This window comes from Peromyscus leucopus, chromosome 23 (genome assembly GCF_004664715.2).
Source record: "Peromyscus leucopus breed LL Stock chromosome 23, UCI_PerLeu_2.1, whole genome shotgun sequence".
Lineage (NCBI taxonomy): Eukaryota > Metazoa > Chordata > Mammalia > Rodentia > Cricetidae > Peromyscus > Peromyscus leucopus.
In genome coordinates, this window is record NC_051082.1 from 30967758 (window position 1) to 31210257 (window position 242500).

The following is a 242500-nucleotide window of genomic DNA, read 5'->3' on the forward strand; positions in this document are numbered from 1 at the left end:
GTGCAGGCAGCAGAGGCCAACCAAGCCACTCTGCCTTCTCTGGGAAAAGCAGAAAAACAAAGTGTAGTGCGGGCTGTGTGTGCAGCAGCCTGGAGCTTATGAAGATGCTCCTCAACATAATGCCTGGCGGAAGGATCGCCCTGGCTCTGGGCCACGAAAACCCACGATGAGGAAAGTTTCGCTTTCTGTAGTAGACCTCCTGGAAGGATCACCCTGGTCCATGATGCCACTGGAGACCATGCTGGTGTCTGTGGTCCACGCTGCTGCCCCGGCCCTGAGGAAGCATGAGATTCATGTGGATATATGTGGTCTGTGCTGCTGACTGATGCCTTGGTGATGTCCTCGGGCTTTGCTGCCTCAGAGGGCCTTCTGGGCGTTAGTGGAATATGTAGACCCTGGAGGCCATGTTGAGACCCGTGGTTGGTGCAGTCACTGAGGGCCATGAGTGCATCAGTGGTCCTGATACAGCCAGGGGTCATGCTGATGTCTGTGGCCAGCAGTACCACTGAAGGCCGTGCAGATATACGTGGTCTGGGCTGCCGACTAAAGCCATGCTGATGCCTGTGGGCCATCCTGAGCTGACCCTACCCTTCGGGAGAGCTGAGTCCACCCCTGGCCAGTAACTGGTCATTGCCAGCCCCTGCACGGGGGTGCCAGCGGTGGAGTAGGCACAGGAGAGCTGGCCCTGCCCATCCCCAGCTGCCACATGGCTATCCACAGCAGATGGCTTCTGGCTGGTGGAGAAAGACACATCTTTCCTTGGGACGGCTGGTCCCTAGGAGTTTGACCGTGCTCCAGTGAGTATATAGACAACACAAATGAACTTTTAAAATGTTTTATCTCTCTATTCTTTCTTGGGGAGGGTTACAGGTGAGGGGGAGAAGACTGGGGTGCGGGGTGCATAATGTGAGATTCCCAAATAATCAGTAAAAAAAAAAAAATACAAAAACCCTTGATAATGTTATGTTGGTGGATCTTGAAATTAATGTGCCACATTAATTTCTTTCTTTCTTTTTTTTTTTCGAGACAGGGTTTCTTTGTGTAGCTTTGCGCCTTTCCTGGGACTCACTTGGTAGCCCAGGCTGGCCTCGAACTCACAGAGATCAGCCTGGCTCTGCCTCCCGAGTGCTGGGATTAAAGGCGTGCGCCGCCGCCCGGCCAGCCACATTAATTTCTAAACATCTTCCTTTGAGCCTGTGAAGAAAACTTCTTCATTTGCTGTGTTTTCTTCATAGCCTTGTGTCTTAGGAAGTGACGGCATTCAGGTGCCTATGCTATAGTGTGGAATTTGGACACCCACTGATTGTCTCCATAATTTTCTGTTGTGGGCTGGTGAGATGCCTCAGAGGACAAAGGTGCTTGCCTCAAGCCCAGCGACCTGCATTTGATCCCTGGGTCCCACGTGTGAAAAGAAAGAACGGATGCTGTGCTCTGACTTCCACAGATGCTGTGTCATGTGGGCCCACACGTGTGCTGTGCCATGTGCACCCACATGCATATATGCACACCTAAAAATAAAATCTCGAAAAGAGAGAGAGCGAGTGAGCCGGGTTTCCTCTGGCTCCCGGCTGTGAAGTACAGGTTCTGGTACCCAGGGCAAAGCCACTCACCTCCCATTAGAGAGAGGAGACAACGTTGGGGTCTTACAGTCCTCCCTGAAGCTACATCCACGATGATCTGGAGACCCCTTCCTAAGCGTTCACAAAGGTTCCATCATCTCCCAGTAGCACCATGTTGGGAAGCAAGCTACAGGGCGTTTAAGGGACATCCAGACCCGAACTGGAGCTATGGGACATGTGGGACCAGCCAGTTGAGAGAGGGAGAGGAACCAGCGTGGTGCTCACAGAGGAAGGGAGATGATGAGGCACTTTAAAAAAAAAGTATAGTGGCCAGCCGAACTGAGCTGCACCTCTTAAATGGTCAAGGAGGTAATTTAGTGTTATATATTTTTCTTTTTTTTTTTTTTTTTTTATAGATGTGACTTTATTATATCTTTTCATATTTTTTTTTGTCTGTTTTGAGCTTTTATTTTTTTGCTAACCCCTTATACTTTTTTTTAAACATTGTCTTTGAAATCAGTTTTGTTATTTAAACATTGAACTTCTGCTTAACAGTCAAAAAAACAATAAACTCTGTAATACAGTGCCAAGTTTCAACCTATTGTGACATTTACCCATAGTGTTATATATTTCTAACAGAATTAAACAGAACAGCAATTTAAAAAAAAAACCACATAAGCTAGAGCTGGCATTCTGCAAAGAGGTCCTTAGCTGGCAGAAGTTATCAGTGTAGTAAAGTGGAAGCTGTGTAGGGGAAACTGTCAGACTTGATGGGTCGAGAGATGGTTCAGGGGTTAAGAGCACTGGCTGCTTCGCCAGAGGACCCAGGTTTGAGTCCCAGCACCTACATGATGGTTTACAACCATGTGTAACTCCAGTTCCAGGGGACTCTGATGCCCCCTTCTAGTCTCTCTGGGTACTGCATGCATGTGGCGCCCACACACACTTTGCAGGCAAATGCTGATACACATAAAGGGGTGGTGCATTTCATTTACACTTCTTACAAGCTAGAGCTCAGTCCAATCCGTAACCAAGAGCAACTTACTAGTTCTGTTCAGTGACGAAACGCCAGTAGTTTGAATGGGCCACCACGCATATGAATGCCATGGGAAGCAGCAGACACCCCCCACAAGGACGTCTAGCCCCCAGGTCCTCACCAGAGACAGTTCAGCACATGTCACTGGCAAGCAAGTTCCATCCAAGGAGTCTACAGACAAGTAGAAGGACCCACCCACCGCGGGCACAAAGCCACACCTGGGTCTATTGTTTAACAGGGTGTGGCCACATCCCATTCCTTGGTGTCTGCTTCAACGGGATAACAGAAGGCACACTGTCACAGGAACTGTTTTACCAGTGGGGCCGGCACAGACTGCTCACCCAGAGCCCGAGGGTAAAGAGGAAGGCGACATTTTTGGAGAGACAGCCAGAATGGACACATCCAACTCTCCGAGGTGACCTGGGAGCTCTGGTATGCCTGGAGTTGTGCTTAACCAATAGCCGAGCAGCTGTCCCCACCCAAGCCCCACACAGGAACTCTTGCTACATCTTGCAATGGCTTGGTGTCTGTCCCTTAGGGAATTCACACAGCATTTACCCATCGATGTAACAGTTTGCAAGGTGGGGCATTTAAGACATGACGAGGCCAGGAGACCTCGGCTCTCCTGGATGGGACTGATGCATTATTGAAATTTGTTCTTTGTCCATTGTACCTCCATCCTGAAGAGGACTGAGTGTCTCAGTCCTTTGGAAGATACAGCATCCAAGGAGTCAGCTTGAGCTGAGAATGCTTGGCCTTGTTGCTTCCTGGATCACGGACTCCCCCGCTTGCAGAACCATTGGCTGGTGTTTTGCTCTCTATGTTACAGCCCGTGGTATTTTATTACAGCCCAAGAGAGGAAACTGACACACTCTGTTCCCTCCAGTCCTTGGCGCATTGAGGCTTCTCAAAAGGTCCCATTTGGGGCTGGAGAGATGGCTCAGTGGTTAAGAGCACTGGCTGTTCTTCCAGAGGTCCTGAGTTCAATTCCCAGCAACCACATGGTGGCTCACAACCATCCATAATGAGATCTGGTGCCCTCTTCTGGTCCCATTTGCAGCCAGAAAAACTGAGGCCCGGAGTGCAGAGCTGGGTATGTCCCCTTGGACCTCTTCCTCCCACTCGTCCCGCCCCCTCCAGCACCAAGCAGCACTGACTCTCACAGCATCACTAACTCCAGTTGTCCGAGGCAGGGCGCATGTGGGAGGGGGTAAGGAGGAATGGTACCATCTCAGGGGAGCACACAGCGGTGTTATGTGGATACACAGCTGCCACCCTAGGACAGAGCTAGTGTCTCAAGCTCAGAGGAGCGGCTTGCCTAAGCCCATAAAGTACATCAGCTTTGTACCAGCTAGAAATAAAAAGTCACTCAGGGCAAGCCAAGAACATGGCTCTGCCCCAGGCCATCAGCTGGTCTCTAATCCACTGACTGCTGATTCTCAACCATGTTCTGACATCTGTGAATGTAATATTGTCCATTCCACACTTTGCAAATTAATTTTTTTTGAGACAGGGTTTCACTGTGTCTCCCCCTCCTGGAACTTATTATGTAGGCCAGGCTGGCCTTGAACTCACAGAGATCTGCCTGCCTCTGCCTCCTGAGTGCTGAGATTAAAAGCATGCAGCACCACACCCAGCTTTTTTTTTTCCATTTTACGTGTATGAATGTTTGCCTGTATGTATGTGAGTACCATGTGTGCAGTAACCAAAAAGGCCAGAAGAGGGCGTCAGATACCCTGGAATTGGAGTTACAGATGGTTGTGAGCCTCCATGTTGGTGCTGGGAACTGAATCCAGGTCCTCTGCAAGAATGGCCAATGCTCTTAACCACTGAGCCATCTCTCCAGCCCCAAATTAATCTTTTTTTAAGCCCAGAAAGATGGGCCTTCAGATAATTTCATGCCCAGCTCAGACAGGCCAGGGTGTCACCTATGCTGAAGTGTCTGCACTTCATCGCATGCCAGCCTGGGTCCATCACTGCCCGTCACAGGTTCCTCCAGCCGTCACTGTCTCCCGTGAGGCATACCCCTTCCCTCTCTCACCTTCTTTCCTTCCTTTAACTTTTTCTTTCTCTCTCTCCTTTTGAGGCGGTGCCTTACTCGTAGTTCAGGATGACAGGACACACAGAAGCCGGAAGATCACAACCTAGGACCGGAGTAACAGAGACTGAGCTGCTGCCATGCGGGGGCTGGGAACCCAGTGTGAGTCTTGGAAAGGGCAAGTGCTCTTCACCTCTAAGCCATCTCCCTAGGAACCACCCCCTCCAATCTTTCTATTTTTGCAAGAAAAAGCAGTCACTGGGATTTTGGTGGAGGCAGCACCGGCCTCCTGAGAGTGTTCCGTTTCCAGTCTGAACACAGGCAGGTCCTCTCATGTCCGCCTGCCTTCAGTACTCTCTGTAGCGATCCGTCTTTTGCCTCCTTGGTGACTTTATTATTAAACAGCTGTCTTCATCAGGGTGCTTATTCACCGAGTATGGTCAATCCTTCACTAACTAGCTCCATTTCTGCTACAGAGGACCGCACACCACACACTGACATGGGGTGCGGCTTTGCATTGCATGAATTATTTTCCCATTTGAAACCCGGACTTTCACTCAGGTGGCTTTCCAACCCACGCTGTACTGAAGTATCTGATTTGTTCCATTAACTATTCACAGAGTCAACTGGGGAGACGTTGTTATTAATTTCAATGGAAAGCTATAATGCAGTTCTTTCTCTGTAATTGCAGGCCCGCGGTCTAAAGAGCTGGTGAAAGCTTTTAATCTGGGGCTTTTTTAGAGGAGAATGATCAGAATTACATTGGGCATCTTTTGAAGGTGCATAATTATCGAAACCTCAATGACAGTGGCGTTCAGAGAGCCCTATACCATGGATGCTAAGCTCACATACAGGAATCAGGCAAATTGCAGTCGTAGCTACTCACGGGTGGAGAAATGGCCGTGGAGAAGAGGGCAGCGGTGTCTACACACCGTGCTTTCCAGTCTGGTTACAGATCTGAGGCTCCCTGTGCCACACAGCACAGGGCTATGCCCATCTCTTGGGGTTCGTATGGCTGTGAGGAACAACATGGCCAAAAGCCACTTGGAGAGGAAAGGGTTTATTGGGCTTAGTTGTCTCAGTCACAGTCCATCGCTGGGGGAATCAGGGAAAGAACTCCAGGCAGGAACCTGGAGGCAGGAACTGATGCAGAAGCCATGGAGGAACCCTGATAACTGACTTGCCTGCTCAGCCTGCTTTCTTCTACACCCCAGGAGACCTGCCTAGGGGTGGTACCACCTACTGTGGGCTGGACGCTCCCACATCAATCATGAATCAAGACAGTGTCCTACAGACCTGCCTACAGGCCAGTCCGACGGAGGCGTTTGCGGTTGCAATCCCCTCTTCCCAGACAACTCCAGCTTATGTCAAGTTGATCAAACACACAGGCACAAAGGACAGCCCACTCTCCCAGCGTGAGCCCTGAGCAGCCTCGAGATCTCACCCCTGATTCTACAGATTAGTGGTGCAGGTAGGGTCGGACACTCCATTTACCCCCAGAGGGGGCTAGAATGTAGCAGTTAATGAAGATGTCCCCAGGCTAGATCCTGGCCACTGGTGACCACCTCCAAGCTCCTGGCTTTTGAAGATGCCTACCTACCCACGGCAGGAGAGTGGTGTAGGGAGGGAGGACCCAAGCCGACACCCCTCCTGTCTTCTTTAGACTCTGCTCACAGGCACCAACAGTATGGCCAGGGCCACTCGGTCACTGTCATCATTCCATGAGAGACAGAGCTCCACACTTCCTCCTCCCCCAAAGGAGGAAGGAGAGTGGCAGAGGAGTCCAGGGGAGAGACAGGGTATTGACAACAGGACACCTCATGCCAGGAACAGTTAAGGTCATCACCGCCATGACTGGCAGGTAGCTGGGAAACCGAGAGAAACCCTGAATGGGGAAAAAGATGTCCACTTCCACCCCAGGCTGAAGGGAGAATTAAAAAAAAAAAAAAAAAAAAAAAAAAAAACAGCATGGACAGCTGCTTGGCAGAAGGAATGCCTGGACAAAGGAGACAGGCCATGGGGTGGCCATGTTGACCCCGTCCTCATTCAGTGGAGGAAGCGTGGTGAGAGCGAGTAACTGCTGTGGATGCAGAGCAGAGAAAACACTTCATTCTAAGCCGGGGAAGTCAGAAAAGTTACAGGGTGAAGCGGGTACTGAACCGGGACGGAGGAGTGACGTGGCTGGTGATGGTGGACGGACAGCAGCGGCAAGTGTGGAGAGGCAGGGGCAGACCCAGGAAGAGAGGGAGGGTGGGGTAAAGTCCAAAGGCAGATGGGGGGGGGGCAGGAGATGCATGGCCACGAAACATCCTTGATCATCATCCAACTGGCCATGAGGAGCCAGCAGTGACGTTAGGACTGGGGGATGACAGTCACATGTGTCACCTGCAAGTCCACCCAGGACATCGTTGTTCATACCTATAAACCAGCACGAGGAGACTGGGGCAGGAGGATCATCGTGAGTGCTAAAGCTAGCCTGAGCTCCACAGTGAGTTCCAGGCTAGCCTGAGCTATTTTAGGGACCCTGTTGACGGCAGCAACGACAAATGGGGCCAGAGAGATGGCTACGTGTCTTAAAAGCCTGAAGACTGGGGTTCTGTAACTGGAAGCCAGCTAGAGGCGGATGGAGAACATAACCCTCCCCCACTTAAAAACAAAGTGAAACAGACAAAATCAGGTCTGCTCTGGGCCCTTGCTGTAGAAGAGAAGGGACAAGGACCTCCCCAATGGGCGTGCTTGGTTGGCTGTAGCACCTGGGGAGGGGACAGCATCCCCAGCAGGTAACCTTTGTTGTTGTTGTTCTGTTTTGGAGACAGGGTTTCTCTGTGTGGCTTTGGTGCCTGTCCCGGATCTCCCTCTGTAGCCCAGGCTGGCCTTGAACTCACAGAGATCCGCCTGCCTCTGCCTCCCGAGTGCTGGGATTAAAGGCGTGCGCCGCCACCGCCTGGGTTTTTGTTGTTGTTTCCAGGCAGTATCTTTGGAGAGTGAGAAAAATAGTTAGAAGCTATTCGATTTTTCCTGAATAACTACCAAGCAAATTAGCCACAACCCAGCTTGAAGCTGGTGCCCTGAATGTCAGAGGCTCGCCTCTGCCCTAGGGGAGATGAATGACTCGCTGCGAAGGTGACAGTAAACAGGGGTGGCAGGGAACTCTCCTGTCCCCCTCTGATTTCAGCATGCTGCCGTATTGGCTGTAGCTTGTTGTGCTTCTAGGTATGTGGACTTAGGAATTCGTTGTTGTTTACAATTAACTAAGGTAAGCTTAGGAAGAAGTGGATAGGTGACTCAAAAGGACAGCAGCAAAGAAACCGGGGATGGAGAATCTTAGGAACGCCTGGGAAGTGGGCGGGGCCGCAGTGTTTCCCGGTCCTAGGAAGAGCTCTTCCTTAAACATGTTAGGTTCTAGGTTGGTCTTAGCTCATCCAAGGTATATTTCAGAAAAGCCACAGATCTGCCCTCTCAGGAAAACACTTCGCTGCTGTTGTTTTGAGACAGGGGCTCACTGCTGAGCCTTGGCTGGTGTGGGACTCTAGGTACACCAGGCTGGCCTCAAACTCACAGAGCTCTGCCTACCTCTGCCTCCTGAGTGCTGGGATTAAAGATTTGAACCACCATACCTGGAAAACATATATTTAACAGTGAATAAGAATAAAAGTTTCTGCCGGGCGTTGGTGGCGCACGCCTTTAATCCCAGCACTCGGGAGGCAGAGCCAGGTGGATCTCTGTGAGTTCGAGGCCAGCCTGGGCTACCAAGTGAGCTCCAGGAAAAGGCGCAAAGCTACACAGAGAAACCCTGTCTCGAAAAACAAAACAAAAAAAAAAAAAAAAAAGAATAAAAGTTTCCTGTTCGGAGAAAATATACAGTACGAGGACAATCTGAAAACAGGTTATTTGGAAATTGGTTATGGTAGTTTTGTTGGTAAAAACAATTATATTTGCAGTCACAATCCTTCCACAAACTCACAATGCTGATAGAACTTTTCTGATTATGTGAAAGTCCATCAACTCTCCTTCTAGTGTTTTGTACACGCCTTTAACAGTACTCAGAAGGCAGAGGCAGGGGGATCTCTGTGAGTTCAAGGCCAGCCTGGTTTACACAGTGAGTTCCAGGTCAGCCAGGATTACATAGTAAGGTTCTACCTTTAAAAGGGAAAGACTACAATGATGTCCAGACTTATGGCTAACATTCGAGGACCGGATGGATGGTTCTGCAAAGTTTAAACAGAACTTGATAATATCAGCAGCCAGTACAGACGTGGGTAGGGCGGCTAAGTCTGGCCAGCGCGGCACTTCTTCAGGAGGACTGGCCATCTGCCCGATCTTACCCTGCAGTGCAGGCTGGTGCCAGACTCACCGTGTGGCTCAGGCGGGGCTGAATCATCATGCTCGCCCCTTCCAAGTGAGGGGAGACCCAAGTGTGCACAGACACACAACAAACCAGTATGCTCACCTTTCTGCCCAGAGGGGAAGCACTCCTAATTCCTTCTGAAAAGGCAGTGCTTGATGAGGAATGAGGAGCCCTGCTTTGATGGGCCACATGGCTGGGCTTCTGGCTATCCCTGACTGTCCCTGCTGCCCTGGCTGTGCACCTAACAGCAGAGAAGGCTGTGCTGGGCACCCACCAGGCCTGGGGGACCACAAGGTCCATGGGATATGACTGCGTCCTGAAACCTGGATCTGGAGCCATTGCGGAGGCTGCCGCCGCCAAGGATCTGGGGCCTTCCGTGTGGCAGGCAGCAGGGGGGACCAAACAGCAAAGCCTGTGCCTGCCGGTGGATTCTCTTGCCGTATGAGAAGGGACACAGACATGATGGGAAGAGCAGCCTGCGTCCTGGGCTTCTCCTGTACTCTGAGCTGCACTGTGGGGGCTGGGGTCTCGGCTCAGGGTCATCCAGCTTGGATGACGGGGGCTTGAGGGGGGACACGGGGCCCGGTCAAGTATCCCGGTGCAGGTTTCCCTGGGGAGAGGCCACGCAGAAGCACTGGACATCCATGCCAAAGCAACTTGAAAACCCTGCCAATTCCAGAAACGCTGTGGCAAAGGGACCAGCAACTCTAGAAGGTGATGCTAAAAGCAATGTTCTCCAGACCGGAAGTAAACTACAGGAAGAGCGGAAGGCCAGGGCTAAGTGAAGGTGGAGGAAAGACGGGAGGGAGACGGAGCCAGAGGGGAACGTGTGCTGGAGAGCAGGGCAGCGAGGCAGCCTGGGCAAACCCTTCTGTGATCTAGTCACCGTCTGCTTCCTGCACACACACGCCAGTCTTCACTGAGGTGCCGTGTGCGTGTGCGTGTGCATGTATGCGTGTGTGTGTGTGGTGTGTGTGTGTGTGTGTGTGGTGTGGTGTGTGTGTGTGTGTGGTGTGTGTGTGTGTGTGCGTGTGTGTGTGTGGTGTGTGTGTGGTGTGTGTGTGTGTGTGGTGTGTGTGTGTGTGTGGTGTGTGTGTGTGTGTGTGTGTGGTGTGTGTGTGTGGTGTGTGTGTGTGTGGTGTGTGTGTGTGTGGTGTGGTGTGTGTGTGTGGTGTGTGTGTGTGGTGTGTGTGTGTGTGGTGTGTGGTGTGTGTGTGGTGTGTGTGTGGTGTGTGTGTGTGTGGTGTGTGTGTGGTGTGTGGTGTGTGTGTGTGTGTGTGGTGTGTGGTGTGTGTGTGGTTTGTGGTGTGTGTGTGTGTGTGTGTGTGTGTGTGTGTGTGTGTGTGGTGTGTGTGTGTGGTGTGTGTGTGTGTGTGTGTGTGGTGTGTGTGTGTGTGTGTGGTGTGTGTGTGGTGTGTGGTGTGTGTGTGTGTGTGGGTGGTGTGTGTGTGGTGTGTGCGTGTGTGTGTGTGTGTGTGTGTGTGGTGTGTGGTGTGTGTGTGTGGTATATGTGGTGTGTGTGTGTGTGTGTGTGGTGTGTGGTGTGTGTGTGTGGTATATGTGGTGTGTGTGTGGTGTGTGTGTGTGGTGTGCGTGTGTGTGTGGTGTGTGTGGTGTGCGTGTGTGTGTGTGGTGTGTGTGTGTGGTGTGTGTGTGTGTATGCGTGTGTGTGTGTGTGTGTGTGTGTGTGTGTGTGTGGTGTGTGGTGTGTGTGTGTGTGTGCATGCGTGTGCGAGCACGTTGCATAGATGAGACCTCCACAGCCAGCCAGCTTGTTTTACACTGTCCGGGGGAGTCCGACCATGGACGGCTGCCTGCAGACTGGAGAATGGACACTTCTGTCAAGAACACCGCATTTCTAAGAAGCCCCGATGACATTTTAGTCTTGGAAGTAGGAGCTCCGCCTACAGGTCAGGTGGAGGGAGTGGTGCCCTGAGCCGTTGGTGAGAGGCAGCAGGAACAGATTCCAGCCTGGCACACCGCGAGTTCTCTCGGAGGCGGGAACTTTCCAGGGAGGAGCTGCCTGAGCTGCGGTGCCCTCTCTCGAGGGCACCGTTTCAACCTTCCCTTTGCCGCCTGGACAGGGCTAACGGTGACAGGAAGATCTTGGCAGATAAGGAGGTGCAGTGGGAAGGTTGGGGCGACGGCGGCGGACTGTGACCGACCAGCTGACTGCAGACTCTGGGGGTGCTCACGCGAAGTCAAGCAAGGGCCCCCTGGAGCGTGCGTTGCTGTGAACCTGGGACTGAATCTAGCAGGCACGCAGGGGGTTCCAAGCGCTGGATGTTGTGGGGGGCCAAGCTGACGAGGCTAACCGCGCACTCTGACTTTGGGAGACTGCAGTGAGGGGCATCGACATTCCTGCACGTGAATGGGCTGTGTTTGGCACCTGGCCAGCTCTCACTGGTGGGCCATCAAAGCCAAAGAAACCTTGGCCAAGCTGGATTTAAGCAGTTGAGAATCCTGATGTATACTTGAGAAATGCCAAGGGGAGACAGAAGGCACCTCCAAGGAAGTTCCCATTTAGATATTAAAATGGGGGCTGGAGAGATAGCTCAGTGGTTAAGGTCACTGGCTCTCTTGGAGAGGTAAAATAAATCCTTAAAAAATTAGATAATGCAATGGAAAATTTGAAAGTTAACAGCCTGGACAAAAAGAATGGGTGAAGACCAGGAGTGCTGATACACGTCTTTGATCACAGGACTTGAGAAGCAGGTGAATCTCTAGCAGTTTAGGATTAACCTGGTTTATGTATGAATCACAGGCCCAGGCTAGTCAGCACACAGTGAGACACTGAAAAGATTTTTTTTTTTTTTTTTTTTTCGAGACAGGGTTTCTCTGTGTAGCTTTGCGCCTTTCCTGGAACTCGCTTTGGAGACCAGGCTGGCCTCTAACTCACAGAGATCCACCTGCCTCTGCCTCCCGAGTGCTGGGATTAAAGGCGTGCACCACCACCGCCCGGCTGAATTTTTTAAAAAGCTAAAACAAGCTGGCTTGACACCATGAATCAAGAACGCTCCATTTGTTCCAAGCCAGAGATGGAGTAAATTAGAAAGAGCCGTGCATGGTGGCACTCTCCTGTACTCAAAGCAGAGAGGAGGTTGATGTGGGGAAATTGAGATGTTCAAGGCCAGCTTGGACTACACAGTGAGACCCTATCTCAACAACAACAACAACAAAACCAAACCACAAATCACAACATAGACTAGGTTCAGCACAGCTTACAAACTAGGGAAGTTCTTACTGGACATGATTTTAACTCCACAGAGCACAATAACATGACTTCCTGTGTCTGTGAGTACCACACCCAGGATTCAACCAACCACAGAGAGAATATACTACAAAGAAAAATGTCTGTTTGGAACACATACAGACTCATTTTTTGGTCGTGATTTCCTAGACAATACAGCATAGCAACTGTCCCCACAGCATCTGTACTAAATTTGGCAATTCTAAGTATCATGTAGACATTCCAAATCTGGGGAGGAAGCATATAGATCTTCTGCACATGCTCTGCCACCTGCTATAAGGGATTTGTGCATCCATGGGTTTCTGTATCAGGGAGGGGGTATTGGGGACAGACCCCTGAAGATACCAAGTGACAACTATATGTACTTTGCTCTTACTTCACTTGGGGTAGTGTGAACTAGCAGGGCTAGCCTTATACCGTTTCTCTTGAATGGTGTTGAAGGGAGGAAAGCACTCCCCATGGGGAGGGGGCTGTAAGAAGGGGGGTTAATTACTGCCCCTGTTTTCAGTGTGGGCAGGATGTGGATAAAGGGACTTCTTGCTGCCTGTCTCTTTACTTGCTAGTTTTGTGCTGGTGAGTCACATGACCACATTTTCCATGTTCCTTGTGCATCAGATGAAAACCAGCTCCAGACATACCTTGCCAGGCTGCTCTGAGATCAGGTGAAGCGTCTGCACAGAATGCCACATGTGTGGCATCTTCAGAGTACTGGATATGGTGAACCCAAACCATGGCTTTTGTGTTAGCTACTGACCGATTGCTCATTCTTATTTTGAGGCGGAGTCCCACCATGTAGCCTTGGCTGACCTGAAACTTGCTATCTAGACCAGGCTGGTCTTGAACTCTGAGATCTGTCTGCCTTTGCCTCCCTCCCAAGTGCTGGAATTAGTCATACACCAGGACACCTAGCTGTACTTCTAGAACGCAGTAGAAACTGCAAATTTGTCTGGGGATTATGCCCGTGCGAGCAAACCGGAACCAAGGGCAGCCCTGTGTTTTCCTGGCAACTCATCCTGCCCGTCTGACTCCAGGGCTCTGTGCAGGTGACAGCCTTTTTCTCACTCCCAACACTTCTTACCACGCTGCCATTGCAGTTTGTCACAGGGAAATTACAAACCTGTCCAGACCTGTCTCATTAACTCACAGTTTTCATTCTTTGCCAGAGAATTTGAAGGCAGGTTCCACACATCACATGGCTTTTCCCACAAATGCTTTACCCAATTCTAAAAGAGTGGCCTAAGCATCTTCTCTTTAACATTTTGTCTCCCTGAGTGGCCCTGCTGCAAATGGAAACCAGTCGGTCCTCACCCCAACGTTTGAGTTCCCGGCACTGCTAAAGTGGGCATCAGGAGACTCTGTGTGTGTGTGTGTGTGTGTGTGTGTGTGTGTGTGTGTGTGTGTGTGTGTGTTCCAACACCCAGACCTTGGACAGCTCTCACTCAATGCTGGAGGTGCAGACCACAGAGACTGGAGAGGTCAGGATGCAGTGTGCTCCTGGTGTCTTAGATGGCTGGCAGGCTGAAGCAGGAGGGCTTCAAGCTTGAAGTCTGCCTTGGTGTAGCCGGCACTTGACTGCATTTAGGCTTAGCAGGGTTGGACAGGCTGGAGTCAGATCGAGGAATCAGAACAAGGTGCCCCTGGAAGACTGAGACAGTGTAGGCAGGAGTCTGGCCATGGGGAAGTCCAGGGCAGGGTGTGGGGAATGTGAATCCCTTGTGTTTCATTAAGGCACATGGGAGAATCCTGATGATCCTGATGAATCCCGTTTAGGAACACATACACTCAATATTGGGAGTGAACAAAACAGCCAGAGGGATTCTGAAAGCGGCTCTAAGCCGGGTGTGGTGGCTCAAACCTATAATCCCAGTTAATCCCAGTTTAGAGGTTCATAATCCCTAAAGTGGGAGGACTGTCCTGAGTTACAGTCTGGGTTACAGTGGGACTTGATATCAAAAAAATAAATAAATAAATAAAAACAGGCCAGGTGTGGTGGGCACACCTTTAATCCCAGCACTCTAGAGACAGAGGCAAGCAGATCTCTGTGAGTTCAAGACCAGCCTGGTCAACATAGTGAATTTTGGCTCAGCCAGGACTGTCTCGAGAAATAAAACTATTTTTTTTTCCTTTTTTCCTTCCTTCCCTCCAGATTAGACAGCTCAGTGACTCTCCCTGGAAACTGATGGATTTAAAGGTCCTAGGTCAGTGCCTGGTACACAGTAGATGCTAAGAAATTACCGAGGAGCTGGAGAGATGATGACTCACACATTCCTGTTGCAAAGGATCCAGGTTCAGTTTCCAGCACCCATGCCAGGCAACTCACAACCATCTCCAGCTCCAGGGGATCCGACGCCTGTGGCCTCCAAGGGCACCTGTACTCACATGCACATATCCACACACAGACACATACACATAATTAAAAAATAATTTTTTTTTTTTTTTTTTTTTTTTCGAGACAGGGTTTCTCTGTGTAGCTTTGCGCCTTTCCTGGAACTCACTCTGTAGACCAGGCTGGCCTTGAACTCACAGAGATCCACTTGGCTCTGCCTCCCGAGTGCTGGGATTAAAGGCGTGCGCCACCACTGCCGGCGGTTTTTTTTTTTTTTTTTTTTTTTTTTTTTAACAAACGAAAATAATAAGTTAAGAAAGATAAATGCTTTGTGTCTTGTTCTTGTCTAAACCAGAGAGTGGTCTCCCCACAGCTTCCACACGCTAACCACAAAGAGAGAGAGGGGCAGATTATTACTATAAAACAATTACTTACAACTAGATAGGTCCACCAGACGAAAATCCTGGAACGAAGGGCCAGGTCCCTGTCATGAAACACTTGGAAGTTATATTGATTCTTAAAGCTCTGTGACTCTAGAGGGGATTGGATGCCACACACTTCAGAATGACTTACCCAATTTTCCTTAATTATGTCCACAGGGTCAGCAGGGCTGCAGTAAGCTTGCCCATCGGCCTCGGGTGTCTACTTACCTCAATACAGACGCCACACAGTCAGCCCAGGATACCAAACTCTCAGACCCAAGGTCCTGAAGTCCCTCAGGCCTGACTGGAGGCAGAGGGGCATTTCCCGGGGCAGCAGCTCACAGCAAAAACACACTTTCATGGTCTTGGACCATAATTCTTTATTTTGTTGTTTTTTGAGACAGGGTTTCTCTTTGTAGCCCTGGCTGTGCTGGAACGAACTCTGTAAACCAGGCTGGCCAGATCCGCCTGCCTCCTGAGTGCTGGGATTAAAGGCGTGCACCACGACTGCCCAGCCCATAATAAAATTTTGATAAAATAAAAAATTTTTAATTTTAGCCAGGCATAGAAACATAAGCGTGCAAGCTCAGGCAGTCATGAGTCTGAGGCAGGAGGATGACAAGTTTAAGGCCAGCCTGGGCAATTTCTTGAGATCCTGTCCTGAAATGAAGACTGACTCTCCTCCAAGGGTCAGGGGTCATGAGGGGTGAGTGAACATAGAAGAGCTGGCGGATGGGGTGAACTGCTGTGGAATGTGTTCTTCTGGGCACAGTGTGCCAGCTACATCCATGAACTCACCGTGGTGGGGGCTGTCTGCACAAGATGGGGCCCGCTAAGATTCCACCATGAGTAGGGGAGGGCCACGCCTCCCTGAGGAGTGAAGCTAATGGGTGCTGGGGTGGGAGTGGCAGCCAGACTGCTCGGTGGTGCGGCCCTGGGTAAGGTGCCCCTGCTCAAGCAAATGACTCATCACAGCAATCCTAATTAAACACAACAGGGCACACCCCTCTCTCCTAAAAACACCACAGGGGATCTGTTGGGAAGTTTAGTGGGAGGTGGGAGGGAGACAAGAAGGAATATAATATATATATAATATAATCAAAATCAAAGTACATTAGGGGTATATATATGGTGTATGTGTGTGTCTGTGTGTATGCAATTGTTAAAGAAGTAATTAAAAAGTTTATTCATCAATAAAGGCTAAACATGGGGTTGGCAGTGTAGCTCAGTGGTAGGGCACTTGCCTAGCATGTGTGAGGCCCCAGTTCAATCTCCAACAGTGCAAGGAAAAAAAAAAAAAAAAAGGAAAGAAAAGAAAAACTCTATTAAACTCTATTAACAGGCACCATCTCCATCCTCCCAGTCTGGAAGTTGGAAACTGTTACCTCTCTCATCTGGAGCTGAAGCAATGGATGCTTCTAACTTTGGCACTCTTGGTCAGCCTTTGGGTAGCCCAAGAAAGTGGGCTGTGGTTGGGTTCACTGACTTAAATAGGAAGCTCTTGAAGAAACAGAGTACTGACTCAAGTCTGCAAGAGAGGCCGTGGAGGGGCTGGAGAGATGGCTCAGAGGTTGAGAGCACTGGCTGTTCTTCCAGAGGACCTGAGTTCAATTCCCAGCAACCACATGGTGGCTCACAACCATCTGTAATGAGATCTGGTGCCCTCTTCTGGTGTGTAGGCAGAATACTGTATACATAATAAATAAATAAATCATAAAAAAAAGAGAGCCCGTGGGAAACCTGGAGTCCCTTCCAGCGGGAGGGAGTCCCGCTCTGCTAACGCCACGTGGTATCGGGTCTCCTGGCATAGGTCCTTCTTGTCTGTGACAGACAGTTCAGCTTCTCTTAGGCACTTAGCAGCTCTTAGGCTGTAACTTTACTTCTTCTTCTTCTTCTTTTTTTTTTTTAAAGATTTATTTATTATGTATACATTGTTTTGTCTGCAGGCCAGAAGAGGGCACCAGATCTCATTATAGATGGTTGTGAGCCACCATGTGGTTGCTGGGAATTGAACTCAGGACCTTTGGAAGAGCAGCCAGTGCTCTTAACCGCTGAGCCATCTCTCCAGCCCCCGTAAATTTACTTCTAAAGAGCGTCTCTGTTGCCATGGAAATTAATTGGTAGTGTAGTCAAACGAAACAGATTTACGCTATAGAGTGTCAAAAGGGCTTTTAGATAAGAACCCCCAAGGGCTGAAACCATTCTCTCTGCAGGCAGAGAAGAGAGACCCAAGAGACATGTTCAGTTATTGAATTCCTAAGCTGACCACCCTGGTGCAGTCTGTGTGGCTCCATCACCAAATCTGAGCAAATGGAAGAAAAGCTGAATTATAAAATCACTCCTTGTGAAGAAGTCATGACCTCTATGCCACGCACACAGCAGGTGCCAGATAAGTTGCCGAATGACATAAGGGGTTGACCACCTCACTGTACACTTGAGGAATGTCACCATGCACTGTAAATACTCCACCTTTCATTTGTATGAGACAGGGTTTCACTATGTAGTCCTGGCTGTCCTGGAACTTGCTACGTAGACAAGGCGGGCATCGAACTCATAGAGATCCACCCGCCTCTGGCCACCTCTCATTTTCTAATATGTCTCTTTAAGATACTTACTGGCTGGAGACATGGCTCCGTGGTTAAGAGCATTTGTTGTTCTTGCAGAGGACTGGAGTTGAATTCCCAACACCCACATTGGGCAGCTCCCAACCACCTGGAACTCCAGCATCAGGGGGTCAGATGCCCTCTTCTGGCCTCTTCGGGCACCAGCACAATGTATATATACACACACAATGTACATATATACACACACAATGTACATATACACACACACAATGTACATATACACACACACAATGTACATATACACACAGAGACACAAATACACACATAAATAAAAACAGAAAAAAAAAACCCCTTAAAAACAAAGAGATACTCGTTGCTTCAGCTCTGAGCTTTTCAAACCACATCCTAGCCCAATCTGAATGGGATGTTACTGAACTGTGACGTGGGCACAGGGTTTGGGGGAGGGAGAAACATCCCTGGAAGCGGAAACCCACGTGTTCAGGCCGAATTTTAACCACCCATTTATCTGGCTAAAGCTTCAGACATCTGAGGAACTGTACTGTAGCCTGCTGTAAAGTACAAAGGACTAGAAATCAAATTCTGAAGTCCCAGAATTAGAAGAAAAAAAAAAAAAAGATTAACAGCTGGGGCAGAGGGAGGATTTGGCCGTTTGAAAACCGAGTCACATTGCACAGTACTCAAGGAAAATTAAACCCTCTAAATCAACTGCTGTGGCCTGGGTAACTGTCCCCAGAGGCCCACGTGTCCTCAGACACTTGGTGCCTGGCATCTGGTGCCACCGGGAGGGAACGGGACCTCGGAGGAGTGGGGCACGGGCAGGATGCTTTGTCAGCGGGGAGCATGCCCTGGATGGCGCGTCTTTGGTCCCTGCCCTTCTCCTGTTCCCGTCCTGATGTCAGGTGAACAGCATCACACACCACATACTTCCTGCCAAGATATGCCGCCTTAACCCAGGCTGTCTGAGACTCTGGGCCCAAATCAGCCACTCCTCTGCTGGGGGGTTGGCTCTGGAATCTCGTTTTAGAGCAGCAAAAGGAAGCTGACTAACGCAGGCTGACTGCCCCCTTTCTCTGTGTGTCTAAGGACATCTGAAAGCTGGTGCAGGTCCGCTCCGCCACGCCGCCTGTTCCTGCTGGAGGGCAAGAAATGGCTTCAGGGGCCCCCTCTCCGCTCAGGAGCCGTGGCTGGGTCCTTCAGGCTGGGCCACAGTCCACTCCACTGCACTCTTCCGGAGGTGCTGTGGGGACTCGAACTCACGAACGCTGTTTGTGCCACTTTCCCAGGGCTGCTATGGTTTGGGAACAGTCTCCTCCGACTGGGACTGAGCAGCAGAACTGTGGCAGCTGAGCCCGAGAGGGGACAAGCAGGAACTGCCACAGTGCTGCTGAGGTGGCCTGGAGGGAAGTGGACACAGGAGCCAAGCCAGGAGCCAGGCTGCGTCCTGGCCAGCTGACCTAGCCTTCTTACATAGCCCAGGCGTGTCCGTCCAGGGACGGCACCAGAGGCCTGGGCTACTGTGTGCTCTTCCACTAATCAATGGATCCACTGTGCTGGGTCCTGTCAATCAATCAGGAAAACGCTCCACAGACACGGCTGGAGGCCACTCTAAACCCAGGCAGTTCCTCAGTTGAGGCTTCGTCTTCCCAGGTAACTCTCGAGTTTGTGCCAAGCTGATTGTTGAAGCTCATCAGAACAGTAAGCTAGACTGGCGTGCTCAGAGTCAACCAGAAGCACTAAGACGGAAGGACAAACCCCACAGTCAAAGGACCCCGTGAGGACAACGCCTGCAGGTGTGGGTAGAAAGGATCCGGTCACATGTTGTTATGTCAGGGTTATGAGGAGGAGCTTGATGATCATCGCATTTCAAAATGAGAGTAGGCAGTGGTGCACACCTTTAATCCCAACGCTTGGGAGGCAGAGCCAGGCAGATCTCTGTGAGTTCAAGGCCAGCCTGATCTACAGAGTCAGATCCAGGACAGGCACCAAAACTACACAGAGAAACTGTCTCGAAAATAAACAAAAACAAACAAAATTTTAAAGAGAAGTCACAGAGTGGGGTGAGATATTTGCACCCAAAACAATCCACTACATAGCGTTGGGGATTTCTATAAAGCGGAGCCACAGATGGCTCGTGAGGAAAACCGTCCGACAGGCTGTTCCCCAGAGGTTTCCAGGGAGGCTGGACCTTTGAGAACACGCATGGCCTCACCAGAAACTGGGCAAGTGTGAAACGGTGAGGTGCGGCGTCACCGTTCCGTGTGACAGAGCCAAACGTCGGACAGCACGACGTCCTCGGTGCAGGGACAACGGCCCTGCCTGGCGGCCACCCTCCCCAGCGCAGTGTGGTCTAACCATCAGAGGAAACGGAGGCCACGTGACGTCAGGGCTGCCTGGCGTCACGGTGAATGCTGTGCCAAGGAAACATGAGGTGGGTTCCCATGTCACTAAGGTTAAATTAATTAAAATGTTTCTAGTAAATCACATTTGAAAAAGTTAAAAAGACACTGGTGAGGTTAATCTTAATAATGCAAGTTAGTCTTAATGCACTCTATAAAACCCAGTACAACCCAGTGCATCCAAGAGGCTGTCCTTTCAGCATACTGCGTGGCCACGCTACAGGGATTCAACAGCCACACCCTGGACAGACAGGGCCGGAGGGGCTGTGCTGAGAAATGTGCAAGGCTCTAAGGGGTGTGCTCTGTCTGCAGGGGGCGGGGGTGTGTGTGTGGGGGAGCAGGCAGTGAGGCTGGCAGCTGTGAACAAGAACACGGCCCTCGGATGAACGTCTGCGCCGCTCTGAAAAGGATGGCGTGCATTTCCATCCGGAATGACCATCACACCATTAAACAAATCTGAACAATTCTGGAATAATGCAAACTGAAGGCAAAGAACAAACCCAAACATTCAACTGAAAGTATTTAAATGAAAAGGTGCAAATATTTCAACAGTAACAGACTAGGGACAAATTTCCATTATAGAGACCCTGACAGAAAGCCACGGTTTTCTTCTCTAAGATTTTCATGAGAAAAACAATATTTAAAAGCACTTTTTTTTTTTTTTGCAAAAATATTCACCAGACCACCAGGTTGGACATACTTTTATATATAACAAAGTGGCAGTTATGACATTGTTGGATGGCCACTCCCCAAAGAAATGACAGGTTTTACAAAGTCTTTAAAAAGTAGCAAGGTTGATTACAAAACTGCATTTGGGGAGCAGGAACCATTGTTTCCCGTCAATTGCACTTCAGCATCCAATTGCTCCCCAGGCGATTGTCCCACAGCAGTGCTACCCGGGGCACCCCTCCCCGGTGGGCTGGCTGCATGGTGACCGCAGGCAGCTAAGAGGTGAACGAGACAGTAGGAACTACTGGTGCCTCATCACAAAGAGCTTTTTAAACTATAAATTTCAGTGGACTCATTAGCGATGTGGACATAAGGCCAGCGATGTACTGTGAAGGAAGTGTGCTCACTCCAGCACCATGCAGCAGTCCGTATTCTGATCATCAATGCCATTTATAAAGACATTTTCCTCTTATTTACTTTCTCATTATGCCTTCTAAGGGATGACTGTATTGAATAAAGGAAAACATAGTTTTCAAAACATTAAAAAAAAGAAAAGAAAAAGTAAGTTTAGTGACCAACAGCTAAAGATATTAATACCTAAAATCTACTATTTCAGATTAAAAAACAAAAACAAAAACAAACAGAGTTTTTTGGTCTCTTGGGGGAAACTAAGGACTTCTAAAACACACAGGAAAAAAATCAAAGGCCCCCTCCAACTTAGCTGTGATGTGTGTATCGAACACAGTAATGGTTTTTAATCACCTAGTTCAACTGCATAAATCACAAAACATCTCCAGACAAGATTGCTGATAAATATAAACTCTAGATATGACTTTTAGAAGAACATCTTCAAATTTTTCCTACATAACAAAGCATTCCTTTGGAAAAGAATCTTCGTGCTCCTGGGCCATTCCAGCCAACACAGCTTTGCCAGCCTGGGACAGTCACCTCCCAGGCCGCAATGTCCCTGAATAGCATTATTTTTGATTCTCTACTATTCTAACCACAGTCCATTATTTAAAAAGAAATCTCGCTAGTGGTATCAGATTCATGTCTTCATTTAAGCACTGAGGATGGAAGCAGAAACAACCCAGAAGGTCACCTTATAAACGGTATAAAAGTTTGAAATGTTGGCACCGATGGAGAATGAGTAAACCTGAAACGGAGTCACTCGTAGCCCTGCCGACAGACAGGGCAGGGTGCTGCCAGTGCCGCACCTGGCTGCCGGAGATGCAGGAAGTGCAGGTGTAAATCGTTTTATGACCAAGCTTCTGCAGGCGGGGACGCCGCTTCCAGCCCGCTGGGTGACAGTCTTGACAGGCTCCGGGCACTGCCACGGAGGGCGGCCACCGAGGAGCGCATCTGAAACACAAGCTCCCGGCGGGACACACAGAGGTGACTTTAGTGCTTTGGCCCTGTGTCTGTAGCCGCGCAGAAACGCCACGCCAGGGGGACTTCCTTCAAGAGGCTGCAGAGGAAGCAAGACTGGGAAGCGGCGTCCAGCTCTATACGAGGCTGCCGGGCCAGCAGATGACCGTCAGGGTGACCTTGTTCCTTTGTTCCTTCAACATGGGCACCAGAGCAGAGTGACTCATGCCCACAGTCGACAGCCCATTGACGGCCACGATCATGTCTCCACATCTGAACAAAACACAAACAGAAGCGGTGTCACTATCTCAACGGCGTCACAGACACAGTCCCAGGGGGTTAGCATCAAAATCACAATTCTGCCCTGCTTAGCGTCACCAGCCACGGGGATTACCAACTCTGGAGTCACTTCTAAGCCTGTACTCTCTCCTTTACCAATCCTAACTAACCCTGAGCCAACCTTCCCATACCTGCTGGGGACTACAGGACATGGAGAATAACTTATTTGGGGAGGCCATCTCTCTATTAAGTGCCAAATCAAGGCCGGGGAGAGGGCTCACAGCACGAGCACTCATGTGCACACAGCCCCACCCCCCACATTAAAAGAAACACCCGGCTCTCAGTGTTGCGTCTGATACCCTAAGTTAGGTAGGGTACCGTCCACCCTCTGTTCAGAGCTCACTACATGTGGGCACTGCCGTGGCTGCCCATTCACGGATCTCACGTGAACACAAAGTCAGCAGACATGAGCCTCAGGAAAAATAAAGCAGCCCCCTCCGACGGCAGGACGAGACCTGCACGAGCTCTGCGGGAAGTGCTCGGAGGCCACTGCCGTCCTCCAGCACACTCGAATGGTGACTTGGGCTCACACCTGGTGTGGATAAATGCTCTGTGGCCCGTGTGTACAGTTTCCGTACAGAACAACGTCGTAGCTCTGGGAGGGGGGGAAGGAGCCACGGACGGTGAGAACGCAAACGAGCGTGGCCGTGTTGAGGTCACACTCTATTTACGACACAGACGGCAGGTATGCGTGCTGCGCCTGAGCTGGACCGTGCCAGGATGAGAAGCACAGCCACATCGTTAATGACCAAGACTCACTTCAGTCTCCCATCGTAGTAAGCAGGGGTTCCTAAGACGATGGTTTTAATGAAGAAGGGCTGATTGGTGTGGTTCTCTTCATAGCCGCCCACAATACTGAAGCCCCAGCTTCCCAAGCAGCTTCTTCGGAGGACGATGTCACAGCAGCTGTGGAGGGCACTGTCAAAAACACAGAGAGAACTCACTCGCAGGCTTCTCCCTCTGCTCCGCTTCGTCACGGCACGTGTGGAAGTTCACGTCTCTTTGACCACATGGTGAGCGTTTCGTGTTTGTGTGCGTGTGCACCAGGGTCACGCCCAGAGCCCGGCCGCACGTGCTGGGCGCCTGCCCTGCCTGCCTGCGCTATTTTCTGACCTCATTCTCTGCACGATGCACGCAGACAGGCTCACCTTCTCCAGCTGTTGTGTCTCCCTTGCCACTGGAAGACGTGAGCACACGGACACCCTGACGGCAGCCGGCTGCCAACGGCACCGTCAGCGGCGCCCCGGTTCCAGCACTGACCCCGCTCACGGCACCGTCAGCGGCGCCCCGGTTCCAGCACTGACCCCGCTCACGGCACCGGCACCGTCAGCGGCGCCCCGGTTCCAGCACTGACTCCACTCACGGCACCGTCAGCGGCGCCCCGGTTCCAGCACTGACTCCGCTCACGGCACCATCAGCGGCGCCCCGGTTCCAGCACTGACTCCGCTCACGGCACCGTCAGTGGCGCCCCGGTTCCAGCACTGACCGCACTACTGCACTGAGCACAAAGAGGCACAAAAGAGGGGGAAGGGAAGGACAGGAAGAGATGTGGACACAGCTACACACACACACACACACACACACACACACACACACACACACACCAACACACTGACACACACAAATCCTTTCTTGCTCTGCCTAGTGTACCATAAAATGCTACAAACAAAAGTTAGACGAGGCAGCCCCTCCACACTCAGGCTGGCACAAAGACAGTTTAAGGAAGCACCAGGACAGCGGGATTTTTCAGGAGGTTGCCGCTCTGACTGCTCCATCACCTGAGGCAGGCCCCCGAGCCTGCATAATTTGGGCAAGCAGCTTCCAGCCTCTCTTCTTTTTTTTTTGGAGACAGGGTCCTACTATGTAGCCTTGGCTGGTTTCAAATTGACAGAGACCTACCTGCCTCTGCCTCCCAAGTGATGGGAGTAAAGGCGTGCGCCACCACGCCCAGCTCCCATCCTCTTTGGTCAAGCGCTCTAGAACAGGGGTTCTCAACCTGTGGGTCATGACCCTGTTGTGCCAAATGACCCTTTCACAGGGATCACCCAAGACCACTGGAAAATATAGATATTTACATTATGATTCATAACAGTAGAAAAATTACAGCGATGGAGTAGCAATGAAAATAATGTTATGTTTGGGGGCCTGCACACCTTTAATCTCTGTGAGTTCAAGGTCAGCCTGGTCTACAGAGTGAGTTCCAGGACAGCCAGGGCTACACAGAGAAACCCTGTCTCAAAACCTGCTCCCCCGGGCCCCCAAAAAAGATTCACTGCTCTAGAATGACTCTGATGACCCAGTTTAGATGTAGCTCTGTAACAGTTTGACACTAACCATTTACATCTGTTTTTCAAAAAGGATTTACTTTTATTCTATGTGTATGGGTGTTTGCCTACATGTATGCATGCGCACCACATATGTACAGTGCCAGGGGAGACCAGAAGAGGGCATTGGAGCCTCTGAAACTAGAGTTAAAGATGGTTGTGAGCTGCCATGTGGGTGCGGGAACTGGACCAGGGTCCTCTGCAAGAACAGCCAGTGCTCTAACCACTGGGCCATCTCTGCAGCCCTGATCTCCAGTTCCGATGCGTCGATAAACACGTATGACATCATCTTTGCTGCCGTCACTCCACAAGGTCCTGCTATGTCTGTGAGATGTGAGTTCTAGGCCTTATAAGTAAAAAAAAAAAAAAAAAAAAAAGCATGAGAACAAGCCAGCAAACCGGGCTATCAACAACTAAAACCCAATACCCATGGCGTTCTTGCTGTTCGTCATGTGACAGACCTGACGAAGTATACAGTGAGCGCAAATGCTCCTCACTGTATGCTACCCACACGAGTTGGATGACTCAGAAACTGGTGCATTTTCCTGGTTTATTTTTATTTAAGAACCATCCGTCTCATTCTTGGCTAATAGTCAAAAACGTTTTGTGATGCTTTTTATAGATAATGAGGATCTACACTATTTTAGATACAAATCACCATAGTCACACACGCTCTTTCTATCTCAACACCAATGTCTCCAGGACCCCGCCAGCCAGCCACAGAGCGTCTGTCTCACTGGTCACACCTTTTTACAAAAGGATCATACGTGCTTGGCTAGCTTGGGCTACAGAGTGAGATGCTTGCTGCCTCAGAAACCCCAAATTCTGCCTTTTCAAGGTAAGGCGGCTCCGTGGGTAAACGCCTGCTGTGCAAGCATTAGGACCTGAGCCTGGGTCCCCAGACCCCAGAAAACAACAACCAGGAGTGCTGTGGAGGTGTACCCGTGTACACCCGTCATCCCAGCATGGGTACAAATGCATACTCTGTCCCCTTCAAAAAACAAAACAAAACGAACCCCTCCTCAATGGGAACGGCCAAAAGTGTCTTCTTTTTCACAAGTAGATACAAACCTTTTTAGCTTAGTTGTTATTAAATTTACCTAAAACTTGTAATAATTTGATTGCACTTTTCCATAATTAAAGCCCTGCCTCCCCACTGGGTGAGTTAACTGTGTAACATACTGATAAAGGTTAAGAAAATATGATCACTCTGTAAGATAACAAAAGACGCTCTTGGTACCTTGGCAGCCCGAGCCACATGATCCAGGACGGAGACCAGCTGGCATCGTACTCATTCTCACTGAAAGCACCTGGCTGCTCCTCTGAGGTCTGGGCGGTCTCCTCCACAATCTGGACTTCCAGGGCTTTGAGGACGACGGCCGGACACGCAGCACTGGCTTTCAGCATGGCCACAGCCTCGCTATGACTTAGATTGGTGAGGTCAATGCCGTTGATATTCAGCAACACATCACCTGTGCCATTGGGGAAGCCAGAAGAACGACATGAGCTCTGGTTTGCGAACCAATCAACAGGTCATTTTCAAGAACTCAGATGGGGTGAATGCTGTGGAATAATCCTTTGTACACTGTAGAGATTTGTCACTCAAATTGGTTTAATAAAACACTGATTGGCTAGTAGACAGGCAGGAATTATAAGTGGGACAACCAAACTAGGAGACTGATGGGAAGAAGGGTGGAGTCAGAGAGATGCTAGTCACCCACCGAGCAAGCAGGATATGTAGAAAATGAGGTAACAAGCAATGAGTCATGTGGCAAAGCATAAAGAGAAATATGGGTCAATTTAAATGTAAGAATTAGCTAGTAACAAGCCTGAGCTATTGGCCAAGCATTTGCAAATAATATTAAGTCTCTGTGTGATAATTTAGAAGCAGCTGCCAGGAAGGGGAGTGAATAGTCAGGACAGGAAAACTTCTGACTATATACGGCGGCCCAACATGGGGCAGGAATGTCCACATAAGACCTAAAAAAGCTTAAAAAAGGATTCTAAACAAACAAAAACAGAGTCAAGCACTGCTTCTTGGTAATTGTCTTTTATCTGGTAGGTTCTGTTTGCTGGCGGTGAGTAGAGTCATGGCTCCTTTAAGAGATGGCTTCCTGGGTCAGTACTAGCAGCAAAAACAGAGTGGCTCTTTTCAGTGGCCATGCTGCCAAACACTAAAACATTGTTTATGAGCAGCGGATGGCATGCTACGTGGTGGCGGCATGGACCCAAAAACTCCAGAGTTGGGCCAGAAAACATGGGTCTCAGAGCTGGTGGTAAATGTACCTCAGCCATGAAACTAGCCTTTCAGGGAACCAAGGGGGAGGAGCCAGCCACCAGCACACCATGATCTAAATTACACAGCAGTTTAAATTTTGCCCATGCAGACAAAAAAGGATTATAGACATGCAGTAAAGACAGATTCAGATGGAAGAAACCTCTAAACGGGTTACAGTGTGTTTAAAAATGTACAAAGGCTTGGGAGAGAAAAGAAAAAGAGGACAGACAGTCATAAAAAAGAAAAGTATAGTTTTAAAATAATAAAACAAAGTCCTTAAAAAGGGAGTAAAGTAATATAAAATAAAAAAAGCCACATAAAAATAGAAAATACACAGAGAGTCTGAATCCTGTATGTTATTGTGTTGTCATTGAATTTTTTGGCTGCTAAGAAACACTGGCTTATGAAACTGCTAGATTAAAACAATATGTGTGTGCGTGTGTGTGTGCGCGCGCGCGTGTTTTTGAGACAGTTTCTCTGTGTAACATTCCTGGCTGTCCTGAAACTCACTTTGTAGACCAGGCTGGCCTGGAACTCACTAAGATCCACCTGCCTCTGCCTCCTGAGTGCTGGGAGTAAAGGCCTGTACCACCACTGCCTGGACAACCTATATGTTTTAAAATCATCTTGATTTCAAAATTTAAGTCAAAAGAGATGTTGCTTTGGGAGAGATTATGCTTTTGTTTCCACAGGAAATGAGAGGCTATGGATTCATTCTGGATTAAGGAAAATCAGATTTGATTGAGGAAGATCCCCTGAAATCCTGGCTACAGACATTAAAAAAAAAAAAAAATCCACGAAAACTACAAAACAGGTAACATATATTTGATCTGTTCAAACACATAACAAAAAATAATCTTGCCGGGTGGTGGTGGCACACGCCTTTAATCCAGCACTCTGGAGGCAGAGCCAGGCGGATCTCTGTGAGTTCGAGGCCAGACTGGGCTACAGAGTGAGTTCCAGGAAAGGTGCAAAGCTACACAGAGAAACCCTGTCTTGAAAAACAAAAACAAAAACCAACCAAACAAAAAATAATCTGTGGCTGACTTGTGTACAATGCACAGTCTATATTTGTATTAATACAGATATGTATGGTATCTTTAAAAGTTTGTGTATTTTCAGAGCAAGGAAACCTGGATAACCCAGGTGATCCAAATCCAACACAGCTTTAAGGCTGCTGACTGAGATGATTCAGCCTCACAAACTACTCCAGCCAGGACTTGACCATTATCCTGAATTTTCTTAACCCCATAGATTGGTTACCAGTGCCCCCAATCAGCAGGAAGTAGTCAGGATAACTACAACCACATTTCCAAAAAATGGATTATAGATGCTTATCTTTGTTTAGGGGGGTTGGTTGCAAATTATTATTGGTCATAGAAAAACAAAACAAAACAAAACAAACCCCCCTACTAATCAAAGTACTGAGATTCAAAGATCTCTTTCTAAAGGAAAATAGGGGGATAGGATATAGAAATGATTAGATAAAAGAGTAGATTACTGAATCTACTTTAATTCTGTTATACTGTATGTATATTTCTAATCTTGTTTAGGGTATTATGTTTATTCAGCTCATTTAAAAATGTAATACATAATTAAGAAATACAAATTTCAAAAAAACCTATTTCATCTGTAATAGCAAACTTAGTCATATTAGGTTTTCAAGGTCATAGAGAGATATATTTCAGATAGACAAGCAATCTTCAAACACTTCAAAGACTTACAGAATATGGCATTTAAAATGTTTTAAGAACTTAGACTTTTCTCAACAGTGAGACATGTCTGCTCCTGGCAGCACCAATACTACAAAGCGGATGATAGGCATTGACGAAACTCCATATGGAGTTTGTTTTCTTTATGGCAAAAGCTAGCTATGTGGGTAAAGAAACTGCCCTTGCCTCACTTGCTGACAGTTACTGTCCAAACTGGACCAGCAGGACACAAGAAAGATGACTGCCAACTTTGCCAAGACAAGGTAGGACAGTCCTTCAGAATTCCCTGCTTCACAGGAAAGTCTGTCAGACATTCTAGGCCTGTAGGCCAGAGTTGGATGTCCCCATGTTACAGAGGAACTTTGGGTGACTGTCCAGGCAGCCTGAAGTCCCTGTCATTAGATAACATTTCATCCTTCTGGAGTCTTTTATGGAGTTGAAGACTAGATAGTTATAGTTATCATTTTCCTTAGTTGTGACAGAAGGTAAATTAAGTACAAAACTTTAGACTTACAAAGATAAAATAGATAATAAAATATTTTCTCTAATTTTGCCATATACAAATAGACTAGATATTGTAACTGTAATTCTTACTTGATAACTGTTTTTGTTGGATATAATTTTACTATGCTAAAGCTAAAACCTGTCTTTTTAATTAGACAAAAAGGGGGACATGCTGTGGAATAATCCCTTTATAACACTTGAAGATTTGTTACTGTGATTGGTTTAATAAACAAGCTGACTGGCTGACAGTCGGACAGAATAAGGTTTGTTGTTTTGAAAGCCAAATTGAGAACGCTGGGAAAGAGAAGGGCGGAGTCTGAGGAGTCGCCAGCAGACACAGAGGGAGGATATGAATGTTCAATGCCAATAAAGGTACCGCCATGTGGCAGAGGGCAAATAAGAAATGTGGGTTAACTTAAGATGTTAAGAGCTAGTTAATAATAAATCTGAGCTATTGGCTGAGCATTTATAAATAATATAAGCCTCTGTGTGGTAATTTGGAAGCAGCTCTTGGAATGGGAAAACTCTGCCTACAGATGAAGATGGGTTTTTAATTATTTGTGATTTTCTGCACCACCAAGGGCAATTTTTCCAGTTCACAGAGAACATTCCACAACAGTTCAAAACTCAAACTAATGCCAGACTACAGAGGGAAAACTGAAGCACCGTGTAAGGTCTGTGTCTGAGTCACTATCCCTCATCGCTGTGCACCAGGGTGAGCACTGCTGCTCTCCACAAGCTTCAGAGAGCTCTGCAGTGCTTTCCGATGCCCAAACGGTTTGATCCTTTGCTCTTAGAAACAACTTTAACAGATTCTATTTAATATTATACAGTTTTATACACAGAAACAGCCCCTTGCTTGAGGGGCAACAACAACATGTTTGGAATGAAAAAGAGCTACAGAGATTATTAAAAAATAAAAGGGGTTAGAAAAGGTTAGAAAAATTCTGAAAATAGACATTTGTGCTGCAATGGCTTCAGAAAATCTCCCCTTATTTATCATCTATCTTTCAGATTATTAAAGCAAAGTATTCTCATTACTGAAAACTTAGGAGAGGCCACTCTGGCCACCAGAACTCCAGATTGGTGCCTAGCCCAATCATCTCCAGAGAGGCTTCTTCCAGCAGCTGATGGGAGCAGATGCAGGGACCCACAGCCAGACAGTAGGTGGAGAGACCCCAAATTGGAGATCATTAGGTCCCTTCCTCGGAGCTTGGGGAACCCCATGGAAGACGGGGAGAAGGACTGAAGGAGTCAGAGGGTTGAGGACACCATGAGAACACGGCACACAGATTCAGCCAAGCGGGGCTCACAGAGACTGACTGGGCTATCATGCAGCATACATGTTATGGTTGTTAGCTTCGTGGCTTTGTGGGTCTCTTTAACAGTGGGAGCAGGGTTGTTTCTAACTCTTTTGCCTGTTCTTGGGACTTTCCCCCTCCTACCGGGTTGCTTTACCCGGCCTTGACACACGGGTCTGTACCTAGTCTTATCGTACCTTGTTAACCGTGTTCAGCCAAGGTCCCAGCAGGACACAAGAAAGGAGGTGGGGGTGGGGCGTCAACTAGGAGGGGTGGAGGGAAGGGAACTGCGGCCCGGGGTATTACACGAGAGAAGAATAAATAAATAAAAATAAAAAAGACAGACCTCACACAGCACTGTAAGTTACACACAGCCAAAGGAAAGTAGTTATTATTAAGTCTTTTCTCACAGGCTCAGCAAAAAGCCCTGAGATGAACTGCTTTATGTTTTTGACGATGCTCGCAGAGTTGGAGTTGTTGGTTTTACCTTCACGAGTAGAAGGAACACAAGCTCTGTTCTTCCTCTCTGTTGCACTTCCTATATGAACGCTGTACTATGTAATGTGTGCTCATTTTCACTGTACCCTGGACCGTTTTGCTCAGAACCAGCGCAGGCTAGGGTGCTGACATCCCTGTACGCTTCCGTGTCTGCTACATTGCTGGGTAGTGGCAGATGCCTCGGACCAGGAAGGGCTTGTGGGGAGGCAAAGCACAGATCTGCGTGCAGAGCACACAGTGAGAACGTATCAGTCACATTAGTGACTCTGGGGCCACTGTTTGTGAAGGGTGTGGTTGTCATAAACAATCCTTCCGTATAATCCTTGAGGAAAGGTGGGGTTTAGATTGTTATTTTGTGTAATTCAATTTTTGAGAGCATTACAAAAATAAACAGATGGCTATGGACTAAAAAAAATAAATAAAAAGGAAAACTCAGAAGTGCACGCACACACACAAAACAAAAATATAAAACAAAACCAAGAAGGAACTGAAATGTCACCAAATTCTACAATTGGACAAGTAACTTTTAAATGTAGTTTTGCGCCTTTCCTGGGACTCACTTGATAGCCCAGGCTGGCCTCGAACTCACAGAGATCCGCCTGGCTCTGCCTCCCGAGTGCTGGGATTAAAGGCGTGCGCCACCACTGCCCGGCTTGAACCCTCTTTTTAAAACACCCAGCTAGCAGGGCAGTGATGGTGGATGCCTCTAGTCCCAGCACTCGGGAGGCAGAGGCAGGTGAATCTCTGTGAGTTTGAGGCCAGCCTGGTCTACAAAGGGAGTTCCAGGACAGCCAGGGCTGTTACACTGAAAAACCCTGTCTCAAAAAAACCAAAAACCAAACCAAACAAACAAACAAAGAAAAAACATCCCACGCAGCTCTGTGGTCTTATATGTGGACAAAAGAACACCACCACTGTGATTCTAGGACATTTTAGGACAGGTTGAGGGCTGTCTCTCTGATGACCGGTTATGTTGAGTACTTTTGCATGTGACTGTTTTCTTGGGAGAAATGTCTATTTTTGTCTTTAAATTAGGTAACTTTCGGTTTTTACTGAGTTGGAAAAGTTCTTTACAATTTCTTGACAAGCCACGTACCCATACATAAATGTGAGACTTGCAAACGTTTTCTCACACTCTGAGGGTTACCTAAGAAACTGCTGCCTAGTTACAGGTCACAGGGCTGTTTTTACATGGGGGCTTTCCCAAGTGCTAGCTTTTGTGAAGGGAGAAGGTGGGCTTTGTTCCTGGAAAAATAACCTTTCAGCTTCAATTTTCTCCCCACATGAAATACATCAGCAGTGACTGTTAGTCTACCATGGCAACAGTGTCCAGGCACATGTTCCCGTCTCTGCACACTGACAGAGTTGTGAGGGGACAGGAGTTAACCTCTAAAATCAAGTTTGTCCTCCGCCGCTCCTCCCGTCTTCTGCCCACTCACATGGCATCTGCGTGAGGTGAGAAGATGACTTCCTGAAGCCTTGTCTCCTTCTACCTCAAGGCCCAGGGACAGAGCTGGGGCCTCAGGCTTGGGCATCGGGCGCTCCTGCCGCTCAGCATCACACGGGCCCCGGACACACTATCATGATCAGTGTTGTATTTCAGCGAGAAGACCCTTCAGCATCATCTGCTATAAGCTGGATCTTTTCCAGAATAAAAATAAGCCACAGTCTGAGAAACTGCAGGGTCTCTAACCATCATCAGGGGTAATTTTCCTAACCTTATAGAAAAATATTTTGTTTTCTATACAAGGACACATTAAAAGGTTTTTAAAAGTCACGTTTAATCTGAAACACAGTAATTACTCTTTAAAGTGTGACCTTAGTTCTGAGATGAACACGGCACGTCTTCCAAGACCCTGCCTTACCTCTCTTGATTCTGCCGTCTCGGGCGAGGCAGCCGTGGGGTGGCACGCTGGTCACGAAGATGGGCAGCTCACCGCTCTTACTCCCTCTGCCACCAGCAACCGTCATCCCAAGGGACTCATGTGGCTCCTTCTTTACAGTGATATGCTTCTCCTGGCATGTGACACACTGAGTGAGGTCCTACAAGTAAAGAAGAAATTAGTGACATGCAAGTAAAAAAGAAAAAGTGGTGGTTATAATGGACTGTGTACTTGACTCCTATGAGGACTGAAAAGCTGTTTTTGAGATAGCTGTCCTGACTGTCCTGGAACTCACAGAGATCTGGCTGCTTCTGCCTCCTGAGTGCTGGGATTAAAAGCGTGCACCACCACACCTGGGGGATATTAATACCATAACCACAGATGCTATCCATGTGCCTGTCAAAGCTCAGAGTCTGTCAGTGTTCACACAGCTAATCCCGTCACCGTAGGCAACATGCCTACCTGCTCACCATGGAAACACCAGCATGTTTTCATGGTGCCTTTTTAGCTGTAGACCAGTGATCACATTTACACAAGCAAGCCGAGGAGACCGACTTAGGCACAGCACTGAGCCATGGAGTAGCCCTTCTTGTTAATCACCTGACAGAGGCAGCCTCCCTGACAAGAAACTACAGAGGCTGACTGGGGAGGCCACTCTCAGGCTTCAGACCCCAGACACCTGGGCGTTTCCAACAGAATGACAGCCTGCATTTCAGGCTTGAAAAACGAACCAAACTTTATACTGCGTTCCGACCGGCATAGGAAAAGCCTTCCATCTTCTCAGGCTGTAACAACGATCCTCAGAGGGTGATGTAAACTGAAGGAGCGGAGCGTCCTCACCTTGTGTGAGCTTGGCCGGCTGTGAGAGGGTGGCTGTGCATGCTGCTGGCTGACGCTGTGTGCTCCTGCTCCTGCTTCACGGGTGCCATTGCTAGGCTGGGACTTCCCCGGTCTGGCAATTGTCAAATTCACTCTCTCTCCACTGGCCTGGAGAAGACATTCATCACTGTCCATCATACATGATGTTTGTGCCTTAGAGATCTGAGTGGAACGCCTTCTCCTCTACCCTCCCCTTCCCCTGCCCTCCCCTCTCTCCTCTCTCCTCCTCACTGAGGTAGGTTCTCATTAAGGAACACAGGCTAGAGGCTCCTGCCTCAGCCCCATGGACACTTCAGGATACAATGCCTGGGGACACTGCAACTCCCTATGAACTTCTTAGTCACGGCACCAAAGCCTCATCTGGGCAGTCACCACCCGGTGGCAGAAGAAGGCTAATAATTTCCAAACTCTGACACTGAAACACACACACACACACACACACACACACACACACCCCTTTAAGAGTTAAATTATTTGGAGGCTGTAGACCGCTGTCTGTGTTTCAAACATCGAGGTTCACGCATTATCACACTTGAGGTCATGCTGTCCTCGCTCTTTAAAGCACATCGGACTTACCCGATGGTTCTTCTCAGTCACCACCACAAACCTCCAACTTTACTGTTTCTCCTACAGAAACTCACAGCCTGCTTTAAGGAACTGTGATGGGAAGTAGAAACTTCAGTGTGATTAAAATGACGGATGGTAAGAAATCCCTTTATGGGCTGGAAAGGTGGCTCAGAGGGTAAAGGCATTCATTGCCCCACCCGATGATCTACGCTCAATCCCCGAGGTCTCCGTAGTGGAAGAAGAGAGCTGGCAAACTGTCCTCTCATCTCCACACACCATGGCGGCACACCCAGACACAGACAGACAGACAGACAGACAGACAGACAGACACACACACACAGATACACAGACACAGACACAGACACAGACACACACACACACAGACACACACACACACACACACACACACACACACACACACACACGCCACTTAGTAAAATATAAAGATGGCTTCACTTCTGGTTCTCCGATTGGAGAGTAAGTGGGAGACAGCTCTATGCATTAATCATTCACCACTTCAGCAGCATCTCCAGGGTCCAACAGGTAATGCTGAGGTGACCTGAATCAGAGTCCTGACATTTATAGCCTGACCCGATGGCTCTGAGGACCACACCATACCGTGGGGAGTGTCAATGGCTACCTGGGGTTTTCCTACAATACACACCCACGGCCCTGCTGTAACACCTGAGAGCCCCACATCAGAATCGCAACTGCCCTCGAAAAGGACTTCGACAAGCTTACTGGCTGAAGTAAACTCTTGCTCTCTGGAAAGTTGCAAAGCTGCGGAGCCTACACTGTACCAACACAAGTCCCAAAGCACACGGGGACACAGGTTTCAGGAAAACAGTCAACAACAACAACAGCAACACCCCCAAACTAACCCAGCTCCATCTGGGGGCGTTCTAGGCAGGAGCGTGGAGTCTGCAGACTTCATAGAAACATGGACGGCCCTGGACTCCTGTGTGCCAGTGCAACAGGCAGCCCTGTGACTGACGTACAGACTCGGGGTCAGGCGTTTACCTGAATGATCTGGGCAGCGAGCTCTGGGGTCCCGTGCTTCAGGTCGTGTCCGTTGATGGCCAGGACCCGGTCATTGCTGTTGAGCCTGCCATCCTGCGCTGCCAGCCCCCCTTCCAGAAGGTCAAGAATGAAGACGCCCGGCTCATCGGTCCTGCGGACTAATTTAATGCCCAGCTGCTCCGCCGAGGCGCGTTTGTGAAGCATCACCTGGAAGACCTCGTCCCGAGGGGCGCTGCCGTCCGCATGGCTGTTTGCTCGGCTGCCGAAGCGCCTCTCCCGCAGCACGGTGAGCTGCAGTGTGCTGCAGGGCTGGGAGAGCACGGCCCGGGCGTAGTTATGGGACACATTGCTGATGTCGTAGTTGTTGACCTGAAACAGCAGATGAACACACAAAACCCCTAGGACCAACGCACGGCAGCGTTTTATTTTCCTAACTTGCAGAAATGTCTAGATGACATCTCCAAAGGAAACCAATATGGAGAAAATGCCAGAGGATCCCTTTCCTACAAAGAAAACCACCCTATAGACTCACAGCATAGAATTTAAAAATGACAAACAGCACCGAGTTGAGGCGTGGTTAGAAACACCAGCTGACATTAGAACTTTGGTTCTAGTTACTGACAACCTCAGGGGAACAGGGAACTCCTCTAGCGCCTGCTCCTCTGGCTCTGCGTCTACTTCACAGGACCAGGGTGGGAGGGAGCAGGCCACGTCCCGCCAGGGCAAGCCTGAACCTAGCACAGCTCTCGAGGCTCGCGGGCTCAGCTCTGCTGGATTTCAAAGTTGTGTTCCCTAATGAAACACATTTATGAGAGACAAAATAAATCGTTTTATTTCTTAAAAAGTTGCATATTCTGAGTGACTTTTCAAGTATGTAATTACAATTCCATCCTAATTATCAGCATACACATATAATACATATTTAATATGCTGAGTGTAATTCAACATTCATGTACTCATTACAATGTACAGCCTTGATACAATTACAGTGACTGATCTTTGAATACGTAACATCACTTAGGAAAATAGTCCAGCTTCAATTATCCACCTAGGAGGTGAGCATAATTTTCCTACTTATCACAATTACAGCTCTTTGAATCATCCGAGATAAAACAATGTTCGCCCAGCATCACTAATGAGACAGCTCTGGGTTAGGAATGTATGATCACCTGGAATCCTCAAGGCTCCCAAACATTAAACAAGGCCTTCCCCTTCTTACATACCTGACTGAGATCAGCAGTCTATCAACAGTTCTATCTTTTTGAATTTGGGCTGCTTTCTTTCTTTTGCTTACTTTCCGGGTTTGATAGTTTTGAACAATACTACCTTGAATTTTTTTGTTTGGGTCTATGGATACCTTTTAAAATTCAGTCATCAAACTTGCAGGCATACATACGAGTTTATATTCTCTCATGTTTTTAACATTTATGCGGGCTTTGACAGATAACTAACATTGGCCCGAGACCGGAACGCCAAGGAATCTTCTAGAAAAACGGGCTGACAGGACTCATGGGTCCATCATCATTTCAGTTGTCCTGCTGAGCGTGGATTATCGCCACGTTCACATTTCCATCTTCAGACAGTCACAGAGGACACAATGCCCGGCCGAAGCACAGCTCTGCATTTCAGCAGTATGCAAGCACGCAGCCCACTTTCTCTGTAAAGCAGGATGGGGAAGACTCAACTATGAAAAGCCGCATTCTCCATGAACACATGGTCACCAGCCAAAGTCAGAGAAAAGATTTCTTGGTTTTGTAAAGGAGCACAGACAGTAAACTATCATGCATTTTGACTATGGTTTTTGTTGTTCACCAACACGACGTAAATCACTGATGTTTCTGATCAAACTGAAAATATTTTATTTTTAATGTTCTAAAAAGCGGTATCACTTTTAATACTATGGACATAATTTATAAAGAGTGGCATTTTTTCTTTAAAACTGCTCAAAAGGCTGCATGTGACTCTCTGAAGAGGGGCACCAAGCCGTGAGAGCCCAGGCTCCCTCTGTCAAGATGACTTCAGTGAATGTGTGCTGTGTGTGTGTGTGTGTGTCTTCCTATATGGACTTTGTTTAAAGTGGGAAAATCTAGCTCTTCCTGTGGACTGCGTGTTTACTAAGAGAAAAAAAGCACAGTGTGGTTCACTAGTCTGCAAATGAACCACCTTACTGCTTGGGGATTTTCAAACACGGCACACCATGTTAAAAAGAAAAAAAAAGAAAGAAAAAAGACAAAAGTATATAGTTAAATCACCACTGGGAAGGCCAGATGGGGAGAGGGAACAGTATGAGGGCGGCCGTAGAGACAAGGAGTCAGATGCCCGGGAGGGTGGACCTGGGGAAAGAGCTGTGAGTCCCTCTAAATACAGGGCACGAGCTAGGAACGAAGGCGTGTGTGCGTGCGTGCGTGCGTGCGTGCAGCAGCGTGTCCTCACAGTGGGGCCAGCCTTGAGCAGCCAGCGCAGCAACACACCGGCGCCCGAGGTCCAGCGCACAGAACGACAGGTCAGAAACTGACTTCCAAAACAATTTGAAAGCTCAGTCTGTCTCAGCTATCCAGTGGCCCTGGGAGGGTTTGGGGCGCAGGCTTGAAAAGAAAGCCACACGTGGTCAAGCGGCTGGACACACCAACCCTGCTGCCCTGCAGCCTGGCCCTACCTGCTTTGTTCTGATCCAGGAGACGGCTAGTCTCAACAGGACGTCACAGCCAAGTTCACTCCTCTGCCGTCCACTAGGGTTGAACTTCATCAGCACCTCACTATTTGTGGTGGATGCTGTGCGGCAAGTGTGATGGCAAAGAAGGGAGCGGGGTGGGGAGAATGGCTGAACAGTTCACAGGTGAGGCGGGCTGAGGAGGGCTGGCGTCCCCGGGACCGAAGGACGCTCTCTGAGGGCAGGACAGACTTTTACTTTTAAAGGTGTCCCCAGCAGCTGACCTGGAACGCCCGCCGCAGGAAAGGGACGAAACGTTAGAGGCGAGGCCGATGAAGCACCTGGGCCTGGACGGTGAGCGTCCGAGGCAAGTGCGGGTTACAGCGGCATTCCCCTCAAGTGACCAAGCTGGACTCCCGGGGGGGGGGGGGAGCGCGGGAGACAGGCTGCTGCTGGGTGGAGAGCGTGGCACCAAGCTGGGAATGAAGTGGTGCAGGCCTAACTAGAGAGGTAGCAGGGCACAGGGAGGAGGGAGGAGGGAGGAGTCCGCAGATCCCAGCGGAGGAGCGAAGAAGGTCAAGAAAGGCCCTTGTGCTTGGGCTCTGGGAAGGCGTTTCCCCCTTGTTTGTGTTTTTCTCCTAGAAACTATCCTTTTTTCTTTTCTTTTTCTTTTCTTTTCTTTTCTTTTCTTTTCTTTTCAATTCACAGTGACTCAAAGGCCCAGGGCAGTTTTCCCACCGACCCCGGTTCTGTGAGACAGGACACCGGCTGTCCCCACCCTTGCAGTGACGCTCTCTAATAAAGAGAGTATCTGGTCCTGTGCTGCTGCTTCCGGACCGTTTCTTCCTGGAGGCAGCACTCGGGGAGGACACCACAGGGGAGTGACCGACAACCCGGAGCTGGACGCTGGCAGGGCATCGTGGACTAAGAGATAGGAGTTGTACCTAACATTCTGTGCTACAAACTTGTTCACCTCGGGCTGAGGTGAGCTCAGTGGCCGAGTGCTTGCCTAGCATCACACGGAATCCTCAGGATGATGAGAAAAAAGTGTCATCAGCAGTAGTGCTGTGCGGGTCTGTCTTCCCATTCCGGCCATCAATAAACGCAAGATCAGTCAGACATGCAGGGAGGGGATGGAGGGGAACGGTATGAAATAAAACCAACGGGAAAGAGACACCTAGCCTGGTCAATGGTGTCGCGGGAACGGCCATCAAGAGTGCAGGACAGGAGTGTCAGTGTCAAACAAACCCAGAGAGCCCTGCCCCAAGTGTCCAGCCACACACGGGCTAAAATTCAAATAACACACAATCCCCGACCTGTTCGGTACACACAAAGAGCAAAGCTGCAATCTCAGCACTTGAGAGGCTGAGGCCAGCCTGGGTAACAGAGAGTTTGAGGCTAGCCTGGGCTACATAAAACAGCCTGACTCAAAAAACAAAGCATAACAAAATTCAAATAAAGATAGCTGGGTACGGTGGCGCACACCTTTAACCTCAGCACTCAGGAGGCAGAGACAGGTAAATCTCTTATGAGTTTGAGGCCAGCCTGATCTACTTATCAGGTTCTAGGCCAGTCAGAGCTACATAGTCTCCAAAAAATAAAATAAAATCAATAAAACCCCCCAGCAAAACCAGCTTTGGTATAACCCGGGTTCTATAACATCACAATTGTCTAAGCTGTAAAACCAAACGGCACAAGCTGACAGAGCGGCAGAGCTGCTGTTACCTGAAGAATCTGGTCTCCGGCAAGGAGCCTTCCATCTCTGGCGATGACGCCATCCCGGTAGACTTCCTGGATGACGATGTTGATCAGTGGCGTCTCGTTGCCGCCCACGATGCTGATCCCTAACTGGATGTATGGGTTAGAGCGGAGGATCTCGATGGTGGTGATCTCCCCTTCTGGTAAACTGAGCGGCTGCTGTACAGCTGCCAAGTAAACAACAACAGCGCATGCTCAGACTCTCCGGCGCTGTACAGCTGCCAAGTAGACAACAACAGCGCATGCTCAAACTCTCTCCGGCGCAACCTGGGGTCTTGTAGGTGAGCAATGACCAGCCAATAGAACACGGTTAAAACTAGCCCAACTCTCTCCTTCCGCCCACGCTCGGTAACCATCGATAAATAATGACTATGCTCGAGGTCGCCAGGGAGCACACATTCACAGAAGGAGCTGAGGAAGGCCACCGCTGCCTCGAGCCCTGAGGGGCGAGAAGCATCACAGCCGTGTCAAGAACTGTATGAACAGGGAGGGCGACTCCCGGTGTCTAAGAGAAATGGCGTCTAGGAGTAAAGGGCCCACCGCCCCGGGCTCTGTGCCGAGAGCAGGGCTGTGGAGGAGCGGACTCAGAGGACGCATCCCGCTGTCTCAGCGGGGCTCTCTGAGCTGCCATCTCTCAAGGCTCAGCTTCTTAACCTGGTTTTTTTTTGTTTGTTTGTTTGTTTTTAAATGTCCTCATGTTACAAACATTTCCTAAATTAACACAGTGTTTAGGAACAGGGACTATCTGAGCTGCTTTTGTGGTTTGGCGGCTGTGGATGCTGTTGATGCAAGCACGCTTCTCATCACACACGAGACTAGCAGACCCCAGTGGGGAAGGATGGGAGGACGTCTTCCTCCAGGTGAAGACTCTCTTGTGTTTCTAGACTGCAGCCAGCTCGGGCTGCTGGGGGCAGAGAGGACAGTGTGGCCGCACAGCCTACTCCAGTGCAGCCGTCTAACCGGGGCGTCAGACGGGCAGTGGAGGGAAGGGAGGGAGAGCGGCGAGCACAGGAAGGGGGGGGGGCTGCACATACGGTCGGCCGCAGCGCTCTCCTCGAAGGCAGGGTTGTCCAGGCCGGGCTCCTCCAGCCACACAGGGAGAGGCGCAGGTGTCAGGTTCCGCTCGGCAGGCACGGTGCCCAAGCAGTCCGTTTCAGGGGGGGAGGTGCCAGGAGGATCCAGTCCAGTGGATCCGGTTTCACCTTCAATCTGTGTTTGAGTCTGACTAGTTTTCCTTCTCTCTAGATCAACTCTCCGGTAAGAGGCTCCAGGACACCTAGAAATAGCAGCAAGTGGTTTTCAGGTGGTTTGGAAAGGAAAAGTTGGGGGGGTCGAGGGTGTGGGTGGGTTTAATTAACAGTGCACACCTTAACAAACACATGGCAACTGTTGACGCACCAAAAGAGCCCAAAGAACCCACAACTCAGCTCCTAACCTTTGTCTACACTAAGGTCTGAGCACTCCATCTGACAGGCCAATTCAGGAAAGACATGAAGACAACTTCAGCCAAAACCTAATGCCCAGGTAGACATCAGTCACCTGGAAACATCCCCAGAGTCACCGCTGTCTGGACGGAGAATGAGTGTGAAATCTGCATCCAACGGCACTTTTTACAGGCCAGATGTCTTAGCCAGGGGTAGCAATCTGCAGGCTTCTTCATGCAGGTGCGCCACGGTGCCTCTCCACACACGGCGGGCAAGCAGACACAGGAAGCTTTACAACGTGCAGCAAGGCCCAACTAAGGCCCAGCCAATGTGCCTTTTGTTCAACACAGGAGACAAAATGTATTTCCCTAGTCTGTAAGATTAGACCCTCAAGACATGTTATGTGAGCCGAGTAAGAACCACTACCATGCTTTACTGAAGCAAACTGCGGGTAGAGGCTCATTTAAACTCAAAACCAATGAACTCTTAGACAAAGCTTCTCTCGCTGGCCTTCTGGGAAGGGGCCAGAGCACAAGCACACTCTCTCACCTGAGGCTCTGGCTGGACAAAGTGACAGGTGGCATGCAGTGTGAAGGGCGGAAGACAGTGAGGAGCCAAGCCACCCAGACCACAGGCTGAGGGCTCAGGCTTTCATCCAATGACAACATTGAAAAATTCCAAAATTTGCACCGTCACAAAGAACAGGGCAGGTGCAGTTAAACTAAAAGCTGTCCCAAGCCATAAAGCAGCACATTTGCCCCTGAAATGACGTCTTTTAGCTTTCAGGCCGTGTCCCTGTGATGGAGGGCACAGCCGAGCCTCCACTCTGCGCTGCTGTGCAGGACTCCAGGGACTGTCATCGAAAACACCCCGCAAATATTTGTGAAAACGAGATCAGGGAACACAAGGCCTTTGTCAAAGATGTCGACTAATTAGAGACACATTTGAAAGCTACCTTGACGTGGTAGCAATAAAGTGTGACTGGAAAGATGGGTTCAAATTCGAGCTCCCTAAACCCAAGAACTAGTGAGTAGGATCGCACTGGATTAAAGAGCTTCGCCCTGGAGCGGAGACAGTGTGCGGAGGAGCCTACAAACGGGGGGAACATCTTTATCAAGAACACATCAGCTAGGTGTTTCATATTTAGAATACAAGAGTAACTGCAGAAATTAAACACCAAACTCTTAAATCATCGATGAATAAATGGGCCGATGAAAAGAAGAGGTGGTTCCCACAAAACCAACACAAATGGCCGTTATTACCCAGAAAAAGTGTTGAGCATCCTCACAGCCATGGATAGAAATGGCTCAGATTGCTTCTCACCCGACTAAGAATGGCTTCCTCCAAAAACAAGTGAGGGGTGTGGAGAGACAGGCGCGTTTGATTTGTGCAGCCACAGTGGGGGTCAAACAAACGAAGACCCCAAACCAACCAAAGGAACAAGTGAAAAACCAAACCCAGGTACAGCACTCCTCATACACACCCAAACACCTGACATCAGCACAGTGCGGGGCGCCTGCACATCCATGATTATTGCTGCAGTGGTCACAGTAGCTATGAAATAGAACCAGCCTAGACATCCATCAACAATGAATCAAGGAAGTGGGATGTACACATAATGAAACCTTACTCAGCCATAAAAAATTGAGATCATGACATCCGCATAGATGGAACTAAGATGATAATGCGAAATAAGCCAGATGCAGAAAGACATTTTCTCTCCCATGTAGAATCCTGTGTATATACAGGTCACGAGAGGGAGGCCAGAGATCTTAGGGGACAGGGGGGAGGGCATGTAATCCAATCCACCAGGCATGACAGCACAAGTATTTGGCAGGAGGGGTACAACAAGAGCCAGGTAGGGAGCCAGGTAGGACAGTCCTGGAGGAACAGGAACAGGAACAAAACATAACAGACCATTGTATTTTGTCCTATTGTGTCTACACATGTATGAAAATGCCACGAGAAAACCATTACTCTGTATGATCACTTAAAACATTTTTTTAAAGCCAGGTATTATGATGGTACACGCCTTTAATCCCCGTACATAGGAGACAGAGGCAGGAAGATCTCTGAATTCAAGGCCAGATTTAATTTTCAAAATATATGTCACACACAAGCATCCACATGGTTAACAGCCAGCATTCAATGGCAGTGCATGCCTTTAATCCCAGTACTCAAGAGGTCATTGGTCTGCATGAACAGAGTTAGCTGACCTAAGAGCCCTAGAGGGTGGGTACACAACACCTATCTTACAGCTATTAAATACAGTAGAAATGAATTGTAAAATGGAAAAGCTAAGCTTGCTAGAGGGAAGAAGTAAGCATGCTCACATTCCCGATGGGACAGCAAACCCTTAACAACAGGAAGCCACCCACAGAACAGGAAAAGCCTAAAACGTATCATCACGTAAAAACGGGAAAAGGACTTCGTTCCGCCAGCATCGGGGAGGAAGTCTATAGATAGAACCTTTGGGAACACCCATACTTAAACAGGATGGGCCACAGCTCAGGAGACCACGACAGAGCCACCATGCAGGAGGCAGAGTGGAAGACAGCCAAGTCATCAAGGCAGAACAGAGGGCCCACAAAGTAGTTGGCCAGAGCCAAGTGCTACGACAGGACACACGATAAGACCCCGCACGGCCTGGGTGCGGCCCAGAGCAGAGCTTTTGTCTGGCATGGCTGAGGTCCTAGTTCCAATCCCAGGGACACAATCTTGCAAGACATAAGGACCAAAGAGCATCAGTCTGAAGACTGGCAAGGCGGGGAGTCCACAGAAGGGGGGGCAGCGGCTCCGAAGCGCTTTGCTGACACCAGCCTTTCTTTCTGTCCTAGCTGGTTCTCTACTGCTGGGAGAAGAGGGTTTATTTCATCTTAGTCTACAGTCCATCGCCGAGGGAAGGCAGCAACGGAAGCAGAACCTGCCCCGGGGTGGCGCTGCCCACATCAACCCTTAATCGAGAAAATGCCACACAGACTTGCCTACTGTGATGGATGCTCCCTCTTCCCACCCAAGCTCAGCTTGTATGAGGCTGGTAAAACACTAACCAGCGTAACAAACACATCCTACGAAAAAGAAACACTAGAGATTACAGATGTAAGTGAAAAACAAATTTAGGGCAGCGTGATCAAAACCTGGGTGTGTGAGAAAGAGGGGAGGCTGCTAGTGGGTTTTAGGCCCCTTTCCAGGTGTGGGAATGTTCTAGAATCTAGATGGCACACAGTACTGGGAACACACAAAGGACAGGCACTGAAGCACACACTTTCAAGAGGTGAATTCCACACGTGAAAAGCACAGCAAAGCTGTTAGAGGCCCAGGGAGCGGAGCGAGCAGCTCAGAGCAGGCTCAGACAGAGAAAGACTCACATGCTTCACAGCACTGAACACAAGGAGGCCGTACTCTGCTAGTCCTGGGTAACAACCGCGACGTACACACGACTCCTGTATCCTTACAACTCTTCTATTAATACACGGGACACTTGAAACTCAGCTAAGCCAACATCACAAGGCAATTGAATTGCAGAGACAGAGTCCAAACACACTCAGATCAGATTTCAAAGGCTTTCAGCTTTTTCCTCAACAGCAATACTAAGTTTATTTGTGTGGAATTCTTTTTAAGTCCTATAAAAACAAATTGAATTTGTTCTATCAACAAGTACTTCAAAACACCATTATGGAACAGTAGGGCTAAACAGACCTACGGGATCATTAAAAAACAAAGAAACCAAGATGGGTGTGGTGGCATGTGCTTGTAATCCCAGCATGCGAGAGGTGCAGGCAGGGGGATCCGGAGTCCAAGACCTTCTCTACACACACACACACACACACACACACACACACACACACACACACACACCCTAAATCATACAACAACAAAAACAAAAAGGAAGCAGGTATGACGATGCCTTTGATCTCAGCATCGAGGAAGAGGCAGGCAGATCTGAGTTCAAGACCAGAGCCTCCCTCCAAAGAAACAAACCAAGCAGTGCTGGGATAACGGCAGCTTCAGTGACGTGTTTGCCCTAAAAGCAGATCTGCGCTAGATCCCAGAACCCATAGTAAATCAAAGTGGGTGTGGTAGCGCATGTTCATAATCCCAGTGCTGGGATTACCAAAACAGGCAGCCAGGCAGCTACCTGGAGCGCGCTGGGGAGTGAGAGACCCTGCCTCAAAAAAAAAAACGAGCCAACAAAATAAAACAAAAATCTGAAGGACAGTGCCTAAGATTACCACGTTAGGCTGTCCTCTAGCTCTACATGAACGTATGCACAGCCACACACCTAAACAAAGGGACCCCGAACCTCCAGGAGCTAGGTGTGGGAGAGGGTCACCCCAGCAGTCAGGTGTGGGACAGGGTCACCCCAGCAGAGTCAGGTGTGGGAGAAGGTCACCCCAGCAGTCAGGTATGGGAGAGGGTCACCCCAGCAGAGTCAGGTGTGGGAGAGGGTCACCCCAGCAGTCAGGTGTGGGAGAGGTCATCCCAGCAGTCAGGTGTGGGACAGGGTCACCCCAGCAGTCAGGTGTGGGAGAGGGTCACCCCAGTGGAGTCAGGTGTGGGAGAGGGTCACCCCAGCAGAGTCAGGTGTGGGAGGTCACCCCAGCAGTCAGGTGTGAGAGGGGGTCACCCCAGTGGAGTCAGGTGTGGGAGAGGGTCACCCCAGCAGTCAGGTATGGGAGAAGGTCACCCCAGTGGAGTCAGGGGTGGGACAGGGTCACCCCAGCAGAGTCAGGGGTTGGAGAGGGTCACCCCAGCAGTCAGGTGTGGGAGAGGGTCACCCCAGCAGTCAGGTGTGGGAGAGGGTCACCCCAGGTATTCAGAAGTCGAGGCAAGAGCATCACTTGAGTCCAGGAGTCTGAAGCTGGTAATCTTGGGAAAACAAACAACAAACCCTCTTTGTATTGTTGGAGATGGAGCACTCAACAATAATGCAGACTCCCACTGGCATTGGAAGGGGCAACCTAGTGCACGCAGGAAACTAGTATAAGGCAGTAAGTAAAACCAATCGGCTAGAAATGCATGTGGTATTGAATTAGATCAGGAGATGCATGGTCTGTGTGCTGGGGATATGTGTTGCTGTGACTGATTGATAAATAAAGCTGCATTGGCCTATGGCAGGGCAAGATGGAGCCAGGGGGAAAATTCTGATAGTGAGAGGAGAAAGGGGAGGAAGGAGACACCAGCCTCCGCCAGGAGAAGATGTGAAAATACTGGTAAGCCATGGCCATGTGGCAATTAGATTAATAGAAATGGGTTAAGTTATAAGAGCTAGTTAGCAAGAAGCCTGAGCCATAGACCATACAGTTTGTAAATAATATAGGCCTCTGTGTGTTTGCTTGTCCGAGCAGCTGCGGGATGGGCGGGACACAGGAAAACTTTGGACTACAGGCTGAGACACACTTTTCCAATCGGAGCTCTGAGCCAGTAGGTGGTAGGCAGTCAGTCAGCCCCTGGCTGCAGGGTGAACCCCCTTGGGCATCTCTAGGTGCAGGTCCTCCCCAAGCCCTGATTAAAATGAAACTAAAGGGCTCAGGTAGCAGCAACGAGCCCAACCAGAGGGGCTTTCCTTCCCTACCGGCTATCCATCTGCTCCATTATCCTGGCCCTCTGAAGAAATCACACGTAAAGTGACTGGTTCTCCGCTACAGGGACATCATTCCCTGCTACAGGGACATCATTCCCTGCTACAGGGACATCATTCCCTGCTACTACGTGCACAGGCGCGTTAGGAGACACCATCAATTATCAGCAGTGTTAGTGGTGGCGGCCAGGCGGCAAGGGATGCTTGCTAAGGCCCATGCTGCCAGGCCCTTCATGAGTCTGAAACAGTGTGAGCGGCTTAGAATCAAGGAAATAATAAAGATAGACAACACAAACAAAATCAGTGTGACAGACAGCAAGAATGCACATCAAGGGTATCTGAAGCCTCCCCTCCATAAAAGCAACGGGAAGACTGGAGAAATCGTCAGAACCAACCGCTTCTGAATTCCGGAAACCAGGCGAAAGGTTGTAGTGGTCTCAAAAGCATTTATTTAAGATGGGTGGTTGGGGAGCTGGTGAGATGGCTTGAGCCGTGCAAACCTAAAGATCTGAGTTCGGATCCCCAGAACCTACGTAAAAGCCTGGCACAGGAAGGGGGTGTGTGTCACCAGAAATGAGCAAGGCCAGCTAGCCCGGTCACTGTAGAGGACGAAGAGACAGACCCTGTCTGAATCAAGGTCAGAGGTGAGGCCCAACACCTGAGGCTGTCCTCTGGCTCCACACGTGTACTGTAGCACGTCTGGACACTTGCTGGGCCTCGTTACTAGCCTGAGCTCCTCAGCTGCATGCCAGACTGGAAAGCTGTAGGCCTTTAGTAGCAACGAGAGAGATGACCAGCAGGTCACAGCACCTTCAACAGCCCCATGCTCAGAAGTGTCATTCATGGACCTGTCTATGGTTTTCTAGAAGACTCCACTTGTACGGCTGCCCAGCAGATCAGCTCAGCACTGGCCCAGTAAAAACAGCCCAGCCACCACAGCAGCTTTTGTTAAAAGTTGAGCTGCTGGTGGTGATGCATGCCTTTAATCTCAGCACTAGAAGGCAGAGGCAGCAAATCTGAGTTTGAGGCCAGCCTGGCCCACAGAATGAGTTCCAGGACAGCCAGGGCTACACAGAGAAACCCTGTCTTGAAAAACAAAACAACAACCTCCCTAACCCCCAAAACTTCTGTCTGGATTGCAGGGGGTGGGGGAGAGCTTGGTAACATAGACCTGTAATGCTTAGGAGGCTGAGATCACAAGTTCAAGGCTGGTCAGGGCAACAGAGTAAATTCAAAGCCAGTATGGGCTCTTATTGCCTGGGGTACACAGTAGGAACCTGCTTCAAAACACCCGAAGCTCAGTGAGTTGACACATGACAATACATAAACCGTCCAGTGCTCGGAACACAATGAGGAGTCAGAGAAACAAGTGAGGCCCCGCACAGGAAAAGACACACTCCAGGGAAACTGACTGAAGGAGGCCTCAGCACCGGACAAAAAGGCAATGACTGAAATTCCAAGGACTAAAGGAGACCATGTCTGAGCAACTGAAGGCAAACAGAGACTACATCTCGCTAGCAACCACTGACGAAGAAACACAGAGCCTACAGAGAAACCCCCGAGCTGAGGAGCACGGTGAATGAAACGGAAAACTCAGTGATCTCGACAGCAGAGCACAGACAGCGGTCGGCACACTCCAGAGACAGGCAGGCTGCTTGAGATGATCATTTCTTCCTAAGAGACTGAAGCAATGAAAACTGGTTCTGAATCTGGCCATAAACCAGCACTCAAGCACACAACTTATTTGCCCCCAAATAAGCATCTGCATGACCCTTCGTTTGGATGTGAGGTGTGGGAGGTGGTAGGAGAGACTAGAAAGGAGATGTGCTCTGCAGATGGTGTTGCTTGGCAACACCTCACAATATGACTGCTGGATCATACATATTTAGTACAACACAAAGGAATCCAACATTAGTTCTGAGACCAATAAGAAGCCTACTATGAAGGTGCCCATTACAGTACTTTGTATGCTAACGGACGCCTGCGGTGACGGAGACACGGGGTGGACAGCCGTGTCACATGCTTTTCCAGGCTCTAGCTGGCCCACTTCCTTGGCCCCTGTGTTAGACGACATTAGCTTGGGTTCAGGCAGCTTCTCAGCATCTCTCCACATTTCTCAAGGTTTAGAAACTTCCTTTCCCCTTCAGGGGGGAAATTCACCCCGCAACCTTGCATATGCTGAGCCAGCCTGCGACTCTGCTGGGCCTCACCCTCAGCTCTGGGTCAACAAAAACGTGACCTTCTCAATCCCCAGACCTCAGTTTCTCACTTTTCCAATTATTTCTAACGAATAAATCGGATGCCTTTAGAATGCTGTTCTCTTGGAACAGAATCCACACGTCCAGTCACGTGCCTATGAAATGCTGACTGCTCCCTACAGCAGAGCAGTGACCAGACTCCACCGTAGAGTATGTGGCACACACAAGGCAGCAAAGTTGAAGCCTAACCACGCATTACTAACTAGCTCTAATCTTCATGCACTGTGGAAGGACCACGTCAATCTCCTTTAGCTCCGTGATTTTATGTGTCACTCTACAGGAGACCTGTGATGCACCTGAACCCGCATGGTGTGCAATGCACGTGACCAATGCTGGCCAGAGTCAACATGACCACAAGTTGTTTCAACTGGTGTTGGAAACAAACACGTGTATTTCTGCTGCCTTCTGTGAGTCTGCAGACATGAGTTATTTACTTATCATGTGTGTGAGTGCGTGTATTATGTGTGGGGGCCCATGAGGAGGTCAGAGGACAACCTGCAGGGGTCAGTTCTCTCCTTCCACCCTGTGGGTTCCAGGGATCAGACTCAGGTCATCAGGCTGAATGGTAAGTGCCTCTAATCAATGAGCATGGCACCAGCTCAGGTCTATATATTTTATTTCAGAGGTCAAGTCTTACTAAAATCAAATTGTAAAACTCACCAACTAGTCGTACAAATAAATTACCTAACATTTTAAACAAATGTTTATTAGAACAAAGATCACCCCAAACTATTTATTTTTCTAATTCATACTTCTTATTCAGCCAAGCTTCTCAACACAGACATTGAAACAGCCAGCTTGTTTCCACACCTTCCCCAACAGAATGACGGCGTTCACTGTCTGTGAGCTGCTGTTCTGTGGTGTAGTAGGCCTTCACCACTCTGTCTGTCTGTTTTGTTCCAAACAGGTGCTCACTGTCTGGACCAGAGCTCACAGAGATCTGCCCACCGAAATCGTGTGCAACCTCAAACACCTTCAGCACTCTTAGTTAGTTAGACTGACTCCAATGGACCAGCCATGCATAAGGTTCTAGTACGAACCTTCATGTACCATTTTTCCTGGTATTGATTTTTTTTCCTTAGGAAAATAAACTAGACAAAAGAATGTTTGCATTTAGTTTCTTTTTTTAATGCCAAACTCCCTTGTAAAAGGAATCTCATATTATTACCTGTCACCCATTTGAGTTTAAATTGCATGGTATGAAGAAGAAAATATTACTAAATGGTACTTGTACACTGTGGCTTTCACACTCATGCTTGAGATGTATTATTAAATACAGACCAATGCGACTTATTTATTGAATCTTTTACTTGATTGGTTCATGCATTTACTGATGCTTTATTTTTTACTGTTTTTAATTTTTGGAGACAAAGTCTCACCATGTAGCCCAGGGAGAACTCAAACTCTCAATCCCCCTGCCTCAGCATCTCATGTTGGGATTATAGGCACGAGGCACCCTCCTGACCCAAACGTTTGACTGTCTGTTGGAGTCACCCTTTCCAACATTTCCTCAGTTCCCGTGTCTCCTCTGTGCTTACCTGTTTTTAAGGTGTGCCTCTAGGTCACAGCGCTGCATCACATCTTGGCACACGGAAGAAAACGGACACAGAACCAGTAATTTGTCTAGGAGTTTATGGACCAGGATGCTGGATTTCTTACACAGCTTGAAATGAAGTCTCTTGCGGTCCAGGGGACAGAAATCTTTGTCTTGCAGGAAGTTTCTGAGGCACTTGTGGCAGAACGTGTGTCCGCAAGGCGTGTCGAGCGGCTGCAGCAGGGGCTGAAGGCAGATGTGGCAGACGAGGTCGTCGTCCACTTCGCCCTGGTAGTTGTACAGGTGGTTTTCTCTTGCCCAGTGCTGCTGGCCACACTCAAAACACAGGGGGTCCAGGGAGGAGGCCGCGGAGGCCTGCTCCACGGGCGCCATCTCATCACTGGCTGTTCCCATTGTGAGTCGGCGGTGCTTGCAGGCTCATGGGTCCAACGTCGGGATCGCGTGTGTGACTAAAGCCAAGCACAGACAAACAGAAACAGTGCTGATCAGGACAGAGGAAAGGACCGGTAAAATATCAGACGAGTTTTCCGTAAAAAACAAGTTTACTGGAAACAAAATAGTAATAAATAATAAAGGAAATTAATTTGACAGCTGAGTGACCATGATTCACTCTGCCGAGGTGTGAACAAGGAGAGACCTGGTGAGCCAAAGCAAAGGCACCATGTGTCACCCAGAGCAACTTAAGAACAGCCGACTTCCTCTACTGACTGGAGCCCTCCCCTCACATCCCACTGTCCACTGGGAATCGCAAGGCTAATTAATCAATTACGCTGCCTTGCTCTACTGAGTGGATCCCCCCCACACACACACTGTCCACTGGGAATCTCAAGGCTAATCAATCCCCCAGTGCACCAACAGTGTGGCTTTCTCTTCTCACTTACACCACCTTGGTCTGCTTGAACTGAGTCCTCTACAGCCTCTAATAAAGGCAGTGTTTCTTAAATGCAGTCAAGGATAATTCTGTTTGTCAGCTAAAAATAAATCTTTGTTCCACACTATAGGAAAAATTCATTTCAAAACATGTATGATTTGAATAATCATAATAATGCCAAATAAAGGGAAAGTCACATCCCACAGCATATAAAAATAACATCTGTGCAAACTCTCTAAACACTTCTTACACCCAAGGAAATAATGCTGCAATTCAATTAAACAGATGAAAGGTTATAAATTAGACCAGTCTTGTTAGTCTACACTTAGTTACACACTTGTTCATGTGTAACAGAGCAGCTAGCTGGGTGTGCATGCCTTCGCTCTTTCCACACCCCCATCTGGAGGTGAGGCTCGAATGTAGGTGAGGATGCTGTCCTGCTGAAGGTCTTTGCCCTTCCTGCTAAGGCACTGAGGGTTAAAAATGCACCTGCAAAGGCGGCAGCAGCAGCTCCCTGCCTCCCTTCTGCAGATAGCAGCAGAGCCCCCAAAGATGCTGACCAGTGAACGCAGGCAGGAGGGCCAGAGAGGACAGCTACGGAAACCCTTCCTGAAAACTGCACCTGATGAACACCCTAAGACCTCAAGTCAAGCACCAGATGTGATAAGACTGCAGGAGAGAAGGAGAAATTGGCATTTAATTCTGTAAAACAAAACAAAACAAACAAACAAACGAACCAATCCGGCACTTGTGAGTTGTGACAGGAAGTATCAGTCAGAGGAGGGATGCCGGTGTGGGATAAGGGCATCTCAGGAGAGATGTACACCACAGAAGGCAGGGTGGCCAGAGGGCACACAGCACAGCCAGGCAACAGGAAGCGGGTAAGACATCTCGGCTAAGAACACGCTTGGGCAATCTAAACCTGAGAGCCTTCCCCAAGAACAGAAAGAACGGCACCACATGGGCTCTACAGTGTCTGCGCCAGTGTTTGCTATCTGAAAAGACATTTATTTACTGTGCACAGAAATGCGCGCGCGTGCGCGTGCACGTGTGTACAAATTCACAAAAGGGTACATGTAGAGATCAAAGAACAACTTGTGGGAGTCAATTTTCTTTTTTCTTTTTCGAGACAGGGTTTCTCTGTGTAGTTTTGGAGCCTGTCCTGGATCTCACTCTGTAGATCAGGCTGGCCTCGAACTCACCCGGCGGGAGTCAGTGTTCTTTACCCATGTGGACCCTGGAGACTAAACTCAGGTTTCCAAGCTTGAGGCAGATGCCTTCACCTGCTGAGCCATCCTGCTGGCCCCATAACTGATATTTTATTATGTACAGTATTCATTTTGAAAACAACATAAAGGTGGGCAGAGTAGCACACGCTCATAATCCTACCACCTGGGAGACTGAGGCAAGTTCAAAGCCAGCCTGGACTACACGGGAAGACCATATGTCAAACACACCTACATTAACAAATAAAAACAAACACCAGCATTCTAAGAGATTTAACAAGAACGGCCGTGGGCTGGGAGCAGGATTCAGGCAGGACAGTTTGACCTGACCTCAGATAAATCATCCTCTGAAAACTAGTAAAAAATAGTCGTCTCGACCCTCGCTCCTTCCGTACTGACACCCGACAGCAAAGACTTCCTGTGGTGGCTGTGAGTCTTGTTCTTCATCCCGACAGGGCAGCTCTTCTCTCAGTGTAGGGAGCATGGGACGAAGGAAAGCCTTCCTGACTCGGGAGCCCCAGCCTCTTGGTTCCCAGTGTCCCTGGTCTGCAGGAACACTCACGCAAGCTTTGCTCTTTGATGTGACAGTGCTTATTCTAAGTCTCTCCTCCTCCTCACGACACTGTATGGTACTGCTGGCCTCCCACATAATGACTAAGAAAACTCTTAAGACCATTGTGTTTTAGCTGTTCCCTAAGCCTCTAAATACCTTCAGTTCCTTATTTTCATTTTCTCACAGCATTTTTTCATGAGGAAAATTAACACAGTAACAACTGCATTGTCTCTACTCACCAAACGCGTCTTTACCGCCACGGAATAAACACTCACTCCAAACTGAACTCGGCACAAGCAGTCGGGAGCACAGAGTGGGCTGCGGGCAGGGGTCAGGTCCTTGCTGGCCACTGAGCAGACTCAGGACCTCACTCATGTCTCTGCCTGCCAGGTGCTGGCAATGGCCGTCTGAAGAGCAGTGAGCACTGTAGGCCCTCCCGAGGCATCAGCTAAGAAGAACAAAGCTGCAGACCCAGCCTGTCCTTTGCTCTAACAACTTATACCAACAATTCACAATTACTAGGAAAAGAAAACCCAAGTTCTTCCTCACTTCCAAAGGGTGGAGGGTGAACCACGTGATTTCAGCAAGAGAAGCACTTCATGCGGTGAGTTTTGAGCAAAGGAAAGCGGCCTGGCCCCTCTTCCCAATTCCTACTGCTCCCAGTCTGCCAGCCTAGCAGGTGCCTGGCCTCCCCTTTGTGAGTGCACTAGGAGCCTTACCCCCTACTCAGGGCTCAGGCCACCTGTCTGCGTGTCCCTTAAGGGCCCCTGCGCTGGGAGCCTGGTCCCAGCGTCATGGTGTGGGGAGTGCCTGGTGAATGCGGTCAGATCACTGAGGACACACCCTGGGAAGAGTTGGACACCATCCTCACAAAGACCCTGGCTAGTTCCCACAGAAGTGAGTGCGTCCACGGACAAGCCTGGTCTGGAAGTTCTCTGGTTCCCACCTCATCATGTCACCGACTTCCTGTCCTTTCTCTACTGTTCTGTAACCGGGGCCACACAGATAGGGCTATTTCTCTTGAACCTTTTCTGCCTTTATAAAGTAGTCAGTTTCAAGGATTTTGTTACAATCACAGAAAGCAGACTTAAGGGTTTTTTTTTGTCTTACTGCTAGGTCTACCACAGAGGAAACAGCCCAGTGCATGCTGAAGAAGGGCTGGAGATGGGGCAATGGTTAAGAGTCTTCCTGCTCTGGCCGAGTTCCTGGCTCTGTCCCCACCCACCCAGCCGGTGGCTCTGAGGCCCTCTTCTGGCCTCTGCAGAAACTGCACACACATAGGCAAACATCTGTAGGCCTTGTGACTCACCACGGCCCAGCACCTAAGAAAACCGTCTCCTCTCACCCGCCTGGCAGATTCTTTCTCAGCAGCCCCCCTCTGTGAGCCTCCTCTGGGAATCCTGCCAGCTCTTGGTGGACCCTCTCCCCGTCAGCTCTTGCTCTTCACACACCTTCATCTTAACAACTTCTATACGGTGTGTTCACTTGTGTGTCTCATCTCTTTCTGGAGGGAAAGGCAGTGTCTTTTTTTTTTTTTTTTAACTTTTTGGGTAATTTTTACTAAATTGGTGGACAGTTTCAGACATTCTGATTTCTCTCTCTCCCACCCTTTTTATCTCCCTCCCATTCTGTAATCCCCACCCCTCCCTACCAGTCCCCTTCCCACATCCCTGTTTTCGCTTCATTTTGTGACCCACTGAGTTTACCCAGGGTCATCTGTGTTTAGAACTGTCCACTGGCGCCTGGGTGGCTCACCAGTGACACACAGTTAAAGGCATCAGCTGCACCTCCCCGGAATCCCTCAGTAGCCACAGCTCTGCAGGGAGGGGTGAGCCCGTGAGCCCCTCCGCAGTCCAGGGCTGACTGCTGGCAGGCCCCATCCGCTGCAGGCCCATTGCAGGCAGCCACAGCGCCCGGAAATCCTGACTGCACGGAGGTGTGATGCAGAGAGAGCATTTCACAGCCGCCTTCTCCGTCGCCTGGCTCTTACAGGCTTTCCCTTTCCCCTTCCCCTTCCGCAATGTCCCCCGAGCCTTTAAGAAGGAAGGGGTGGTATAAACATCCTGTTTAGGGATGAGCACTCAACTGTCCCTCTGGGCACCTTGAGCAGACTTGTGTGTGCATTCACTGGCTTCGGACTCAAGGTGGGAGTGGCACTTGTCTGTGGCTGTAAACATAAACATTTAGAGGGCAGCCTGGTGCCATATCAGCTTTGCTGAACAACAGCCATTAAGTTCCCATTTCCACTTCTTGGCACATACTGTGCACTAAGAGAAAACTTATGTGAGCCTCAAGTGTGTGACTATACGGGAGGAAACTGTGGTTCCACAGAGCAATGAACATGCTCGAGCTGACCCTGCAATCCACAAACAAAGAACAAATAATAATGCGCTCCTGTATCGCAAAGGCTAAGAAAAATGTTCCCCATGAGGCCAACGCTGGGCTCTCCTTACAGCTCACACTGCAGGTCAGCTTTGACAGCTGCCTTTCATGAAGCAGCGATTGTGAAACTGTCTGACCTCAAAATCCCTTTAGCCACTCTGGAAGTTCAGCAGTGTAAGAACACAAAACCAAACATCACAACGACCCCGGGCCGCAGCTCCACACCCCTGTGCATCGCCGCAGAGAAGCCCAAACACTCGCTTCCCCAGAAACCTGCACAGGAACGGTCAAGTGCCTCCACCTGTACCAAGAGCAGATAGGAACGACCCGCAGACCCTCCAACAGCTGACCGGCTGAGCCAACCGTGACCCATTTGTACCACGCGCTACTACTCGGCAATCGAAAGGAACAGACACAACCCACTGCATCTCTAGACTAAGAGTGTCAGTGGGGTTGATACTGAAGTTACATTCGGCTGGGCAGCGGTGGTGCAGGCCTTTAACCCCAGCACTCGGGAGGCAGAGGCAGGCGGATCTCTGTGAGTTCGAGGCCAGCCTGGTCTACAGAGTGAGATCCAGGACAGGCTCCAAAGCTACACAGAGAAACCCTGTCTCGAGAAACCAAAAAGTAAGGTGTTAGGAAAGGGTTTGATCTTGGGAAAGGGGGGGTGGATGGTGCTTGCAGAGCACTGGCAGCTCTTTCAGAAGGGCCTGCCTCTTTTCAAAAGAATAAAAACTGAAAAGAGCAAAATGTTGGGATGAGCGCTGCCTGCTACGGGTCAGATCTTAGAATGTCCCTGAAAGGCCCGTGCCGCGGAGCTCGGCCCTCGGCGTGGCACTGGTGGACCACGGCCGGTCCTTTACAAGGTGTCTAGTGGTGCCCTGCCTTCGTCCCCTGCTTCCTCACCACCGCGCAAGCAAGCACTTCTGCTCTGCCCAGAGTGAGTCGCAGCCAGAAGTCTAGCTGTGAAAGGTTCAAAGACTGAAGTAACCACCTCAGGCGTTTGCATGGTAACAGTGAACTGAACGAGCCGCACTGGTGGAGGAGGCCTTCTCTCTCGATCTGAAGACGCTCTGGATCCTCGGCTGCAGACAATTAGTTAGCATGTCATATGGGGGCTCCCGATACCGTCTACCCCTTACCGCCCTCTATCCTACCACGTGGTACTAAGAACTGGAAGCCATCAACTTTAAGTTCTGACAATTCCACACTTGGAGTTTTCTTCTGTACACAAAACTTATCTCCTGTCCCTTTCAGCAATCATTTCAAGTATCTGAAAAATCATTTTAGACTTATTCTTAAGTTGCTACTTGTCATTAGATGTATCCCTATTTAATAATCTACAAAATTACTAAACAAAGATGCTAGACACTCTGAACCTGAAGGCAGCTCTCTGCCAGCTGGGTAACTAGGTCACTGCATAGCGAGTTTTTTCACTCACCACATTGATCAAGCGTCCACTGAGTGATACTCTAGAGTCCAGGTACCCTGGAGCCCTGGCTTCCTGTCCTTAAACATCAGCTGTGCCCAGACAGTTCTGGATCATACTCACAAACACACTCCACAGCAATTTAAGCAGTTTTTATATTTATCACCACCATTAGTGTGTGTGCACTCGCGCACGTGTAAGCACACAGATGCACTTGTACCGAAACAAACGTGTGGCGGTCAGAGGAAGTTTGAGAATCAGTCTTCCCTTCCACCTTTGGATCTGGGTATTGCACTCAAGGCTTTCCTTCACTCAAGAGCTCCTGAACCAGCCATCTTACCAGCCTGCTCCACAGCAATTTAATTCAGAAATGTTTACCGTTTCATTCATTTTTAAAGGACTATATTTACTTTTTATGTGTCTGAGTTGTGTGCCTGGTGCCCAGAGGCCAGAGGGCTTTGGATCTCCTTGAGCTGGAGTTACAGGTGGCTGTTAGCTACCATGTTGGTGCTGGGAAGTGGATCTGTCTGTGTCCTCCAGAAAAGTAGCCAGTGCTCTTAACCACTGAAGGATCTCTCCAGCCTCATTTGTGTATCTTTACAAAGATTTATCTGGAGCTGAAGTTCAAACTCAGCTACATACTGAGTTTGAGGTTAGTCTTCTACACACTAGATCTTATCTTTGAAAAACAAAAATAAACACAAAGACTGTCTCTGTGGAAAGAACTCCACTGCAGAGAAGCCTACAGCATATAGCTCCTCCCCAGGGCACGCCTCGCCAGTCTGCTGAACAGTGGCATTCCTAACATCTCAGAGAATGCCACAGACTCACGAGCATCATATGATACACAAGCAACGGGGACATGAGGGAGTTATGGCATCGGCACCTTGGTTTTATTGCTGTTATCAGCAGAGGTGGAACACAGGTATTTAAATGCTGCTTCAAATACACTCAAAGGCAAGGGCTCAGATTTTAACAAATGAAAGCTTTCAAATGCTTTACTCTAAGAAGAAATCCTTTAAAAATTAACTTCAAGTGACTGATAAACTACTTTCAAAGATTTTCCCAATTTCTACTTTCTATAATTTTGGGTCAAAATTACCCAAGGCAAGAAAGGTCATCAAGAAAGGACCGATAGGAGTTAGGGCCTAGATCAAACTTCAGCTGTCACTCACTCGCCACTGATGCCTGTAAACCTCAGCCTCTCCCCGTGAAGCAGAGCCGGCATCCTAGGAGATCACTATGGAGTGCCCCGTCACCATCACAAAGCATCTAAGGATTAAGTTAACACCAAGTTCCTGATGGGGGAGATGATGGAGTGCTGGGCAACCACGCTGTCCCACCAGACTGGTGACTAGGAGGCTCAGGCGGGGCTCCCCAGCTCCTTCACACCTTTACCTGCAGAGGAGCCACCAATCTAGAGGCACCGAGTCACTCACAGATGGAGCTCATGACTCTAGACTGTGCTTTGGGCACACACTCCTTCCTCTCTGTGGGTCCCAGAGCAGGGCGCAGCTTTCTTTACCGCTACCCACGGTCGCGTTCACCAGAGGACTGAGCCAAGTCCAGTCTGCGTGGCTTCTCTTTCTTGTGCTTTTTCTATTGCCCGGAAACACCTGACCTGAAAATTCCTGTTTTCACAAGTAAGAGCCACACACTACAGGAGAGGTGGGCACACTGCCTGGCACGCCAGTGTTTGCACTACAGCAGTGAGATGCGCCAAGACTGCAAACAAACACAATTTCCTCAGCCCGCCGTAGCAGCGCTCACCTGTAATCCCAGCACTCGGGAGGTGGATCTCCGTGAGTTCAAGGCCAGTCTGGTCTACAGAGTGATTTCCAGCCAAAGCTGCATACAGTGAGACTTTGTCTTGAAAAAAAATGTAATAGTAATGATAATGATAATAATAATGATGCTGATAATAATAATACACAATTTTCTCTCCTGCTTCAGTTAAAGTGCTTGGTAGGAGATACAGCTGCAATGGTCTCAAAACACAATCTCAACACAGGTGATTGCAGCAGAATAAAGAGAAGGGTTTCTATGGCGGAATTTACCAGTCCACCTCACATTTTCCATAAAAAGTACCAGAGCCACAGAAGAGCAAACCTGCCCCAGCACACACAGGAGTCAGCAGGGCGGCACTTCTCTGCAGTCAGAGCCTCACACGGAAACTCGTGAGGTGCAACTAAACCCGTCAGGACCGCTCACGGTGGCAATGTCGGTAACAAAGTTACATTCAGACTTCATTACCCTATGGGCAAAGCCTCAACGTAAATGCTAGTTTTCAAGGCGAATCAAAGGCACTGAAAATTAAAAGAACAGACTTATGCTATTCAGTTTGTTCCAGTTAAAGCTTACTACAGATGGAAATTATTGGATCAAAATGGCTTTGGGGCAGACTTCAAAGGCATCACCGTGATTCTCCACAGTAAACAGCCAAGGGGCTCAGGTCAGGGACCCTGCAAGCCTGGTACTTACTCTGAAAGATTCACAGGTGCCACCAGAGGGCCTTTGGATGAGGGAAATGGGCGGTTGGAGCCACAGCTCTAAGGCTGGGACAGAAAATCCTCACACAGTTCAGCACCCATGCAGACACACCACAGACACAACATCCTTTCAAAATACACTTGGCTGATGCTCCGTGATCGGAATAGGACATTCGCTGTCAGACCAGAAATACAAAGAGGATGTATGCACTCCAATTATATTGATTTCTCAATTTCAGAACCCAATCAAAACCCTAGGTTTTGTGCTATCATTCACAAATGACTACACCAATTTACTTTTCTGACAGTTCCACTAGGTAACTTTCACAACCAAAACATATTCAAAAGCAAAATATTTGTCTCTCCCTCCTCTCTGCACCCCCTCCTCCCACTTACTCGGGATTTACGAAGAATCCCTGGTCTGTTGTGGTGGTGAACAGCAGAAGTACCAGGATTGGAAGGCTCAGAGGAAGGACTGTAAGTTCAAGGCTGGTTTAAGCTGGAAAGCAAGCCCTGCCTCAAATGCCCCCTCCCCTAACAAACCAACCCAGACTCTCCTGGGGCCTCTGGTTCAGTACTCATAAAGACTTAAACAACCGAAAACTCTCGTCTTTGTGAAGTCTACATCTGGGTAGAGATAAATGAAATACACATTTTGTCACTTTTTCACTGCTGGATTAGAGCGAGCAGGGCCTTGTACACACACGTTCTTACCGTTGAACTCTATGCCTAGCTGCAAACTCGAGCATTTCAGAACACACAAAAGCAAGGAAAACAGAACCCTAGAAGGGCAGTGAGTTTTGGACAGGGTAGTCAGGCAGGCACTCAGTTACATTTCTTTTGGACTGAAAAACAATAAACAAAACAAGTTGCCGGACATTCACACGGGCCGGCCACTATTAACTTGTCCGGGTGCTTTACCTGCAGTGTGTCTGTCTGTGCGCTGCATGTGTTTGGTGTGTGGGTGGAGGCCAGAAGAGGGCACTGGGTTTCCTGGAACTGGAGTGACAAACTCTTGTGAGCTGCCTGCCATGTGAGCGCTGGAATCAAATCTGGGTCCTCTGCAAGGGCAGCCAGTCTTAAGCCATCTCTCTAGGGCCAGAAAAATACTTTTCAAGGATAAAATTTACAAGTATCAACACAAAAGCAACCAGGATTGAAACATTGTGGAAAAAGCACACACTGCTCACAGGAATCAAAGTTGTGCTTACTATCTAGAGCAGTGGTTCTCAACCGTCCTAACGCTGTGACCCTTTAAACATTCCCTCACGTTGTGGTGACCCCCCAACCATAAAATGATTTTTGTTGCTACTTCGTAACTGTAATTTTGCTACTGTTACGACCATAATGTAAAGATCTGATATGCAGGATCTCTGACAGGTGACCCCCATGCAAAGGTCATCCCACTCTCCAAAGAGTCACAACCCACAGCTGAGAACCACCAATCTAGAAGGTATTCTGTGTAATGTAAATTCTTTTTACTCTGGCCTGGTTCTTTGAGGGTTTTGTTTTGTTTTGTTTTGGCATGCTGTGTTTTTAGTTTGTCCCCAGAAAGGAATTGGCTAGCACTCACAAAAGAGTGAGTAGGTAACTCCGGAACTAAAAGTGTGGCCTAATAAAGTCAGCAGAATTGAGGAGAGAAGGAGGGGGGCACAAGCGGCCATTCAACTTCTGTCCACATTATGACATCCACGACCCCAATCATGTGGTGGCTGGTGGAGAACCCTTTGGGTAGAATGGAGACTCTTACATGCAAGCCTAACATTCCAGAAATATTGGGATGCAATGAAGGAGGGAGAAGGGTAACCTTGAGGAAGAACATGGTCATTTTGAAGTTGTAATTTAGGTGACCAGAAAGAAGCCACCAAAGAAAGTTGGGATAAAAGACAGCTAGCTAGAGAGATGGGGTATTAAACCAGGGCTGAGCGAGGCGGCCTGAGACTACACAGGGACCTAAGAGCAAAGCTTTATTTGAGGGGAGGAGCACGGTGTGCTGTGGTGGGTGAGAGGCCACCATGTCCCATTTCCTCCCCTAGTTCGTGATTTCTCCGACACGTGTAACTTCTCAGAGAACTGTCTCTGCCCCAGCTCCTCTCTGCGGAGTCTCCGGAGCTGACTCCAGGAGCGGCTGCTTTCACCACACCATCAAAACTCTGTGTCAAGGTCAGTGAATTCCACGTCGCTAAGTCCACTGCTTAATTCTCAGTCCTAATCTTATTTAACTGGCCTTGCCTGCAAGATTTGACCCAACTGATTATGTCCTCCTGCAAGAAATGCCTGTGTCTGGTCGCTCCAAGTCACGTGCTCCTTTTCTCTCCAGCCACAGTGGCTGGTTTTCCTTGGCTTCCTCTTCATCTCCAACACTGGACACTAGACGGAAACTTACTTACACTCTCTTTCGGGAAATTCCCTAGCCTAATGATCAGTTTGGGCACCCCTCAGAAGTCCCAGTCATCCCCCTGCCTCTCCTCTGACCTCGGCCGGCAGACTTACCTGTCCAGCCAGTGTCTCTGGAGTTGTATGGGAACTTCGATTCCCATATCTGAATCCGAGCCTCCCCCTTAAATATGCTCTCTTTCAAACTTCTGTCTGTCTCTCAATTTCTACCTTCCCAGTTGAGTAGGCCAAAGATCTTGGAGTCACCTTTGACCCTTCTGCTGTCAGCAGATCATATCACTGTCAGCAGGAGAAAAAAAAATCACGCTGAATTCGCCTTCAAAATATGCTTGAAATTGAGTCATTTCTCATTATTTCAGCTCTGTCCATTACGGCTCAGTCTGCTTCATTTCATGCTTGGAATCCTTCAGGAGGCTTCCAATTGCTTTTACCTTTACCCTTCAGTTTATTCTCAACACAGAGCGATCTGTTAAGAGTAAAAGCCAGTGTTGTCAATCCCTGCAAGGTCACCTTTGTTGTAGAACATTATTTTAAGGTGTGTTACTTTTGTTTATGTGGCATTTGTTTAACTCTGTGAAGCTGTGTTACTGTGCCTGTCTAAAACACCTGATGGTCTAATAAAGAGCTGAACGGCCAATAGCAAGGCAGGAGAAAGGATGGGCGAGGCTGACGGGCAGAGAGAATAAATAGAAGGAGAACTCTGGGAGGAAAAAAAAGTAGTCAGAGAAGGAGGAGGACGTCAGGGGCCAGCCACACAGCCAGTCTCGGAGTGAAAGTAAGATTAAACAGAAGTAAGAGAAGGTAAAAGCCCAGAGGCAAGACAGGTTAAAGTTAAGAAAAGCTGGCTAGCAACAAGCCAAGCTAAAGCCAAACGTTTATAATTAAGAATAAGCCTCCATGTGTGATTTATCTGGGAGCTGGGTGGTGGCCCCTGAAAAAGAAAAGACACCAACAACACACCTTGAGGCCTCTCTAGTTCTTGTTTCATTGCAAATAACAAATATATGTTCTCCAGCTAAGAGAATCAGCAGCCAGCATAAGAGAGCCTGCGTGCCCTCAAGACTAACAGGGACAATGGAAACTAGGAAACCAAGTTACAAAAATGATCACTCTGCTAACAGCTGAGCATCACGTAGCCTCCCAGACACAGCAGACAGTCACTAGCTTCGTTTACTCTCCGGCCACTCTGGGGCAGCCCCGAGTGCAGCATGTGGATGCTCGTGGGATAGACTTACGAGGACGCACTGTAGTGACCTTTGTCTTACCATAAAGACCACGTCCCAAGGCAGAGGTGTGATGAGAAGTGTGATCCATGAAGAAGCCTGACATAGTGACACCGGGGGACAAGGTCCCCGCACACCTGGGGAGGCTCTCCAAGGAGTGGAGTTGGGGAGATAACATTTGCTGAGGGCTCCCTGAGTTCTCCCTGTGTGCTCCTGACCACGCAGACTGAAGGTTCTGAAATCATGAGCTGAACGGTTCCTCTCTTAAGTCCTTTCTATCTGAAGCCTCAACTGGCTGCAGCAGGGCTGGGAGACTGGGAATGACTGAGACCATCCACCTGCCTTGTGGACCCCAAAGATGCGACACCACAGAGTCAAGTGTCTGGGATCAACCTGATCAGTGCTGCTTGCAGTGTGGGTCAGAGAAGCCTTTTCAGTGGGCAACTGTTACTGCAGAGGTGGATAACTGACCAGTGTGAACCCAGTGACCGGAGAAAGCTCGGGTCTACACAGGCCATCCCCAACCCCCCACGGCTCAGGAGGGGTGAGTGGTGTGGACCATCTTCCCGACACACTGCGGGTGCTGTCCTCCTGAACTCACGGCAGGTGGGATTACTTGTACAAGCCCACACAGTTGGGTCCCTCAGTCCTCCAGGATGGAGGGAAGGGCGGCTCCCAGGCTCTGCCCTCCCCCCTAAGGACCTATGGGCAGTTAAAGGTTGATGGGAAAAGGTAAGCCTTTTTTTCAGGGCCTTGGATATCGGTGAGGCACTCACGCTCCTGTAAGTAATCCTGCACCCAGGCTGACGTAAGTCACCTTCCTGAGCTCACTGGTCACCAAATGAGCAGAAGACATACATGCAAGTAGGTGGAAAGCTGACTAGGAAGGGAAGAGAACCAGTGTGGGTGGGCGGGGACAAGGGAAGGGCATGAAGATTACCAAAATATATTAAACACATGCATCAAATATCACAACTAAACCAATTATCATGTACAATTAACATAAGCTAATAAAAATTAAAACAATGAAAATTATTTTAATAGAACTTAACAAATATAGGAGGAAAGTGAGTATTTAACAACTTTTTTCAAACTAAAATTTTATACTTTGGACTTCAAACTCAAGAAACATCTATCCAAATATTTAAACATCCACACTTTGGTTAACAATGGGAGAAAATAACATCTGAAGACTACTACAGAAATCCTGGCAATCTTTTGGTTACTGTTTCCACGGAAACACCAGGATGAAGAAAACATAACATGGAATGTGGTCTTAAGACCACTTCATCTTGTTTCATCCTATCAGTTAACTCGCACGGTACATGGCAGGAACAGAAATTAAGTGCTAGAACATTCACAGCTCATTCAACAAATATTTGTTGATTATATGCTGCAGGCCAGGCACTAAGCTTGGAGATAGGGTTACCCTGGCTAAACAAAGAGTCCCTGCCCTCACAGACTAGTCTGGTACAGAGACTTTAATTAGTCAGTGATACACAGGAAGATAATGTGAGGCACATACAATTTAAATTTTTCAGTAGCCACGTTAAGAAACAGATGGCATCCAATTACAATATGTAACAGTGCTTTAATCCAATATATCCAAAAGTATCAGTTACCATGTAATCAACATGTAAAAAGAATACTGAACTACCTTAATACTCTCTTCATGCTAGGATTCTGGAATCCAATTTTTTTTTTTTTTTTTTTTTTCAGACATTTCTTTGTATTTTTTTGAGTCATTGTAGCCAGCTGCTCGAACTCACAAGATCCCTGCTCTGCTGAGTGCTAGGATTAACGCCCAGCTTGGAATCCAATTTTTATTTAAATTTTTTTATAGATTTTTTTTTAATTTTATGTGTGTTAATGTTTTGCCTGCATGCATATATGTGCATCATGTGAGTGCCTGTTGGATACCCTGAAACTGGGTTATGGATGGTTGAGAGCCACCATATGGGTGACTGGAATTGAACCTAGTCCTCTGCAAAAGCAACCCATGCTCTTAACTGCTGAGCCACCTCTCCAGCACCACACTGTTTATTTTATGCTTTTGAACTAGCTACAGTTCAAATACTGGAAAATCCTCTGTGGCTCTGCTACTGTCCTGGACAGAGCACAGAGTGAGAGACACCGTGCAGAGCAGGAAAAAGTCCTTCTTTCTTCAATAAATTCAAAATCGACCACTTAAGACAAGTGAAACCTATGGACATAGAAACTTAGACGCATACTGTCGAATTGTAAGTAGAAGGAAGCCTCGAGCAGCGCCACAGATGACGGCAGACTGCCTGGTGATTAATGTGTGCAGGGTTCTTGTTCAGTCTCATCTGCTAGGAGACCTGAGTAAGACTGCACATAAGATAAGCATGGCTGACTCAGCCGACTGCTTCCTCTGGGTTGGGTATGTGCATGGTAAGCGCAGTGTGGTGGCTGCTCCGGTGGTTTGGGAAATGCAGAGCCATGCCCTTGCTCGGCTTCCACTAACTCGCCAACACCCAGAATCGTAGCTCCCAACTCTACAGTTTGGCTTGGGTCATGGAGGCAACTTAAACCAACCTCTGAAGCTAGGTGCACGAGAAGCTTTAATGGGCCTGAGCCAGGTTACTTCCAAAGCAGGCCACCATGTTGCTTTTCCCAGAAGCACAAAGAACAGGGCATACTACAAAAATGGAAATCAAGGACCGTGGCTGGAGGTTCTACTTCAATCTCATCTCATGCCCAAACACACTCTACATACCAGGCACACCACACTGTACCATACGGGGCTTTTCTGAGCAGCCTACTAGTCAAAATCCTCAGAGAAGAATACAGAGTGAGTTCCCAGGTACTGGTCTAGGGACACAGACACAGACAGACACACAAACAACTCACTTCCATTTAAACATCGTCTTACTTCCTCTCCAATAACCCCAAAGTCTAAAGTTCATTTCCAAAGACTTAAGCATTCCCTCACTATTGGCACACTCGGACACCATACCAACTACTTCACCAGCGTCATTTCGTGTACTCACGCCTGTGAACAAGCCTTATGAAGTAGTACCATCATTTGACACATGAAGGTGAGGCTGTGAGGTGACAGGCCAGGTTGAAAGAGACTAGACGAGACTCAAGCCCTGGCTGATCCGATTCCTCGTCCATGTTCACGGGAAACTTCCCATTGTTCTCTTCCTTGTCCCTGTCACTAAAGAGAAGCCACGCCACAGCAAAGGGATGCAGCTGCAGAGAAGCCACATGGACGTAGGACACAGCTGGAGACCTCGGGAGGAAACTATGACAGTTCAAAGAGAGACATGTACTGATAAGCTGGGTGACACTGCTCGGTGATGTGCCTTCTCGGGCAGCTTATCATTTTATATAATCAGCAGTAGAAATAAGTTCTCAAAAATTCTCAGACAGGCATAAGTTCACATACTCAGGATAAACATCACCAAGGCAAAGAGAAACAAAACTTATAAAATAACAAACCCTTCATGAGCAAACGGGCCCATTGCTATTTTCCAAACAGCTTATGAGGAATGCCAACACACAAGGTATCTGGACTGGGGCCGCAGAGAAGATGCCGCAGTGGGCTAGGGAGTCAGGGTCTAGTGTCTTGACTGGAGTCCTGAGACAGGCTGCCCCCGGTTTTCTGTTTGTCCGTCAGTCCAGGGAGTCAGTGGCACCCATGGCTTACTACCACTTAAGCACTGGTGTTGATTTTCGGCTTCACCGCCTTCTCCAGCAACCCACCAGTCCCTGACATCTGTTCTTCATGGTCGAGGTGTGGCCATTCTAATCTAATCCTAGTCTAATCTATTCATGAGCACAGACTATACACTCTCTGCGATGAAGGCTTCCTTTACTCAGCAAGGGCTTTTGCTCTTGGTTTTTGAGGTTTCTCTTTGAGTCAGGATTGTAGTCCTGGCTGACCTGGAACAGATTATGTAGACCAGGTAGAGCTTGAACTCACAGAGCTCGGGGATGAACGGCACACCCACAATTCCCCCGTTCAGCAAATGTCTGAGATCTGCTATTTCTGACATTGGTCATGTGTCCCCCAGGTTGCCCAGGACTGCCCGTGACAACATGCTCCTCACAGACACATAGCTGGACGGTTTCCACTTTGGTGATTATGAACAAGAGCTTCATGAGCCGTCTTTCCCTTCTCCGGGGTGGCAGCTAAGGGTGGAGAGTGGATCACAGGACACACACTTAGTGTCCTAAGCAGAGTCTCTGTAACGCTGTTATATTTCCACGAGGGACTAAGCTTTGGTTGCTTCCTGTTCTCGGCCAGCATTTGATGTTGTCAGTCTTTTCAGTTTTAGCACTGTGTAACAGGCGGGCAATAGATAGTTTGATTACTTCTGAGTTGAATATTTCTTTAAGATCATATGACATAAGCATCATTATATAAAATATAAAGCAAAGAGAAATTATAACTTTTTAAAAAATTCTTTAAAAACTTTAAAAATACAACTCTCTTAGAATTGAAGCTAATAATTTTAACCAAGTTCTGGAGAAATGAGGCTAACACCTGATGCCAACCTTAAAATTAAAAAGCACCTTGGTACACCCACATATCTGAACAAAGCAGCAGAGTGCCCTGAAACCAAGGGGGAGCCCCTGCTGACTACATTACGGCCATTCTCAATCGGGCCTTACATAAGCGATGTCATTACAGAACCCAGTGGGTGACTGTCCAAATTAATAAAGTGCCATCTGCCCGGCAGCAAAGGGACAGCGACACCAGAGGTTGCACGAACCCCGACCTCTCTTTCCACACAGCCACCAACATTACCTGCCGAGGGGCAACGCACCCTCACTAGGTAAATTTAGTTTTTCTTCTACACAAACGTCAACACCTGAACACACAGTTCTAAGAAATGCCTGCTGACTAGCCTAATGGCATTATTACCACAGAACAATAAACTCTAATTCAGTTAAAAAAAAAAAAAAAACCTATTGCAATTACTATACTCCCAACTTTATTAGTATCACTTTGTAAACAGCCAATTTGTCTTTCCTACATTTTCTGAAATGTTTTCTTTTTCTAAAAACAAACCAACAAAACCTCAGACACAATTACCACCTATTTTCTGAGCTATTTCAACACATCTCGCTGCATGGTGCAAACGCCCCTAGCTTAGGAACACACACAGGCCAGTCCTACACACCACACGACTTCACGATCAGCAAGGCCAACTGTTTGCGCATGCTGGGACTCCGTTTCCATGTATCAGCTGCGTCAGTCTGACCCACACGCCACAGACGAAGGCTATGTAGACCAGCTCCAGAGCATAAGCTTCGGCAGCTTCTTTCAGGAAGTGGGACACAGTGAGGAAGCAGGCTGGCTGGGGCTGAGTGGAAGTCCTGACCCTAAAACCAGCACAGAAATCTCAGTCATAACATCACTGCACACACTAAGAATGTTCAGGAACTAAGAGTGGGGTCCAGAACACAGTATGAGCAGACAGGTTCTTCCTCTCCACTGCCTGTCTATAATGTGTCTGCAACACAACAAGCCTGCTGGTTTCTTTTGAAATATCACCCATGAAGATCTGAAGATCTGTTACCCAGTGTACTCTTGCTGGATTATTTCATGACAGAAAAAGTGAAATTTTCTGTTGCTCCACAAACCAATTGAGAAGGGAAGAAGGGAGCGGGGAGAGGGGCGGGGAGGGGGGGGGGAGGGGGCCTCGACAGAACCTCATCTAAGATGCTGGGGGTCTGCTGCACCTCTCCTGTGTGTGCTCCTATGCTGTCATTTGCTATGGAATTGGTGATGGAGCCGTCATGTGAACACAGCACCCGCAGGTGCACAGGTGAGGCCGTCATGTGAACACAGCACCCGCAGGTGCAGGTGAGGGAGCCGTCATGTGAACACAGCACCCGCAGGTGCACAGGTGAGGGAGCCGTCATGTGAACACAGCACCCGCAGGTGCACAGGTGAGGGAGCCGTCATGTGAACACAGCACCCGCAGGGCACAGGTGATCATGTGAACACAGCACCGCAGGTGCACAGGTGCCGTGAACACAGCACCCGCAGGTGCAGGTGAGAGCCGTCATGTGTGCACAGGTGAGGAGCCGTCAGCAGTGCGCAGGTGAGGAGCCGTCATGTGAACACAGCACCCGCAGGTGCACAGGTGAGGAGCCGTCATGTGAACACAGCACCCGCAGGTGTGACAGTGAACACAGCACCCCAGGTGAGTGAGTCATGTGAACCCGTCACACAGCACCCGCAGTGCACAGCTCCTCACCGTCATGTGTCTGAGCAAATGCACCGCAGGTGCACAGCTCCTCACAGTGTTGTGAGCAGCTTAACAGCAGCCCTCACTGACAGCCTCGGCCACAAAGCAGCAGCTGCTCTCCTTCTCCACTCACCAAGCCCCACTGCGGAATCAGGCAAGGAGCTAGAGCAGAGCGTAAAGAAGGCAGCTAGTCCAGACACAGGAGACGAGAGAACCCACATCCCCTGGCCATTTTCGTAGGACTTGGACTTTTCCCTCCTCTCTCTTTTTAAAAATATGTTTTGAAGTTGGGCAGTGGTGGCGCATGCCTTTAATCCCAGCACTCTGGAGGGAGAGGCAGGCGGATCTCTATGACTTTGAGGCCAGCCTGGTCTACAAAGTGAGTTCCAGGATAGCCAGGGCTACATTGAAAAACCCTACCTAGAAAAACCAAAAAGAGCCGGGCGTGGTGGCGCACGCCTTTAATCCCAGCACTCGGGAGGCAGAGGCAGGCGGATCTCTGTGAGTTCGAGGCCAGCCTGGGCTACCAAGTGAGCTCCAGGAAAGGCGCAAAGCTACACAGAGAAACCCTCTCTCAAAAAAAAAAAAAAAAAAAGAAAAAAAAAAGAAAAACCAAAAAGAAGAAAGAAGGGAGGGGGGAGGGTGATAGATAAATAGATAGATAGATAGATAGACAGACAGACAGACAGACAGACAGACAAGCTGGGCAGTGGTGGTGCCAGCCTTTGATCCCAGCACTCAACAGGCAGAGGCAGGCGGATCTCTGAGTTCGAGGCCAGCATAGTCTATAGAATGAGTTCCAGGACAGCCAGGGATATAGAGAAGCCCTGTCTCAGGGGTTAAAAAAAAAAATGAGGTAGGGTCTCACGTAGCCCTGGTTGGCCTTAAACTCACTCTGTAGCCAAGACTGGCCTTGAACTCCCGATCCTCCTGCCTCCACCTCTCCAATGCTGGGATTACAGGCGTGTGCCAACATGGCCAGTCAGGCTACTGGATTTAAACTAAACAATCACTCTGAGTTTCTTCTGGGAAATCATCTTGTTCTGAGATGCAGATTTTACACGTGGACCCTACCTCTTCACTGGCTAGCAATGTCCTTTCCAGCAAGGAGGAAAGACAGAGTTAAGAGTGTCTGAACCCTTCACTTCTCACACGGCCAGGACGGTGCAGGGGAAGACGGCCCTGGTAAAGCAGCCCTGGTTTCTAAGCACAGGCAGCTGCTTCACTGGTGTGAACTACAGACTGTGTCTAGCTTTCTCAACTCCAGTCCCTGTACAAAGCGCTGCCCTCCCAGGATGCCTCTGGCAGCTAGCTGGTGAAATGTAAAGCTTCTAGCTGAGGAGCAGCAATAGAGAAATCATAGAAATGGCAATCACTGTTATGATTAATACCAGCAGTTAGACACACCATATCTAGAACACTGACAAGGCCCAAGCCTTCCAGAGTGATACAGATGCATTTCTGAAAACATTCTTCCGCCCCCTCCAGAGCTGACATATTCGGACTGAATTTGGTGGAAGGGCCTCCTCCGAACAGGTACAAAACGGCGGCAGTCGACAGTGTGCCACCGAGAGCTACTCCGGGTGCCACGGCAGCACTGATGCTGAGGGGCCGGCGTGCAGGCTTGGTGAGCTCTGCGTAGCACACCAACACTTCAGATGTGCGGGGCCAAACGCATGATTGGTACTGTAAGAATCTCTAATAATCTGGCTTTTCAGGAGAATTTAAAACATGCCCAGAGCAGGTCTTTTCTCCCGTGACTGCACATATATAATGTCCCATTTTCTTCTGCGTTATCATCCAGATGACTGAATTTTTATGTGTTGTGTTCAGCGTTCCTCAGCCCGTTCTGAGACAGTCTCACTACCCAGTTCCGGCTGGCCTCAGCTGTGGCCTTGTGAGCCTCTTCCCTCAGGTTCCCTGAGTGCTCAGGACCACAAACAGTGCTGAGGTTACAGGTGTTGCCATTACCCTTGCCTTCAGCTCCCCTGAAAGAGAAGCGAGCACCTATGTGTGGTGGCCTGCACCTACACAGTCCCAGCACCCAGGAGGCTAAGGCAGAAGGACCACAAGTGGGAGGCTAGCCTGAGCTACACTGAGTCAAAGCAGTATGAGATATATTTGGTCTCAAAAGACCAAAAAGAGCTAGCATGCCCAAGACCATTGAGTTTAATTTCCAGTACTAACCCCCATACACCCCAAAAAAAGTTCAAGTAGTCATCTTTGTCTGTATCCACCAAAGAGAATCTCTACATGGTAGCACCTGCATGTTATAGAGAGAGAAACTCTGTTTTCAAAAGCAATGTAATTTAGTTGCGATCAGGAAACTAAAAGGTTTCCAAGTGAAATTTCAATAGGACATGCAATTAAAAAAAAAGTTGAGCTAATTTAAATCAAGTTACAAGATAACACGTTTTAAAACACCTACACATACAGAGATGTAGACGCAAGATGTCCTGCAGCGGAACAAGCCTGCTGGGTACAAAGGACCGCCTAACCGTGGTCACTCTGTGGGAAGGAAGTGGCTGGCTCAGGAGGGAGAATGAGACTCTTAAATACCTACCTATTTGTGCACACCGGCTTCTCATGTAATATACTGCAACAGGAGCAAAGGAGTGTGCACACAAAGAAACAAAACACAAACCGGCTGAAGTTGGCCTTATGTGGTTAGAATTAAAGACAAAGCAGTCGGGGATATCCACATCAAAAGAGTCCCCAGAACGATGAGAGTGTGGCGAGCCCTAGACCAGGCTACTTTATCACTGCTTCATCCCTTTGGGTCAACAATGAACATGTAAAACAAACCTAAATAGCAAGTGTCACATCCACTGGCAAAGTTACTTCATACTTAAAACTGGGAGACGTGCATTTTTCACAGGAGCTAAGTTTTTACTGGGTCTATTCAGAATGACAGAGGCATCTAGAATGGACGTATTTCTAAGAATCATTCAACGCACAGCTCTGACCACGCGAGCACTCGTACAGACAAAGTCATCTTTTGCTGGATTTACTTCTGCCCCCGCTGCCTGGGGAAATCTACTATCACCTCCTTTGTTTCTAAACCTGTACCAGGACGTCAGCTGATGAGTCATGGATCACGCTCGAAAGCCTCGTTACCAAAGACAGCAGAGCACAAACGTTTTACACATCAGTCTTAAGACAGTCTAAGTTACATGTCGCAGTTTCTACGCAGTGACATAGAGGAGCTCTAAGAAGTGAGAAACTTCAAAACAAACTGCAAGTTCAAGGACTCACAACATCGTTTTCCTTGTTCCCCACTAACCGGTGGGGCTTTGTTTTTCTTCATCCGTAAGACAAGATGAAGTACAGACAGACACAAACAACTCCCACCTTTAAGAGAGAGCTAAATTATTCAAGATTGACTTCCTCAAATGCCTGGCTTCTTCTCATTTCTTCAACCACGTCTCTTGAGTGGGGAAACCTCCAGGAGAGGGTGTGCAAGGGGAAGATGGGATGGGATGGGGGGCTGGGACTCAGCGGCAGAGCACTTGCCTAGAACGCACAAGGTCCTATGCTGGCTTCCACACACCACTCTCTGTGGCAGAGCTGCCTCCAAGGTTCCCTGTGAAAAAGACAAACCAGCCAACAGGAAGTGTGGAGACCACTACAGACTGCAGCTTCCACTAGGAGCAGATGGCCCAGATCTAACACATGGCCTGCTCATCCATGTGACATTTGTCATGAACCTCTATAAATGTATTTACCTGCTTATGTGTCTAATAAACAGCACATGGCTGCCCCCACCTCACTCCAGTGTGTGAGCTATATAAAAGGACCCTTGATCTCACTCTGCCACATCCTCACCACAGCCTGAACATACTACATATTCAAATAAATGTCCAGTAACAGAATACAGTAGCAGGGAAAATATAACCAGATACACAGCTGCCTTAGGACTTATACACAGTTGCATAATCGTGAAATTTATTTCCACTTAAGAAATAAATTTCTTGCTCTTTACTCACAGTTTAAAAGCACTATAAGCTCCACAAGGCTGTCTGCGTTAAGGTCATCATGCTACATCCCGAGTAAGAACTGAACTACCGATAGTCTGTTTGACTTCCTTCTACACAAGTTTCACTCAGGATCAAACCACAGAAAAGCAACTTGAAGCACGTTGTCAAGTTTGGAAGGCTAAAGTCACACGGAGGAACTCATCACAGGCACACATTTTATAAAGGGAGCATCATTTGATGTCAAACATCATTTGACAGTTGGCCGCAATGTTCAGGGTCCTCTGGTTTGGGAACTGAAGGGCTTTCTTGACTGTTCAGCTCCCGCCCTCAACAAAGAGACATCTGTGTGCTGCAAATGGAGGTTATCACCAAGAACAACTGGTCAAAACTCAGAGAGTACATGGCTGTGGGTGCCCATCCCCAAATGGGGCATATGTAACAACCTTCCATCCAAGGCTCAGGGAGCATGGCAGCAGAGGGGGGCAGAAGGAGTCTAAGAGCCAGAGGGCCAGGAGGACCACTGTGCATCATGTCTTCTGGACATGACGGGAGTACCATACCCTGGACTCTCCACAGCCACGGCTACTGCACAAGACCTGCAAAGACCTCACGGTCAACCTGCAGCAGGATGGGTAAGGAGTCACAAGGCTCCACCCGACTAGAACAGCTGCAGACAGTCACAGCCGCTGAGGGAGCGAGAGTCAGTTCTCTACAGGGATGAGCCCCTTGGTAGGCTGTGCATGCTTCAGGGGTCAACCCTGTACACGTGTGCATGTGGGCAACACTAACTGGACTCACACAGGTTATGTCATCATCGTCACCACCACCACCATCATCATCACCGTCATTATCATCACCATCGTCATCATCATCACCACCACCACACCGTCATCATCATCAGTTTGAGAAGAGATGTAGAGAAGGGGGTACAGGAGGAGTTATGGGAAGGGAACGGTTTATCTAACAAAATTCTCAAAAACAATTCTTCCCCTGGGCTTAACCCCTAGAGCCCACAAGGCAGAAGGGAAACGTCAGGTCCTGCAGGTTGTCCTGTAGCTTCCACAGGCACCACACACTCACACGTTTAAAACCAGAGTGCTCTGATCTGACCATCTGCATTTACCACCCTTCTTACAGCTGTAACAAACCGCTTGGATGAGGCTCCTTTTTGATGAAGAGAAGAGGTCTGCCTAGTCCACAGTCACAGTTCTGGAGAGTCAAGGCCATGACTCTAGTGAGGGTCACACACACACACAAAATGGCAGGAGCAACTGAGAGAGGACAGGAGCAGCTCACACGGGAAGGCAGAGGTGTGCTCCTCAAGGACAGGCTCGAGCTTTGATGACAACTTGATGCCGCAGAACACCCACTCCAAAGCTGAGGAGACAGCTCAGTCTATAAAGTGCTTGCCCTGCCAAGGACCCGAGTTTGATCCCCAGAACCCACACAATCATGCTGGGTATGATGGCATGCACCCGGAATCCCAGCACTTTGGAAACAGACAGGATTCCTGGGGCTAGCTGGCCAGCTAGTCTAACCTGGTGAGCTACAGGCCAATGAAATACCTTGACTCAAAGGAGGTAGATGGTGTTCCTGAGAACGGCAACCGAGGTTGTCCTCTAGCCTCCATGTGTGAGTTCCCACACACACAAGCACGCACGGATGTGTAAGTATTCATACACACACGCGCACACACACAAGAGAGAGAGAGAGAGAGAGAGAGAGAGAGAGAGAGAGAGAGAGAGACTTACTCCAGAAGACCTTTGAAAATCCCTTTGAAAAGCTTATTTCCAACTGACCTCAGAGGACCCATTGGGCCCCATCTCTTAAAAGCTTCACCACCTGAGTACACCTAATTAGGTACCAAGCTTTCAACTCATGAACTTTTGATGACACACAACACCATCCTTCTGCATTCTCTAAAATGTATTCATAGCCAAAAAAAAAACAAAACAAACAAACAAACAAAAACCCCACTTTTCTATACAGTCTCCGTACCGTGGTGTTAACACTATCAGCACACGACAGGTCTAGAACAAGCGAGGAAATGAGCTTCCAGCATGATCACCGACGAGCGGCTATCCAATGTCTGACTTACTTTTCTATTGCTGGGAGCAAACATCATGACTAAGGAACTCAGAAAACAAAGCATTTAATTGGGAGTTTGCTTACGGTTTCAGAGGGTCAGCCCATGATCATTATGGCAGGAAACACAGCGGCAGGCAGGCAGGCAGACAGGCAGAGCAGGTGCGGCGCCAGAGCAGCAGCTGAGAGCTCACATCTGATTCAAAAGTTGGAGGGAAAGAAGAGAAGAGGGGGAGAGGGAGAGAGGGGGAGAGACAGAGAGGGGTGGGGGGAGAAAGAGACTGAGAGCTACTGGGCCTGGCTTGGACTTCTAAAACTTCAAAGCCCATCATAGTGACCTTCCTCCTCCATCAAGGTCACACCTACTCCAACAAGACACACCTCCCAATCTGTCCCAAACAATTCCACTAACTAGTGACCAAGCATTTGAACACATGAGCCTATAGGGGCCATACTCGGTCAAACCACGTCTAGTTTAGGTTTTTCCTCTCAATGTGTCTGGGAGAATCTCTGCTTCCTGACTATGGATGCAGTATAACCACCCACCTCAAGCTCCTGCTGCCATGACGGAATATACCCTAGATTTCTGAGCCAAACACATACGCCTGTCCTCCACTCCACTGCTGTTGTCAACTTGTTTTATCACAGTGGTGAAAGTAACGAAGACGCCTATCATTCTTTTCCATTATATTCGCAAAATTAACCTTGGAAGGTTTCTCATGCTATTACATATCCTCCAAGATCAAAAAGTCAAACATGGTACGATACCTGGAAAAAGACGAAGCAGTGTTTCAGAAAAATTATACCTATTTTTAATAAAATCTGAAATCAGTCTATTTAAGCATATTAAATAGCCCATCTATAATGAAAGCACCAAGTCTGAAACTGGAGAAATGAATGGAGTCAAGACATACTTCACATGAGACCTCCTCAGGATACCTTGAAATCTACTAAGCAGTGCTCGTGGACGCAGATGCGGACCAAAGACAGTAAAGGTCAGCAACAGGGACACAGCACACAGCTCCCGCTCTCCCACAACTCGCTGTCCTCACTGACTCTGCTGTAGCTTCTGGTAAACCTAGACATTTGTTTCCATATGAAAACAAAAGGACAGAGAAGTCTCTAATGCGGGATGCTGCGATGAACGGTTTTGAAGCTAGGTCCTAGCCCAACCCCTGCCATCAGCCACCCCCATTCCAAGAGAAATCGATGTTCTAATCTATGTATTTTAGAGCCCCCCTTATTTCTACGGCCAAGGTCTAAGAGACACCAGTAAAACAGTTTGTTTGAAACTTAATCACATACAAAATTGACTCCAAATCCATTAAAGACTTCAGTGTAAGGACCTGACACTGTACAACTCTCAGAAGAAGAAAAAAAAGCATAGAAACTTCATGAGAAATATGACCTCACCTCCCCCGTCAAATATACGACCTCAAAAGTACAAATACTGCGGTGGTGGCGCACGCCTTTAATCCCAGCACTCGGGAGGCAGAGGCAGGTGGATCTCTGTGGATCTTGTGATTCAAGCCAGCTGGGCTACCAATGAGCTCAGAAAGGCGCAAAGCTACACAGAAACCCTGTCTCGAAAAACCAAAAAAAAAAAAAAAAAGTACAAATACTGACTGACCAATGGGATAACACCAAGCTTAAAATCCTGCACACCCAAGGACAGCCAGTAGTGTGAAAAGGCGATCTATGGGATGGGAGACAGTATTTGTAAATCAGACCCGGCAAAGAGTCAACATCCAGAGTGAGGAAGTCCTCCAATGACTCAAAAGTGGATTAGGGACTGGAGAGCACTTTTCTACAATGACCTATCTACAGGTGGCCACCAAACATAGGGAGAAGTACAACAGCCCTTACTGTCACAGAAATGAGATCAAGGCGGAAGATGCTACCGGATACCCGTTACAACGGCTGTCACCCGACAGACGGAAAGCAGCAAATGCAGCTGCGGCTGCAGCGGAACTGGTGGGACTGTAAAGTGGTACAGCCACCCTAGGAAACAGGAGGCTTTCCAATATTACAAACAGAACCGCACTTATTGAAAATTCACCATCTGGACTGATATATGTTGTAAGTGCTAAATATTTCAATTTAGTACTTACAATTACTAAATTATTCAAATAACGAAGGACAAACAGTGTGACCTCATGGTAATTTGTGATGGCACATTAATGCATTTTGTGATACATTTATGCAAACTTCAGTCTACTAAAGACTTCCAGGACTTGTGCTGTTGAGATCAGCAGTGGGGAACGCGGGGGTCGTGGAGCTCTCTGCTTTATGCTTAGAACTGGAGTACTTTTTCAGACTGGTGTGGAGAAGAAACGAGGAAAAGGGCAGAATTAAACCATGAAGCACTCCCAAAGAGATGTAAGAGGATGGGACTGAGGAGCAGCTCAGAGCCAGCTCCAGTAGACCTGAGATTTCAGCAGGAAGGTTGGGAAGGGGGGAAACAAACCTGAAAGAAAAAATAGCAGGTCACCTCAAATTCCTGCCAGCCTGCCTGTGGACCAGAGAAGACCTGGGGAGCAGGCTGAAGAGTGTAAATGATGGTGTGGAATAATGCATGTGTGACAAAGAATAAAACCTCACTAAGACTAAACCAGGCACATAACAACAGGCCCTGTCCACTTCCCTGGCCCATCCCCTGCCTCTCCTCTTTTCCCTCAAACTAACACCCACTTCTAACTTACTTTTCTAAGGTCAACCCATCCACATATCCCTTCAAGTAAACTTACAAAGGGAAGGCTTCAGTGACATCCTATTCTGCATAAAACAAGGCTAGTTTCCCTCATCACATTGCCAGATAGATAACACCTTACACCAGCACTGTCCCACAGAAATACGTGAGCCTATTCTACCTTACGCCAGCACTGTCCCAAAGAAATACGTGAGCCTATTCTACCTTACACCAGCACTGTCCCACAGAAATACGTGAACCTATTCTAGCTTACACTAGCACAGTCCCACAGAAATACGTGCGTGAGCCTATTCTATCAGTTCAAGTGCTCAAATACTCACATTTAAAAAAACAGGCAACTGCATATAATATTTTATCTCATCCAAAATATCCAAAATGCTGCCATTTCAAGATGTAATTATTGAGAATTTTATGGGGTTTGTATTTTGCACTGTTGTATTTCTCAGCACAGAGCAGCTACATTTCAAAACTTCACAGCCAAATATGGCTCACTACTACAGGACTGAGAGAACAACCCTGCACCCACTCCTCCTTCCGGGCACTTACTAGCTTGGGACTGTGCGGTGATGTCTCTGGTTTCTGATGAACTCTGTCCCAGGTCCCTGTCAGAACACTCTGCACACACAGAATGGGCTAAGGCGGATGGAGGGCCAAGGGCAGCTGAGAGAATTCCAAGATCTGAGAAAGGGCAGCGCAGGGACCAAGACAAGCTGAAGAGGGCAAAGTTGTCAGTGATGGTAGCGCCAGATGCTTAAGGCAGGGCTCGGATCGGACCACGAAGACAGGAAGCCTAGCGGATAGGACGGCCACGGGGAGGGGCCTATGGGAGTGGAGCCGATGGACAGGATGGACAGGCAGCCGGTCTCTCCGAGCAGGGAGGGAGCCGCAGGTGGGCCTGAGAAAGGACAGGCGGGTGGTTATGGGCACAGGAGGACACCGGTTCAAGGGGATGTGAGTCTCTAACGTGGGAAACACCAAGGCACCAAATGGATGATAAACCGCAGTGGAGCTGAAGGCCGCTGGAGCTGAGGAGCCGCGGAACTAGGAGCCGAGGGTATCTGGTCGGCCCACTTTCAATGACTACCATCTCCTCCACTGAAGGTCTTCTAGGATCCTAAATTCTCCAAAGGTAGAAAGCACTTTTTGTGACTCACGGCTCCGCACCAACCACACGGTATACACTTAGAGATCTGGCAGACAGAGTTAAAATGAACACTGAAGTTCAAATACTGAAATCACGCAGAAGGGAAAGGGCAGTGCTCAGAACACTTACAGATGACGTCAGTGGAATGTGTCACGTGATCTGATCCATGATTACTTATATGGTTTAACTGATAAGGATTCCGACAAAGAATTAAATTGAAATTGAAATTAAATTAAGGCCAAAATCCTGATGGGAGGGTACATATTTCTCAAATTTACTAATAGTTAGCACAAAATCTTTATTATAGTGAAGTACAGCTTTTTTGAACCTAAGATTATGGCCCTCAAAATCTGGTTTTAAACTTTTCATCACAGTCCATTTTAGGGAACCTTGTTATTTAAAAGAATTTCTCCCATCCTCCTCAGGTATCATCTCTCTATGTAGCCCTGGCTGTCCTGGAACTCAGCATTTGTGTCTACTTCTCATTGCTCCTACCCAGACCAACACTAAAAAACTCCAAAATGTCCACTAACAAATTTCCTCCACTGAAGGCAATGGCCTGCTGAGGTAACACTTTCAAATGCCCAGGCTGGGGGAACAGATGCATGTAACACTTATCTGGGCACATTTCTGTCTAGACCCCCAATTACCCCACCAAGATGTCAGAGGCTCTGCCCTGCAGCTCTCCTCAGAACCAGGAAGCTGTGGTCAGTAACCTCTGAACAAAGTTATAGCCCTGTGTGTCATGCAGTCAGTACTGAACTATGACACACGGGTCATCTCTACCGCTGGAGAACTCACCCCACCCCACGGCTCCGGCAGTGAACTGTGAAAAGTGAATAATTACAGCATCCCCCAGGGACACAGCTGGCTCAGAAGAGCCATCAAGTCTCACTCCTGTGGCTTCCTTGGGACACCACATTCTCTCTTGTTTCCCCAGACATACGGAGGAAGACAGACCAAAGCTGGTGGACCCTCCACTCACATTCACATACCTTAACATTTTGGTTTTGCTTTGTTTTTTACATACCTGGGAATTTACAGTGAACAAGACAGATGAGACCTTTGCTCTAGAAAGCACACACTCTAACAGATAGAAACTATAATACCTAGCTTTTCTCAAGTCACACAAACCGGGGCTGGGTGTTACTCTGCAGTAGAGTACTAGAGAAAGTCCTCTGAATATCGCCTCATTCGGCTCACAGCTCTCATCTCCTGGATCCAACCCACCCACAAGTTTACTCGACCTCAGATCTTTCTGCTGTTTTTGTTTCCTAAGGAAAAGAAACCTGACAGGAAAGCTAAATAAAGGAGATTTGTTTTGTGAAACTTCTAGACCCTTAACAGCCCAGTTTAGACCTGGAGAACTCTACAATTACAATCCTGTGTATGAGGGTGTGTGTGTGTGTGTGTGTGTGTGTGTGTGTGTGTGTGTGTATGCATGAGTGAGCTTGTGTGTGTGCATGCATGAGTGAGCGTTTGTGTGTGTGTGTGTGTGTGTGTGTGTGTGTGTGTGTGTGTGTGAGAAATTTTTTCAGCCAGCATCACCGTTTAAGTGAACGTATGCAATAAAACCTGGGCCTCTGCTCCCATCCTTCTCTACAGGAAGGCAGCTCTGGAAGGAACTGCAGCTCAGGAAGCAAGGGGAAACCGTCACACAGTTCTGCAGAGGAAGAAGGATCTGGGTCGTCAGATGGCAAATGGGACAGTGATGAGCAGAATGCAGAGAAAGAGAAGGAATCGGAGCCAACAGGCTGTAGGAACCTGGAATTCCCCTTTGATGACGACCAAAACTAATTTGGCGGGGTAGGAGGAGCAGGACAGGGTCTAGCCATGTAGCTCTGGCTGGCCTCAAAGTCTTAGAGATCAGCCTGGCCCTGCCTCCCAAGTGCTGCTGGGATTTGTTATTTTGTCTTTGTGATATTTAAAGACAGGATTTCCCTTTGCACCCAATAGGCTGGCTTCAAACTCATGGCAATCTTCTTGAATCAGTCTCTGGAGTGATGAGATTACAGAGGTGTCTCCATGCCCAGCTGAAGTATGCAGTTCCGACACCTGCCGTTTCATGTTAACACCTCACTGTTCTACCCCACCTCCCCTTCTCCCCAAAATTTGCCTCCCCTGTCCCCGGATCTCACACAGAGCTTCCCACACACCCCAAAGGGCTTTCTGCAAGCTCTCTTCCGTTCTCCCTTCTTTCCAGGCTTCTCTTGGCAATGTCTATCCGACACGCACAGCTGACCTGTCAATCACCCACGTAGCAAGCACCTCACAAGCTCGATCCCAAGCGGACCTTCCTCTCACTGCTCCGTCAGGTGTTTTCAACTGTTCCCTCTCAAGCCTCCAACATTCCCTATCTCACTAATAGTGTTGTCATTAAAGGAACAACTAATATTTATTCAGTGCCTGGACTGCACCACGCTGTGTCAAGGGCATTACATGCGCAATTTCATTTGCTCTTCAAACCTTACTGAACAGGTACTGTGACTATTCCCTTCATGTTAGGGAATCAACTCGGATGGGACAGTAATTCTAAAGTCAATTGAAAGAAGCTGACCCCTCTTCTGGCTCTGTGAGCAGCTTGACTAGTCCACACCCGTGCCCCAAATTAAAAAAAAAAAAAAAGCAGGAGTCAGGACTTGGTGGCGCACGCCTTTAAGCCTAGCACTCAGGAGGCAGAGGCAGGAGGATCTCTGTGGGTTCTAGATCAGTCGGGTCTACATAGTGAGTTCCAGGGCAGTTAGAGCTACACATTAAAACCCTGTCTCACAAACAAGAAAACAAAAAACAAACCAAACCAGGAATCACCTTTCATTAATGCTATCTAGTCACTCACCTGTGGGTCTTAGCCCATACCTTCCGAATGCCACACCAGCTTTCTTCACAGACTGACAGCCAGCACCGTCTAAGCTCTTACTAAGCCCTTGTCTAAGCCGTAGCCATGTTTTCTTTTTTTCCGGTTTCCAAATCCTACTAGACAAAGATGCTGAAGAACCAAGAGGCTGCCTGTGTGTGTGTGTGTGTGTCTCCCAGATCCCACGCACAGGGATCACACGGCAGGGGCCCCCAGGCTCTCTCTCACCTCTCCTCTGGACCCCACCACCCTCCAGCCTGCTGCTTTATGGAATACAAATCTTACCATAGCATTAACCTGCCTGAAATTAACGCCTCACCACGGACTGGATGAAGTCCAAATGTCTGCATGTGCTATACAAAATCCTCTCTTTTTATCATTTCAGCAAATATCTATGTGTCCACTGTAGAAAGTGCCATGAACCCCAAGATGGACAACAAACCAGCCCTGACCATTACTTCAACCCCAAACTTTATGCCCTTCAGATTAGCCATGTGCACAGCAGAAATGTCACATTCTCTACACATATGCATTTAGGATGTTCCTGGAGAAAGCCCATACCAATTTGAAGACTGCCTAGGATTTCTCAGACACATTCTAGGCAGAAGTACTTTTAAGTTCCCACATCACTTTGTTCAAAATACTCTGAGTAAAATTAGTGGACCAAGAAACACATGGACCCTTAGCAAGGTTGGTCAAGAAATGATCCCTTCCAACCAATGCCTGGCATGCTGTAGACTTTGAGTGGCTAAATGTGGACACAATGAAAAGGTTCAAACTTGAAGAGTAGAGGAACAAAATACAGAATTAGAATTGAACAGTGGACTGAATTAAAAGCAATGTGATTTTAGTGCTGTTCCGACATGGCCTACATTTGACCCCTATGGGAAAACTCACGTGGAATTTGGACAGGCTAAAAGGGCAAAACCTTGTTAGTTCTGGCTCAACAACGATCCAACTGCCAAATAGGACACTAGATTCCCCCACCTTCCTTCTTTACCTGCCAAAGTCCCTTTGTCCAAAGGTGTGGGGGAGGGTGTTCAGATCTATGGGAGCAAAGAGAACTGACCTACTGAGATCCAACTTCTTCGTCTGTGCTGTGTCACTGTACCGGCTAGAGAAAAAGCAAAATGTGTCCTGGGAAGGAGGCCAACCGCTAAGTACTGTGACTACAAGAATGTGACATTCTTAAAGTGAAGGCAGTTTGGATAAACTGGAGCTCACAGATTCCTCCAACTGTCCTTGCCATTGGTTTCTGTGTTGTTGTTTGTTTTTTGTTTTGTTTTGTTGGTTTTTTGTTTAAATTGGCGGGGAGTGGGGGGCGCACGTCTATTCTAACCCCACAGCACTCAGGAGGCAGAGGGAGGTGGATCTCTCCGTGAGTTCCAGGCCAGCCAGGGCTACATAGTAAGAAAAGAAAAATCGATTCGATAAAGCCACGCGGAAGCGTCCTTAGGCTTCTGGCAAAGACACGATCTTAAATGTAAACAGGAATACTATAACACTCCATTTAAAAGTCCTTGTGTGAAACGTGGCAGAAAGCTTTGAAAAGCCAGCAGATGCTTCCAACCCGAGATGCATATTTTGGAAACGATCCTCCCCTTCCCCCCAAACACGTCAAATCTGTCTCTAGCCTGAAGGGAAAGGTGAGAATTCTCCCGCAACAGGCTGGGGCGGGGAGGAGGCTCTCTCTCTGCTCATCCCTTCCAGGGAACAAAACCAGAGGGCAGCTAGCTAGCGCCGCTTCGGCTCCCGACAACGTGCAGACGCGAAGTGCGAGAACTCTTCCCCCGGAGCTCCCCGCCTTCAAAAGCGAGCGCCGCGCGGAAGCGCACCGCGGCGCCTGGAACCCGCACCCGCGCCGGGCCGGACTCCACGCGGCCCCCAGCGGTTCCCCGGGGCGGGGGGTCCCCCTATCCCGACGCCACACCCCGTCACCGCCCGCACCTGAGGCGAAGTAACTCACTCGGGGAAAGCGGCGGGCTCCCCGCGGGGGCGCTGACGCGGACGCCGCCCGGCTCCGCTCCGCCGGGACTCACCGCCGCCGATTTCCTGGCGAGGAGCAAAGTCCGGCCAAGACTTCTCAACCGCCCCTGCTGCCTTTCCCCTCGGGGGCGAGCGCACGGGCCCAACCCGACACGCACCTGAGCCAATCAACGGCGGAGGGAGGCGGGACTGAGGGCGGGCCCTGAGCAGCTCGGCCAATCAAGACGCTCGAGGGGCCGGGTCGGCCCTGCTCATCACTCCCGAGTTAGAGTGAGCGCGCTCCGCCCTCCGCCATCGCTCCCGGCCGGATTCTCCCTCCAGACTGACACCGAGGAGACGCTCGGGAAGTGTCTGCGTGCACCCTCGGAGCGCCACGCCGGGCGTGGGACAGCTGGAGGAGGGGAGGGCCGAGGGACCGGGCTGAGGGCGAACAGGTGGCGCGGGGCGCCTGGACGTATAGGTGTGCGCGAGCGGACAGCTGGGGTGGGGCGGGGACCCAGCCCGGCCGGGGTCAGGTGGGAGCTGGGAGGACGCACCTGAGGGGAAGGGAAGGGCGGTTCCTTGGGATCAAAGGGGAAAGGAACCGCAGGTCCACAACAGGGTAGGCGTGAGCTCCTAAGGAAGCGGGGCGGTGCTCCAAAGTCACATTTCTCTCCCAAAAGAAAGACAAACGCCGCCCTTGCACCTGATGGAAATGTACATTTGCACCCCAGGGAGAAAAAAGAATGCCCGCCCCCGCCGCCGTAAACCACAGTATGGCCAGGAAAGTCATCTCCGCACACGAGTCTCTTTGCTTTTTCAAGGTTGCAAGGTGCCCTAGGAAAGGCTCCTGAGGACTCCAGCCCCAGGGCAGTCCCGCCCCTGGAGGGTCTAGCAGAGCAGAGGCCCAGCTCCGAGCCTAAATAGCAGGCGTCTTGGGGCGACAGGCGAGGGACAGCGCTCCCGGCCAGCACACCGGGACAGCCGGTGCTCCGCGGCCGCCCAGCTTCCGCAGTTCCAGGTGAGCGGTCCGGCCCGCCCAGGGGCGTGGCCTGGGGGCGGGTCCTGTCTTCGCTCCGCCCCTCGGCCGGGCCCTGCCGCGCCGCTGCGGCTCCGCCCCCCTCCTTCCGTCGTCCGCTCCTTCCGTCGGTGGTTTCTTCCTTCCTGCTCCGCCGGCGTCTGTCGCGATATGGGGAAGAGGTCCTTTTTCGCCAGCACCACCTGAGGATCCCCTGGAGCCGCGATGGAAGAGGATCAGGAGCTGGAGAGGTAAGGTGGGAGGGGAAGAGTGGAGCGGGGCGGCGGGCCCGGCCAGCGAAGCGGGTAGCGGAAGGGCACGCGGCCGGCTGCGGCCCGGTGGGGCGGCTAGGCCTGACCCGAGGCGCTGGGGAAGGGGAGGATCGAGAGTCGAGCCGGGCCGGGTGGGAAGAGGGAGGAGAAGCTGTGGGTTTGTTTATACAGAAGAGCTCAGAGGGACACTGGCCACCCGGGAGGGGAGAGAAGTTGGGGATCCAGCTCTCAGTGCCAAACTGCCACCCCCATTAGAACTGCCTCGTGTAAGGTCGCGCACCGGGCGGTGCTGGCGTGTTGAGTCGGCTAGAGTTATTGCAACGCCGCTCTGTGCAGACTGCTTGTAAATTCTCTCTGTCCGCCAAATTCTCCCTCCTGTTAAACTCCTCACTTCCTCTCACTTACTAGTTTCCTTGCCTCTTTCAAGTGGAAGCCGTAACAGCCTGCCTGCCACCTTGATAACTCGTGGTTGCCATTTTTATGCTAAAGTAATCGTGTTTTTTATGCCTGTCAACTCCCTTTTCATCTTCCAGCAGGGCCTACCCTTTTGTAACTCTGCCCCTTTCTTTTGCTCTATTCAAAGAAAGATTTTACAAATATTTAACTTTGTGCTTTTTTTTTTTTTCCGGAGATGACTCCCCTTGTGGGCAGTCAACTGGAGTAGAGAGAAACTGGAGTTAAATAAGGATAGAAGCTGTGGAGGCAGGAAAATGAGGTAGTGAGTCTTAAAAAGATAATCACAAAACAATATTTCATATGATCTCATTCTTACAAAACAATATGTGTGTAGAAAAATATCAGGACTGAAGACCTCAATGGCTGAAGGCGAGAGGAAGACAGCCTTGGAAATGGTCCAGGCAGCTGGAACAGATAGACAGTGTGTGACATTTGTACTGCACGATGAGGACCATACCCTAGGAAATTCTCTGCGGTACATGATCATGAAGAACCCGGAAGTGGAATTTTGTGGTTACACTACGACCCATCCTTCAGAGAGCAAAATTAATTTGCGAATTCAGACCCGGGGTACACTTCCAGCTGTTGATCCGTTTCAGAAAGGCCTGAATGAGCTCATGAATGTCTGCCAGCATGTGCTTGACAAGTTTGAGGCCAGCATAAAGGATTATAAAGATCAAAAGGCAAGCAGAAATGAACCCACATTCTAGTCCCTCATGCAGGGTACAAGGAGGACCACCCTCATGATGGTGCAGAACCCAGAACTAGAGTCTGATTGCAGCGTGCTCTGACCTGTAGAAGGTGTGGTTCCAGCTGTTGACCCATTCCAGCTGTTGGAATCTCTGCAAGTATATTTGCCTAATAAATTCTCTCTTTTGTTTAAACTAGTTTGAGTGGTTTCTCTTCCTTGCACCTAGGTGATCCCCAAGAATGGTGCCACCCCTTAACTGAACCAACGCTGAAAGTGAACAAACAGATAATTGGGCCAAGTTGAGGGTTTTGATCATGGATATTAAAAGGGCCGTTCATTTCTGTATGGTTCAAAGACTGAGGAAAGGGGAGATGAAGTAGAACATAATCCTGCAGACTGTAGTTAAAAAGGCCGGAAAGAAGGTTGCCAGAGGGACTTGATGTTTTTACATTTGCCTTAGTGTGTGTGTGTGTGTGTGTGTGTGTGTGTGTGTGTGTGTGTGTGTGTGTGCACAAGCACGCCATGACACACATGGAAGTCGGAGGACAACTTGTGGGAGTCGATTCTCTTTCTCCCGTATGGGATCCACTCAGAGGTTGTCAGGTTTGACAGCAAGCGTCTTTACCCACTGAGCCATCTCGCCAGCCCTGGGTTTTTATTAATGTGAATGCATCCTTTCATGTGATTGGTAGACTGCGTAAGGGTGAGGATAATTTGAAGGACTTGAGAATTTTAATTTTTCACAAGAATTTGACTTGGTATCAAGCGCCATCTTTGTAACATTTGTAGGATAGATAGCAGTTTACTGTTTGAGTTCCAGAGTACTAATAAAATAGAGTTATGGCGAGTAAACCACACACTTTATTGTTTTGTGTGGGCATGTTCTTGTGGATACACATGTGCATATGACGCGAACAGTTAGCCTTAAGGATGGTTCTTCAGAATTACCTATTTTTGTTTTGTTTTGAAGCAGTCTCACTAAATAGCTCTGGCTGACTTTACACTCAGAGAGCCACTTGCCTCTGCCTTAATCTCCCACATGCTGGGATTAAGGGCATTTGCCATTACTCCAGCCCTACCTTAGGTGTGAGACAGAACCTCTCATTGGGCTGTAGTTTGTCAGTTAGGCTAGGCTACCTGACTAAAAAGCCCCAGGGACCCGCCTGTGTCTGTCTCCTGAGCCCCGGGATTACAGGTCTACATTGTCCCCTACCCAACCTCTTTATGTGGGTCCTAGAGATTGAACTCGGGTCCTCATGTTTTCACAGCAAGTGTTTTACCAACTGAACTGTCTCCCCAGCCCCAATTTTAATTACTGGAAAAACTGGAATTACCAGGTAACATTTTCAGTCCTTAGGCAGGTGTGTAAATAGAGCCCAGAAGAGATACTATATGATAGTCAGAATTTGGAGGAGGAGAATTCTGTATGGAAGAAATGACATTTTGGAAACTTAAAATATTAGCAAAGCATATCACATCCAAGAGTTATTCTGTTTATCTCTTCAGTCTTGTCTTGTTAAGTATCCTACCTGAGTGTGACTTCATTTGCCCTAAATATCTGTAGCCCTTGAGCCCAGTCACCTCATTCTCTAGTGCTTTGTGCTTTGGGGTCTTCGTTGATGATTGTCTCTTCAGTCAAAACTTCCTTGTCTGCTGGGGATGATGGTGCATGCCTGTAATCTCAGCACTGAAGAGACGGAAGCAGGAGAATTACAAGTTGAAGACCAGACTAAATATACATAGAAGAACTTGCCTCAGAATCATCACTGATGTACTTAAGATACGGAAACTTGTAGCTAAATCTGACCTCTTCTACCCTGCCAAGAGCCTATATTTCCCACACTTGGCCCGCTTTTTTGAAAGGTAGTTTTATACTTACTGAGAGCCTGCATTGTCGCAGGCCTTGAGAACAGATAGCAACAGTAGGAACTTCTCTGTTTTCCTCTGTGTAGCCCGGCTGTCCCGGAACTCACTCTGGCCTCCAACTCAGAGATCCGCCTGCCTCTGCCTCCCAACTGCTGGGATTAAAGGCGTGCGCCACCACACCTGGTTTGACAGTGGGAACTTGAGATTTAATTCTGTGGAAGAAACAAATACAGGGTCAGGTAAGGAAGTTGAGAAGTACCTGCTTTGGGCACAAATCAGGGAAGGCCTTCCAGAGATAAAGAAAAAGAAGGAAGAAGCTCTGTAGTGTGGAGAGCAAATTGTACGCTGGGGGGGGGGGGGGGCGTAGGGGAACATGAACTGGTCCTGAAGTAGAAGCTAAAGGCTGGAGAACTAAAAGATTTGCATGTTTTAATAGCACAGGCAAGAAGAAGGGCCCATTCTCTGGATTCAGGGGAAGACGGGGGATAAGAGTGATATATTACTTTGATTACAGTGTGGGATGATGGAATAGATGTAACTAAGTCAGATTACAAGCCCAGATAATCTGTAAGAGTCAAGGTGGTCCAGAGCAGCATTAATCTAACAATGGGGAGAAGGGTGAAATCCTCAGGAATGGGATGTAGAAGTCACAGAAACAGATGACTCCAGCTTCCATCTAGGGCTGGGTCCAGTTATTAATAGGAGCTTAAAAGAAGTCACACGTTCTGTTTTGAATATTGTAGTCATGAGTTGAGGGCCATGGAAGAAATTGAAGCTGAAAATAAGCTTTGTGACTCCTAATCATAAAGCTGTCAGTCAACAAAGACTGGACCCAAGCCTTGGGCAACCTCTGTGGTAAAGTGTGGCTAAAAGGATAGCTGATGAGATAGTAAATTCTTTGGAAAGTGGAGCTGTGGAAGCCAGGAAAAGTGATATTAAGTCAGCCGAGAAGTTGTGGGGAAAGGTATGTTGGAGTTAGCACAGAGGCTACTAGGCTGTGGGTAGCATTCACGTGGGGTCAAAGGAGAGGACCTTGATGAGGAATGGCTTGCTTTGAGTGTCCCAGAGATAAAGTGCGCACAGCCATTAGAAGAGTATGTTAGGTGGCAGCAGGGTTGGTGAGAGTTCAGAGTCACGGTCACAGATAAAGAGTGGTGAGGGTCTAGAAAAGCCATCTCCAAGTTAGGAATCCTGGACAATGTAAGAACACAGAAAGTGTGTCCCCTAGTGACTGCCACATCTCACAGTTGCATTGCATTGCAGTGAAGGATTAAGTGTCTCCAATCCTGTAGCGTGCAGTCTGAATCTGTTTAGGGTGGCCACAAACAGGTTCCCATAAAACGTCTCTAGGAGGCAGGTGGGTGAAGGGAGAAACCGGGGTAACCAGGAGTCCCGTATGTGTGGAAGGAATTGTTGCATGGCGTCTGTAGGATCTGAAGGAGATTGAGGGCTGGGCGTGCTGGTGCACAGCTTTAGTGCTGTAGGCAGAGGCGGGTAGAACTGAGTGTCAGGGCAGCCTGGTCTACAGGGTGAGTTCCAGGCCAAGGCCATGAAAGAAAGGAAGAAGAAGAATTTGGGAGACAGACTTGGACTTGGATCATTTTTATTCATATAAACTGGGGGAAAAACTTCACTATCAGACTTACTCTCTAATAACATTGCACTCAAACCACTGCAGTGTTAATGATTCAGATCAGAAGTTCTGTTCAGCCGTAAAATCCTGTGCCCTCTAAAGAGCCAGTCATTAAATAATATACCTACATACCAAAGGCTTTGAATATCTAATAATTCTGAGTATTTGGCTTAGCACTTGCCATTTTCAAAGCACTTTACAAACTAGTTCTAAATTACATATAGCAGTAACATCTAAGTGCCCTAATTGATGTAATACAGGTTTGTGCAGTATCTCTGTAGAGAAGAAAAAGTGTCTACATAAAAAGTGATCCATTTAGTTGTGACCCAGAGCATCCTGCGTTTTAAGAGATAGGACAGTACATCGGATTCTTTGGCCCATGATTGACCTCTCTTTTCAGCTCATTTATTAAGATGATAGTCTCCAGGGGGAAGGAAAAGAGTATGATCAAAATATATTGAAAAAAAAATTAATTAAAGAAATATTTGGTGGCGGGTATTGAGACAAGGTCTCTATGTAGCCCTGGTTGTCCTGGAACTCACTATGTAGACCAGGATGTCCTCAGATTCACAGAAATCCACCCGCCTCTGCCTCCTGAGTGCTGGAATTAAAGGTTGTGTGCTACCATACTCAGCTAATAGAAATACTATATTTCTTTAAAAAAGATTATGGTCTTCCATGTCTTAGACAAAGGTTGTTTTTTTTTTTTTTTTTTTTTTTTTTTTTTGTTAACTTCTTTTATAAATTCAGGTGATCTCTGGAACATCCTTCAAATGGAGCCCCCAAAAGCTGTGCTAGATCCATCAGCTTGCTTTCAAAGACCTGTAATAACTCCAGATCTACCCCTTTTCAGGTCAGATTCTTACTACTGTGTTTTCTTTTGCTGCTTTAGATTTTATAAGGTTGTGACCCAGCTGCTGTGTGGGTCCATTTGTTTCAAGGATGAAATGCTTATCACACCCAGCCCACACTGAACCTCACTGTCTACACAGCAAGTTTTCACCTAATAGCACCATCCTGAAAAGCCATGGAAACAAGTCTCATGAGTCATTCCCGGGAGCCTTCTGTGGCTTGGGGCAGGGCAAATGAGGTGTACATGTGAACGAGAAGACCGCTAGTGTTGCGTAGGTAAGTTCGGAACAGAACGGAACAGAGGAGAGGCTTGAGCTAACCGCTCTTTCCATGCACCCACCTCCTCTGGCAGCTGCTGTCTATCCTGGGTGCTGAGGACAGCAGACAGGTGTCATCTGCTTTCCAGGAACTCTGAATACTGAAGCTAGTGGCCTGTGAAAGAAGGATCAATGCTCCAAGGTGTATGGCTTTCCTCTTTCCAGTCCAAAGGAGCCACTAGCTGGGCCCACTCTCCTACCTGCCACCCCAGCTGCTTGGGAGTAGGTTTGAAGTAGGAGGGCCTCAAGTTCACCGACAGCCTGGTTGAGACCATGCTCAACACACAAAAAGGAGACACTTCACTTGTAGCTCTGTGGTAGAGTTCTTGCCCTAGTGTGTATAGGCCCAAGGTTTGATCACCCCTGAAGCCTGATCCTAATTAAATTAATCTTATCAATAAAAACCAGGAGTCAGATATTGGGGTAAAAGCTCAGATCAGAGAAGTAGAGCAGCAGCCACCAGAGACTTCTTACCTCTCTGAATCCTTGGACCAACAGGGCTGAGATCCTGTCTGCCTGGCTTTATCACTTCCTGTCTCCCATCTGTACAGACCTCTATGGTTAACTAGCAGCTAACTCCACCCTCTGTTCTCCAGGCAATGTTTATTGGTCAGAACACAGACAAAATATCACACCACACCCCCACCAAAGGCGAGGGGGCAGTAATGAGTCTTGAGTCAGTATATGCCATAAATGGTGGTTTTGCGTCCCATATCTGTGTGCAGAATGGGTGAGTGGCAGAGAACAGTCGAGATAGCTGTGAGTTCAGACCATTTAATAGTGCAGCATAGATGTAGGCCTGGAGACTTGAGAACAATGAATACAAGAAACTTGTAGAAAAGAAAGAGATCCTGTATCCTGGTAAAGATAGAGAGAGAAGGGTTGGAAATGAACCCAGACTTCTCTGGGGCCTGTATCCGTGTTCACTTACTCTGAGGCTCTCCAGCCACTCCTTCACAACCAAAAACCAGTAAAGCAAGATTTACCTCTACCCTGGTCTATCCTACTAACAGGAGTTAAAAGAGTCAACTGCTCTAAATCCATCTCCTGACAACCATGTCAGAATAATTGGCGTCTTTTTAAAGAGGATGCGATCCAGGACTTCCAGGTGTAAAAACTGGGGGCAGGAAGAGAGAGGGTCAGGAAAGTGAGCTGACTGCTGTTGCCTCTTGGCACCATGCTGCTTTCTTCAAAAGAAACAGTTGAGCTGGGCATGGTGGCACACAAAGCTAATCCCAGCCCTTGCAAAGCTGAGGCAGAAAGATGGAGAGTTTGAGGCCAGCCTGCCTCATACAGCAAGACCTTGTCTTCAAAATAGAAAGAACATTTTATTCACTTGTTAAATAACTATTGAGCACAGGGGTATAGCAGGAAACAAGTTGGCCTGCGTGCAGTTTAGTTTCTAATGGCACAGAGAGGCAGGCAATAAATGCATCCTGTCAATCAATATTAGTGTGATTATTGTGATTATTATAGTGTGGTTCAGTATGGTTGGTTTATGTGTCTTCATGAGTGAAAATTTTGTGGTTTCTGTGATTCCTTTAGCCCCAGAGAGCACTGGAAAGAAGTATGGTAGGTTCCCAGTTTGTTAAAACTTTTTTAAAAAGCCATTCTGAAATAGCATCTCTATTAATAGAATATACATAACAATCAAAAATAGGGGGGTTGGATTTCTCCTCTCTTCAAAAAGAAATTAAGACTCTGCTGGAACATTCAAAATCTTCCCCACACTTAAAAATGAGAAAGGAGTGAAAAATCTGTGGCAGATGGGTACCTGGTACGGTGCCAGGTATCTGGAACGTTGGTTAGAAGCCAGACCTCAATCTAGGCCAGTGAGCATAAATTGCATAAAATAGACCATATGTATGTCTTAGTCAATAACTCCTATTGCTAGTAAATAACCTTTTCTACCTGCATGAAAGGAAAGCCCCAGCTGGGCATGCTGGCACACACCTTTAACCCCAGCTCTCTCTCAGGAGGCAGAGGCAGGAAGGGATCTGTGAGTTTGTGCCCAGCCTGGTCTACAGAGCAAGTTTTAGACCAACTAGGGCTACATAGAAAGACCCTGTCTCAAAAAGAGAAAAGGAAAAAAGAAGAGAGAGAGAAATAAGAGGGGGGAAAAATGAAGTTTTTTTCTTCTTTTTTTACTCTTTGGGGTCCTGCCACCCAGCTCCAAATAATCACACACATGGAGACTTATTCTTACTTCTGAATGTTTGGCTTTAGCTTGGCCTGTTTCTAGCCAGCTTTTCTTAAGTTAAATTATCCCATTTACTTTTTGACTCTGGGCTTTTATCTTTCTCTATTCTATATACCTTTCTTTACTTCTTACTCTATGGCTTGCTGAGTAGCTGGGTGGCTGACCCCTGATGTCCTCTCTTTTTTTTCCTCGCTCCTCCTTTCTACTCTTCTTCTCTTCTATTTATTCTCTGCCTGCCAGCCCCGCCTGTCCTTTCTCCTGCCTAGTTTTTGGCCATTTAGTTCTTTATTAGACCATCAGGTGTTTTAGACAGGCAAAGTATCACAGCTTCACAGAGCTAAAGAAATGCAACATAAAAGAATGCAACACATCTTTGCATCATTAAACAAATGTTCCATGGCATAAACAAATGAAACACATCTTCAACTAATATTCCACAACAAAGAAAGGAAGGAAGGAAGGATCTACATAAAGAGCTCATGAGAAAATCAAAGTGCCTAGAATATCTAAGGAGGAAGAGACAACCAGTTTGCTTAGCTTATGTAAGCTTGCGTTTCTTTCCCTTTTCAAGGCAGAAGAGGCTCCTCCCTAGAGCCCTCTTTTTCAGGGCAGTATTATAGAAGGGCAAAGAAGAAGAACTCCAAGGAGGAAAGGCCTGGTGGCTCCGCTACTTCCTAGCTTGTGAATATGAGTTAATGACGAGGCTCTTCTGAATCTCTGGCTTCTTTATCTGTAAACTGGGTAAATAATAACACTCACCTGGTAGGATTATTATAAAGAATAAATGAATTAAAACACTTAGCACAGTTCCTAGTGGGTACACACTCTCAGATGGCATATCTTGTATTGGTGGTTGGTCAAGCCAGTTAATGGTGGTTACACTAATGGTGTCCACAGGCTGTGTCTTCTCTATGGGCAGGTCACCCTGTCTTTCCATAATGTCACTGTAACTGTCTACCATTGGTCATTGTCCTGGCTAGTTTTACGTCAACTTGACACAACCTATAGTCATCTGAGATGAGGGAACCTCAATTGAGAAATTGCCTTCGTAAGATCAGGTTGTGAAGTATTTTCTCAATTATTGGTGTGGGAGGGCCCAGCCAACAGTGGGTGGTGCCACTCCTGGCCTGGTGATTCTGGGTACTATAAGAAAGCTGGCTAGCTGAATGGTGGTGATGCACACCTTTAATCCCAGCACTCAGGAGGTGGAAGCAGGAGGATCTCTGAGTTCAATGCCAACCTGTTCTACATAGTGAGACTCTGTTTCAAAAAAACCAAAAGAAGAAGAAAAAAAAGGCTGAGCAAGTCATGAAGAGCAAGCAGCCAGTAAGCAGCATTCCTCCATGGTCTCTGCATCAGCTCCTGCCTGCAGGTTCCTGCCCCGTTTTTCATGATGAACTGTGATATGAAAGTGTGAGTAAAATAAAATAATCCTTTTCTCCCCAAGTTGCTTTTGGCCACGATGTTTCATCACAGCGGTAGAAACCTCTGTCTACCCTAATCTCAGAAAGGACATCTCACCAATCCTGCTGTTAAACGTGAATCAGTATGTCCAGGCCATAGTCCACAAGTGGTTGTTCCAGGATTACCTGGAACATCGGGAACTGGAAACCTCAGGACCACCTTGGAGACTGCCTACAGTAGTCCCTCTAAAATAGCATCTTATACCCTCAAAACCCTGTCCTTCCTCTGTTCCTTCAGAGCACTCGTCGTTCACTGAGTGGATGGACTTGTTTATTGACTAATTCTTTTTAACTGTGAACTCAATATGAAGGCGGAGAGTGTCCTTGTTTTCGGTGAATGACTGAAGCATTCATGATGATTGTCAATTCTGCAGAGAGGACAAGAACGAAGTCCAGAGAACTGATAGCTCATAATGACATGATTTGGCGTCCTCACCAGCTGACTGAACTCAGGAAGACAAAAGCATGAGTTTGTCAATGGATTGAACCTGTGTGCAGGAGGTGACGATAGCTACCATTTCTTCTAACTTTTGACTGCAGGCTCCTTCCCCAACCCCTCCCCTGCTGTTTCCTTCTGTAGTACTTACACCTTCACACCCAAATGTGTGTGTGTGTCCATCTGTACAGACATGTATAAGTATATACATAATTTTCATATTTTACATTGTCTGCTTCCTCTCTACTACCACCACCACCACCACCACCACCACCACCACCACCACCCCCCCACACACACACAACCTGGTGCATGTTGTTTGTCTGAATGGACACTGATGTATCCACAGCCCCTGGAACAGTATTTGGTCCATAGTGGATGCTTGATAGATGGACTTTTTTTCCTTATTAAATACCTCAAGAGCTGAACTTGAATTTCAAATGTTGGAATAGCTATTGGATCAGTTTGTGGCCACATGTCTGTAGCTATGGCATGCCCAGAAGCAGCATTTCACTACACTGCTCCCCACGCTCTGGCTCTTCTTCTTTCTGCCTCCTTTTCAAGATGGTCCCTGAGCCTGGGCTGGGAGCTGCGGGTGGCGATGATAAAGATTTCCCATTTAGGGCTGAGCACTCAGCCTCTTCTCAGCGCTTTGATCAATCAATGTCTGCATTGCCGCTGCCCACTACACATAAGAAGCTTCTTGACTGAGACTGCGAGCGGCCCAGGTCTGTAGCTGGAAAATGTTAAGAAAGCAATTTGACAGCATTACCATTTAGTGATGTAATAAGAGCAGGTTCTGCCCTCGGGCCTGTGACCTCCCCAGCTATGGGCTTTTGACCAGGATTCTAGTACCGGGCACGGAATTTCCTCCTGTGGAACAGGCCTCAAATTCACTCCGAAAATGACAGTGACCCTCTCACAGTGCTGCAACCATTGCCCCATTAGGCACGTCTTGCCTAGGGAGGTTGGCATTGTGGCGTGCAGGGTCCAGTGCTGGGAAAGGTCCCTGACGTCTTTTCTTTCCCAGCAGCCTGCATAGCACCTTCTAACAGTTCCATCTAGCAGGAGGCTTTCTTGGCTGGTTTGAGGTTGATTTTTCTAGCCCTGCAGTCAAATAGGGTCTTACCATGTAGTTATTATGGAGGGTAGCCACAACGGTAATAGCCTGTTTTGTTTTGGAGACCTCTGGAGCCTGCCTCACCAGTAACTCACAGGGAGGTATTCCATGTCTTGCACTGCAATTTTCATTTAATAACCTGTGTCTTCTGAGAGCAGCATTGCATAAGTATTAGTTTCTAACCAACTGGGATCCCAGAATAAGTTGTAATTGGAACTCAGAGTTCAAGGATCACGCATCATTGAGATTCCTCATTTAAAGTGGTTTCAGATCTTGGCTTGCTTGCTTAGTCTGTTCTGCATACTTAAGCATAAATCTTGATGCTAAGAATACTTAGCAGAATTTTTCTTCAAAAATGATTAATCTATGAAATTGGAGACATAAGTTTCAATTAGTACTGCATTCCAAAGATGACGTATGGAGGGAGTGCGGCCATCATTTTCTTTGTCAGAGTGAATGAGTTGGATTTCTGTTCTGTATCAGATCCTGTGATCTAAGCTTTCAGGCTTGGTGTTACAATTTTACTCCTGTCTGCATGGGAAGGTTATACTTTGTCCTTGAATGGACGGTGAAAATGGGGGCTTTCCAGACTTAGGAACCCTGATTTAAAAAGTCTGTGTGTGTAGACCTGTCAGCCTATGGGTGTGTCACTGTCTGTTGCCCAGACTTGAGGCAGGCGAAAGCAGGTTTCCTTCCTGTTGGGTGGTTCTAATGGGTCCACCTTATCTGAGCTGTGTGCTTCCCAGCAAGCCAAGACTTGAGAACGCCAACGAGGCTTCTTGGTAGCCAAAAGCAGATGGCCTACCACCACGCAGCTCTGACTGTAAAGTGAGACCAACAGACTCCAGTGGGAAACCAGCTTAACCCTCCTTTCAGAGTTGGTAGCTTCCCACCCACAGGAAAGGAAACTGGGGCGTGTAAACGTTAAGGAGGCTGACTTAAGTTACAGCTAGCAAGTGTTAACTGTGCAAAGGGCATCGGCTTAGAGTCTGCTTGGAGCTGAGAAAGGTGTGCAGACACAAGAGCAGATACTTGAGCTTCGAGTCGCCTTTGCCCCTTACTGTATTCTTAGGGCATATCAGCACCACCACCACCCCGAAGCCTTAGTTGACTCGTCACTAAAAGGGGGGACAACATAGCCAGTAGTAGTGGTGCACGCCTTTAATCCCAGCACTTGGGAGGCAGAGCCAGGCGGATCTCTGTGAGTTCGAGGCCAGCCTGGGCTACAGAGTGAGATCCAGGACAGGCACAAAGCTACACAGAGAGACCCTGTCCAAAAAAAAAAGAAAAAGAGAGAGAGAGAAAAGAAAAGGAAGGAAGGAAGGAAGGAAGAAAGGAAGGAAGGAAGAAAGGAAGGAAGGAAGGGGAAGGGAAGGGAAGGAAGGAAGGAAGGGGAAGGGAGGGGAGGGGAGGGGAGGGGAGGGAAGGGAAGGAAGGAAGGAAGGAAGGAAGGAAGGAAGGGGTGGTGGGGACAACAAAGTCAAGGGTTCTTCTGGGAGTCTGAAGTGACATGCTATAATCACTGTGTATGTGATGGGTATTAGGGGATATTTGTGTGCTTTTCTGTTTTTGTTGTTGTGTTTTTTTTTTCTTTTTTTCTGGAGCTGAGGACTGAACCCAGGGCCTTGCATTTGCTAGGCAAGCGCTCTACCACTGAGCTAAATCCCCAAACCCTGTGTGCTTTTCTTAGCAAATGTACAGACATCGATTTTGAAAATCTTAAAATAGCACCTTATATGTATTCAGTGCCTCATTGTTGCATAACTCTATGTGTGATTATATTTAGTCCCCATGGACGCTCTAGAGGCTTGTAGGAATGTCTCATTTAACAGACCCCATAGCCTTGTGCTCTGGACTGCCACAAAAGCTATCAGATTTCCAAACTGGATGATGCATCGGCTCACAGTGTTGTGGCTGCTGTCTCCTTCTCGGGCCATTCCAGTATGTTCTCAGTTCAAGACTAATAGAAACTGTGGTCCCTCGTCTCAGAGCGTCGGGAAGTGTGTTAATTCTGCTCAGTAAAGGATCTTTCAGACAAGAAATTGGGCTGTGCAGGTTGTGAGTTTCCCGTGATGGACATGGCACAGCACTGTGGCTGTGAGTGCCGGTCCTTGTGCCGTCCTCAGGGTCCACGTGCTGAATGTCACAAGTCAGCCTTTGTGTCTTCTCCCTAGAGTGACTGGCAGGCCATCCTTGCTTAGTGGTGGGAGGGATACTATTGATAATTTGGATTAAATACCACCCCAAGTCAAATAATTAGTCTTGGGAAAGTTACCGTCTCTAAACTATAAGTTCCTTGGCTTTGTATGACAGAGTTAAGCCAGCTGACTTCTAAGGCCGACGTGTGTAATTTTCACCTTGAATTTTTAAAAAATGCATAATATTTTGTTTAATGGGTCTTTACCAAAGCATTTTCATTCTTTGGGGGCTTTTTCTTTGTAAATTACATTAAACAGAGAACTATAAATACTTAGATTTAGGGCCTTGAAACACAGTGTGGGAAGGGACAAACAGAAGTTTGACACATGGCCCAGCATCTGCAGTGAAAATGTCAGCAGCCTGAGAGTGTGTGACTGGGTGGAAGACACATCGCCGTTGGAGTAGACAGTGTGATCTTCCACTTAGAAGTTTCCCGTGGTCTCGGTTGTTCACCTGCTCTATTTTTAATTCCATCCTGGACTCTTGGCTAGCGTGGCTCCATCCAGTTAACTACAGCCGCTGTTCTCTTAAGGACGGTTTGTGTTTCAGTAGTAGAGAAGGTGGTTGGTTCTAGGATGGACAGCTATTTAAAACTGGGCATCGATGAAGGGCGGGCTAGAAGATTGTGCTGAAGCATTTTGATGCCCTGCGAGATGGTGTCTCTGAATAACACAGTCCTGCCTTAGTGTATGCTGGGTCTTGGTTGTCACACTGCTGGCTTCTGATGGCCCAGACACTGAGTGCATTGCTCTGACAGTCTCTTCCATTCAGCAGCTCATGTGTGGTGGGACACAAGCAAAAAGTTGACAGTCTCTAATGGAATCTTCTGCCTTGGCTTGCTTGCTTTAGCCGGCTTCTTTCTGTTCTTTATCTCTGTGTCCTTCCTAGTGGTTATGCTTTTATGTCAAGAAAGGTCTCACTGTGGAGCCCTGACTGGCCTAACACTCACTCTGTCCACCAGGTTGGCTTCAGACTTGAAGCTACCCTTCGTCCTCAGCTTCTCGGGTGCTGTGATTGTGGGTGTGAACCACCACACCAGCCCTGCCATTGAACTAAGTTTGTTTGCATCACATCAGAGCCCCACAGCATCCCTCGGCTTTGAAGGTAAACGTTTACATCACTTTACTTTCTACTCAGATAGTCCTGGCCTACTTGCTCAGTGAACCACCTAAATTCAGTACTTTGAGCTTTTTTAAAAACATCTCCTTCAGAGGACCAAGTTAGACACCCCCTCCCTGTGTGTGTGTTCACTTTCTGGATTCTATTAAGCTACTATTATAGTTTTTCCCCCAAGACATGGTATGTGTATTAAATAGGATGTTTTCTTAATTGTGAACAGGGATTTAGAATTGCATTTCCTACTTAAGTTCATTCTGTATGAGTTAGTACCTGAATAACAACTTGAAGCTTGGCAGGGCAGAACTCAGGGAGTCAAGAATTTGCTGACTTGTTTTAGTAAATTATCTGTAGAGTAGATATTTGTACTTAATTCTTGGTGTAAAGATGGCCGTAAATGTGTGCGTGTTTGTTAACCCACTGCTTTTGCTGAGGAGATTAACTTATCTTTCAAGCAGGGTTTGATGCCTAAAATCTGGAAGTTAGAAGTGTCTGGTGGTCAGGAGGCGGCTAGTCTTGGCAATCCAGGTTGCAGAACCAGGCACCCTTGCTCTGGTGTGGGCTCCGTGCCCGGTTTCTGTAGCTCTTTGTCATCTCTTTCCTCCTGAGCCACACTCTGCTCGGTGCAGCCCCAGATACTTAGTCCTGGGTAAGGGGTGTAGAGGATGGGCTTTTCTTCTCTTCTCATGGTGTATTGTTAGGCTTGTTTTTAAAGATCAATTTGTTGTTCACTGTGTTTATGAGTGTTTGCCAGCATATATATAAGTATACCTGTGGAGGCCAGAAGAGGATGTTAGATCCCCAGTAACTGCAGTCACAGGTGGGTGTGAGCTGCCATGTGGGTGCTGGGAACCAAACCCAGGTCTTCTATAAGAGCAGCCAGTGCTCTAACCACTGAGCAATCTCTCCAGCCCAAACTTTAATTGTTCATTTTTATTTCATTTGCATTTGTGGTTTTGCCTGTATGTGTGTCCTTATGAGGGTGTTGGGTCCTTGGAACTGGAGTTAACAGACAGTTGGGAGCTGCCATGTGAGTGCTGGCAATGGAACCCGGGTCCTCTGAAAGAGCAGCCAGTGCTCTTAACCACTGAGCCTTCTCCTTAGCCCCCGGCCCAAACTTTAGATGTACGAGTGTTTTATATCTTAGTTTTAAAAAAAAACCAAACTCTCAGTTCAGGTAATGATAGGTATACTATTTACCTTAAAAACAGCAGACTCAAGGGACTAGTTTCTACATGTGTTAACACATGAAAACACTTTTTAAGGAGCCTGTAGTTCTGGATATTTCTCTTCATTGTTTCCCATTCCTGGACTTTCAGCTCTGGGTATAATTTATACTCACCTGGTGAGTCAGTGGCTGAGATCTGTAGGGTGGACAGCTTGCTTTCTAGTGTGTGCCAGCCTCAGCCTGGACACACTGAGGAGGTCACCTCTGCAGGCGACCAGACCTGCACTGACTGCTGTCCCAAGGCCGAGAGCCGAGAGCCCTGCGGCAGGGTTAGGACAGTCTGCAGGGCCTCTGTGTCTGGGATGTTTATCAGAGGAATATGCCAAACTTGTGCCCAATCTTGGGGAGCTGTGGTAGCCAACCCAAGAAACTGTTCCCTGTGGTGTTTTCTTTGGCACAGTCTCTGTACCTTTCTCCTGCTTGTAGTTTGTGCTGCTGTTTGGTAAGAGTTGGGATTTTATTCTGTGTCTCTGCTTTTCAGTCATTAGTCACATTTCCTGTCTTTTGCTCGGTTCAAGCAGCTGCCATATTAGCTATTAGCTTTTGGGGAGGGGGCTAGGATATTGGCTTCCTTCCACACCCATTTTTCAAGACAAAAATCATGTTTTCCACCTGTACTATTTTTCATGTGTCTTCTTGAAGAGCAAACAAATGTTTTTATTGAGTAAAAAAAGCTTAATAATTATTTTGACCTTATTCTCTCTTTGTTTTTAATTCTCCCAACTAGTATTTCAAAAGGGCCTATATGTAGACTTTTCAACCTAACAGTTGGCCTATCAAACAGATGTGCTGCCCTTGGGATTTCATAATCCATGGGCTTTTCTCCTTTGAGTTTATTGTTTCCTAAGCAGCCCCACACTACCACCTCACACTTACTTTCAGTAGGAGATGTTTTTCTTCACATATATACATATGTACACCATGGCATGTTTGCTCAGGTCTTGTAATATGAGGTAAAAATTAATGACTTTTTCTATATCAAGATTTAGGAATAAATATTTGTAAGAATACTTGTGCTTTGAAAATGAGGTCAGTGTATCTGTGGTGAAGCAGGTGGCCTATAAACTGAGAGATGTTTCTTCTAAGAGCTGAGTCGTAAGAATCAACCCACACGAACTGTGAACTGCAGGAGTCGTCTCTGTGGTAATAGCCTACTCGGAGCTGGCACCTGCAGATGAGTAACTGCAGCGGGTGAGAACAGAAGTCCAGGTGAAGGGTTTGGGGCCCATTCTCCCCTGAGCAGCCCCTGTCATAAATAAAGTCCTCCCGTGTCACCGTGTGTCACTCTAGGCGTTTAAGTTACACACTTGTGCGCACACACAAGCATCCCTGTATGTGGCTCACTAGACTAAGTTCTAGAGGTCTTCCACACCTTGCAGAAGAGCTGTGATAAAAGCGTTAAGACCCTGGTCCGAGAGTTGGCCCGCCTGGATTGACATCCCAGCACCATTGCTTACTGGTCATTGTGACACTGGGTAAGTTTTGCAATCCTTCTCTATGGATTGGCACCGAGGCGCTGAGGGTTAGGCATGGGTACTTGGTAGGTACATGGGTACTGTTGCTGTTGGTTTGTATCACATCCCCAGCAGTGTGTATTATGTCAGTAGCCAAATAAAAATTACCTGAGACAAAGTGGGTACCCTCATATGTCACATGTAATGTTACTGTCACCGGTCCGCTACTCAGTGCAGTTCATAACATAGCAAACACTGTCATTGTGTTTTGACTTGTATCCTTGAATGAAAAGAGCTTTATATTAAGAAAACATTACTGGCCAGGCACAGTGGCGCACGCTTTGATCCTAGCACTTGGGGAGAGGGGTGGTAGGCAGATCTCTGTAAGTTCAAGATCAGCCTGGTCTACATAATGAGGTCCAGGACAGCTGGAGCTACATAATGAGACCTTGTATTGGGTGGGGAGAAGGAAAGGAGAAATTCGCAGTAGTACCAACCTTCCCTCTCTTGTCACTGTAGTTCGTGGTCCTAGAGTGTACGTGACTTCACACACACCATGGTTTGCTCTTAGATGCCCCCCAAAGGTCCACCTGCTGAAGGGTCGATTCCCAGCGTGGTGCTTTGTGAGGTGGAGAAACCTTGAAGAAATGGAGCTTGGTGGGAGGTGTGGTGTGGTGTCCCCGCGGGGGATGCTGGCACCTGAGTGCCTTTCTTTTCCTGTTTCTGCGTCATGGTCACTGACCAGCCAGGCTTTACTCCATGCCATCTTCATCTGTGCCGCGTCCCGTGGATCTAGAGCAGCAGACCTGCTGTGACAGCAGATCCAGTGCCGCAGTCAGCCATGCAGCGGAGCAGCAGATCCAGTGCTGCAGTCAGCCATGCAGCGGAGCAGCAGATCCAGTGCTGCAGTCAGCCATGCAGTGGAACAGCAGATCCAGTGCTGCAGTCAGTCAGTCAGCCAAGGCAGCAGAGCAGCAGATCCAGTGCTGCAGTCAGTCAGCCATGCAGCAGAGCAGCAGATCCAGTGCTGCAGTCAGTCAGTCAGCCAAGGCAGCAGAGCAGCAGATCCAGTGCTGCAGTCAGTCAGTCAGCCATGCAGTGGAGCAGCAGATCCAGTGCTGCAGTCAGTCAGTCAGCCATGCAGTGGAGCAGCAGATCCAGTGCTGCAATCAGTCAGTCAGCCATGCAGTGGAGTAGCAGATCCAGTGCTGCAGTCAGCCATGCAGCGGAGCAGCAGATCCAGTGCTGCAATCAGTCAGTCAGCCATGCAGTGGAGCAGCAGATCCAGTGCTGCAGTCAGTCAGTCAGCCATGCAGTGGAGCAGCAGATCCAGTGCTGCAATCAGTCAGTCAGCCATGCAGTGGAGCAGCAGATCCAGTGCTGCAGTCAGCCATGCAGCGGAGCAGCAGATCCAGTGCTGCAGTCAGCCATGCAGTGGAACAGCAGATCCAGTGCTGCAGTCAGTCAGTCAGCCAAGGCAGCAGAGCAGCAGATCCAGTGTTGCAGTCAGTCAGTCAGCCATGCAGCAGAGCAGCAGATCCAGTGCTGCAGTCAGTCAGTCAGCCAAGGCAGCAGAGCAGCAGATCCAGTGTTGCAGTCAGTCAGTCAGCAGCAGCAGAGCAGCAGATCCAGTGCTGCAGTCAGTCAGTCAGCCATGCAGCAGAGCAGCAGATCCAGTGCTGCAGTCAGCCATGCAGCAGAGCAGCAGATCCAGTGCTGCAGTCAGCCATGCAGCAGAGCAGCAGATCCAGTGCTGCAGTCAGCCAAGGCAGTGGAGCAGCAGATCCAGTGCTGCAGTCAATCAGTCAGCCATGCAGCAGAGCAGCAGATCCAGTGCTGCAGTCAGCCATGCAGTGGAACAGCAGATCCAGTGCTGCAGTCAGTCAGCCATGCAGCAGAGCAGCAGATCCAGTGCTGCAGTCAGCCATGCAGTGGAGCAGGAGATCCAGTGCTGCAGTCAGTCAGTCAGCCATGCAGCAGAGCAGCAGATCCAGTGCTGCAGTCAGTCAGCCATGCAGTGGAGCAGCAGATCCAGTGCTGCAGTCAGTCAGCCATGCAGTGGAACAGCAGATCCAGTGCTGCAGTCAGTCAGTCAGCCAAGGCAGCAGAGCAGCAGATCCAGTGCTACAGTCAGCCATGCAGTGGAGCAGCAGATCCAGTGCTGCAGTCAGTCAGTCAGCCATGCAGTGGAGCAGCAGATCCAGTGCTTCAGTCAGTCAGCCATGCAGTGGAGCAGCAGATCCAGTGCTGCAGTCAGCCATGCAGCAGAGCAGGAGATACAGTGCTGCAGTCAGCCATGCAGCAGAGCTACGCCAGGCGTCAGGACTGCCCAAAGTTAGCTGACGCGTTATGCTTCCATTTCATTATCAGCTTCTTCAGGAAATGGAATTTGGGGGTTTTTGCTTGTGTAAATGAGGCTTCTCCTTCTGTGCAATGAAGCGAAACCAAAGCAGAGGCCGTCCCCTCCAGTGGGTCTCCCACTCACCAGGAAAAGGGTGTTTTCGAGATAGGTGTGCTTGCTGAGACTTTTGCACAGCCCGAGTCAAAATCCTTAACCGTGAAGGAAGAACTCTAGCTTGGCCTCCTTCTGCATCTGTAGTGAGGACTGCAGTCTCCTAGTGACCAGGGGCAGTGGTGCATGTGTGTGTGTGTGTGTGTGTGTGTGTGTGTGTGTGTGTGTGTGTGTACAGTCACTATAGTCAGTTGTGAGGACTGCAGTCTCCTAGTGACCAGGGGCAGTGGTGCATGTGTGTGTGTGTGTGTGTGTGTGTGTGTGTGTGTGTGTGCACAGTCACTACAGTCAGTTGTGAGGACTGCAGTCTCATAGTGACCAGGGGCAGTGGTGCATGTGTGTGTGTGTGTGTGTGTGTGTGTGTGTGTGTGTGCACAGTCACTACAGTCAGTTGTGAGGACTGCAGTCTCCTAGTGACCAGGGGCAGTGGTGCATATGTGTGTGTGTGTGTGTGTGTGTGTGTGTGTGTGTGTGTGTGTGCACAGTCACTACAGTCAGTTGTGAGGACTGCAGTCTCATAGTGACCAGGGGCAGTGGTGCATATGTGTGTGTGTGTGTGTGTGTGTGTGTGTGTGTGTGTGTGTGTACGGTCACTACAGTCAGTGTGTGAGGACTACAGTCTCCTAGTGACCAGGGGCAGTGGTGCATATGTGTGTGTATGTGTGTGTGTGTGTGTGTGTGTGTGTGCACAGTCACTACAGTCAGTTGTGAGGACTGCAGTCTCATAGTGACCAGGGGCAGTGGTGCATATGTGTGTGTGTGTGTGTGTGTGTGTGTGTGTGTGTGCACAGTCACTACAGTCAGTTGTGAGGACTGCAGTCTCATAGTGACCAGGGGCAGTGGTGCATGTGTGTGTGCCGTGCACGGTCACTACAGTCAGTGTGTGAGGACTGCAGTCTCCTAGTGACCAGGGGCAGTGGTGCATGTGTGTGTGCACGATCACTACAGTCAGTTGCTCACCAGGCCGTGCTTGTCCGTCTCTGGCCTTGTTCTTGCTGTGTCTTCGTTGCCTCCACCTCCCTGTCCCCTGTTGTCTACTCTTCCGCTGCAGATACAGTATTCACTTAAAGGAATAAATAAACATATAAAATAATAAATGGTGCACATTCGTTTTGTACGCCATGCTTTAAAGCCCTGCTTCTCAACCTGGGGGATGTGACTCTTGGGGGCCAAACAACCCTTTCACAGGGGTGGCCTCAGACCGTCAAAAGCACAGACATTTACATTACAGCTGTAACAGTAGCACGTTAGTTATGAAGAAGCAATGAAATAATTCTAAGTTGGGGTCACCACAGCATGAGGAACTGTTGTAAAGGGTCGCAGCACCAGGGGGGCTGAGAACTGCCGCTCCACAGTCCGCCAGACACCGTGGAATGGGGCCGTCAAGCTAATTAACTTCCCGTTAGATCACCTGATTCTTCCTTCCCGTGATGAGAACTTGAGATCTTCATAGCTTCGGTGCTTGCTGTTCAAGTCGCCGCCATGCTACACAGTGGCTCCCTTCATCCCCCTCCCCCACCGCCCCCCCCATCCCCCGCCCTGGTTAGCACCGCTGTGCTTCTGAACTTGAGCTCTCCTAGCTTCCAGTGTAAGTAAGATGACAGGATGTTTGCTCCTTGATGCCCTGTCCATCCCCTGTCCATCCCCTGGTCAGCGTCACCATAAGTAGCAGTACTTCCTTCTTTTTTAAGGCCGAGAAGAATTCCTGTGTGTGTGTGACAAGATGACAGATTCCATCTCAGTCACACACAGAAAGCAGAGAAAACAAGAAAGTGAGGAGAGAGGCAAGGCTGCAGCCCTCACAGCTCTCCTCAGTGATCTGCTTCCTCACAGCTCTCCTCGGTGGCCTGCTTGCTCCCCGGCAAGGCTGCATCCCTAAGGTTGTGTGTCCTGCCCACACAGCCGCACCAGCCTGGCTGTTGACATGGGTGCTGGGGTCCAGACTCCCGTCCCCAGGCTTGCCTGGCAAGTGCTCCACCAACTGAACTGTCCTCCCAGCTCTCAGAGTTTCTTAGGGAAGTGTCTCTTTGGGTCCGTTACACTGAGGTGTTTTAGTTCTTGTGAATTTGGTATTTTACCATATCCCAATTCAAATCGCCCATATCAAACTGAGAATCCAGTGTGTGTGTACCAGGCTCAGGGAGAGCTCCGCTGTAAGAGATGAGTCCCCTGACCTGAAGAAGGTGAAAACTGGACTTCATATTTATTGTGAAATCCAGAGCAGTTGGATCCAAATGAAATACCCACCTCTTAACAACCTTGTGAGGCAGCTGAGACCGTCACCATCACTACAAAAAGCAGCCCTCTGTATCTCTGTTTGACGTTTGTCGTTGATTAAATGGTACTTTTCTTCTTTCTCTTTGGTCCGTGTGGACAGGAAATGGAAGGGTTTCAATAGTACTTCACTCAAGTTCATGGCACAAGTAATTTCTAAAACCAAGCCTGACACAGTATCATACATGCCTGTTATCCCAGCTTGGGAATCAGAGGCAGGCGATCTTGGTGAGTTCGAGGCCAGCCTGGTCTACATAAGGCATTCAGGCCAGCCAGAGCTACAGAGAGAGCCTGCAGAGTGTGCTCCTGATCTCTTGCCTCCTTTAACACGTGCACCCTACCTTCAGCTGTGGCGTTCACGTGCCGTCTCCCTTTGCAATGCGCACTAACAGCCTTTGCAGGGAAGGCCTGGCTCCCCTTGGGGGCTGGGGCTTTACCAACTGATGACTAGACGTAATACAACTACAGACGTTATTCTGTGCCTCCATTTTTGTCATTTTAGGGGGTTATGAGTGGGGTCTCATATATGTCCTCATAGCTGAGAATGGCCTTGAACTCCTGATCCTCTTGTCTCTACCTCTCAAATTCTGAGATTACAGGTGCGGGATTTGTTCATTTGTTCATGTGGGGGTTTGGTTGGTTGGTTTTGTTTTTTGGGGACAGAGTTTCTCTGTGTAGCCCTGGCTGTCCTGGAACTCTCTGTAGACCAGGTTGGCTCCTTTTTACTGGGATTAAAGGTGTTTTTTTTTTTTTTAGCATCAAAGTACATATGAAATTTTAACTCTTTTAATTGAAAAATTTTCATGAAAGATACCTTGGATATGTTCCCCCCCCCCTCAGTTAGTCCCAAATCTTCCCCACCTCCCTATGCACCCACACGACTTTATTTTCTTTTTTGCTCTTCCCCTCTATAAAAGAAAAACACATAAAATTCCCACAAAACAACACAAAAGTGGAAATGAAAATAAACAAGCAAAATATCAGGAAGAATAAGAATATCCAAGTAATAATGATGTAAATTAATTCTACAAAAATACTATTGAGTTGTTTTGTGATGGCCAACTATTCCTGATCATAGAGCCTACCTGAAATGTATTGTCAGTATACTCAATGACATTCCACTGGATAAAGCTGATTTTTCCATTGCAAGCAGATGTCCCTTGTACATACCACCTTGGTTAAAATGGAAGTCTGTGTCCACTTTTCCCTCTGAGTGCTAGGGTGTAGAATGTTTTGTACGCATGCAGACCTTGCTTGTATATGTTGCCACAGTCTCTGTGAGTTCATATGTTCATGGTTCCTCTTGTGTCAGAAAGACAGTTTTCTTGAAGTTGTCCATCATTTCTGGCTTTTAAAATCTTGGATATTTTTCCTGATTTTTGAGAAAATGTGTCTCTATGTAGCCCTGGTTTTCCTGAAAGTCACTATGTGGATCATGTTGGCCTCAAACTGATAGAGATATCCCTCTCAATGCATCCCTAGTGCTAGGTAGGATTAAAGGCATGTGTGACGACAATCAGTCCTCTCACAGTCTTTCTGCCTCCTCTTCCACATAGATTCCATTGGACATGAAGGGAGCACTTTGATGAAAACATCTGTTTTACTACTGAGTGCTCCAAAGACTCTAACATTCTCCACATTTTCTAGTTGTTGGACTCTGTTAGTTCTCACTTACCACAAGGACTTCTCTTACAGTGTTCAGTGAGGCACTGTTCTGTGGTGTGGATACACAAGTATGTCATCAAGACTTCATTCAAATGAACAACGATCTTAGGTCTTCCACTAGGCCCATGGCCTATTTAGTCTCAGGACTGTGACTATGTTAGCAGTGCCAGGTGTGGGTTCCATATGAAGGTATCAGCCTTAACTTCAAGCAGAAAGTGGTTGGTTACTCCCATAACATCTGTGCCATGATTGCATCAATATATCTTTCAGGAAGGTCACTATTGTAGGTTGCAGGGTTTGTATCTTAGAGATATTGATGATTACCTCTTTCATCTGTTAATGTACAGCATGCCTTCCAGTACTATTAGTAGTAGTCAGTAGGTGTGAAGCTTCCACTTAAACAACAGCTCAACTTCTGTGTGTTCTATGATATATGCAACTGTGTTCTTAAACAATATACCCTTACTATCAGGTTGTGGGGGAGTAATCTAATAGCTTTGGCAACAGCCTGTGATGCCTGAGGTTTCTATGGAGGCCATTTGTCCCAAAACATAAAAGGATATAACCTATTCCTGGCATTGGAGGTTTTACTTGGTGGCTTAAGCTATTTCAGTTGATAGATTGTCTCTCCTATTATTTGGTGATTCCATTTAATATATATTTCATTAATTTTATGTTATAATTATTTAATATTTAATATATATTCATTAATATATTTCACATATATATGTGAAATGTGTGTGTGTGTATGTGTGTGTGAGTGTTTTGAGGAAGCTTTTACAATAGTAGGTTTCTAAATGTTTTTCCAATGGTCTTTACTATTAGATGTTTCTACCTATATTCCTCCTTAAACCTTGTCTTCTGCCCACTCCCATTTAATTCCCATTTTCTGGTTTTCCCTTTGTCTTTTCATAAAAAGACAGTCTATTTCTCCTTCTTTGGTAGCTTGTCCCTAACTCCTAGTCCTTAACTAGGTGCCTAACCTCTGTGGTTATTCAGATTGTAGCTCACATATCAGTGACTTAAAAGCAAACATCCGCCTATAAAAGAAAATACATAATATTACCTTTTGGGTAAACCTCTCTCACTCAGGTTGGTTTTTTCTAGTTCCTTTTATCCTCATTTAAATTTTATAAGTTCATTTCTCTTGAATGCTCAACAATATATGTTATATAAATATATAAAGGTGTTTTTTTTTTTTTTTTTTGGTTTTTCGAGACAGGGTTTCTCTGTGTAGCTTTGCGCCTCTCCTGGAACTCACTTGGTAGCCCAGGCTGGCCTCGAACTCACAGAGATCCGCCTGGCTCTGCCTCCCGAGTTCTGGGATTAAAGGCGTGCGCCACCACCGCCCGGCATAAAGGTGTTTTTTAAGGTGTAGTTTTTTTGTGTATCCCAGGCTGGCCTCTGCCTCCCTGATACTGGGATTAAAGGTGTTTTTTAAGGTGTAGTTTGTTTGTGTATCCCAGGCTGGCCTGACGCTCACTGGAATGGAACTTCCTTTCTCAGCCTCCTGAATGCTGGGGCCTCAGGCACACATCACCACGCCCAGACCTTCCATCTTGTATCTATGAGTAATTCTTTTCACTTTGCAATTACCTCGATGTTCCAGTTGAGTTTTTCCTTGTCTCCCAAAGCTCTACAAGGTAAACTTTCCTCCTTGGCTGCTAACAGGTGACCCCAGATAATCAAATGGTTTTCTGAAATTAAGTTCAGATATCCCAGATTTCTTCATCTATGATTTTAGGCAGTAAATCATGAAGACCCTATACGCTGTCTTGTTTCTACAGATCCACACAACTAAACTACTTGTCACTGCTGGCTGGGCAGGAGCTATGGGCAGCTGTTTGCAGCTGTCCTCTGGAAATCCAGTCATCTGCTATTGTTTTTTTTTGTTTGTTTGTTTGTTCAAGACAGGACCTCTCTCTGTAGCCCAGGCTGTCCTAGTACTCGCCTTAAAATTATGGGGATTTTCTTGTCTCAGATTCTCATGCTGCATTCCAGGCTCTAGCCACCACAGCCAGCTTCCCTCACACTCTCCAGCCTCACACATCTTACGGAAGATCTAGCGGCTTGTCCACTTCCCCTCCGGGTCTTATCACTGCCCTGTGGGAGAAAGTCGGATGGCCACAGCGAGACTCCTCTCACATCCTGCACAGTTGGTGTGGAGGTGCAGGCTCCTCACTTCCCTGAGAGGCTGTGCTTTGTCACAGTCGTGCTTGTTCGAACACATCCTTTTCTGAACCCGGTTTCCGTCTGCCCTGTGACATAGCTGTACTCTCCAGTTAGCTGATCAAAGGTGACTGGACTTGGGAAGGCAGAGCAGTGCTGTGTGTGTGTGCGCGCGCGCGCAGCCGGCCGGTGTTCCTGCTGTCCCTCAGCTCCGGCGTCTGCAGGTCACCTGACTCAGACACAACTGCTCTCAGTCTTTGTACATTCTCTCTCCCTTGTTCATTTCAGTTCTTCCTGTAGTTGCCTTCAATGCTTACTGCCACATAGACTGACATCATTCTCACTCCAGAAATGGGGATGAGGCAGGCGAGGTGACTCAGTGAGGAAGGCCTCCCAACTCTGCCCTGAGTTGCCTCCTTCCTGTGCTTCAGATGAGTGCAGGCCAGTGTCTGGGACTGGTTTGAAATGGTTAATAGAGAACTCCCTGTTCTGGAGCCCAAGCTGGTGCTGAGATTCAAGGTGTGTGCCACCATACCCAGGCAGCCCCTCTCAACGTTTTTCTTCCTGCGTGGAGAAAAGAGTACGCCCTCACTAATGAGCACAGAAGTGGTTACCGCTGTTGGCTTCACTGACATTGCAGGCTTGTTTAGTTTCTTGGTCTCTGGTGTTGGTTTGGTTTTCTGAGGCAGAGTCTCATAGTAGCTGGGCTGGGGTGTGGATGTGTGGATGGGGGTGGGGAGGGTGTGTGTGTGTGTGTGTGTGTGTGTGTGTGTGTGTGTGTGTGTGTTAAGGACGGTGCTAGGGATCAAACCTAGCACTTGGCACCTCATACATATTAGGTAGCTGCTCTGGCCCTGAGCTATAGCCTCAGACTGGCATTTCTTCACTATTATGAAAATTTTAAATGCACACACACACACACATTCATCTGCCAACTCATGTCTTTTGGTTATTTTTCAAATTAAGATGAGACCGATGTCTTCCATTAAGGATATATGGTTTGATAATTTATATTGCAATTTCCAGTTTGTCTCCTCCCTACCCCACCCCCATAAACCGCTTCTTCTTCAGGGCTGGGGATGCAGCTCTGTAGTAGAGTGCTTGCCTAGCATGTGAGGCCCTAGGTTTGGTCTATAGCAACACACGGGGAGAGGGAGGGGAGCGGGGAGTTTCTGTGTCGGTTTTGTATTGAAAACTATTCACCATTTCTAGATAGTTGTCCCAGCAGGGTTCTAGTCATGCAATAATGGTTTCCAGAAATTCATTTGTGGCTGCTTTTCAGACATCTCCCCTTCCCCACAGGAAAGCCATAGAAGAATTGCTGAAGGAGGCAAAGCGTGGGAGAACCAGAGCAGAGACGATGGGACCGATGGGCTGGTAAGTTCTTAAGTGAGCCTCCTTAAAACTTAAAAAGCAAACAACAACAAAAACAGGAGGCTGAGGCAGGAGGATGTCACAAGGGTGAGGCCAGCCTGTAAGTCTTAGCTGGAGAGAGCAGAATGTGAATAGAGGCTGCAAAGCCTTGGGTGCTGTGGAAATCGCCCAGAGGCTAGTGTAGGATAAGAACGTGGAGAGCTGAGCTAGAGCGAGGCACGGTGGGCAGCAGGCGTTCCGAGACCATGCCGTGGGTTTCTGACCGAGTTAGCTCACAAGGCAGCCCGGGACTCGGAGATACCTGTGAGCCCGAAGAGCAGTCTTGAACCTGTGACCACCACTGCCTTAGCAGTAGGACCAGGATTTACCCTGGAGTTTCTGTGCAGACTGGAAACGGGTTCAAAGTTGGTACTAAGGGAGCAGGTGGGGGGCTCGGTGGGTAAAGGCGCTTCTTGCCTGGCAACCTGGGTTTGATCTCAGCGCCGCACACAGTGGAAGGAGAGAATTGACTTCCTCAAGTTATCTTCTGCCCTCCACAGCACACAAAATAAATAAATAGACTGTAAAATCATATGCGCAGAGGACGAACTTAACCTTAAGACCTAATTCCAGTCTGTAGGCATGCCTTTAGTAACAGCATCCAGTAGCTGCTCTCTGGAAATGTGCTGATGCCAGGTCTTCTCTGCGATTAGCATTGGCCACAGTGGAACACAAGGGTAAACAAAAGCTGGAGTTCCCTCTGTGTCTCGTTTAGTGTTGTGTTTCCCACACCCCTTTATATAACTTCTTCTTTTGAGATTTTCATACACGTATACAATGAAATATGATCATATCTGTCTCCAGTTTTCCCCTTCCAACTCCCCCCATATCCCACCCCATGTTCCCCCTCCCAACTTCTTATCTTCTTTTTTAAACAACCCACTAAGTCTAGTTAGTGCTGCCCATATGTGTATGGGTCTGTGGCCATCCCCTGGAACACGGGAAGCCTGACACCCTTCCCTCCCCCGGCCAGCCTGCTGGCTTCCCGGAGCTACTCAGTGAGGCCTGGGGCCTAGAGGTTGCCTGCCCGACCTGTGCGAGAGCACAGCTGCTCTGAGGTCATGGGTGTGGTGCCACGTCATGGCCAGAAGACAGCTTTCACAGCGCTCCTCTCCGTTTCTCAACTGTTTCCTTTCTGCCTGTTCTTATTTTATAGGTGTGGGTGTTTTGCCTTCATGTATGTCTGTGCACCACATGTAAATGCCTGATGCCCAGGGAGGCCAGAAGAGGGTGTCAGATCCCCTAGCACTGGGGTTATGGGCAGTTGTGTGGGTTCTGGGAATAGAACTCCAGTTCTCCTGCAAGAGCAGCCAGTGGCCCTAACCACTGAGCCATCTCTCCACCCTTTGTTTTGTTTTTGAGACAGGGTCTCTTGTATCTCAGGCTACCTGTAAGCTCCCCAAGGAGCCAAGAATGACTTTGAATTTTTTTAAGGCTTATTTTTTTTCAGTTGTGTGAATGCATGCACATGTGTGCAGGTGCCCTCTGACCAACCCTTGGGGCTGCAGTTATAGGCTGTTGTAAGCGGCCTTGTGTGGGTGCTGGCAATCAAACCGTGGTCTTCTCTACAAGCACAGTGTGTGCTCTTAACTCCTGAGCTGTCCCTCCACCACCTTGATTTTAAAATTCTGACCCTACTGCCTCTACCTCCTAAGTGTTAACATTACAGGCATGTGTTTCTGGGGCTCAAACCCAGGGCTTTATATAAGCCAGCTAGGCAAGTGCTCTGCCAACTGAGCTACATTCCAGCCCTTTGTTTTGTAACTTTTAGAAACATGCACATACTTTTCATAAAATATAGGCTAAATTAAATCAAAATAAAGAAAAAATTCCTAACTCCTAAAAATCAAGCAAAATCAAGCAAATAGCCCTGAATATACCATTGAGTGGGTATCTTAGCCCGAGGCACAAAGAAAGGAAGTATTTCAAGTGATCTAAAATCTGACTGTATTTCTAGCACCCTGGGCATCAGTGGCTCCGCGTCTATCCGTTGAGAGTGGTGGGGCGCTGCCCTACTCTGAGCTCTGGTGAGAATATGGGTGTCCTGAAAACAGGATGCAGTAAGGTACAGTTCAAGGTCAAAGCCAGAGAAGTAGCAACTTTATCTCCCATCCTAAATTAGCATTGGAACTATTCACAGGAAGTTGTATTGCATTATTTTTCAGATAACACTTGTTTAGTTCTGAGACCCCTAGAAATGCTGACTGCCCAGCCTTTAGCAGTGAGCTCTGGTGCCAGCCTGTTATCAAAGTACTGTTTCTCACTAAAAGGAGACAGGGTTCCTAAGGACCCATTGCTTGCACATCTGCAGCCTTGCTCAGGATAAGCCAGCCTGTAGGGCCGGAGGCCACAGTCTGGCAAGATAGCCTTCATTTCTCACACCAAGATTCCCAAAGTGCCCTCAGGCTTCGGCGGTTCACTAGAACTTACAGAGTTGCTAGAATCTGGTACACTTGTGGCTTCAGGTTGTTACAGGAAGGGATACAGATTAAATTAAGGCAGGATAAGAGGCCCGAAGCAGGGGATCTGGGAGGGTTCAAAACCAGAAGCCTCTCTGCCCCTCCTCTATGGAGTCAGAACATGCTGCCTACCCCAGGGCTGCAGAGGACTGGAATGATGCCAGTCAAGGAAGAGCCATGAATCCTGGTGTGCAGAGTGTTTATTGTGGCCCCTTGTGGAGGTGTGATTGATTGATTGATTACATGGTTGACTGAGTGTTTACATGGTTGACTGGTTGAGGACGTGGTTGATTTTTAGTTTCCAGGTTGACCCGTATCACATGACCTAAAGCTCTCACCTTATGTCAACATAGTTGATCTCTCTTGTGTGACCAGCCCTGCTCTAAGACTGGAAGGTGCAGCCAGCTCCACCCTCAACAAAGACATTTCTATCACGTATGATGTAGATTAGTTTCCAGAAGCTGAAGGCAAAGACCGCCCTCCCTTTCGGTCAAGCCAAACTCCTACTCCACGGGAACAAACGCTGTAAGGTCTGGAAAATCTTGTCATGCCAGAAAGCAAAGAAACTGTCAGAGACTAATATCAGGTTGGAAATCTCTGGAACCAGTTTGAAGTCAAAGATGGAATAATTTGATCAAAAATATGAAATAATAATGATTGAATCACCCAAGACATGTTGAAACCCTTAAGGCTGTGTGCTGGCTGGTTTTATGTCAACTTGACACAAGCTAGAATCATCAGAGCAGAGGGAGGGAACCTCAATTGGGAAAATGCCTCTAGAAGAATAGGCTGTAGGCAAGCCTGTAAGGCATTTTCTTAATTAATGATCAACAGAGGAGGGTCCAGCCCATTGTGGGCGGTGCCATCCTTGGGCTGGTGGTCCAGGGTTCCATAAGAAAGCAGGCTGAGCAAGCCATGAAAAACAAGCCAGTAAGCAGCACCCCTCCATAGCCTCTATATCAACTACTGCCTCCAGGTTCCTGTCTTGATATCCTTTGATGATGAACTGTCATGTGGAAGTGTAAGCCAAAATAACCCTTCCCTCTCCAACTTACATTTGCTTATGGTGGTTTATCATACCAATAATAACCCTAAGGCAGGTTGTAAGAAATATCACAGGTTCAGTCCATTATCATCATGGTGGGGAGCATGGTGGTGTGCAGGCAGACGTGGTGCTGGAGAAACAGCCAAGTATCCTACATCTTGCAGGCAACAGGAAGTTGACTGTCACACTGAGAAAATCATGAGCAAAAGAGACCTCAAAGCCTCCTGCCACAGTGACACTCTTCCTCCAACAAGACCACACCTCTTAATAGTGCCACTCCCCTTGGAGGCCATTGTGATTCAAACCATCCCAAGCCCCAAACTGGAAAGAGTCCAAATGGCCATCACCTCACACATGGATAAACAAGTTGTGGTTGTACCCTTAGACCCACACTGCCCAACGGTGTGGAGAAACAGCATGGTTGAGATAAACTGCCCGGATGAATCTCAGGAGTGTTATGAAGAATCCAGACACAGAACATGATAGTGTATGGTTCCATCTATTTGGCTTTATAGAGATCCCAAACTAGGAACATCACCAGTTGTTGGGAGATAGAGGGCTAGAGAAGAACTCACAGAATGTTCTGTATCTTGACTGTGTCTTTGTCAAAGCCCAGAAAACTGGTCACTTTAGTAGATAAACTTGAGGACTGGAGAGAAGGATTAGTGGTTAGGAGCACTGTTGTTCTTCCAGACCTGGGTTCCCAGCACCCACGTGGTGGCTCACAACCACCTGAAATGCCATTTATGGGAGGAGGGGGCATCTTGGCACCCTCTTCTGGTCTAATAGGCACCAGGCTTGGTCATGGTGCACATACACATAGGCAGGCAGACACTGGTACACATAAAATCCATCTTTTAAAAAGAGGTAAGCTGTGTACAGATGACGCCGTCACGCACATCTTTAAAAAAGGGGGCTGGGGACTTGGCTCGGTTGTTAAGCACTTGCCTAGTGTACGCAAAGTTCTGTGTCTGATTTCCCAGGACGGCAAAAACGTGCAAACTCCAGGATTTGATTGTGTCCATGCAGAGACCCTCAGTGGCTGCTGAATCCGTCACGTGAGAAGTGATGGAACACTAGCTTAGGTTTCTAATGCTGTGATAAAACCATGATCAAAAGCAACTTGGGGAGGAAAAGGTTTATTTCATCTTACAACTCTCAGGTCACAATCCTATCACTGTGGGAAAACAGGGCAGGAGCAGATGCAGAAGTCATGGAGGGGTGCTGCTTACTGGCTTGCTCAGCCTGCTTTTTTTGTTTGTTTTTTGTTTTTTGAGACAGGGTTTCTCTATGTAGTTTTGGAGCCTGTCCTGTAGACCAGACTAGCCTCAAACTCACAGAGACTCACCTGGCTCTGGCTCCAAGTGCTGGAATTAAAGGCCTGCACCGCCACCATCCACCTAGCCTACTTTCTTATAGAACCCAGGACTACCAGCCCAGGAGTGGCCCAGTGCACTGGGCCCTCCCACATCAGCCATCAGTCAAGAAAATGTCCTACAGGCCAGTCTTGCCTGTGGAGGGAGGCCTTTTCTCTATTGCAGTTCCCTCTAGCTTGTGTCAAGTTGATGGGGAGAAGGGTCACTTTCTGCTGAATGTTGGGTTGTGACATATCCAACTGTATTAGTGATTTTTTTTTTAAAGATTTATTTATTTATTATGTATACAGTGTTCTGTCTGCATGTATCCCTGCAGGCCAGAAGAGGGCACCAGATCTCATTACAGATGGTTGTGAGCCACCATGTGGTTGCTGGGAATTGAACTCAGGAACTCTGGAAGAGCAGCCAGTGCTCTTAACCTCTGAGCCATCTCTCCAGCCCATGATTATATTTTAGGGTGCTGGGGATAGAGCCTGTGTTTGGCCTGACACACTGGTAGGCAAGCTCTCTTCTACAGAGTCACAGCCATAGTCCTCACATGGGTGATTCTTCACAAAAAAACTATAATAAAAAGAACATACACACACATAAGACACCCTGGTCAAGATGCTGAGCCAGGGTCTGATCCATTTCTAAAGGTTGTAATCACAGCATCCAAGATGTAGGATTTTACAGGTCAAGGAAGCGGTGCCTTTAACAAATGGATTACAAGAAAAAGAAAGATCCTGTGAATTAATAGATTTGAGGAACATCAAATAAGATGCTTTGTTAGGATCTGACACATTTATCTAATTATTCTTTATCAATAAAAACTCGGGAGTCTGCCTGGCAGTGGTGGCGCACGCCTTTAATCCCAGCACTCGGGAGGCAGAGCCAGGCGGATCTCTGTGAGTTCGAGGCCAGCCTGGGCTACCAAGTGAGTTCCAGGAAAGGCGCAAAGCTACACAGAGAAACCCTGTCTCGAAAAATCAAAAGAAAAACAAAACAAGTCAGATATTGGGGTAGGAACCTAAATGATTAGAGAAGCAGCAGAGAAGCCACCAAGTAATCTCCTCTTCCTCTCATTTTTCAATCCCAAAAGACCAATTCTCTCTAAGCTCCGCCCTACTACTACTTCCTGTGTTTCTGTCCTCAGTCCTCCAAAACCTCTACGGCTAATTTTGGTCAGCTGGTAGCTCTGGCCCTCCACCCTCTGATCCAAAGCAAACTTTACTGGCAGTCTCAGAGCGTCCGAACGCAGTCAAAGTAGCAATCACACAACAAGGATCCTTGTCTAATGGAGGGTTGGAGATGGCTCAGTGGTTAAGAGCATGGCTGTTCTCCCAGAGGACCTGGGTTCGGTTCCCAGCACCTACACAGCAGCTAATTCACAACTCTAACTCCAGTTCAGGGGATCTGATGCCCTCCTCTGGCCTGTCAGGTACCAAGCACACACGGTGCACAGACGTACAAGCAGACAGTATACACGTGAAAAATAAGTCTCTAAGACTTTTAAAAATAAAGTAACTATTAAAAGACGTTTCAGGGCTAGGGGATGGACAAACTCAGATGGACAAGCTCCTTGACTTGAAAGCATGAGGACCTGAGTTCGAGCCCCAGAACCCATGAAAAAATGCTGAGTTTGGAAATGGGTGCTTGTGATCGCAGGGGAGGTCGAGATGGAGCTTTACTGGCCAGCCAGCTTAGCCTAATTGGCGAGGTGCAGCCAGCAAGAGACTTGTCTGAGAGGAGGTGAACAGCATTTAACTAAGCTACTCACTTGTAAACCGTGGTTTGTTTTTCGAAGTTCATAGAAAGGCTTTATTTACTCAGAATGGTTTTAAAATTTTTAAATAGAACTTGGGTGGGATTGTTCAATTTTGACATTTCATAAGAACAATCATAGGAACTTGAGCAGGGGCCAGACAGGCTGCTGAGCTAGAGAAGTGTGAGCAGGACGCCATTTTATTTTGTACAGAAAGGGAGCATTTGGTGCTGGGCACGGCCTTGGGTGCGTTTCAGCAAACACACATTTGTGCTTGCCTAGCTTCCTGGTCTGCAAAGCCATCTTGTTCTGGCCACATGCACGTCTGCTTCTCTGCAGCCCAGTGTCCTCCAGTCTGACGCTGGAGGGCAGGACCAACCGTTGAAGGGTCCCTGGAGCAGCAGACTGTAGTCTCGAAACATGGTTGTTCTAAGGTAAATGCTGGGTGCTTTCCCGAAGGGGCTGGCGTCGTCTGGAAACAGAGGAAAGCATTTATGTTATGATGCTGCCTTTTATGCAAACATCAGCTTTTTCCTTTCTGTGCTGGGAGTTGAGCCGGGGCCTCTTACACACTGCTCAGCTGCTTCCCCAGCACTACGGGGAATGGTTGATTACTGCAAAGCAAAGCTTCTCTTGCCCAGTCTCCATGCAGACATGCAGTTTGCCAGATCCATTTGGACTTGCTGCTTGTAGTAGTCTAGGCGGCCGGCATGCCAGGGGATAGACAAGAGGAGGTGATCCCAGTTCAGTTCAGCCAGGAGGCTGGGAGGGTGTGCTTCCCTGGCTGCTGGTCACTAGCCACCTAGACTGTGGCGGGTTTTCCCCGATTCTGCCCTAGCCAGGCTGTGGTGGTGTCTGTAGTCTCCCGAGGTGACACTGTGACGTTCAGACACATGGCCATTGCACCATCTTTCCAGGGTCCTGCTGTACCATCCTGACCAACCTGTACTTGAATTGTTGCATGCCGCGGGCTGGCCTCAGACTCACGGCAGTCCTCCGGGCCCAGCGCTGCATGGCAGGGGAAGCTGGACCAGCTCTGGAGCGTGGTTCTGTGGGAGCTGAATTCTTTTGTACTGATCTGGATAGTGGGTCAGCTTGGGAGGGAATTGAACGCTTGTTTATGATGTTTCCTCTCTTTTCTTCCACAGGATGAAGTGTCCTCTTGCTGGTACAAATAAAAGATTCCTAATTAACACAATTAAGAACACATTGCCCTCCCATAAAGAGCAAGACCATGAACAAAAAGAGGGCAGCAAGGAACCCGGCCACAGCCAGGACCAGAAGGAGACCAGCTCCAAGAAGCACAGAAGCCACTCCTCCAAGCGCGGCCTGCACTCGGCCCGGGGCGCCGTGGGCTACTCGCCGCCGAGGAAGCGCTCCTCCCGGGACAAGTGCGACTCCCGAGCCAGCAGGCGATGAGTGGAGCCCAGGGCAGCGCAGTACTGTGCCTGCACTGGGTCAGTGAGGACAGGGCGGTGGCAGGGCTCTGACCCCCGAGAATGACTCTCCAGGGGGTCCTTTGCCATCATCCTAAGGTGGCTGCTGTTGTGTTGTTGTTGTTGTTGTTAACAGGAAAAAACAAAAACAAAAAAACCTTTACCAAACAAACCTTCCCTCCCTTGTCCTGAAGGTGTCCTGGCGAGAGTCAGCGGACATAGCGTTGCCATGCACATCCATGTTTCTATCCCGTCTTGTTTGCAAGTTAGCTTCGAAACAAGCCGTTCTAGAAATTAAAGTTTTCAGGTTGTTGAAAACCAGTCCCAGTTCTTTGATGTGCTGCACCTCTGTGGCCATTTCCCAGGTGTGCTGCACCTCTGTGGCCATTTCCCAGATGTGCTGCACCTCTGTGGCCATTTCCCAGGTGTGCTGCACCTCTGTGGCCATTTCCCAGATGTGCTGCACCTCTGTGACCATTTCCCAGATGTGCTGCACCTCTGTGGCCATTTCCCAGGTGTGCTGCACCTCTGTGGCCATTTCCCAGGTGTGCTGCACCTCTGTGGCCATTTCCCAGATGTGCTGCACCTCTGTGGCCATTTCCCAGGTGTGCTGCACCTCTCTGGCCATTTCCCAGGTGTGCTGCACCTCTGTGGCCATTTCCCAGATGTGCTGCACCTCTGTGGCCATTTCCCAGGTGTGCTGCACCTCTGTGGCCATTTCCCAGAATTTCTCAAAACAAAATAAAATACTTAGAAACGCTGTGCTTCCTCGTTTAGATGTCAGAGGCTAAGGTCACAGTTTGACCAGTGTCATCCTGATAAAACTGGCCACACTGTGTGTTTTCTAGTGACTGACGGGGTGAGGAGCCGTCACACAGCTTTGGACTTGATGCTGCGGGTCAGCTTTGCCAAGGGTGAGAGAATGGCTGTTCCATTCTCAAACTCGTACCTTAGATCAGGCCATTTTTCTGTACTTACATTTAGATATTTATGGTTTGGATGGTTCTTTTCAAAGAACCCTCAATAGTTAAAAATACGATTATTTTACCAGCAGATAGCAAGCCTGACTGTGCTGATCTCAGGCACAGCTGAACTCCTGAAGATGGTGGTCGCTGGGCCTGGACTATACAAGACCAATTTACAAGGAACAGCGGCAAGACTCTGGCCCGCCTCTAGCATGTGCAGTCCAGTCCATTCATCTTCATCGGTCAGTCAGCCAGGGCTCACTCGGAGAACCAGGCATGAAAGAGCAAGCGCCTGTTAGTGCCGCATGAACTAGTTCACCACCGCCCAGAGGTCAGGCTGTGAGTCTGCCGTATTTAAAGCATGTGCTACTTGTTCAGAACAACATTTGCTTCCTCCTGAACATTTGGGGTCCCCCACACACACACTGCCAGGGATTCCCGCCTTCCATATTAGTGAACTGTCCAGTAAATGGCTATGGAGTCTCTCATTTTCATTTAAAAAACAAAACAAAACAAAAAACATATCTTCAGTCCAGTGAGGTGACTCAGTGGGTAAAGGTGCTGGCCACCAAGCCTGATGACCTGAGTTCAATCCCTAGAAACTACACAAAAAGAGAGCCAACTCTTGCAAGCTAGCCTGTGACCTCCACATACACACACACACTGACCTCTATGTACATACACATGCAAAATAAAGTAATTAAAAGGTAATTTTTTAAATCTCTTAAAACTCAAAACTTTCAATTAACAAATTCTGATCTGATGACTCAAATATGTTCATCTCCTAAATATTACCAAAAGACATAACAATAACATCTGAGACATATTAAATGGGGATTAATGGCAGATGAAACTTTGTATTAAAATGACATAGCAATACATAATCTTCTGCATAAACTACAGAAAGAAATAACTGGACTGAAAGAAATGACCAGTGAGCACTGGGGCAAATTCAGATGACCAAATACACTCACAGTTGGTGTCTCTAGAGATAGGGATAAGTTGAGAAAAAGATTTGCAGAAATATTGACAAAGTTTTCCAAATATAACAAAATCTAAGCCAAATGGATGGCTCATCCTTATAATTCTAGCACTTGGGCAAATGAGGCAGGATTGTTGTAAGTTCATGGCCAGCCTGGACTACATAGTGAGTTCTAGATCTTCCCTGGGCTACAAGTGAGATACTGTCTCAAAACAAATAATAAAAACCGTGAATGGACAAACACAAAAGGCACCACAGACTCTAAGAAACACAGACACGGAGAAGGCACAGCAAGACACACGTGATGGACAATCCTGACTGTCAACTCGGTAGACTGAGAGGAGGCGTCTAGGAGGTGAACGGAGCACGCCCGTGAGTGTGTGTGTGTGTGTGTGTGAGTATGTGTGTGAGAGAGAGTGAGTGTGTGTGTGAGTGAGTGTGTGAGTGTGTGTGAGTATGTGTGTGAAAGAGTGTGTGTGAGTGAGCGTGTGTGAGTGTGAGTGAGTGTGTGAGTGTGTGTGTGTGAGAGAGTGTGTGTGAGTGTGTGTGTGTGTGTGCGCGCGTGCGCGCGCACACCTGTGAGGGCGTTCCCAGAGGTGATGGAGGGAGCAGGTCCACCATTGACGTGGGCTGCGTCACCATCCTGTAGCTGAGGACCCAGACAGGAAGGCAGTACAAGAGGGAAGGAGAAAGCCCACAGAAAGGCCTTCCCATTTATTCTCATTCTCTCTCTCTCTCTCTCTCTCTCTCTCTCTCTCTCTCTCTCTCTCTCTCTCTCTCCTATTTAAATATTATACCACATCCAAGAATTAGCCTCAGTCTCAGAGGAGACTCAGAACTTGCTAACACTGTTGGGACTGTTAAGACCATGGAGGCTCTTGGAGGGGTGCTGTGTGTATTTTGTGTTTGTGAGCCTTTTGGAGGACAGAACTAAAATCTATGATCAAAGGAGATTGGTGTCGAGTGGACACAAGGTAAACTTGTTGGTCATCAAACTGGATTGTTAAAGTGATTGGCTTGAGAAGCATCTGGGAGATGATCAATACTTACCTCTGGCCTGTGTGTGAGGATGTTTCCAGAAAGAGTTGACTAAAAGGGGAAGCCTGTCCCTGAACCAGCCTGCAGGTTACAGACCTGGATAGAATAAAAACGGGGAAAGGTGGCGGCGGCAGCGATGGTGAGGGCAGGGCCTGGGCCTTCATTCCCAGCACTCGGGAGGCAGAGGCAGGCAGATCTCTGAGTTCAAGGCCAGCCTGGTCTACAGAGTGAGTTCCAGGACAGTCAGGGAGACACAGAGAAACCCTGTCTCAAAAAACAAAAAGTGGGAAAAGAATGCTGTGGGTACAGGTATTTCCTTTCAGCTTTCTGGCTCCCATGAGGCAAACTCTGCCCCACCTTATCCTCCCTCCATAATGAACTGAACTCTGAAACTGAGATAAAAAGTCTGGTTAACACAGTGGCTAAAATCCAAACCACTTTAAATCACTGGTGAAGAGATATGAAAAACAAAGGAAAATACAGTACATTCAGAAAAAATAAATAAATAAGGATAAAGGATGTCAGAGCTGAGTGTGGTGACTCATACAAGAAATCTCAGGACTTGGGAGACTGAGGCAGGAGAATTACCATGAGATTTTGAGGTCAGGCGGAGACACATTTTAAGTTCCAGGTCAGCCTGGCTGCAGAGTGAGACCATGTCTTAAGACAAACAACATGTCATCAGCACGGCAGAAACAGAAAGACAAGCTCACCAAAATACAGAAAGAAAATTACAGTTGTCAACACAGGATTCGTCACCCTGTGAAGAATTTTTAAAGCAAAATGTCTTTGCTCATGTGCCCATCTTTAGTCCTCCACATCCCCCAGCCTCTGTACACAAAAGGCCCCAAGTGATGGGGTTTCACGGCTCAAGAATCTGAGCTCCAAGAACAGCTGCCTGAGCCCTTGTGACATGGGAGAGAAAGTACTGAGGAGAGCCACAGAGAGGCACTGTAGTCTTGGGATTGCTTTGTTTTTGTTTTTCATACTTTTTAAAAGGTACTTTGTTACAAAAATTACACATTGTTTTTATTTCTTAGGAGACAAAAAGAAGACAAAGTTGTAATAGAAGATTTGAAAAGGCAAATTCTTGGTACTCTTTTAATAGACAGGGTCTCATACGTACCAGACTGGTCTCAACGTTTGTAGTTAATGAAGATCTTGAATTATAATCCTCCTGCCTCCACTTGCTGAGTGCTGGGGTTACAGACATGCACCCCCACACCTGGTTTACACAGTGCAGAGAGCTCTATGCATCTAGGTGCCCTACCGGCCAAGGTACATCCCTTCTGCACTCCATATCACATGATTCTGGAGGGTCTAGCTAAGTGCCGTAATAACTCAATAAAACTTAGTAATAGATCAGAATAGAGTAATTTAAACTCTTGATTTGCAGTTGACGTGCTTCTCCATATGCAATTTACTATAGCATCTTCCAGCACTATTGGCTTAGAACTAAGTAGCTACCAGAACTTTTCGGGAGTTTCCTGTGGGAGCCAGGGGTGGTGGCATACTCCTTTAGTCCCAGCACTCAGAAGGCAGGTGGATCTCTGTGAATTTGAGGCCAGGCGAGTCTAAATAGTGAGTTCCAGGGCAGCTGGGCCTACATGGAGAGACCCTAAAAAAAAGTTTAGTGTAAGGCTAGACAGATGGCTTAGAGCAGGGGTTCTCAACCTTCCTAACGCTGCAACCCTTTAAGACGGTTCCTCATGTTGTGGTGACCCCAACCGTAAAATTATTTTCACTTCTACTTCCTAACTGTAATTTTGCCATTGTTATGAATCATAATGTAAATATCTGATGTGCAGGATATCTGACATGTGACCCCTGTGAAAGAGTCGCTCGACCCCCAAAGAGGTTGCAACCCACAGGTTGAGAACCACTGGCTTAGAGGCTGAAAGCCTGGGTTTGATTCTCAGCGCTCTTATCAGGCAGCTCACAACTGCCTGTAACTCCAGTTTGGGGAGAATCTGATGCCCTCTTGTGTCTCCAGAGGCACTACACACACGTGGTGCACATATACACAAAAAGGGACACACACACACACACACACACACACACACACACACACACACATACCACTCAGGCGCACACACAGTAATAATAAATTAACATGAAAAATCAGTGCAGTTCTGCTTCCCAATATTCGTTCCACAGTAATATCTCCCAAAAAGTGTGAATTAGGGGACTGGAGAGATGGCTCAGCAGTTAAGAGCACTGGCTGCTCTTTTTAGAGGACCTGGGTTCAGTTCCCAGCACCCACATGGCGACTCTCAACTCATGGGATAAATACATGGAGTCTATTTAATGATCAAAGGAATTTACAACCACGGAGACTCATCATAGGGTCCAGGAAAGCTGAACTATGTCCCACACTGAATGGCTTGGTCCAAGATCTCCGCATCCAGAACCATGAGTTAGCCAAGAGGGGCCAGCATACCTGCATCCCAGGTTTTCAGGGTCCCCGGTGGCCACGCCCCAGAGGCGGGGACCTCAAGGTCACTGGGGAGGTGCTTCCCGGTGTGGCTCCGGGTGTGGCTCCGGGTGTAGCTCCGGTGCGGCTCCAACAGCTCCGCTGCATTCAACCAGTCCCAGGGGATCTGGTGCCATTCCCGGGCTCCATGGGCACCTGGCATATGGTACCTAGACATACAAGTAAAACATTTTTACAAATAAAAAAAAATCTAATATATATATATTTTGGTTTTTCAAGACAGGGTTTCACTGTGTAGCCCTGGCTGTCCTGGAACTCACTCTGTAGACCAGTGTAGCCTCAAACTCACAGAGATCCTTGTGCTTCTGCCTCCAGAGCACTGGGATTAAAGGCATATGCCACTATGCCTGGTCTAAAAAAGTTTTTTTTTTTTTTTTTTGTTTTTCGAGACAGGGTTTCTCTGTGTAGCTTTGCGCCTTTTCCTGGGACTCACTTGGTAGCCCAGGCTGGCCTTGAACTCACAGAGATCTGCCTGGTTCTGCCTCCCGAGTGCTGGGATTAAAGGCGTGCGCCACCACTGCCCGGCTTTAAAAAAGTATTTTTAAGATTAAATTCTAGAGGAATTGTAAAAGAATAGTGATAAGATTGTCCAGTGAAGTCAAAGTGGGATACAAATAAAGTTGCAATCCACAGAGAATGTAAATAAACAGCCGACCGAAATGAGAAAGTGACACAGGATATGAAACAGGAACTCAATGAAAGGAAATGCTGAAAATGCAGATCGAACGTTTAGAAATGAGAGACACAGGAGAAAGCCTCGTCAAGAGACCGACCGGATGATGCGGAAGAGGCCACCAGTGACGGAAGGCGAGTTGGGTGGCAGCAGGAACACACTAAGACCTGTGAGATGCAGAGAAAGCAGGCCCAGGAGGGATGCTCACGGCTGTGAGTACCTTCAAAATACCCTTTTCCTATGCTTCCACTAAAGCCTTGTAGAAAGCTGAACAGAATCAGGAGGATTTCTGTCTGCCATTTTAACCTCTGCAGTATGTACCCACGGCCTTGGGCTGAGAGCATGCTGCGGAGTCCCAGCTCTGAGGCCAGGGATGGGGTGGGGTTTTTGTTGTTGTTGTTATTGTTTGAAGCAGGGTTTCTCTTTGTAGTTTTGGTGCCTGTTCTGGATCTGACTCTGTAGCCCAGGCTGGCCTCGAACTCACAGAGATCCGCCTGGCTCTGCCTCCCGAGTGCTGGGATTAAAGGTGTGCGCCACCATCACCCGCCGGGATGGGGTGTTTTAAGGGCTGGGAAATTAAAAAACATACTCAGAGCCACAGGTAGATGTAACATACCTTATTGACTGCCTATGATGCCAGCTGGCACGCAGGCATAGACAACACACACACACAGGCATAGACAACACACACACACAGGCATAGACAACACACACATACACACACACAGGCATAGACAACACACACATACACACACAGGCATAGACAACACACACACACACAGGCATAGACAACACACACACACAGGCATAGACAACACACACACACACAGGCATAGACAACACACACACACACACAGGCATAGACAACACACACACACACACACAGGCATAGACAACACACACACACACACACAGGCATAGACAACACACACACACACACACACACACACAGGCATAGACAACACACACACACACACACACACACAGGCATAGACAACACACACACACACACACACACACACAGGCATAGACAACACACACACACACACACACACAGGCATAGACAACACACACACATACACACACAGGCATAGACAACACACACATACACACACAGGCATAGACAACACACACACACACACACACAGGCATAGACAACACACACACACACACACATACACAGGCATAGACAACACACACACACACACAGGCATAGACAACACACACACACACACACAGGCATAGACAACACACACACACACACACAGGCATAGACAACACACACATACACACACAGGCATAGACAACACACACATACACACACAGGCATAGACAACACACACACACACACACAGGCATAGACCACACACACACACACACACACACACACACACACACACACACACGTCGTAAGGTGGTGGGCTGGCAGACCTACAGACAGGCAGACACAGTGGGCTGGCGAAAGCAAAGGCTTCTGAACTCAAGGCCATACTTAGACAAAACCCATATAAAAGTGGCATTCTGTCAGAACAGTTCTATAACAGATTACATCGCTGTTTACCTTGGGGTTTCCTTGGACATCCTGTCAGCCATTATTAACTGATTCGTGGTCTCTAGATGTACACTGTCAAGCACACTTTAGCTGACTCATACTCGATGCCTGTATCTTCGCCACATTGTCTAAATGGCAGGGTCTGTGCACACCTCTGTTCCTTATACACATCCACTAATGCATCTGCCACTTCCCTTCTCATACCATGACCCCAAGCTGAGCATCCTAAACAATGCCTCTGCTCAGCTAATGGGGCAGGGCACAGCATTCCTCATCCTATCTCCAGCTACCTTAAGCTAAGACTGTTGCAGGCAAATATGTCCAAGAAGTTGTGTGCCCTTAATCCCATCCAGTCCCCACTGGTGGGAAGGAAGCTCTCCCTACATCTTGGCACCCATGAACTCCTTCATCACCCTTCCCTGGCTCATAGGAGATGGTTCCATGCCAGGAGAGGCAAGCTGAGGAAAGCTGAGATCATGCCGCCACCACTACCACCATCATGCTCAGCTCCTAAAGTGGATGCTATTGGAGGAAACCTGGCTGCCTCTCTCCTAGCACAGCTGTTTTGATGAATGGCTGCATTTTCCTTTGGGCAAGCGCTAGGAGGAGACCGCCTTCCTCCATCAAGAGTATCTGGCCTCTTAAGGTGTGTAATATGTTCTCCAAGCCTCGACCAATTGTCAGGTCTGAGCTCTGTAGCCTGGGGAAGAGAATCACCGGGGAATGGGGAATTAAAGAAGGTGCTGGGAGCCACAGGCAGATTCAACACACTTCATTCTCTCCAGGTGAAGGTTTTCACTCTTAGTTCCAAAGGCATATTTACACAAAAGTGGTATTTTACCAGAAATAGTTATACAGTGAATCACATCATAGTCGTGTTTATTGCTAATCTGTGGTCGCTGGATATCCGGTAGCTGCCATTTCTGGAATTCTGTAAATTCACACTGGGCCCACATGGTCTAAAAATTTCTAGGGCTCTTAAGGCCTTTTATTCCCATCACCAATACACACAATCCTGTAACCACTACTGCAGTTTCAAGTCAGCTGGGCCCTAATATCAGCAAACCCATTGCAAACTTTAATTTTGCAAAGCAGATTAAAAGTCAAGTGGCACACGCCTTTAATCCCATCACTCAGGAAGCAGAGGCAGGCGGATCTCTATGGGGTCTCTGAGGTCTGAGGTCAGCCTGGTCTACAGAGCTAGTTCTAGGACAGCCAGAGATACACAGAGAAACCTTGTCTCAAACCCAAATGAATAAACAATAAAAGTCAAGTTGGATTTGTGTAATTACAAAACCCTGGAGGCAGCTAGCTTTGCAAACCAAGTTTAGCTCACATTTTGGCTGAGAGCTCCGCCCCTCTTGCTCCTTTTTTTTTTTTAAAGGAGCACCAGCCACCTGTGGCCCCCCCGCCCCCCCCCCCCCCCCCCCCCCCGCTGCTTTCAATAACCAACCACAAAAAGACCAACGGGAAATGCAGATATTTACATTATCATTCATAACAGTAGCAAATCACAGTCATGAAGTAGCAAGGAAATAATTTTATGGTTGGGGGGTCACTAACATGAGGAACTGTATTAAAGGGTCGCAGCGTTAGGAAGGTTGAGAAACTCAGAGTCTAACAAGAAGTACCAAAGTGTGTCTGCCAGGACTGCCTTCTTAGTCACACCCCCAAGGCTTCCCTCCAGACTAGACCACGCCTCTTAAAGGTCCCACTCCCAGAGGAGTCTGGGATCCAAGGAGAAACAGAGAGTCAGTTACCGGACTTTATTCCTGTGCCATTGAATCCCAAGCTTGGAAACAAAGCAGCCAGGGACCAGGAAACACCAGTTGCTACAGACTGGAGAAGCTCATCCCTGTGGCCTGAGGCTGTCTGTGGCTTGCTTCTATTTCACACTAGAGGTTTTTCCAGACGTTCCCGACGTTTTTCTAGGGAGACAGAGGCACTGCCCATCCCCGGCATTCACCAGCTCTCACAGTGCTGAGAAGCTCTTCCTCCCTGTCACCATGCATCCAGAAGTGAATAGTATCTGACGCAAAGTGGCGAGCTGCAATGACCCTGTTCAGAGAAATGGCAAAGGACATGCAAGCTATTGATTACTTTGAAAATGGCTTCCCAGTTAATGGCAAACCTACAGCTCTTCTTATGCAGATGAAAGCCACTTCCAACCCTCTCCAACCAAGTGACTCTTACAGGTGTCAGAGGAATTCAGTGCCCATCTCTTTTATTATTTTTTTCTTTTGGTTTTTCGAGACAGGGGTTCTCTGTGTTGTTTTGGTGCCCCTCCTGGATCTCGCTCTGTAGACCAGACTGGCCTTGAACTCACAGAGATCCGCCTGGCTCTGCCTCCGGTGTGCTGGGATTAAAGGCGTGTGTCACCGCTGCCCGGCTGCCTATCTCTTGATAAGCATTGCCACCAAGCTCTTAAAGATTTATTTTTATGTGTTTGCCTGCGCATGTGTATGTACACCACACGCATGCCTAGTGCCCTAGGAGGCCAGAAGAGGGCGTTGGATCCCCTAGAACCAGAGCTACAGACAGTTGTGAGCCACCATGTGGGTGCCGGGAATGAAATCCTGGTCCTCGGCAGGAGCAGAGCGCACTCCCAGCTGCTGAGCCATCTCTGCGGTTCTGCGCTGGTTTTGTTGTTCTTGGTAACGGAACAAAAACTTCTAGACTTAGAAAGAAAAAAAGTCAGCCCACAAAACGCTGATTTAAATCTCAAAGTATTTTTATTTATTTAAATCCCCTTTTCCTCTCTTGAGAAATCCACTTGAGAAAGCCCATTTGACAATGAATATTATAACAGTTTGTAATGCACAACATCAGGGCAAAGCATTCTGCCCTCTTTTGAAAAATCAATTTGAGTTATTTACAATGAACTTAAAAACCATGAACTCTAATGAAAAGGCTTGACAGGTTTGATGTATGATAGACTAAAGTTTAAAACAACAACAACTTTTTGGCTGTGGAATGAAAACATGCGCCTGCCTACCCCCTCAGCAACACTTCTCAGGGAACAGAACAGCCAAATAGAGAGCTGCCTTGTGGTTATAAAATTGCTGTAGAAAGCTGGCTGACAAAGGAGATGTAAATGTTTTCCATCAATGGAATAATGTAGCAGGAGGGGGCTGTGTCTCGCTCAGCAAACAGAATCAGTGTTGTGTATGTGTCTCCAAGTTAGTCCCTGGTATTTCTTATTTCGTTCATTTTGGGTAGCTCCTAATAACTACCTTTTCCCGGACACTCACAAAGGGCCTAAGGTGCAGGACATCCCTGGCGAGGAATCTGGATCCTGGCCCGGAGAAACGGATGTTTCCAACACACCACTTATGGCATCTGCGTTCCAGCTCCTTGCTGGGTCGATGCCTCCACACTGGTGCTAGGCAGTTTCTCAAGCATGGTCTTCAACCACGTGTTTACTTTGACCACAGACCCTTGATTTAGAAGGAAGTTTTTCTTTTTTTTTCAAAGAAAATTCATGAACTCTTCCCATGTCAGGTGATTGTGTCAGAGCAACTGGGCCCAAGTCTTTAGAGCTTTGAAGAAATCCCCAAACTTACTCTCCCCCTCCTGTTCACTTCCCTCTTAAATCCCATTTTACAGCAGTCATTCAAATGACTTCACTACATGGTCAACTCAATAATGGCCGCACGGGGCTGGCTGTTGTAAATAGGAGAGACCGAACAGCTACTTCGGCACAACCCTTAGCTGCTTAATACATGAGAGAGGTCAGGAATCTGGATGAGCATGTGTCCAAAGCACAACTGGATGGTTCTGAAACACTGTGTAAAACCAAACCACAAGCCTGAAGATGTTATTCCTGGCTTGTGATTTTCCTCAAGACGGTATTTGTAACTGCTGCACTGCTGTGGTTTCATTATCTCTTGAAAGCTCTAGAGAGAACCAGGGCCTTAAGCACGCCGACCAAGCGATCTATCTAAGTTTTCCTCTTCATCTTTATTTTATGTGCATGAGTGTTTTGCCTGCATGTATTCTGTGAATTATGTGCATGCTGTGCTCATGGAGGCCAGAAGAGGGCGTCAGCTCTCCTGGGACTGGAGTCAGACAGTTGTGAGCCGCCATGTGGATGCTGGGACTCCAACCCAGGTCCTCTGGGTGAATATCCAGTGCTCTTAACTGTTGAGCCATCTCTCCAGACCCCTTAATATTTAAACTATAGAAAGAACATAGACTTAAGTCCCTCTGGATTTGATTTGCCTCTCCATTCATGTGGTTGTTCCTGGTCAGTTAGGCCCCCTCTGGTCTCTAACCTAGGACAGCAATCACACCACAGTTGGGATATTGGGGATCTGTGGGTACAAAAGAGGATTCTTGAAGTAAAGATCGCCAGTGTTGTATGTCTGAGAAGAACATATATTCTGAAGGCTGAAAATAGATGATAAACTTTGTCACTTAAAAATTATATATAAATTGAGACAAGATCTCACTGTGTAGGACTGGCTGACCCAGAGCTCACTAAATAGACCAGACTGGCCTTGAACTCAGAGATCTGCCTGCCTCCGACTCCTGAGTGATGGGATTAAAGGCGTGTACCACTGCGCCCAGCAACATTTTGATTTTTTTAAGTTGTTTATATTTTGTCTACTGAGTGCCTGTGTATGTTTATGTGCAATGCCTGCATGCAGTACTCACAGAGGCCAGAAGAGGGCATCAGCTCCCCTGGAACTGGAGTTACAGTGGGTGGGAACCACCCTGTGGGAGCTGGGAGCTGGATGCAGGTCTCCTGTAAAGAGCAGTAAGTGTTCTTTACTGCTGAGCTACCTCACTTGCTCCCCAAATTAGATTTAAAAATGTTTTCCCCCCCTGATACCTCTTTGGAAAATGTTTGTGTGTAGAAAGGATGATGAGGAAAGGGAATGAATTATCATTTGCTGGAAATAATGGTTTCTGTTAAGAGCCATCAATGGAGCACTCCAGTCCCACACATAACTGCTGTGAAAAGTTCTAGGTTGACAGTGCCTTTGCTCAGGCTTCCCTTTCCTTGTCAATGACATTCAGCTTTGCATACAAAGACTGGCTAGATAGTTTAGCTCAGCCTTGCTAACTCACTGTAAGGGGATCATGATCATGAATTCAACCTCATAAAAGGTGTGTGTGTGTGTGTGTGAGAGAGAGAGAGAGAGAGAGAGAGAGAGAGAGAGAGAGAGAGAGAGAGAGAGAGAGAAAGAGAGAGAGAGAGAGAGAGAGAGAAAGAGAGAGAAAGAGAGAGAGAGAGAGAGAGAGAGAGAGAGAGAGAGAGAGAGAACATTTGCATGTATGCATAAAGGCCAATCTTGTGAGTCCTTCCTCAGGACAGGATCTCTCACCATCCCAGAGCTTGCTAATTTGGTTAGACTGGCTGGTAAGCCCTGGAGATCCACCTGTCTCTTCCTCTCCAGCTAAGAATATAACTATGTGGCATCACATCTGGATTTTTTTTTAAGAAAGGAAATATTGCTGATGTAAATATTCATGTCAGTGCTATTATTTATTTCATGTGCACGAATGTTTTTCTGTGTGTAGGTGTACTGTGTGCATGCAGTGTTCATGGGGACCAAGAGAGGACACCAGATCCCCTGGTGCTCAAGTTACAGATGGTTGTGAGTCATCATGGGAGTGTTAGGAATTGAACCTGGGCCCTCTCTCTCTCTCACTTTGGCCTGTGGACTCATTATTTTTCTCGATGCTATGGAAAAATGCCTACTTGAACCACTCAAGGGAGAACAGAGGCCTCTTAGGCTCCCAGCTTCAGAAGTTTGGCTCCGTTGCGTTGGGGAAGGCACAGTGGAGCTCATGGAGGGCAAGAACCTGTAGCAGAGGCAGCTAAGTCACACGGTGATGGGCCAGACTCAAAGCAAGGCCAGGTTGTCATCTTCACAGCCCTACCCCTCACGACCTGTGTCTGCCAGCTAGACTCCAGGTCTGTGAGGTTCCAGAAGCTCTGAGAAGTGTACCATCAGCTAGACACCAAAGGTTCAAACACATGGACCTGTGGGAGACGTTTCAGCTCCAAACTGTGATAACCTGGGTTCTTTATTTGTGATAAACACCAAAAGTAACTTGGGGAGGAAGGGGTTTATTTGGCGTATAGGTTATCGTCCATCATGAAGGGACGTAAGAGCAGAACCCAAGGCAGGAGCTGATGCAGAGGCCATGGAGGGGTATTGCTCACTGGCTGCTTCCCATGGCTTGCTCAGCCTGCTTTTTTATAGAACCCAGGACCACCTGCCTAGGAGTGGCACCCCCCACAGTGGGCTGGGCCCTCTCACACCAACCGTTAATCAAGGAAATCAGGCCAATCTGATGGAGGCATTTTCTCAATTGAAGTTTCCTCCATCCAGATGATCCTGGATTGTATCAAGTTGACAAAACAACAAGAAGCACACAGGGATGGACACAGATGGACTGACTGACGGATGGACATGGACACACACACACATACACACACACACACACACACACACACACACACAACCAAAAACAAAACAAAACAGGATTTCTAGATTATTCCAGTCAACTCCAGTAACAAAGTTTACAACAAAAGAAAAGGAAATCACCTTAGTTTGTGAAAGGCTAAAACTGATGGAATGTATTCCTTTCTTGTAAGGCAAGGTAATCAACAGCCCCAGAGCAGATGCTTAAGGTTTTGAAAGGGAAACATAGAAGAGACAAAGTTTCTCTTTCGCTGGAGCCATGCCTCCACGGTAGGTAGCTAGTGTGCCCCCCCTCCACCCCCCCTTTACCATGGACTGTGTAGCCCCCTCCACGTGTCCCCACTACCCTGTCACTGCTACACCACAGGCCCAGCAACAAGGACTACGGCCTGAACCTTCTGAGACTAGGAGCTGAAATCACTTCTTCCCTGAAGTCGTTCATGTTAGGCATTTGGTCACAGCCATGGTTAAGTCTGACCCATAAATCCCTTCTGCTCCATCGGCGGTAGGGTGGGGGCAGGGAGTGCGGAGGGCTCGCCCTACCCCTGTGTGTGCAAGGCTCTAAATTCTATCCCAGGACCTCGAAAGAAACAACACACTGTGATCCGTGAAGGATACTTACAGGTTTTCTTGGCCATGGCCAAAGGACAGGGTCACAGATGACCACAGGACTCGGGTAAGTTATTCCCTCTCTGATTCTCCCGTCACACCTCACACGGGGCGCTGTTCCTGGTGATGGGGCTTCCACCAGCAAATATATGGGAAGGTTCTGGGGACTTGACAGAGCCTCTGCTCTGAGGAGCCCTGCCGAGGCTGCTGCCCAGTGTGTCCTGGAGAATCAGTGCTTCTGACCCCCAGCCTGGGCATCCACCATCCCATCTCCTCGGGGAAAGCGGCAACAAAGTCCGTCGACTGTTCCTCTGGCTTGCACAGTGTTTCTCCCCTTCAGGAAGATAGAACAGAAAACACATTGATCCTTTCTCAGGACAGGGTGAAAGTCCTCATTTTGCAGCAGTCAGAATTCACTTTCCATGGCAAGAAAATGGGCAGGCAAACTGGGACTCGAATGCCTTCTCGCGTTGGGGGACCACTGTTTTTAACGTGTTGAGATTTTGTAGCTATCAACAACACATCTGAACATTTACAGCACTTTCCAGTCCCTGTTGGTCTATGCCTGGGTGCCAGGCAACTCAGACTATCCACTGTGCATTTGTGATTGACAGGCATATGCAGAGACCACTGCAATGATGCAAAGAAGAGAGGGAGAGACGGGGAGAGAGAGAGAGAGAGAGAGAGAGAGAGAGAGAGAGAGAGAGAGAGAGAGAGAGAACACGAGCACTCCCATGGCCACACTTTGCTTAAAGATCCTAAAACACCAATGTTTCCAGGGACAGCCTTAAATAACTAGTGTTAAACAAGGGCCTTGGAGCACGGGACAATGTTTCACAGTTTTGCATCAAAGCAGCCCGAGACCCAGGGGCCACGTTTGCTGATTCAGTTATGTTTGGACCGTTTTTCCTTCGTTTGTGTTAATTAGTACAAACTTCTCCCAAAGGAGGAGAAGTCTCCCTGAAGCTTTTCATGCAGGGGCAGGAAGACGCCGAAGAGAGAAACCGGTAGGAGGAGGCCCAAGAGTGAATTGTTCCAACTACATGTCTGTTCACTGTGGCAAAGACATTCTGGAGGCAGGTGCTTGCATTCACAGGCTCTTTTCGAGAGAATTTAGCAGCCCCAGGAATATGTTGGTTAAGAAGAAGAAAGGAGGGGCAGGGGGAACATCAGCTGCAGGGGGGGAAATGCTAACGGAGAGACTTCTCTGCCAGAGAGAGGTGCAGCTGTCGGAGCTACAAGGTAAAGGAGCATTACATTGAAATGGATTGTGCAGCGGAACTGTGCTCTCCGATCAATAGGGGAGATTGAACCCCAGCATCATCCTGCTATTCCTTGGTAATGCCCCATTTGGGCGCTGACTGGGTGGTCTTAAGTCCACTGCCACCCTGGCTAACACCAGTCACACCAATCAAGGCCCCGCAGCTGAGACCCTGGGTGACCTGCTTCAGGGTCTTTTTCAAACTCCAATTCACTCATTTGTGTGGGATGCTTTTTTCGCTACTTTATTTATGGGATTACATAAATGAGCCATTAAAAATGTAAATCTTCAGAATGGTGGAATAATACAGATTTCCAACAATAAGCTCAGGGCGGTACAGTACAGACACCACCCTGCACGGTCGCGATGGCCCCAGCGTGACTATGGCAACAAGAAAGGGTTAAGGGAGGACAGCGGGGAGACAAATAAAACATCTCCACATTGGAGCAGTCACCAGCACCAGAGAAAGATGTGGGTGTGTGCGTGCGTGCGTGCGTGCGTGCGTGCGTGTGTGTGTGTGTGTGTGTGTGTGTGTGTGTGTGTTAAATGAGTATTAGAACAATAATGAAGATGCACTATTATAATCAACAAAAGGGACGGGGCATCCCACACAGTGTGGTGTCAGGACAATCAAGTCGACAGCAGATCCAAGAAGTTTATCCACCTCATGGCAAAGTTTTTAACCCTTTGTGTGTTTTGCAGAAGCAAAAAAAGAAAGAAAGAAAAAGAGAGAAAGAAAAGAAAAAGGAAAGAGGAAATCAGGAGGATCTGGGACAGAATCACTCCTGTCTCCTACCTGAGCTAGGATAGTTTAAGGCTTGTTTGGTTGGTCGTTTTTTTTTGTTTGTTTGTTTTGTTTTGTTTTTTTGTTTTTTTTGTTAGTGGTGGTTTTTTGTGTTTGTTTGTTTTGGTTTTTTGAGACAAGGTTTCTCTGTGTAGCCCTGGTTATCCTGGAACTCACTCTGTAGGCCAAGCTGGCCTCGAACTCACAGAGATCCGCCTGCCTCTGCCTCCCGAGTGCTGGGATTAAAGGCATGCGCCACCACCTCAAGGCTAGCACTGCTTTGGCATGTGGACTCTATGGGAGTCTCCCAACTGGATTGCCATTCTGCTTATCTCACCCTGGGTAGTTCACCACTGGTAGGAGCAGGGATGATGTGCAGGGTTCAGGTTAATTGGCATGTGGGAGCCGAGACAGAAGACATTAGCCCTTGGAGGAAATCCATAGGCCTCTGGAGGTCTCTTCCCATGCTGGCTAGCCACAGCTCAGAGTGCAGAGCTGATAAGGGTAACAGATGTGAAAGAGGAGGTCATATTAAGCCAAGGTAGAGGAGGCTGGGAGAAGAAGACCCAATAGGGTAGGTGATGAGACACAAGATCATTGAAATGTGATTGAAAAGCAGGTGCACAGCCATGTTTATGCAGTTTTGGAATTGCCTGGAGCCTGGGGTGGAAGCAGCTCATGTGGTCAGGAATGCCTGAATGCATCAGTGTGGTTGGTCCACGTAGTAAAGGATTATTTAGCTTTGCAAAAGAAGCTTGTGGCACAAGCCACAACAAAACTAGGTTGTTTGGAAGTGGAAATCTCAGTTGAGAAAAATGTCTCCATCAGATTGGCCTGTAAGCAAGCTTGTGGGACGTTTTCTTGATTGATGGTGGATGTGGAAGGGCCCAGCCCAGGGTGAGGGTACCACACCTGGGCAGGTGGTCCTGAGTTGTATAAAAAGCAGACTGAGCAAGCCGCAGGAGCCAGCCAGTAAGCAACTTTCCTTCTTGGTCTCTGCTTCAGTTCCTGCTGACTTCCTTCCCTTTGTGAGGGGCTATAAGCTACAAAATGAAGTAAGCCCTCTCCTCCCGGAGATGTCTGTAGTCATGGTGAAGTCCCGGCAGCGGAACCCAAACTAGAGCCAGGTCATCGTGCTAGGTGCCACATACACTCAAAAATAAGTACTGCACGATTCCTCAGATGGGAAGCATGACAGAATAACGTCAAATCCTTAGACACGGAAGGAGAACAGTGGCTGGCAGGACTTGGGGAGGAGGTTTAAGTTTGAGATGATGAGGGGGTTTCACTTTGAAATAATCAAAAATTCTAGAAATGAAGGATGAAATTAGTTGCAAAAAAAAAAAAAAGTGAATGCATTTAGTGCCATCAAACAAGATGCTCCCAAGTAGTGTAAGCAGTGATATTCACACGTATTTTTTCAACCAGTTTTAAAAAGCAAATATTCACAAACACACCAGGGCTCTCCACACCATGCTCATTCCTCAGCAAGGGGTTGCCCTACCCATGATCTGAAGCCATTCTGCAAAGTCCTGTGTGGAAAATTCCTGTCTCAGCTGAGGTCCTGCCCCCATTCTGGCCAACTCTAGCAGCTAATGAGTTATGTTGGTGAGGGTGCCATGGGGCTGTGCAGTATCCTAGGATCCACCCTCCCTGATGGGAAGCCTGCAACCCATTGCTCAGCAACTCCCTGGGGAAAGGAGTGGGGCCTGGCAGGAAGTAGCCCCAGGAAGACACAGGGTCCTACTGGTGATCCAGATGTGACTCTCAGCTCTGCCGGCCGCAATGCCTTTGTTCCACCATCATCAGCCGCAGCCCTCTGAAACCAGATGCCCAATTACACGCTTTCTGAGTGGCCTTGGTCAGAGCGCTTTGTCACAGCAAGAGAAAAGTAACTAAGACACCCTTTATATTTGCTACACACACAGAGCAGTTGGTTACTCGTAGGCGAAAGTAAAGACCCACTTTAAGTAAAATTCTCTAACTGGCGTGAATATGTACACATTCTTAGTAACACTTCCACATCGCTGTTCATCACTGAAGAAGTCAGGACAGGAACTCAAACAGGGCAGGAACCTGGAGGCAGGAGCTGATGCAGAGGCCATGGAGGGGTGCTGCTTACTGGCGCGCTCCTCATGGCTTGCTCAGGCTGTTTGATTATAGAATCCCGGACCCCCTGCCAGGGATGGCCCCGCCCACAACGGACTAGTCCCTCCCCCCCATCACTGATTAAGAAAATGCCCTCCAGGCTTGCCGACAGCCAATCCTAGGCATTTTCTCAACTCTTGACCCTCCTCTCCGACTTGTGTCAAATTGACGTAAAGCCAGCCTGCACAAACCGACCCCTTGACAACCTGACTCTCAAACACTTCCCTGTAAAGCCACAACCTTTTCTTTCTCGGTCATTTCCAAGACCACATATTAATATGCACATTGCATTAGAATCGTTCCAAATTTTAAAAATCCCAACACTTAGAAATTCAGTCTCTTTAAAATATCTAGTCTATTTTGAAATGCAATGTCTCTCAATTGTGGGCTCCTATAAAATAAAAAAATAAATACTTTCTCACTTCAGAGGGAAGAACCGGGGCATGGTTACAATCAAATCGAAGCGAAAATCGAACTCCAACTGTCAATAATAACCCAGTCGCCAGCGCCTGGGATACACTCACCATCTTCTGGGCTCCTCCAAAGGGCTTGGGTCATTCCTCCGGCTCCGTCCTCTGCAGCGCACACAGCTTGTCTTCTAGACTCCACCGGCTCCACTGCTGCTGCTGTTGGTGCTGGGCATCCTATGCCAGGGGAGTCTCCAACCTCCTGGGCTCTCTATTGCAACTGGGCTGCGCCTTCACCAGTAGCCTCTCCTGGGCTCTCCTCATGGCCCCAAGTCTCTTCTTCTCTGCAGGATCCTTCAGTCCTGGGCCTTCACCAGTAGCCTCTCCTGGGCTCTCCTCATGGCGCCAAATCTCCACTTCTCTGCAGGATCCTTCAATCCTGGGGCCTTCAACCGCCACTGAGGCTGCGCCTTCACCAATGGCCTGGCCTGGCCTCTCACCTCTCACAGTGCCAAGCCTCCGCTGCTCTCCATGATCCCTGCATGCCTTCAAAACCAGTACCACCTGGGAGACTCTTACACATTCGGCTGCCAACACAAGGTACAACCTAGGCCACCTCTAGAACACAGCCTTTGTGTGCGGATGGTCAGGGAACCCGTCCTGGAAGTCTTCCCCTCAGTGACGCTGGTCTCTCCTTACTCACTGCTAACGTCTCAGCTCCCGCTAACCCCAGCAACAGCTGTCCGGGGGAAGCAGGCTTTCATGTCAATGGTCTTGGCCCTTTGTTGATCATGGCTGACTGACTCTTCAGTCCCAGCTGACCAGAACCACAGAATCTTAATTCAAAATAGCAAATACGCAACGGCCCAAATAGTCTTTAAGTAATTCTCAAAGTTCCCTCTGGACCTTCACAAGCCAGGCCTTCATCATCTCCATTTCTCTCAACACTCTCTTCTTCCAAGCTCCTACAGAACAGCCCAAGCTTTGAACACCCAATGGCTTTTTTTTTCCCCCCAAAGTTCCAAAGTCCTTCCACAATCCTCCCAAAAACACATGGCCAGGTCGGTCACAATGTCCTACAATCCTGGTACCAATTTCTGTCTTAATTAGGGTTATTAGTGCTGTGAATAAACACCATGACCAAAAGCAAGTTGGGGAGGAAAGGGCTTATTTGGCTTACGCTTCCATATCACTGTTCATTACTGACAGAAGTCAGGACAGGAACTTGGAGCCAGGAATTGATACAGAAGCCATGGAGGAATGCTGCTTACTGGCTTTCTCCTCATGGCCTGCTCAGCCGGAACTCTTATTGAACCCAGGACCTCTAGTCCAAGGTGGTATCGCCCACAATTGACTGGGCCCTCCCCCAGCCATCACTAATTAAGAAAGTGCCCTCCAGGCTTGCCTGCAGCCCAGTCTTATCTTCTCAGTCGAGGCTCCCCTCTCTTTGATGACTCTAGCTTATGTCAAGTTGACATCACACCAGCCAGCACAAATCAACAGGAACATTATCATCTTCACTGCCGTTTACTTGACTCTTCTTTTATATCTCTCCATGATGATTTGTTTTCTGTTTTTTGAAATAGAATCTTGCTAGGTAGCTTGGCTAGCTGAAAATGTGTGTCTTCCTGTCTCAGTCTCCATAGTGCTGGGGTGAATGACACCAAGCCTACTTAGCTTTCACCTTCTAAATTTCCAATATTTCAACTGCAGAAGTGGGGTCTGGGGAGACGGCTCTGCAGTAAAGAGCTCGCCGTGCGAGCATGGGGACCTGAGTTCGATCCCCGGCACCCACATAAAGCTGGGCATGCATCAACAAACACATGCTGGGAAGCAGTGCAGGCCCTGAGCTCACTGGCCAGGAGTCAAACTGAGTCAGTGAGAGCCTGGATTACCGAGGAACCTTGTCTCAAAAATAAGACGGAAGAAACTTACGAAAACAGCTGACACTGACTTCTGACCTCCACTCACACCTGCATACACACATTTGTATGTATCACACACACACATACACACACACACACACACATACACACACACACACACACACACACAGATGCTTATTAGCACAAATTAAATGAAGTGCTATAGTAAAATTAACAATCTAACTCATGCCCTCCTTTGCCAGTTTGGGACATATTCTTCCACATTTTATTATATGAACATGAAAATCTATCTACAGATAAGGTTATCTGTTAGCCTCAGATGAACATGAAATACAATTCTATTAGTATTGTTTTTCAAACAATAAATAATGTGGCCACCATTCAAAGCCAATTCATATATTTCATTTGTTCTACTCAACGGTGATAAAATGACCGTCGATGGGTGAACTGTAACAAGGCAGCTCACACATGACAAACATCCGATTACAAGTCTTTGTGTCTCTACAAGCCATGATGAGCTTGCCAACTTCATTTCTAGAAATTTCTAAAAGTGGGACTTCTGTTTCAGAAGTCATACTCTTTTTAAACTTGAATAAATGTTTAGTAAGCATCACCACCTCCCCTTTCAAGAAAGAAATAGCACCCAGTACTGGCCCCATCCCTCCCTCCCCTTGCTATTCTCCCTCTGCACCCTCCCTTCCATATACACACAAATACCACTTGTATTTGTGAAGGTTCATTGTCCCATTTCCCTTATTGCTTCCCCAACCCCATCCTGGGCTGGTGGCCTGAGCTGAACAGGCTCCCCTACTCACACCCCTCCTGTGTAGGTTCAGAAAATGTGTTTTGTTTGGGGGACGGTTTTTGTTTGTTTGTTTTTCCTGAAACAAAAGACAGGCAAAGACAGGCAGCTCTCTGTGAGTTTGAGGCCAGTCTTGTAGGTGGACTTTTCTTCCCTGCCCACCAGTTCCCAAATAACTGACATGGAGACTTAATATTAGTTACAAGTGTTCAGCCAATAGCTCAGGCTTGTTACTAGCTAACTCTTACGTTTTAAATTAGCCCATATTTCTTATCTGTGCTTTGCCACATGGCTTGGTACCTTTTTCAGTACTGCATGCCCATCTTGTTCTCTCTGTGTCTACTGGATGACGCCAGACTCCCCAAATCCCCTCTTCTTCTTCCCAGCATTCTCAGTCTGGCTCTCCTGCCTAACCTTATCCTGTTCAGCTATTGGCCACTCAGCTTCTTTATTGAACCAATCACAGCAACATATATTCACATAGTTTAAAGGAATATTCCATGTTCCTCCTTTTTTGTTATGGAAAAAAAACGTTTATTTTGCCATTATTTTAATTTAGAAATAGAAAACCTCTTGGGGAAGAGGAAAGAAAAACACAAAGTATACAGGCAACTTTTTACTTCATGAGCTCACACTCTCATTTGTTCACTCGTTCCCACAAAGAGAAAGCAGAAAATATGGAACGCTTCACGAATTTGCGTGTTATCCTTGCACAGGGGCCATGCTAATCTTCTCTGTATCGTTCCAGTTTTAGTAGATGTGCTGCCGAAGCGAGCACCATATTCCTCCTTTTTGTCTAATTAAAAAGGAAGGTTTTAATGTTAACATAGTAAAATTATATATAACAAAAACAGTTATCAAGTAAGAATTACAGTTACAATATCCAGTCCATTTGTATTTGGCAATATTAGAGAAAAAAGTCCATTAGCTATTTTATCTTTGTGAGTCTAAAGTTTTGTAGCTAATTTGCCTTTTACCATAACTAAGGAAAACTGTAAGTCTAATCATTTAGTCTTTAACGCCAACAAAGACCACAGAGGGTGAAATGTTATCTAACAACAGGGACATCTGTCTGCCTGGACATTCACCCTAAGTTCTTCGTAATGTTGGGGCATCCATCTTTGGCCTGCAGGCCTATGATATCTGACAGACTTTTCTGAGAAGCAAGGAATTTTGAAGGACTATCCTACCTTGTCTTGGCAAATTTTAGCAGTCACTTTCTTTTGTGCCTTGCTGGTCCACTTTGGACAGTATATTGTCAGCAATTGAGGCAAAGGCAGGTTTTTTTCCCCCAAATGGCTAGCTTTTGCCATAAAGAAAGCAAACTCCATATGGAGGTTCCTTGATGCGCATCATCTTTTTTGAAGTAGATTGGTGCTGCTGGGAGCAGATGTGTATCACTGTCATGAAAAGCTTCTGGTTATTAAACATATTAAATGAAATATTCTGTAGGTCTTTGAAGTATTTGAAGACCATTTATCTATCTAAATATATCTGTGTGTGACCTTGAAAACATACCTAACATGACTATAAGTTTGACTATTATAGATGACTATTAATCTGTGTTTAATTATACATTACATTTTTAAATGAGTTGCATAAACACTGTACCCCAAACAAGTAAAAATGTACATACAGTATAACAAAATTAACTTTAAATTTGTATCAATATGCTAAAGTCCGTACCAATGTGAAATATTTAAGACTAGTAATTGGCTTGGTTTTTTTATTTAAAAGTAGATCTAATAATCTACCCTTCTATTATTTCTATCCCCCATTTTTCTTTTCAGAACAAGATCCCTGAAATCTAATCTCTTTTGTTTAGTTTTTTTTATATAAACATCCATAACCCATTTTTGGGGAAATATTAGTGCTGTTTTCTAGACTACTTTCTGTTGTTTGGGGGCACAGACATCTTTGGGGGAACCTTGAAAAAAATAATTGTTAAATTGATAATTGTTAAATCTTGGCTGGAGTAGTCTGTGAGTTTGGAGCATCTCAACCAGCAGCCTTGGAGCTGTTCTGGAAGCAGAATTTGGAGGAAATTGTAATAGAGGCACTCTGAGATGTTGGATCATCTGGGCCATCCATTTGTATTGGTATGTGGTCTCCTTGTTCTGAAAATGTATAAACTTTTTAGGCTTGTATACATTAATACATTTCTGTATTAATACAAGTACAGACTGCATGTTGTACATAAGTTAGCCAAAGATGATTTTTTGTTTTATGTTTGAGGAAGTAAAATATACGTCACATGTTTTATAGTTTTCATAGGTTATTTTTTGTTTTTTTTGTTGTTGTTGTTTTTAATGTCTGTAGTTAGGATTTCAGGGGGTCTTCCTCGATCAGACTTGATTTTCCTTAACACGAAATGAATCTAGACCATTTCATTTCCTGTAGAAACAAAAGCATAACCTCTCCCCCAATGCAACATACCTTTTGATTTGAATTTTGAAGTTAAGATATTTTTTAAATACATAGGTTGATTTAATCTAGCAACTTTTTTTTTTTTTTTTTTTTTTTTTTTTTCGAGACAGGTTTCTCTGTGTACTTTGCGCCTTTCTGAACTCGCTTTGGAGACCAGCTGCCTCGAACTCACAGAGATCCGCCTGCCTCTGCCTTCCGAGTGCTGGGATTAAAGGTGTGTGCCACCACCGCCCGGCCTTAATCTAGCAACTTTAATCCAGTGTCTCTTAGAAGCCCAAAATATTTAAAGACAACACAATAACATACAGGATCCAGACTCTCTGTGTATTTTCCATCTTTTTAAAAAATTTATTTATTATGTATTCAGTGTTCTGTCTTCATGTATCCCTGCAGGCCAGAAGAGGGCACCAGATCTGATTAGAGATGGTTGTGAGCTACCATGTGGTTTTTGGGAATTGAACTCAGAACCTCTGGAAGAGCAACCAGTGATCTTAACCTCTGAGCCATCTCTCCAGCCCCGTATTTTCCATCTTTAAATGACTTTTTTTTAAAAATATTACTTTACTTCCTTTTTTAAGGACTTTATTATTTTAAAATCATATATTTCTTTTTTATGACTGTCTATCCTTTCTCTTTTCTCTCCCAAGTCAATGTATATTTTTAAACACACTGTAACCAGTTTTGAGGGCATTTTCATCTGGATCTGTTTTTAGTAAGCATCTGTATTTTTTTTTTAAATTACACAAGACAAATCTTAAATTGTGATGCCAGCTGCTGCAGGTGTAGCTTAGCTTAGTGCATAGTGGTTGGCAGTTGGCTCTTCTTGCAGGCAGCTGCTGGGAGATGAGTCTTGGTATTGTAGGTAGCATGAGAGACGCAAGAGACTAAGAAGCCACATTTGGCTCTGTTCCTGCGCATTTACAGCCTTTTTGAAAATGCTTTCTCAGGCTTTGTGTGGATGAACACGGCCCCACATTGGGGGCCACTAGTGGAGGGCATTTCTTTCCCTCCCACCAGTTCCCAAATAACTGACATGGAGACTTAACATTAATTACCGATGTTTGGCCAATAGCTCAGGCTTGTTACTAGCTAACTCCTACATTTAAATTAACCCATATTCTTATCTATGCTTTGCCACGTGGCTTGATACCTTTTCTCAGTACAGCATGCCCATCTTGCTTCTCTCTGCATCTGCTGGTAACTCCAGACTCCCTTCTCAACTCTTCTTCTTCCCAGCATTCTCAGTTTGGCTTTCCTGCCTAACCTTATCCTGTTCAGCTATTAGCCACTCAGCTTCTTTATTAAGCCAATCACAGCAACATATATTCACATACTGTAAAGGGATATTTGACACAGCCTGGTCTACAAAGCAAGTTCCAGGACTGCCAGGGCTGTTACACAGTGAAACCCTGTCTCAAAAAAACAAACAAAAAAAACACACACACACACACACACACACACACACACACACACACACGTGTGTTCTTAGCATGTGGTAGCTGCAAACCTTTGATCCCAGTGCTCAAGAGGCAGAGGCAGAGGCAGGTGGATCTTCCTGTGAGTTCAAGGCCAGCCTGGTTTATATAGTGAGGTCCAGGTCATCTGGGGCTGCATAGTGAGGCCCTGTCTCAAATAAACCAACTCAAAAACCTGTGTTCCAGTGTTCTAAAGAATACTTGTTCCTAGGCTGGAGAGTTGGTTCAGTGGTTAAGGGCACTTATGGTGAGAAATGCGGGTTCAATTCGCAGCACCCACATGGAGGCTTGCCATCTTCTCAGACACCAAGCATGCATGTGGCGCACAGATGTATATGCAGGCAAAAAACCCATATACGTGAAATAATAAAAATAAACCTAAAAAAAGAAAGAAAGAACGCGCATTCCCTCTGTGGCCAGTACGGCGCGCTGTCTTCTACAAGCACATAATCAAAAAGCTGGAATCTCATCGTGGCTGGAATTGTTTTGCTTCCCTGAACATCATGAGATGGAACCATTAGGCAGGGTGACTATGGGAGGGGAGGATGATGCTGGGGACTGAACCTGAGGTCTCGCCCCACCAGGCAAGTGTGTCACCTGACTTAGACCCCACTGTCCTAAAACAGAGCCACTTTTTATGTGAGGATCTGTGACCCCACACCCTTTCCCTGATCACCAGGGTCCCAGAGCTGTGAAGGCTGTGTTGTGTGGCCAAGCTTGGGGCAGGAATGCAGCCATTGTTAAGAATCGCTTGCAATTGTGAAAAGAGGGGAAAACAAATCATTTCCATCCTCCCAGCCCGATAGGAGGAGCTTATTTCTAGAAAGGGTCTCGGCCATTGCCGCGTGTTGGAATGACCGGGAAAACACACTCGAAACTCCAGCCTGGATCCAGAGAATCTGTTCACCAGCCTGGAGCGCAGCAAGAGGCAGAAGGTCTGCCACGTGGTTTTCACGTGTTTGCACGGGGAGGGGGCCGCGCGTCACTGATCCTAAGATAGTGCCAAAGAGGGGCTGGGGAGATGGCTCGGTGCTCAAGAGCACATGCTGCTCTGTCAGAGCATCCGGGCTTGTTTCTCAGCACTCCCCTCAGGTGATCACAGACGCCTGTAACTCCAGCTTCAGGTGATCTGGTTCCTCTGTGAGCGCGCGCGCGCGCGCGCGCGGGCACACACGCACCCAACCTAGACATAGAACTAACTGAAAAATAAAATTAAATCTTTTGGGGGGTTGTTTCAAGACAGGGTTTCTCTGGGTAGCCCTGGAAGTCCTGGCACTCACTCTGAAGACCAGGCTGGCCTCAAACTCAGAGATCAGCCTGCTTCTACCTCCCCCTCCCCCCAGCGCTGGGATCAAAGGTGTGAGCCGCCACTCTCCGGCCAATTACATCTTTTTTTAATGATGGTGCCGTTGATCTAGAATTGTCCAAATTTTAGAGTCCTCTTAGACGTTGCAGCTGTTGGACTGTCAGAGTTCCGGTTAGACAAGCAGTGTACTATAGAAACTAGTTGGTGACGGGGGAGCATACATTTCTTCTGATTCCAATCGACATAGAAAGAGGTTAGGTGATGCTATTTAGTTATAGCAGACGTCCAGGAGAAGAAATATCAGGGCGAAGGGTCTGAGGATATAAGCCAGTTGGTAGAGTGCTTGCCTAGCACCCTTGCCCAGCCCAGCATTAAAGGAGTGTGCCGGCACACACCTGTGATCCTAGCATTGGGAGATGGTGGCAGGAGGGTCAGAAGTTCAAGGTTATCCTTGGATATAGTGAGTTCAAGGGCAGCCTGGGATGTGTAAGGCAAGAAGAGAGGGAGGGAGGGAAGGAGGGGAGGAAGGAAAGAAGGAAGAAAGGGGGAGGGAGGGGGCACGGACACACTTGGGTCAGCATCTTTATGTCCAGAGATAAATGAGGATAAGAGGTGGCCAGATGAGCCCTGGAAAGATCCCCGAGGGTCTGGAACAGCAGCTGTGACTACCATGTTCCTGTCAATTTGCTGGGTCCTGGAGACACATGAGAGAGCGTGTGGACAACCTTCCCTCTGAGGGCTTACATTCAAGCAAAGGCACAGAGTCACACAGCCATCCAGACCACTGTCTGAATTACAGTGTCCACAAGTGCTACCAAGGGTGTCGTGGGTGTATGTCCTGGGCCCATGTCTGCACTTTCCTCGATGGCTGCCCAGTCCTCCACCCCATAAGCTCAGCCTCTCCTGAGTTACAGAGTAGGACACATTGACTGAATTTACCCAGTCAGACACTTGTTTGATTCACTGTTAGCTGATGAGAATTTATAAGCTGAGAATTAGGCTCAAAAACCTGGGCCCACCGTTGCCTCTCTAACACTTAGGATAAAAGCGTTTGATGCCTTCTGCCATAGTGCGGCAGAGCAGGCATGGTGAAGACCCTGTGATCCCAGCATTCCAGGGTAGGAGGCAGGAAGACTGTCTTGTCCAGGCCCGCCCCGCTACATACACTTTGAGACTCTGCTCAAAACAAAGCAAAACAAACAAAAAAGAAAGAAAGAAAGAAAGAAAGAAAGAAAGAAAGAAAGAAAGAAAGAAAAGTGAATCAATGTAAGAAGAATGTCATGTCTTCTTCCTTCCTTCCTTCCTTCCTTCCTTCCTTCCTTCCTTCCTTCCTTCCGATTTTTAGCTGGACATGGTGGTGCACGCCTTTAATCCCAACACATGGGAGGCAGAAGCAGGTGGATCTTTGTGCGGGACCAGCCTGGTCTATATAGCGAGTTCCATGATAGCCAGAGTGGCATAAAAGAGAGAGACCTTGCCTCAAAAAAGACCACTTTTCTAAAATTTATTTTTATATTATGTATAAGGATGTTTGTCTAGATATATGTCAGTGGGCTACACGAACTCAGTGCACATGGAGGCCAGAAGGGGGCGTCAGATCCCCTGGAACTGGAGTATCAGGGAGTTTGTGAGCCAGCATGCTGGTGCTGGGAACTGATTCCCAGGTCCTACCGCAAGAGCAGCCAATGCTCTTAACCACTCAACTTTCTCTCCAGGCCCTGTTGTTGTTGTTGTTGTTGTTGTTGTTATTATTATTATTATTATATTTTCTTATTGGTTAAGAGAACCACAGACTTGAAGCCAATCAGAGTCACTCTTTCAGGCCATTTTCATCCTCAGGTTCGGAGAGTGTGTTGAGGAGACGTTGAGTGTATAACCTCAAACGCTTGCTGGCTCGCGTGTGTTTATAAACGGGGAGTTCTGTGCAAAAATGACGACTTCTTAATGCTCCTTCAATTCTCAAGCTGGGCCAGACGGCTTCTGGGGACGTAATATGAGAAGTGAAGTGTGTGGGTGAGAACACCTGCCCGATTCAGCGGGCGTGAAGGTGGAGGAAGCCACGGGCAGCATGGCGGAGGGCGGGGGCGTCGCGGGGTCTGGGAACGGCTGCTATCCAGGCTCCTCACTACGCTTCGTTGATTGGGTAACGTGGTAACTAAATGCCAATTAATTTTCTTCATACTGGCAATGCTGTGAAGCGGCAGAGTGGTCTGAAAGGGTTGCCATTTGGTCTTTTGTGCCCTGTGGGTTTTCATCCTGCGTCTTCACCTGGGTGGTACTCTGCAATTTTGTTCATTTGGGCCGGGGTGGGGTGGGGTCGGGGGGATGGCAGGCAAAAAACAAAAAAACAAAAAACCAAAAAACCCAAGAGCTCGGAACTGCAGTTTTTCAATGATTTTAGCAGGGCTTCCCCACCCCTCTCCCAGTGGGCAAGCAGGACGGATGTTTCTAGTTGTTTGTCCACAAATATAAATAAACTCAGCGCACTATTACGCCTTCTTTCATCGCGCATTGAGGCAGACAGCATTTTGAAAGTCTCCATCAATTCAATTGGGTCTGGATTTGGCCTTCTTTAAAATTAAAAAAAAAAAAAAAAAAAAGAGGAAGAGCCAAGCCCCACTAACTAGTTTAAAAGAGATGATACAAACAAAGCAGGCTTTTTCCCCCTCACGAGCTGTGTATATAATTACTTGAATAATGTTGAATTTCACCCATATGCTGGGAAGGAAAAAAAAAACGACAAAAAAAAAAAAATAAGCAGTGTGAATCAAACTGCAAATGAATGGAGCCGGCCTCATTCATAAATGTCATATGAAGCTTCGGATTAAAAGGAAACTCTGTCATTCCTGGGACAGCAGCTGTTGTTATGTTGAACAAAATGGATACAAATGGGTATTATTTTAAAGTGAAATGCTTAATTTCAAACCTAAGAAGCACACTGTCCTCTGTGTAGCCCCGAGTCCCAGGAGCTGTGGTCCCCAGTAGAGGGGTTGAGAGCACAGGAAATCCAACTCCCAGGCGCTGCCGACTGAGCCCGCAAACACACTGGCAATGTTTGAGTTACTATGGTAATCACAAAATAGGAAGGCCTTTTCTTCTCTTCCTCATCTCTGCATGCAGCCTCGGGCCGCTCCTGAATAGGCCACATCTGCAAAAAGTTTTAACACGGTACTCAGATAAAGAAAGGGTCCCCAAAATGGGCACTGACCCGTCTCAAAAAATGTTGCAAATTTTACATACAAGAATTGGGGAGCTGGGCCACTTTGGGCAGGTTATGTCATAATGCAGACACAAAGGGATAAAAGCACACGAGGCTTTGGCTGTCAGGTCCTGAGAGGAGGGGACAGCAGCCGTCAATGACAGTTTAAATGCAGATGTAAGGAGAAAAGTCAGGGTGGGTGACAAAAAGTTACTGGTCAATGAATAAGGGAGAAATTTCAAACACACGCACACACACCAGACAAAAGAGAGAAATACAATAAAAATCTATCTATAGAGATTTACTGAGAAAAACTCCAAAGCATATTTAGCAAATCTTAGAACTATCAACCCCTGTGAAGCCAGCACATGGCTCTTTAGAGAAGGCCTTTGTAGGCTTCACATCCCACGGCTGTGTCCACACAGCTTATCCCCAGCCCAGGGTGTTTTCCAACAATGGCAGAGCCCCCCAGGGAACTGGCATTGTCCACAGGGCTTGGTAAAAAGGATGCTTACTGATAAAACACATATGCACACACACACTCTTACACACATGCACACACGTACATACTCTTATACACATGGCACACACACTCACATTCATACACACAGCGCACACACACAGAGACATGCACACATAGGGATATGTATAGATGGGTCTCAGAGCAAGCCTTTTTGGAATCCAGGGGCCACCCGTTCACAGTTGGTCTGGGTTGAGAAGACCCCTTTTCCACTTACCCTTCCTTGGTCCCCACACACTTGTTAAAGACTTGACACTTCGTTTTTATTTGAGTCTACTGTCTCTCCGAGACTGAAAGACAATTTAGCAGTATCTTGGAAGGAAGCTGCCTGCCTGTGCCCTCGGTATGAGGAGTGGAGGGATTGTGCTTAGACGGCCGTTCCCCTCGGTTCCTCCCCACCCCTCCTCCATAAACTGGGAGTGAGCAGTCAGGCATCCTGCATGAAAAATCCAAGCGTCCAGAAGCAGCAAAAAAAAATGCTAAAATTAATCTTCGCTTCTTTCAACTCCAAGTGCTATTCATGGCATGAAAGAAATTGGAAAAGATTTGGGTGGGTAGTGGGCTGAGAAGCCACCATTTGCCAGAGTTGACACTCGGAGCGAAGAATACTTTTAAATAGCATGAACTCACCACAAAAAAGTCACATTACTGAAAGGCGGCCAGAGCCCAGTAAAACTGACACTACATTTCACATTCATTGACTCTTGTTCTTTGGGGGGAAGTTTTCTTATGAAGAGAGAGAAACAATGGAAGACAATAGTGCTACCTTACCAAAGTTCATTCAGGCAGTTACTTCAAATACTTTTAACTGCTTGTCAATAGGTCTCGCGAGTCTCTGGGTTTCTAAACATTCCGTCACATTTGTGTACCAACCACTTAAGTTCGCCTAAAGCCTTGTGACCTGGACTGCCTCCCCTTTATGTGGGTCAAAATGCAAGGCGAAGCCTTTGTGTCAACGGGCCTTCATTAAATTCATTGATTTGACCTGTATTTTAAAGACCGAAAGTCAAATGGGATGGGAAGTTAAAATTCCCATACAAAATTCTCCCTCTGGGCCACTTTTCGGCTTTCTTGAACAGTCTTGTGTGCCGGCGAAGGGCGTTTTCGGTCTGTTTGAAGCCCGCCTCACAGACAGTCCGGCTGTTGGATGTGTGTCTCTTTGGGGAGGGGGTGGCTGGGTTGGGATTTGATTTTGCCTTTCTTGCAAAAGAGGGAAGAGGCACTAAGGCTGAAGGAGGGCTCGTGGATTTGATTTTCTTCCCCCAAAGCGAGTCTGGCCACCCGATGTAGAAGTACACAGACAGAGCTGAGCCTGGGCCTGGCGCCTTTGCAGGGGGCAGCTTTCTGATGCGCGCAGAACGCTCCGGTAGCGAACCGTTCGGGTGGCTTCTTCGTGAGTTTGCGGTGCTCACTCTGGAACGGAGGTGACCTGTAGTTTCCCCTCAGACATTATACGGTAACGGCGGAATTTAAAAGCCTGTCTTTCCCTTGTGAATGTTTTTGCAACAAAATAAGAGCGTTCGTTCAAAATAACAGAAAGGGAAGGGAAGTGGAAGAACTGCTGTAAACACCAGAAAGTTGGGCTGGAGGATGGCACAGTGGTTAAGAGCACCCAGCAGTCCCCCAGAGGACCCGGGTTCGATTCCCAGCCCCCACAGGGTGGCTCACAACCATCTGTAACTCCAGTTCACAGGGAACTAGCCTCTGTGGGGAGTAAGCACACATGTCATATACATGCATGAAGGCAAAACATTAATACACATCAAATTAACAAACAAATAAAAAAAAAAAAAAAAAAAACAAAACTCCCCAAACTGGAAGTTGCCTTTCAGCAACCCAGCTCTGCTCTCTCTCTCCTCCTTACTCCCTCTCCCTCTTCTGTCTCTTCTCTCTGCCTCCTTCTTCCTCGTTTTTAGCCTTAAATACTCCCTCCACTTTGTTCAGTCTCGAAGCACAGAAACCCCTCCCACTTCACTGTGGAAACAGCACCAATCAAACCAGTGACTCTGCTTACTTCAGACCTCAGGTCTGAAGAGAAACAAAAAGACTGATTCACACAACCGAACTGGAGCAGAAAATGCCTGCGCAGTGAGGAGGAGTCAGAACCTAGACAGGTGAAGTCCGAGACCAGCGGAGCTGGGGAACGCCCAGAAGCTGTGTGGAGCTGAAAAGGGTACAGAAAGCCCAGTCCATGAAGACGGGTGGAGAAATCTCAAATCCAGGGTCCATGAGATGGCTCAGTGAGAAAAGGTGCTTGCTGCCAACCCTGCCAACCTGAGTTCGATCCCTGGAACCCACATGGTGGAAAGAGAAAAGTGATTCCTTTGAGGTTTCCTCTCACTTCCTCCTCACAGGCCCTGTGTGTAGCACATGTTCCCACACCTGGAAGAAAGGAAGGAAGGGAGGAAGGGAGGGAGGGAAGGAGGGAGGGAGGAAGGAAGGAAGAGGCAGGCAGGGAGGGAGGGAAGGAGAGAGGGAGGGTGTGGTGGTATTGTGTTCCTCAAAATGTTGTGCACCCTAATAAACTTATCTGGGGTCAGAGACAGAACAGCCACTAGATACAAAGGCTAGAAAATGGTGGCACTCACACCTTTAATCCTAGCACTCCAGAGGCAGAAATCCTTCTGGATCTCTGTGAGTTCAAGGCCACATTGGAAACGGCCAGGCATGGTGACTCATGCCTTTAATCCCAGGGAGTGATGGCAGAAAGCAGAAAGGTATATAAGGCCTGAGGACCAGGAACTAGAAGCATTTGGCTGGTTAAGCATTTGGCTGGTTAAGCATTCAGGCTTTCGAGCAGCACAGTTCAGCTGAAAGCCATTCAGATATGAGGACACAGAGGCTTCCAGTCTGAGGAAACAAGATCAGCTGAGAAGTTGGCCAGGTGAGGTTACTGTGGCTTGTTCTGTCTCTCTGACCTTCCAGTGTTCACCCCAATAACCGGCCCCAGGTTTGATTTTATTAATAAGAACTTTTAAAGATTCCTGTTGGAGGAGGGATTAAAAAAAGAGAGACTTCAGAATTCAGAGGCAGTCCTGGAAAGTCAGAGACTTTCAAGGCCCGCAAAGCTCGATTCCACCTTTCGCAGCCGCTCTCCGGGCACAGCAGCAGGCTGGCTCATCTTGGGAATGAAAAAAGCGAGACTCACAAAGGTCAAATAACTCTCCAAAACCACCCAGCACAATGAGAACAGAGTGGAGTTGAGATCTGCGGACCCCCAGACTTGATACTCTGAGGGAAACCAACTCTAGCATTCTGTGGGTGCGGCTGAGAGCGGGAGACTGGGGGGGGGGACTGGTGAGGGCTGACGGGGAGCGAGGCAAGACACCAGGTTTCTTTCCGTTGTTTTCTTCTGTTCTTCTGTTTCTTTTAAAGTAGAATAAAGATACAGCCTCCAGGAATAGTTCAATGCTGGCAGGCCAAGAAAGCACACTTGACCTTGGCCGTATTTTGCTGGAAACCGAGACCATGTACTAAGCCCCACCCTGCTCCTCTGGGGTGTGTTCCCCGTTGAGATGGTAACAGGACCTGAGTGGGACATGCTCAGAGCCCCCACGGTGTGTGTCCCTGTCCTGATGACCTAAGGATTATGGCTCTGTCACTTCCTGTCGGGACAAAGTCTCTATTGTGAAGACTCAGTCCTAGAAGGTTATCATGTCCTGTAGGCCAGAGGTTTTCTTGATATTTTTACACAGACCATTGTTTTTCTAAGAGCAGATTTCCTAGTTCAATATCCTATTTCTGCAAGTAAGTAGAGTCGAGTTCGGAGGCGCTTGGGGTCTGAGTTCACCGTCCTTTGTGGCCTCGTGTTGAAAGGCAGCTCCTTTCCCTCCCGTGGTTGAACTGAAACAAGATTTGTTGCCATAAGAGACCCGGGGTTGGGGCGATCCTTTTCTCAGTTCTAGAAGGTCTGAAGGCCACCCTGTGGGCCCACAGGACAGAACCAAAGAGGATTATTCTCAAACTTTAAAATGTAATGGGATTTGCCTCATTGGATTTTGGACTTATTTGGGGCCTGTGACCACTTTTCTTCTTATCAGTTTCTCCTTTGGGGACAGGATCGTTTGTGTCAGACCTGCTCAGGAGGTGGCGACCGTGGTATCTGGTTCCTGAAGCTTCATGGCTAAAGAGGAATTTTACCCATGGATAGACACACCTCAAATCACGTTCATGCTTGGCTTAAGTGAGATTTTGCATTTAAAGTTGAGAATGGATCGATTCTGCCAGTGGTTGGTATGAGGAGAATATCTCTTTCCAAATGAGAGGGGCATGAATTTTAAGGGAGCTGGAAGGCTAACACTAGTGGCTGAAGTGTGTCCCCTTATCCAAAAGGTGAGGCCTTAAGCCCCGGTACCTCAGAATGGGTCTGTATTTGGAGCTGGGAGTCTTTAAAGTCACACTAGTTGGGCCCAGCATGGTAGCCCAGGCAGCCAGCACTCAGGAGGCAGAGACAGGTGGATCTCTGAGGTCAAGGCCTGTCTGGTCTACAGAGCAAGTTCCAGGTCAGGCAGGGCGGCTTAGAGAGACCCTGTCTCAAAAAACAAGAGCAACAGCAAAAGATCACAATAATCTACTTTTATGTTCAGGAGACATGGTCTAAGCCCCCAAGCAGGTGACCAAAACCACAATGCAGACCAAGTCTGAACTCGATGTTTTCTTCCCACAGTATTGCCACATCATGTCAGGTCTGGTTACAGACAACAGTAGGCTAGACACCTCCATCGTAATCAACAGCTTGTAAAAACAAAGACTGGAGCTGCTGCAAGACCTGGATGACTGAGCAGAGCTGTGGTGATTATCTCTGGCCCTGGAAGGTCATCAAGAAGGAACTATCCACACCCAACTCCAGCAACCTGAAACCTTGTGAGATTTCCACCCATTAAGGAAGTTTTCTAATAAAGAACTCGGATATGTCATTAACCAAAGAATAATTCAGATGGCCAGGAAAAGGCCATCAGAAACAGCGGCCTGCTCTAGAGACTTCAGAAATGGCACGAAGCCTGCTTAATGTGTAGAGAAACAGCCCTTCGCCTGGTGCCTGCTCTTGCTCTTTCAGAGTTCGCTCCACGTGATTCTGTAGTAAGCTTCTCTGGTCTTCTGCCTGATGCCCCACGTGACTATCTGAATTCTTTCAGTGGAGAACGCCTGCAGGGCCGATCCTCCAGACCTGAGTTCATCTACCCTCTCAAAGCTTACACTCTTGCCTCCTTTGCGCCTCTCTTGTGCTTTGGTGCCATTATTCAATACACATCACTCGAACTCAAGCCCTAGGGTGCTGTGAGAGCTGGTCTGATAACCGAGGTGGATGCTAAGGGGCTAACAGAGGGCTTCACAGCACCGTTTGATGGACAAAGGGATGAGTGGACTGGTGAAAGACTCCGCCGTCACGCTTTTCAGAAAGGCATGCTTTTTCACATGTAAAACATATGAACTGCTTGTTCCAGGACTTTTCCAGTTAATATTTTTGGACTATGGTTGATCTTGGATGCTTGAAGCAGCAAAAAGAAAAACTTCAATCAATGGGTCATTAAAGTACTCCCGATTCATTGTAACAAATATCCTGGTAAAAAAGGGGAAATTCAGGGCCTGAATGGGTGGCTCCATGGTTTAAGCATTGGCTGCTCTTGCAGAGGACCCGAGTTCAGTTCCCAGAACCCACATGGTAGCTCACAACTACCTGTAACTCCAGTTCAAGGGGATCTGATGCCATCTCTTGATCTCCATGGATACCAGGCATACAAGTAGACATACATGTAGGCAAAACACCCATACATGTAAAGTAAGGAAATTTAGCAGAGAGTAGTGAGAACATGAATCCCAGTACTCAGGAGGCTGAGGCAGGGAGGTTATGAATTTTAGGCCTGCCTGTGCTATATAGCAAGCTTCTGTCTCAAAAATAAAAGGAAGAAAGAAAAGAGAGACAGAGAGACAGAGAGAGACAGAGAGAGAGAGAGAGAGAGAGAGAGAGAGAGAGAGAGACCAAGTGTAGTGATACATACCTGTAATCTTACACTCGAGAAATAGAAGTAAGAGGATCAGGAGTTTGAGGACAGCCTGAGCTACATGAGATTCAGTCTCAAAAAAACAAACAAAACAAAACAAAACAAACACCTAACAGGGACTGGAGAGATGGCTAAGCAGTTAAGAGCACTTGTTGCTCTCACAGAGAACTTGAGTTCGGTTCCCAGCACCCACGCAGCAGCTCACAACTATCTATGATTCCAGTTCCAGGCATCTGACTCCCTTTTCTGGTCTCCAGTGGCGCTGCACACACATGGTGCACATACATACATGTAGGCAAACACTCTTAAAGTAAAAAGAGCTTTTAAAAAAAAAACCAAAGAAGAAGGATTTAGGCACATGCACAAAGGGAAAACCACATGAAGAGCAGGGAAGAAGCAACTAGGTGAGCAAAGGAAAGAGCCTTAGAAGACACCGTTTTGACTGGTGCTTTGGCTGCAGACATCTAGCCTCCAGAACTGTGAAAAGGCACGTTTCTGTTGTTCGAATCACTCACTCTGTGCTCCCTCTGCAAGGGTAGCTTTGGCAAACCCATAGGCTGTAGTTCCTTCATTGCAAGCCCACTCCAGTGTTTGGTTTTGTTGTTTTTACTACTTGGGGCTGCAGACATATGCTTCGGGCACAGTTTCTTCTAAGATGTATTCACATCCATCGAGACAAATAATTTGATCTTTGCTCCTGAGAAAAGATCTCCTGAAAACCACAGGATGCTATGAGTCACAGGAGTCTTTCTGTTTGGAGTGGTTCCTGGCCAAAACCCATCCACCTGGCCAGTATTCAATTAAAGCTTTCTTCAAACTTGGCTATAAACTGTGGCTGTGGTCTTATTCTCAATCGATAGGATTAATACTTGTCTTCTTAAAAATGCCAACCTGTGGTGGAGGCTGAGGCTTGAGCAGGCCTGATCTGTTGTCTCCAACGAACACACTTCACTAGCAAAGACATCCACAGACCAAGAGTCAAAGGGTGGGAGTCAATTTATCGAGCAAAAGCAAGAGGAAACAGACTGGCATAGGTATCCTGATATCTAATAAAGTTGACTTGAAAATTAGTCGGAAGAAATAAAGAAAATTACTGTGTAGTAATCAAGGGAAATTATTAATTAAGAAAACATAAAATTATAAACATACATGTACTAAACTTTGGGGCTCACAATATCATATAACAAACACCAATGTACATAAAATGTTAGATAGGCCTGAACCAATAACAATGAGTGATTTCAGTTTTCCATTCTCTTCTTTACATAGGTCACCCAAACTAAATCAACAAAGAAACCAGAGTTGAACTACATCATAGATCAAATGGGCAAAATAGATATCTACAAAGCATTTCATCCAACAAAAATGGAAACACATTCTTCTTAATGGACTATGGAACCTTCTTCAAAATGGAAAATAAAAGCCACAGAGTAAGTCTTCGCAAACACAAAAGAATTGAAATAATTTTGGATACCTCATCAGATCAATGGTAGAACCAAACAATAACAAGAGAAGTGCTGGAAACTGCATAGTTACCTAGGGGCTGGGTGATTTACTCTTGAATAAATAGTAAGTCGTTGGAGAAATTAAGGTGGAAATAAAGAGTTCTTGAATCATGGGGCTGGAGAGATGGCTCAGTAGTTAAGAGAAATTGTCTCTCTTGCATAGGACCTAGGTTCCCAGCACCCACAGGGCAGCTCACAATACTCTGTAACTCTAGGTCTAGGGGGTCTAACAACCTCTTCAGCCCCATGGGCACTGCACACACACGATGCATATACATATATTTATGGAAACACTCATATGCATAAAATAAAAATAAGTCATAGTTTACATTTCTTAAATAAGTGAAAATGAATACATAAGTTACCTGAACTTTTGGAATAGCACTAATGTGACTTTTAAAGGAAAGTTCATACCTGTGAGTGTTTAACATTAAAAAGAAATTCCACAAATAAATAACCTAATGATGCTTCTCAATATTTTGGAAAAATAGGACTGGAGAGATGGCTCAGAGGTTAAGAGCACTGACTGCTCTTCCAGAGGTCCTGAGTTCAATTCCCAGCAACCACACAGTGGCTCACAAACATCTGTAACGAGATCTGGTGCCCTCTTCTGACCTGCAGTCATACATGCTGTATACATAATAAATAAATAAATCTTTTTAAAAAATATTTTGGAAAAATAAGGAGAAGCCAAACTCAAAAGTAGCAGGTAGGGGTTGGAGAGAAGGTTTAGTAGTTAAGAGCGCTTGCTGCTCTTGCAAGGAACTGGAGTTTAGTCACCAGCACCCGTATTGGGGAGCTCAGTGAGAGACCCTGACTCAGTGAGAGACCCTGACTCACTCAGTGAGAGACCCTGACTCACTCAGTGAGAGACCCTGACTCAGTGACCCTGAATCACTCAGTGAGAGACCCTGACTCACTCAGTGAGAGACCCTGACTCAGTGAGAGATCCTGACTCAGAGACCCTAACTCAGTGAAAATCTGGAAGAAATCGACAAGTTCTTAGACACTTATGACTTACCAAAAGTAAATCAAGAAGATACAAATAACTTAGATCCATAACAAATAATAAAATTGAAGCAGTAATTAAGAATCAGTTTCTTGCCAGGCAATGGAGGCACACACTTTTAATCCCAGCACTCAGGAGGCAGAGGCAGGCAGCTCTCTACAAATTTGAGGCCAGCCTGGGCTACAGTGTGAGTTCCAGGATACCCAGGGCTACGCAGAAAAGCTGTGTCTTAAAAAATGAAAAGAATTAGTTTCTCAACAAAGAAAATTCTCAATCAATTCATTGATAAATTATACCAACCCCCCCAAACAAACAAACAAACAAACCTAACTGTGGAGCTTGGGAGGAGTGTCAGTGGGAAAATTCCTGCTGTGTAAACATGAGGACCTTAGTTTGGATCTTTATCATTCACACAAAAAATTCCAGGCATGGTGGCATGAATCTGTAATCCCAGACTGGGAGCAGCGGGGTTTGGTGCCAGGCAGACCCTGGGGTTCACTGGCCAGCCTAGTCTATGGAATTGGTGTGCGCCATTTCAGCGAGGGATCCTGTCTCAAATAATAGGCCTGCAGACCCATAAAGGGAGATATCAGCAGCCGACCTCTGACCTCTGTATGGTCATGCACAGGTGGACAAACCACACACACTAAGTAAATAAATACATAAATACATAAAAATGAAAATCAGTGTGCCTTAAACTGTTTCATAAAATATAAAAGACCTGCTGGGTGGCAGTGGCGCACGCCTTTAAGCCCAGACAAGTGGATCTCTGTGAGTTCGAGGCCAGCCTGGTCTACAGAGCAAGATCCTGGACAGGAACCAAAACTACACAGAGAAACCCTGTCTCAAAAAAAACGAAAAAAAAAAAAAAAAAAAAAAAAAAAAGGCCCACTACTAAATTCATTCCACATTAGCTCCTGTAGCCCTGGCGACTGAATGAACAACAACAAAGGGAGGGGAAGGGTTTGGGCCCCGTGGTCCTGAGCAAGCAGTAAACATGACTTTTGGGTAACTTACTATGTGACCGGCTGCGGCAAGAAACCTCTTTGTCTTGATTCTCTTTAAATGTCCTTCGGATCAAGGGTGCATGCTTTCACCAGAATAAAGAATGTTGTATTTGCCAGGGGCTCCATGTGCCTTCTTTTATCTCCCAGCTCCTCACAACCCTTTGTCCCTAGTCCCCCAGTGCAGCCATTCTGTAAGCATCAAGTTCAGGGAGAGATCCTGTCACAAAACAACGTGGAGGGGCTGGGGAGATGCCTAGATGGGCAATGTTTACCGCGCAAGCGTGAGGACCTGAGCTGAGATTCCTAGAATCCATGTAAAAAGCCAGGCCTGTTTGTAACCCCAGCATTCTTATGGGAGGGGAAGACAGGAGAGTTTCCAGAAACTCCCAGGCCACCTGGGCTGCTGTAACCAGTCGTGAACAAGAGACACTGTCTCAAACAAGGTGGGATGTGAGGGCAGACACCCGAGAGTGCCCTCTGACCTCCACAGCAAGGCCATGAAACATACATAAGCAGTTACACACGTGAGCATGCATACACGCACATCCACACACACACACACACACACACACACACACACACACAAACAATTGCAGAGAAAGAGACCTTTAAAATAGAAGGTGGAGAGAGACTGAGGAAGATGCCCAAGGTCAACCAGTAGTCTGAACACACGTGTAAATGCTCCTGCACACGCATGCATACATACATGAATATACAGACAGAGAAAAAGAAACAAAAGGAAAGGGAGGGAGGGAGGGAGAGAGAAAGAGGGGAGGGGGAAGACACGAGGCAGTTTCCAGAGTGCTGCAGTCCACTTTAAAGTCAATAGGAAGACTCCCAGGTAAGATGGTGGATTAGAAGCCTCTTCCCCGGAACTCAGTGAATGAAAACAGACAGGATAACACACAGTAAGCTCTTATCCTGCAAGAGACACGGTCTGTGAACAAACTTATTGAACCAGGGAGAGCTCTGTTTAAAAACAAAAACAAAAAAACCTAAGCAGGAGAGGTGAGAACCAGATTCCAGCTACAAGCCTGCACACCTGCACGCCCTCTCCCACTGGCCCTGTTCCAGGCAAATCAAGCTGCCCAGAGAACAGTAGAAACCCTGAGTGCTTCTCCTCCCACGAGCTGGACCCTCCAGAGCGGAAGAGATCACAGTGGAATGCAAAGATGTAAGGGAACTACAAAGAAATCACTTACAACTTCCCCTACACCACATGCAGGATGGCACAGGACACGGAGGCTGAAGGGATAAGTGGTTTCCACTCATCCTTTCCCTCCCTTCTCCATGAAGTGTCTTGTGGAGCCTGCTAGAGCCAGGGGCATCTGAGACTGTCACCTTTCAAGCCCTCGCAACTGTCCCTGAAACTTACTCGTGAGTACTGTTTAATCTTACTTTTGCATAAGTGTTTTGTGGTAGTTTTGCTTTTATACATTGCTCAGTTGGACTTTAGGATTGTTCTGTATGTTTCTCTGCTGAGTCTACCATAAAGCTTTGGTGGGGGATGGCGGTGGCTGGAGAGATGGCTCAGCAGTTAAAGAGCACTGGCTGCTCTTGCAGAGGACCCGGGTTCGGTTCCCAGCACCCACATGGAGGCTCATAACACCCGTACTCCAGTTCCAGGTAACTTGACACCACCATCTGGTCTCCACAGGCACCTGCATGCATGCAGTGCGTATGAACTCTTGCACACACGCACATATAAACATAAGTAAAAACAAAACTTAAATATTTACTTAACTTGTGTGTCTGTCTGTGTGTGGTGGGTATGTCACATGATTACAGGTGTCCAGAGGCCAGGAGGTGTCAGGCTCTCTTGGAGCTAATTATAGACAGCTGTGATCACCTGATGTGATCACAGCCCAACTTGAGTCCTCTAAGAGAGCAGCAAGTGCTTTTAACCACTGGGCTCTCTCTCTCCAGCCCCATAAGACATTTTAAAATATACCTTTTGCCTATATCATCTGCTTCCCTTCTTGTTCCTACATCTTTTTCACCTTCTATCATTCACACCCCCTCCTTTTTCTAAAATCTGCGGACTCTAACTATATCCTAACTGTAACTTCCCTGACATGTTGCTCACCTTGGTTTTGTTTTGTTTTTTTCTTTTCAGAGTCAATTTAATACTTATTCTTATCCTTACCTGGCTACTTCCCTCCCATGCACCAGCTTATTAATTGAAATGTAAGTATGCATCATTTTGTGCTTGGCTGTTTATCCTCCAACAGCCATTCAAGTCAAAGAGAGCACTGCTGTTAACTGGCTGGTATGACATTTACATTGTGATACTATCCAGCAGCCATGATTTTCCCTGTAGTTAGCATTCTACTCAGGGAATAATGTAAAGTCTGCACCAGGCATGCTGAGCTCCTGGACTGAAGAAGTCTTTTTTCACTATATACTTCATTTCTACTATGTCGAAGTTTCACTTGAACATTGCAAATGTTTCAACTGAAGAAATATATCTGGCCAAAAAATAATAATAAGATCAAAAGTAAATGAATACCCCAGATGCATAAAATCTAATACATTGGAAACATGAAATGCAACATAACTCCTCCAAAAGTTACTAATCCTTCAGTAATGGCGTCTAGTGGGAGTGAATTAGGTGGACTCAGAGAGAACCAAGAAGTGATTACAATGATGTGCAAAGGGGAAATAAGCTCACGATGGGGAACACAAACAGCTGGGTGAAATGAGGTAGATGATGCAAGACGTGGAAGAGCAATCAACAAAGAGATGTGAAGAAAAAGCAACTAGAGACGCTGGGAATGAAAACCATGGTAAGTCAAGTAGAAAGCTCTATGGAAACTCACAAATAGAATGGAGGAAGGAGAAGACAGAATATCTGAGCTTGGAGACAAGGTGCTTGAACTGGAACATTCCAGCAAGGATAAAGATAAAATAGTAAGAAGGTACTAGTGTGGATTCCAAGGTAGATGCAATGCTTTGGAAATACCTGATCTGTGTTGTATAGGCATAGAAGAAGAATTGCATTCCAAAGGCATAAAATTTTTTTTCAAAATAATCACAACAAAATTTCCAGAAGTTAGGAAAAGAGATACCAATTCAGTTACAGGACACTGAGCAGATAAGACCAAAACAAAAAAACAAAAAAAAAAACAAAAAAAGAAAAAAGAAAAAAAAAACCCAAAAACAAACAAGCAAATAAACAAACAAAACCAAAACTGTTGTGGAATATTACTTTAACTATGTAAAGGTATGTTACATTTGTTTATGCTGCATTTGTTTAATGATGTAAAGATGCGTTGCTTTGCCTGCCTGAGGCACCTGATTGGTCTAATAAAAGGCTGAACTAGGCAGTAGACGGATGGCCAGGGCTGGTGGGCAGAGAAAGAGAGAGAAAAGAATGAAGGGAGATACCTGGGGCCAGCCAGCCATGCTGTGGAATGTCGTTCTGTAGTCTGTGAATGTGTGCTGCTCTGATTGGTTGATAAATAAAATGCTGATTGGCCAGTAGCCAGGCAGGAAGTATAGGCGGGATAAGCAGACAAGGAGAATTCTGGGAAAAGGAAGGCTAAGTCAGGAGTTGCCAGCCAGACACAGAGGAAGCAAGATGACAAGGCAGAACTGAGAAAAGGTACCAAGCCACGTGGCTAATCATAGATAAGAATTATGGGTTAATTTAAGTGTAAGAGCTAGTCAGTAATAAGCCTGAGCTAGTGGCCATACAGTTTGTAATTAATATAAGCCTCTGTGTGCTTACTTGGGGGACACAAGTGGTAGAGATTTGTCCAGACCACTGGCCACCCAGAACACAGGAAAACTTCCAACTACACAGTCAGGCCAGCCAGCCAGACATGGAGTAGGACATACAGAATGAAAGAAAGGCAAAACACAGATGAAGAGAAACAGGTTAAATTAAGTTCTAAGAGCTAATAGGACAAGCGTAAGTTAAGGCTGAGCATTTGTAACTAATAAGTCTCTGTGTTATGATTTGGGAGCTGGTTGGTGACCCAAAAGAAAGCGAGCTATACAAAACTTCCTTCATTATATTATAATTGAAAATATTAAATATACAGAACAAAAAAATGTATATTGAAAACAGCAAGAGAGAAACATCAAGTCACATCTAAAGGCCGGCCCATCAGAATAACAGATTCTTCCACTGAAAAGCCTGAAGAGCCTGGGCAGATGTGAAAAGTAACAACTACCATCCCACATTATTATGCCCAGCAAAACTAAATAATTGAAGGAAAACAAAACCTCCTCATGATAAACATTAAAAAAATGTATGACTAAGTCAGTTTTGCAGAAGACACTTGAAGGAATCTTTTGAACTGAAAAGAAAAGTCAACTGACCCCGAGACTGCAGAAAGAAACACCTCATGATATAATAGTAGTTAAGCAAGAGGAGAATGAAAAACACACACACACACACACACATACACACACACACACACACACACACACACACGTATTAACACACATTTCAATAATATCTCTGAATATTAATGGTCTCTATTATCCAATTAAAAGGCACAGACTAGTAGACTAGATCAAAAAGTGGGAACCATCTACATTCTGCTTCCAAGAACTCCACCTCTCCATGACAGGCAGACACTACCTTAGGGTGAAAGGATGGAAAAAGATATTCCAAGAAAATGAACCTAGGAAACAAGCCCTTACCACTGTTCGTATACACGACAAAATACACTTCCAACCTGAGCTAGTGAGAAAAGATAAAAGTGGCTACTTCATGCTGATTGTGGGAACAATCCATCAAGGGGACACGATGATTCTAAACATATATCACAACCCAAATATAAGTGCACCCACCTGCACAAATACTACCATATGTGGAGCACAGATTAACCCTAGCATAACAGTAATGGGCGACCTATTTCAATACCCAACTTTCATCAGTTGACAGGTCATCCTGACCAAAAAAATTAATTAAGTAATTAAGAAGAACAGAATGGACCTAACAGACATCTAGAGAAGGTTCTATCCAAACACTACAGAATACACATTTTCTCAGCAGCTCATGGAGCTTCTCCAAATAGATCATGTAATAGGACACAAAGCAAGTCTCATCAAATACAGGAAAACTGAAATAATTCTTTGTATCTTAACTAATCACAATGTAGTAAGACAAGAAATATCAACAGCAGCCAGGTGTCAGCGGTGCACACCTTTAATCCCAGCACTCAGGAGGCAGAAGCAGGTGGATCTCTGAGTCCAGCCTGGTCTACAAGGACAGTTCCAGGACAGCCAGGGCTACACAGAGAAACCTTGTCTCAAACAAATAAACAAACAAAAAAGCCAAACAAACAAAAGCCCACAGCAGACCCTTTCTCTGCCTGCAACTTGTGGATCAAATGTAAACTCTCGACTACTGCTCCAGCACCAAGCCTGCCTGCCTGCTGCCACAGCCCCCACCGCGATGATCATGGATCAACCCTCTGGAACTATAAGCAAGCCCCCCAGTGAAATGCTTTCTAAGTGGGGCTGATCATGGTGTCTTATCATAGCAATAGAACAATGACCAAGACAGGCCTGGCACTTGGCCACCCTCAGTCTCAAGGCCTGCAGGTTTTGCCCTGTCATGGTGACTTGCTTCTGGAGACATGGGTGCTGACTCAGCAGGCTCATATTTTCTACAAGCTTCTAGAAACATGCTTCCTCCTTTTTTTTTAATCCTCTGCCTCCAGAGATGGCTTTATGGACAGGAAAAATTTAAGAGATCTTAGCTTCCTGTGTTGACGAATGCCTTTAATCACAGCTCTTCAGAGACAGAGGCAGATGGATCTTTGTGAAGTTCAAGACCAGCATTGTCTATGCAGCTACATGGAAGTTCCAGGCCAACCAGGGCTCTGTAGTTGGACAGACAGACACACAGACAGATAGATATTGAAGCATCATCAAATGAAGTGCTTAAAACATCCAGCAGAAATCAACTGGGGCCTCTTTGAAGACAGATGACTGGAGTCCTCACTCAGATGCCAGGGTGGGACAGAGTGTCCTTCTCAGGGTTGGTTCCCAAGCAAAAGAACACATGTCAGCAGGTAGACAGAACTTCAGATTGGGCACCCACAACACCCAGCAGCTGGGGAAGTTGAGGCAGTCAGCTAGAGTTCCCCATAGTGCTTTCTGTCCGGGCTGAACTCTCAACTTCTCTCTCCCACTGCAGGCATTTTTATCTCATGGGGCCAACACTAGAGGCACCTGTTGTAAAGGGCTTCCTGCCAGCTGTCCTCAAGTCAGGCTGTTGTTGTTTCTAGACTGTTCTGCTGTTCTCTCCCCTCCCTGTCACATTTAGGTGACAGCACATCCCCGGACAAGGGGTGCTGGAGGACACTTTGACAGACATGCCTGGGTCCGCCACTTCCAGAGCCAGCTTGTCAGTGAGCTCAAACAGCACACAGCAATTTACCAATATAATGTACGTTATAAGCTAAAGTTATCTTCTGAGCTCCACATGCATGCTGTGGCGTGGTGTAGCTAGAGTTTTCCTGCCTTGCCCACAGTCAGGACAAATCTTTGTCACCCGCCAGTCCCACAGCCGCTCAGACCCAACCAAGTAAACACAGAGACTTATATTGCTTACAAACTGTATGGCCGTGGCAGGCTTCTTGCTAACTGTTCTTACAGCTTAAATTAACCCATTTCCATAAATCTCTACCTTGCCACGTGGTTTGTGGCTTACTGGTGTCTTCACATGGTGCTTGTCATGGCGGCGGCTGGCAGTGACTCCTTCTGCCTTCCTGTTCTTTTATTTCTCCTCTCTGTTAGTCCCGCCTATACTTCCTGCCTAGCCATTGGCCAATCAGTGTTTTATTTATTGACCAATCAGAGCAACAGATTTGACATACAGACCATCCCACAGCAGCATGGCATACATGCAAACAAAAATGTGCAATGCTTAAAAAGGAGAAGGAAGGAAGGGAGGGAGGGAAAGAGGGAGGGAAAGAAAGAAAGAGTTGGGGGGGGAGAGAAACTTGATATATAAGTATCTCACTGTGTGAAATCTCCAGTATGTGAAAATTTCCAGTATCTTCTCTGGGGTGTTTCCATAATACAATGCCTGAAACACGTGTTTATAGATGCTGGATCTTGTCTGGCATTGGACTGAACACTAAGTTTTCCCACTGGTTCTGAAAGTGAGGCCTATAATTCCATTGCACCTTTTACCTTCAGCCCCCATCAGTCAGGGAAAGTGTGACGGTCTTCTCTACTACGACTCCCACACTCACAGTCAAGGTGAGCTGTGTCTTGACTTTCTTTAAAGCACTCCCTTGGTTCACTTCTGTTTCTATAATAAAATACATGATGCTGAACACCTTATAAATAAAAGAGGTTCATTTGGTGCCATGTCCAGCACAAGCTTGGCCCTAGATACCTGACTGGGGCAACAGGGGAATGAGGAAAGGACACACGTACAGAAAAGCAGGGATCAGGTAGTTTGTGCATTTGCTCTGATGGAGCAGCACCAACGACCACCAATAACCTCTGCACATTTATTATGTACAGAACAGTGGGAGGGTGAGCTGCTCTCCACAGGCGGTCTCTGTAGGTGAGTCTCGGGTTGCACTAGTCTGGGAGAAAGAAGCTGTGGTTGTTAGTTTTACGTAGGCTGCCAACATCTGTTCAGAGACCAGAGGTAGGCTTTGCCATTTCCATGGGTCTGAGGTATTCATCTTTGTCAATAATACACATCACTCAGGACTCCATCCACTCCTCACATGTTCACTCAGGACTCCATCCACTCCTCACACATTCACTCAGGACTCCATCCACTCCTTACATATTCACTCAGGACTCCATCCACTCCTCACACATTCACTCAGGTCTCCATCCGCTCCTCACACATTCACCCAGGACTCCATCCAGGACTCCATCCACTCCTCACAATTCACCCAGGACTCCATCCACTCCTCATACATTCACTCAAGGTTTCTCAGCTCCCCACACACAGAGGCCAGAAGAGGGCATCAGATCCTGTGAAACTAGAGTTACAGATGGTTGTAAGCTGTATGTGAGTGCTGGGAACCAAACCCTTACACATTATTTCAGGGCTTCTTCAGCTCCCCACAGTTTGGCTCACAGTTTTGAAGGCTAAATGGCCAAAGTCTGCACTGTTCAGGTTCTAGTGAGGACCAAATAGTAGAGGGTATGATGGTGGGAACGTGTGCAGAGATCATGTAGCAAGGCAGGAAGCAGAGAGACTTAGGTCAGGCTTGCACACTTTATAACTATTTGCTCTCATGGGAACTAACTGGGGTTCAGTGAGTTCCAGTGGCCCTGTCAGAGGAGCAGCAGGTGGCAACTGAAGTTCAAGGTGTCAAGGCCATGAGACCACAGACCCCAGTCCTTTTCTTCTGCTGTGCTTTTACATGTTTGCTACTGCTGTCTTCCTGTGGTATCTGGAATGGTGTGATAGGGTGTGGGGAGATCCCCATTGCCTGTAATGTGGTGTGTTTACCTCATGGAAACATCCTATTCTACTAGGCATTTTTAACTGTGGATTATTATGAAGATGATTCCTCATTAAATTGTACTGTCTAATTGATAATAATGATAGTATATATATATATGGTTTTGATGAATAAAAATAAATACAAGGAAATGTTACACAGTAAAGCCTGTGAATTTTACAGCTAAGGCCTAAAAGCTTCACCTAAGGAGCTGCTTTAGATCACAGTTCAGGTTATGGTTAAAGAAAATAATTGAGTTCCCAGCAGCCCGGCTGGCTCTAATGCTGTTAATGCTTTGAAAAAAGTAGTCACAGGTTTTGGTGCGCATCATTAGCTGAAACAAAGCTTCAAAATAACTTCAGGTTGGCCAGATGCTTTGATAATAGTTTTAAGATGAATAACCCCGGAAAACAATCTAAAGTTCACAAGGACTATAGCTGAGCTGTCTGATTCATTAGGCTAGGGTCAGAAATACAAAACAGCCCAATTAGTGCTAGCTGATGTACTTTCCTTAGTAGGTCTGGTTGATAATGAAAGGTGATTATTGATTCCTTGCACCCATTTTTTTTAACCTCAATTTTCTGATATAAGAAACTATTGATATATGTGTATATACCATGGGGATTTAAAGTTCAGCTGACTGACTGTTTTTTATGTATAAGAGTTTAGGTTTGTGACTTCTTTAAAATTCCTTATAAGACTACCTTTCAAAATAGACAGTAAAGTGATTGATTCTTTCTTTGTAGCCACAATTTGCAGCCTGCAATAAAAGAGTTGGCTGAGGGAAAAAACTTTCCTTGCTTGCTCATGTTCTATTGATCTATGACAAGTTGCTTAGATGTATTGTATGTGGATGACTGGGATGACTCTATTTTTAATCATGTAACGGAGGTGAAAAACATGTTTTTACCTATACTCATTCACTTGGAAAATGGAATGTAACCACATTGTGATTTGTGTACTGCCTGAAAGATTGTATTGGGGTATATAAGCTGTAGATGGAGAGAAGAACAGGGGAGAATAAAGAAGGAAATCATCAAGAGAGCCTGTGAATGTCTTTTTCCCTAAACCCCTCAGACAGGAAAGTCTAGTTTATGCTGACACTGTGGATTCCTTTCAAGCCCTGGGCTGTCTAGAGGCTGGTCCCCTTGATGGCAATAAGTGAGGACCACATTCATTCATCCCTTCTGAAGATATGACGTCCTATGATTCCATCATCTGTCATAGATAGGACCCACTCCCCAAAGCCTTTTTTCTGCCTCAACACTGTCACTCGGAGAGCCCAGTCTCCAGCCTTTGGGGGACACATTCAAATCGTATCAAAACATTGTCGAGTGGATCTTAGTAGCTCACTGAACATGAGTCCAATGACAGAGCAGCTCCTGACACTTCAGTTTCCTTGGAAGAAGAGAAACTCTGAGGAGTTTATAAAGGGCTATCAATGGTCCCTTCTTACCCCTGGACTGATACTCCCTGTCCCCAAAGCAGATGCTTCTCATGACAGCCTGAGTGACAACGTGACTGTGGCCCTCTGCTCCTTGAGGGACATGATTAAGCTCACTGACCAGCAAAGGGAGGAATGCATCTCATCCCTCATGCCTGAATCAGCTTTGTCTTCTGCCCTCACAGTCTGCAGCCACTCCTTGCCTGTCTGCTGCCTGCTTGGGAGTCTGGCGGAGGCAATGGTTTCCAGTGCTGAACACTGCAAGTGGAATCATGCCGTTTCTTCCTTGAGGCATATCTGGGGGCTAGCAAGACTATTTCCCCCTTTTACAGAAGGAAAAACTGGGGACCCAATTATTGGTTAATGAGACTGGAGAGTCACGGCCTGCAACATCTGCATGCCTAATAACATGGTTGTGGAGGTGAGTCTTTGCCTTCAGGAGTCAACCCACCACCTTTGCCAAACTTCCAGGAATACTGACCCGTTCACTGGTCATCTTTTGCCAATGCCACCACCTAGCTATCCCTATGAGCAACACCAGTGAGGTTTTACAACTGTTTGTGGAAGAATCAGAAAGGCTTTCCTGAGACGAAAGTCTCAGCCTCACAGCAGATGGCATTTTAATCCAGGTAGCTCTCTAATGGGGGAGGCAGGAGCTGTCCTGTGTGTTGTGGGGTGTTCAGCGGCATCTTTGGCCTCTCTGTGACACAGAAAAATGCCCTAGACATTGTCAAATGTGTCTAGGGTAAGAGCTGAAGAAACTCAGAGAATTTGGCCTATGGTGTTCATTCTCCCATCTTATCAGAGTCCAGAGGGGTCTGTCCCCACTGTAACATTTTGACACACTATAGATGCTGAGACAGGCTTGACCCATTCCAACTGTTGTGACTAAGTATGTTGCACCCATCAGTCTGTCAACAATTAAATGTATATTGTCATGTTCTGGAATCTCTAAGATCAATAGTGTTAAGTGGGTTCTGAGGTCTTTCTGTAACCTCATGCTATAGACAGAGGGCAGGAGAGACTTCAGGAATCCTTCTCCATCAGTTCCATTCCAGAGGGATCCACTCTTATGAGCTGATCACTTCTCAAAGGTCCCACTTCCTGATAAAATCACCTTAAAAGATCAGCATAGAAATCTGAGGAGGTGGTACACTTCTGTAGGCAGAGTTTTCTGTCTTGCCAGTCAGCTCTGTCCCACCAGCCAGCTACCAAATAACTATACAGAGACATAATATTAATTATAAATGTTCAGCCATTAGCTTAGGCTTATTACCAACTAGCTCTTACAATTTAAATTAACCCATATTTCTTATCTAAGTTCTACCACATGGCTTATGGCTTGTTACCTTATTTTCTACATGTCCTGTTTCCTCTGCATCTGGATAGTGACCATTATCTCCACCATTCCTTTTCCCAGCATCCTCTCGGCCCTAAAAATCCTGCCTAGCCATTGGCCAGTTGCTGTGGGATGTTCTGTATGGCAAATGTGTTGCTCTGATTGGTCAATAAATAAAACACTGATTGGCCAATGGCTAGGCAGGAAGTGTAGGTGGGACTAACAGAGAGGAGAAAAGAAAGAACAGGAAGGCAGAAAGAGACACTGCCAGCCGCCACCATGACAAGCCACATGTGAAGATGCCAGTAAGCCATGAGCCACATGGCAAGGTATAGATTTATAGAAATGGGTTAATTTAAGATATAAGAACAGTTAGCAAGAAGCCTGCCACGGCCATACAGTTTGTAAGCAATATAAGTCTCTGTGTTTACTTGGTTGGGTCTGAGCAGCTGTGGGACTGGAGGGTGACAAAGATTTGTTCTGACTGTGGGCCAGACAGGAAAACTCTAGCTACAGCCAGTCAGCTCTTTTATTAAACCAATCAGAAGGTGCCTTGGCAAAGACACAGCTTCACAGTATATAAAAAGATTATTCCATAACATTTCCCTCTTTTTGTCTAATTAAAAAGGAAGGTTTTAACTTTAACATAGTAAAATTATACACAACAAAAACAGTTATCAAGTAAAAATTATGGTTATAATATCCAGTCCATTTGTATTTGGAAAATTTAGAGAAAATATTCTATTATCTATCTTATCTTTGTGAATCTAAAGTTCTGTACCTAATTTACCTCATAACTAAGGGAAATTTTGTCTAATTAATTAGTCTTTAATTCTATCAAAGATCCCAGAAAGGTGTAATATTACCTAGTGACAGGGACATATGGCTGCCTGGAGTCACCCAAAGTTCCTCTGTAACATTGGGGCATCTATCTTAGGACTACAGGTCTCATATATCTGACAGACATTTTTATGAAGCAGGGAATTTTGAAAGACTGTCTTACCTGGTCTTGGCAAAGTTTGACAGTCACTTTTTTTTGCATCCTGCGGGTTCAGTTTGGACAGTATATTGTCATCAATTGAAGCAAGGGCAATTTCTTTGCTCAGTGGCTAGCTCTTGCCACTAAGAAAGCAAACTCCATATGGAGTTTCTTTGATGGCCATCATCTTATCTGAAGTAAATTGGTGCTACCAGGAGTTGGTTTTTTTTTTTAATTAAAGTAGATTCAATAATCTCCTACCCTTTTATCTCATCATTTCTCTATTATAGCCCCCTTTTTCCTTCAGAAAGAGATCTTTGAATCTAACTCCTTTGCTTACCTTTTTTTCTGATCATGACCAATAGCAACTTGTAACCAACCCCTGCCCCCCAAATGATGACAAACATCCATAGTCCATCTTTTGGAAATGTGGGTGTTGTTTTCTCTAGACTGCTTCCTGCTGTCTGGGGGTGCTGGCATCTTTGGGGGGCCCTGAGAAAATTGAGATAATGGTCAAGTCCTGGGAGAGCTGACTGTAACATTTGTTGACAGTCTCTGTGTAATGGGAAAGTGCAGAGCTTATCTGAAGTCCTGGTTGGAGTAGGACTTGAGGCTGGACCAACTCAGCCAGCCACCTTGAAATTGCTCTCAGTAGTCCAAAGCCCATCTTTGGTTGGTGTTTGTCAGCTTAGTGGAGTTACCACAATCCAGGTAGAATCATCATTGTGGGGCCCCATCATCCTTTTGGAGACTTCAAATTTTGCTGTTAGGAAGGGTCATAATTCACTACAGAAAACTTAAACATTTTAAATGTCATATGCAGCAGATCTCACAGAGGTTAAAGGACCATAATTTGTTAAGTACACTCAGAGTACATAAGCTTAATTCCTAGTTACCTGATAGAGACTCAAATCTGAAATCATGTATAGGAAACTAGATGAAGCATTTTTCTAGAATTAGTTAGTACTCTATATGCCCATTAATATCATGATAGGAAATATATATATATATATATATATATATATATAATATATATATATATATATATCTTCTAAATTTTGAAATAATATTTATCCTTAAGAAGTTTTAAAGAATCAAAATAAAGCCAAAGGATTAAAAATTAGTGGCAATAAAATGGTCCCTTAATTTTGGTTTTTCTTCTGTCCCATACCAGGTGACTCTTCTGCCATGAGACAGAGATTTTGGATTTTCCTTTAATAAGCATGCTTAGGTTTAGAGAAGGGAAGAGCCGCACTCCAACTCCAAAGCCAGCTTTAATTTTTAATTGAACTGGGACTACAAAAAGATCATTTGCCTTATATGTCTGTAGAGAACAGTAGAAACAAACGTTTGGGGAAATTTATAAAATGTTATCCTGTTGGAAGTGTGCTTTACCATTAGGGAAATTTACTCTTTCCCTTGGGACATTTTCTCTGAATGATCCGTCCTGTTTTTTTTCAGCTGTCTCATTTGTCCAGTGATCTTCTGATGCCTTAATTAGATGCTTTTATTTTCCTGGAAAGACAAAAACAAAATCCTGCCCTGACCTAACTTTGGGAAATTTCCTTTTTGGTAGGTTATGTCCCATCAAATGGAAGCCATTTGTTATTGTTACACATTAGTTTAGATTGAATAGACACTCTATCTGATGAAATGTCACCTCTTCTAATCAAGAGGTTTCTCCTGTTCAAATCTAATTTTTATCGATTTTTAATATATCCAAAGCCTTTCTTCTCCTGTGGAAATAAAAGTAAAACTCCTCCTCCAACACACTGCATTTTTTGACTTACATTTTGAAGTTAAGGCATTTTAAACATATTTAAGTTGGATTATCAGTTTTTATAATCCAATGACTCTCAGCAATTATCACTTATTCATCAGCAATCAAAAAATTTAAAGACAACGTAATAACATACAGGATCCAGACTTCCCATGTGTTTCCCATCTTTATGTGGCTTTTTTCTTTTATATTAGTTTACTCTTTAAAAAAAAAAAAACTCCTTTATTATTTTTAAACTGTTCTTCTCTGGTTGTCTATATTCTTCCTCCTTTCTCTCCCACGTCTTTGTACATTTTTAAAGCGCACTGTAACCGGTTTAGAGGTTCCTTTCATCTGGATCTGTCTTTGCTGAGCATCTGCAGTCTTCTCTGATTACATGAGATGAGTCTTAAGCTGCTGTGTCAGCTGCGGACGTGGCTCAGCTTAGTGCATGGCTCTAGCACATGATGGCTGGTAGCTGGCTCCACCCTGCAGGCAGCTGCCAGGAGATGTGTCTCTGTATTGTGGCTGGCATGAGACGGTGAGACTAGGAATCCACATCTGTCTCCATGTTTGTGTGTCTGGAACATTTTCTTAAGCTTTCTCAGGTTTTATGTGGATATGTGTGGCCTGACTTTGGGTGCCATTTGTAGGCAGGATTTTCTGTCCCACTCGTCAGCTCTGTCCCACCAGCCAGCTACCAAATAACTACACAGAGACTTAACATTAACTATAAATGCTCGGCCAGTAACTTAGACTTGTCACCAACTAGCTCTTACAACTTAAATTAACCCATATTTCTTATCAAAGTTCAACCATGTGGCTCATGGCTTGTTACCTTATTTTCTGCATGTCCTGCTTCCTCTGTATCTGGCTGGTGACTGCCACCCCCACCATTCCTCTTCCCAGCATCCTCTCTGCCCTGAAAATCCTGCCTAGCTCTATATTAAACCAATCAGAAGGCGTCTTGGCAAAGGCACATCTTCACAGTGTACAAAAAGATTATTCTGCCAGGCGGTGGTGGTGCATGCCTTTAATCCCAGCACTCGGGAGGCAGAGGCAGGCGGATCTCTGTGAGTTTGAGGCCAGCCTGGGCTACAGAGTGAGTTCCAGGACAGGTGCAAAGCTACACCGAGAAACCCTGTCTTGAAAAACCAAAAAAAAAAAAAAAATTATTCCATAACACACTTCATTTCCTATCCTGGACTTTGCGGGGAACTCAGATGTCCCAATGGAATTAATGAACCCTACTCTTCCCCATCCTCACCCAACATTCTTACCCTCTTGTGGGAGTCTTCCAGAGTCCAGCTCCGACCTGTCAAAGGGTTCTTGGGTGGAGGAGCGAGGAATGAGGAAATATTAGGTAGAAAGATTGAAAGAAATGATAAGAAAGACAGAGACACAGGATAGCTTTGGGAGGGCCCTGTCACCCAGAGGTTTATTCAAAAGGGCTTTTTAAAATATGCCAAGGAGAGAGGCAAAAGACATACACACACACACACACAACACACACACACACACACACACACACACAAGATTTAAGCACAAAGTGCCGATAAGTGTAAACCCTTCCAACACCTGGTAATCACACCTCTGGTCAAATCATCCCATTGTGCAGCCCTGCTGGGTAAAGCAAGCCCAGATTCTCTGACCCTGAGTAAGGTCTCACTAGGAAGCCTCTGTGGGCTCCCACACCCACTTTGTCCACCCAGGCTTCCAGGAGGGAAATGATCTTTGTAGAACACATACAATGCTCCCCAAAGTCCTGGAGACGACAGCTTCACCTGCCCTGCTATTCCAGAACACCGAATTGCTGTGAGCACACATCCTTAGAAAGCTATGGAGAACTGTTTAGGGTCCTTTTCTTTTCTCCATCGGCACTTATTTAGTGGAGGGAGAGTCTGGCACCAATCCCCACTAACTGTCTACTGCAGTGAGAAAACACCATGACCAAGGCAACTTACTGAAGAGTGAGTTTATTGGGGCTTATGGTCGCAGAGAGCTAGAGTCTGTGATGGCAGAGTGGAGGCAGCAAGCCACGTGGCTGGAGCAGAGGCTGAGGGCTCACATCTTGAACACAAAGAAGAGCTAATTCTAAAGAGTAAAACTCCCAAAGCCCGCCTCCAATGATACACTTCAACAGGGTCAAAGTCTCCCCAAACAATGCCATCAACTGGGAACCGAGGACCTGTCGTTCAAATGACTGCACTGGGCAAAGGGAAAGCTCTGGAGTCCCCAGACCCAGTGAAGAACAGAGAGCTACAATCTTTCCTTCTCTTGTTTTCAGTTGGTTGCAGTGTCCACTATGTGCTAGGTAAGGATGCTTTACAACTATCGATTCACTGATTGACAGCTGCTTCAACCAGTGGGCTGGTGCGGCTGATTCCCACAAGTTGTTCTCTGGTCTCCATCTGAGCATGGTGACAAGGCTGCATGTACACACACGTGTGTGTGTGTGCACACACACAGACATAATCTTAAATTTGGTTAATTGATGTGTATGCATGGGTGTTTGCCTGCTTATATGTATGTGCACTATGTGTGTGCCTCGTGTCCTAGGAGGCCAGAAGAGGGTGTCAGATGGTTGTGAGCTGCTCTGGGTGCTGGGAGTCAAACTCAGATCCTCTGGAAAAGCAGCCCATGCCATTAACCACTGGGTGTAGCACACTTTCTTGTTGGACCGTCTTTGGACTGCCAGCCCCCAAATAATGACATGAAGACTTATTATTAATTATGAGCCTTTCACTTGGGCTTGTTTCCAACTAGCTCTCATAACTTAGTTAACCCATATTTTTTACGCTACATTGTGTTACATGGCTCAGTTACCTCTTCTTAGTATGAAATGTCCGACTTGCTCTGGGTCTGCTGGCCAAATCCACATGCCTAGATTCCTCCTCCTCCTCCTCCTCTTCTTCCTCCTCCTCCTCATCTCTCCCTGGAAATCCTGCCTGTCCTCTGCTGCCTAGCTATTGGCCATTCATCTCTTTATTACACCAATCACAACAACACATCTTCACACAGTGTACAAATATCCTACCACAACTGAGCTCTCTCTCCAGCTACCTTAAAACTGCTTTCAAGAATTAGGATCGAGGCATTTGTGTTCTCCTCTGGGTGCCTGGCCCCATAACATAACAATGTGCGAGCCATTGGGGGCCATGTGCACTGCTTTGTACACCAAATAGCAGAGGAAGCCAGCAAAGAGCAGGGAGAAAAACAGGGCAGGGCAGAAGTGAAGGACAGAGAAGGGCCTTGAGTGGAGGCAGCAGTAGAGGAAAGGCAGGCTACCGGAGGGAGGAGGGGCTTGTCTCTGAGCAGTGAAAGAGCAGCCGGTGGGATGGGGGAAGGGCCCCGCGCCAAAGTCCCGCGGGTGGAACAGGAAGTCCTGGCAACAGAGTCAAGGGACAGAGAGAAAAGATTTAGGAGCTAGAATTATAGACAAGGAGAGGAAGTGGAGGCAAGGGGGTGTACATGCTGTGGAAAGGAACCTGGGGACAGGTGATGCCATAATTGCTTGGCAGAGACTGGAGGAGCAGGGGGCAGTTGGCGATGAGGAAGGAGCTGGGATGGGAGGAGAGGGTAGGTGCATTTTTCCACAATGAGATATAAGGCCCAGCAGACTGACCTCTGGCGGCCCAGAGGGTCAGTGAGGGCCAACGATAATGGTGCAAGATCGCCAATGGACCATCGTCACAAAGACTATGGGCCGTGGAATTGAGAGGGCCCAGGCTGCCTCCACGTGCTTGTCACATGGGGCTGGGGCCGAGGGCCTTAGAGCCTGAAAGACACGTGGTACCCGCGAGTGAAACGAGAGGAATCCTCACTTGTGGGAAAATGGCCAGAAGGGAAGGGAGGAATCTTATTGATCCCGTAGGGCGAAGAGTCCCTTGAGGAAAAATGGCGGGTGGTACAAGATCCCAGAGCTCCTTAGACTGCCAGTGGACAGGAAAAAGCAGTGGGATTGTCTGGCGATGTTGGCCGTCGGTGTTAGGAATTATGCATGTGTGGGGAACCCCCAGCTGGCCAGGCCAGAGTGTCCCACTCGTGAGGGAAAATTTGCTGGCCTGCTGGGCAGATGCAGTGGGCAGATGCAGTGGTGGGCTGGGCAGATGCAGTGGGCAGATGTAGTGGTGGGCTGGGCAGATGCAGTGGTGGGCTGGGCAGATGCAGTGGGCAGATGCAGTGATGGGCTGGGCAGATGCGGCGGCGGCGGTACTGGCCAGTAATTCACAACCCAGTCACTGCATCCACGTGGAGAGTTTATTATAATAGAGAGATGAGGAGAAAGAGGTGGAAAGAGGGGGGAAAGAAAGAGAGAGGAGAGAGGTCAAGGGGTGCACACCTCCTGGAGAAAAAGCCGAAGACAGGAAGAGAGAGAGGAAGGGGCGGAGTTTTTCCTTAAAATGGGGGGCTTTAAATCAGGACCCAGGGCAGCACCGGGGGGGGGGGGGGGATTTCAGGAGGCAGATCAGAATATTAACAATGTGGGTGCTGGAAACCAAACCCTGGTCCTCTGCAAGAGCAAACAGCACTCTTAATCACTGAGCTGTCTCTCCAGCCCCATTCCTTCTTTTTATATGAACCTGCTTTTAATCGGGCCAGAAAGTCTTTCTACTTAAAAACAGAAGAGGACGTTGATCAATGGCAGTGATAATTGTGGCTATGTCTTTGGCTTCCTTTGTTTCTGGCTCTGTGGTCAGCGTATTTGGGGCCTTACCCCATTTCCGTGCACAGAAACCCTACAGTGAGGGTGCTAGTCTTGTCTCCACTCCACATGCAAAGTCACAGAGGTGCCAAGTCCAAGGCTAGCCAAATCCCCACCCAAGGTCGCACCGCCAATAGGTGGTACAGCCTGGCTTCGATTCTACGCTGTCGTAGGCTTATGCCAAGGCAGACATCTTACCTGGACGGGAGAGAGCCCTCCACTGCGAGGGACTTTGTAGAGACAAACCCCAGACTCTCTCACAGACGCCCAGCTCTGAGATGCAGGCAAATGCTCATGGAAATGCCAGGCAGGTCACTGATTGTCAGAGCTTCCCTCGGCGAGAACCGTGGCTTGGGCAATCCATCATCTGCTGACTGCGGCGCCAGCAGTGGACTCTGGCTGCCGGTGCTTGGTGCTATTAGCATCATTTAGTTTTTAGACTTATCCTGTTAAGAAAGGTTCCCACCGGCAACAGCAAAACATCCTCACCACCTCTTTCATTACCCCAGCTTTTCTTCCCTGTAATTACTATTGAGCTCCTGGCTGATTAAATTAGGTTTTCGGAGGGCCTTTCTAAAATCTTGGGGAAATTATCTAAAAATCATGAAATCAATTCCCTTCCGCTGTTTTAATCTTTTATGCCCTCTGCTCGAAGAGGGACGGGCAGACAAGGGCAGGCCCTCGGAGAAGTGTGCAGTTCGACACTGCTTGCCAGCCTCCTAGGGCCTTTGTGGACCATCTGGGTCAATTTCCTTCCAAGCAAATGAAATGCAAATAAAAATTCCAGCAGTTTTTCAGATGCAGGCTGCCTAGCTGATTAGCATGACAGAGGCTGGGAGATGAGGCCTGACCCTGTGCACTTCCCCTGGGCTCATTAAGTTGTAACTCCACTGCGGCTGCATTCATGGTGTGTATTGACGCTGAAAGGCGTCTTTATCCAAAACTAGCTAAATTCACATTCAGACTTTCTGCCTGGAAGTCTTGCCTGCTTCGGCACCCACATGAAAGTGAACCTATTGTGGCTGGCTCATGAGTCCTGCTGATTCTAAGACAATCTGGAGGTTTCCCAAAAAAGTGTTTATTTCCCAAGTTTGTGTCCTTCCAAACTCCCTCCCCCATCCCACCCCCAGCCTCGGAGTGCGGAGAGACAGCAGTATGGGAGGAGATGCAGAGCGTGGGAGGAATTCCTAAAGTCAAGTTCTTGGGGATGCCGGAAAGTGGGCATCTGAGGGGATGCCTGCCTGGATGACTCTGGGATTTGTGGGCTACCTGGAGCAGCTTCGAGGAGATGTTGGTGGCCCAGGGACCAGCTTCCTTGGTCTTTCTTCTAGAAAGCACGCGTAAGCTAGTAGTCCCCTTGATAAAACATTCTATCCATTAACCATATGGGGAAAAAAAACCATGCCATGTCTATAGCCTTGGTTATCATAGGCCCTCCTTGGGTTGTGGCTTCAGTATTCACATGTGGGTGATTGTTATTGAGGTTGGGTGGTCCCACTTTAGTCTAAGAGGATACCACAGGGGAAACAAGAGCTATTTCTCTGAGAAAACTAAGAATGAGGGGGGAGGATAGGAAATCTAAGAGGGTGAAGAAGTCACTACTGTTTGTGATTCTCTGCTTGCCCCACAAATAAAACCCTAGATCAAAAACCCAACCTCACTGATCTTGCTGGATTCGCAGAGGGAGAGAGCATTGACATTTCATGAAGTTGATAGTGAATTTGCTATATGAAAACAAAGCCTAATGCTTCTAGATTCAGGTTAGCTTGTAGGAGGTAGAAGTGAGAAGGAGGTGGAGTCTTTACAAATGCGCTCCTGACATCTTCAAAAGTCCAGGGCACTTCTTTGGCAGTTCTTAGAGTAGAATCCATAGTTTCTTGCATGCTAGGCAAGCGATCTACCACTGAGCTATACACTCAACCCAAAACACCTTTAAGCATGTAAACAACATGGGGTCTGATATAATGCTTGCTTGAATGGTCCCCAGCTGGAGGTGCTCTTTGGGGAAGTCTAGGAGAACAGCCTTACCTGAAGTAAGTATTTCACTGGAGGTGGGCTTTGATAGTGAAGAGTTTGCTCTCTGTTTCTTGCTTGTGTTTGAAGATGTGCATTCTCAGCCTGCCCCTTGCAGCCATACCTCCCCGCCATGATGGACCATCATCCCCTGGCACCCCAACAAGCTCTTCCTTCTGTAAGTTGCTTCTGGTCACAGTGTTTTATCACAGGACCGGAACTGACCGGTTGGTCTAGGTCATTGTCCTAGTCTCATGTCCTCTGGCTAGTTTAATATCCCAGGGCCCAAATCAGTAGGTTGGCCACTCTATGGGTTGGCCCTGGTTTTCCTGGCTGCTGATAGGACATTTTATTTCTCTTCAGTCGGCAAACAGCAGAAGGTGAGCGAGGCAAGGACAGCAGGTCTGGTCATCCCCAGGAGCTGTGGAAAGATGCAAAGATTTGTTCAGCTCACCCTTCAAAGGAATGCAAGGCATGGTTTATTCTGGAGCAGATATGAATGATCATGGCTCAGGTACATCTAGAGCTTCCCAGATACAATGTTCTAACATGGAAACCATTTCATGGGGTGTTTATACTAACAGAGCAAAAATTTATAAACCAAGATGTTTTTAAAATACATTGATGGAAGCCGGGCGGTGGTGGCGCACGCCTTTAATCCCAGCACTCGGGAGGCAGAGGCAGGCGGATCTCTGTGAGTTCGAGGCCAGCCTGGGCTACCAAGTGAGTCCCAGGAAAGGCACAAAGCTACACAGAGAAACCCTGTCTCGGAAAAACCAAAAAAAATAATAAATAAATAAATAAAAAATAAAATAAAATAAAATACATTGATGGAAAGCCGAGTGGTGGTAACACACGCCTTTAATCCCAGCACTTGGGAGGCAGAGGCAGGTGGCTCTCTATGAGTTCCAGGCCAGCCTGGGCTACAAAGCTAGTTCCAAGACAGCCAAGGCCACACAAAGGAACTCTGTCTATAAACAAACAAACAAACAAACAAATAGGATACATTCGTGGAAACATCAGAGGGTCACAAAGAGATGGGTGATTTCTCCTTTAGGTCTCAGGTGCTATATAATGACATTCTTAGTGTTTAGGTTGGTGGAAGTTAGTGGTCTGCTAAGTTAATAAATTCCAAAAGGCTTTAATCTGTTAGTCACAAGATGTCAGGCCAGACACAGAGATGAACAAGGTAGCTATTTAGTAGGCTAAAGCTAGCCAAAGATAAAGTTTACTTAAGCTCTAGACCTGCAACATTCCAACCTCTCCACATCATTGTAGCTTTAATAAATCAGTCTTTGCAAACACAGCTTCTTTCCAGGAGTTCTTATTCACACCTCAAAGAGGATGAGAGAGCTTATGCTGAAGTCAGATATGAGTGACCACAGCCTGGGAACACAGATAAGGTCACCCCCAAATGCCATGTTCCAACACAGTGTCAGGTCCATGAAAGTTTATAGTAACAGAAGAGAGTCACAAATCATGGTGTTTTCCAGACTTATTGGTAGAAAAATCAGGTAGGCGGGTACAAGGAAGTGAGGAAATCACAGCTGACGCTATCTGACGGCACCCTTGTTTATACATCCCAAATACCTAATGGTCCTCTCCTAGTTAGGGTTACTATTACTGTGATGAAACACCATGACCAGAAGCAAGTTGGGGAGGAAAAGGTTTATTTAGCTTGTACTTCCACATCACAGTCCATCCCTAGTGGAAGCCAGGACAGGAACTCAAGCAGGGCAGGAACCTGGAGGCAGGAGCTGATGCAGAGGCCATGGAGGGGTGCTGCTCACTGGCTTGCTCCTCATGGCTTGCTCAGTCTGCTTTCTTATAGAACCAGGACCACGAGCCCAGGGATGTTCCCACCCACAATGGGCTGGGCCCTCTGCCATATATCACCAACTAAGAAAATGCCCTGGCCAGGCGGTGGTGGCACACACCTTTAATCCCAGCACTTGGGAGGCAAAGGCAGGCGGATCTCTTTGATTTCCAGGCCAACCTGGTCCATAAAGCGAGTTCCAGGAAAGTCGCAAAGCTACACAGAGAAGCCCTGTCTCGAAAAACCAAAAAAAAAAGAAAAGAAAGAAAGAAAGAAAGAAAGAAAGAAAGAAAGGAAGGAAGGAAGGAAGGAAGGAAGGAAGGAAGGAAGGAAGGAAGGAAGGAAGAGAGAGAGAAAGAAAGGAAGGAAGGAAGGAAGGAAGGAAGAAAGAAAGAAAGAAAGAAAGAAAGAAAGAAAGAAAGAAAGAAAGAAAGAAAGAAAGAAAAGAAAATGCCCAACAGACTTCATATATCACTAACTAAGAAAATGCCCTCCAGTCTTGCCCATGGCCCGATCTTATGTAGCTATTCTCTCAACTGTGGCTCCCTCCTCTCTGATGACTCCAGCTTGTGTCACAGTGACATAAAACCCAGCCAGCACAGTCCCAGAGATGCTAGGTCACATATGAAGTTGGGTAATAAAGGGCTATTGTGGGGGACTAAAGATGACCCAGAATAATTCGGCTCTGGGTTTGCGACATCCCAACCTCTCATCCCCGAATGGTTCGGGTAGGATATGGTCTTTTCCAAGATCCGTCATTCATGAGGTGAGAACAGAGTCTCAGATGCGGCTTTGGCAAACTTCAGCAGCAGAAAGGGGCTGGCGCAGTCTGGTTAACCAGGCAACCTTCCTGCGGGCCGGCCTTGATTCAGGACTCCTATAGAGCGTGGGGTGGGGGACTGGGACCGGACGGGGATGACTGCAGACCAAGAGGGCAGCGGCTAGCACCTGGTGAGGCATCACCTACCGTAAACCATCTACACCCGACGTTTATTTGAAGGTGCTAAGGGCAGCAGGGACGGAAGCACAGCCCCACACTGTCACTCAACCCAGCTACATCTTCTCACGACCCTAGGACACCAGACCCTGGGAGGAGATGACAATCGGGTGGTGTGCCTCATGTTGTTGCACGAGACGTGTGAGCTCAAGGAAACGGCCGCTTATGTCCTACAGGAGAAGCTGAGGAAAAAAGACATTGTTTATTTGGGATTGTAGTAATTTGCCTCAAGGGCAAGGGCACGCTTGAGCGTGTGTGTGTGTGTGTGTGTGTGTGTGTGTGTGTGTGTGTGTCTGCTCCGCTGTAACCATCTGAACTCTTCAAGGAGTTTGTTCTTGTCACCTCACTTTATTTTTATTTATTTGTTTGTTTGCTTGTTCATTCTTTGAGAGAGGGTCTCACGGATCCTAGGTTGGACTGGACTGCATCTTGTTGTGTAGCTGAGGATGACCTTGAACTCTGATCCTCTACCTCCCAAATTCCACCAAACACGGAGAAGCTGGCTGGCTTCCACCAAATACAATGGGATTCAAAGGAGAGAAGAGGCGACTCCCTGACATCGGCCAGGCCACCGGGCCACCGGGCCACCAGGGAAGACTCTTCAGGGAAAGGTGTTTGCTGTACAAGCCTGGCCCCTACACTTAGTCCCTAGAATTCACCCCCAGATCCTGTGGTGAGGGAGAGAACCCCTAAAGTTGCCCTCGGACCTCTACTCACAAGTCATGGCGTACCCATCATACGAGCAAACACACGTGGCAATGAATGAAATAGGCCTGGAGGACACGCCTCATTCCCAGCCTCTGGGAGGCAGGGGCATCTCCACAAGTTGAGGCCAGCATGACCTACATAGGGAGTTCCCGGCCAGCCAGGACTGCATCACGAGGCTCTATCTTGAGCAAACTGTAATTGTAGTGATGATGAATGAATAAAATGTTTAAATCTTTGGCGTGAGAGACTGAGGCATGATGGGAAGGGGAAGCTACAGGGACAGCGAGAACCAGAGTCTCTAGTTGAAGCATTTCACCAGCTGCCAAGCTAAGGAGTTCAATTCTCCCAACACTGGCTAAAGGCCCTTTGCTTATTCCAGTTGAAAATCTAGTCTTTCCCATCAGAAACCCCATTCACAGTAAAAGATATGTCCCACGTGTTGGCATTCTGGCCCGCCCCTTGGGGACCCGGTGTCCTGACGGAAAGCTTACTTTAAGAGAAAACTCCTCATCCCCCCTTCTCTCTGTCCCCACGAGGTGTGCACCCCCCCTCTCTCTCCTTTCCCTCCCTCTCTTTTCCCCCCACTAAATAAACCTCTTCACTAAGTACTGCCTGCATGACGTCTCTGTCTCATCGCCCGCTCTGGGGCACCTAACCCCCCCCCCCATGTCGTATCATTACTCTAAGTCCTCAGGAAACACTGGCGGCTCCTGGTTCTACCTCTTTAGATTAGAGCTCCATGCAAGCTCCCACTGGAGACATTCATCATCTCACTTACCAAAAAGAGAGAGATTAGATTTATTCATTCCGTTGTATGTGAGGGTTCTGTCTTCGGGCACGTATGTGCACCACGTGTGTGTCCGGTGCCAGCAGAGGCCAGAAGAGGGCATCAGATTCCCTGGAACTGGAGCTACAGGTGGTCGTGGGCCACCAGGTGAGTGCTGGGGATCAAACCTGGGACCGCTGCAAGAGTAAGGGCTCTAACCACTGGGCCACCTCCCGCCCCACTTCTAGAGTGTCTGATCATGCAGGTGTGCTGAGGAAGAATTCTGTGAGCTTCCGCACAAAGAAAAGTTTCCTTATTTCACTTTGTCAGAAACTCCTTTGTGGCACCGTAGAACCGAACCCAGGTCCTTCCGCACACTAAGCAAGGGCTCTCTCTAGTGCTGAGGCACGTGCTCTCTGGTCTTGAACATATTTTCACAGGTTCAAAAGCTGGGGCTCTCTATGCCGCCTTAGCATGTTCCTCATTTACATTCTTTTCTGCCCCTCACCCATTTCCCTCCCTGGCTTTTCTCTGGCCGCCTTAGAGCTCTGTCATTGGCTGTGACTCGCCATGGTGTGGTCTGTGTCTCTGCTCCTGTTTTACTGAAGGCTGTGGGTCTCCGGTCTTGCTGTGTGTAAAAAGCCTGGGTAGTTCCGGCGGCTACCCCATTATTTGTTCTGCACCCCTCTTCAGGGGCTCCGGCCCTGTGTGTTTCAGCCTCTTGGCTCCATAACACACTGATACTGTTCATTTTTTTCAGATTCTGTGTCATCTGTGCTGCTTCTGCTGTGGGGTGGACTTCCTAAGAAGATGCACCACCACACACACACACACACACACACACACACACACACACACACACAAACACACATATACACACATCACATATACATACCACACACACACACACTCAGCACACACACATATATACACACATCACTTATACACACCACACATATACACATCACATATACATACCACATATGCCACATACACACACACACCACATATACACACACCACACACATATACACCACACACACATATACACACACACCACATATACACACCACACACACACACAAACATATACACACACACACACACTCACACACAGGCCTCTATTCACACCAGAAAGATCCCAGGACAGATCCAAGTAATGATTGCACCAAAGTACAACTTGGTGAACCAATAAATTTCTGTTGGGGCCACTAACAGGAGTGCTGGGTGAGGGTTAGCTTACAGGAGCGGGGGTGACGCAGAAGCCACTGTGTCCCCATGAACATGGGTCTCACACACACACACACACACACACACACACACACACACATATATATACACACATCACAACCCTGGAGCTCTCTGCACAGCCTGCAGGCAGCTGGGCAGTCTGAGACCCTCCCCTGCTGCTGGGCTGGCCAGTCTCCACACCCTGAAGCTGTTCACTGCTTTTGTTTGATTGTGAGGCAGGGTTTCTCTGTGTAGTCTTGGTGCCTCTCCTAGAACTCGCTCTGTAGGCCAGGCTGGCCTCGAACTCACAGAAATCCACCTGCCTCTGCCTCCCGAGTGCTGGGATTAAAGGCGGGCGCCACCACCGCTGGCTATGCTCCTTTTTATAAGCTGGGGAGGGACCATCTGAATCGCCTGTTTCTTTTCTCCCAGACAGATAACCTTTTGTTCACCTCCTGACTCTCATAGACCACCCCCTCCTGATTCCTGGAATGAAGGTTTTTTTAATTTAGAGGAAACTGCCAAACATAGCTTTCTTTGGAATAAATTCCTGTTTCCATGCTTTTAAGATGTCTAAAGTTTTCCCTAACTAATGTTCACTAGACCTCTCTAGTGTTTTCATTCCAGACATGAACCTTTTTGTGTCTAGAAGGTTGATTTGGATATTATTATTGTTATTATTATTATTATTATTATTATTATTATTATTATTGTATCTTCTTGCTTTTCCAACAAGTTCCAGATCAGGCTGGCCTCGAACTCACAGAGACCCGCCTGCCTCTGCCTCCCGAGTGCTGGGATTATGGGCGTGAACCACCCCCGCTCGGCTTGGAGTAAGGTTTTATGGAATGTCCATGTGGCCAGGGACTGGCCAAAGCAGCTTCCGTACCTGACGTCTGTGTCGCAGCTCAGGTGGTGTCTCAGGGCTCTCCAGACCCCCGTGCCATTCTTGATGCCGCCTATTGTGGATGAACAGATACAGGACTTTTACTGCATGTCAGTCACTGCTGGGGAAGGCTTTGAGCAGGGCCGGGAACACAGCTCACTGGTAGAGCACTTCCCTCAACACACTCTTCTGTGTCAAGAGAAAAAAATGAGTCCACACACGCCTTTAATCCCAGCACTTGGGCAGAGGCAGGCGGATCTTTGTGAGGTCGAGGCCAGCCTGGTCAACAGAGAAAGTTCAAGGACAGCCAGAGCTACACAGAGAAACCAAATCCAAAATCAAAAAGAAAAAAGAAAAAGAAAAGAAAAAGAAATTAAGAAATGTATGAGTATTCCCTCCTTGTCGGTCTCCATCAACACATGGTGACTGAAAGCAGGATGATGGTAGCATCAGCACTAACACCCACAAGAAACCCTCTGAAAACCATCTTACGGGTCCAGGGACGTAACTCGGTAGGAGACACTTGCACAGCATGTGTAGAGTCCTGGCTTCAGCCTCCACTAGGACAGAGAAGTCGTTTGTCTCAGAAGTCCTTCTCATCTCAGGGCATGTATGCCTGAAACCATATAGAATACCAAACCCTACACATGGGGGTTTTTCCTCACTCATCCATGCAAAGCCTATAATGAAGTTGAGTTCATAAGTCAATCACAGTAAGATGTTAATGAGTGTGATCATAAACAAGAACGATCGTAAAGATCGTTGATAAAATATCTGGTGTCACTGCTCATGCCTCTCGGGACCCTTACTATGTAAAGTAAGAGTCGCTTGAGCACAGATACCACGGCGTTGTGCCGGTGGACCCCACGGCTGAGCAGACTGCAGGGTCAGGCGGCCCACACAGGGTGGAAACGCTGGTAAACAGGAGAGGGATTTCATCACGCTTCTCTGAATGGTCTGCGTTCTAAAACTCCCATTGTTTATTTTTTGCAGTTCCCCAGTTGTAGCTAGAAGTTTCTCTGGTCCTGCCTGGGCCCTGCAGTCCCGTGGCCTGCTTATAAAATAATCACTCAGAAGTTTATATTAATTAAAACTGCTCAGCCATTGACTCAGGCCTACCACTGACTAGCTCTTACATTTAAACTCAGCCCATTTCTGTTAATCTGTATGTTGCCACGTGTTCCGTGGCTTTACCTGTGTGCCGTTACATGCTGTTCCCTGGATGGCAGGCTGGCACCTGACACAGCCTTTGTCTTCCCAGAGTTCTCCCTGTCTGCTTATCCTGCCTATCCTTCCTGCCTGGCTACTGGCCAATCAGCATTTTATTTATCAACCAATCAGAGCAACACCTATTGACAGCATACAGAACACCCCACAGCACCCAGTTACTGTTCTCTGACTGCAGGTGAGCACGAGCAACCAAAGCTGCCGAAACCATAACCGCGCAGAAGGGGGTGTGGCTCCCACACCCCCACTTTACTGATGGAAGCTGAGGGGGCATGGAGGGCATAGTTGTCCGAACAGTGCCCCTCGGCCAGCAGATGGCAGGGCTGTCGTTCTGTCTGTCTCTCTACAGACAGTCCTTACACTCTTGCACAGTCTTGGACAGAGTGGAGTGGACGAAAGTGGCATGATTGTCTGTGGACAGAGGAGAGATTCCCTCCCACATGCCCTGCAAGAAGCTGGAGGCTACGCTCCAAGTCTGGGAGGAGCAGATTGCTAGGCAGGCAAATAGCTTCCCCCAAAACACAAATCTGTCCCCAGTCCCAACATAATCATTCTCGTCAGTTTAATGCACTTGCCTGCTGTGATCTTTGTGGAGACAAGTCGGGACCCTCAGTTTTGACTAACGCTAACAGACCATAGAACTTCCCATGCAAAGCAGAGGACCAGCCCCATCCTGTCGACCGCCACCTTGCAGAAGTTAAGCGACCTCCTCGATGACCTTGGACCACTTACATTCGCAAGCCTTTTGAAGACCACTGGCAATGATTCCCCAAACCCCTCAGCCATGAAGACGGGGAGTGCTCGCCACTCTGCAGCGGCTTGGCTGTACGTCCCAGAGCTGTGAAACTGATAGATGCGTCACCAACTAGGGCAAGACCTTCCGGCTAATCTCCTACCCTCAAATAACTGCCAGGAGCCCTAACACAGGCCCAGTCTTCAGGTGACTTTCCACAGCAATCTCAAGTGTCCTCGGAGGGGGTCTTGTCACTCATGGAAGGGCATAATAACCGCAGCACCATACATTGACTTGGAGATTCTGTTTTGTGAACGTTTTCTATCCTTTCATTGGAATTTTGCACCCACCTGTGTGAGAAGCAGGCAAGTATCTTTTGTTTTGTTTTGTTGTTTTGAGACAAGGTCTCAGTCTGTAGCTCTGGCTGTCCCTGGAACTCACTGTATTGTCCAGACTGACCTCCGATTCACAGAGATCTGCCTGCTTCTGCCTCCTGAGTGAGTGCTGGGATCAAAGACATGTACAGTGTGTGTGCCACCCAGTGGCAGGCAAGTATATATATCTTCTCTGTTGAGAACTTTTAGGCTTAAAGAAGATAAATACTTGTTCAAGGTCACACCTGTAATAGGACTTGAGACTGGCTATGGCCATAGATTGGAAGGATTCTGTAACACGAATTGCTAAATGGTCTTATTAATAAAAAAAAATAAAACCTGGAGCCATATATCGGGGTGAAAGCTGAAAGATCCTTAGTCCAAGAGAGAGCTACTTCCTGTATCCAGACACCTATATACCTTTCTGAGCCCTGCCATCTCACTTCCTCTCTCTGCCCAGCTACACCACTTCCTCTTTCCACCCAGCTCTATCACTTCCTGTCTGTCTGTACAGACTTCCAGAACTCTATGGTTAACTAGTGCTGGAATTAAAGGCGTGTACCACCACGCCTGGCTCTGTTCCTAGTGTGGCCTTGAACTCACAGAGATCTGGACGAATCTCTGCCTCCTGAACGCTAGGATTAGAGGCGTGTGCTACCACTGCCTGACTATGTTTAATAAAGTGCCTACTTTTTCCTCTGATCCCCAGGCAAGCTTTATTTGTTAGAGCACAAATAAAATATCACCATAGGATTCTGAGCCCAATACTTCTTCACCAGTGCAGCTACTCACAGCATCACGTGGCCTCAGGAAAGGGCTGTCAGGATCCACAGCCATCCCCAGGGGCATGGCTGCCTTGCAAACAAGCCACAGATATGTTTGGTCACTGCAGCCACAAGAAGCCTGCTCTGCCCACACAGCACACAGCACACACCACACAGCACACACCACACACTTCCGCTTATTCAAGAGACTTGGGAATGGCTCCTCTCCCCACCCACAGTCAGTCCTGTAAATGTACTGTTTCCCAAATTCGTTCAGACAGGATTTTGTATTCAGGACAGGGCCTCCTTGGACTTCATTTGCTGAGAGTCTGTGGTACCCGTGTGGCACCAAGACCTGGCATAACAATGCTTCCAACAAGCAACGTAATGATCACTGATTCTACCCAACCCAAGGTGAGAACAAAGGAAGACGCGAAAGTCCCAAGGCGGCGTTCCCATCGTCAACAGCAATTCCCAGAAAGCACACAAGTGGCTGACGCACTGCCACGCATCCCAATTTGTTCTCTCACCCTCGGATCTGCATCCTCTCCAATTCTCCCGAGTCCTTGGCAGGACAGAAGTGCCAGGGATATTTTCTACAATTAGCAGACAACAAAAGGCGTTTACGTGTCCAAAAGTCTGCTATCACGATGGTGTGAGCCAGCCAGCATCCCTAGTGGAGACGGTTGGGGTTACGTGCCTTAGGGAGGAGAACTGGGGCTGGAAAGCATTGAGGGAGGCCTGAGGCTGGGACTCTGCCTGTGAAGAGAAGGCATAAGAGGTCAGGACACTAGCAGAGAAAAAGAGGCAAGTGGATCCCACTTGGGAATCACCTGCCAGCGTAGGCACAGTAGACCCTTGTCACCTGCCAGTCACCATATTATGGCTACAGGGAGACGGGGCACCAGTGATGCAGAGCCTGTGACGCATGGGGGGTGGTGGGAAGAGACTCAATGCTTACCCTATGTGGTGTCATCAAGGACTCTGTTCTGTGACTTCTCCCATGTTGTCTCACGGACTCCCCAAACTGGCCCTATCAGATGAGCGTATGATTTCCATCCTGAGAGTAAGGAAGGCAGAGCAATTGCTCCGAGCCTCCGAGCCATGCATCGGTGTCTAGGAAACAGGCCTTCCCATCTGCCTTGTGTGTCCTCCCTTCCAAAACATGTCGTTTCTGCCACATACCCACCATCACCTTCTTGTCCAAGTTCTCAGCTCCAACCTCTGACACCTTCTCCGGGTCCTCCTCTGGCCCTTCCTGTTCCGGGTGGGGCCTTCATGCTTTCCTTTGCTCACGTTCAAGGCTCTGCGTGGGCACCAATGGCGCCTCTCTGTTCCTACCTACCTTGCTCACAGTACAGTGGATGGCTGTTAAAAGAGACTAATCTGGGACTCTCAGTCCTGGCTACCACTCTGCTGGTCCCCTGGATTCCTTCCCAGTGGGTCACAGGTACCTGTACTTGATAGTGTCTCAGAGAAAGAACCTGCCTCGTTATGCTTCCGATGGCTGGAGGACAGCCCCTCCATGGCCGAGCACTCCATTCTGAGATGACTGCACTCATATGCTGCTGTGGTTTCAAAATGCTCCTCGAGGCTCACTTATTAGAAGTTTGAATTCCCAGTGGAAGTCCCTGAGGCAGAGTTTAGTGAGAGGCACAGGTTCTGAGGGCAGGGATGATGTTACAAGAGTGTGGTAGCTACCTTGAAAGTGGATTTGTAATTAAAAACCATGCTTGGCCTGCTCTTGCTCACCTGTGCTTGCCTTTTCTTGCCTTTGCTTCTCCTGGGATGATGCAGAAGGAGGGCCTTGCCAGATGTGGCCTCTAAGTCTTGGAGTTTTCAACTTTTAGATCTCAAGCCAAATACATTTGCTTTTTTTTTTTTTTTTTTTTTAAACTGGACAGAAATTTAAAGCAAGTGAGCCACAAGGCCCTCTTAAAAAGGTTTTTTTTTTTCTTAAAAGCTTGCCCAGCCTCAGGTATTCTGTTATAGCAACACAAACCACACTAAGAAAGGTTCTTTAGCCTAGAGTGAGGCAACGCTTTGCTTCTCCCAATGGCAGTCTGGGAAGTGTAACTTTAAGTTCTCAGTTTTGAGGGGCTGGGGGAGGTTGAGGCTGTACCAGCAGCCAGTGACAGAGACTGCCTCCTAATGGTGTTCCTAGCTGCCTCACAGGCACCTCCAGGAAGAGGAAGCAGCATTATCTCCTCTTCATCCCTTCCCCCGGGGTGTCCAACCTTTTGACCTTGAGGTCCGACATTGTCAGTCACAATTGTGCTGAGCCACCTTCATGGCTATCCTGGGACCCACACAGCCCATGACCTTCAGGTTGGACATGCCTGACTAGAGTCTCCTGGTACACGACTCCTGTGTCTACTCCTGTAGTAGAGGCTGAGTGAGAGGGACCAGTGTTCAAATCCCAGCTAACCCTTGTGGCTGTCTGGCTTTGGTGATGTGGAGAAAGAGTTGAGCCTGGCTGCCTTGGCCACACTACTCAAGAGGGAAAAATGTAGGTGGAAGTTTCCTGTCCCACTGCCTGCTCCCAAATACCCAGCAGCCACTTCCCAAATAACTGACTCAGAGACTTAATAGAAATTACAAATGCTTGGCCAATAGCTCAGGCTTGCTACTAACTAGCTCTTACAATCTAACCCATCTCTACTAATCTATGTGCTGCCCTGAGGCTCGTGGCTTTTCCTCTATCCCATTTTGTGTGTCCAACTGGTTCTCCCTCTGGCTGGAGACTCCTCTGACTCCACCCTTCCCCATCCCATCATTCTCAGTTTGGCTTTCCTGCCTAACTTTATCCTGTTCAGTTACTGGCCAGTCAGCTTGTTTATTGAGCCAATCATAGCGACATATATTCACACAGTGTACAGAAGGATTCTCCCACAGCAGAAGAACCTTTCTGGCATTGAAGGAAGAGCCTCTCACACAGTTGTCAAAGTGGCTGGCTGGGCCTCTCGGTCTGTGGCTGTTCCAGTCCTGAGCATGGGGGGTGGGGTGGGGGCTGAGTCAGGCAGTCCTTCTTCCTTTCAAACATCTCACAGTTAGGGTAAGAACCACTTCCCTGCCAGAGCCCTCTGTGGGTGGAACCAACATCTTCTTCCAGCAACTTTCCCTTGATACCTGAAGTAGGAAACTTCAGAATAAGAGCAGGGCCCACCCCATCCCCCAACTGCCTGGACAAGCCAGGAACCCCATCATTCAGGGAGCTCTACCATGGTGGCCTGTGGCTCACAAGCCGCTCTGTCAGCAGCTCTCTGCATGGACACAGTCGTGAGTTTACAGCAAGCTAAAAAGTGGCCTGAGAAAAATCCAGCCCCCAGCTGGCAGGCACAGCAGCCCCCAAATTCATCTAGGCTCCGACTTCAGCTGCACCTCCATCCATCACAGCCCTCCTGCCATGTGAGAATCCAAACCCAGCCCCCAAGCCTGGCATCTCAGAGTCACAGAGATGGCAACCAGCAGGCAGGAAAGGCACCTTGGTCCAAGAACCAGCTCCTAAGCAGAAGCCTAGGCGAGCGGAGACTTTGCTCTCCACTGATTTTGACGGAGGGAGGTAAATGTGTGGTCTTCGCCCCTTCGTATTATTATCATGTTCGTGATGGAACGCCAGCACTTTTTCTTTGAAAGACTCTTCAGTCTTAAACCATAGTGACCATTATGTTGGTCCTTTATAATGTGAGGGACTAATTAGTACTCACGTATGCGCTGAGTTCACAACATCAGTCCAGCTAGGCATGCTGATGCAGGCCTGTGATCTGAGCATTTAGAAAGCAGAGGATAGAGGGCTGCAGGTTCAAGCCCCAGCCTGGGTGACATATTGAGTTCTAGTCATGTGGACTACACAGCAAGACTCTCTATCTTCAGTGAGGAAAGTAGAGACTAGGAAATTGGCTTAGGTGTTAAGAGGACTTGCTGATCTTCAGAGGACCCACATACAGTTCCCAAGCACCTCTCTCAGGTGGCTCACTGCTTGAAACTCCAGCTCCAGTGGATCTGCTGCCCTCTTCTGGCCTTTGGAGGCTATAACACACACACACACACACACACACACACACACACACACAATTTTGTTTTAAAGAGCAAGAAAAATTGTATCAAGGGAAACAGGAAAAGCTCTGAAAAGCCCTTGTGAATTGGATGAACCCTGAAAAAAGGGTCAATCTTCCTTCAGAAAATGCTCTTTTAAAATCACTGGGTGGGCAGTGGTGACACATGCCTTTAGTTCCAGCACTAGGAGGCAGAAGCAGGTGAATTTCTATGAGTTCAAGGCCAGCCTGGTCTACAAAGCAAGTTCCAGAACAACCAAAGCTATGCAGAGAAGCCCTGTCTTGAAAAAAGTGTGTGTGTGTGTGTATGTGTGTGTGTGTGTGTGTGTGTGTGTGTGTCTTTAAGGGGGTGAGCACGATATCACACACCTTTTATCCCAGCACTCAGGAGGCAGAAGCAGGTGAATCTCTATAAGTTTGAGCCTAGCCTGATCTACATAGTGAGTTCCAGGCGAGTCAGGGCTATGTAGAGAGGCTCTGTGTCAAAAGAACACAAAAATAAAACATGGCTATATGCAAGAAGCCTGTGCTGGTGCACCTTAGAGAAAGCTGAAGGAAGACAGAGCTGAGAGGTGGGGGAGAGGCTGTGCAGAAAGGAGAGAAACTTGATTGGAACAGGCTGCAAGATCCTTGGAAACCTTGCAGGACATCAGACCTCCTAAGTCTGTTACTTAGTCTTCCATTACTGCCACCAAATACCTGAGATAGTCAATGTAAAGGGGGGGGGGGGTTTGAAGGCGTCTCACAAAATGGTGGCTGGGAAGCTAAGTAGAAAAGAAGAGGCTATTGTCCTATATGTCCATGCCTATAATGATCTAATGTCCTTCCAATAGGACACCTCCTCAAGTGTCCCACCATGTCCCAATAAAGCAACAGGATGAGGGCCACACCTCTAATACATGAGTCTTCAGGGGACACATCACAGGAGTGCTATGTCCTCGGGATGGGGTGAGGTGTCCAGCACAGAACAGTCATGAATTGCATGTGGCTCCGTGGTATCCACGGACGTCTAAACCCAAGATGTGTGGTGGATCAGTGCATGAAGCACTTGCCACAGATTGGAGCTCAGATCTCTGGCAACCGTAGGTCTAGCAGCTCACCTATAATCCCGGCACTCAGGAGTCAGCGTCAGGGGAGTCCCTAGAACAAGCTGATTAACGAGACGAGCTGACTCAGTGAGCACAGAGTTCAAATAAGAGACTGCCTAAATACATAAAATGGAGAGTGATCAACACCCAGTGCCAGCCTCTGCATGTTGTGGAATAGAATATGTGTTTAACTATGTAATATGTTTGTTTATGCTGCGTTTGGTTAACAATCTGCCGGGCGATGGTGGCGCACGCCTTTAATCCCAGTACTTGGGAGGCAGAGCCAGGCAGATCTCTGTGAGTTCGAAGCCAGCCTGGTCTACAGAGTGAGATCCAGGACAGGCACCAAAACTACACAGAGAAACCCTGTCTTGAAAAAAAACAAAAACCCAAAAAAAAAAAAAAAAAAAAAAAAAAAAAAAAAAAAAAAAAAACAATGTAAAAATGTGTAGGACATACAGAATGGAAGAAAGGTAAAAAGCCTTGAAGCAAAATGTAGATGAAGAGAAACAGGTTAAATTAAATTATAAGAGCTAGTGGGACAAGCCCAAGCTAAGGCCGAGTATTCATAACTATGAATCTTGGTGTCTTTATTTGGGAGCTGGTTGGTGGTCCAAGGAAAGCCTGCTACATCTGCACCTATACCTTTTACATTCACACACATAAACAACATGCACACACATACACATGCAAAAAAATCCATAAAGATTCATGAGGCTGTTTGTACTTTCTGGGTCTCTGAATGTCAACGATGGCATCATGCACAACTGTCAGACTTCTGTTGCAGCCTAGGACCCCGGGTATGGCGGGGTCAGGGGTCAGAGGACTGGGGAGGCAGCTCAGTTAGTAGAGGACTGCTGTACAAGTGCAAGAACTGAGTTTCCTCCCAGCACTCATGTAGAGAGCCAGGCATGATGTGAGCTTGTGAGTCCAGCATTGGCAAGGTAGAGACAGGCAGGCCCTCGAAGTTTGCACGGTGCGGACCCAGTCTCAAAGAAAGAGAGAGAGAGAGAGAAGTCAGATGTGGTACACCTTTAATCCCAGCACTGGGGAGGCAGAGGCAGGCGGATCTCTTTGAGTTCAAGATCAGCCTGGTCTACAGAGTGAGTTTCAGGCCAGCCAGGGCTACACAGAGAAACCCTGTCTCAAAAAACAAAACAAATAAATAAATAATAATGAAAATTAAAAAATAGGTGGATAGCTCCTGGAGAGAGACACTAAATATTTACCTCTGATACACAGACAGACAGACACACAGACACAGACACAGACACAGACACACACACACACACACACACACACACACACACACACACACACACACACGATTCCAGGAATTGGGTTGGGGTTCTAACTCAGTGTCACAGCACTTGGCTAACATATGCAAGGTCCCAGGTTCCACCTGCAGCACCGAAAACCAGACAGTCAGACAAACAAGCAACATCCACCAAAAAAGAAAGGAAGAAAAAAAAAATAACCTGAGGACTGATGGAGATTTATTCTGAAGTGTGTAAATTTGATAGGTCAGGTGTCAGAGATATCAGCCATGGAGGCAGGCAGAATTCACTGTATTTCGTGCAAACGTCATTTCACAAGCAGCTGCCGCCCCCTCCCCCCACCCCACCCTCTGCAAACCAGCATAGACATCTGTGCTGTCTTGGGTATGTGGAGCTGGCAGCTGGGGTCTGATTACCAAAGCAGCTAGGACATGGTCAGTAGTTCCGTGCCTGCACAGCACGCACATGGCCTTGGGTTCCATTCCCAGTACTACAGAAAGAAACAAACAAAAAAGGAATGAAAATGAGAAGTTAAAATAACACTTATTACTACAAACTGCTGTGGGATAATCCTTCTGTACACCGTGGATATGTATTACTCTCATTGGCTAATAATAAAACTGATTGGCCTATAGCAAGGCAGAATACAGTTGGTGGGACGAACACACCGAGGACTGGGATGAAGAAGGGTGGAGTCCAGACAGACACCAGTGAGCTGCCCAAGAAGCAAAACGCTAGAGGACAGGTAAAGCCGCGAGCCACGAGGCAACACATAGATTAATAGAAATGGGTTAATTTAAATATAAGAGCTAGTTAGCCTGAGCTATTGACCGAACCTTTTGTAATTAATATAAGCTTTTGTGTGTTTATTTGGGAACCAGTGGTTGGGACAAGAAAACTCCACCTCCGTTTACAACAAATTTAACAATAGTAAATCATTATAGGCTAAGATAAAGCACTGTTAAGAGAGTCTCAAGTGCTAACCAGTTTTCATCATGCCAATCATAGCCTCTAAAGATTAAGATAGATCCGCACTGACACTACCAGCTTCCTCACATAGCAACTCAACAGAGAGAGACTTCTAAATTCCACTCCTTTTCCAAGACTTAGCTCAAAGGACTTTGTATCCATTTTAACACAAGTTAAGAGCATTTGTAAGCTTGGATAGTGGTGGCGCACGCCTTTAATTCCAGCACTTGGGAGACAGAGGCAGGTGGATCTCTGAGTCCAAGGGCAGCCTGGTCAACAGAGTGATTTCCAGGACATCCAGGGCTACACAGAGAAACCCTGTCTCTAAAGAAAGAAATAAATAAAGAAAGAAATAAAGAAATAAATAAATAAATAAGAAAAAAAAAAAAAAAAAAAAAAAAAAAAAAAAAGAAAAGAAAAGTAGGAAGAGGAGAAGCAGAAGCAGCACTTGTAAATCACAATCACTGTATGGCTAGGCTACATGGTTGTGCCCATCTAGGCTTGGCTTGACTTATATCTGTTGGGTGTACTGATGTATCTACAGGCAGTTGGCAGGTCCTCTGGGATCCAAATGGTCTAGGTGAGCCTTGGCTAAGGTAGCTTCTGTTGTACATGACCTCCGCTGTATAGCAATTTCCCCCAAAGCCTCTATCTTACAGGGGTCTCACTAAGACTTGGGATGTATTAAAATGGGGTGAAACATTCCATCTGACAGGGAAGCCCCTTAAGTTCAGAAAGCACACAACTCAAAGGCTCCAGGAAGTCCCTGAAACTGACCACATACACTAGGCCCCTCCCTCCCCAAGCATACATAAGCAATAAGGTCTACTGAGAGACACTCTGCCGAGCTGAGATGCCTGGAAGCAGAGATTGAGCCAAGCTACCTGGAAGAGTCAGAAACCAACCACTAAGCAGAGACTAACCAAGATGGGTGGAAGGAGCTCTGTCCAACTGATCTGCCTGAAAAGGACACTCTCCAACCTGTTGAACTTCCTGCATGCTGTGCAGTGTGCTCCAGGTTTCCAGCTCTCGTCACCCATGCTGGGGTGGGCTTTTGGTGATGCCATTGTCTTTGAGGCATTTCTGCTCCTGTAAGTAACCCCTCACCCATATTCCTTTAAGTAACACCAATAGAACTCATCAGTTCACTATGTGGGACGGTGGTGGTGTCCATACTTCCTTTGTTGTCAATTTCTCATCCGAGGTTAGTAGACATTGCTCATGTCTCTCAAAGAATAGTGTCAGACAGCAGCCTCTGAGCCTCCTCGTGGCTAGCTTGGGTTTGTCCTCGAGGGGAAGGCAGGGCTCCTAGAGATCACAGGAGTATACAGGGCTTGGAATCAGTGCCTCATCACCTTTATTGTCACTGGCCAAGACAAGTGACAAGATCAGTTTGGATGCAAAGGCTAGGCATCTAAGCTTCTTGGTGGGTGAGCTGCAATCACAGAACACTGGAGCTCTGGGGCCACCATCTATTTCACCACTGTGGTGGTCTGGATGAAAATGGCCCCATAGGCCCACAGGGAGCGGCACTATTAGGAGGCGTGGCTTTGTTGGAGTAGGTGTGGCCTTGTTGGAGGAAGCGTGTCACTGTAGGGGTGGGCTGTGAGGTCTCATATGCTCAAGCCGTGCCCAGTATGGCTCACAGTTGCTTCTGCTGCCTGTAGGTCCAGATGTAGAACTCTCAGCTCCTTCTCCAGCACCATGTCTGCCTGCACACCACCATGACAATAATGGACTAAACCTCTGAACCTGTAAGCCAGCCTCAATTGAATATTTTCCTTTGTAAGAGTTGCCGTGGTCATAGTGTCTCTTCACAGCAATAGAAACCCTAAGACAGCCGGGCAGCGGTGGCTCATGCCTTTAATCCCAGCACTCTGGAGGCAGAGCCAGGTGGATCTCTGTGAGTTCGAGGCCAGCCTGGTCTACAGAGCGAGATCCAGGAGAGGCACCAAAACTACACAGAGAAACCCTGTCTCAAACAACAAAACAAAACAAAAACAAACAAACAAACAAAAAGGCCTAAGACAACCACCAAGTTTGGATTGAATGCTGTTCTACACAGTAAGGAGAATCATCTGAGGTAGCCACGCTTCCGGATTTGTAGGAGTGAGTTTAGTAAGCCTATAGCAAGCAAAAGCAAAACAATCAATAGCAAGTCGCGAGTGGAGAGAAGCAGCCGAAGCAGCCGGCAGACAGCAAACATCATCAGATCCCGTGTCCATGGCATCCAGCAGAGATGCCTGGAGTGGCCCAACTGAGAGAGTAACATCATCAAGTAGTGCTTACGAAATCACTCAGAAACTGATGGGGAGGGGGAGCTGGCTGAGGCAGCCAGCTCCAATGTGCAGAGCGGTTTCTCCGTGGAGAAGCTTCTTGTTCCCACAGCAGATAGTTCTATGCTATGGGATAAGTAGGGACAACCTCATTTGGAAACGGTGTGCCTCTTGATGTTCTCAAGGGCACAACGTTTTTAAGACCCTTAGATGTTTGTGATGTCCCCCTCTCCATTACAGAGCCAAGGGCCCATCCTGACCCAGAGGGGAGGTTTTGGAGGTGCTTGAGACAACCATGCTTGGGTCTGAAACAGGACAGAGGTGGGGTGTCCATCCCATTTGCAGAATCAGCCATTTACCAACATAAGGAATATTACAGATTTTCTTCCTCTGTGTCCCTATATATGGAATGTATGTTTCTGTCCATGTTAAACCACGACCAACATCTTTTAGAAGGGAATTACTTGGCTCTGTAACTGTTTTATCAGTAAGTTCCCTGAGTGAAAAATAACACCACTTAACTAACTTTCTATTTTTCATAGCAGTAAAAACAAAGCAAAACTTCAATGTTGGAAGTTGCTGACAATTTGTTGAAATACATATTCTGGAGTCCTGGTGGCAGGATGTAAACTGAAATATTCAGTGCAGCTGCATACATTCCAAGCCTTCACAATAGGAGTCGGTTTTGATTCCTCGGCTTTAGGAGTTATCCCCACAGCATTTATTGGCATGTGAACTGTAAGTTAGAAGAACGGTTTGCAAACATTTAGTTCTTTATGATATTAAACAGTTAAAACATTTCTCAACTTAGCCTAATAACAAGCAACAGGCTAAATTGTTGGTTTGTTGTTGGGCACAGCGGTGCCTGCCTTTAACCCCAGCACTCGGGAGGCAGAGGCAGGAGGATCTCTGTGAGTTCAAGGCCAGCCTGGTCTACAGAGTGAGTTCTAGGACAGCCAGGACTGCAAAGAGAAACCTTGTCTCCGGAAAAAAAAAAATGTTTGTTTGTTTGTTTGTTTGTTTGTTTGTTTGTTTAAGACAGGGCATCATCCTGTAGGGCAAGCTGTCCCAGATCTCACTTTGTCACCCATTTGATCTCAAACTCATGATGCTCTCTTTCTGTCTCAGCCTCCTGAGAGCTGAGATTGCAGGGGCGAGATATCACGCACAGCTTTGGTTATGTAGATCTGTACAATGAAACCATCCGTGGGTATCTCAAATGTTATTTTGGCTGTCGAGTGTTGTGGTGCACACTTTTAATCCCAGCACTCGAGAGACAGAAGCAGGAGAATCTCTGCGAGCTTCAGGCCAGCTTAGTCTACAGAGCAAGTTCCAGGCCATCCAGGACTGCACAGTGAAAGCCTGTCAACAAATAAATAGATAGATAAATAAATAAATGTTATTTGAACTGGTTATATTAATGAGTAAAAGTATTTTATTAAATAAAAAGTACCAAATTCTAATAAATCCATGATCTCTTTTCCACATGGAAAAATCCATGGGGTAGGGATGGGGATCTTGCTAAGGATTTAGCTCAGTGGCAGACCACTTACCTAACATGTGCAAGGCCTGGGGTCTGTCTGTTGTTAGCACACAGAATAACGACTTTCTTAGGGTATCTGCATACACATAAAGGTCCAGGGTCTATTCCCAGGATCCAGAACAGCAACAACAACAACAAAAATCCGGAATAAAATAAGCCAAAGTAGTGGTAGTTACCTGAGAGTGATGGATTGAAGAATTTCTCTTTCTATTCATTGTCATTTTGTTTCTTTTTAGATTTATTTTATTTTTATTTTATTTTACATGTATGAGTGTTTTGCCTGCAACAGAGGGACTTATGTTGGCTACTTCTGCCCAGCACCTGTTTTGGACTTGGAAGAAAAAGACCTGCGCAGTGTTTAATCACTAATGTCATTTACAGGGTGATTTCATGCCGGTCTAGCTTGCTGTAGATCTGAGAAGGAGTGAGTCCTCTCCAGCCTCCTCACATCTCAATCTGTGCATTGATGACGAGGGTGAATACATTTCCTTCCACGCCGACGTAGTTAAGTCTCTACCCCTTCTTTTTAACCCAGCACCATTTCCAAATCAATTTCTATGGAGAAAGACTACCTGGACATTTAAATCCATCAAAAAGGAGTAAATGAGCATTTCAGATACATCTATCAAGAGAAATGCCCCCTTCTCCCTATCATCGGAGGGCTTTGTCAGTCCCTGTCAGATGAATGTCCCCATAAGTGTTTATTAATCATTCTCGTGCTCGCTGATGGGCCGGACGCTTTGCTCCTCTGCGGCGGCGACACACGGAGGATACAGTGGGCTCCTTCTGTCTTTCCATGCAGTCACTTACTTTGTTAAAGTTAATTTCCGCTCATTTCTGGCTTTGATGGGAAGATTCCTTTATCAATTCAATTCATGTGTGTTGTCTGCAATCAAGGCAATATTGTCTGCTAATGTGAGGTACATTCGATGCTCTCTCTCCATCTTATGCTAACGCCTTTCTTCTACTGGTCCCGTAGTGGAGAATTTGGGACGAGGCTCCCTCCCTGGCCTTCAGAGATGGGCTGGGAGTTACTGAATGGCAACCCTTCCTCTCTTCCTAGAATTCCTGGGCTGCAGAAGTGACGGGGTCTGTTTCTCCCAGGAACCACCGAGGTTGAAAAACAAGTTGATGGAGCAAAAGAAGGGGATGGGAATGTGCAGTGGTAGTTTGGTATTCTGGCCACATCTTCAGAGCCAACTTTCACTCTGTAACTGAACACTCTGTGTTCTAAGCCTCACAGGAAGCTTCCCACTAAACCTTCTACCCGCCCCCAAATTCCATCACATCCCCACCAAGACTCACACATTCCCCCTCACTCTATCTTCCCAACTTTCTCTCTCTCCCAGCCTCCTGCCCTCTGTGGTTTTGAGCTGAAGGCTGTCGGGGAGTGGGATGCTGGGGGAGAGGCTCTGGCCTGGGTTTGCCCCGATAAAAGATGGGAAGAGCAGAGTGTGCCAGAGCGTCTCCAGAGGTGGCTGCCGGCCTGTTGCTGTTGCATGCTGCTACCTGGCAGAGCTGCAGAGGAGGAAAGGGGAGAAGATGGAGCAGTTCACCCCAGAAAGTCTCAAAACCAAGCTTGCTGGTGGGAATTCCCCAACGTGCCACGAACAAATCTGATTGATGACTCAGATCACTTTCACCCGTAACAGGCAAATGGACTGTTCCAAAGGTAAGATCTACTTCTGGCAAGGTGGCCATTTTTCAATACAAATCACCTCAAGTGGATTGTGTCTGTCTGTTCAGACCGACTACTCACCCTTTAAATCTACAAACTTCTCTCCCTTTCATCCTTACTGTTGACAAGCACCCTTACATTAACAAAAGCAACCTTTGCTCCAGGTAGTGTCAACATGAAGGGGAAGGCTGAGGCACGTTCCTCCAAATGGAAGCGCCACACCCAGAGAAAGCTTCGCCAAGGTCTGACATCTTCTCACACAGGAAAGAAAATGAGACACAGCTTCCACTGACTGAGAGCCCATTCCGTCCTGAACAGTGAGCTCGGAGTCTTACAAATGCATAAACAGTGATTCCTGGATCGAGACCTAAAAGGTTGCAGACCTTATCCCAGGCCAAACCCATGAACTCAGATGTCTCTGTGTAAGGGAAGGAGTGTGGGGTCGTCACTCCGGCCAGAGATGTCATGCTATGCTGTCCCATGACCACAGGCAGAAGAACAAGCAGGCACATGGCCAAGAAAGAGAGCGGGGAAAGGCTAAAGGCATTTCTAAAGACAGGTGTGTGTGTGTGTGTGTGTGTGTGTGTGTGTGTGTGTGTGTGTGTGTGTGTGTGCAGATGCCCTCAGAGGCCAGGGACGGCATCAGATGCCCTGGAGCTGGAGTTAGAGGTGATTGTAAGCCACTTGATGTGGGTTCTGAGAACTGACCTTGGGCCCTCTGCAAGAACATCAAGAACCATTAACTCCTGAATGGTCTCTCCAGCGGCTGAAGTCTTTACAGCGAATATACTCTCGAAATAATGACATTGTCCATTCATGAAGGCAGGCCCCTTGGAACCTAGTCACCTTTTCAAGGTCTCAACTCTATGGCATCGTGGAATACTTTCAACACATGGAATCCAGGGGACACATAGAAACCATAGCAACAGGTAATAATACGAAATAAGGGGAAAGTGCCTGTTTTCTAAAATTAAGAGATGCAGGAATCCAAAGGGTTCTCCAAACCTTTCAGATCTTCCATGTTACCAGTGAGCTATAGTTATTGATGGGGGCAGTGTATAAATCTCTAATCTTAAACACAATGAAAAGCTCCAGGCTTGGGGCATCTCTGTGTTGCTTTCAGACGTCTTTCTCCTAAGCAGTATTCCTTTTAGAAGATTCTTCCTTTACACTTCTATGGTAGATTTTCAGATGAAATGCTGCTTACCAACACAGCCACGTTCTAAGGAATACAGTTTGCTGGGACTGTGTCCTAGACAGTTTAGGGCTTGACTCCTGAATACCCCTGGGTGAGAATCCAGCACTGTGTCCCAATATAAAAATGGCCTCTCTCGGCAGAGAGCTTGCCTATCATGCCTAAGGCTCTCGGTTTGATTCTCACAGCCAACATACCCAACGCATCCTCTAGCAGGGGATGAGAAGGCACGTGTGTGCTCAAGGAAGGCTGAAGTAGGAGGAGGGTTCCTGGAGTTCAGAAGCCCTCCGGGAAGACACTGTGAGACTCAAGAAAGAAAGGGGGCTGGAGAGATGGTCAAGAGTATGTGCTGCTCTTGTGGAGAACATTCTGTTCCCAGCACCCATCCTGGGCAACTCCCAACCACCTGTAACTCCAGCTCCAGGGGGACCTGTGGCCTCCGTGGATGCCTACATTCATTTTCATGCACAAACATAAACACACATACACACAATCTTTAAGTAAGGTAATTACTTTAAGAACGAGAAAGAGGCCAGGTGTGGTGGTGCACGCCTTTAATCCCAGCACTTGGGCAGCAGAGGCAGGCAGATCTCTGTGAGTTTGAGGCCAGCCTGGTCTATAAAGTGAGATCTAGAACAGCCAGGACTATACAACACAGTGAAATCCTGTCTTGAAAAACAAACAAACAAAAATGATGAAGCATTTGATATTGTGTGTGTTTCTAACCATGGGTTTTTTGTTTCAAGACAGCGTTTCTCTGTGTTTCTCTGACACAGAGAACTCACTCTGTAGACCAGGCTGGTCTCAAACTCACAGAGATCCATCTGCCTCTACCTCCTCAGTGCTGGGATTAAAGACATGCACCACTATGCCCAGCTTTTTCTTAATATTTTAAAAACCAGACCGAATTTTTTAATGGCCCTTCTTTTCCAATATGCTCCTTCCTCCAATTACTTAGAATTCTAGAGCAATAAAAGGGCAAATAAACAATGTGGTCCTAAGGCAAATGCCTCGTCCCCTCCTCCTTTGGTCCAGTCCTGATATGGGACCCTCAGAGGTAGGTCTCTAACAACTCTATCTAGTAGCTGGGGGCATAGCTCAGCCATAGAGTGCTTATGTAGCGTGCATGAGGCTCTAGGTTCAATTCCCACCACCAAAATAATAATAAAAATTGATACCAGTGATGATAGCTCCACCTAGACTGAAGCTGCTGTCCGGAGAGCTCCAGGTCCTTCCAGCAGTCCCATGAAATGTCGTCATCACCTGGAGCTGTGAGACACACACAGAGGAGACAGCACCCCACACACAGCAGTCAGCACCCCACTTAGAGGAGACAGCACCCCACACACAGCAGTCAGCACCCCACTTAGAGGAGACAGCACCCCACACACAGCAGTCAGCACCCCACTTAGAGGAGACAGTACCCCTCACACAGCAGTCAGCACCCTACACACAGCAGTCAGCACCCCACACACAGCAGTCAGCACCCCACACACAGCAGTCAGCACCCCACACACAGAAGTCAGCACCCCTCACACAGAAGTCAGCACTCCACACACAGCAGTCAGCACCCCACTAGAGGAGACAGCATCCCACTTTGCATTCAGAAAACCGTCTTCCTTCGCAGGGCCACCGCCGCAGACTCTGTGGTCACGGACAGTTCCACCTCCAAGTCCAGCTTCTCTGCGTCTAGGGCGGGTAATGTGCTGGAGCTCTGAGTAGTTATTGCACTCAGGTTAGAAAAACCAGGTTAGACGGAAGACACCAGTTAAATTTGAATTTTAAACAAACAAGTGTTTATGCACATTCACACAATATTGGAGGCAAAACGATACAAAATTCTTTTGTTTATATGAAATTCAAATTTGCTAGGTGTCCTGTATTTTATTTGCTAAATATGGCAGACCTTTCTGGGTGAACTGGCCTATATAATGCTTCAGTTTTTCATTTTTTTCTCAGTCCTTTTTCTGTGTCCAGTTGCCTTAGTTACTTTTCACTTGGTGTGAAAAGACACCATGACCACGGCAACTTATAAAAGAGAGCATTTAATTTGGAGGCTGGCAGTTGCAGAGGGTTAGAGTCCGTGGCCATGATGGCGGGAAGCATGGCAGTGGACAGGCAGGCATGGCACTGGAGCAGAAGCTGGGACCTCACATCCTGAGATGACAACCATGAGGCAAAGAGAGAGAGAGCCAACTGGGAATGGCATCCCCAGTGACACACCTCCCCCAACAAGGCCACACCTCCTCATCCTTCCCACACAGTTCTGTCTACTAAAGACCAGTCATTCAATACGTGAGCCTATGGGCCATATCATTCAAACTACCACAACTATCTTTTAGGAAGACTCTCCCACTCCCATTTGTCTCCTGATGTGGGGATCCCCTAGGAATGTGTCTATAATCGCCTTTTACCTCCCTCCATCCATTCTAAGATTAATGCTACCATTTTGACATACATATGTTTCAAGTCTCCCCCCATTTCTAGTCAATCTTAGACCTATGTGTTCCTCTGCCTGAGGGACATTAGCAAAATGTTCTGAACATTAGAAACTAAAATGCAGGGCTGGATAGATGGCTCAGAGGTTAAGAGTACTGACTGCTCTTCCAGAGGACCCGGGTTCAATTCCCAGCACCCACATGGCAGCTCACAACTATATATGCCAGCTTCAGGGGACCCAACACCCACAGCAAAAACATCAATGTACATTAAAATGAATAAATTTTTAAAAATGCAACGCATCACAGAGATGGGCGTCAGTGTGGTGTACCTCCAAAGCAGAGCTATCAGTAGATCCCACGGGTAAGTTTCCTGTTCCGGCCTCTGAAGCCATCACCCCCTCATCTCTTCTAGGGAGCAATCAGGAGGTGGCAGGCATGACAGATAGCTCTTTCTTTCCTGGTGTTTCACTCCAAGGCACGCATGTGTGTATACACCTGCACACTTGCACACCCCCGCACACATCTCTAATCAGCCCTAGCCTTTAATTCCCCTCAGTCTCTCGGAGTAGTTCCTTTTTCTGGTCCTGCTGCCCCTACCCCACCTCACGTGGTCATCACTCATCATTTGGCCTGACCCAGTCTTCTCCTTCTTCTCCCTGTTCACTCACTGATTTGCAAACGAATTTGTTGGGTTCTTTCTCTCTCCACCAACAGACCTTGAATCACATTTCTCAGACTCACATCTGACTCACTTACTCCCCTGGCTTAAAAATCCTGGATGTGGAGCTGTAGGGATGGCTCAGTGTTTAAGGGCATGTACTGCTCTTGCAGAAGACCCAGGTTCTGTTCCCAGCACCCACATGGTGGTTCACAACCATCTGTAACTCCAGTTCTGATGCTTTCTTCTGACGTCTGAGAGCACCAGCATGTATATGGTATGCAGACATATGTGCAGACAAAACACAGATACATTTTTTAAAAAAATTAGCCAGGAGTGGTAGTGTGCACCTTTAATTCCAGTGATCCAGAAGGCAGAGTGTAGCTAGAGTTTTCCTGCCTTGCCCACAGTCAGGACAAATCTTTGTCACCCGCCAGTCCCACAGCCACTCAGACCCAACCAAGTAAACACAGAGACTTATATTGCATACAAACTGTATGGCCATGGCAGGCTTCTTGCTAACTGTTTTTATATCTTAAATTAATCCATTTCCATAAATCTATACCTTGCCACGTGGCTTTTGGCTTACCGGCATCTTCACATGCTGCTTGTCCTGGCCGCAGCTGGCAATGACTCCTTCTGCCTTCCTGTTCTTTCTTTTCTCCTCTCTGTTAGTCCCACCTATACTTCCTGCCTAGCCACAGGCCAATCAGTGTTTTATTTATTGACCAATCAGAGCAACTTGACATACAGACCATCCCCCAGCACAGCCAAGTGCAGACCATCTCAGACACCTGCACTCAGGCCCATGGTCCTAATCATCCTCTATACGGACCTGCTGGGTAAAGCCACGAGGAACCCAAGAACGGGCTCCCACAGGACATACAGAACATCCCACAGCAGCAGAGGGCAGGCCAATCTCTGAGTTCAAGGCCAGCCTGGTCTACAGAGCTAGTTCCACATCAGCCAGGGCTACACAGAGAAACTGTCTCCAAAAACCAAACCAAACAAATAAAATCTTGGGGGGAGGAGGGGGGCAGGCATGGTGTGGTGCACTCCTTGAATCTAAGCTCTCAGGAATCAAGAGGTAAGTGGATCTTTGTGAATTTGAGGCCAGCATGGTCTACATAGCCCATTTCAGGACAGGAGGGGCTGCATAGAGAGAGCCTGTCTCAAATAAATAAATAAATAAATAAATAAATAAATAAATAAATAAATAAATAACTCTTGAAACATGAGCAGAAACACAGAGTGTTAGCATGGGCCTCCATGACTTGGCCTCTGCTTCCTGTGCACACTCATGGCCAAACCCTTCTTAGGTCTTCCTCCCCTGGCTCCAGTCAGCATTCTCTGGCACCCCAGGCATTCTCTGCCTCTCTGCTCACTGGAACAGCTGGCAAGCACCACCCCCCTCTGCCGGTTCTCTAGACAGCTGCTGCTCAGGAAGCATTTTCTTTACTAGAGGAATTCTCACTCCCCTCAGCCAGAAAGGCAGCTGTTTCCTAGCTGTAGACTGTATGTATCTCTTCCTTTCCAGCCCACCCTCTGCTCTTATGTAAGAGGAAAGGTCTGAGACATGAGGATTTCCCACATCTAGAAAGGTGACTGGAACTACCTTGAATGGAATCCATTTTGTCTCTATGAGAATCTGCCTTGGAGGCTGGGGTGGGTGGGTGGGGCATTGATTGACTTATTTGTCTGACATTCTGTTAACAAACACTTTGAGCTCTGATGATGATCCAGGCCTTTGGGATGAGGAAGGACCGGGAGATTCAGAGACCCTTGATCTCCAGGGTCTCCCAGAGTCTGTCACTCCAGTCAGGCGCCTCAGGGTCCAGGTAGAATATCCTGAGAGGTCCTGCTTCCTGAGTGAGTTCTTTCTCGTGTGATGGATTCATCCAACAAATGCATACTAAGCATCTGCTATGAGCTAGGGACGGACGTTTTGCGGACCCTCGTTCTCCCAGAGCTGGCTTTTCAGGATGGTGAGGGAGACAGAAAAGAGAATGAGCTGGGGGAAACAACAGATTTAGAAGTTGCATGCAAGGCCAGGAGCCCTTCAGCGAGGGCGGAGGAGAAAGTGTTTTAAACAAGGCTTCTCTGAGAAGGCAAATGACCTTGGTGTGTGTGTGTGTGTGTGTGTGTGTGTGTGTGTGTGTGTGTGTGTGTGAAGGAAATCCACATTTGTGTTTTTTTTTTTTTTTCCCTGCAAATATCTCACAAGGGAGGCCGCGGTGTGCAACAGGGCAGAAAAGGCCCGGATCGCAGAAATGATTCCAGTTTGAGCTGTCTCTGATGGACACTTGAAAACCGTCTGGGAGCCGGGAAGCAGGCGCTCTCGGGGGCGAGGGGGGGGGGGGGGGCTGTCGCGGGGCTGTCAGGCTAATCCGGCTGCTTGCTCCCACCCTGCCCCTCCCTAGGGGGCGTTTGCTTCGCGGAGCACAGTTCAGCCGAAGCGAGCTCTGCCAGGCGCTTTGAGCAGAAAAAGCAGAGCGGCCGCGGAAGAGACAGCGAGAGGGACTGGGGAACAGAGGCTGCTGCAGAGGCGATGGGCAGGGCGACAGGGCCACCGTGCGCCCGGGGCCCCGGCCTAGCAACCCATGCTTCTCCGGGACCGCAGGACTGTCTCTTCAGTGATGACCGGGCGGCAGCGGTGGCCTAGGAGCACCGAGCAGGGAGCCCGCTGCCCATCGCCTCGTTTGGAGCTGGCGGGTCGTGAAAACACCCCGGGACAGGACGGTCCCCGCGCTAGGGCTCTCCCGCTCCGAGTTGCACAACCAACTGTTTCGTCATTTCGCCACAAACCCCGTCCACTGTGGGGCCGCGCATTAAAAAGTGTTATTCGCTTTGAAGGTTTTGTCTAATGGTTCTAAACTGAAAGAAAATGTTTTCCTATTACTTAATTCAATCATAGCGAAGAGACTTGGTAAAAAGCCCACGGATTTTGTCCCCAAGTGTGACAGAGTTCTCTTTGTGTTTGCTTATCCTCCGCTGTCACACACTTTAATTCGCCTCTCTTTATCTGGCATTCAAAACTTTCTTCAATGACATTCAATAAGGTCCAGGGGCTGCAGGGAGAGGGGGAAACTGGTTATTCCCCCCCACACACCCCTCTATATTCTTTCCCAGTAGCTTTGGCCTTGCTTGTATTCAAGGGCTCTTAACCCCTTCCTAGCTTGGAGTGCTGGGCAGCTCCCAGGAGGGCCCCGCACTGGCATCTCCGGGGGCATGCCAGCTCTAGGGCTCAGCGGCCTCTCCGTCTACCCTCGGGCCGCATCCACACCCACTCCTCCGGAGCCCGCCTCAGCCCAGCGGGGTGCCCCTCTCCACTCGCAGCTCTCCACCACCCAGCCCAGCCCCAATTTCCCAGAGAGCAATTAGAACGGGAATTAGGCTGCATTGATGCGTACCGGCTGGTTTGCAGGAGCTTTGGGGCCGAGACCGTGGCTTGGGGGCACCCCATGCCAAGCACCAGGGAACCATTGATCCCTCGCTCCAGCTAGATGGCGAGATGGCACGCCCTCGGTGCAGGTTAGTCCCCTATTGCGGCTCTCCCATTGTGGGAGCGGTTGTTCTCACACACACCCTCTCTCCCATAACAAATCATCTTTGATTTTTTTTTTTTTTAACCAGTTGTTTGTGGCTGCTCGTACTGGACGGATGTCATGAACAGTGTAAACCAGTGCAGACGCCTCGGGTTTGGGTAGCCTTGTCCTGGTCCCCCCCACCCCCATCCTCGAAAATCTCCCCCTTCCTGGTCTCACGATTCTGTTCACGACTGAGAGCAGGTGACGGCCGCGATTTGTAAAAATCGAAAGTAGTAAATTCGAAATATTTATGCTAATTCCCCATTGTATGGAAAACGCACAGGAACGGAAACAGCTCTGAACCGCGAGTGATTTTTTTTTTAAAAAACTGAAGATATGTACACAGAGCGGGGCATTTGAAGTTGTTTAACCATTGTGTGACCAGGAAAAAAAAAAAAAACAGTGGCGCGATGGGAGGAAGAAGCAAAGGGCGAGCGGAGCTGGGAGAGACAGAAGAGCGCCCTTTCTTTCTCTCCAGCCGCGGGAAGGCAACGGTCCCGAGGGCATCCACGAATCTAGGGGAGTGTGCGCGAGTGGAGAGTGCTCGGGCAACGTCTGTGCGAGTCTAGACCGTCCACACTCGCCACGCTCGGTGAATGACTGGGCTTTCACGCCCCACGCTCTGTATCTGTCCACATTTTCAAAGTCTACCCATCCCGGTGCTCGTTTTATTATTTTGTTTCTTGACATCCGCGGCCCTGGTGTTGAAGGAAAGGGCTGGTTGACCACCGGCCACCGAACAAAGACTAGGGATCGGATGCAACACTAAGGTTGAGACCATTTGAAAAATTCAGAGAAAACACAGGGACAGAAATGAGGCCAGTCTTGAACAGGCCTGTCTTCCTCCTCTGGGGCGCATCTCCTCTCCAGAAACCCTGTTCTGTCTCCAACGCTAGACGAGAAGGGACTCCACAGGTGGGAATGAGGGACGTCTGCTAGGAGCTCGCAGGATGCAGGGCTGAACAGAGAGAACTAAGAGAAAGCACTACACTTGCTGTGTCGGGGGGGGGGGCTCTTAAGGAAGAGGTAACAGAGAGCAAGGGACCGAGATCAACTGGGCAGAGGAGATGGGTGTGTGCCCACGGGGATCTGTGGAAGCGAGGCAGCACGGGTGCAAAATCAATGAGATAAATGGGCCGGTTGCCAGCGCAAAGCCAAAGGGGAATAAGAAATAAAGAGAAAGAAAAGAATATTAAATCGCGGGAGAATGAGAAAATAAACCCGAAAAGGGGAGTGGAGGGGGCGAGTGCGCCTGTTACGGCGTGGGTGGGGTTGACAAGAATAGAGTACATTATGCAGTTCATTTAGTTAACAAGTGAAATAATGAGGAAGCGTGCAGAGAGAATGCCAAGAGAAAGGGCACAAAAACCCTATTGAGAGGCCCCGGCCGCTCCTGGCGTAGCCCATCACATGGCAATAGTCCTATTTAAGCGGCGGCGGCGGCGTCTTTCAGCACCACTAGCGCTGGCCAGCACCTCGCGCGCTCCGGGCGGCGCCCGCAGCAGCAGCAGCAGCAGCAGCAGCCGCCGAGGTGACTTCAGCTGCGCTTGAGTTGCGCGTGGAGCCTCCGGGGCCCGGGCAGTTGCGGGAGGCCGCGGCCGGGGGAAGCGAGTGCAGGACCCGCAGCTCCCTTAGGCGCCCGGGGCGGGCTGGCGGCGGGTGGACCGCGCGCCGGCGCCATGCCGCGTTCCTTCCTGGTGGACTCCCTGGTGCTGCGGGAGGCCAGCGACAAGAAGGCGCCCGAGGGCAGCCCGCCACCGCTCTTCCCTTACGCGGTCCCCCCGCCGCACGCGCTGCATGGCCTCTCGCCCGGCGCCTGCCACGCGCGCAAGGCCGGCTTGCTGTGCGTGTGTCCCCTCTGCGTCACCGCCTCGCAGCTGCACGGGCCCCCCGGGCCGCCGGCGCTGCCGCTACTCAAGGCGTCCTTCCCTCCCTTCGGATCGCAGTACTGCCACGCGCCCCTGGGCCGCCAGCACTCGGCCGTGTCTCCTGGAGTCGCCCACGGCCCGGCTGCGGCCGCAGCAGCTGCCGCGCTCTACCAGACCTCCTATCCGCTGCCGGACCCCAGGCAGTTCCACTGCATCTCCGTGGGTAAGCCAGGGTCCCCCCGCGCGAGCTGGCGTGGAAGAACCGGTGATGGCAGGGGGCAAGTGGGCGAGCTGGGGATCGGGAAAAGGTGCGCTATGAAGGCGGTGAGGATTCTGTCCCGGATCTTCGAGGGACGCTCACAGTAGTGGGCCGGGGCAGAACGCAGGAACCGGGGTGAAGGCTGAAGATCCTGGGTCTGGGGCTTTTGGGGGGGGGGAGTTGGCGGTTGAGGTCAGCTTCAGGGAGTTCCATAAAGGGATGTTAGGGACGACCTAACAGAGAATAAGGGATTCTGTGACTTGGCAAGGAGGTGCCCGCCCGTGGTGAGTGGAAAGGGTGTGTGTGGGGGTCCAAGGTTGAAGCTAACCGCAGCTCAGCGGGAAATTAGGCCCGTGGCTCAGATGTTTGATGACTTCTCTCTCTGTCCCCGCGTCGCCCCTCCAGACAGCGGCTCGAACCAGCTGCCCAGCAGCAAGAGGATGCGGACGGCGTTCACCAGCACGCAGCTCCTAGAGCTGGAACGGGAGTTCGCCTCCAACATGTACCTGTCCCGCCTGCGGCGCATCGAGATCGCGACCTATCTGAACCTGTCCGAGAAGCAGGTGAAGATCTGGTTTCAGAACCGCCGAGTGAAGCATAAGAAAGAGGGCAAAGGCAACAGCCACCGCGGCGGGGCGGGGGCGGGGGCCGGCGGGGGCGCAGCGCCAGGCTGCAAGTGTTCCTCGCTCTCCTCGGCCAAGTGCTCAGAGGATGACGACGAATTGCCCATGTCTCCATCCTCCTCCGGGAAGGATGACAGAGATCTCACAGTCACTCCGTAGGTGCGCCCTTCAGAGGACCACTGGCTCCCCGGCCCTTCCCGCACCTCAAAGACTGGTTCCCCAGGCACCCGCCGCCAATCGATGGATTTGGGTAGGGCTTCGCCGTGGTACCCAGCTCCAGACAGAGCTAAGACTCTAGCAGAGACTTGAAGACAGTGCCCCTGGCCCTTAGGCTCCAAGGGTGTCTAGGAGGACTCCAAGCGCTGAACCCAAGTTCTCCGGGTCCTCTTCCCAGGACGTAGCCTTCCCCGGAGGCGCGCAGGCCCGAGCCCAGCGGCTTGCTGGCGGACTGCACCTCCTCGCCCACCCTTTCTGGGCTGGTCCAGGCTTTCTTGCTGCCTCTCCCCTCTCCTCCTCGGTCAAGCTGGGCCTTTCACTCCGCGAATGGCTGTTTGCTTCCCTTTTAACATTTTTTCCCCCTTGTCCTCAACTGTTTTCCCACAGTGGTCGTTTTTGCAACGCGCTTATGAACTGAAGTTTTCCCTTTTCCTTCCCTCCCCCCTCCTCAGGGAGCCTCTTCCTTCAGTCCCTTTGCCCCTTGACCTGGGACAGGTATTGCTGTTCGAAGTCCTCTTAGCAGAGAGGAACGTCTCCCGTGGCGTTGCGTTGGGGAAAAGACTTAGTTTGTTTCCACATTCCCTCAGATGAAGACCGACCCCTCTCCTCCGCCATAAACGACCTCTCCCCATCCTCCAGGTCCAAGCCGGCGGGGTACTGACTGTGTAATTGTATGGTCTCTGTAATGCCAGAAGATATTTATTTATTTATTTATGTACAAAATTTTAAATAAACTTTTTTTTTTTCTTAGAAATTCCTCTGCCTTTGGGTGCCTAGGTTTAGAATGTGGGCTAGGCAGGCACGGACATAGGCTGACACTCTTCCGGGGCGTTGCAGAAATCCAAGAGCAGCTTCTCACCTGACAGCCAGCCACCGCCCTCCCCACACCCCCAGGCCCCCTGGAGCTCCCGGCTTCTGCTCCAGCTCCGCACCCTTCCCAGGGTTCTTGTGCGGGCCCCACATGGTGCTCTCCAGCAAAGGATGCCATACCTTGGTGGCTAACCCCAAGGTATGAGACTAGAGGCTAGTCTTGACCTTGCCTTCTTTAGAAAGGGCGTGCCTTGTTTGGCTTCCTGGCAAAAGGTCCTTGCAACGGCTCACGATTCCAGGTGAGAATTCCGACCGCCTGAAGCGACCTCATTGCTGGAGCAGTAGGGAGCCAGCCTGGGGTTCGGGGACCTCGCATTTTGGCCAATTCTATTAGAAACCCCCACAGTCGCTATGGCATAGACTCTACCCTTTAGTCTTCCTGGGGGGGGGGTGGTCTGCGTGTGTTTTTTTTTTATACGTCTGTGTTAGATGAAGAGCATGGAGTTCCGCCGAGACGTGAGCACATAAACGCTAAGACACCCAGGTATTTCTGCAGTCAGGAATTTAAAAAAAGGGCAGAGAGAGGATCCAGGTGCTACCTCCGGAAGACTTGATATTTCTTATCCGACACCTAGGATCCTTCTTTTCCTTCCAGAAACCCACCCTTCAGCTAACACACGCAGAAGAACCCCGAACTCGCTGTATCTAGGCAAAGCATCTCTCATGGAAAAAAGACATGAAGGAGGGGTTGCTCAACATTCGTCGTACGTTTTTCTTGTTTTGTCTTCTCATTGAAACCAGGCTCTCAGTGCGAGAGTCTCTCTCCAGTTCCCCCCAGAACAGCGGGCACCCCTAGGAGAACCCGGTTTTGATTCTCCCCCTTTTTATTCAGATAGAGAGGGAAACTGTTGGCTTGGCCCTGCCTCCCACCCCCATTCCCATCCATCTGAACTTCAGTCTCCCTCGGGCTGGTTCTCCAACCTCCCCGGAGGAGGCACGGTGCCAACCTAAAGGCAGCCAAGGCTCTCGGGACTTACGCTGATAGAATAGAGACTGGCGTCTTGTTGGGGCGACTGCGGTGCCTTCCTGGCTGACATGACCACGTAGGGTTTGTCGAGCGTGCTGATGGGTCCTTTAGCCCCATGAAACCCACCAGTGTGTCTTTGGCAAGGATTCAGAGGCGGACTGCCCCAGTGACCCTCAGTGTGCGGAAGTCAGCAGTGGATTCGAAGGGCTCGCTTAAAACCAGGTCTTCGCTTGGATTATCTGAATGGGTGGCTTCTGTGCAGAAGGACAGGCTCCGTGGGAGACCCCTCCACAAGAAATACAGTTTCAAACCCGCGGGAGAGCCGAGTTGGGACTGGGAGGCCCCTGGTCTCCACCTTTATTTGGGGTCTCTGAGTCTTGCTCCTCTCGTTCTCTGTGGCACAGGCAGTGATGGTTTGTAGTGCGCCGCCGAGCCCACACCGCTTCGATTTTCCCAGGAGCCAGGTTTCTTCCTCTGATCTCTTTCCCAGGGCTTCATTTTCCTGCCAGTCTTGGGGCCCAGAGCGCTAGGCTTTTGGCATTCTGGTGGGCGACCCTGGAGCGTAGTGGGATTAGAGCGCAGCCTGCTCCTGCCAGCCCCGGCGGTTCCCCAGACCTTGGTGAAGCGCAGCGAAGGAAGTGCGGAAGCGGCTTCCGTGGCGGTGGCGGCGAGCAACAGGGCTCAGAGTCTCGGCCTGAACCACAGCGACCCGCATCCGAAAGGTCCCACAGGATTCCGCTCGCAACAGCCTACAGACTCCGGCCTGAATGCAGAAATAGTCTGGGTTTTATAGGGACCTAGTCTCGAGGTTGAAGTAGGGGTCCGAAGTCAGTCCTCCAAGCATGGGTTGGGGTTGCAAACCCCATCTGGGAGACACAATTCAGCCTTTAAATCCATGGTTTGAGCTGGAATTTGGAGTTTGTAAGGCAAACTGTAAAATTAGACTCAAACCGGATGATCAAGATGAGGTTTCCTGTGAATTATCATTGAGTTGGAGAATCCACAAATGGATCGCCAAGTTTATTTCGGCAACAGAGTCCTTTTCCCAGTAGAGGGTAGTGGCTAGGGGTTTGAGGAACTAGAATTCAGTCTTGGCTTTGCAAACCATTTCTACCGTTTACTTAAACTGGGTAATTGTGCTCGGTTTCTGTGCAATATTGAAGGATAGAATTCACATAGAACGCTAAGCACAATGCCCGCCAAATTTCAGTGAGAATCGACATTGTCGTTGTTGCATTGAAATGGTTCCCAGTAGCGTCCACATCCGTGGTGGGAGTGTAGTTAGTGATGAATTATTCAGGGGGTACTGAGGTGACCAGTCACACACAGCTTCGCCCTGAACAAAAAGCAAGAAGAATCCCAGCGCATAAACTGGGTGTGGTGAGGATGCTCGCCCTAATCCCAGAACTGAGGCAGGGGAAGCAGGAGTTCCATCAAAGCTGGGAATCACTTCAAACAAGGGTCCTCCCCCCCACCTTCTGGTGGACCAGGTCCTCCACCCCGCCTTGCTGATGTCTTAGTTCAGATGATTCTTTTAGGGGTGTGCCCTAACCTGCATCCTTGTCCTCGACCCTTAACTGCCAATAGATCCATCCATCCATCCATCCATCCATCCATCCATCCATCCATCCATCTCTGTCTCACTTGTGACAGTTAGTCTCCTGGAGGGCAGAACAGTTTCAGGCTGAAAACCACTAATCCGGATCTGAAATGTCCCTGTTGAAATCCCAAATGGCCGGGATTGCACAGCCCAAATCTGAGCATTCTTCCTCCCTCTCTCTCAGTTCTCTGTCTCAGACATGTGGGGTGCTAGACCTGCATTGTGGGGTGCTGGATCTGCACTGTGGGGTGCTGTGTAAGGAGGAAGGGGAAAGAGAAATAGAGGCTGGAGGGAGGGGGCGGGGCATCCCAACAAAGGCATCTCTTCTCATCCTCAGAACAGTTCAGGGGGAAGGCTGGGATGCTTGAAAGCTTGCTGGATGAGTGGCTGGCAAGCCACCACAGCCTTCCCAGAGCTTACTATGCATATGGCTCAGGGCTTGTAGATACTTGGGATTCATGAAGCAGGTGCTGTCCATAATGTCCGTGCTATCTCACAGGGGAACCTTTCGGGAAATTATTTTGGAAACAGAGGTGTGTCCCAACAAACCTGTCTTCCCTCGCCTCTCCTTCCCCCTCCCCCTCTCTCCCTCTCTCCCCTTCCCTCTCTCCCCTTCCCTCTCTCCCCTTCCCTCTCTTCCCTTCCCTCTACTCCCCTCCCCCCTCCCCTCCCCCTCCCCTCTCCTCTCCCCTCTTCTCTTCCATTATGGCTCTTCTTCTTTTCTTTCTTTCTTTCTCTTTTTTTGGAGGGGGGTTTCTCTGTGTGGCCCTGGCTGTCCTGGAACTCCCTCTGTAGACCAGCAGGCTTCAAACTCACAAAGATCCTCCTGCCTCTGCCTCCCAAGTGCTTGACAGTTTGAAGCTAAAATTCAATTCTCTTTGATTAAAGTCTCTCATCTTCTATTCAAAGACAGAAACTTCTGAAAACAGGGACCAAAGAGGGCTGATGATGTTGTTAAGTGTCAGGATGCATGCTGTTTATATGCAAGGCTGTGGGTTCAAACCAGAGCCATCAAAAATTCACATACAGCCGGGCAGTGGTGGCGCACGCCTTTAATCCCAGCACTCGGGAGGCAGAGCCAGGCAGATCTCTGTGAGTTCGAGGCCAGCCTGGGCTACCAAGTGAGTTCCAAGAAAGGTGCAAAGCTACACAGAGAAACCCTGTCTCGGAAAAAACAAAACAAAACAAAACAAAAAAAAATTCACATACAGGCAGAATGTGGTGGCCCAGCACTTGGGAGGCAAAGGCAGGCAGGTGGGTCTCTGAGTTTAGTTCAGGGCCAGCCTGATCAACATAGTGAGTTCCAAGACAGCTAGGGCCGCACAGAGAAACTCCGCCTTGAAAGGGCAAATAAATAAATCAAATAAATAAATGAATGAATAAACTCACATGCACACACCTGTGCATGAATGTTGACCGCTCTTGACTTTTCCTGAGAAGGCCCTAGAAGGGCAAAGATGTAGAAGGGTCTTGAGGACTGGGGGTATAAGGAGAGGGGAAGGGACCTGGAAGAGCTGGAAGGACAAGAAAAGAATCACGGGTCCTGGAGGGTTCTGAATGCCACTCTGGCACCAGTCTGGGTTTCTTGGGGTCATGTGCCTCCCACTCACAAGATCAGGGTATGAATTGGTTTAACAGACTCTTGCAGAGCCAACATCACCCCCAGACTAAATGAGTGGTTCCAACGAGACAACACCACACTAATCCACCTCTTTCCCAACCTCTCATGGCATAAGTTCCTAATACGGTGGTCTCTCTTGTCCCAGGCCTGAAACACAAACAGAACTCAGCCATATACATAATGTTTTTATACAATACACACACACGGTGAAGTTTACTTTATAAATTAACCAAGAGGCTAATCATTAGTAACAGAGCATTTATAAGACTATGGCAATAAAAGTTATTTAAAACCTGTGAGTTATTTACTTCTGGCATTTACTATTTAAATTTTTTTGGCTAATGTAGAACACAGGTAACTGAGGCCAAAGAATATAAAACAGCACCCAAAGGGGTGACTACTGTACTCATAGGTTTGTGCTTGTGAGCATGTGTTGTGTGTGTGTGTGTGTCTGTGTGTGTGTGTGTGTGAGCATGTGTTTGTGTGTGTGTGTGTGTGTGTGTGTTAGAGGGAGGTTAAGCCAAAATGAAGGGGTTTTGTTGCTGTTGTTGTTGTTGTTGGTGGTGGTGGTGGTGGTGGTGGTAGTGATGGGTTTTTGTTTTTGTTTTACAAGGTTTCTCTGTGTAATCCTGGATGTTCTGGAACTCACTCTGCAGACCATGCTGGCCTCAAAACCAGAGATCTGCCTGCCTCTGCCTCCTGACTGCTGGATTAAAGGTGTGCATCACAACACCTGGCACAAAATGTTTTTAAAATATAAGAAAAAGGGGGCTGGAGAGATGGCTCAGAGGCTAAGAGCACTGGCTGCTCTTCCAAAGGTCCTGAGTTCAATTCCCAGCAACCACATGGTGGCTCACAACCATCTGTAATGAGATCTGGCGCCCCCTTCTGGCCTGCAGGGGTACATGCAGACAGAATACTGTGTACATAATAAATAAATAAATCTTTAAAAGATATACACATACATATATATATGAAAAACAGTTAAAAGGGGGCTGGGGCTCTAGCTGAGGTGGTTTAGTGTTTCCTCGCTTGCACAAAGCCCTGGCTACCATCCCCCATACACCCCACACACAGCGTAACACCAGGATAATCCCAGCACTGGGGAGGTAGAGGAGGGAACATCAGAGAGTCAGGGTCATCCTGGGCTACATAGTGAGTTTTGAGGCCATCTTGAGCTACATAAAGCCCTGCCCTAAAAAATTAAAAACAAAACACAACTGGTGAATCTAAGGAGACTAGGCCGAGCACTGGACTTCGCAAACAGCTGGTCCCCCACTGTGGTTCCAACCCTGTTGTCCCTGTCCCTGTGCTGTCCTTGAAGCACCGGGGAAGATGGAGGCTGGGAATTCCTGACAATGTCTTCTGGGCTTGTTTCGGTGAGTGTGCATCCCCAGCTCAAGGGCAGGAAGCCCCCGCCACGTCCAAATTGGGAGGCACTTAGGTTTTTGTTTTTATTCCTCCTCTGAAAATTGTATGCATGCGTATAATTCTCTTTGATCATATCAATCCCCCATTCTCCCTCCAACTCCTCTCAGGGCCCTTCTCTTACTGCACCCCCCCCCCCCCCCAACTTCCTATCCTCATTTCTCAGCCTACCGAGTCCAGTCAGGGTTGCCCTTGTGTGTGTGTGTGGGGGGGGATGTTAAAGGCTGACGGGGTCCATGTGTTTCGGCCTGCATTCAGGGATACCATAGGTAAGGAGGATGGCCTCAGGAGTCCTGCCTGCCCTGCCCCCGGGGTCAGACTGGACCTGAGCGTAGAGTCAGCCAGCATTTACTCTGGGGATCCTTACAGGGAGGGGTTTCTTCTGCTGGTTCTGTTGGGCTGGGCTGTCCGTTAAGGACACAGACACACTCAGAAAAGGCACAGGGAGAGCTGGGCGCCCCCTGCTATCCCAGAACTGGGAAGGCAGCAGGTTTGGAGGATCAGGATTTCCAGGTCAGCCTGGGCTACAGCGTGAAACCCTATCTCAATTAAAAACAAAACCACATGGAGAAGGTAACATCTGCGAGCCAAAGAGGAGCCTCATAGGGACCCACACTGCTGCCGCCGCCGTGGCCTTGGATTTCAGCTTCAAGAACTAGGAGACAAGAAATGTCCCTTGTTTAAGCTGCCTGGTCGGTGGTCCTTTGTTAAGGTGGCCCTAGGTGGGTCAGACGAATTCTCTCTGAAGTCAGGCTATGTGACAAACTCCAGTTCTGCTCTTGTTTCTCTGCTCAGCCTCCATTTTCCTCAGATCCTTCCACCTAGACTGTGTTCTGTCAGATGCGAATTAAAATCTTGCTGGGCGGTGGTGGCGCACACCTTTGATCCCAGCACCTGAGAGGCAGAGGCAGGTGGATGCCCGAGTTTTAGGCCAGCCTGGGCTACAAAATAAGTTCCAAGAGAGCCAGGGCCACAGCGAGAAGCCCTGTCTCAAAAACCAACAAAACAAATCTCTTTCAGAAAAGAGCATCTACTGAAATAGACTCTTGGGCCTTGTGGGACATTACTACCAAATCAAATGGAGCCTAGGTACAAGCTGTGCACCTCACCTGATGCTCGGGCCTGGGAGCTGGACCTGGGGCTAGCCATCTGGACCTCCTCCCCACCAATCTGAAGTGAGAGGTGAGTAACTCCACGGTGCCATGTACCAACTCTTCCCTATTGAGCCTCCACATGATGGTGAATGACCGATGGTAAAGTCATTGTCCCAGCAGACACCTCAGCGGTGGCCATTAGCTGCATGCCCACAGCAGAGACCTTGCCTAGACTCCGTCCTCCTTCTGCCTGACTTCTAAGCCCATTTTTCCGGCTTTCCCTTTGACTACCAGATGGCTTCACTTCCTTTTCTATTTCACTAGCCAGAACTGGCTTCTGTGGCCTGCAGTCAAGAACTGGGAGTGACGTGGTAACCTACACCATGATCAAGTCCCGGAGAACCTGTACAGGTTGGTGAACAGGCTGGGGGATGCACCAGATTCCTCCTGGAAACGAGTTTTGCCCTGACGGGTGGAAGTCAAACTCACATAGGCTTCTCTGTCCAGGGCTCCTTGAGCATATAGGCAGGGGTGATCCAGGGTCACAGCTAGAGCAGGACCGACCTCTCCTTGGCACACCCTCAGCTCTTTGGACAGCAGTGATGGGCTTCCTCCCCATTTGTACTGAGAAGCCATATATATCATCTTACAGGCTGTGCCCTTTTGAGTGGCCATCTGTGGTGGACATGGATTCATACAGTTGAGCTCTGACATTGCACACCATGACATGTGTGCCCCTCTGCACAAAAATAAACATCTAAAAGAGAAATACTTTTAAATATGCTGGGAGTTTTCTATTTGATTTTATTTGGGGTTTTGCTATGTAGTCCAGGTTAGCCTCAAGCTCTTTACCCTCCTGTGTGGTGATATGTTGTGTCCCCCAATATATTGTGCACCCTAATAAAGCTTATCTGAAGATCCGAGGAAAAAGCCAACCACCATATTAAACATAGAAGTCAGGCAATGGTAGCACACGCCTTTAATCCTTGCATTTGGGAGGCACAGATCCATCCGGATCTCTTGAGTTCAAGGCCACACTGGGAACAGAATCAGGTGTGGTGGCACATGCCGCGTTTAATTCCAGCACTAGTTAACTATAAAGGTTTGGAGGTCTGTATAGACAGACAGGAAGTGATAGAGCTGGGCAGGCAGACGGACAGGAAGTGATGTAGCTGGACAGAGAGAGGAAATGAGATGGGAGAATAGAAAGGATACAGGCATGAGTAGACAGGAAGTAGCGCTCTCTCTCTGGAGGCTGAGGAGTTGGTGAGGTGAGGTTGGCTGTGGCTTGTCCTATTCCTCTGATGTCTCAGTTTTCACCCCAATATCTGGCTCCGCCGAGTTTTTTCTTAATAAGACCATTTAACGATGCGTGTTACACTCCTGTCTCTGATTCCCCAGGGCCGACGTTACAGAAGTGGTTTTACTTTTAAAGCACACGCAGATTTCAGTGGTGAAAAGTTTGGAGCCCTCTACATTTTTCAGAGTGCTAGCATCCCTGAAACCAAAAAGTTTGAGAGGGGTTGTGGTGGCGTCCTAGGCATGATCCAAATCCATGTCTTTAAAAAAAAGTATTAATTTATGCATATGGGTATTCTCCTGTGTGTACACCTGGTGCCCGCAGAGGACTGAAAGGGCCGTGTGGTTCCACGGCCCTGCAGTTAAAGGTGGCTGTGAGCTGAGCCCGGGTCTTCTGCATGAGCAGCCAATTCTTCCTGCCCCCCTCCCAGACAGGACTTCTCTGCGTAGCTTTGCTCCTTTCCTGGATCTCACTCTGTAGACCAGGCTGGCTTTGAACTCACAGAGATCCGCCTGCCTCTGCCTCCCGAGTGCTGGGATTAAAGGCGTGCGCCACCACCGCCTGGCTTGCAGCCAGTGTTCTTAACCACTGAGCCATCTTGGCAGCATCTTCAAGCCCCTGTCTTTCTCTGTCCCATGAGAAGCAGGATCCACGAATGATGGGAAGGGGCACAGAGGCTGAGGGGCTCTCGGCCTCATTGCAGGGCCATCTTCTCAAATGTATTCAACTGCTGCTCCTGGGCACAGGTGTGCTCAGTGGTGCATTGTGTACAAGGACCTGGGCTCCATTTCTAGCACTAAAATTTAAAAATTTTAAGACCAACTCTGGGAGCCACAGTCTGGGTGCCCACTCGATTCCATAGGCTCAGATAGCCCTGACATCATGCCCTGCACTTCCACTACCCAGTCTCTAAACCTAATAGCTACAAAAAATATTTTTTTTTCTTTCTTTTTTTGGTTTTTCGAGACAGGGTTTCTCTGTGTAGCTTTGCGCCTTTCCTGGGACTCACTTGGTAGCCCAGGCTGGCCTCGAACTCACAGAGATCCACCTGGGCTCTGCCTCCCGAGTGCTGGGATTAAAGGCGTGCGCCACCACCGCCCAGCCAAAAAATAATTTTAAATTAAAACAATATTAGCCAGTGATGCCGTTTCCTATATTCCCAGCATTTGGGTAGCTAAGCTGGAAGAGAGTCAAGCGTTTGAGGCTAGCCTGGGCTACATAGTTAGATCTGGTCTCAAAAACTCAAATACAAATTCAGTAAGTTCAACCCTTGCTAGACCTGACGAGGCATGCATGCAACCCCATAGAGAGGATGTGGGTTCCAAGGCTAGCCTGGGCTATGCACAGAGACCCTGTCTCAAAACAAAAGAAAGCAAAAAAAAAAAACTGCAAACAGTTTTTAAAGTTGTATTGAGCAGAGTCATAATCTTTCTTCTCTTTATTATAAAATATTATAATTAAAATATTTTATTTTTTTTTTTAGACAGAATTTCACTATGTTGCCCTGACTGGCTTTGAACTCATAGAGATCTGCCTGCCTCTGCCTCCCAATTTCTTTCTTCCTTTCTTTCTTTTCTTCTTTTCTTTCTTTCTTTCTTTCTTTCTTTTTTTTTTTTTTTGAGACAGGGTTTCTCTGTGTAGCCCTGGCTGTCCTAGAACTCTCTCTGTAGACCAGGCTGACTTTGAACTCACAGAGACCCTCCTACCTCTGCCTCCTAGGTGCTGGGATTAGAGGAGCGTTCCCTCACTGCCTAGCTCACAACTTCTTACTATCTGCAAATCTGACCCGGGGAACAAAATGTCAAGAAACCCCAGTCCAGCCACTGGCGATGACTACTTTGTTTTGTTGGTTTTGAGACCAGGCTTCCCTGTGCTGCTCAGGCTGACCTGAAACTCTCTATACAACTTCAGTTCTCAGTCTTCCTGCCGCCTCCTCCTCAGTGCCGGGATTACAGCGTGCGCCACCACCCTGGATCTCAGTCCACACCTTATTATTATTATCATGCTCTTAAAGTTGGCAAATGCGGGTAGCAGCTATGCGTGTTATTGCCTCTTTTGCAATTTTGTTCAATGCCTGCATCTTTGCGATGCTGGGGATCAAACCCAAGGTCTTGTGTGTGTTAAGCAAGTGCTCTACCACTGAGCCACATCTACAGCCCCAGTGTCCCTTAATATTAACACCATCCAGTCAAGCACTGGTGGTGGCGGACACCTTTAATCCCAGCAGAGGCAGAGGCAGGCAGATCTCTGAGTTTGAGGCCAGCCTGGTCTACAGAGTGAGTTTCAGGACAGCCAGAGCTACACAGAGAAACCTGTCTTGAAAAACCAACACACACACACACACACACACACACACACACACACACACACACACAGAGGTCACATACAGATCACAGTTCGAGAGAATTCCAGTTATAATGACATTGCCCAGTCCAAGGCCTCCTGGTGACTGTCAGTCAATGTCCTGGGGGTCTTTGCATGCTCTAATATGTGTGTGGCTACATGATTTCTCTTCATAACCCTGGCCCAGTGTCTCAAGCTTAATATGACATTCACTGAATAACAGACACCCCCTTTCCTTCAAGTATTTTTTAATTAAAATGTTAATTTGGCCATGCATAATTTATCTTAACTCTAGCCCAGAAAGAAGGGTGCTAACTTAAACAGCAGTTTGAAATTCTTTCATCAACTTAAGGCATTTGGGGGCTATGAAAGATGCTTCAGAGAATGAAGCTGTCAGGTATTGAATGTGTAAATAAACCTTTTAGCTCACTGACAGAATCCTAGCGTTGTAGGGCTGGAAAAGCATTCTGGGTATTGGGATGCAAATGAGCTTGTCAACAGCGGTTCCAGTGTACCTTGGGGTGGTAAACAAGCTGATCGTCATGGGAAATGTAGTCGGCTTGCCCTGTTTGAAACTGTTACAAATCCCTTGTTCCGTTAGATCTCTGAAAGTTGAATTTGTGAACTTGGTAATACGGCTTAATACCAAGCTGCCAGCCACACCGTCTTTGGATGCCTGACAAGGTCGTCTGGCAGGCCTTAAAGGGGGCACAAGCAGGCGTGCGCAACTAGGTTTGGAATGTAGGGAGTTGGGGCTGAGGGAAACTCAGAGGACCCCAGTGAGATGTGGGCTGCAATTAAGAAATTCTGTGTGGACCTGTGTCCCACTGTGGGATGGCCATGACCTTGGCGGCTCTGCCTGAAACACCCTGTCCACTTTCACCTCCAGCCTGGCCTCTTTGAGGAGATCTCCTCCTTCCTGGACTCCTCAGGCAGAGCTGCTTCTCCAGCCCAGGGGTTCTGTCCGTCTGTTCCCTCCGACCTGTGTTCGTTTGTGCAGACTGGACGCTGACCGAGGTGACCAGCAAGATGATGCCATCTGCGCATGTGCCAGAGTGAGGGTAGGATCCTAACATCTGACCTGTGTTCGTTTGTGCAGACTGGATGCTGACCGAGGTGACCGGCAAGAGGATGCCATCCATCTGGAGACACAGTGATGCTGCAGACAGACTGAGCCTTCTCCGTCCCCGGGTCTCGCTGTTGGGGGCGCTAGTGGAGGATGCTACCCGTGCGTTCTCAGCCCCTGGCCTTGTTACCTGGAAGACAGTCAACAACAAACCCCTGAACTCTGGCCCTGTCTTTCTTCCTGCATCCTCGCCTACCCCTCTATGCATTTTCTGGATCTCTCTGACCACAGTTCCAAAGAAAAACAGCTCACAGGAGGAAAGACTTACTTGGCTCAGGATTTCAGTCCATCGTGACATGATGGCCCAGAAGCGGGGACAGAAGACAGAGCCAGGGACAGCTCTACACTTTTCAAGGGCCTGATGCAGCCACAGCATTCTATCTTTTCACCAGCTGAGCTCCATCTTGTACAGGCTCCCCCAAAACACCACCCACTGGTCAGGAAGCCCTTGGAACCATATCAAACCACATCACCTGTCCTACTTAGAGAATACCTCTGCCGTTTCCTTACATCTCTCTCTCTCCTGAGGGACCAGGATCCTAAATATCACCGCACTCTATAAAGATACCTTTTCAGCCAGGCGGTAGTGGCGCATGCCTTTAATCCAGTCACTCGGGAGGCAGAGGCAGGTGGATCTCTGTGAGTTGGAGGCCACTCTGGTCTACAGATCGAGTTCCAGGCCAGCTAAGGACTTCACAGTGAGACCCTATCTCTAAATCAATCAATCAATCCTTCTCAAGGCCCTCCTTTTCTAAGAGCCCTTGGGGGTTTTGTTTGTCTGCTTGTCGGTTGGTTTGGTTTGAGACAGGGTCTCATGTGTCCTAGGCTGGCCTTGAACTTCTGATCCTCCTGCCTCTACCTCCCTGAGTGCTGGAGGCACCGTGCATGTTTTTATGCAGGAATCACACTCAGAGCTTTGTGCATGCTAAGTGGGACCGAGCTCCGCCCCCAAAACCTTCAGTGTTTTGCTTTAATTTTCATTGCGGGTATTGACTGTCCGCAGAATTGTGCACCACAGAGGACGTTTCCAAACCAGTGCGTATTTGTCCTCTGTGCACATTGCCCCTGCAACCCTCTGTTCCAGTTAATCCCCCGTCCCCCAGTCAATCTCAGTCCTGCCTCCCTGTCATGCTAAATAAACGCTTGTATATGTCTGTGTAAGAGCTAGGAGCCAAAAGTGACTGAAAAGATATGATATTTATCTTTCTGAGACTGCCTTAATTGGCTTAATAGGATTTTCTCAGTGGTGTCCATTTTCTTTTTCCTTTTCTTTTTTTTCTGAGACAGGGTTTCTCTGTGTAGTTTTGGAGCCTGTCCTGGATCTTGCTCTGTAGACCAGGCTGGCCTGGAACCCACAGAGATCCACCTGGCTCTGCCTCCCGAGTGCTGGGATTAAAGGCGTGTGCCACCACCGCCCGGTGGTGTCCATTTTCTTAGGAGCAATGCAATTTAATTTATTATTTGTGGCTGAAAAAAATTCCACTGTGCATATAAGCTCCGTTTGCTTCACCCATCCCTGTTGCTGGACACCTAGGTTGGCCCCACAACTTAGGTATAATGGAAAGGGCTGCAGTGAACTCTGACGTATGTGGTGTGTTAATATTCTGACCCGCCCCTTGGGGCCTCCCGGATCTGAGGACCGAACCGGGGCTAGGTTAACACTCTACCACTGAGCTAAATCCCCAACCCCCCAAAGCCTCTTCTTAAGGAAAACCTCCGCCTCTCTCTCTCTCTCTCTCTCTCTCTCTCTCTCTCTCTCTCTCTCTCTCTCTCTCCCCACTCCCACGAGGTGTGCGCCCCTTGACCCTTCTCTCTTTCTCTCTTCTTTCCTACCTGCTCTTCATTCCTCTATTATAATAAAGCATTTCCGCATGGATGGAGCGTCTGGGTTGTGAATGTTCACCGCCACCCTGCCACCATGCGGAATGGAGTGGGTCGCCCTCCAGCCCACCGCTGCATCTGCCCTGCATGCCAGCATGGGCCCCTGCATGAGTGCGATACCCTGGCCGGGCCAGCTGGGGGTTCCCCACGCGTGCATAATTCATAACATGATGTATGTGTGATATGTAAGTCTCTGCACAAATGCCCAGGAACAGAACGGCTGCATCATACAGAAAAGGCTATTTTTTAAGATTTATTTTTATTTTATGTGTATAAGTGTATAAGTCCCTGCAGTGAGGAAGTGCCTGGTGCCCATGGAGGTCAGAAGAGTGTTCCAGATCCCTTGGAACTGGAGCTAAGAACCATTGTAAGCTGCCACATGGGTGTCGGGGGGAACTGAATCCATACCCTCTCTGCAAGAGCAGCCAGTGCTCTCAACCACCGAGCCCTCTCTCCAGCTCCCGGAAATCTGTTCTCTGTTGTCTGATGAGCCTCTGCTGGTGTCTGTCCCACATGTGTGGTCGTTTGTTTCAGTGCTGACTGTGTGTCTGACGGCTAAGGACACCCTGCTTCCCCATGTGTGGAGTGGCCCTTTGTACTTCATTTCTTACAACTCCTTGCTCACTTCATCAGCTCATTTTCGCATTATTTGATGTCTTTATATCTGATTTCTTTAGTTCTTTGTGTAGCCCACATATCAATGCAAATATTTTCTCTTATTCTGCAGGCTGTCTTTTAAAAAAAATTTTTTTAATTGTTTTGTTTGTTTGTTTTGTTTTGTTTTGTTTGTTTTTCAAGACAGGGTTTCTCTGTGTAGTTTTGTGCCTGTCCTGGAACTCCCTCTGTAGCCCAGGCTGGCCTCGAACTCACAGAGATCCACCTGCCTCTGCCTCCCGAGTGCTGGGATTAAAGGCGTGCGCTGCCGCCGCCGCCGCCACCGCCGCCGCCGCCACCGCCCGGCTTAATTGTTTTTTATTTTTACAGTGTATGGGTGTTTTGCCTACATGTGTGTCTGTGCCCTGCATGAGTGCAGCGCCTGTGGAGGCCAGGAGAGGGACTCATATCCCTGGAACTGGAGTCACAGACAGTCCTGAGGAACCTGTGGATGCTGGGACCTCAAGCTAGGTCCCCGAAAAGATCAGCCAGCGCTCCTAAGCACTCAGCCATCTCTCCAGCCCCTCTGCAAGCTATCTTGAAGAGCCTTTTGTCCTTGAAGCCATCCCTGAAGATTCCTTTGACAAGAAGGACACCAGCTTGGTAGCAGCCATTTAATGTATTCCCCGGCAGCCAAGTTGAGACCAGTAAAAAGGTGCCTGGGCCGTGGGATGACCCACCTGTTATCACCTGAGGTATCAGACATGGGAGGTGACCTCCCAGCACACAGCTCATGGTCTATATGCCACTAAAGATGTGTGTGTGTGAGCCAGGATGGGGAAGAACTCCCAGAGGACTCCCAGCCCCACAGCGCTGCTTTTGGAAAAAACGAGTCATTCAGATTTTTATGCAAAAACAGAGCAGAGTGTGGTGGTATCTGCACGTAAGGCAGATGAGGCCACCCTGGTCTACATAGTGAGTTCCAGGTGAGATCCTGACCCCAAAACAAAACAAAGCACAAATCAAAACAACCACCCCCCACCCCCATCTTAGTCAGGGTCTCTGTTGCTGTGAAGAGACACCACGACCACGGCAACTCTTACAAAGGAAAACATTTCATTGAAGTGGCGGCTTACAGTGTTAGAGGTTCAGTTCATTTTCCTCATGGTGGGACATGGTGGCATGCAGGCAGACGTGGTGCTGGAGAAGGAGCTGAGAGTTCTGTAGCTTATAGGCAACAGGAAGTGGTCTGTCTCTTTGGGTATGACTTGAGCATGTATGAGACCCCAAAGCCCGCCTCCACAGTGACACACTTCCTCCAACAAGGCCACACCTCCTAATAGTGCCACTCCCTTTGGGGTCATTTTCTTTCAAACCACCACACGAACACCCCCCCCAAAAAAAGGGGGGGGAGAAAAAAAAAACAAGCCATGAGAAAACATTTTCATCAAACCTTGTTGGGTTGGCCATTTTGAGACATGTGTGTTGAAGTTTGCTCCTACAATGTGTGGGAGAGATTTGAAAGGGATGACCAAGCAAAATTAGATGTTAGGGTGTCCCTGGGCTGACCCAAGTTCTTTTTTAAGTCATCTTTTTCAAAATAAGATTTGAGAATTTCATACAATGTATTTGGATCATGTTCACTCCTCCTTCAACTCCTCTGGGATCCACGTCTACTTCCCTACTCAGTCAACTTCCTCTCTCCCCCTCCCCCTCCTCCCCCTCCTCCCCTCCCCCTCCCCCTCTTGGGGGCCAAACCCTGGAGCACAGTCAACACTAGCGTCACATCCTTGAAGAAAACCCGTCCTTCCCAGCAGCTATCAATGGCTCCTCAACCAGGATGGGACTTGGTCTCCCGTCTCCATGTCAGGATTCTGACTGGCTTGATCTCGAGCCGGTTCAAGCTCTTATGAGAAGAAGGGATTGGAACGTGCCAGGAAGGGGACACACGGAGGACACAGCAAGGAGCTGGCATTTGCAAACCAAGGAGAAAGGTCTCGGAAAACTCAAGAAGGATCGGCTCCCTGAGTTTGGCCACCCAATCCTCAGAACTGTGGGACACACTTCCGCCTTCATACCCAGCCCGCGAGAGGCAGCTGCTGCCGGCTGGCACAGCAGTAGCCGTGGGACCTGCTCAGCAGAAGCCTACAAGCAGGCTTCCCCTGTCGGACAGAGGGATCCGTTGACTACCCTGGCATCCGAAGACAGCCGCCATGGCCGCCTTTGGGTGACGGCTACGCAGTGTTCCAAATCTTCCTGCCATGCCCGGGCCAAGCAGAGGCAAGGAGTCACTAACAGCCATCAGGCTCCTGATCTTCTCTGGAGAGTTCTGGGGCCTCTGACCCTCCTCTCCCACTGACGAATCTGCTTATTCAATAACTATTCGTCAAGCACAAGGGGTCTGCCCATCAGGGCACAGGTTTACAAGCTTACAACACTCAGGAGGTAACAGACCTCAGGAAATCATGACAGACGGTGGAGAAAATCAGAAAGGGATTGCAAAGAACTGAGGTCTTAAGAATTAATCAAAGGGGCGCTGAAGAGATGGCTCAGTGGTTAGAGTACTGCCTGCTCTTCCAGAGGACCAGGGTTCAATTCCCAGCACCCACATGGTGGCTCACAACTGTCTGTAACTCCTGTTCCTGGGCCATGTGGGCAAAACACCAAGTATATCAGATACAAATAAATAAATAAAAAGAAAAGGGGAAACTTAAAAAAAAAAAAAAAAAGTCAGTCAAAGGGCTGGAGAGATGGCTCAGCGGTTAGAGCACTGGCTGATCTTCCAGAGAACCTGAGTTCAATTCCCAGCAACCACATGACGGCTCAAAATCTTCTATGGTGGGATCTGATGCCCTCTTTTGGCATAAAGTTGTGTGTGTGGATAGAGCTCTCATACATAAATAAATAAATCTTTAAAAAGAAAAGAAAAAGGGGGGCTGGAGAGATGGCTCAGTGGTTAGTACCTCTGGCTCCCCTTCCAGGAGACCCAGGTTCAATTCCCAGCACCTACGTAGCTCACATCTGTCTGTAACTCCTGTTCCAGGGAATCCAGCACCCTCACACAGACATACATGCAAGCAAAACACTAATGCACAAGAAAAGAATCAATCAGAAAGGAGGCAGAGAGAGGTGGGGACGGATTGATGGGAATTCAGCTTGAGAGATGGCAAAAGGCTAAGAACCCTGGCTGCTCTTCCACAGAAGTCGGGTTCGATTCCCAGCACCCACACCATGACTCACAACCATCTCTACCTCAGTCCCAGAGGGTCTGACACCCCCCTTCTGGCCTCCATAGGTACTGCATGCACATAGTGCACAGACACACACAGGGCAAAACACCCTTACATATAAAATAAAAATCAATAAATCTTAAAATAAAAAGGGATCTGTAATAATGGGAGGAGGGCAGAGAGGACAGCGGACCCTGGGAGGACTGGTCGGTCAGAGCTTTAGATTTTACTGTATGAATTCATTTCAAACATTTATTCATGGATGGAGATGAAGAAATGATTCGGTGGTTAAGACCACTTGCTGCTCTTCTAGAGAACATGAATTTGGCCCCGGCTCCCATTCACAAACACCTGTATCTCCAGCTCTAGGGGATCCTGTCTTCCAGTCTCTGAGGTCACCAGCAGACACTGAGACACACACACACACACATACACATAAATCAAAATAGAAAGTAATCATGAAAAATAAAACATCCGGGCACGAGGCAGCCTCTCCTTCGTAGCTGGGACTCTAGGTGTAGGGTACCACCATGCCTGCTTCTGGATTTTTAGAATAAAACTATGAGAACAAAAATCTATGCCTGGATAATTTTTAACAGGAGAGAGGCCACTGTAGTCGAAAGTTTCTTGGTCCTGCCCGGGCCCCCGTGATCCAGACAAATCTCTCTTGGCTGCAGGACCCAAGCAAACACACAGAGGCTTATATTATTTACAAACTGTATGGTCTATGGCAGGCCTCTTGCTAGTTAGCTCTTATATCTTCAATTAACCCATTTCTACTAATGTCTGTTTTGCCACGTGTTCTGTGGCTTACCAGTCAGCTGGCATGTTGTTCCTTGGGCAGCAGACTGGCATCTCCCCAGACTCAGCCTTTCTCTTTCCTGTCTCTCTCCTTGGATTTCCTGCCTGCCTCTAAGCCATAGGCCAAAGCAGCTTATTTGTTAACCAATGGGAACAACATATATTTACAGCATAAAGAAAGACATCCCCCAGCAGGCCACCTGGTGTGTGGTATGGAAGGGTCATCCAGGATGCTAAGGGGAACAGAGCTGAGGGAAAGAGGCCAGGCAAGCACACGGGCTGGAGGGCGGGGCCAAGCTGGTGGTGGCTGGAACCACAGGAGTGACGAAGGCACAGGGCCCTATGGCAAACGCAGGCAAAGCCACCACCACCGCTACGTGGGGACATGTGTCAGGACAGGAGCGGAGACTTGGGTGAGTAGGGGAATCTCGGCCAGTGCTGCCACTCATGGTCCGCCCGGGGAGGCAGAGGACACAGTGGGGAAAGACGTCACTTGAGGGGACTACTGAGTCCTGCTAGCTTGGTGATGCCGCTGCGCTGTGTGACTTTTCCTGGGGAGACGCGAACAAACTCCATGCACCCCAGACGACAGATGAAAGACACAATCCCACCTTCATCCAGCTCAGTGAACTGGTGAGGGCGTTTTTTCGTTTTGTTTTGTTGGTTGGTTGTTTGGTTTTGTTTTTTCCCCTGTTCCTCACACTAACTTAATTAACTGGTAAGTTTTTGAGGGCCCCTTAAGGGAACATGGAGGAAAGGCTACTCACAGGAGTTTGGTGATACAAAGGCAGCCACATCACTGAATCCCACCAGCAGGGGTGAGGACTCCTGTAGCACGAATCTTAAAAGTTCTTATTAATAAAAACAAACCTGGAGCCAGGTACTGGGGTGAATGCTGGAAGGTCAGAGAAGCAGAACAGGCCCCAGCCACCTCACTTTGCTAGTTCCTCAGCTGATCCTGTTTCCTCAGACTGGAAGCCTCTGAGTCCTCATCCAGAATGAATCTCAGCTGAACTGCTGCTCAAAAGCCTTAAAGCTTAACCAGCCAAATGCTTCTAGTTTCTGGTCTTCATGCCTTTTATATCTTTCTGCTTTCTACCACCACTCCCTGGGATTAAAGGCGTGAGTCACCATGCTTGACTGTATCCTTGAACAGATGGATTTCTGCCTCTGGAATGCTAGGATTAAAGGCGTGTGCTACCACTGCCTATCCTCTATGTTTAATATTGTGGCTGTCCTGTTCTCTGACCCTAGGTAAGTTTATTAGGGTGCACTATTTTGGGGAACACAATACCACCACAGACTCCAATGGGGTGTATTCCTGGAACCCCCTGAATAAACTACCAAGAGCTGGGCCAGCTGGAGCATCCACTTTTCCCAGCAATTGTTGCCACTTCTTCAACCTTGGGGAGGGGTTTCTAGAGCCTGGCAAATTGTGTGAACGTCTCTCCACCCTCCAGGATGATATGCCTCAATTCTCCAAAAATGGCTATTCCAAAGATGCCCATTGGCTTAAGGAGGAGCAGACAGCTGGCATAGGTATCCGGAGTCTTATAGGCAGAAAGGATGGCAATAGGGACCAAGGGGAGGAGACAGCCCTGAGGAGATGGAATATGGCATCAGAGACATGCACAGCTTGCAATGACGAAGACCCCTCTTGCCACAGTTTCTGGCTCTACCACATCCCTCAAATATCTCTAAGCTCACTGGGCACAGCCAGAGGACCCAAGATGCATCAAGAAGCAGAAGACCGTCTTCCTGGGCAGAGGAGAAGCCACTGGTCACGTGAACGCCACCTGCAGGGCAGCTGTGCAGCAGACAGGTCCAAGAGCTCTGCGGGAGGAAGCCCGAGCTGAGAGCCCCAGGAAGGAGGAGCATTGATGTTTGCCATTACGCAGAGGGCAGAAGCGGTCATCACTCTCAGAAGGGCACACAAGGAGACAGGAAGAGAGGCAAGGCCACCATGGGAGGGGGCTGGGAGACCCCTGAGGTCAATGAGAAACTACACACACACACACACACAAAAAAATTAAGCTAAAATGTGACAAGACCATGGGGGACACTGGAAAAGTCACTAACTGGAAAGCAGCTTGGTCTCCCCCTCTCTACCTCCATGAGGACATCTGTCCCCACTGTCCCCTTGCAGTATGGGAAATTCCTCTCAGGCCTTTGCTGGGCCTTTTGAGGACCATCATCTCCCAACCCTGGGTTCTTCTCTCCTACCAACATCATCCTTAGTCTCAAGCCTTCTCAGCAACCCAAGCCAGAGACATCCACCCATCCATCAAGTCTCTGAATGGCAGCTATGGGTCAGGCCTTGTTCATGGTGCTCTCATTCCAGCGTGGAAGACAGGCCAGGCCCAAGTCACCCCTCTCTGGAACCCAAATTCCAGGGCAATCGACAATCAACATAAAAGGTTTTGTAATTCATTTCTTTTAGATGATGGCCATTGGGAGTGGGCATCACAGGCTTCGAGAAGAGAGAGGCAGTGTTGTGTGGGACAGGGGGATGTGTTCTTAGGAGAGGGACTGTGTGGAATAAGAGGGCTTCCTCAGGGGAGAAAGGCAGTGTCATGCATAATAGAAGGGTGCCCCTGGGGAGGGGTGAAGTGAGGGTGTTCCCAGAGGAGGGCCCCAGTGTTGCGGGGGGTAGGGATCGGGTGTTGTGACAGGAGGGGCAGTACTGTATGTGGGGATTGGAAATGCTGCAGGTCTTAGGTAGCCAGCCTTCCTGGGTAGGTGGTATCTAGGGTACAAGTGTGTCTCCATGGCATAGAGAAGATTCCATGCACAGGCGGAGGCTAGCGCAATGGCCAAAGATGGCTTACAGGGAGTTTCAACCCTCCCCTACATGGAATCAACCCTGTGGGTTCCATATCTAGCATTCCTCTCAAGAAACGGAGTTCCCATCATGGTCCAGCTGCCCAATAGAAAATCCGTCATGGTGGCTGTCCATCATGGCAGTAACCATCAACATTTCTGGGAAATAAACAGAATCCAACTCCTCCTTTTTTTCTCTTGAAAGCTGCCAATCTCTCTCCTGCCATGCTTCCTCACTCAGACACTTGCTTGTGCCCTCTTTGAGTCCCTTGGACATGTTTATAGGTGTCCTGGGCATTAGCTAACTTGCTTCTCTCAGAGAAGATTCCAGTGAGGGTGCTCATTTCTGGAGGAGACATGGTATCTTGGTTATTCAGATTGCTTGGGATTTTGTGACTGGACTAGGCATTTGGGCTTAGGTCATTGCTAGTGTTCCTAGGTGTGGATATCTGGATATCTGGTCTCCCTTTCATTGAACGGTTGTTTGGATCCTCATTTGCTCTTACTCCAACTTGTCAGGTGGTGCACCCCCTGAATTGTGCTTGGTGCTCAGTCTTGGGGCCACTCTGTGTACAAGTGGTGTGTCAGAAGTTGTTGTGAGATGATCTTTTCGTACACTGTGAGGATTTGTCTCTGCCAAGGCACCTTCTGATTGGTTTACTAATGAGCTGAATGGCCAATAGCTAGGCAGGAAAGGATAGGTGGGACTTCCAGGGAGAGAGAGGAACTCAGGGGAAGAATCTTAGCAGTGGGCATTTCACCAGTGAGAAGCCAGGGAAGTGGGGTGTACTGTACTGAGGAGAAGTAAAGAGCCATGTGGCAGAAGGTAGATTAATATAAACAAGCTAATTTGTGTTTTGAGGGCTAGCTGGGAACAAGCCTAAGTGAAGGCCAAGCTTTCATAATTAATAATAAGTCTGTATGTCATTATTCAAGAGCTAGCGGTACCAAGAAAGCCCAACTACAAGAAGTAGTATCTGCTTAGCTAGAAATAGGCGCAACTTCTGAGCCTAAGAGTAACTTTCTGTAGACTTAGAAGGTTCTCTCTGCCTATCTCAGAAGTCCGTGTAGACTTACTGGATTTTACAGACAGTCCTGGAGTTCTCAGGTGGACCCCCTCCCCAACACGCCAGGGCTGGGAGGAGTATGGATGGGGTAACTGATAGGCAGGCAGGATTGGGCAACCTAGCAATAGCCTCAGGCCAAACCCCACACTGTCCAGTACAGAGGGTAGGGGACAGAGGCAGAAAAGTGGCCCTCTGTCCTCCTGCATGTGCGAAGTCTCCTGGGCAGTCTGCTGTTTCTAGAAAGCAGTGGGATTAGAAACACTGATGCAGTGCAGGAGCAAAGTCTTCCTCAGAGTCAAGCTAGCTTATTACAAATGAATTCCAAACTCCTTCTCGCACCCTCCAAGTCTGCCCTTCCCACCCCAGCCTTTGGCCATCGCTTCAGAGCACCCCCTCCTGACCCCCCTGTATTGCCCCAGCTGCCCTGGTATCCCAGCTCCGTCTCCCCCAAGGTCTCTGCCCATTTGTATTAATTTGCTTTTCCATTGCTTTGATAAAACAATGTGGCCCAAAGCACATTAGGGTGGGAAGGGCTTGTTTGGTTTACGTGTCCCAGTCGTCATCCATAACTGAGGGATGCCAAGGCAGGAGAGCAGGCAAGGCAGGAACCTGAGGCAGGAACTCAAGCAGAAATGACAGAGGAGTGCTGTTTACGGCCTTGTTCCTCGGGGCTTGCTCAGTTCCCTTTATCCCACAACCCAGGACCACCCACAGTGGGATGGGTGCTCCCACATCCATCAACCATTAATCAAGAAAATGCCTTCACAGACTTGCCTATGGGCCAATCTGATGGATGCATTTTCTCAACTGAGAGTCCCCTCTTTCCAAAAGCCAGCTTGTGCCAAGTTGAAAAGCAAAAACAAAACAAACAAACAAAAAGAAACCCTACCCAGCACCCATATTGTTCTCTCTGCCTGGAGCTTTCTTCCTGACTTTCCTTAGGGCCACCTTTTCTTTCTTTTTTTCCCCCTTTCTTTCTTTTTTTTCTTTTTCTTTTTTCTTTCTTTTTTTTTTTTTTTTTTTTTTTTTTTGGTTTTGGTTTTGGTTTTTCAGACAGGGTTTCTCTGTGTAGCTTTGCGCCTTTCCTGGATCTCGATCTATAGACCAGGCTGGCCTCGAACTCAGAGAGATTCACCTGCCTCTGCCTCCAGAGTGCTGGGATTAAAGGTGTGCGCCACCACCGCCCAGCTAGTAGGGCCACCTTTTCACATCCTCAGCTCCCAGTAAAAATGTCACCTCCTGTCCTAGAAGTCGTTGCCAGTTGCCCTGCCTAAATAGCACCTTTAGTCTTTGTCGTTTATGGCCCTGTTAGATAGGTCCTTTCCATGAGTTTCTTCTCCTGCAGCTTGGCAATGCAGGTGTGAGAGCGTTGACTGAAGCACAGCAGTGACGACTGCAAAGTCGTGAAGTGGGTGGACCCGTGAGAGCCGCGGTGGACCCGTGAGAGCCGCGGTGGACCCGAGAGAGCCGCGGTGGACCCGTGAGAGCCGCGGTGGACCCGAGAGAGCCGCGGTGGAGGGGGGGGGGGGGGGGGGGGGGGGGGGGGGGGGTGGACCCGTGAGAGCCGCGGTGGACCCGTGAGAGCCGCCGGTGGACCCGAGAGAGCCGCGGTGGACCGGAGGCGGTGGACCCGAGAGAGCCGCGGTGGACCCGAGAGAGCCACGGTGGACCTGTGAGAGCCGCGGTGGACCCGTGAGAGCCACGGTGGACCCGAGAGAGCCACGGTGGACCCGTGAGAGCCGCGGTGGACCCGTGAGAGCCACGGTGGACCCGAGAGAGCCGTGGTGGACCCGTGAGAGCCACGGTGGACCCGAGAGAGCCGTGGTGGACCCGTGAGAGCTGCGGTGGACCCGAGAGAGCTGGGGTGGAGGAGAAGCCATGGGATCTGGCATCACTGTGATTGTGGCAATCAAGGGAGACCTTGGGAGCGTCCCCACATGATCTCGCTTGTTCCACCCAGTTCCCATTTCCCTCCTTTCCCCATGCACACCAGACTCATCTCTGCTCAGGGAAAGCAGGAGGGTCAGAGAGCTGCTTTGGGAAATGCCTTAGTTGTTATCGTTAATAGTTGGGCCCGAGCCCCCTGTGACCGAGTCCTTCTTCCCTTGACTGGTCCCTGTCTCAAGTCAGCCCACAGAACCAGAGCAAACATCCCAACCTGGTGTGGTCTCTGCCGCAATGCAGAGTGTTCCCTCTTAGAGGAGGAAGAATACTAGCTGTGACTAGAGGGAAGCCTGGGCAGGCTGTGGTCACAAGTGGGGCGGAAAGCAAGAAAAAAAAAAAAATGAGGAAACCGAACCATGTGATCTGCACGCATGTGTGGAGTAGCCACATCGATCTGTGTATGCATGCGTGCAGGCGCCACCCAGCCTTTATAAGCCATAGCCATATTCCCGGCTTCTTTCTTTTTCTCCCCACACGTGTCTCTTCCGCAGGCCTGATCACTTGTCTGTCCTTTTCTCTTATCTTAATAAAACTCTCATTAGTTTAAAAAAAAAATGAGGAAACCAGGATGATACAGGGAGGGGGGCGGTCAGCTGGGGAGAGACGGCAGAAGACTGCCCCCCCTGCTGTTCACCTCAGAGAAGACTGAAACTTGTTTTCACAGGCCAAATCATGAATGTCCCCCACAGGCCCAAGTAGTAAAGGTTTCATCTCCGGATAGCACCGTTGGAAGGTCGAGGCGCCTTTAGAAGGTCCTCAGGCCACTGGAGACACGCCCTAGAAGGGAACTGTGGACCTGGCCTTTGCTCCTCCCTTTTGTTCCTTGGCCATGAGGTGAATGTTTCTTCTGCCACACATTTTCCACCCTGACATACAGCCTGCCCACCGGAGGCCCAAAGGTCTGAGCTTCCCCATCTCAGGCTGAAGCTTCTAGAACCATTGGCTAGACACCCTTTTCCCTCCCAGATAAATGATCTCGGGTGTTTTGTTTTGTTTTAATTTTTACCTTTTAAGTAAAAACAAATTGTGTGTATACCTGTGGGTCTGTGCATGTGGGTCAGCGCCTGTGGCAGCCAGAAGCACTGGATGCCCTGGAGCTAGGGTCACAGGAAGTTGTGAGCCACTAATCTGGAAAGTAGAACCAACCTTAGGTCCCCACAAGAGCAGCCAGTGCTCTTAATCACTGGAGCCTTTTGTCTTTAAATTTTGTGTGTATGAATACTTTACCTGAATATATGTATGTGCATTGTATGTATGCCTGGTACCCACCGAGGCCAGAAGAGGGTACCAAGTACCGTGGAACCAGAGTTAAGGACAGTTGTAAGTCACCATGTGGGTGCCAGAAACTGATCTGAGGACCTCTTCAAGAGTAACAAGTACTCTAAACCATAGAGCCATCTCCCCAGTCCCCTCTTAAAGTTTTGGGGTTTTTATTGTTGCTGTTGTTTGGGTGTTTTTTTTTTTACCTTTATTTATTTATTTTGTTGTTGTTGTTTTGTGACTGGATGTTGCTACGCATAATAGAACTATCAATCCACCTGCCTCCACCTCTTTTTTTTTTTTTTTTTAATATATTTTATTTATTATGTATACCGAGTTCTGCCTGCAGGCCAGAAGAGGGCACCAGATCTCATTATGGGTGGTTGTGAGCCACCATGTGGTTGCTGGAAATTGAACTCAGAACCTCTGGAAGAGCAGCCAGTGCTCTTAATCTCTGAGCCATCTCTCCAGCCCCTGCCTCAGCCTCTTGAATGCTGGGATCCCAGGTGTGCACCGCCCTGCTCAGAATGAATTGCTGTACACTTCAAGTGCCAAAGGAGGCCCAAGGCAGTAGCCATGGTTTCTCAATGGAAACCCATGCTTTTTCAAGCCAGTATGGGTGGGAGTATCAGTTCCAAAGATGGAAGGAGAAAGACCACCCAGATTATGGCCAATTTACTTAAAACAAGCAATTAATTAAAGCAAGCTTTTTTATTCATGTACACAGGCTGCTTCCCCTTAAGGTGGGATTCAAGAGGTCAGCATTGGATGTGTGGAAAACAAGGCTTTTATAGCTCAGGAGTTGGGGGTTTCCAAATGGAGGATTTGGTGGGCAAAATAGGTGGGTTACAGAAGCAGAACATAAGCGTAACAAGTTAGTTATAACCACCTCCTGAAACAAAGACATGACTGCAAGGTGGGCATCACAAGTAGGTCATAGCATTGGTAGTCATAGATAGTTATAGATGGTCACAGATGGTCACAGATGGTCATAGATGGTCATAGATGATCATAGATGGTCATAGATGATCATAGATAATCATGGATAGTCATGGATAGTCATAGATGGTCATAGATGGTCATAGATGGTCATAGATGGTCACAGATGGTCATAGATGGTCACAGATGGTCATAGATAGTCATAAATGGTCACAGATGGTCATAGATAGTTATAGATGGTCATAAGTAGTTTTAGATGGTCACAGATGGTCATAGATGATCATAGATAGTCATAGATGATCATAGATAGTCATGGATAGTCATAGATGGTCACAGATGGTCACAGATGGTCATAGATGGTCATAGATGGTCATAGATGATCATAGATGATCATAGATAGTCATGGATAGTCATAGATGGTCACAGATGGTCACAGATGGTCATAGATGGTCATAGATGGTCACAGATGGTCATAGATGGTCACAGATGGTCATAGATAGTTATAATGTCATAAGTATTTTAGATGGTCACAGATGAAAGATCATAGATAGTCATAGATGATCATAGATAGTCATGGATAGTCATAGATGGTCACAGATGGTCACAGATGGTCATAGATGGTCATAGATGGTCATAGATGATCATAGATGGTCATAGATGATCATAGATAGTCATGGATAGTCATAGATGGTCACAGATGGTCACAGATGGTCATAGATGGTCATAGATAGTCATGGAT

General features: G+C 47.9%; 4 protein-coding genes and 1 non-coding gene across 8 annotated transcripts; 3 read left to right on the forward strand and 2 right to left on the reverse strand.

The window, feature by feature from the left end:
* Positions 1-20463: 20463 nt before the first annotated feature.
* On the reverse strand, positions 20464-84211 carry Lnx2 (ligand of numb-protein X 2). Of its 3 annotated transcripts, none has more exons than XM_028878034.2 (10): positions 84062-84211; positions 50512-50977; positions 40745-40986; positions 39678-39877; positions 35303-35671; positions 33677-33823; positions 32819-32996; positions 25901-26132; positions 23096-23254; positions 20464-22270 (listed from the first exon to the last, which is right to left on the reverse strand). In XM_028878034.2, exons 2-10 carry the CDS (start codon positions 50919-50921, stop codon positions 22135-22137), a joined length of 2073 nt encoding a protein of 690 aa, XP_028733867.1. In that variant the 5' UTR covers positions 50922-50977; positions 84062-84211; the 3' UTR covers positions 20464-22134. The 3 variants fall into 3 exon arrangements, with proteins under 3 accessions (XP_028733867.1, XP_028733869.1, XP_028733870.1); XM_028878036.2 differs by having other exon boundaries at positions 84043-84211; XM_028878037.2 differs by lacking the exons at positions 50512-50977; positions 84062-84211 and adding an exon at positions 44503-44650.
* A 970-nt stretch (positions 84212-85181) lies between these two features.
* Polr1d (RNA polymerase I and III subunit D) lies at positions 85182-86693 on the forward strand. Its single transcript, XM_028878038.2, has 2 exons — positions 85182-85329; positions 86141-86693. Exons 1-2 carry the CDS (start codon positions 85304-85306, stop codon positions 86514-86516), a joined length of 402 nt encoding a protein of 133 aa, XP_028733871.1. The 5' UTR covers positions 85182-85303; the 3' UTR covers positions 86517-86693.
* On the forward strand, positions 85243-120792 carry LOC114699131 (protein POLR1D-like). Of its 2 annotated transcripts, XM_028878040.2 has the most exons (4): positions 85243-85329; positions 99545-99687; positions 112304-112378; positions 120187-120792. In XM_028878040.2, the coding sequence occupies exons 3-4, from the start codon at positions 112362-112364 to the stop codon at positions 120455-120457; spliced, it is 288 nt and encodes a 95-aa protein (XP_028733873.1). In that variant the 5' UTR covers positions 85243-85329; positions 99545-99687; positions 112304-112361; the 3' UTR covers positions 120458-120792. The 2 variants fall into 2 exon arrangements, with proteins under 2 accessions (XP_028733873.1, XP_028733872.1); XM_028878039.2 differs by lacking the exon at positions 99545-99687 and having other exon boundaries at positions 85248-85329.
* A 22391-nt stretch (positions 120793-143183) lies between these two features.
* Positions 143184-143290, reverse strand: LOC114699173. Its single transcript, XR_003735482.1, has one exon. It is a non-coding gene; the product is annotated as a U6 spliceosomal RNA (small nuclear RNA).
* A 70299-nt stretch (positions 143291-213589) lies between these two features.
* On the forward strand, positions 213590-215560 carry Gsx1 (GS homeobox 1). Its single transcript, XM_028878013.2, has 2 exons — positions 213590-214001; positions 214443-215560. The coding sequence occupies exons 1-2, from the start codon at positions 213590-213592 to the stop codon at positions 214817-214819; spliced, it is 789 nt and encodes a 262-aa protein (XP_028733846.1). The 3' UTR covers positions 214820-215560.
* Positions 215561-242500: the final 26940 nt, after the last annotated feature.

Coding starts and splice junctions, on each gene's coding strand:
- Polr1d (XM_028878038.2), top strand. CDS start 85,304: ATGGAAGAGGATCAGGAGCTGGAGAG. Junction 85,330..86,140: donor GAGGATCAGGAGCTGGAGAG/GTAAGGTGGGAG, acceptor ATATGTGTGTAG/AAAAATATCAGGACTGAAGA.
- LOC114699131 (XM_028878039.2), top strand. CDS start 85,304: ATGGAAGAGGATCAGGAGCTGGAGAG. Junction 85,330..112,303: donor GAGGATCAGGAGCTGGAGAG/GTAAGGTGGGAG, acceptor CCTTCCCCACAG/GAAAGCCATAGAAGAATTGC. Junction 112,379..120,186: donor ACGATGGGACCGATGGGCTG/GTAAGTTCTTAA, acceptor TTTCTTCCACAG/GATGAAGTGTCCTCTTGCTG.
- Lnx2 (XM_028878034.2), bottom strand. CDS start 50,921: ATGGGAACAGCCAGTGATGAGATGGCGCCCGTGGAGCAGGCCTCCGCG. Junction 39,878..40,744: donor GGAGAGCGCTGCGGCCGACC/GTATGTGCAGCC, acceptor TTTACTTGGCAG/CTGTACAGCAGCCGCTCAGT. Junction 33,824..35,302: donor TCGCTGCCCAGATCATTCAG/GTAAACGCCTGA, acceptor TGTCTTCTCCAG/GCCAGTGGAGAGAGAGTGAA.
- Gsx1 (XM_028878013.2), top strand. CDS start 213,590: ATGCCGCGTTCCTTCCTGGTGGACTCCCTGGTGCTGCGGGAGGCCAGC. Junction 214,002..214,442: donor GTTCCACTGCATCTCCGTGG/GTAAGCCAGGGT, acceptor TCGCCCCTCCAG/ACAGCGGCTCGAACCAGCTG.